The 288,358-nt window shown below is 39.5% G+C and overlaps 1 protein-coding gene across 2 annotated transcripts; it reads left to right on the forward strand.

The window, feature by feature from the left end:
• Nucleotides 1–35,717: 35,717 nt before the first annotated feature.
• On the forward strand, nt 35,718–145,689 carry Tox3 (TOX high mobility group box family member 3). Of its 2 annotated transcripts, none has more exons than XM_070011888.1 (7): nt 35,718–36,131; nt 117,163–117,228; nt 121,281–121,535; nt 134,263–134,532; nt 138,232–138,459; nt 139,988–140,068; nt 144,459–145,689. In XM_070011888.1, the coding sequence occupies exons 1-7, from the start codon at nt 36,045–36,047 to the stop codon at nt 145,134–145,136; spliced, it is 1,665 nt and encodes a 554-aa protein (XP_069867989.1). In that variant the 5' UTR covers nt 35,718–36,044; the 3' UTR covers nt 145,137–145,689. The 2 variants fall into 2 exon arrangements, with proteins under 2 accessions (XP_069867989.1, XP_069867990.1); XM_070011889.1 differs by having other exon boundaries at nt 121,284–121,535.
• The last annotated feature ends 142,669 nt before the right edge of the window (nt 145,690–288,358 follow it).

The following is a 288,358-nucleotide window of genomic DNA, read 5'->3' on the forward strand; positions in this document are numbered from 1 at the left end:
ATAAGGAAATTAGTACAATTCTTGTCAGTGTTACCCCCCCCCTTTGTTTTCTCCCACTTTCCCTTCCCTCAACTCCTCTCCTCCCCAAGTTGTAAAGTTCATTCCCAACACAGTGTCTTGTGAGTATCACTATTGCATTGGTTCAACCTTTGTACTTTGTCTCACCATTTCTGTGATTCCCCTTCTCTTCCCCAAATCAGATAAACTTATATATAAGAGAAAGGGTACAGAAATAATTGAACAGTGACAACAGGGCATAAACCAAAGGGAAAAAATAAAGAAAGAAGAAATAACTGCAAACAGTACTCTACAGGAAAAAAAAAACTCTTGTTTCCATATCTTGGAGTCCATTTTGATTAGCAACATTTTATTATATGGTCATAAAGACTAAACAGAGAGCTCCCTTATGACCCAGTAATCCCATTCCTGGGCAGTTACCCAAATGATCACAAACAAGCCCACACTAAAGCTACCAGCACAATTATGTTCATTGCAGCATTATTTACCATAGCTAAGATATGGAACCAACCCAAATGTCTGTCAGTAGATGAATAGATCAAGAAAATGTGGTATATATACAGAAGGGAATTCTTCTATCAAGAAGAATGAAATTACCCCATTCATAATGGAAAGACTTGGAAAAATTCATATTAGAAGTAAGCCAGACCCAAAGCAACATGGGATCCATTAGTTCCCTCATTTGTAATAATTATTATATGTCTATCATACTGGCAGAGGATCACAATAGCTCAACAGCTATGTACATATGAGTAGATTTTTACATGGGAAACAAATGAAGATCAGTGGCATTCCTTCATGAAGCACATCTGGACACCTTCCTTCGTGGAAGCTGTCTGTTGATGTTGGGTTCTGGTTACCTATGCTTAGGTTGACATGCATTTCCTATCCCATGCCCATATTCCATTTGTCCTACACTCTCCCTTCTTTGGACTTTGTAAGGGATTGAGAATAGGTATACCTCTAAGGAAATCTTCAAAGATTCTAAAAGTGCAGAGACTAAAGAATTTACATAGCTGTGACTTTACCATAGGCAAAAAGTGGACAACTTAACAACAGGTCAGCAATAACCTAGGACTGACCTTCGATGAGAGCAGAAATGGCATATGTGTGCATGTCATCTGCAAGATGCCTTCACACTGGGGATCTCCCTAGATTCCTCAACCCAAAGAGGCATAGCCATCAGATTTCATGTTCCTCATTGTAAGAGGAGGAGCCTGCAGGTGACATGAATTGCCCAATGTCACAATGCTACTGGTTATGGAAGCCCAGCTTCAAGAAGGTTTCAGGCTTCTTATCCTCCACCAGGAAGTCTCTCCTCACACGTTGAGTGTAGCTAATGTTTCCCCATTGTCCATCTACCTGGCTCCTCTAACAGCTTGAGAGGTATGCAGAGAATAGTTACTAAAGCCAGTTCAACAGATGAGAAAATTGAGGCCGTGGGGTCACAGATGTAAAAGTAGAGTAAGAAGTTCGTGACATAGTTTGAATGTACATGGGAGGGTTGTAACTCCCCCCCCCTCTCTTTTACATGCACACACACACAGAGTGGTTGGAAAGGCTCTTACATACTCTTCTTTTTGTAAGACAGAAAGAGGGTCAAGGACAGGGGACCTTAAAGAATACCCATAATGCCCCTTACACCTGCAATGTCCCAATACATCCCCTGATCCAGTAATCCTATGCATCAGGGCATTTCTTCTGTCTACTTATCCCCAGGCCTAGGTACTTAGAGGCCTCCTACAGATCCCCAGAGATTGTTTGACAGTAGGAACATTATTTGGGTCACTTTATCATGGAAGAAATTCCAATAGTACAAAAAGAGGGATAAATCTGAATATGAGTCAACTGAGCAGTAATGTGTGGCTCTCTTCTTCATAAGCATAGAGCTGTCACTTTTAAGGTTCTTTTGAAAGGCAGAAAAGCTGGTTTACACTGAGCAACAAACAGTCAGGAAGCAGAATGCTCATGCCACACCCTTGACATGGTGTTCCAGGTAGGAGGGAGTAAACATTAACCAGAAAGCAAACATCAGAGAGGTGGTTTGGGGAACAGAAAGAAATTGGCACTAGCTATCAGGGCTAAGCTCATGAACTTGGAAGCCAGCCAAGGCTTGGGTTCAAATCCCCCTAATATTTACTAACTGGGTGGTATTAGCACATCACTTAACCTTTCTTAGCCTCAATTTTCTCTGTAAATCGGAATGTCTGTATTTCTCTGTCATTACACAGATTAAATGAACAATGTATAGAACATGTTCAGGAGAGTGATTGGTGTTATTATGGACTTAATCAATGACAGCTCTTACATATCCACAATAAGTGACAATTAACCTATTTTCAGGCTCTTCTTTCAAACTGCTCATGCTATGCTTGTATTTGAAGCAGGATTTTTATGATAGTCTTTTTATGTCTAGAGCATGTTCTGGGGCCATTGCAGATTTAAACTTAACCACACTCTATTTAACTCCTCCAACCCTAACCATAAGAATGACTGGGCCAGGGGCCTGGGAAGGGAGGGGAGCTTGAACTCAGGGCCTGGGTGCTGTTGTGGAGCTTTTTGTGCTCCAGAGTAGCACTCTGCCACTTAAGGTAAAACTCTACTTCTGGCTTTTTGATGGTTAATTGGAGATAAGAGTCTCACAGACTTTCCTGCTTGGACTGGCTTTGAACTGCAATCCTCAGATCTCAGTCTTCTGAGTAGCTAGGATTATAGGCGTGAGCCACCAGCATCTGGCAAAAAAAAAATGACTTCTTGGGGCTGGGAAGGTGGCTCAGTGGTAGAGCACTTGCCTTGCATGCTTGAGGCCCTGGGTTCTATTCCTCAGCACCACATAAGCAAAAAGAAAAAAGCCGGAAGTGGTGCTGTGGCTCAAATGGTAGAGCGCTAGCCTTGAGCTGAAGAGCTGAGGGACAGCGCCCAGGCCCAGAGTTCAGGCCCCACAACTGGACCCCCCCAAAAAATGACTTCTTTATGACAAAGCTGAGACTATGTGGTTCCCCAAAGAAAGATAGTAATATCCGTACCCACTGGACTGGGCTAATGGAGGAGTGAGAGGGAGGACAGGAATCCCACAGGTTTTCAGAAATATTTGCAGAGCAGGTTTTGAGGAGAAGGCATCCTCTTTTTTAATCAAAATCCATGTCCTGGTAGGTATCCCCTGGTCAATGGATGTCCCACAGAAACTGGCAGAAGTTGGAACACAGCAGTAGTGCAACCGAGTGAAAATAAGACCCTGGCTCATGAAAGACAGAATGCAAGCTGACACCAGCTCTTCCTGAAAAGAGTAAATGAGGGTATCCAGTAGCCAGTGCATGGTATCTGTGATGAATGCGGTGATTCTGGTTGGGTACAAAAAGTCCACTGTGCCATTTTGGATAGTTCATTATGAAAAGGATATTGTACCATTTGTGAGGCCCAGTGCCCCGCAGCCAGAGTGGCCAGAGGTACAAAGCTCCATGGATATTTGAAAAGGGAAGAGAAAGGAAGCTGGTATTCTCCAGGGAAGGGCAGGTGACAAGGAGGGGACTCACCCGTGACACAGCATTTTGAAGTGAAAAACGGAGAACAGAAGCTGAAAAGGCCATTTAAGTTTATCAGACTTTCCTCCTCCCTGCCTGCTCTTCTGCTTCTTCTCTCCTCACAACCAAGCAGGGCTGTGCCAAAGAATCATGTGTCCACAGGGATATTTGTAATCCATGCACATCTGAAGAAAGATTTAGGCACTTACCTGGTGATCACATAGGAGCAAGTGAGAAAGAGAGGCTACGTGGCGTAATTAAGACAAGGTGTGCCTTCAGGAAACAAGTTGGAGGGTTTTGGAATAGTATCAAATCGTTGGAGAAAAGGAAAAAGGAAATGGAAAAATGTTGAGCAATTGGCATGTTCCGGAACTGGTTTTGAAGTCAAAGATCTAGGTTCAAAAGTCCACCTACTATTGTGTGATTTCAGGCAAGGGATTCACCTCCCTTGGGCCCCAGGACCTCCAGGACCTCAACACCATGGACCTCTGTTTTGTTTCCTCCTTGATGAAACACTTAAAAATAGCATACATAAACTGTCTAGAATTGGGTTTGCCATGGAATCAGCTCTTAGTGAGTCCACATTGGTTTACATAGCACCCTTGGTAGAGGGCTCATGGTTTACACTTGAGGAAACCAGGGCACTGGGGTTCAGAAAGGTTAAATAATGTACCTAAAATCACACAGGGACTAAATGTTAGGATTGGGATTTGATCCCTGCTTTGTGAGTGATAGAGAAAGGACAAAATCCTATAGAATCACTTGCTTAATCCTCACCCTCTTCATAGATGAGCACTTTTCTAGGAACCGAAATCATTAGCATGTATTTAGATGACTTTTTCAACATCAGTGTTTGGAGATTGCAGGAAAACAGACATCCTTATAAGGGAAAATAGAAGCTGGGAGCTGGTGGATCATGCCTGTAATCTTAGCTACTTGGGAGGCTGAGATTTGAGAATCATGATTCAAAACCAGCCCAAATAAGAAAGTCCATGAAACTCTATCTCCAAATAACCACTAGAAAACAAAACTGGAAGAGGTTCTGTGGCTCAAAGTGATAGAGCACTAGCCTTGAGCAAAACAGCTCAGGGACAGCACCCAGCCCCTGAGTTCAAGCACCATGACTGACCAAAAATAAAAAGTGAACATAGGTTGAGCATGGGAACTACATACATGACAGTCAGATAAACCAACATTCTGGCGACAGCTTGGTGAGGAGCTTTAGTCATTCTTCACATGACAAGTACTGTCTCTGAAGATTCTTAAGCTTTGTGTGCATAGATATGTCCACCCTGACCCTCCCACCTCTACCCCCTTCCCCTGCCACCAACAGCTCACTGGTCTGTTGGAGATCTAGGGACCTACACTGTTCTTTTTATTGACTATGTTAGGAAAGCTGTGGCCATTCCTTCTTGCTTACAGTTCAGAGCCTTGATTTTGCTCAGTACAGTGTCTAGTTCCAATGATGGCTCAGGATTGGTCCAGAGCAATCTTGATACTCCATTCTCCTTTGCCAGTGATAGGTCATGGGTTGCCTTGTGGCCTAGTTCTAACAGATCGGATATAAAGAAGCATCTGGAGGAAACTTTTGGATCCTCCTTTCTGGTGAAAACAAACAAAATAACAACAACAAACATATAAGAAGAACATATTGCCCATGCTTGTTTTGTTCCTGTTTGGTATACACTGGTATAAGGATGTGATGTTTGGAACCATAGCAGCCATCTTCAACCATGCGGAGAAATAAGACTGATCCACTCAGAAAAGCAGATCAGGTAGACAGAAAGAGCTTAGATTTTTCTGTGCTAAACCTGGACCCACATACCTTGCTGTGTGTCTATAATGCTTGAAGTACTGCTACTTGAAGATTCTGCTATCAGACCAATATACCATGACACTATATTGGGATAGGTCCTAGCACACATATTTACAATATTTCCTTTCTACACCATGAAAACCCAAAGCACCATGAAAAGTGGTAGGACTGTTCAGAAGAGGAAGTGAGACTTTGTTGTGGATGGAATGAGTGGAAACATCTCACTGGATGGGATGAGTGTGTCTCATAAGTGTGTCTTCTGAGTGGAAGATGAGACTGAGTTATGAACAAAACCCTGCTCCATTTAACTAGATGACAGGATTAGAAAGGTGGAAAGAGGGTGGGAGGAGGAGGAATGCTAGGTGGTGGTTTAATGATGTTGAGCTGGTGGGCACAGGCAATGCAGGGGAGGTTTAAGGTCCACTAAGACCCTTCCAATGCAGTTAGGAAGAAGAGAAATACCCACAGAGACTCTCATGGGCACAAACAAGTCATATCTATTTATGTCCCTGGAGACGTCACAGAATAAAACCACAAACAGCCTCTGTTGTCAGAAATCACAGGAGAAGAGTATGGAGTAGAAGCATGGTATTACAGAATGTTAGAAGTGGAAAGACACTGCCCAGCTTAATGTCTAACTTCCCAAGTGATGGTGGAATTTCATCCTTGGTACCCTGGGAAGTTGAGCTGTTGGACTCTGTCTAGACTCTTCTGGGACAAGGACTTCGCTCTCTTCTGTCTATCTTTGAATGGTTCTAGTCAGTTTTTCGTTATATTATGCCAAAATATATCTTCCTGCAACTTGAGAACAATGACCCTTTAGTCTCTGGTAGAAGAAACCAAATTACTGGCTTTACTACTTTGTAATAGGAATCCAAAGTATTGCTATTGTGTTAGTCTCATGGCCTCTGAGTGGACAGAGCCGTCTTCCCTCCCTTGACTTTGGGATGGCTTGATTTGGGAAACAGGGTTTGGCAGTGGAGGTAAGAGTCACAACCTTTTCTATCCAGGTAGACTGATTACCATATGGTTCCTGAGTAGCTAGAATTCTAGGTGTGAGCCTCCAGCACTCGGCTTCTTAAATTGTTAAATACAAATGATTACTCTTAAATATTATACTGAATTTTTATCTAACATTCTGGTCTGTCAGCACGTCAATCTTAGTTTTACCATTGGATGCATCTGCCATCCCTTCTTTATTTACACCATCCATAAATTTGGAGAATGTGGTTAGGTACTTTTAAATCATCAAGAAAATTCGGTGAGCATCATAAGAACCTATGGCCTCTCTCTAGACTGACTGTAGTTGGTTGAAAACAAATCAAAGCCTTTTTGTGAGATTTATAGACATCCTGCCTAGATTTGGGGCTATTACATTATCATTTGCATATCCAGAAATCTTGTTTAGACTGAACTTCCCTAGTAGCATAACTTTATCAAAAATGGAAACTTGGTACAATATGATATTCTGGGTGTTAGTAATTATTGCACTCTTTTCAATGTGTTTGTTGATCTTGTATTTTTCTCAACCTGTATTATCAGGAACTAATATTAAAATGATGTCTGATCCATCCCTGGGAATCTGCATCTGGGATATTCCATGAAATTGCACATTGATGACATACCATCATCTGTTAGAATGTAGTCCTGGCACTGAGATACCACCTTACCCCAGTCAGAATGGCCCACATCCTAAAGTCAGCCAACGAAAAATGCTGCAGGGGATGTGGAGAAGAGGAACCCTAGTGCATTGCTGGTAGGAATGTATACTAATACAACCACTTTGGAAAACAGTCTGGAGATACCTCAGAAAGCTAAATATTGTCTTCCCCTATGACCCAGCCATACCACTCCTAGGCATCTATCATGAGCAACAGGAACCAGTATAGAAAGGCCTCCGTGTTTATTCAGCACTGTTCACAATAGTCAAGATTTGGAAACAACCCAGATGGCCCACTACTGATGAGTGGATCCAAAAATTGTGGTACCTGTATACAATGGAATATTATGTAGCCATTAGAAAGGACAAAATAATGGCATTTGCAAGGAAATGGATGGAACTAGAGCAGATTATTTTGAGTGAAGTAAACCAAGAACAAAGAGACAAATGGCACAAGGTCTCCCTGATATGTGGATGCTAAAGCCAAAATACAAGAAGATATGGCAAAGTAACAGGATTCAAGAAACAAAGGACAGGACCCATTTTGTCATATCATTGCTAAATGACTCCATGTTCTTGACCATATATATGGTAGATATATGCACGCAACAGAGGGAAGCTAGGAGGAGGGACAGAATAAGTGGGAACAGCCCACACTAAGCAAAAAGAAAGAAATGTAAACATCACCTGATGTGGAAAAAATAACTTGTATTGTCAGAGCTCATAAAATTCACAAACTATAGACCATGATAATGACAATTTGCCTTGTGAAAGTTAAAATGTGTTTGTGACTCTAAGTACCACTTATCCCAAAATACTGTGAAATATGTGAAATTTATGTAATGACCTAATATCAATTAAAGAAAAAAAGTGAGAGAAGGGATGGGTTCAGAGAGATGGGTGACAATGTTGTAGATACTTTGTACTCATATACTGTTTTGTAGAATGGGAACTTCTTTGTACAGCTACTTAAAGATAATAAAAAATTTGTAGTGAAAAAAATTCTCTTGTATATGTTATATAGAAGTAAAATATTGCAAAATGGAAAAAAAGAATGCAGTCCTGGGTGATGTGGATGATGAGGAAACCTCCATCTGGTCTTCACCCAATCTGCTTCATTGACTTCAGGACCAACTTCAGTTTAGGGACCACCTAAGATCCATTCTTGAGCTACCCAATACATCAACATCATCTGCCTTCTTCTTAAAACTGTTTTTTTTTCTGCTGCTATGATAGATGGAAGGCTCCTGGGGCAGCAGCTCCTAGACCCCCAGGTTAGGGACCACCGCCTCTCTTCACCTTCTGCCCATGGATTCTCCTGACCATTGCGATACATTGGGAGCATACAATAAGTGCTCACACAGGTTCCTTCTTTGGGTGAGACTGTCCTACAGAGCAGAGGTCCCAAGGGCAATTGAGTCCTTGTGTTGTTGTTATTGTTGTTGTTGTTGGTGGTGGTGGTAGTGGTGGTGGTGGTGGTGGTGGTGTGTGTGTGTGTGTGTGTGTGGTTTGAACTCAGGGTCCTACAGTTACTAGTCAAGCACTTTACCACTTACCATTGAGCCTTTTTGCTTTAGTTTTTCAGATGGGGTCTTGATTTTTTTTTGCTGTGTCAGCCCTTGGACAATGATTTTCCTACTAATGCCTTCTGCTGCGTTTTGATTAGTCATGGACAACACACTTGACTAATTTTTTTTTTAATTGTAAAGATACTATACAGAGGGTTACAGTTACATGAGTGAGGTAATGAGTACACTTCCACTTCCTCTTGAACATTGTTACCCCCTCCATTGTTTTCCCCCTACCATCCCCTCCCTCCCTCCCTTCCCCAAGGTTCTTTTTTTTTTTTTTTTTTTTGATCGTGATTAAGTGATTACTTAATTTCCGGAAATTCACAGTATTGTGGAATAATGATGCTCATTTAAAGTCACAAGTTCATTCTAACTTTCCTGGAGCAAATTGTCTATCACAGTCTGTAATATATAACGGTGCTCATATGTTATATACCATATATGTGATCAGCAGCATGGGGATATTTAGTAGTGGTTCAACCAGATGAGTGGGAGTTCTTTGTTTCTTAAGTCCTGTTAGTTTTGTCATATCACCTAACATTTTGGATTCATCATCCACTTATCAGGGAGACCATGTACTGTTTGTCTCTTCGTTCTTGGCTTACCTCGCTCAACATGATTCCTTCTAGCTCCATCCATTTCCCTGCAAATGCCATTATTTTGTCATTTCTAATGGCTGCATAATATTCCATTGTGTATAGATACCACAATTTTTGGATCCATTCATCTGTGGTGGGGCATCTAGGTTGTTTCCATATCTTAGCTATTGCGAACAGTGCTGCAATAAACATGGAGGTGCACGTGTCCTTGTATATTGGTTCCTGTTGTTCAGGGTAGATGCCTAGAAGTGGTATGACTGGGTCGTAAGGGAGGTCAATCTTTAGCTTTCTAAGGACCCTCCAGACTGCTTTCCAAAGTGGTTGTATGAGTGTACATTCCCACCAGCAGTGTAATAGCGTTCCTCGTTCTCCACATCCCCTCCAGCATTTGACTTGACTAATTTTTTTGTTTGTTTGTTTGTTCATTCCAAGTAAGAGCTCAGTCTGTTCTATGCGTTTGTTTGTTTGTTTGCCTGAGCTGGCCTTGAGCGGAAATCCTCCATCTCCTACTCCCATGTACTCTTCATTCAAATTTGACTCTAGTGCTTGGAGACCCCCACCTTGAGGCAAACCTCAGACTTTTCCCATCATAAACTTCCTCAGGCAAGTGTAAATGGCTCATGCTAGAAGCACGAGGTTTTTTTCCAGTCTGGCTGGGGCAAAAAAGACGGCAAGACTCCATCTCAAAAACAAGCTGCATGTGGTAGCATGTAACTCTGATTACAGCTATGGGAAGGATAAATAGGATAAAGGTCTGATCCCTATCCCATTTGAGATGCTATCTGCAAAATTAAAGAAAAAGTATTGGGGAGAGGGGCTTAAGAGGCAAAGTATGGATGTCTTGACTTCCAGTAGAATGGTTGACTAGGCAATACGTTGCCAGGTGGAGTTTTAATTCTGACCTCTGTGCTTATATTCTATTTCTGAGTAAAATTTAGTCAAAGCCTCAAATCATTAAGCTTGATATTAATATGTTACTAAGATGTTGTGACTTGACTGTCTGCAATGTTATGTGAGCAGGCTTCATTTTCTGTTAAAATGAAATAGCATTTTTGGTTAAAATGCTATTTCTGTGATTTGAAGAAGTAATACTTATAAACAAGATAAACAATATGCTCTAAATGAAAAAAAATCTGTCAGTGTATTACTTGTTTCCTAAGTATCTTTCCAGAAATATTCTACTCATTTATGAGCACGCAAGCATGCACACGCACATACACACACACATACACACACACACACATTTATCTTCCTGGTTTGTTAAATAGCAGAATCATATCCTATATTTAATAGACTCTTTCAAACATCACATTCTCACTTAGTGAACATCCTGGTCATGTTTCTTGTGGATAACAGGGACTTTACCGTATTCTTTGGCTAGTGGTATAGTTATTCATCGTATGGATATTTAGGCAATCTTGCCTTTGTGACGTAATTCAAGCCCTGACATAATCGATCCATTTAAAACAACAATTATTTATTTGTTCACCCTTCTTCAGTTTGAACTGGTTCCACGGGGAGATGCCTCTGGTCTTGATGGCCTTTGTTCTTGTGGCTGTGCTGAGCTGGCAGGTCTATTTGAGGTTGGGCTAAGTCTATTTGAGATTGGGCCCTTCTCTCTAGTTTGACATAGCCTCAAGATCTTGTACTTTTCCCATGTGACCTCTATATTTAGCCTTTCTAGAGGACTGCTGGACTTCTTATGATGGCTCTGGAATCCATCATAAGCGATCTTTGAGCTTAGGCCACCATTATGAAACTGGCCACTAGGCCCTGCCCAGATTCAAGGGGCAGGAACTTCCTTCAGTGTGAACACAGCGGGGAACATACTTCTTTGGGGGTTAACAATATAATAGACTCATAAGAGTGGCTCTGGGAAGACAGAAGCAGAACTCTCAACAGAAGGATATTTCTTTGTACCAGTTTTGTTAGTGATATTTTGTTTGAAAATATTGTTACACTTTTTTTTCTTTGCCTCCAGGCCTGGGCTCTGTCCCTGAGCTTCTTTTGCTCAAGACTAGCATTCTACCACTTGAGCCACTTTAGTTTTTTCTGCGTAGTTCATTGGAGATAAGATTATCGAGGATTTTCCTGCCCAGGTTGGCTTCAAACTGTGAGCCTCAGATCTCAGCTTCCTGATAGCTAGGATAATAGGCATGAGCCACCTGTGCCTGACTTACACTTTTTAATAATGGTTGAAAATCACTGTTTTATATTGTGGAGTTGTAATGGGATTTATCGAGATCATTTGTCCCCAGAGGGATCTAAACATCAGAAGGATATTGGCTCAAAGAATCAAAACACTTCTGATTCATAGTCCCAAGATCAATACCCCCCCATTTCTTATCCTTTTTTTTTCCCCTCCTCATCACTGAATTCCCATCTGTAAGCTTCAATTCACACAGATCATGGTTTAAAAAAATCATTTATGAAGTACCTGCCCTGATTTAGGCCCTGTTACAGAAGGTTATAATCTCAGTGATTTAGCCATTCTAGCAGTGGTGTGCTAGAACTAGCCTGGACCATCTCTTGAGACTTGATTTTGTATATCTCTTTCTAATTTCATATTCAGTGGCACCTTGTTGGTGGGTAGAAAATCATCCATGGTGGGAGCATTTCTATTTTGAAAACTGGCAAGCACTATAAATCAGGATCTCCCTTTTTGCTCCCCAAAGATTTTGTTGTTAAATATTCACCAGTATACCCTAGATTTGATCTGAAATCACATTCTTTTTCAGGCCAAGATGGGTCCATTCACTTCCTTATCCAGGCTGACTTCCTTCGTTCCTTCCTTCCTTCGTTCCTTCGTTCCTTCCTTCCTTCCTTCGTTCCTTCCTTCCTTCCTTCCTCTCATAAACTATCTTGTTATTTATAACCGACCTGAATGTCAAATTGTTCTCTACTCCTTTCCTATGGTATTCAGACAGAAATATGGGCCAACTATTACTAGATCTGATTTAAGAGAATTTAGTAATTTAGATTTTTATGTAGAATTACTCAATTTTTGGAAAGTGAACAAAAATTTCTTTTGAAAACAATTTAAAATACAGCTGAAGCCAAAGCAAACAGATCTTAAAGTTACATTTGGTATGGCGCCACCAATGTATCATCTTGGGCCTCTCCCTAACAAAAGTGAAGAACATTTAGCCATACTTTCTTGATTTTACCTCCTTCTTCCCCATGATTTTTGCTACAGTAAATTATCTGGAAATCCAGACACACATTCCACCCTCTACCTTTTGTCTATAGCAGTTTTGCTTTAGATGTGCCTGGCACAGACTCATTGCGAACATCTGATGCGTTGGTTAGGCAACTATGGCCTCACTGCAATGCTGTGTGAGGTGAATACCAGGGTCTAGAATTGGTTTGGCTTCAAGGTTCATGTTGAAGGTTTGGCCCTTAAGTACAGAAGCAGTTCTGGAGTGATGATTAGGAAGTAATTAATGCACCACCCTCAGAATGGATTAATACCGCCTGTGTGAATAAATCAGGTCCTAAGAAAGTGGATGGCCAGCCAGGCACAGGTGGCTCACACCTGTAATTCTAAGCTATTCAAGAGGCTGAGATCTGAGGATTGTAGTTTGAAGCCAGCCCAGATAGGAAAGTCTATGAGACAGTTATCTCCAGTTAACCTGAAAAAAAAAAAAAACTATAAATAAAGCTGTGGATCAAGTGGTAGAAAGCTAACCTTGAGCAAAAAAGCTCAGGGTCATTGCCCAGGCTCTGAGTTCAAGCCCCAGAACTGGCATTAAATCACTAAAATAAATAAGAAAGTGATGGCCACAAAAAGAGCAAGCTAGCTCCTCTCTAGTTTGTTTCTTGCTTCCTGGCCCACACACATTTGCTTCTGCATGTGAATACTCCCCTTTCTACTTTTTTTGCTGTGTTTTTATCACAGCAGGAAGCCCTCACTAAGAAACAAGCCCCCTGTTTGGACCATCCAGCCACTAGAATTCGGGGTCAAATCTCTCTTTTGTAGGATCCCAACCTCGACTATTTTCTTATAGCTACACAAAGTGAGCCAAGACAAATATCCATTCTTTTCTTTCTCCTTCCCAGAACTGCCTTGCCATATTCAGGTTCCCCCAAATCTTCTCCCAACCTCTTCTCATTTTTGTTCACAGTCACTTCACCCAATAAATTGCTTTCACGTTTAGTCCTATGTTAGCAGGATTCTTGGAAGACCTACACCAAGCCAAGCATTTGTTATGTTGAAAAATGTATATTTACTTGTGCAGTTCGTTTGTTCATACTTACCATCCAGACTAGACTATGAGGACAGAAAGCAACCAGAAGTGTGTTTGCTTATCATTCAATTTAGGAACTCCCACAGGGCTTGACCCACAGTGGATGGTAGGTATTCATGTACATTTGCTGATGTAGTATGTAAAAGGAAGGGTTGAAATACAAAATGTGTTATGAAAATGGAAAGCATAGAAATGGAAAGTCTGGTGGTGTATTATCTACAGGTTGTAGTAATCTCAGCATGAGAGGTGAAATCCCCTGGAGAAGAAGGAAAACAAATAAAAGACACATTGAGACCATCCACGTAGTCAGTGTGGTAATTTGGGTCCTTAGATTGGATTATATTTCAACATACTTGTAAAACCGTGGGTTCCAGTTTCTTCTTCCCTGTGCCATGACAGTTTTGGTAATGAAGGGCAAAACTAAGATAAACAATACAAATCTTGTCAATATTGACAATCTCAGAAACAGAAAGCATTGAACATGGTTGACAAGAGGTATTTTAAGTATGATTGGTGTATATTAATTGTACAAAGTGAAAGGGCTCATTGTAATGTTTTTAATTCATGCATAAAATGTACTTCAATCATATTCACCTCCTCCATTCCTTTCTTATCCTTCCTTTCTATGCCCCCAACCTCCAACAAAGGAAGTTTGAGGCCTGACTTGCTTGAAATCCAAAACGACCTTGCTCAGAATTTGGGGCAAGGTGCTTGATATCTTCAGCTTTTGATATTCCCACTGGTACCAGGAGAGGGGTGCCTGGAAACTAGTTTGGATAACCGATGATTCTATGTGGAATGGAGAGGTGACCTTCTTCTTGGTCCTTCCAGTATTCCTAGTGCCCATCTTCATGCCTGGCCCCTGGGAAGAATGAGAAATTATTGTTTGAATAAATGAATAAAAATATGAATGAGGGACACTTCCTTTCTCACCTGAGCACACACTCTGTTAGGGCCTGATCTCTGTTCTCTGGGAAGGCAGGAAGCAGCTATTTACCTTTGAGGGAGTGCCTTGGTGATCTGCCTGTGTAAACAGCCATTTACCCAGGTGTCAAGAGGAACAACTGAGAGAGAACACACGTTGATTCCATTCCTCACAGTAATGACCCAGCAATCCCTGCTTATTGATCTGCGTTTTTCCAGGCATTGCTGGAGTGGGTGGCTAGTCTTTCTAACCCCAGCGAGGGGCCAAGTGAGACTCCTTACTTTCCCCCTTTGATGCTAAGCCCAAGTCTTTCATTTCTTCTCTTAATTGCCTTCCATGGGAATCATAAGCATCTGAAGTTATCTTGTTATTGTGTGTGTGTTTTTACTACACACTGTTTGCATCTTTCTGCTAGAATGTAGATGTTAGAGTAGACATTGTTTGTCATGTTCAGTGCCCTGTCCCCACGATGGGAACTGCTCAAGAAATGGGTTCTGATTGAGAGGGCTCAAAGTTCCTGCCATACAAGTCATCTCTTCAGGGTAAGTCAACTTCCGACCTTTATCACAGCCCCACGCTTGCCTAGTTTTTGTCATGTCTCCTACTCTTACAAAAGTTCTTTATCGCCCCTCATTCACTTAAATAAATCTCAAAATTCAAACTGTATGTCCTGGCTGTAAATGGAAATCAGTACCACATTCCATAAAAAGCTAGTTACCATAAAAATAAATATGTTCATCACAAACCTTGGTGCCAAGTAAAGAGGGGATGGAACTTTACTTTGGTTTAATTTCTCCTTTGTAGTATTAGGCATTTTCTTGTATGTATTGTACAAAGCAATTATGTGGAATATACAAGATCCATAGGTTATACCAGTTGTCCAAAGGCATCCATACATAGTATCTACTTTAAGACCTCTAAGGTAGAGATATCAAGGTACCATCAAGCTTGAGGACTATTTCTTTGTTAACAAGGAATCTCAAAGGATGAATTGGTAGTACATGCATGTAATCTTAGCTGTTCAAGAAGCAGAGATAGGACTGTTCAAGAGGTTGGGGAAGAGGGAATCAGCAAAATCCCATTTGAACTAATAGACTGGGTATGGTGATGTAAATCTACAATTCCAGCTGTGTGAAAAATATAAGTAGATAGAAGGTAAGAGGATCACGGTTCAAGTCTGGCCCCAGACAGGCAAAAACACAAGACCCTATCCAAAACATAGCCAAAGCATAAAGGGTTGAAGGAATGGTAGTAGAACACTTGCCTGGCAAGCACAAGGTCCTAAGTTCAAACCCCAGTATCACAAAGATGAAGAAGAAGGAGAAGGAGAAGAGGAAGAAGAAACGTTAGTAGTGTTAGAGCATTATGAAGGACATATTAGCAGCAAACTAATGTTCTACTGACGTAATTAACAGGACTAAAAAATAATAAAAAATAGCCTCACTTTTTCCTATGTAATTTACTGCATGGGGACCACATTAAATCGTTTAATGCACCTTAGGTTATGATAAGATCTTTAGAAATCTCAGCTAAACTGCACATACATTTTAGTGTTAAATTGTCAACATGGTAGTACCACTGTTTTGGTTTAACTTGTCAGTTCATATCACTAAATATTTATTGAGGGGCTGTTAGGTAGAAAACCTATGCAAAGCCCATGTGCTAAGTACCAACAATCCCCAATTTGCGATGGTCTAACTTATCACTGCTGATTTCCAATCACATTTCCTGATGGTACATAAGCAATGTGCACTTAGTAGAAACTATACTTTGAGTTTTGAATCTTTTCCCAATCCAGTTATAATCAGCAATTTTCTCTCATTTTTAAGGTGACAGCAAAACCCTCAGCTCCCAGTAAGCCACAAGGTCTGAGGGGAAGCAAGACAGTAATTTGCAGTGGATGTCTTACAGGCACTTAATAGATGGTATGAGATAGTCAACACTATCATAAAATGGGCTTTGTGTCAGATGATTTTTCTCAGCTGTACGCTAATGTGTGTGTCCTGAGCCTGGTTAGCTATGATGTTTAGTGGTTAGGTATATTAAAGCTGAAATTATTATATTTTCTATTTTAAATGGGCTAATCACTACATAGCCCCATTGTAGGATGAAGAGCCTCTGAATCTGAGTAATTGCAGAACAGAACGGTGATGGAATATTAGAAGCACATGTCTGAGAACTTCAAAATCCCCTTTAGGTATTCCCCTGTCATCCACATCTTCAGTCATGTAGTTTTGTTACTGAAGCTACCTACTGGTAGTAGTTGACTAGATTCCAGATATAAATAGAAATAAAATTTTGGGAGAGTCTGAGGAATTTTATCTTCTTTCAAAGTAAATGGACAGATAATGAATCCAATTGAGGACTACAGTTATTTAAATCTGGACATCATTCTTTTAAAGGAATGGTCTGTTCTGGCTCTAGTCCCAGTTCTTAGTCACAAATCTTTGTAGCAACTAGCTGGAAATCTGAGTATCATAGCCCTTTTTCCTTACTGATTTCCATCATTATAATTTATAAATAACAGAGACTTATTTCTCCACAGTCTTGAGGCTTGATACTTAAAAGATCCATTATCAAGGTGCTGGCATCTGGTGAGGGTCTTCATGTTTTGTCAGTCTCTGGTGGAAGATAGAGGGAGGAGACATCAAGAGAAAAGTTCCGCCGGGCACTAGTGGCTCACACCTACAATCCTAGCTACACAGGAAACTAAAATCTGAGGATCATGGTTCAAAGCTAGCCTACGCATGAAAATTTGTGAGACCCTTGTCTCCAATTAACCACTTGAAAACCTGAAGTAGTACTATGGCTCAAAGTGCTGGAGCACTAGCCTTGAACAAAAAAGTGCAGGGATAATGTCCAGGCCCTGAGTTCAAGCCCCATGACCGACAAAAATAAAATAAAATAAAAAAGAGAGGACAACTCAGCTGGGCACTGGTAATTCATACCTATAATCCTAGCAAGTTAGACTGAGATCTGAGGATCACAGTTTAAAGTCAGCTTGGCCAGGAAAGTCTGTCAGAATCTTATGTCCAATAAACCAGTAAAAAACTGAAAGTTGAAGTGTGACTCAAGTGGTGGAGTCCCAGCTTTGAGCAAAGTTCTAAACAAAAGTGCAAAGCCCTGAGTTCAATTTTCTATCTACACACACACACACACACACACACACACACACACACACACACACACACACACATCCCAAAAAGGATGGTCCAACAGGCTATTAAAAAACAACCCCTGTTTTGTCATAACTTGTCATACTGTGATAACAGCATTACTCTATTCATGGTAAAGAGCCTTCATATCCAAATCAGTTTTTAGTAGGTCCACATATTATCACTATTACACTGGTGATTAAATTAGAAGTCATATTCAAATCGTAGCAAATTCTACATTGCCATTTTGCTCTTTAGCACGGTAAGATAGCTAGTTTCAGTGCTCTTAGCCATAAGAAGCTATAAATTTGATCAATGCTTTAAGGGGAAAAGTAGACTGAATGAGAAACCTATCTCTCTGCACTTGCTCACAGATCTCAGCCCTCAGTTCTTTTCTACCTTGGTAGTTCTCTGATGCCTGGAAGCCTAGTCAATCAAATATGCTATCCTGGTTTTCCAGTTGTCTGTAACTGATGGACTGATATACAATAAACAGGTTGAAAGATATGCTGTTAGATGTGAAAAGCAAGTTAGAAAAGAATATATAAAGTTGGGGTGCTGGTGGCTCATGCCTATAATCCTAGGTACTCAGGAGGCTGAGATCTGAGGATCACAGTTCAAAGCCAGCCAGAACAGGGAAGTCCAAGAGATTCTTGTCTCCAAGTAACCATCTCAAAGCTGTATATGGACCTTTGAATAAAGTGGTAGATTGCTAGCCTTGAGCATAAAAGCTCAGAGACAGTGCCCAGGCCCTAAGGTCAATCATTATGAATGGCACAAGAAGGGGAGGAGGAGGAGGAGGAGGAGGAGGAGGAGGAGGAGGAGGAGGAGGAGGAGGAGGAGGAGGAGGAGGAGGAGGAGGAGGAGGAGGAGGAGGAGGAGGAGGAGGAGGAGGAGGAGGAGAAAGTAAATAACATATAGTGTTATCTTCATTTAAATGAAAATATTGACAGTCTGTTAGAATGTGCACAGGAATCCAACCTGAATGAGGGGTCATCTAACCATCCATGGTGATTGCCCACTATGCAGTACTTTGTTTTCTACATGATGTATTTTTATAACATTTGGGTTTCAACTTTCAATAAGGGTCTATTCCATATCTATTTCACAAGAGAAAGAAATAATAAGGTCACTTTGAAAAAAAATAAAGAAACAAGAAGAGCATAAGAAAATAGCCTGAGAGTGATTTTATTATGTGTTTCCTATTTGGAGAAAGTGAAGTTCAGACCCAGCAACATAGGGAAAGATATATGTAACATAACAGCAGCTTTCTCCTCACCGAGCTCCAACATAAGGGGGCTTCTAACTTTGGGGATTTTCCAGGTTGCTGAGTTACTCAAAAGGACTTAAATTATTTACTGGGTCCTATTATCTACTTGATTTGCGAATAAAAGAGAACTCTAAAATGGTCATCATCTGCCAACTCTAAGAAATTTATAAAGTCAAACTAGCTTTAGTATATAATTAATTTAAAAACTTCCGTCTTAGAAGGACTCGATATATAAGGAATCGATTAAAATTTTATTATTTTGAAAATGAACACTGAAATCCAAATTTGGAAGCAGAAACTCATTTAAGGTAATTTTCAGGTTTTTGTTCTACTTGATACACTAGTTCTTTAACATGATTTTCTTTTTTTTTTTTTTTTTTTGGTCGGCCGTGGGGCTTGAACTCTGGGCCTGGGCGCTGTCCCTCAGCTCTTCAGCTCAAGGCGAGCGCTCTACCACTTGAGCTACAGCGCCACTTCCTAACATGATTTTCATGTTCACTTGATTTCTAACTCTATTACCTAATGCTACCATCTCAACTAAGAGTTCAGTAAGTTATATATTCCATTGCTTAATGTACGTATTAAAACATTTGAAAAAAGAAAACGTTCAGACTCAAAAGCAGCAAAATCAAGACTTTATTACATACTCCTTTTTGAGGTGTCAATAGTAAATCAACACCTTTGTACTGGATTGTTCTATCACCTGATCACAGTAGAATCTTATTCACTTTTCCCTGTTCCCTGGAAGTTTCCAAATACTTTTTTCTCCTCAAAATCTTCACTAAGCCATGGACTACAGGACTCAGAACTCTTATCTCTCAACTTTCCTTCCCATTGACTGTAGTATATTAGACCTAGGGCAAATATTTGATGCAAACTGGGCCTGATTCTCTACCTCCAACATTTGATAAAGACACACAAAACCTGAGTCTCTATAGTGACACAAACATGATTTAGGGAGCAAGGCCACCAATTTGGGGATTTTGATCTGTGGAGAGAAAGAACCAAAGCAAACATGTGGAAAGAACCAGAACTATGAGACCAGGAAGAGGGAAAAAGAGAAAAAGGGTGGCTGACTGTTGGCTTTCCAGTTCTCATGAAGTCTGACTTTATAACTTGGGTTTTGATTCTGTGAGATTTTTTTCTGCAATTTTCAAAATTAAACCCCCCTTTGTCATAAACAAATGTTATGAGCTAAACTGTGTCTCCTCTAAATTCATATGTTGAAGCCTCTGATCCTCATTTCCTCATATGAGTGATGTGGTTGATAGACCTTACAAAATGGTGAATTATCTAGTCAGAAGAAAGCCATTAAGATAAGTCTGATTCCACCTGACCAGTTTTCTTATATCAAAAAAAAAAAATAAAGAAGAAGGAAAGAAAAGAAAAGATACAGGAACCAGGCACTGGGTGGCTCATGGCTGTAATTCAGGAGGCTGAAATCTGAGGGTCATGGTTCAAAGCCAGCCTGGGCTTTGAATTAACCACCAAAAAGCTGGAAGTAGAGATGTGACTCAAGAGGTAGAGTATCAAGCCTTGAGTGAAAAAGCTGAGGGACAATACCTAGGCCCCAAATTCAAGGCCCTGGTATTGGAACCAACACCCCAAAAAAGGGACATTAAAACATGCAGAGGAACACAGAGCATGTGTGGATGTGTGCACAGAGGAAAGATGGTATGAGGAAACACAATAGGACAGCTATCAAGAGGACAGGAAGAGAGGCAAAAGGAAGGAGCTCCTCTTCCTCGGAGAACACTGCTTCTGGGCTTTCTAGCCTGCAGAGCCCTAAGGAAAGGAATATCCTTAGCCAACCACTGTGGTATTTGGTTGCTCTGCAATTATAGGTTAATATAGCAAGAGTCCCTGAGCTCCACTTCTGTTGCATACAAGAGGAAACAGACTCATTAGTATCCAAAGCTAAAGATGTATGTAGGATAGAAATGACTCTGGATTGGTGTTGTCAAGATCCTTGTTCTTTCTGCCTTTCTGTTCCTCTGTCTTCCTCCCAGCATGTCAGCTCTGACCTCAGGGCCATCCCTTCATGTCAGTGTGATAGCTGCAACATCTTGAGACATGACAGTGACCAGAAAAACATGACTGTTTTCTCTTACATATTTCTTTCTTGTCAGTAAAAAAAGATCCTTCTTAAAAGCCTTCCTGCACTCCTGGTCTTCGATTATTTGTTTTTTTTTTTTTTTGTTTGGCTATCTTGAGCTTTGAACTCAGGGACTTCTTGTTATGGCAGCATTCTACCACTTACGTCATTCTCTTAACCCTCTCTGCTTCAGTTAGGTTTCAGATAAGATCGTGTGCTTTTTCCTCAGACCATGATCCTTCAATCTTGTCTTTCCCTATAACTAGGAGTACAGATGTGTACAACCACACCCAGCTTGTTTGTTGAAATGGGTTCTGATAGCTTCTTTGTTTTTGCCCAAGATGACCTAGAAGCTCCTGATCTAGGCTTCCAAGATCTGGAGTCACAGGCATGTGGCATTGAGTTTGGCTCAACCTTCCTGAGCTCTTTTGTATAGTTCTACCAATCAGAAATGCATCATGAGCCATGCCTAAATATATTAGTCAGACTTCTCATTCTTGTGACAACATAGTTGGGAAAAACAAGCTAAGGGGGAAATGTTTCAGAGATTTGGGTCCATCATAATGAGAGGCGTGTGGTGTAGCAGAACAGCACACATCTTGGCAGCCCGAAAGCAGAGAGAGAAAATGTCTAGTTTTCTCCTTTAATTCCAATGAAGCTTCCAGACTATGGGATAGTAGGCCTTCTTCCCTTAGTTAATCCTCTCAGGAAATCTCTCAGATACACCTAGAGTGTACATTAGCATCCTAGCTGTTTCTCAATCCAATCAAATCTACAATCAAGACTACCCATATCAAAGCATATCAGCCAATCACTGACAATGAAGACAGAGCGATCATGAAAGATCTACTCTGGATGAATATAGACCTAAATAAAATAGAGATAGGATTACATAAAATAGGAAGGAAGGAATTTGGAGAAGTTAACCATCAATATCTCCCTAATTCCTTCTTCAAGTGTGTCTAGATAGCAAGGTCCTGAACAATATCATCAAGGGAGATTTTGGCTGATATGTTGCTAAACTAGACACCTTTAACACTTTTCCAACCTATCAATCTAATTAATATTTCCAAATGAGCCCAAATACAAAATTGTCACATCTTTGCCATCCTGAATAATTAAAAATTTTTGAATGCATGCTCTCATTCACTCTAGATAATAATTTCACAGAATATGAAACTCACTTTGGAAAGGCTCAGAGACTTGAAATAATTTGCTCAAGAATAGGCACTGTTACCTAGGGTAATGTAAATCTCATGGGGGGGCATGTGGCAAGGAGTTGTGATTTGAGTATAGTATGTGGAGTAAGGTAATAAAGAAGTTAAGTTTTGGGAGTCTATAAATCTGTAAGGTTATGAGGACTTTGAGAGTTATAGAAGGTAGTTGAAAGTTGATTAAATACATAGCAAAATCTTAATCTGAGACATGATATGATACAATATTTCAGGAAGACAGGTCAACTACTGTTTCTAAAAACAGTTAATAGATGGTTTACCATATGGCCTGCATAAGCTAGACTCAATTTATGAACTATTCTGAAGTGTGTTGAGCAAATACCATATATAAAGGCTTCTATACAGCAGTAGGAGTAAGAAATTGAGCAAGATGAATATGGTCACTTACATCCAGCAGTAGCAGTAAGAAATTGAGCAAGATGAATATGGTCACTTATATCAATTAAGTCAAGATCTACATTAGTGAGTATAGGCTAAATTATGCTGCTATAACAAATGTACTTGTAACTTAATACCATCAAGACATGTTTGCTCATATACATGGTAAGGGATGAATGGCTCTTCTGTCATTGTACCTGAGTTACCTGATAAATTTAATGACAGCACAGTGGGGGGGAGGTGGCTAAGGAGGATGCTTGCTGACTTTAATTGTGTCAGCATGAACATTACTTCTGATCATAGCTCATTGGTCAGTTCTGGTCACACGGCCCCTCACTAACAGCAGAAAGGTTGGAAAATACATGATGGGGAGCCAGTGTGAATTTGTTGAGCAGCAACCATCTCTGCCACAAGGTTTCCTAATACCTGTCATAAAGATTTGTTTCTTCTTTATTCACTCACAAGCTTGTACTGTGCAAGGCATGGTTATATAAACATCATTGTAATGACAACTTCTGCTAGAGGAGAAAAGGCATTGTATTACCTTGCTCTCAGACAGTGAGTGTAAGGTGATAAAGAATAGCAAGTCACTACTAAAGGAAGGTGACATTTCTATTTCTTTGCCCTACAATGATGTGATAGAAGGAAAAGATCTTAATTTGCATCACAGTTCTACTCTATACTATTTCTGTGTCCTTAAATAAGTTATTTAACCTCTATCTGACCCCTTCTGCAACATAAGAAAAAATTTATAGTGGAAGAGACCCCCCATTAAGAAGACATGGTAGACAGAGAAATATCAAGGGCCAGACAGAATGGGCAAGATGATGTGGATGTAAAAGCTGAACTCTCTAAGATGTTCCCATGTACACAAAATTCAAACCACGACCCCGAAGAGCCAGCCAATCTATAGGGTCTACAAAAAGGAAGATAACTAAGCAGCAAAATCCACTAACCCCATGAAAGCTGGTGCCCAACCCCAGATCCACACAGCAGCAGTAGAAACAGCAGTACCAGACTCCTTTGGCCACCCACCATTTTTAAAAATGTCATTCTAATAAACAGTTGTTTTTCCAATTCTCCTGCCTTGGTAAATCCATGCTCTGTGTGTGTGTGTGTGTGTGTGTGTGTGTGTGTGTGTGTGTGTGTGTGTGTGTGTGTGTGTGTGTGTGTGTGTGTGTGTGTTTATCTATCAAACTGGCACAAAGTGCATAAATTGTTAAATGAATTTACTACATATGGGTCCAAGGTCAGCCAGGGTTCTCATGTCATTTTCACATGGTTTTCACACCTGTACTGTTTCCCTTCTCATCGCATCCTCTCTTAGGTCTCCTAGCATCATATCTCACCAAGTTCTTCCTTTCTTCCACACTTGGAAATTTCATAGGTCTCTTAAATATTCTTCCCACATTATTGATTATATCATTGCAAAGAATTGGTCCTCATCTTCCTTCCAGGCTAGTTCTTCTAAGGAGAATCCACTTTGTAATTCACTGACATCGTGATTGACAATCTGACTTGCTTTGGCAACAGACTCATGGCTTTGGCCATGAGTGGAAATGAGTGTGCAGGAATTTTAAGAGCCACAGTATCCCTTCATGGTTTTCATCTTCTCCAAGACCATCACATGCCAAAGAGAAGCTTCTTCCAATTTGGCCCTGAAATGAAAATGTGGAAAAGAAGTTGGGCACCTGTGGCTCATGTCTCTAATCCTAGCAGGAAAGTCTATGAGATTCTTATCTCCAAGTAGCCAGTAAGAAGTGGAGCTGTGGCTTAAGATGCAGAGTGCCAGCCTGTTTAAAATAGGTAAGGAATAGGGACCTAGCTCTGAGTTCAAACCTCCCTTACCTCAGTCCTGGCAAAAAAAAAAAAATAAACCAAACCAAAATCAAGACCAAATTAAACTAAAACAAAACAAAGCACAACAAAAACAAAACAAAACCCAGAAAGAAACATGGAAAGCAGAAATAGCTGAGGGATAAAAAATTCAGGAACGTGAATGGAACAGTGAATATTCACAAGACAATCTGTAAAATTTGATGGGGAAGGAGCAGGGAAAGTAGGAAAAAAATGAGGGAAGGGGTAAAAAGTTTGACAAGAAATGTACTTATTACCTTACTTATGTAACTGTAATCCTTCTGTACATCACTTTGACAAGAAAAAAGAAAATAGGAATGTGATCGAGAATTTGTTGTGGTAGCCCACAATTATATTAGGGCCTTATCCAAGCATCATTTAACCACACTATAACTTTACAACTGTTTGAAAACTTTCTCCTTTAGACTATTTTTTTTAATCCTTCCTATGTCTCCCAAATGCAGCCTTTCAAATGCCTTCTCCACATAGCTTCCTGTGGTCACCCTGATTTAAAATTGGCTCTCCTTTCTCTGAGACCCACCCCCACCAATAGTCTGTCACCAATATTTCTTCCATGGCAATGATTATAGCATTCCATTATTATAATACTTTCTGTTGAGCCTGGACAAGAACCATGTTTTCCCCATTTTTGGAGTCTTAGTACCACCTTCTTAGGCAAGTCTAGTAAAATTTTATTGACGCAGGTCTGGTTCTGGGTCATCTGGAATGCTCACACTTTCCTATCTCTTGCACTGACCACAGCTATCAAGCCTGGTCTTGCAGCACATGGTTGGAACTCTGAGATGTTTCCAGATTTCATTACAACAATCAATGGCACGTGGCTTTGTGTGTCAGATAAGTGGCTTTTCTTGGGGCGGAGAATTGGCTGATTACAAAGAGAAAGTTGGATCTTCCATGACCATAATTTTGTTGTTGTAGGTATGGAAGGGACTAACAAGGGTGCAGATTTATTTACTTATTTATATCCAGTGGTACAGGATATTGATATGTATTACACAAGTACTCTACTACTTGAACTATACTCTTATCTTTTTCTTTTCTCTTTCAAAATTTAAAAAAAGGTTTAATTAGCATATATTATTTGTACAAAGGGATTTCATTGTGGTATTTCCATATGTGCTATGTGTTGTACTTTGATCAAATTCACCCCTCTGTTACTCTTGTTTATGCCTTGCTCTGCTCTCACCAGATTTCTGATTGCAGCATCTCCAGTGAGGGGTGGAGATTGGGAAGAAGCCCCCAATGAAGTACCCATCCTATAGGATCAGCAAGAACAGTGAGGAGGAAGAATGGTCTAAAATCCTTGCTATGTGCCTAACAGTAGGAATGCCTTTGGAAACTGAAGAAGATATTTTTGAAGAACAGTAGAGATTCTCTTTTAAAATAGTTATTTCCTCCTGAGGGGAAAAATAAAACAAAGCTATGGAAGCCTTGAGTAGATGGATCAATATACAAGCAGTTGGGATGGGGAAAAAAAAATCAAACATGGCCAGGTACTGGTAACTCACACCTGTAATCCTGTCTACTTAGAAGGCTGAGATCTGAGGATTGTGGTTTGAAACCAGCCCAGTTAGGAAAGTCCATGAGACACTGATCACCACATTAAACACCAAAATTATCACCATAATTAAACACAACAATTTCACCATATTAAACACACACATATGCATACACGAAAACAAATATGTCTCCATGAGACACTTATCACCCACATTAAACACCAAAAAGCTGGAAGTGGAGCTGTGGCTCAAGTAGTAGAATGCTAGCCTTGAGCAAAAAGGCTCAGGGCAGTCCCTAGGTCCTGAGTTCATGCCCCAGGAATGGCACCAAAAAGAAAAAAAAAAAGAAAATACAATTATTATTATTATTGGCAGGTTGAATTTGAGACCTTTGCAAATGTTCTACCACTTGAGCCACTCACCTGTTCTTTCACATATGGATTTTACTTTCATGTCTAGAAGAATGCAGGACCCTCCTAGAGTTTGCTGTGGGTAAATCTGGAAAAGGAACCAAAAGAGGCGAGGCAAGAGGTAGTAGTGGACCCTACTCTGAACCTCAACCACACAAAGTATGAGATACAAGGTTGACACATTCTAGCCAACCATTCCACCTGAAATGTTTTAAACAAATACCAACTCTGAAAAGCCTTCTGATCTTCATTGTGACGGTCAATTCCTGCCTGCCTTTGGGGGTTCATGGTTTGAGTGAACGGGAGGAAGGGAAAATGATGATGCTATATCACTGAACACCTGTAGGGGGCAGCGTTTACATTGCATTCTTATAACAGATGGAAGCTGTCTTTTTCCTTGTATACTAGTAGCCTCAACAGGGAGAAAACACCCTGCTTTTTCTGGAGTACTTTCAAAGACCACTCTTCTATTTGATTTCTATTATATATTTAACTATTCCTCAATTCCCAGGGCTCTAGATTGAAATTTTTCAATATTTTCCTTTTCTTTAACATGTTGTTGACCCAGGACAGAGTAGATAGAGCTAAATGATTTTACTTGATCTATTTAAAAAGAAAAGCTCTTCTGCTAACTAGCCTCACTTCTTTAAACATACTTTTTTTTAACGAATGTAAATCTTTTAATCTAAGTTGTAAAACATTTAATATTTTGGATATACGGTTGGTTTTAATGACCATCTAAAAGTCACATTGGCTGGACAATGGGAGCGGCCAGACTATTGTGTCTTGGCCACAAAGCCATGAGGTGGCTCTTTCTTTCGGGTCAGGAGGTCAAACTCCACAGCATTAATTTTGCTGAGTTTCTTTGTTATAAATAACAAACAAGGTCATTTATTTTCATTTTCTCGTTTCTAATTGCATGCATCAACTCCTGAGGATGAACTCCATAAACAGGTGGCTAGAAGGCTGGTGAGGAGAAAACTTGAAACTGTTCCAGGAAAAGAGGGCATGTCCCACTCTGGCGAAAGTTTGATGAGGTAGAGATTTAGTCACGGCAGGAGATGCACCTGCACCATTACTCGAAAAGCAAACACTCATCTGTTTGGCATGCACAGATCTCTGTAAATCAGCGCAGATCATTTTGTGGTAGTCCTGGGCTACTGTGTGATCAAAGCAATTGTTTCCCATTTCTTAATAAAAAACAATTGTGATGAGACTCGGTTCTTCCTTATTATTATTTGAAACAATTTCACTGTTCCATGGTAGTAAAAATAACATGCCATCTAAATTAAGCTGATAAACGTGGATACTTAACAGGGAAAGGATGTCTTGGAGAGGTATTTATGTGCAATTCTATATTGATCTGTCATGGAAGATTTCCATGTCTATCTGCCTAATGGTTTTCTCTTCTCCTTCACGTCCCTATAGTTATCCCTTAGTGGAAAAAATAAAATATGCGCTGACTCCCACCCATTTGCCAAGAAAGTCCTGAGTCTTCTCTCATTGTTCAGACATGGTCTTTGTGGGTAGCACTGCAGGAGGCCTGCCTGCTGTAAACACACTGGGCTTCCTGATTTTCATTCTCTTGTAAACCTCCACCCCCACCACTAGCTCTGTCCCTTGAGGGGGGGGGGGAAGAATCTTTTTCACCAGAGCAAAATAAAAACTATACCCAGTATTTGTTTCTGGAGTGTAATTATAAACTTCATTGTAATTCTTCCTGGCTTTGATGCTTATCTCGAAGAGTTCAGTGAAAATAAATTGTTTTTTTATGAAAGCAGAGAAACCATTTGATAAACACACTGTCCTCTGAAAATTGTTCCTGCAAAAGAGGTCATTCTTTCATTTTTAGAAGAAATGGAATATATTTTCAGAAAACAGGCAGGACAACAGTTTAAGGTTCCTGTGAATACAGTATTTTTTTTTAAGTTAGAGTATAAACACACTGAAAATTACACACCTCTTGATTGTTTTGAATGTATTGGTTTTGCAAATGCCTTTATGGAAGAGCTACTTAGGTTACAGACAAATGCCTGACACATTTCATATTTCTGGGGATGAATTTTCAGCTTACTAATTTTTTTGCTACTAGGGTTTTGAGGTTACTGTTCCATAATTACTGCATATCTGTCAGAACCTACAGGCATATCTATTCTTACTAGGAGTAATAGCCTATGGAGTGGACCATTGGTTTATTTTATTTTACTCAATTCGTCTTGAAGGTACAAGAGGCCAGTATGACCAAAATTGGTTTTAGTAATATGAAAAGGAGCCTCAGGTAAACAACTGAACATGTATTTATTATTATGGAGGAAAAGTTTATTTTTTCCCTATTTTCCAAGTTTCTAGTTTTTTTTTTCCTCCACCAACATAAAAAAAATCAAAATAGCTTGCATTTTCATATAAAAAACTTTAGATTTGCTGGGTGCTGGTAGTTCATGCTTATAATCCTAGCTACTCAGAAGGCTGAGATCTGAGGATGGAGGTTAGAAGCCAGCTCAGCAGAAGGCCATGAGACTTATCTCCAATTAACCACCTGAAAACCAGAAGTGGTGCTATGGCTCAAAGTGGTGGAGTGCTAGCCTCGAGCAAAAAAAGCTCAGGGACAGCTCCCAGGCCCTGAGTTCAAGTCCCATGACAAAGAAAAGAAAAAGAAAGAAAGAAGAAAAGAAGCTACAAATGACTAAATTTGGGATTTTTTTTCACATTGGGATTTCTAGCTGCAAGTCCCTCTTATGGTTTGTTTCCAATCTTGCACTGGTGACCTGTGAATGGGCCCCAAATGTCAAATTCTTTCTCTATCATGTATATGCACTATTGTGAGACCTTGGTAAGTCTTGATTTTCATTGCATGTGATTTAAACCATGAATAAAACGTGCTGATTCTCTGATGTCAAACTCTTACATTTCATGGAGATGAGTTATAAACACATCTTAAGAACCCAGGCTGGATAGCAATGCTACACTTTATGATTCAAGGCCAGATTTGGATCTAAAACCAACTCCCAGACGTTTTACCAAGCTAATATATTAGTTGTTACTATGGGAATAGATGGGAAGAAACTTGAGTAGCTCTAGCCTTGTTCATTTCCACTTGGAGCTGCCGTTAATTTGGCTCCATTACATATTTCGAACAAGGATCATAATATTTGGGTAGGGCTTTTCATCACGAAAACTCAAGAGAATTAAACTATCTCTAATATTTTAAAGTACCATCTTCTCATTGGGCTAGAGGAATACAGAGGGGTTAAGCTGTTTTCACAGATTCCTAAAAGGGAAGTCTCAGTAAGACTTCTGGTTATAAAACTGTTTAAGCTCTAATGTTGTGTTCAAGGGATCATCTTGCTTAACAACAACAAAATAATAATAAATAGATAATAATAAAATAGGGAAAAATTTTCAGAGTACTGTCAGGATTTCAAGTTGCTTTCACATTTTGTAAAGTATGTGTATTGTTTTCTCATTTTTATTTTATTTATTTATTTTTTTGTGTCCGGTCGTGGAGCCTGAACTCTGGGCCTGGGCGCTCTCCCTCAGCTCTTCAGCTCAAGGCTAGTGCTCTACCACTTGAACCAGAGTGCCACTTCCGGCTTTTTTCTTTTTGCTTATGTGGTGCTGAGGAATCAAACCCAGGGCTTCATGCATGCAAGGCAAGCGCTCTACCACTGAGCCACCTTCCCAGCCCCCTGTTTTCTCATTTTTTTTTTAAATGATTCTTGGATGATACCAACCCTTCACTTAAAATATCAAGCCAAGCTGGGCACTGGTGGCTTATGCCTGTAATCCTAGCTAATCAGGAGGCTGAGATCTGAGGATCGAGGTTCAAACCAGCCCGAGCAGGAAACTGAGACTCTTCTCTCTCTCAAAAAAAAAACACCCCAATGGGCTGGGAAGACGGCTCAGTGGTAGAGCACTTGCCTTGCATGCCTGAGGCCCTGGGTTCGATTCCTCAGCACCACATAAGCAAAAAGAAAAAAGCCAGAAGTGGCGCTGTGGCTCAAGTGATAAGAGTGCTAGCCTTGAGCTGAAGGGCTCAGGGACAGCGCCCAGGCCCAGAGTTCAGGCCCCACGACCGGACCCAAAAAAAAAAAAAACACCCCAAAACCAGAAATGGCACAGTGGTTCAAGTGGTAGAATGCTCACCTTGAGCTGAGAAGCTCAGGGGCAGCGCCCAGACCCAGAGGTCAAGCCCCATGATCAACCAAACCAAACCAAACCAAACCAAAACAACAACAACAAAATCAAGAAATATCAAGCCAATAAAACTGATAGTTTTGAGCCAAATCACATAAACACCCTCAAGGAGTTTTCTTATGCTCAGAAGTGTTTTGGCTGCTGAATGGATTCTGCTATCCTTTTTAATCAATAATTGTTAGCACCATTCAGCATCAGTTCAAATCATGTTTAAGAGATATTTTTGAAGAAGTTTCTTCAATTTCAAACCTAACCTAATATGATGGATGTCTTTCAGTGTGGCATTACATAAACAAGACAGACTGGAAAAAGACCTCAGGAGGACAAATAGCATGACAGTCAACTGCCTGAATATTTTTAGAGCATCATTCTAAATTTTAAAAATTATCTTTAAGTAGTTGTGCAAAGGGCTTTCAACACGTCAGTGTGAGTACAATGCATCCTGACCCATCTCACTCCTTCTACTCTTCCCACTCTTTCAACCCCACGCATCCCCACAAGTTACCTAATGCCATTTTCACATATATATGGTGAATATAATGATTGTATTCTCCTACCCTTCCTCTCTCCATTTGTCTTCTCTCTTCCCCTTTATATCCTCACAACACATGTTTCAGCTTTCCAGTATTTATTCTGTTAAACTGTAAGTTGTTCAAAGGAATCACACCATTAGAATCCTCCTCTGTGTATACCATACTTTAGTTAACCTGTTTGTGCATATATGCATATGTCCTTATATATCTTTTCGTATGTGCTAAAATTTTTAATGAATGGGCTTCAGATCCACTGGAACTGGTGAAATTAGGCTGTATTTCAAATGTAATGGAAAGATTGATCAATTTAAAATGAAACAAATATTATCTTAGTTTTAACTTATACAAAGAATCTAACATAGCAGGAGTTTGTAAAAGGTCCTAGTCCTCTTTCTCTAAGGTAGACTGTTCTTACCCAGTCCAGAAGTCTTGGATACGCTGTTCTCAAATCCTACCTTGGCCAGATTTTTGAACATCATATTCCACTATAAAATATCCCATGTTCTTTCCCCTTCCCCTCTTTTTTCACGTTCTCCTTGCCTTCTTTCCTGTTTTCCTTTCCTTTTTTCTTTTCTTTTGGTAGTACTGTGGTTTGAACGGAGGGTCTTGCATTTGTCAGGCAGGCGCACTAATGCTGAGTCATAGCTACAGTTGTATTTATTTATTTATTTTGCTGGAAAGTTTTTGAGATGGGACCTCACTTCCTGCCCAGGGATGCATTTGGACCTCAATCTGCCTATTTTAGGCTTCCAGTCCTTGAACAGGCATGTACCACTATATCCAGCTTCCTTCCATTGAGTTGGAGTTCTGCCTGGCTGTCCTGGAGTGACAAAACTCCTAATCTCAGAGTGCCAAGTATCCAGGATTACAGGTGCAAGCCACTGGCTTAATCTTTCTCTCTTAAATGAATATTTATTTATTGCAAACAAACTGTGTACCAGGCATGATCCAGGGTTCTTGGAATCTTACAATGATCTTGTGTGAATTGCCTCTTCCATGAAATCTTATTTTACAAATACCTTAGAAATTAACCACCACACATCCTACATACTACATATGAATTTATCAAGTTGCTGCCATGAATGGCAGTGACCTCTATGACATGATCTCTAGGTGACTGGATGGAGTGCATACTTGTGTGTATGTGTGTTTGTGTGTATATCACAATTAATAGTACTCATTGAAAGCTTTGTGATGAGTCAAGTTGGGACTTTTCTTACTCATTTGCCAGTGCCTAAAATAATGTCTGGCACATCATAGGTGGTCAAAATAGCTGCCAATATTCAAGGCCAACCTGGGCAGAAAAGTTCAAGAACAACCCTTCACAAACAGAGAACTGGGCATGTGGTGGTGTGGGCTTGTTAACCTAAGGTAAGACTGACATAGATGGATCATGCCAGATACTTGCTCATGCAGGAAATGAGACTCTGTCTCAAAAAAAATGACCAGCAAACAACTATAGCAAAAACAAAAACAAAAGCACAAAAACAGAGCTGGAGAGGTGTGGCTCAGTGTTAAAGAGTGTCTACCAAACAAGCATGAGCCTAGAATTTAAACCCCACTGTCACCAAAACCAAACCAAAACAACAGCAAAAATACCCACCATATGTATGGTGACTGCCTAGACAAAACCATCAAGTAAATGATCAGACTACCAAAATGCCTAGTGTTTTTCTCATTCTAAATGCCTCCAATGTACCCAGCTTGTCTCATGGGTTTTTTTCCTTTCCCCTCTCCCTAATCAAAGTCTCTATTCATACCTGTTACTTATCTTACCTAGATCATCATAATAAAATGTCGTCTGAAGAATATTTCCCGTCTTTCTTTTTTAGAAATTCTTTTTATTATCTTTAAGTAGATGTACAAAGGGGTTTCACTTCAATGTCAGTTTATGAGTACAATGCCTCTTGATCAACATCAGTTCTTTTATAACTCTCCCCTATCTCTCCCAACCCCAACCATTTCTGAAATTTTCCTAGCTCCTTTTTCACATATATACACTGCATATTATGATGTATTCATCCACACTTTATCTCTTCATTCATCTACTCCTATCCCCTTCATCTAACTCCCCACCCTTTGACTTCACCCCCTCCACAACTTCAAATTTCAGCTTCTTGATACTCATTTTATTAAACTGTCAACTGGAGTCTGCCCCTGTGTATACCATACTTCAGATAATGTGTTTGTGTTATACACATATGACCCTGTGTATGCTTAATATATATTTACAATTAAGATCTAACGTCCACGTATGAGAGAAAATGTGTTTTTTGTCTCTCTGAGTCTCACTTAGTTAACATGATTATTGTCACTTTTTCAAAGGTATCTACAGCCTAACAAGGAGGAACTCCAAAGGACTTGCAAACCACTGGCTAAGAAGCAGTATGGGATACAACAGTGGCTCCTAGCTTTTGTGAGCTCTTTGGGACAAGGTTTTTACTTCAGTTTGCAATGCTCAATGCATCACATTGCCTACATGCAGTTCCCACTACTGCAGCTAGCGGGATTTCCACTGCCAAGAGTTTTTGTGTGCCTGATCCTGGAGGTTTGATTACGACGTCAGGTTTACTCTCTGTAACTTTGATTATACTTTTCTTCATCCTCTGTAATCAAGCTCAGAGTGCTCCAGATGCACCATTGAATGAGTACAAGGTGAAGAATCCAGAGTGAAAAGAAAAACTCAACAACTTAATCTTTTCAGCTCTCCTAAAGAGCTCACTGAGATTGGGGGGAGGGGGGATAGGGGGAAGGGAGGGCATCACAACTCTTTTCTGGTAGCCCAGGTCAGCAGGCTGCTCCTCTCCCAGGGCCAAACCCCTGCACTATATACCATTGTTAAATACTCACAGTGAAACTTAAAAGATGTTCCCTTTCTCCACAACAGGTGGCCAGTGCAACCTCCAGCTCTGATTGGTGGAAAGGCCACAGGCGCCCAGTGGCCCAGAGAAAGGGCCTCCACTTGTGTAGTTTCAAGAACTTACTCAATAGGGTGTTGTCCTGATAATATCTCAGGGCACTGCCAATTTGTGCAACCCGCTGGGCCATTAGGGAACTATGCTGGGTTGTCAACGTTAAATGGAGACTCAGAGGGGACCAAAGCTCTTTCAGGAGTGTGTGTGTGTGTGTGTGTGTGTGTGTGTGTGTGTGTGTGTGTGTGTGTGTGTGTGTGTGTGTGTGATCAGAGTCAACTCAGGGACAATGTGAGCATTTGTTCCTCTCTTGAATACACACAGCTCTCTCATGCAACCTCTGGACACAGGTTTTTGGGAAAAGAGCAAATACACATTTTCACCTAATTGAAGTTTATTTTCCCTGCTTGGTTCTAGAAAGATAATACTGAATGAAGACAGAAGCACAGGTGTCACTTGAGCCCGGTGTCTACTTTGGAAGACAGAAGAAATGTATACAAACTCATAGAATTCTTGTCTGAAAAAGTTCAGGCCCGTGGCCAGCAAAGTGTGATCGAGTGATGGCACAGTGAGAGACTGTCAGGGGGCAATATTTCCTAATCTCTCCCCTCCTGTTAAATAAAAGTAGCTCAAAGATAACTGAACTGGGTAGAGGAAGCAGATCCCACAGCCTCTTGAATATGTTCTCCAGCCCAGGCTCAAGGCCAAACTTTCAAATTAAGTCAAAGCAATAAAGCTGATTGGGGGGGGGGTGGGCAAAGGGAGGAGGGAGAACACAATCTGAAGAAAGAAAGGGTAGTGGGTGAGTGCAGTATGGGGAAGTTAATCACCCAGAACCTTTTTGGGAAAATAGGGACATGCTTTCGGAGAGCAGTGGACGATCTGCCTAGATCCAGTTACCCAAATGCCTTTCGAATACAAACAAGAGCACGGGGGGGGGGGGGGAAGGAGTGTGTGTGTGGGGGTGAGATACACGATGCTTAACCCGGGAAGCTTCAAGTCGTCCTACCTGTGAAAGGTCAGGCCCAACACCCCGCTGGAAGACAGGGCAGGTAGGACATGGGGGATCCGGGCCGGTTACCCTGAGATACTCATTGGGGTCAGGTGGCTGGGCTAGGTATGCCCACCCGGGGGGAACATTCGGGGTGTAGGGTGAAGGGCAGAGGGGACAGGTCAGGAAGCAAGGCGGACCTGAGGACAGGGCAGGAATAAGGGGTGCGCAGGGAGTGGACGGCGTGGGATGCTGGGGTCCAGGGGGTCGGGAGTCGGACTCCAGGATGGTGGGGAGCCCGGGGCACGGCGCTGGCGCTGGCGGGGCGGCCGAGCAGAGGAGGAGCGCAGCGAAGCGTCGGGGACAAAGAGGACCGAAGAGGGAAGGGGGGCGAGGTGGGAAGGAGAGGGGCCCGGCAAAGGGGCGGCCGCGGCGCGGTGGCTGGGCGGGCGAGGGCTTCAGGGCGCGCGCGGGGCGCCCGAGGGTGCTCGAGGGCCCGCGTGGGGCAGGGGTCGGCGGGGCGGGGCGGGGCCCGGCGGGGCGGGGCCCGGAGCCGGGAGGCGGCCGGGCCGGGGAGCGCACCGGCGGGGCGGGCGGCGCGCCAGCTGCCCGCGGTGGGAGGGGCGGAGCGGCGGCGGCGGCGGCGCGGGGAGGGGACCGGCGGCGGAGGCAGGAGGGGGAGCGGGAGGGGAGGGGAGGGGCCGGGCCCCTTGTCTCCGCGGCTCCTCTCCTCAGTCCGCCCGGGGAGGAGGAGGAGGAGCGGGGCCAGCCGCCGCCGCCGTCCCAGCCTCGCCCCGGCGCACCTGAGCTGGTCGCGCCGCCCCGGGGTCCCCGCGTTGCGCCCCGCGCTCCGGGCGCCCGGCCCGCGCGCAGGCAGCCTTGGTGCCCCCGGCGGGGCGCGCGTCCCCCGGGCTGCCTCCGGCCCTCCCGCGGCTCGCGTGGCCGCGCCTTTGTGTGCGGCGGCCGCGGCTCCCGGGCTCCTCGTTGAGCGCCGGGCGCGACGCCCTTCCAGCCCCGCGTCCCGCGCGCTGTTCCTGGGCGCCCCCGGCCGGGCGCCCCCGACGGTGGATCTAGCGGCTGCGAGAACCGCCCCGGAGAGTCCCAGCCCCGGCCCCCGGCCCCGGGCCCGGCTCCGGCATGGATGTGAGGTTCTACCCAGCGGCGGCCGGAGACCCCGCCGGCCTGGACTTCGCGCAGTGCCTGGGGTACTACGGCTACAGCAAGGTGAACGGGCCGGGCCGGGGCTGGGGGACTGGGGCCGGGGGCACCTCTCCATCCCGGGCGCGCCCCGCGCCCCAGCCCGCCGCCGCCGGCACTTTCTTTCCCTCTTTGCTCCCACCCACTCCTTTTCCCGGTGCGCCCTCGGCTCCGTCCAACTCTCGGGTCTTCGCCCTCAGCGCCCTCCCAGCCCCCCCGGTTTGTGTCTCTGCCCTCCCTCGCCTCCCATCGGCCCCCAGCTCTCCTTCGCCCCGAGGGGCCCCGCGCGTGCTTCTTTGTTGCTGTTGTTATTAGTAAACACATCGCAGGCCCCCTCCCCGCCCCCCGCGTGTGAGGGGTGTGTGTGTGTGGGGGGGACAAAGCCGGGGTCCCCCATCTCGTAGTCGGATGATCTCGTCCCCCTCCACGAGCTCCATCCCGGTCCCCACCCACTCGTGAGCCGTCCGGGGCCCGCTGGGGAGGGGAAGGAACAAACTTTCTGAGCGTGGCCAGCCCGGGGCGGGGCGGGGCAGGGGTGTGCCGCCGCGGCGGGACCTCCGCAGGTGCCCCTGGGCTGCCTTTTCTCTAGGGCTGTTGGGACTCATGAAGGAAGGTGCCCGCGCCCTCCAGGGTCAGCGCGAAGCATTTCTTACCTCTAGTTTTGTTCGGGTGTGTGTGTAGGGGGGGTAAGTTTTGCATAATGGTGCGTGTGTGTTTGTGTGTGTGTGGGGGGTGGATCCAGCGTTCTCCCCGAGGCCAGCCCCCCTCCCGCAGCTCCCCCTGTACCAACTTCGAAGGCCCAACGTTTCTGGTGGTCCAAAGTGGATCTCGGGAGGGCAGCGGCTCTGCGAGGTGCCAGGGGCGCGCACCTCGCTCCTCCGTCCTTGCTGAAGTTCCCCACCCACCCCTCACCAGGGCCGGGCTTTGGCGCCCACATCATCCTGAGGACGATGTGCAGAGAAAGAGCCCCGTTCTGCACGGCCTGTCCCTTTTCAGTGTGGTCTTCCTCCCCTTCCCGCTCCCCCCCACCTCTCTTTCAAAGCTCAGTTTGTTTATGATTGCTTGGATAACAGAGGAGGAAATAAGGAGCCTCTGGAAAGAAAAGGTACTATCCCCAACGAAGGAATAAAAATAACAGGAAGAGGAGGAATCCTAGGTGGGGTCAGAACAGTTTGCCGAGCCCCGTGGCTGCTGGAGTCTCCAGTTCTTTCCTATTTGTGTTCGCCGCTCCTTTCTCAACTCCAGTGCTGAAGTTTGTGAACGACCATTAGGGTCTCTTGCTTGCCCTTGTGTCGACGCGCGGGCCGGCCACGCACCTTGCACTGAGCTACTTCCTAATAAGTGTGGAGCAGAAGGACTTAAATTTGCTGTTTTTAACTCTTTCGTGATGGTGACAGGGACTGATGTTCTCCGAATTTCACAGTAAAGCATTAAAAGCAAAGCACGAAAAGACCCAGGGCTTTAGCCTGGAGTTAAGGACTGACTGCTGTCTGTCTTCTGATTTTGGATTTACTACTGGGGTTATTAAATGCTTAAAAAAAAAAAGTCCCCCATGTATACTCAGTCAGGGACTTAGGCAGCCTAATTAAGTACATAGTGTTTCTGAGAATCCAACTAATTGTTCCAGTGGGGTATTATTTATCTCCTTACAACTTAGCCTGTGTATGCAAGCCTGTATAAACTAGGCGTGCTCTTATTTTTGGAAGCCATTACCTTGTCTAATGTAACTGCTTCTTTCCCTCATTTAAGATCAGCAACACTCGAAGACACCAAAATAGAAATCTATTGTACTAATCCAGACCCTGCAATGCGTGGCAAATCTCTGTTCACTAGGATCCCAAGGGTACTTCAAGGGACCGCAAGAAATTGTGGGTGTTTTGTGTGTGTCTGTCTTTCTTTTCTGAGAAAGGCTATTTTGAGTCAATTTAAAACTCTGAGCACTTATTTCAGAGGGTATATAAAGCTTGAAAACACACCTTATTTATTGAAGGCTTGTTCAACTTCAGGAGGGTGGATGCAAGCTGGTTGGTGTCATTTTCTGAATCCAGCAATGTATCTGAAATAACATGTTTCCTCAGTAATTCAGCAGTCTGATCATCATAAGTGCAGTAGATACCCAATTTGGGAAAGTTGGATACAGCACTAAACATTGAATGGGATCATTTATTCTTATTCATAAGGGCTGTTGTGTTTACTTGCTTATAGGTAAAAAACAAACTGTATTTCCCTAGTTCTAATCTCAGGAGTGGAAAGCGCAACTTTATTCTCTACAATTTGACTTTGTAGCGAGAATGAGGTAGAAGAGGAAGTATTAACTTCATGAGTATAAACCAGCAAGTAGTAATTAAAGGTTTATAGCATTTTGCTTCACAGCTAACTTGGGTTTCTGAAGAGCTTTGCTGTTCAGTGTAGGTTTGTATTGAAGATGTGAAATGTAGCATCTGAAGGCAGGCGTATATTTTATTTGAAAGTACCGTAATTATTAATCTCTTAAGACTTCACTTTTAAAAACTTTGTGTTATCTATTTGGATGGGGAAATGAAGGATTAAAAAAAAAAGTATGTGTTTACCTCTCTTGCTTAACCACCATCTGGGAAACTAGGAGAACTCTCTACTCCGTGCTAAAACAAGTGAAAAGTTAGCACTTATCTTTAAGTTTATTTACAAACCGTGAATAATAGGGCTTCATTCATTTCTCTCTTTGACAAATGACCAGAGTCTTTTGTATAAATTATATGTGAGTGTATTATCTTTTCTGTTCTGGGAGTATGTGGGTCCTTTTTAAATGTCAGCGCTCATGAAAGTGTACTCTATCTACAGAGAATGGATGAAAGAGTTTTGAGGGTTCAAAAGTCATTGCAAGTAGGAGAATAACTTCAAATAAAATATAGCCAGGATCATTAAAATCAGTTAATAATTCATGAACCAGCCACTGATGTATAAACTTACAGGCATCTCTATTTTCTCAGGGCTAATTTCCATTTTAATTTCAAATCCACAGTTAGAGCATTTCTTTTCTTTTTTCCTGATGTGGCTAGCAAATTAAACCACAGTCTATATATTTAAAATAAATAAATAAATAAAGTCCTTATTATGTTATTCAAGTGAATTAGTGGTCCATTGATTATTCATCTGGAGTTTTTCTTTCCCTGGATTCAAAGTAACTTTTTTTTTTTTAACAAGTAAGAAAATAATATTTGGGTATGACAGCATCCAGTTGTTAGGAGTTTACTTCCCCCAAATAAGATACTATATTGAATGTGGGTATAAGAGATTAAATTATACTATGGTTTAATAATGAACTTGGACTACTTCATCTTTTTCTGCATATTATTGGGGTTTTCTTTTCCTCTCAGAATATAGCTATTAACTTCTTACACTTATGTAAATTAGTGCTGTGTTGTTTTTACTTCCTTAGTCCCAAACTTTCCTTTCTAATTACCATGTGTGTCATTTATTGATCTTTCTGCTTAATGAAGATATTATATGTTAGTGATTTGACTCTGCCTTATTGGACTTTATCTTGGCTAGCTTGAAGGATAAACGAAACTAGGGTAATTTGTTTATCTTTTTGGGTACTGCACCATGGTTCAAATTGAAAAATATATTTGAGAGAGGAATTTGATAGAAACATCTTAGATTTGTATCTTACACCATCATGAGAATTAACTAAGATATTTCTGAGGTCTGGAATGTGGGTGTTGAATTTTGAGAATAAATTGAGATATTTTCATTTCTTTTCATGGAAAAGTCTTCAAATAAGAGGTTGAATCCACATTATAAAGAAGAAACAGGTTTTCCTAAAGGTTTTAGACCAGGGTTTTATACATCCATACACACATACACATATGCCCATACATACATATACATATATATATGTATATATAAATGTAGATACTCATATTATCTGGAGGGGCAGCCAGTTTACCTCTGTGACGAGAGTGTTTGTGCCAAGAAGAGAGCATGCCCCTCCCAAGGGGTCCCTTGTTCACCTTAGTAAACTATTGCCATGACATTGAAATTTATAATAAACATCTCCAGTTTCAAATGTTGCCAGTAAATTATATAATTAAAATCATTCTGTGGGACCCTCCCCTCACAACTTGCTTTTGTATGGCTTTGTAACTTTTTATCTTGGAGAAATCATAAGCAAGTGAGGATTCAAAAATTAGTGATAAGCAATACATAGTTTATGTTCAGTTAGGTGGGCAGTGCTTTTCCCATGCCCAACTGTGTTCTTCAGTAGAATGAGTAGAAGGAACTTGCTAATGTCATTTGTGAGAGGTATGAAGTAGAATGAGACTTGTAGTAGAGTGCTTGGTTTTAGGTTACTATTCTGAGTCTTTTTAGAACTTTGGCCGGCCCTGAGCATTTACAATTTGGGCTGCCTTCTGCACCATATCAAACATTAAGATGAACCCATATCCATGTTTAGTATGATTTTATATGTTATCTGAATTGTGATTGATTGGTAGGCCATATGTTTACATTTGGTAAGCATTTAGTTATACATTTATTAGTTTTAATTTTGAAGGATTTTTTTTTGTAGGTGTTGCTCACCTATTTTTCTCTTATACATTTTGAGCATTTTTGTAGGCCTTTAGGTGCTTGCTATTCTAGGTTTCTGGTCCATAGTGGATAATGGATAAAACAGTTCTTTCCTCTTCTGAGGAGAGGTCTACAAAGTCCCCATTTGGTCATTCCACAGAGTGGAATGTTGAATGCCCCGTGCTCAGTAGATATGAGCAAATGATTAACTAAAGAAAATTATTTTGAGTCATTTTCAAAGAAGCAAATATCTGTATGTAATTGCAATGTTAAAGTATGTGCTGATGTTTCAGGAACTCTCTCCTTTAGTCTGTAGACTCTATTGGAAGCTGAATGCACATGGAGATTCACTTTGTTTCATCTGCATCATATTTAAAAAGAAAAAAAGTGAATCAGGAATCTAAAAATCTTTGTATATAATTCTGGAGTGCAATCTCTCTTTGTTTAGAAATAATCATAAGTTTGACAACACTGGACCTGCATCCATGCATGGTGACATCTACAGAGAGCACTTCCTGTGGGCACCTGCACCACCGTTCATCACAGTATTACAGTCTTTATTTCTTTTTCTCCTGCTTAGCCCTCTGTATTCCTCTAAGGTCTTGGGAGACTTTGAGTTAGAAAACTTTTGATTAAGAAAGCTTTGAATGAATCAAGCATCAAATGATGCCTAAAACTTGTGAAATGAGGTTCTGATCACTGGAGAAATCACAGACCCAAGTGTGTTTTGTGGTATTTGGGGTAGCAGAGGAAGTGGTAAGAATAGTATATGACTGGTTTTGAAATAGCATTCTTCTTCAGACTTCTCGACAGCTTGTATGAATGGGGGCTTTTGCACTCTATCTGAGTCATAGGTTTGAGGTGGGACTACCAGGTGATGTTGAGGATGTGAAGAATTTCAGACTGTGTTTTTGGTAGAGAACCTTCCATGTGAAAGAAGCTTGGTGTTTGTTTGTTTGTTTTTTTGTAGACTTATGAGCTGGAATGCTTTGGGCTGCAGGTAACAGAGCCCAACACCTGATAGTGTAAACCATAAAGTATCTGTCTATTTATAAAGATGTCTTTAGTTCACAGCCATAGGCTTTTTGGGTGGTTCAGTTATGTCTTCAGTTATGTCCCTCTAATTTTCTTTCTTTTCTGCCAGCCTTGGAGTCCAGAAGGTTCCTTGTTGGTCACAAGTTGGCTACTGTATGTAGTAATGCGTAAAACAGGTAGCAAGGGAGCAGTGCTGTGGGGCTGGTAGCCAAGAGCACTTTGCCCTCCTGCATGTCTCTCCTCAGAAGGTAGAACTTTTCAAGTAGGCTATTTTATCTTATTGATTAGAAGGGGGTCACGTGTTCCCCCCATAGGACACTCATTGGCAAAGAGGAAGGAGACTACTGTGATGGGTTTGGACAGGACTCATGTCATCTCCTGGGGTTGACTATTGCCAAGTGAGCATCATTACCGTCGTTGCTATGTCAGCAAGGGGGAAGGCTGTTGGAAAGATCCCAACAGTGCCTGCTACTGTGTAGTTGGAAGATTTTTGAGTGGAGAGGTTTGGGTGGACTTGTACTTTGTCAAGATGGATTTGACCTCTGGCTGGATTGGGACACTGAAAGCCAGAGCGAAGGGGCTATCTGGGTTGCCAATTGAGGTAAAGGTGTGAGAAGGGTTTCAACCAGGAAGATGTGAAAGAAGAGGCAGACACACAACAAAATTCCTCTGTCCCTTGGGAAGAGAGAAAGAAGAGGCAGAGATGACCCAAGATATTTGAACTTAGGGCTTGGACCATTGGCAAGACTTTGAGCAAAAGCAATGGAGTCAAATGAAAAATGTTTTAAAAGAAAATATAAAGTTGATTTTTATACATTTGGGTAGAAAATGCTCACAGAAGCATGCATTAGGATGAGAGGGAGACAGAGATAGAGAGAGACAGACAGACACACAAAGAGACAGAGACAGTGTGCATGCTGAGATGAAGACTGAGGAACCTTATTGGAATCTTGCTGTAGGTGATTAAGTGATGGAAATGGATGTGGGTGGTTCCAGAGTGAGAGACACAAGGATAGAGAAGATACAAGGACATAATCTGGGTATCTTTAAGTTTGGTAAGAATTGCTGACTCCTCAGTTAGTGAGTTAGTCATTTAGGAAGTAACACGTGGGACTCAGATTATTTGGAAATCCTATGGCACTACTAAAACAATGGTAAATGCAGGCATTGGTGGCTCACACTTGTAATCCTAGCAACTCAGGAGGCTGAGATCTGAAAATAGAGGTTTGAAGCCAGCTTTGGCAGAAAAATCTGAGACTGTCATCTGCAGTTAACAACCAAAAAGCCAGAAATGGAGATGTGGTTCAAATAGGAAAGTGTGAGATGAGTAAAAAAAAAAAAAAGAAAGAAAATGGGAAGGTGGCTCAGTGGTAGAGCACTTACTTTGCATGCCTGAGGCCCTGGGTTTGATTCCTCAACACCACATAAGCAAAAAGAAAAAAGCCGGAAGTGGCGCTGTGGCTCAAGTGGTAGAGCGCTAACCTAGAGCTGAGGGACAGTGCCCAGGCCCAGAGTTCAGGCCCCACGACTGGACCTCCCCCCCCAAAAAAAAAATAAAAAGAAAAATCAAGCAGGAGCTCAAGGTCCTGAGTTCAAATCTCAGTACTGGCATAAAACAAAACTAACGGCATAAAAAGAAATGTGTGCCTGTATGTGCATGATAATATACTCTTGCCCTCTACATAGTTTTTTGGGAAACGAACATTCTTCATTAGTTATTATTAAATGGAAATGATGGAAAATGTGCAACAACACAATTTAAAACCCTATCAGCCATTTATGAATGGAAACATTTCATCTTCTAAGGTAAGAGGTAATAATTTTAAATTGGATCTTGTGAGATGTTAATGATGGCTAAGTATCTTTGAGACTCAATTTCAAAGGTAGTGCATAAGGAGGGTTAGGATCTTTGATAAGTATGCTTATAAATTCAAGTATGTTTTGAAGGTAAGGTTTTTGTTAAAAACAACAAAAATTTCTGTTTAAAATGTAAGAGGGTGTGCTCAAGGTGTGCGTGAGCTTCTGATGGGTTTTTATATTTTCCTGTTGAGATAGAACATCTTAGATTCTGTATTTCTTAGGTTTGTGTCCTTAATCTCTTCCTCAGGGAGGCTAGGTTCTTTTAAATATGGTCCCTGCTTGTGTAAAACATATCAGCTACTGAAAAAAGTGCTTCTTGTATGACTAACATTTGAACTTTAATCTTAATTTAATTTTGCTTTGTTTTTTTTTTTCAAAAAGATTAATTTGAATGTCGGGATAATCCATAAAGCAAATTGGCTAATATCAAGACACTGGATTTTAACTGTGAATGCATATTTGAATAACATAAGCTCACTCTTTTGGATGTACTAGATTTTAAACTGGTCCCAATAGTGGCAAGTTTATGTGTTCTTATCTACATTTGAAAAATTTGTTTATGTAGAAGAATTACATTAAAAGTAATGTTAGAAGTGAATTAAAAAAAATCACTGTGAAGTGATCTAGTCTAAGTACCTTCACTATAACACACGGTGGGATTTTCTGCACATTTCTACAGCTAATGGACAAGGGATTTACTGTAGAATAAGAAAAGTTCTAGAGTTTCTTTAAGAAATCTCTTAGGTATAGAAATAAAAGTCCAAAATGCTGACCTGACTTGAAAACTTTTATGAAACAAGTATGCTTAGTTGGAAGTTGGTTTTCTTGAGAAAAGGATGAGTTAAATCTAGAAATACCAAACAGTTAAGTAACAGGCACACCAGATCTCTTTGATGTCTATCTCTTTTATGAGAAATAGGACAGTTATCATTTGGTTTATTACATTCAAGTAAAAAAAATCAGTGTATGGAGTTAATGCAATTGTTTTAGTTAAAAATGCTTTGAGCTGGCAAGTGAGAAGTTATCCAGGTATGTTAAATACAGCAGGGGTTTTAAGTTTTGTTTCAGGCATAGCTGGATCCAGAATCTTAATGACTGTTACAGGACTTTAAATCTGCTTGGTGGTGGCGGCAGCAGCTGCTGCTGCTGCTGCTGCTACTGTTACTTCTACTTCTCCTTCACCTCCTCCTCCTTCTCTTTCTCCTTCTCTGTCTCCTTCTCCTTCTTCCTCCTCCTCTTCTTCTTCCTCCTCCCTTTCCTCTTCTTCTTCCCTTCCCCCCTCCCTTCCTCCTCCTTCATCTCCTTCTGTTTTTGTACTTGGATTATGTTTTGAATTCGGGATCTTGTGCTCTTGCTTGGCTTTCTTGTAGCACTTCATGACCTGAGCTGTCTCTAGTCTAACAAATTGCTCGTTAAGTAGAGATGAACTTTCACAGGCTTTTCTGCCTAGGCTGGCTTTGAACCATGGTTCTCTGATTTCATCCTGCTGAGTGGTAGAGAGGTGTCTGCAGCAGCTCCAAGTCACATTTTCACAACTTTGCCTCCCTCTTGGGTGGTTCAGCAAATTCTCTTGATCAAGTCATTAGGGTGCTTAGACTGGGGTCCCATGGCCAGGCCCACAGTTTTGTGACTATGGGAATTGGAGACATCCACCAGGAACCACACAAGCTAAGCATAGGAAGCTCCCTTAGTTTTTCAGAGGAAAAGCAAAGTGTTGATGTCATAAATAATGAAAGGGGTTACAGGGAAGGAGAAAAAGCCCTTGTAATCTGGTAACTCAAGTTTTGTGAGTGTGGAGATTTCTGAGAATTTGTGTAACCCATCTTGATATTATCCTTTCTGGAAACAGAATTAGCCTGTTCTTATTAATGTGGCTGTTCTAATTATTCTTTATGTTAGTAATGAAATTCTCATTAGGGGCTGAGATTAGATGTGATCTGACTTCAAGACGCCTTGAGTTTGGTTGGGGGCAGGTATATGTGAATGTTCATGGAGAGAGAGAGTGGGAGGCAGAGAGAGATTGAGACAGAAAATGTATCTAAGAGACTTAGAATTAATGATGCTGTAGGTAAAATGAGTAGATTGGATGAAGAAGGCCATCGAGGAGTGGTGTGGTTAGTAAAAAGTAACCAAGGGGCTTGGAATGGACAAGAAGAATGGGATTTTAGTGGAGAAGACAGGTTTGCTGTGTGAATGTAACACTTTAACAACTTTAACTTGTTTGTCTCACCATGGTAGAGATGTGATTGGTTGAGAGCAAACTGTGGAGACACTAGAATGTTTGGTGAAAGATCCACCAAACTGACTGAAAATTGATTAGTACTCAAAATTTAGTAGACATACTTAGTAGGTATGTTGTGTGTATGTATGTATGTTAGTACGTTTTATTTGTGTGTGCATATATATTTACCTTTGCACATGTGTATGTGTGGTAGAGGATGGCTTTTTGAAGGGGGAGCTAATGAAAGATTCAAAAATGTATCTAAGCATGTTTGAGGGAGTGATGGGCGAGAAAGCATATGCAAAAGAGTGCTACTTAAGGATAGATAGGATGGGAGTTGGTATTGGAGTTCGGAAGTTGTAGATAGAGTGAGTTGGCCCTTGAATGAAGGCTTGCTAACCATTTCTTTGAGATGGTAGGGTAGATAGAGACATAGCTGAAAATTCATATTTTACATGTAACACACATCTGCATGCTTAAGTAGAAATAATGGTAGAATAAGTGGGAGGGTGGCATGGGGTAGGTGTGGATATGGATGGATATGGATTGGTTTACAAACTCAGCATCCCTGACTACTTTTCCTGTCTTTTTCTTTCTTTCTTTCTTTCTTTCTTTCTTTCTTTCTTTCTTTCTTTCTTTCTTTCTTTCTTTCTTCTTTCTTTCTTTCTTTTTTCTTTCTTTCTCTTTCTTTCTTTCTTTCTTTCTTTCTTTCTTTCTTTCTTTCTTTCTTTCTTTCTTTCTTTCTTTCTTTTCTTTTCTTTTCTTTTCTTTTCTTTTCTTTCTTCAATGTCAGTTGTGGGGCTTGAACTCAGGGCCTGAGCTTTTCTTGCTCAAGGATAGCATTCTACTACTTTGAGCCCCAGCTCTACTTCCGACATTTTGGTGGTTAATTGGAGATAAGAATGTTATGGACTTTCCTGCTTGGGCTGGGATCTCAGCCTCCTAAGCAGCAAGGATTACAGATGTGAACCACCAGCACCTGGCTGCCTTCTCCTCCTGCTCCTCCTCTTGCTCCTGCTCCTGCTCCTCCTCCTCCTCCTCCTCCTCCTCCTCCTCCTCCTCCTCCTCCTCCTCCTCCTCCTCCTCCTCCTCCTCCTCCTCCTCCTCCTCCTTCTCTTCCTCTTCTTCTTCCTCTTCCTCTTCTTCTTCCTCTTCTCTTCTTTCCTCCTCCTCCTCCTCTTCCTCTTCTTCCTCTTCCTCTTCCCCTTCTTCTTCCTCTTCCTCTTCTTTCCTCCTCCTCCTCCTCCTGCTCCTGCTCCTCCTCCTCCTCCTCCTCTTTTTTTGTTGGTCGTGGGACTTGAACTCTGGGCCTGGGCACTGTCCCTGAGCTCTTCCACAGCACCGCTTCCAGCTTTTTCTGCTTATGTGGTGCTGAAGAATCGAACCCAGGGCCTTATGCATGCATGCAAGGCAAGCACTCTACCACTGAACCACCGTCCCAGCCCTGGCTGTCTTACTTCTTAACCTTACTCCCCTCCACTCCTGTGTTATATGTCTTAACCACACCAATCTTCATTCCATCTTTTTGGGCTTGCTGTTATATCTAGAACCTTCTTCCTGGAACCTTTTCTTGGTTGGTCTGTTCTCAGCATTCAGATCTCACATTGTCACCTTCCAGTATGGGCTGGCCACTTAAAAATGCCCTAGGATCGAAAATACCCTGTCTTTAAGGCTTTCTTTCTTTTCCAAATACATCTTGAGTTTATATCACACTTGCTACATCTCAAGTCATAGCTATTGGCAACAAAATTTTGAGTACTAATCAGTTTTCAGTCAACATTTTTATTCATAGTCCATATCCCTACTTGAATTTTTTTATTTCTTATTTATATCTGCACTGAAATGTGAACTCTGTGAGGGTGGGGGCTGTGTCTCCTTGGTGACCATTGTATAAACAGTGCTTAGCACATGGAAGAAATGTGATAAGGAGTGAAAGAGTTGTGAAAAATGCTTTGCTGGATATCTGGTTCTAGCTCAGTCACTCAGTCATTGAAAATAACTTATGTTGGACTCACTGTGTGCCAGAGACTGTGAGGCAGTAGAAATGTACTGTGGAGAATCACTTGTCTGCAGTTGAAAGAGTCCCTTTATGATTTTTTTTTGTCCTGGTATTAGGGTTTGAACACAAGGCCTCATGCCCCTACTTGGCATTTTTTGCTCATAACTGGTGCTCTACCAGTTGAGTCATACCTCTACTTCTGGCCTTTTGGTATTTAATGGACTTTACTTGCTGGGCTGGACTTGAACTGTTCTCAGATTTCAGCCTCCTGAGATGATCAATAGGATAATAGGTATCAGCTCCTTTCAGAGTTTTAAGTTAAACTTTCATTTTTAATTTTCTATATCAATATTCGATGTGGTAGTGACAGAAATAGCCAAGTGGCCTGAAAACACTTGGGGCAGATTTTGCCTAGTCAGGAATAAGAGAAGAACAGCAATGGAGGGAAGCAAGTGGAGAGGATTTTGGAGTGACTGGTCTTCAGGACACTGAAGAAGTAATCAAGGAAAGGATAGTAACTGAAGTATAGGCAAATTGTAGTTAGTAGTGTTGAACTTCTGTCTAAGAGAGAAACAATAACGAGTAGAAATGGCTGAAAGGAGGTAGATGTTCTCTTCTACTTTCCCTAGCTGAATCTAGAAGGAAGTAGTCTAAGGCTGATATGAGGGCTTCCTGGATATCTCCAAGCTGCTTGAAGCTATCATGTTGACCCTTCTCCTGATAGTTCAAGTTGAGCTTCCAGCCAACCAGCAGAAGGAAAGTGGTGGCCCAAGGAAAAGAAGGTTCCAGAAACTGCCACATCTTTGCTTAATTCATTGGCCAGACTGAGTCACATGGCCTCAGGTATGAATACTCGTTCTGTGGAAAGGCAGTCTGTCCTGTGGCTGACCATTCATGTGCCCAGCTCAGCCCTGGGGCAGCAGGTTGTTCAGCAGGTGTGGACATGAGAGACCGGAGAGCGCTAAGAAATCAAAGTTTAAGTTCTGTGCATGGCAACTAGTTTTTTTTTTAAGCTTCAGTGTTCACTATTCTTGGAGAATTTTCTTTTGGTGAGAGAGATACACTGTGCCAAGATGGATGACTTTTTAGTCCTTTCTTTGGTTTTGGGGTTTTATTTTGGGCAAGCTTAAAATACCCAGTGATTTATGTTCTTCTTTACAGGAGCCACAAATCATTATGTCCTAATTTTAATTGATTACCTATACTTTAGGCCCACATTTCCCTTCTTTGCAAAAGACATCTGGAATTTTTATTAATAATATTTCGTAGGTCCCAAACATTGGTGGTCAAGTTGTGAGCACTAGTCAATTTTCAGTAATCATTGTAAAAACAAAATTTCTTTAAAAAAAATTGATCAAACCCAGTTTACTGCTGACTCTGCATATATATTCGTTCTGTCAATAATCTTCTTAACTAGAAATTCACGTTTTGCCTTCCTTAACGTGCCAGCCCTTTTAAATAACATGGTATTTAAAAAATTTCTTGGGGCTGGGAGTGGCTCAGTGGTAGAGCGCTTGCCTTGCATGCATGAGGTCTGGGTTCGATCCCTCAGTACCACGTAAGCAGAAAAAGCTGGGAGTGGTGCTGTGGCTCAGGTGGTAGAGCTAACTTTGAGCTTAAGAGCTCAGGGACAGTGCCCAGGCCCAGAATTCAGGCCCCCATGACCAAAAAAAAAAAAAAAATCTTATCTGTAAGTAGTTGTACAAAGTATTTTCAATTCAACATACCTGTTTATGAGTTCATGTTCTTCCCTTTTTTCTTTCTTTTTTTTTGTGGGGGGTGGTGCAAGGGTTTGAATTCAGGGCTTCCTTAGACTTTTCACTCAAGGTTGGCACTCTACCACTTAAGCTACAAACTCTACTTCAGGATTTTTTTGTTGATTACTTGGAAATAATAACTTTACAGACTTTCCTCGGGAAGGGGGGCGGCTGGCTTTAGACCACATTCCTCATATCTCAGCATCCTGAATAGCTAAGGATTATAGGTTTGTGCTACAGTGCCTGGCAACTCATGATTCTTTATGCAGACTTGACTACAAGGATGTTGGCTCTCCCGGCTTCCAACTAACCTCCAACTCCTTGACTTTTGTTTTGTATTTAGTAAGTCTCATTTCTCCACTTTGGGATCACTGAAAACAGGGTCCACTTTCCTAACAACAGATTGGTGCTGTGTGAGTATCCCTAGGCCTTTATGCAATCCTTTTCTTCATGTTTTTTTGTTTTTCCTAGAGCATTCTTCACAATGGAAGGGCAAACTTACTACATTCTTTTGAGTCACATGCAAACCAGCCTCATTTTTGTGTGGGACTAGGATCACTCACCTTAGGACGAGTTTGACATCCTGTGTTATGTCTCTCTCATGTGTCATCTGGTTTGTCTAGCCTCTTCCTCCCTAAGGCAGAACAGCTTTACTGCTGGGCTAAGTTCTTCCAGGAGTGTTGTGTAACTCTTCCTAATTGCTGCTTGTCCTGGGTTCTGCAGGGCATCCCCCTTTTCCTATCTTGTTTTTGCTTTCATGAAAGCAGGAATGTCGTCTGCCGTCTGCAAGAGTTTCTAGTCTCCAGTTTGTTGAGTGCTACCTCACTTGTGTCAATTTTTGTTATCTCTTTATTCCACACATTATAATATCCCTCATAGTTTTACTTTCCTTAATTTTTCCCTCTTAAATAAATTCCCACGAAATGATGGCCACCACAATTGGAAAAGACCCTTTATGACCTCAAGATAAACAGGAGGGGACTACAGAATGTGAATGAAATCTTAACTGGAGACCTTGCTTCCTTGGGCCTCTCTCTGCTCTCTGTTTGCTGAAAGAGGGGTATTTGCTAGTGGTAAGAAGGTGTTGAACACAGAGTTGCACCAAATGGTTTTATCTGAGTTAAAAAAAGAATTCATAGGAGGGTGGCAGAGTGCTTCTCAAATTGGTATGTGCTTACCAGTCATCTGGGTAGGGGTAAAATACATCTAGTAGGTCCCAGGTGAGCCTGAGTGTGGTGCTTCCCCACCACTGTCCAGGTGAAACAGATGTGAGGTCGATGCAGTTGCTTCCTGGACATCCCTGTGATTTTAAATTCTAGGGAAAGAAAGACTGATCCACATGGGTATATAATACCCGACTTTGCCAACTGCCTCTTCAACATCTCTGAGTATAGCTAATCTTTGCCTGGGGTCCTTTGTTTTCTCTACCTGGTCCTCCCTCAGCACCCTGTAATCTACTTCTATTCTCCTTTATATTTCAGACAGTGTCTTCTTCCCTGGGATCTCCCTGGTTCAGGCAACAATGGAATGTCTCTTTTAGGCTGGATCCTGGGTCTGAGCTCTAGGAATCTACTTTTCTGAAAACGTCTTGGAATCTACCTTTACTCCATCCCTCTGTCTCTCCTGTCTCCATATTCTGGTTCCCAGATACAATGTGTATCTGGATGCTTCTGGTTACTTCTACCCTGTCATCTTGCTACTGCTTTTCTTCCTTTGCCTCTTTGCAAGAGATCTGGAATCCCAACCCAGAATTGTTCTACTGTTTCTCCTACCACCTTCTATTGGCCAAAGTCACCGGGCCAAACCAGTGTCTAGAGGGGAGAGGAAATAGATTGCATTTCATGATAGGAAAAGCAAACTTACCTTACAAATGGCATGCTACAGGGAGGGGTGAATCTTTGGGCAGTTTCTGTAGTCTGCACCAAAGTCTTTCAAGTCTCCATCTCTTGCTTGATTGACATTTTTAGTCCCTGTGTGCTAATTCTCCACAGGTTTTCAGCATTTCACTCTGGGCCATCAGTTCAAATCCAACACAAGCCATATGTTAACCTAGATCTCCCTCAAAGTCTTCCTCAAATTCTGCCTAATTCTCTCAGTGCTTCCTTAATTTCGGATGCAAAAGCTCAGCATTAATTTGGATAACTTGGCCTCTCCACTTTGTTAGAGCTGTAAGTCTTCATGGCTTCCTTTTTCCTTTTAATGATCTCCTTTGTCTTTGGTGTTTCTACTTCAGCTTAGGCCTTTGCTGTAGCCCAAGGTTGTTCTCTGCCTCTCTGTACTCTTAAATTTTCCTCACCTCCAGTTCAATCTATGCTTCCCTTTTGGTATGACCTCAACAAGATAGTTTAAGCTATAATTCTTCCAAAAAATACTGCCACTGGTCTGATTGTTTATAACAATGCTTTCTCCCACTTGTAGCCTTCAATTTTGCTATAACTACCTACCATTAAGATTGAAATTCTTTCACATTGTTTCACCTTGTAATTTGCATCCTTTTTCATATGGCTGCCTTGCATAGCTTGCAATGAATTGAAATTGAAAAAATACAATAAATTAATTAATTTTAACTATTAATTTTCTTAAAAAGTTTACAGGCTACCTCTGGCTATCTAGTGAGTGATAGCTATCAGGAACACTGGCAAACATTTGCTATATCTTTGACCTGACATATTACGCCAAAATTAAATTCCTTAGAAGATAGCTAGCTGGTGAGTTTTCTTAAATATTAGAGTTTTACTTAGGATGCTCCTGAGTAGATGAGTATCACAAACTAGGATTGCCTGCTCTCTCTCTCTCTCTCTCTCTCTCTCTGTGTGTGTGTGTGTGTGTGTGTGTGTGTGTGTGTGTGTGTGTGTGTGTGTGTTTCTGGCATTTAAACTCAACTCCTTGTGTTTGCTATACAGGTGTTCTACTGCTGAGCAATGCTTCTAATCCTATGTTTTCTTTTTTTGGTGCCGATACTAGGGTTTGAACTCAGGACATCATGTTCTCCCTTAGCCTTTTTGCTCAAGGCTGGCATTCTGCCACTTGAATCACACTTTTTGCCCACTAATTGGAGGTAAAAATCTCATGGACTTTCCTGACCAGTCTAATTTTGAGCAGATCTCAGCCACCTGAGTAGCCAGGATTACAGAATTACAAGTGAGCCCCAGTGCCAGTTTGTTGGTTATTTTTGAGATAAGAATTCTCTTCCTCTTCAGGTGTTTGGATTGGAATCCACCAATTTTAAGCTGAGATGACAGACATGAGCTACTGTAGCTAGCTACCCTTAGTTGATATGGAAGTCTTCAAGCCTTTGACCAGGTATGCAGTGAATGGTGATCCTTCTAGTCTCAACCTCCTACCTAGCTTGTTTATGCCACTCTGCCCAACTGTGGGTTGAGAAGGGATCTTGTGAACTTTTCTGTCCTGGGTTGTCTCAAATGGTGATTGTCCTGTTCTCCACCTTGAGATAGGTAGGATTACAGGCATGAGCCTCCTGTACCTGGCACTTATTTACCTTCATATTTTTGTAATTTACCTAGAGTTATTGTTTTTGAAACTATTAATTTGAGATAGCTGTTTTCCTCCTACCTCCAAACTTTTCTTCTGCATTAATAAATTTTCAACTATCTTCCCTAATCCTTTGGTTTAATAGGCTTCTAGTTGCCAAGTGGGTCAGAATTGTGGTATGGCTCCTGTACATCCTTGATTCCTAGAAACTACTGTGGTTATAATAATACAACCTTAATTGTCTGAGCTTGTGTTCCTAGTTGAGTTAGTTTGAAAGTGGTGGAACTTCAAGCAGGACCAAGATGGCGGGTGCCAGCATTTCCCTTTCTGTCTATTTCTAAAGTGTGTGTGCTTATTAGGAGATGGATCTTGTGGAAATTTGAGGCAGAAACCTAGTTAAAGGAACCTACTTGAGCTGACAAGGAAAGAAAACAGAAAGTGTAGTAGATGAGAGGGATCTAGAACATTCCTACAAAGGAGCGACAGAAAGCAGGAAAACAGAGGCTATATTTGTTTAAAAGGAGGCCAAGTCAACCATAATCAATACATTGAATGACAGATAACACCCCATTCCTTAAGTATAGTAGCTGATGAAAACTGTATTGTTATATACATTAGAATCCAGCTTTCTGGGAGTTTCTATTTTCTATTGATGTATTTTGTCATACACAATTGTTGACATAATTTTTGTCTATTTCTTGTCAAAATTATGACCTAGAAGTTAGTAATGCCCAGCCCACATTAAGAAATAATATGTAAGAAATAATATGCTTCTACTGGGTGCTGGTGGCTCAAGCCTGTAATCCTAGCTACTCAGGAGGCTGAGATCTGAGGATCGTGGTTCAAAGCTAGCCCACACAGGAAAGTCCATGAGACTCTCTACCTCTAATAAACCACCAGAAAACCGGAAGTGGCGCTGTGGCTGTAGTGATAGCATGCTTGCCTTGAGCTGAATCGCTGAAGGAGAGCACTCAGGTCCAGGGTTCAAGAAAAAAAAAAGAAGAAAAGAAAAAAAAAAAGAAATAATATGCTTCTGAGTGCTGGGGGTGCTCAGCTGTCATCCTAGCTGCTCAGGTGGCTGATATCTGAGGATTGTAGTTCGAAGCCACTCCTGGCTGTGGGACCATTATCTCAAGTGCTACAGCATCAATCTTGAAGGAAAAAAAGCTAACAGACATGGCCTGAAGAAGTTGCAATGAATCGTTCATCCAGATCACCTGATTTAATGAGCAGCTTCTGCCATACTGAGAGGGCTAGACGTTCACAGTAGTTTGTTGTGCACCCCATTCTGTACTTGCCTTCTTTGGGGCTCTTTCTGGTTCTGAATCGCACACTGATTGAGGCTCTCTTTGCATTGAGAAGAAGCAAGGGTAATAGGTTCATGAACATCCTTCTTTATTCTGTTGATGATGTATCCCACTATATCTCAAAGTACTATACCCCTTTTTATGATGATTTGCTTGAGAATCCTCTTAAGGAGAAGAAGATTTGAACAGGAAGATCTGAAAAAGATCCACTTAGTTTTATCTTGTGGGTATTATTAATCTTGTCATTTTCATTTCTTCCTTTGCATTGGCTGCCAAGAAGTCAGAGTTAAACACAAAACTCATTTTGTAGCTGTCTAAGAGTGCAGGTCGTCTAGATTTTTTTAAAAAAAAATTTACTTATCTTTGCCTTGATTCTCTTAGGAATTACCCCTCTTTGAAAAATCAAATATGCCTTTAAAACTAACCCTGGTTCTTTTTTTTTGGGGGGGGGGGTTGAGCTAAGGGCTTGGGCACTGAGTAGTTTATTGGAGATAAGAATCTCACAGACTTTCTTGCTCATGTTGGCTTTGAACCGCCTGAGTAGATCTCAGCCTCCTGAGTAGCTAGGATTACAGGCATGAGCCCTCAGCACCTGGCTGACCCTGATTGTTTATGGAGAAGAAAAAAACAGGTTATGAATAAATACTTAAAGCTCTTAGAAGTGCTGTGGATATGTTTATATTATGTTAAGGATACTTCTGTCTTGCTAAAAGAGAAATTCCTATGGTAAAAAACAGAAGTCTACTATGTCAATATTGTAAAACTAAAAAGCAAACTCTTGTCCTTTGGTCTTTTGGCCTTTTATATAAGATTGCGGAAGTTCTCAAAGCATGTGCTAGAATTTAAAAAAATATATTTTTCTCAGAATTATAGAATTTACAGAGATGATCAAAATAGGGAAATTGAGTCTTTTTTATGTTTTTTTTGTTTTTATCAGTACTAGGGTTTGAAATCAGGCCCTGGGTGCTGTCCCTTAGCTTTTTTTGCTTAATGCTAGTGTTCTACCACGTGAGCTACAGTTCCATGTCCAAAATTTTCTTTCTTTCCTCGTGTGTGTGTGTGTGTGTGTGTGTGTGTGTGTGTGTGTGTGTGTGTGTGTGTGTGTGTGTGTGTGTGTGTGTGTGTGTGTGTGTGTGTGTGTATACGTGCGTGCGTGCATGCGTGCTCATCCTGGGACTTGAATTCAGAGGTTGAGTGGTGTCCCTGAACTTTTTAGTGCTCTACCACTGAGCCACAGCTCCACTTTCAGCTTTTATTGGTGGTTGATTGGAGATAAAAGTCTCGTGGACTTTCCTTTCCAGGCTGGCTTGGAACCATGATCTTCATATCCCAACTTTCTAAGTAGTACAGTCATGAGCCACTGATGCTCAGCCACTTCTCTTTGTTTGTTTTTTGGGTTTTGGGTTTTGGGTTTTTTTTGCTGGTTAATTGAAAATAAGTGTCTTATGGGCTTTCCTATCTGGGCTGGCTTCGAACTTAGATGCTCAAATCTTAGTCTCCTGAGTACCGAGGATTATAGGTGTAAACCATGGAGTCTTGCCCCAGAATCTCTAATGTTTTAATTCCCTTGTCAGGAAATGTTAATTCCTGAAAGTAGACCTCATGATGTAATCAGCATCTATCTGCACATGTACTAAGAAGAACCTGGCATTGGTGGTGTGTTATTGTTAGATGTTACCCAATCTGTACAGGCATCTCATGGTCCAGGAGTTGGCTCTCTCGAAGCCGGACTGAGTTCCTAACGCACTCAGGGCATTAGTCTTTTGAGAAAGGCTTGCCTTCTTGTCTTTTTACCTGCCTGGTGCCTCTTGATCCTTGCTCAAATGAAAGGAAACAGTTAACCTCATGTATAGCCAGCCACCCTCTCAAATTGCTTCCAAGTGACTCATGACAATGCAAATGTACTTTACCATTGTCTTTAGGTGGCTGTTTTGTTTAATCAGTTTTCTGAACACTGGAAAACTTGACTTTAGTAACTTTGGAAAGCAGCCTAACTCCTTCCTCTGGAGGTTGTTGTTGGTTTTGCTTATCTAAGGTTAGACCTAGTTCCCAATATGGAGCCCTTGGCAGGGAGACAGGGAGGGAGGAGGAACAAGGCAGTTCCTGCCATGCTGGAAGCAGCGCTCTGCCACTTCCGCACTCTGTGGTCTGTGATTTCCAGCACATTCCTGAGCCTGTCAACATCATCATTCCCAAGATGGAGATTTTACGCTGTGATGCTGGAGCAGCATGGAGAGACAATAGATCAAGCTTTGCCCCATAGTTCTTGTTTCCTGGAGGGCTGTAGAAACATCTGCTCCACAACTGGAGGTTATGACTCAAATGGTAGAGTGCCAGCCTGGAGTGAAAGGCTAAGCGAGAGTGTGAGGTCTTGAGTTCAAGCCCAGTACACATGCACAGGTGCACTTGTGCATGTGTGTGCTCATATACGCACAAACACACACCCATGCACACACCAAAGAAGATTTAAAAACCAAAGAAGAGTTAAAAACAATCTGCTTCATGGAATTATTGTGCATAAGAAGTGAGCTACTTCTAGACAGTAATAATAGTAGTTACAACATGAGCTGGTAAACAGTGACCCTAACTCTCCATCTACTAAGTCCTTCATTGATACTAGCTATTATCAGTGTTATTATTCTAAGACATTATCATCCTAAGCACAGGTCAGTCTTTTAACATATGGGTAAACTGCTGAACACAGGTCATTGGAGAACTGTCTTGTCTCAAAATAGCTCAATGCTGTACCAGAACTGCTGGGAGAACACTTAGAGATGGACTGTGTGTTCTCTGCCCAATGTTTTAACTTTAGCAGGGTTTTTCCACCTTGCCACTATTGATATCGTGGACCCCATAGTTCTTTCTTGTAGGAAGTTATTCTGCACATTGCAGGGTGTTCACACCCCTAGTTTCTCCCCACTTAACACCTACCATTCAGACAACCACAAATATCTCCAGACTTTGTCAAACGTCCCCTGGTTGAGCAGTGCTGAGTAAGAGGGATACTTTGGAAAACTTTCAGATTTTTGTCATTTGGAAAGTGCTAACTGGGATGAGTTATTCTTTTGTTGCAAAGGACATTTATCTAAATATAGGGCAGTTATTTCTCTAGGGCCTAAAGAGGTAAAAGGAGGCTCCTTTACAGTGTGTTCCTCAGAATAGCTAAGAAGGCCAGTGCTCATTTTGAGGAGTACATGGTTGTCTGATAAAGGAGGTTCTTGAACCAGATAAAAGAATCCACAATACCTACCATTTTTTTTCCTTCCTCCTGTTTAAAAATCTTTCCATTAATAAGCATATCTTTTGGCTTTTCAAAGAGTGTCATTTTAGTAGTACAAGAAGAGAAAGTCTGTTCATTAGAGGAAGTAATTGTCTATTGATTAGGAGTTGGCTCAATTAAGGCCCATCTCTGTCTCTGAGTGCTTGAACTAAGTCACAAAGCTATTTAGGATGAGTTATTAAAGCACTGCTAATGATAGGTTCTATGTAATGATTGTATTAGAATAATAAATAGGTTCTAGATATCCTGGGTTTTGATTTCTTGTCTCATTTTTATCTAACAGAGTGGGTGTATACTCAAGTTGAATTTCCTTAGTTTGATGAGTTTACAAGTGGTTTTTTTTTTTTTGTCTTGAGTCCCATGAACTACTCGCCCCCCCCCCCCCCCCCCGCAGAGGTTTTTGATTGATTGACTGATTCATGCATTCATTCACTCAGTCATTTTCAAATATTCACAGAGAAGGTAGGTGTTTAGTTTGGAGTGTACTGAAATGTAAGAAACTCATGTTTGTAAGTTACTGACAGTGTACTGAAACTTCCGTTTAGCTTCTTTCAAGTGTGACCTCAAAGGACCAGTGACCGTATCTACTTTGTTTTTTTTTCTGTGTCCTGTGTCCTGGCCTGGCATGCAGGAGAATTTCAATACATAACCAGTTGCAAGATTTTACACTGACATTTAAGATTCTTAAAGATTCTGTAAGCTGATTACACACACACACACACACACACACACACACACACACACACACACACACACACACACACACACACACACACACATTTTTGAACAATGGAGTAGACGCCTTCAGCAAGCCTGCAGTAATGCATTTCAAAGAAAAAATTCCAAGAACATGTGTTGTGGTGGTCCAGTTTCCCAAGAAGTTAATGGGCCAGCTTACCTGGTAGATGGTTCCCAAGCAGTTGTCACCGTGACCCTCCCCTTTCTACTATGCCTGGAATTCCCAGGGGAAGGGGGAGTGCTGAAGACAACAATGTCCCCTCTCTCTGGCTCTGATCAGGGTTTTATTGTCAGGAAATCCCTCTTTTCAGGGACTTCATTGTCTGCATCCTCTAACCAGCCCTAGGCCCCACACCCCCATCCCCTGCTAGCCTGTGATTTCAAGGCTTTATGGAAATGAAAAGTTGCTCTTCTTCACAAAAAGAAAAAAAAAAGACTGGGAGAGATAAAGTGATTAACACTTATTTTGTTCAGGAATCCATCTGAGCTACCATCCTTGAACACCCATTTGGCTTGTTGGAAGGGTAATCTCTTTCAGAAACATTGGACAGAATTGACCAATTCATTATGTATGTAAGTCTGCTTAAGAATGTTTAATTCAGTGCTCCCTCATCTCCTGGCTTCCTAATCTCCTGCCTTGGCTATTTCATTCTCTTTGAGTTTCTGCAGCTCATTTCTCCCCCTGATTATTGAAGCTTTCCCTGGACATTCCAGGGTTGGAGGAATCTTGATGAATAGATTTATGGGAGAGAGAAATACCCTCCTCTTTTAGTTGCTTGTTGATGACCAGGTTGTTTTGAGGCAATTAAACGTGGGGAACTTGGAGGGAAATACTCATTTAGGAGAAAAGTAAGAGTTGTTAAGCCAGTTGGAGAATGTCTTAGAAGTGATGGGAAATTCTTTACAAAAATGAAAAGAGAATGAGGGAAGGGGTGACATTATCCAAAAAGAAATGTCCTCATTACCTGACTTATGTAACTGTAACCCCTCTGTACATCACTTTTAAATAAGAATAAGAAAACTAAAAAAAATAGAAAAAATAGCTCCTTTGGACAACATGGGCAGTTTCTAAACAGCCACTTACAAAAGATTTAGATTAAAACTGTTGTAAGTTAAATCATCCCAGAAGCCACATTTTAAAAGATAGAATATTGGAGTCTTTATTATATGGTTAACAGGCTGCAGGCCTCCAGTTTTTACAAAGGCCTGCAGCATGCAAATACGCATTACACAGCTAGGAAACATGTTAAAGAGGAGAGAAATAACAAGAATGATAGCAACAAGCCAGTTCAGCTTCAGTGGAGAGCTGAATTGGGATGCCATGATTGGAGATGAACAGACAGGACACAGGACAGGATCACAGAGACACAGCTGGCATGGTTTCCTGGAGGCTGGTCTGGTCTGGGCAGTCCCAGGCACTAGACTGACAGATTCAGTAACCTATCAGCCAAGTGCCTGCCCCTGCCTCCAGGGATCCGGGCACGCCCATTACCTGAGAGGCAGGTGATGGGCAGGGGGTTTCCTTCCCCCAGCATGAAGACAAGATGCCAGACCTTACCATCCAACCATGTGGCCAATATGTGGCCAGCCAGACCTGGCCTCCTTACTTCAAAACAAGCATGCATTTAGTTCATTATGGGAATAGCAATATATATGCCAACATGGACATCGGAAAGTGGGTTTACTTCCATTGCCTGTAGCAGGGAAGGATGGATTTGGCAAAATAGGAAAATATTGAAAAGCTCTTTCTATGTACACATAGCCCATAGGGTGCTATGGACTTGTAGTTGGTACAGATGTAGAAAGGTCTTGCTTGTCAGGCTGCAGGTTTTCTTTGCTTGTTTATTTGTTTTTTATAGATAGTGTCTTGCTATATAGCCTAGAATGGTTTGGAACTCTTCCTCCTCCTTCCTCAGCCTCCTGAATGCTAGGATTACTAGTATGTGGCCTCTTTTAAGAAGAGATAAGGTAGCCAGGTGCTGGTGGTTTACTGCTGTAATCTTAGTTACTCAGGAGGCTGAGATATAAGGATCACGATTCAAAACCAGCCTGTGCACGAAAGTCCATGAGGCTCTTCTCACCAATTAAAGACCAAAGAGTAGAAGTGGAGATGTGGCTCTGATGAAAGCATACACGCCTTGAACAGAAATTTTCAGGCATAGTGTCTAAGCCTTGAGGTATAGCCCTAGGTCCAGTATGAGAGACAGAAAGGTGGGGGGAGGCACAGAGGGAGGGAAGGAGAGAGGGAGAAGAAGAGGGAGGGGGGAGATAAAAAGGGTCCTACTCAGATTTCTCTTTGGAAAGGAACTGGTGGGAGAGATGGTGTGTGTGGAAGTGGGGGATAGTATAAAGGGTGGGCTGAAGAGGAGCAGTGGCCAAGTCCTGGTGCCCTTAGGGGGAAGGGCCTGGAAGTGTTCATTTCCTTTATGTCTTGTTCAGTGAATGCCAACATCTCGTCAATTCTCATTAGGAGACTTTGTCATCTAGCACACGTACCCACAGTGATTGGAAATCATTTGCATTTACTGCTTCATACATGTAAATCATAGTAATTTTCGGAAGAAAGGATCGCAAACATCTAAAAAATTCATTTGAATGCATTTCTCAAATTCCATTTTAATATATCCATTTCTTTCAGGCAGTTTAATGTCTTCTCAGAATTATTTTTTAAAACTGAAAGAGACCACTTTTAGCTTCTATTGGATTCAGCGAGTTATTAAATTCCTCATCTTCTGAGGTTTATTTTTCTGATGCTATAGTTCAAGATAATGTTTTTTTTAATACTCCATGCAGAATTCCAGAGATTCATAATAGCTTATGACATCTTAATGTCCACAGTGACATTCCACCTGTCATATCCCACTGTGATAAACAGCTCTGTATTCTATAAAAGGCGACAGCCACTAAGTAAATGTAGGAAAATGCAAACAGTCCTTCAGTCTTGTGAATAATGTTACAGATCCTGAATGTTAATTTTGAAGAAAACACATGCTTAAATTTAAAGTTTATGTCTTCACTTCATAGTCCGTTTATTTCTTCCAGGAAAAAAATTATCAGGCAGCTATACTTTAAATGAATTTAATGAACTGCAAAGACTGACATTTTCACTATAAAAGTCACACTTCATTTAATGAGTAGTTAAATATTGATGCTATATTAAAATACAGGCAAAATAAAAATGGCACAATGGATTTCAAAATAGGAATTCAGGGTTCTTTAATGTTGAAAATTTCATGAACTGAAAGAAAAAGTATCGTTCATCAGAATGTCTCATAAACACAAATATCCCAGTGAAACAGAATCTGAGCCTGGTATGTATAAATCCCTATAGATAAACTGAGGTCAGCTTTTCTTTCTAATGTTTGATTTGGAGATGCAGTGGTGTTAAATATAGGTTCAGTCTTCACTGAAGATATAGAAAGAGAGGCTCTAGTTCTCTACAACTGACTGACTCAAGAATTTAATGTCCATTTTAGGTAAGTAAGTGGCCTTGGTCCTGATACTCTTCTCCTCAGAGTTCTCCAGTGGCTCAGTGGTTTATCTAGAGTGAAAGCTGAATCCTCCAGTACAAGCCATGCAGAGTGAACCCAATGCCCATCATCATCTCCTAGGCCCATGCCAGGCCTCTCACTCCATATGCATCTTCTTAGCACTTGGAAGCACCATACACACTCTTATTGTGATTATTTGTTGATTGTCAATAGACTATTTCAATGAAGTATTCAGGGCTTTTGGTTTATTTCTCTCTGTTCTAACCCCAATTTATTTATTTATGTGTAATGATATTGGGACTTGAATTCAGGGCCTTTCACTCTTGCTTAGTTTTTTTTCCCTTAAGGCTGCCATTTTGCCGCTTGGGTCATGCCTCCACTTCTTGCTTTTTGCTGGCTAATTGGAGATAGAGTATCTCAGATTTGTCTGCCCAGGTTGGCTTTGGATCGAGATACTTAGATCTCAGCCTTCTAAGTAGCTAGGATTACAGGTGTCAGCCAACAGCATTGGCTCTGCCTCCTCAAGGTTTTCATAACTTTTTTATTCATCTTCTGTTCATTTCTCATATCTGAGAAATGTGAAAAATGGAATCTTCTTTCTTCTCCCTGACTCTCTCTAAGCATTTTCCCTGCTTTATTTTTCTCCAAGCACTTAGCATAGCATCAGTAAACTTTTACAATACATGCTTTTTGTTGTTGTTGTTGTCTGTATCCCCTGTGCTAGATCTCTCAAGAGATTCTGGTCTTTCTTGGTTCTTGCTTTATTCTCAGAGCTTCAGACAGGAGACCTTCCAGAATTTATGTCGTGTATGAATGAATGAAGGAATATATATTTAAAGGCAAAAGTGGGATTTGCAAGGGGAAATATTCCTTGTGACAGTTGGAAAGAGAGACCAGGCTATCAGGAGAGACACCTGGATAGAACATTTGGAGCCCTTCACACAGTCTTGGTAACTGTTCCAGGCTGGAACTTTCCCTAGTTTTACCACAAAATACTGGTGTTCTGGTAAGCCAGAATGGCTGGTCACCCTGGTCCCAGGGAACCTACTTGAAGAACATTAAGCATGTTCAGGAGGATGGGATCACAAACCCATATGGCACAGGTGTTAGGAAGGTGATGTGTGATTGTGGCTATGACATCTGCCTGCATGTCGGATGGCTCACATGCTTTTTAGCCCAGCAAGAGAATGTGCTCCCCTGATGCCGGTTGTTGGAGCTCTACTCTAACCAATAGTAGCCCTAGGGAAATGGAGACCAATGTTATTTGAACTCTGGAATCTTCAAGGGGAATTGGTAAATGTGATTTTTTTTTTGTTATATTTTAAAAACGTTAGCATCAGTCGGAAACTGTAAGAATTGCTATTGCCTCTGGGCTGCTATGGGTGGCTATTTGGCTACTTCTCATCCAGTGTGGGGCAAGGCCTATGAAATTCAGTTTTAAGTACTAAATGAAGAATGTAGTTATTACATCCCTTTATTATTTGGAGAAAAAAGTACCATTAGTCATCATAAGTAAAGCTTTGGGATAATTGTGGACTATTTCAGTGTAGCATTCTAAGTACTTTATATGTATTATAAGCTTAATCTTCAAAAGCTATAGGGTAAATACCACAAATGTTCAAGAGAATGAGAAAAAGTGCCAGGTTCACATTTAATGGACCTGCTCTTGCAAGAATGAATCTATTTCTGTGAGAATGGATCCAGTCTCCAGAGAACTAACTAGCTAATATCTCATAAGAAAGACATTAATTCATTCACGAGACTGGGGCTGCCATAACCCAATCACTTCTTAAGGCCCTACCTTTACATTGAAAGCTTCATTCAATGTGAATTCTGGTGGAAATAAAGCATCTCCAGACCATTTTATATAAAATTAAGCTTTCCTTGTTTGTTTTCACTTGCATATTGAAGACCAGACATGTGGCAGAGAGAATGGGCCTGGGATTAGCTGATTTAGGACTAAAGGCAGCTAGGTGGTGCTGGACCTTTGCTGTGGTTTGCTATTTAGCTATAAGGGTAGGGTTTTAAACCATATTGAATTACACAGAAAGCCTTTCCTTTTCATTACTCTTTCAGCCTCTGCCATCAGTGAGAAGATCTCAGTTTGGTGCCAATATGTCTTTAACACCTAACACTTGCTAATCTCTCTTTTTAACAGAGAGATTGGGAAGCCCGGGGAGAGAGGATGGGGGTGGGTGGGCATTCAGACTCAGTTACAGACCCTTCTACCCACTAGAATTAGATTATTTTGCCTTTATTGTATTTCTTTGGATAACTCTGTTCTATTTAGGGCAAGGGATACTGGTTTTCATGTAGGAAAGAAACTTGCCTTTTGTGAATAGAAATGCATGTTTGTTTTCATTCACATGGGTGAATTAAAAAGAAATAATGGTTTGTGATACTTTATAATTCTAACATTCTAAATGCTTTGAAAAATGAAGTTTAAAAAATAAGTTTATGGTCATATATTTGCAGCCAAGCATTTTTAAAAAAAATTTCTCTTGTGTGAATATTCTGATATTTTGCTGCAGAAATATCCACTAGAGGTATTATAATATGGTTAGAATATGCTATGTATCACTGTTTCTAAACCTTAATAAAACTCAAATACACAGTACTCCAGGCTCCAAGGTTTTTGATAAGAAAGAGTGTGGGATATGTTTTAAATGACTAAATACATGCAGGTAGTGTATAAATAACTGAAATTGCAGCTATTTGGGTGGAGGGACTATTATTTGAGAAGAGTATATTAATATGATCAGAACAAACATAACATCTAATAGGGCTTCTCAGCTTTTGGTCCCTGTAAATTGCTGGTAATGGCTACATCTGTATTTAAGAGCTAATGTGCTATAGTTTACATAAGATAAAGTACTAATTTTGCTGCTAATTCTGGTCTCCTAAAAATTCTTCAGAAAAATGATTCTATAATAAATGGTAATGTTTCACTGGTGAACTAGAGACATTCAATTAAGGGCTAGTTTTTAGAAATGTGGTTAGAGATACTATTTCAGTTTTTTTTAACCTTTGCTAATTGCTCTCATCATTTTACTTACATTTGAATTTTATTTACTAGTAGCTTATAAAAGTGGCATGTCTAGCATGCAGTGCCTTCATTCATAAGTCTAGTTTCTTGGTCTTCGGTACATTTTATTTTTAAATTATTTGTTATTTTTATTTTTATGCTGAGACTTGAACTCAGGGCCTTGTGCGCTTGCTTGGGTTTTCACTCAAGGCTGATGTTCTACTTTTAAACACAGCTTCATTCCCCCTCTCTTTTTTTTTTTTTTTTTTTTTTTTTTTTTGCTCTTTAGTTGAAAGTCTTGGACTTTTATCCCTGGGCTGGCTTTATGCCTTGATTCCCAGATCTTAGCCTCCTGAATAGCCAGGATTACAGGTGCATATTTTATTTTGAGACCATTTTACTGCTTCTTCTTAGGAAGAAATGGTGGCTGTCTGCTCCCTGTGAAAAATGGCTAATGGCCCAACTACCATGTTCCTTTCATCTTCTGCGTGGCTAGAATTAACTTCTTTCTCCCAGCTCCACTCAGCAGAGGGAAGGAAGAGACAGAAATGGTAGGGAAGACTAGATACACTCAGATTCAGTGATGGGGTGATTGGGATCCAACCTCGCTCAGGCACATTGGTGAAGGCCTTTCACTACCAGGTAACCAACTATCCAATAAGTCAAACTCAGCTCTGGTGTGGCTTGCATTATGCATCTTGGTGGGCTACATGGCAGTGTCTTCTATCAGTTTTTTTGAAGAATGAACTAGCCCTTATATTTCTAGTTTAGAAAAGATGAAAGTAGCTGGAAATACATAGGGATAGATTTGAGTATAACAGTCATGAGCTAATGCAGGCTTTAAACAATTTGTGGCTTCCAAAATATGTGTAGATAACAGAAGATAGTTCAGCCAATCCATCTGCTTAGGATGTTTAGTTTTAGAGAAGGTTGGTTTTTCATGTCTTGAATGATACTATACGCTTTGATCTCGTTGGTAATGTTGTCCCATAATTCATCCTCACTATGAGGTTAGTTTTCCCCATTCCTGACACAATGCCCTTCTGTGCCTTCTCCCAGCTTTTACATCTGGGCTCATTAGTCACTGTCCTTTCTGTTATTCTCAAGTGTAAATTGTAGGAAAAAATAGAAATGATTTGCTCAACACAGAGCTCTCATGATCATTGAAGTCAGATTTAAATCAGAAATGTATCTTACCGCAGAAGAGAATGTTTGGAAAAGAAGCTCATTGATTACTGTACTTGTGATCCATGAGAAATCTGTCAGGCAAAGTAGTTGTTCTTTATATTTATATTGTTCAAATCAGTATTCAGCCCCCCAATTCAAAAATACTGTGAGGTATTTTTCATCTCTATTCCTTTCGTTTTATCAAAGAAAAATGTAGATGGTGAAGAAATATGTTGCTGGCAGTCCTAGTAAACATTAGAATTATGTATGAGAATGCTGATATTGAAACTGTATTAGGACTGATACCATAAGCAGCAATATAGAGATGTTTTATTAAATACTAATTTCATATGTTATTTAACAAGTAGCTGGCTTTGAACACATTAATCTCTCTTTTTAATTCAAGGTTGATGGTCTGGGTTTTACATATTGTATCCCTGAATAGGCCATTCAATAACTATGCAAAATATCTATTTCTCCCGTGGGTATTTGTGCTTTGATATATTCTGATCCTTATTAAATTTAAACAGGATCAAATTTATACAGCTCTGGCAGAGATTTATTAAAATACACTGAATGGACAGCTTGTGGGCTGCAGTGTACTGTAATAACATATGCCTTTTACTAGAGACCAGTAATTATTGAGAATCAAATAAATCTGTAGGAGGTTAAGTATATATGGAAAAGATATCAATTGCAGTTCTTCAAAACTAGTCTGAAATATTGGAAGATCTGTTACTATGCAGAATAATGAGTCTCATCTTTTTTGCCTCCAAATATTTAGCAATCTGTGAAAATACAAGGCATTAGGATGTTTTAAATTCCCCAAAAGGTGATGACCCAGCATTTTCCTAAGTGTTCCACATGGTTAGCACACTCCATCTGTAAAGGCACCTGTTTCTCGACTTTGCCCTACTTTTTCATTAAACAAAATGAAACACACATTTTATTTATTTATTACTTCTGTTTGTGAAAAAAATAACTGTTTTTTTTTTTTGAGGAGCAGAAACTCAGGTTTGTTTGTTTGGAGGTTTTGGAAAAGGACTATGGATTCACTTAATGGAAATGTTTTTGATATTATTAAGCTAGTTTAAAATGTTAGGCATAGAGTTTTCTTAATTTGGTGTTCTCATTTTTTTTTTTTAGTTTTTACTGTGGTCTTGGTGTGTCACAAGTCTGTTTATTCGATTAGTTGGTGGGGTGATAGCACAAAGATCGGTTAGGAGTTTCAGTACTGAGCTTTGGGTAAGAGACCTAATCTATTCTTATGGAGCTCTCTCGTCTCTAATAGTTTATCCTTCATAAATTATGTAATTCTGTTACAGTAGTCATTATCTGTACTTTTCTTTTCCTCTATTTATAGACACCCTTGGGGTAGGCTGGTACTATCAAGGAGAAGAAAGGAGAAGACAGCTGTGGGGGTGACAGAGAGAATATTTGGCCACCACAAACTACCCTACCCCTATAAGATCTTTTCCTTTTAAAAATTATATCTTTGCTTAATTCTTTCTAGGGTAGAGACGGAGGCACAGGAGAAGGGTGGGCCAGGCTTTTTTTTCCTAGTTAAAAATATGAATATGAATGTGAAGTGAATCTGGGCAGCGATCGGGTTTTAAGAGGTGGTGTCTGAAGGAAGAGAGCTCAGACACCCTCAGGAGTTCCCCAGCCCGTCCCTAAATGAGACATGATAAGTGACAGTTATGACAGGGACTAGGAGGCTGTTTTCTGCTCTATATTATGATATCTAACTGAAGTTTTGTTCTTATTTTTTAGCGTGTGTGTGTGTGTGTGTGTGTGTGTGTGTGTGTGTGTGTGTGTGTGTGTGTGTGTGTGTGTGGTCTTGCATGAGAATTACTGTTGAAGCACAGTTCATAGTTTTATATGGGGTCATGGACAATATCTGGTATCAAGATGTTTCTAGTAGGTACTCTGCACAAGTCATTCTTAGATAAATCAGAGTTCCATTTCTTTCTTTTTTTTCTTTTTGAGGGGGGTGAGATACATTGAGATTGAATTTTTCTAATTTTGCAGTTTGATAAGTTGTGATAAATACGTAGAGTTGGGAACAACTTCTTGGTAAATATTGAACATTTCCATCAGCAATTTCCTTGTTTCTCTTTGCAGCCAGCCCCACCCTGACCTGCTTTCTATCTATATGATGTATACAATGTGTACTTGTCATAAATCAAGTTAAGCAAATTGCTGTATAGACATGCAGCTATGTCTGTACTGGTACATCTTTATGGTTAGCATTGGTGTGTTGTTTTTGAATATTTGATTACATTTGGGTAATGCTGACTATTATCGGTAGAGGAATTCTCAGAAATTTGAGAATTTTATTTGTTGCAGTGAAAATGTTGTTTCCATGTCTCAAACTATTTGTTACTTAGGAAGGATGTATACTTGGCTCTCTCCTTCTTTGTTACTATTGGGTGACAGATTTTTCAAAATACATGCCAGTGATGAATTCAGTTCTCTTCCTTTACAATTAAATTTTCTCATTTATATGTCCATGTATGTGTGAAGAAAACATCTTTTAATAGATGAATCTTTAGGAACATGTGGACCCAGTTCCTAGAATTTGAAAAATAATAAACATTAAATGAGATGATTTTTCAATTTAAATGTCTTCATCTTAATCTCTTGATATATCCATTATGGTGTTGGGTATCTGTGAAACTTGAAAATTAATTTTACATTTATACCCATCTACAACACCAAGACTTTTACCAGATGCCCCCAAATGTCCCTTCAGTTCTGAAATATATGGCAGATTCTTTGTGGTTCTTTTCTTTTTAATTGAATTTGCATGTGCACTTGCATGACATACGTGCATGTAGGTGTGTATATGTGCTGTATTATACATGGTCCTTTTCACATGAATTTTTAAATACAGAAGAAAAAGGAGAAACCCACAATTTTACCCTAAGTGATTCTGTCATTGGTAGCTAGTCATTGGTTCCAAAAGACTACCTATTTTTAAAATAATAATAATTTATAAAGATTTTAAATGTTGCTCAATACCAGTAAAAACAATAGAGAAAATAGAAAGCTATTTCTGTATTTTACTATAGGTATTCTCTCTAGTCCTTCCACCACAAACCAACAAACAAATAAAGGACATCAAAAATACATAAAGCAAAAAAACCTCATTAGCTTATGCTGTTCTTCTGCTTTGTGTTTTCCCTCTTCTTCTCTCTACCTTCCATCACTTGAGCCACACCGCCACTTCATATCTTGAGAGTAACACACTTATTTGGCTTCACAAATGCAAAGCTGCAGCATCCGCAGCTACAAGGCAGTTTCTATGTTGTGAGAACTCTTTGCACCTGGTGTTACACTTGATCACTGAATAATTGGGTGAGAATGACTGTTATTTTTGCACTGAAGTACAACATTAGGCAAAGCTTAAGAAACAACTTCCCCAAGTGGATAGGGCGGACATTTGTGTCCAGCATGGTAGAATTAGCAAATATACAGCTAATGAAAATAGAATTATTGCCATCAGCTGTCCAAACTCAGAAAACAAATCATGGAATGATTTATCATGCAGCTAAAAATTAGACTTAAAAAAATTTCAAAAGGCAAAAATTTCAAACAAAGAAAAACTCATAGAATTTGTGTATCATGAAGCAGAGTGAGCAAACTGTCATCTTTAGCCAAACAATAATTCAGAACCAAGGACAAGGGCACAGACGTGCCTCTCCCCACTTAGAAAAATTTAACAAACATTCACAATGATGCTTTTAAGTTATTTTTTTGGCCTCATTTGCTCATTCAGAAATTTCCTATTAAGTATCTAATAAATAATGTAATAAAACGACAGACTGAAATACTCCTCCCATGAAATGTGTCTTCTTTTGGGTTCATTAATAAAGCAAGCTATTATGGTATATGTGGTCTTTTTCTTCTTGTGTGACTTAATTCCTGTGCCAACTCAATTTCTGCCTTCTATATATATGCTGTATCTTAGATGCTTAAAGCTACCAGTGTCCCTTCAATATGTGTACTTGCCCTCCATAGCCTTCTATTTCTGCCCCTATTGAACGTGCTAGAACTCTTCTTATCTCTGCTTTCACACTATAATAAGAAAATAAAACAGGTACCCATTCCTCCCATTTATCAATAAATTCTCCAGTGCTTATGTGTGCTATATAACCAAATTGGGTTAGTGGTTAAGGGCCAATTGAGGTCTTGCTAAAACTAGCTATGTAGAGTTCAGTGTGTAGCCTTGGCTTCTGCCCATGGTTGAACTATACAGGGGAGGAGGAGCCATATTGAACTATGATGGTGTCTGTGTGGCCCTGGTAATTTGGAATTGGTTAAACTTGTATATTGCCTTATGGCCCTAATCTTGATTCCATAATTGCCATTTATTTTTAGCTCTGTGCCTTTGCTTAACATTATATATTTCCTCAGAATTGAGGAGATAGTTGTATGATGCTCTGTTCCATTGGGAGGTGTAATGTATGAAGAGCACCTAGAAAAAAGATGTAATAAATTCCCTGCCTTTTCCCCTAGTGATGGTGGATAGTTTTTTTTTTTTTTTAACAAAACTTAGAGAAGCTGGACACTAGTGACTCATGTCTGTAATCCTAGCTACTCAGGAGTCTGAGCTTAACCAGCAAAAACCTGGAGGTAGAGCTGTGGCTAAAGTGGTAGAATGTCAGCCTTGAGTGAAAAAGCTAAAGGGCAGTTCTCAAATCCCAAGTTCAAGTCCCAGTACTGGCATACACACAAAGTAAAACTAAGAATAAATTTTCTGTGCAGATATTTAGAGTTTAACTTTTTCAGGTCAAGGTTCTTGGGGGGGAAACACATACTTTCAGTATGTCCCCAACCTCTTGGTCAGTGAGAAATGTTGGAAAACTTGCAGGTGAATGGTGACTGCAGGCTTAGTCTCATGGACTAAGGACAGCCATAGAGCACACACAAAAAACAAATGTACAGCTTTGACAATTTTTACTATCATTTAGGTGTGATGATGAATCAAATAAGTTCATGGCTAGTGGCATTCCATTTATATTTTTTTTTAATTTAAAATTTTATAATTTAGGGGGAGCCAGTACTGGGGCTTGAACTCAGGGCCTGAGCATTCTTCCTCAGGATTTTTTGCTCAAGTCTGGTGCTCTACCACTTGAGCCATAGCTGTACTTCCAGCTTTTTTTTTTTATGGTTAATTGAAGTGTCTCCTGGACTTTCTTGCCTGGGCTGGCTTTGAACCAAGATCCTCAGACTTCAACCTTCTGCCTAGCTAGGATTACAGGCCTTAGCCACTAGTACCTGGCTGCATTCCTTCTTTTAAAAGGTCTACGTTTTGCATTGGCCATTCCATCCTAATTCTGAGCCCCCTCTCTTTTTACCCAGTCATGTTTTTAGATTTAGAGCTCCATCACAACAATCCAGAAAACTTAAGGCCGTTTGTAGTTGCAAAAGCAAGTTAACATCGAGCCTGTGTAAGACTATAGATTCTTTTAGGAACTATTGTCATATTTATCTCACTTTGACTAAAAGAAACTAAAGGGTTCGATATAATTGCAAACTCCCCTCTCATCTTAGTCTGTAAATTTTAACTTTGTGCCACTCACACTCCTGCAACCAGTCCAAAGTGCCTGGATATTTGGAAATAAAGGCATAGATCTAGGGATTTCTCCACATTGCACATCCAAAGAAGACATGGATTCATGCTTCTTCAATTGTCATAACCTGAAGTGTGTCTCACACACTTGTTGCTTGGAAGATGGTACTGTGGGTACCCATGGCTTGAGTAAAGACAGCCAACCCATTGTCTTTCCTGTAACATGTGTCCTTGATGTTGTTCTCTGAGCAACATTGTGGTTTACTCCGCCTTTTGTGTTGGAGCCCCAACCTCTTCTTCCTTAATCCCTGAGGAAGAAGTTCCTGTCCTGTCTGTTTGCATCATGGTCTTCTTCCCTTATGATCCATTTTTGTGTACACAATGTGATGTGAGTTCATATGAATATTTTAGTACTGAGAGAACAAAATCAGTGAAAAATGTGGCTGATTATTTATTTTGCTTACCCTGCTCATACTATGTTCTCCAGCTTTCTTCTCCACAATCACATCTTAACATTTTCTGGCATCTACCTTACTTACGGCATCTTAGCTTGCTTGCTTCTGTTCTCTTAAACATGCCAGGTACAGTCCTAACTCCAGCCTTTCCCTTTTTCTTGTTTTTCCTTGTGCTTGGAATGTTTTTTTTCTTCCATTTCTTTTGAAGGCCAGCTCCTTACTGAGCTCAGTCACCTCCTCTGGGAAGTTTTTCCTGTGTGCCCCCTCAAAAGTGTCCTACTGCCCTGAGCTGGTGGCTAATGGCTTTAATCCTAGGTACTCATGCAGCTGAGATCTGGATGACTGTGGTTCAGAGTCAACCCAGGTAGAAACATCTGTGAGACTCCATTTCCCATTAACAAACAAAAAGCTGTGCTGAAGGTCTGGCTTAAATGGTAGAACACCGGCCAACCGAGAACAAGGCTCCGAGTTCAAACTTCACTACTGCCAAAAAGAAAATAAAATCATTGTACCTACCCAGTCACCTTAAGTTACTTCATCTAATTTGTTTTAATCTTACACTTTTATTCACTGTTTCTCTTTTTGTCAATGTCCATGTGTCAGTGCATGAGCCACACTTGTTTGGTGCTAACTACATGTAGAGTAGTGCCAGGCAGTTATTATACACCTGGCATTCACAGCATGAATACACAGTTTGGGAAGTAATGGTGCTCATGGTAAGTAGGAAACCAAGCTCATACCTAGAGTAAGTTCGGGATAAGAGAGCATTTGGGTTGGACTCATTTTGGGCTAGTTGACCACTCAATCTGTCAGCTTCTTAGTTTTTTCTTTGAAACTTCATGGCACATGGGCCACTATTTCTGGGGCAAATTTTTATTTCTACCATTCAGCTGAAACAAAACCAATTTGAGCCAAGTATTTAGATGTCTTTTTTAGAATGTGTCCTGCTTTTAGGGGTATGGTTATAAAAATCTTGCTCTTTTCTTGGTCAAACTTTCTTCAAGATGAAACACCAAATACAGACACAAAGCCCATTCCTCACCCCTCCCCTGGGAGGGATAGGCCAGGGATGTCAACTTCTGAATGGGAAAATAAGTAAAGTGTTGCTTGAATTGAGTATCCATCCTCCAAGATCACTTCCATTTTATGGGGCTGCATTACCCAATCCCAACTCCATCAATCAGGTTAGTTTTACGAATTCACCACACTTATAAAGGCAGACACACTCTAACATTGAAGGTTTTTTTCTTTTAACATATATTAAACTTCAATGTGATTAGAGTTCTCAGACTTCTTGAGACCTCAAGTCTTGTTCTAGATTGGCTTAGGCTTTTCTGGGCCTATTTTTGAGAACGTTTTCAACAACAACATGTGAACATTTCTTGAGTGTAGAAGGAAAAGAACACCCAAATCTGCAAATTCTTCATGATCTATTAACATAATCTTTCTTTTTTCTTTTTGGCCGTACTTGGATTTAGACTTCGGCTTGAACCTGATAGGCAGTTATTCTACTTCTCCAGACCTTTTTGCTTTAGGTTAGTTTTTGGATACCTGGGCCTGTTTCAGACCATAATCCTCCTGCTGTGCCTCCTGGTGGGAGTATACATATGTACCACCATACCCATCTTGTTGGTTGTTGTGCCCAGCCTAGCCTTGAACTACATTCCTCCCAATTTCTGCCTCTGATTTAGCTAGGATACAAGGGTAAAATATGCCACGCATCCTAAAATGTGCTCCCCCCTACTTTACTGCTTTTGTTTTAGCATCTGAGTGCACAGCTTTTTATAGGATGCACTTGTTCTCATTCATTATACTCTGAGTTCTCAGCGTGTGGCTCAGATAGTCCCAGCATGATCCACAGGCAGAGTCCTTTCAAGCTTTCTCCTTGATCTTCTCAGTGTCTCCTTCCTCCTCTCTGCCTGCTTCCAGGCACTAAAACAACAATTTTGTTTGCTGGGAGCAATAAAAGTTCCAGAGGATCTTAATTGTTCTATGGTCCCTACACAGCTCTTCTGGGGATTCCAATTCTTTTTCTTAGAGACAAGAATGAAAATTGTGAGCTCGGAGGTTGATAAACTGATCCATTAAAAAACTTAGCTATTTCAAATTTAAGTCCAAATTTAAGGCTTGATTTGTTCTGATAAATGTTTCTTTGTATACTCTAGGAGTTTTTTTGTTTGTTTGTTTGTTTGTTTTTTGGTGCCATTCTGGGCCTTGAACTCAGGGCCTGGGCACCGTCTCTGAGATTTTTTTGTTCAAAGCTGGCCTCTACCACTTGAGCAACACTTCCCCTCCTAGCTTTTTGATCGTTCATTGGAGATAAGTCTAGGACATTCCCTGGCTGGGTTGGCTTCCAACTGTGATCCTCAGATTTCAGCCTCCTGAGTAGCTAGGATTATAGGCCTAAGCCCCTGGTACCCAGCCATATTCTAGATTTTTAAGCCCATAACTCAAGTTTCCCTTTTACTTCTATTTCTTAATCTACTTGTCTTATTCATTACTTCATTCTAATCACTTACATAAATATTTTGAGGTTTTTTAGGCTTGTCATAAGAGAAAGAAAAAAAACCCACAAGAAAACACCTTGTTTTTTTTTAAAAAAATCTTATAAGCACTATCATTTATGGCAAGATTTATTACATCTTTGGTCTTTTCCTTGGAAATGAAACAGGTATTTGTTGAGGTACGGGATATGGATGATCTTGGTATTCTTATCATTACAAGTAGAAGGTATCTGGTATGTGGCATGGGTAGGACTGGGAGTCTTTTTAGATTCATTTCTCTAATACCATACCTCTAATACTGTCATTGTACTGGCTTGGGAACCATTACCTAGAAGTTAGCAGGACTGCTAGCCTTAGCCACCACAAGCCTGGTACCAGTGGCTCATTACTGTAATTTTAGCTACTCAGGAGACTGAGGTCCAGAGGATCCAGTTGCGAAGTTGTCATGGATAGAAAAGTCCGAGAGACTCCCATCTCCACGATAATCTGCAAAAAGCCAAGTTGGAATCACGAGGAAGTATGTAGAACTGGCAAGTGTGATATTGAATGTGATCTTAAATTCCCTGTCTAGGTTAAAAAAATTTTTTTTCAGAACAGTGTTAGCAAAAAGCTGTCTAGCTATGGAAAAAAATGGCTTATATGTTTTGGGAGCAAGAGGTCTGAATGTTAAAATTCCATTTTAATAGCAAAACACTTTTAGAATTTAGTTTTAGTGGGGAAACTTTTAATTTGCCCATAACATGAGGCACAAGTTATTAATTGCAACAAAGATAACATGCTAATTAAGAGGTTCATGTGTACTTGTCAGAGGTTAACAGTGCACACTGACAGGCTTGGAATAGAAACTAATTATATTATGTTCTCTTAAAAGGTGTATTTTTTACCCACGAATGTAAAATACCTTATTATAGTCCTGGTTTTTTCTTAGCTTGGGAAAAAAAGTCTTTTAGATGTTCTTTGTGATGAGGCTGTGGTGGTAAGTGTGCAAACCAGGGATGAAGGAATATAAATAGCTTCTCTTACAGCCTCAGCTTCCAGAATACTTACAGAGATAATGCCAAATAAACATTTACTCATATTTGCAGCTTAGAAGAAATAGATGTAAAGTAGAAGTTAGGTATTGACTTTAGTATTTGGAGTTGAAAGAATATCACAACAAGAAAGATTTCTGGAAACAACTTGAATATTCTTTTTTGAAATTCTTAGAGATCAGTAATACTCATTCTTTTGATTATCAGCATTCTGGAGAATTGGGTTTATGGATTGTTTCACTGTTGTGTAGACCTTTGAACTGTTCCGCGTGTGTGTGTGTGTGTGTGTGTGTGTGTGTGTGTGTGTGTGTGTGTGTGTGTGTGTGTGTGTGTGTGTGTGTGTGTGTGTGTATGCTATACATGTATGCTAGCTTTCCATTACTGTGACAAAATACTTGAGACAATGATCTTAGTAAAGGAGAAGGTTTATTTTGCTTCACAGTTTCGGGAGTTTCAGCCCCCTGTCACTTGGCTCTGTTACTTTGGGCCTGTGGTAGCACTATACCACATTGCAATGTCAGAGGATATTGTTCCCTCATGGTAACTTGGGTGCAAAGAGGGAAACATTAGAGCAGACCTGTATCCCAAGACCTCAGTAATTTGAAAGTCAGTAACTTGACTTTCTCCTACTACATCTCACGGTTTAAGGTCCCATCCCCTCCCAAGAACATCACAGCCTAGAGGCCAAGCATTGAACACAAGGGCTCCAAGGTGTGGAAGTTTAAGTTATAACATTTATTTTACATGTAAGGGTATAATTAATGAGTATGTTTACAAAAGAACAATAAGCTGGCCATCTATTTGTCCAACACTCAGCTTAATCAAAAGTAATCAGCCATTATGAATTGGCCTTTATTACCTTTGCATATCCCACCTTCCCCTCTCCACAGAGAGTCACTTTTCTCAGTTTTTATATTGGTCATTCTCTTGTGTTTTTCTGTGTAGTTTACCATACATCTGTTTGCTCTTCAACAATATTATTTAAGTTTGCATATTTCTGATCTGGTTTGTTTATTTATTTTCTTTTTTGTGTTGGTCATGGGGCTTGAACTTAGAGTCTGAGTGCTGTCCCTGAGTTGTTTGGCTCAAGATTGGTATTTCCAGGTTGCTAGTGGTTAATTGGAGATCAGAGTCTCTGAGACTTTCCTACTTGGGCTGGCTTTGAATGGTGATTCTCAGATCTCAGCTTTTTGATTAGCTAGGACTACAGGCATGAGCCACCTGCACCCTGCCTGATCTGTTTTTAAGTGGAAATATAAGGTGTATTTTCTTTTATAATTTGCTTTTTTCTCCCTCAACATTCTTTTTGACTTACTCATGCAGGTGAAAGACTGTCTATACCTCTTGTTTTCATTGCAGTGTGTGTTCTGTAGTGTGACACTTGACAGTGGATGTTTGATTTGTTACCAGCGCATGGGGAGGATGGACATTTGATTTGTTATTGCTGTTTTGAATGTTCTCACAAGCATTTCTGTACATAAACTGATGCACAGTGCAGGAGCTCCTCTTGTCCTTGTGATGTGCATGGCTTTTGGGTTTTAGGATAGGGTTTGTGGTTTTTAGAATAGAGGAATATTGAGTTGCTTTCCAGAGTAGTTATACTAATTTATATTCCCATCCACAATGTAGATCCAGGTTATGATATATTTCCTCCAAATCAGCTTTCACTGTAATGTCTCCAGATATTTGTAAGATTAATTAACTAATTAACTCAAAGGGAACATTCTCCAACATAATGGAAACTTACAGGAGTTCTGCTATGATAACATGACTTTTTTTTTCTTAACAGCATTCAGTCAAAAGTGCTCACTAGTTTTGACCCAACATTAACCATGTTTAGTAGCAGAATTCATGACAAGTGTTCTAGTTAGCAAACTTCACAGCTTTGTTGTGAGATAGTTCAGCTATCTTCCTTTTTCTTCTTCTCTGGGCTTTTCTTCTGCCACCTGACATGGTTCTTTACTCTCAAAATATGATTTTGTAACTACCAAGGAAGGAAAACATATGAGTAAAATACAAGTAAAAGCATGGATACATTGTAAAAATCAGCGAATGAGCTTTTCAGTATGGCTTTGGAGCTCCCTTTCTTCTTTAATGTAGAAATTGTGCCATTTTCCTTAAAAAGTTCTTTTTGAAGTAATGTTATTTGTTTGTGACTTATTTTGTTTCCGAAAGCACGAATAATTAAGCATCCATGTTAAAATGAAGTCTTTCCTGACTCACTCCTCAGCTCACTGTCCAAACTTTGACAAAAATATCACTCTGATGGTAAGGGAGGTAGAGAATAGTCCCTAGTCATGTCACCTGTAGCTTAGTTCTTGAAAAATTTAGTTTTCTTTTCTTTTTTCTTTTTGTACCAGCACCTAGGCTTGAACTTGAGGCCTTGTCCTCTCACTTGGCTCTTTTGTTCACAGCTGATGCTCTACCACTTGAGCCATGCCTCCAGTCTAGCGTTTTGCTGAATATAGTCTCTGTGACATTCCTGCCGGTCTAGCTTTGAACTGTGGTCCTCAGATCTCAGTCTTCCTGAGTAGGATATCATGCAGGAGCCACTAGTTTTTGGCTTTTAGTGTTTTTGTATTGCAGATTTTTGAATTTCTCTTACATGGCATCTCCATGTTTGTTGTGACTAAAGAGTCACAGCTTCCTCTCATTCTATGAATAAAATGGATGATCTGGAGGATGACTAAACTCATTATATAACTTTGGAAACTTTTTCTCCTATGTTACCAATTTGAAAAGTGGGGGGGGGGGCACACATTTTAACAATGAATGTGAACTAAACGGTTCTCATCACTTTGAGAGTTGATGGCTGCTTTGTTAGACGCTTTCAACTTTAGAGCAGAATTCACATCTCAGGGTAACAAGTCAGGGTTCCTAGCTACTTAAATCCATTAGCCCATGTGGTAATCTCTCTGAGAATTCAACACAAACAATGCCAAAGTTTTATAAGTGCTAGCACTTAGATGAAGTGGATTTAGGGCATTCTAAGGAAGAAACCATTGACGGACATTTTAATATTTTTCATCTTTAAAATTGTTACAGGTGATATATCATCTGTAGAGGCCTCCCTAGTCATCTCCCTCACCAGCCCAGCCTGAGCATCCTCTTAACCTACACTTTGCCTGCCTACAACCCATGAGGAATCCAGATTGTTTTGTGAACCTGATCATTATGCTTGTGGTGACGAGTAACTTTGTAACAAAGAGCTGGCTTCGATAACCCTGTGGTTATTATATCACTGTTCAGAAACTCCCTTTCTTTACAAGAATGGCCAGAAGTCCTTGGAGCCCTTGCCAGCTCTTTTGCAATGTCCTCAATCATTTGGTAGTTCAGTGTTCTCTATTTCTGAGAGATGGACAGTGGTTGATGATGTGTTTTCACTTATGTTTTGACTTCTCATTTCTGAGAAGTTTTTTCACCTTTAGTTCCTTATTTTTCTGTCACCCTGGTCTTGCTTGGGGAAAAGGTACTTGTTATCTGTTCTGTTTCTTCATCTTTTGGAGCTAGATCTTTGTCTCAAGAGCTTGAACGTTTTTTGCTGTATTTCAGGTGTTAACTTAGTGAGACTTGAAGCCAATGCACTGTTTTGAGTGATTTTTTAATTATTCTACTCCCCAAATTGTTGCCTGTATATAAAAGAGCTTTGTAGAGTTTAATACTCAGGGTCTTTTCTTGCAATGATTGTAATTTTGTAGGAGTGTCAATTCAAGGCTAAGTTAATTGATGTTTCAGATAGGTTTAGAAAAAAAATGAGACTCTTCTAGAGATTCTTATTGTGCATAAAAATTATCAGCTAGTTTAATGTGTTTTTCTTTGTAGTCTCCAGAAGGAACTTGGGCCTAATCCATGAGTCCATCCTCTGGAAACCAAAGAAGCTAAGTGATTTTTGTGGCAAAGCTAGTTAAAAATCAGCCTCATGAAAACCCAAGGTAGTTATGTTGTTAGCATCATCTGTAATTATTCCTGGGCTTCCAGCTTGTCCATCAATTTGTTTAATGCTTTGTTTGGAGACTAGCATTCAGAGTTTATTATAGCCAAGGAAACAGGCAAATAAGTAGTCCCTGCAAAGAGATGGATTATCCAGATATTTGTCTTTTTTTAAAATAAGAGGGTCAATAAATCTGTGAGGAGCAAAAAGTAATCATCCATCAATTTTTAATTAATTGATTGTTTTGATTCCTGTCTTCTGACTAAAAGGAGCAAGGAATGAGAAATTCCTTGGGGATCCTTGGAGTTTTCTAGGCAAGCCTTTTCTTTCCCACATAGTCCTCTTCTTGGTGGGTCTTCCCATCTAGTTTAAAAGCTGTGCTCCTCCCTCCTTTGAACACATCTGCAGAGACTGCTGTTCTGCTGGATATCTGCATTCACTTCCGTGGAACAGCTCACTTGTCTGGCTCTTCTGTATCATCGATCCTTTACTGGTCCTTCCCTTTGGTATCTCATCTTTGAAACAAGCCGATGGTTCTTCCGTCTTTCAGATTTCAGCTCTGCTTGGAGATGTTGTCTAGTGAGCAGGAGTGTAGACATGACTTTGCACTTGAGCTTGGGCAGATAAGGAACTACGTGTACATGTATACATTGCTCAGTTACTTACATATGAGAGCACAGGGGAAGGGACTGGACCTCTTGTTATTTCTCAGCCACAAAATACTGTTGTACACCAGGAGTGGTCGGCTTCTGTTCGCCTCATGTTCAGAACTCCAAAGGAACGATGTAAGCTCTGGATGGTCATGACGTATTATTGATTAAATACCTCTTCTCATGCTGTTGTGAATATGAAAGTGATGGTTTGGTTAGAGAATAAATACCAGATTACGATTACTTGATTTTATAAAGAACAAAAATAAAACAGACCTTAGGGTGTGATGTCTGTATTATTATATATTTATTGAATGCATTTTTTTTTTTTTACATTTTCTACATAGTGGATTAGGAATGTGGCTAAAGTGCTCGAATACTTACCTAGCAAGCATAAGGCCCTGAGTTCAGTCCTCAGTACTGCAAGGAAAGAAAATGTGCTGGTGTGTGTGTGTGTGTGTGTGTGTGTGTGTGTGTGTGTGTGTGTGTGTGTGTGTATGTATGTGTGTGTACTTGTGGCTCACACCTGTAATCCTAGCTACTCAGGAGGCTAAGATCTGAGGATCAAGATTTGAAACCAGAGCAGACAGAAAAGTCGCATATATATCTCTATCTATCTATCTATCTATCTATCTATCTATCTATCTATCTAGATATCTATATCTATCTATATATTAAAGTCACATATATAGATATATATGGACATATATCTATATATGAAAATGATTCAATGAAACCCAGCTAAACTTAAAAATAAAGTGGGAGAAGGGGAAGACAGTAGCATAGACTGGGTGAATTTGATCACATTACATGATAGGTATGTTGTAAATATCATAGTGAAACTCTGTAGAATGAATTTGTGCTGATAAAAATCATTATGAAATGATTCACCCATTTAAATCTTATGACAGTTTGTTCTTGGAGTATTATTTCATAGTTCTTAAACAGATTCATTTACAATATATGTGTTGTTACCATGACCACATACTTTTATATAAATGTTTAAAAATAGCAGCTCTTTTTATTTACTTTTAATTCTTACTCTTTGAGGGTTGGGGAAAAAGTTTATATAGAAATATGAAAAGAACTTACTAATACAGTTAATATAAGAATTACTTTCTATTGGTATTCTCTTAAGTTAGAAGTTTCAGATTATATTTTAGTTTTTAAACTAAAGTAACGTTTTGCCATTCTCTCCACTCCTTCTATTCTTCCAAGGAAAGCAATGCTGAGGCTGCTTGTGAGCTCTATGTTTCATGATACCATTGGCCATTTGATATTGGTAGTTGAAGTGGGATGAATAGTAGGATGAGTTACATGTGAATATGCTAAGTGCTTTATGCATATTTATTTGTCTAGTCCTCACAGTGAGTAGCTCTGGAGCTCTGTATTCTGTATACTTTCATTCTGTGTGCTTTTTTTTGGTCTTGGTCTTGATGTTTGAACTCAGGGCCTGAGTGTTGTTCCCGAGCTTATTTTGTTCAAGGCTAGCACTCTACCACTTGAGCCATAGCTCTGCTTCTGGCTTTTTGTGAGTAGTTTATTGGCGATAAGAGTCTCACAGACTTTTCTGCCCAGGCTGGCTTAAAATTGTGACCTTTATATCTCAACCTCCTGAGTAGCTGGGATTATAGGCATGAGCTACCAGTATACTTTGGTATATTTTTAGATTGCTTTAATGACCTTTCCTGGTGAAAAGACCCTAATAAACCTATATCTTAAAAAAATAGATGCAAAAAAATAATTTAAACCAGTACCAGCAAACTGGTCCATGGATGGTTCTCTGTTTTTGTAAATGAAGTTTTATTGGAGCAAATACACACTCACTTACGCATTGTCTGTCTTCTGTGGCTGCTTTCATAACAGAGATCCAGTCTTAGCAAGAGGTCTGGATCTTCACTCTTTGGTTCTTTTAGGAAAAGTTGGCTGAACTCCCCTTTAAAGTAATGTGTAAAAATGCAGGATCATAACAAGTCAAAAATATACTTAATGCAAGAAGTAATGTTATTTGACCCTCTCGTAAAGTCCTCAGATACTGAGTTCTGAGGTGTAATTTTTATTAGGATATTATTCTTATGTTGGTCTTTAAAAAATAAGATACTATGAAATACTGAAAAATATTTCCTATGCTCTTTTGTTTAAAAGTTTTGTTAAAAGTTTTATTTGAGGTAACTTTCTGGAAGTCTTCCTTCTGATTGCAGTATAATTAATTTTGTTAAGCTTCAATACTAAAGATTTTCTTAAATACTCTCCTGCTTTTTATTAGATGTGGCAGCCTGGATCAATGGTAATTTTCTCTTTTGCTTTTTGTTGAAAATAGACTTACATTTTGATGAGAAATTGTTTCCTTTTCTAGGAGACCCATTCTTATAAGTTTGACCCGCATAATATTTATTGCTGCCTATTATCTTGCTAGAAACTGGATTTCTGGCAGACATAAAAGGAAAGGCATTTTAGAGATGGAAATCAAACTTGAAGCATGGAAGGGTGTAGAATGGTTTTTATTTTCCTACCCATGTTAGATCTTTCTACTATGTTTTCCTTCAGAATCTTCTTTCTGAATGGAAGTAACTTTTAGTGTTGTATTTCTGGCACTGCACAGCCTGGCAAAGAGTGGAGCCAGTGCTAAGGAAATGCTTGCTTGTCTTATTGTGGGCTAGGAGGAAACTTCTAGGATGTAATGGTGTAGTGTACCAGAAACTTCCGTGTTGCTAAGCCATTTGTGGTCCATGTGGCTACTTTCTGCCTGATTCACATGACTTTACATTATTTGATAGGTATTTAGAAAGACCCATCTTTCCCCTTTCTGCTGTTTCCTCCCTCAGGTAATTTCAGGGAAGGAAGAAGGATGAATGGAATCTCCTCTCTAGAGAGGAGAGCATTGTTAAAGGACTGTGTTTAAACCTGTGGCTAAGGCTAGAGATTTCTAAAATATGGTCCACATAAGTCAGAGCAGAAAATATTAATTAGCAATTTGTGCTATATTTTCTGTCAACTTATTTTTATTACCATTTTGGTCTGTATTGAAAGATGCCTAATATATCAGGATAGTGGTAAATGTGCATATAATAAACCTATGTATGTTGGAGGCAGACATTTGCAATAGGAAGACAGTATAGTAGTTGAAAGTCCACCAAGATAATCAGTTTATTCCTCTAAAAAAATGGGTGTGGTGATTGTATAAGTCTCCTGGACTACTAGGAGGAGTTAATGAATGTGAAAAGTGTTTTGAACTGTGCCAGGCATAAGACATAGGCAAGCATTAAGTATTACTACATGAATGAAAATCTTTAATGAAGACATTAAGTAAAAAAACCTGGAGACTAGTATAAGTAAGTTCAATACTTTAGAATCAAAGAATTCTTAGTTTGAGTTCAGCCTATCTCAGTTATGACTCAGTTATTTAACCTCTCTGAGCAATGATTTGTTACCATACTTTATCGACTCAGGCACATATATTTTTTTTCATATTTTCACATGTCTGTGGTTAGATCATATCTTATGACCAATGATGTCATAGATTTTATGATGTGTGATAGTTTGTACTTCATAATGTTGATGTGAAGGATATATGAGATGATTAGTGGGAAGTGATTGATAAAATGCCTAGCACACAGAAGGTGCTCAATAAATGTTAACAATAATTACTACTAAGATCTGTTGGCATAGGCAATATTCTGAAAGTGAAAGGAGAATGACAGCAGTTGGATTTTGGTGATCAGTCTTTCATATCTAATATGGATATTGATTTTCATGTTCACAACTGTTGGAAATACTCCAGCCTGAGAAACATGGCAGTATTTTGACATTCTCTAAACATGGCTATGAAGCATTGCTATGGGGTACTATTGTTCTGTTGATGGAATGCTAGTGAGCAGTACCAGGACTCATCAATCAGTGGAGTACTGATTGATTATGCCAGGAGTTAACACCTGTACTGAGGAGCTGATGAGTGTAGAATACATCTGCTTCATTTGCCCACTTCTTGATTTTTGCTGGGCTTATAGTACTGTCTCCTCCTCTAGTGGAAATGTAGAATCACGAGAAGGAAATGTGCATACAGAGAGAGTTTGAAACATAATGCCATCAGGTTTCCTTTGCTAAGTAAATGTTAGTAAGTTTTGTTTGCCTCTGTTCAGTCTGGTATACTCTTTTATTTGTAGTAGTGGAACACTGTCTCTGAAGAGATGGAAAACTTTCTGGCTAACCACATGTATGGTTTGTTGCATTGGGCCAGAAGTAGAAATGCATAGTTATCACTTTGAGACCAGCACAGTTCATGGACAGACTAGACATTGATGCTTCTCATGGTTTTTTTCTTAGCTCAGGTTGGGGATTCAGAACCTAATGAATGGAGCACTGCCTTGGGAAGAGCTTGTGGGCTCTTGCATCATTTCCTTGAACCCGGAGTGGAAGTAGAGCTATTCAGTGGCTTCTCTATCCATTGTCTACCTGTCCAGGCAGGTGTGTGTTCAAAGCCATAAGGAAAGCATGTTTTCAGTCCAGGTGTACACTCTTATGCCAGCTGAGTATCTTGTGGTAGGTCATGGATCCTTCTAGGCTACTAGAGAGGAGATTGACTTAGAGATAATGACAACCAAGTTTATTATCCTTGTTATTTGGGATGAGGTATACAATGGTCCTTTGTTTGAAAGTCTTAGACATTTTACTTCTTACTTTTTACTGTGGATTTGTGCAATCTATCTGATCCTAAAATCAGATTCTAGAAGTGCTAGATTTATTGTACTTGGCCTTGCATCAGCTTATTGATGATTTTGTTGTAGAATCAGACAATCTGGCATTACTATTATACTTGAACACTGCTTTAGTTAACATTATGGGTATCTGGAATGCCTATCATGAAGAAAAACAAAAGGAGTCTCTTTCCAGTAATTCGCGAGGACTGGATTTTGCAGGTCGTTTTGAAGTAAATGCTGCCTGGCTTCGTTTCAGCAGCTGCTGAATTGCTAAGACTCTGGGGTGGGGCACCTAATTCCCTTCTGTTGCTTACTGGCTTTCTAATTTTCCCTCTGTGATCATAGTTATAAAAACCTAATTTCCAGGGGGTCTTGTGAATCATATTAGTAGCTTTGTGTTATAATAGCAATTTTATATTGCTTTGGTATTCATTTTCACTATTATGGAATAATCAAATCAGCACCTCTCTTATTATGCCGTTGAAATAGAAAATAATGGGACTGTAATGTAAAACTGCTAATGTGATGAAACTTGCTCATTGTATTCGGGTAAGAATGTCCTCCTTTCTTGTTCCAGCTCACTTGAATCTGTGATTGAGGAAGGAAATGGAAGGCATTTCTACATCTGTGATAAGGCCCTGCTGCACATCTTTCATTTGAATACGTAATTGTCTTTGGATGGCTCACTGGGTGCATAGTCATGTTCGTGGAGACCTTTCCCACCATGCTTCTGGTGAGAAGGATGCTGCATGGGCCAATTTTGTACCACAGCTTCCCTTTCATCATGAGTAACATTTCAGATTTCTTTGCTTCCAGAAGAATTGTCTTGTCACACCCTCTCTCATCAAGGCCTTTATTTACATTTTTTTAAACATGGAGAGCACATGGGCATTACATGTTTAGAAGGAACTACAAACTCCTCGAAAGGTTCTGATTTGATAGGGACATTGGGAAGCAGGTCAAGTGACTGCCTAATGAAGATGAATGGAGAAAATTGCTGGTACCAGGATCATGCGGGGACTCCCAGCCCAGGTTGTTGGAAGTGTGATGGAATCTCATCGCTTCATTTATCAGTGTCATATTTGGGCTAAAAGTAAGCAGTATTGTTCTCATTTCTCCCAGATGGATAGGTCAACTTTAATATTTATTGCTCTTGTAGAACATTTGTTTGATGTATTTCCATTAGCTAGGCAATAATAGAAAAGCAGTGGAGAGAAACATAAAACAGTTCCTTTCCTATTCAGTTGAAATACAGCACACACTAATGTGTAACAACGGCTCCAAGTGCCATTGATTTTTCTCCCTTTTGGCTGATGACATGATGATTGTATATATTAAAGATTCCCATGAAAAGAATGGAGAAGCAGAGTGACTCCAGTATATATCAAGAGCAACTAGCCAGATATAAATTGCGTTGTCTTTTGATATTCATGATTTGGTCATATCATTTCTCTTGGGCATGTATGTTACATTTTTAGCCTTATACCTTATTTTTTTTGAATGGGAAATAATTGTATGGGGAGGGAGATTGCATCATCCTTGGACTCTATAGCAACTCTTAATAATGCTAGATTTTATTCACATTCGGGAGCAAATTGTTTTCAGTTGCTGAATAATGGTGATTTTCCCCCCTCTATCTTTGTGGGAACAATACCTTGTTACAAAATGTCTTTTTCCTGCATGCTGCAAATATATTAAAGATAAGACCCTGAACATTCAAAAAGACTAGCTGTACAGTGTCAGCAAGCTCTTGATTTATTAGCTGATTCTCACGTTTTGTAGTCATATGAATACTAGAATATTCTTTTATACTATGGGACAAATCTAGCTCTTCGTGAGGTAGGTGTTGTCTTAAGTGCAGAGCAAACAACCTAGCCATATGTTTCTATAATTTAAATTAATTTGGTACAGTCATACTGTTAATCTTTAGTGACTTGTTGATTGGCATTTTGCAGACATATTTCTGGAAGGCTCCCAATACCATTTTCTGCAGCCTTTCTGGCAGTAGCAAAGAGCAACATTTCCACAAATTGGAATCTTGTACAGCACTGGGAAGTGAGCCAAGATTTAAATTAGACAATAACCTCTGCTCTGTATATAGCTTCTATTCTTCAGCTGTAGGCAGAGTGATTTGTTTAATACAGTCAGCCCTGTAGCATGTAATAGACTGATATATGAGTCATTCCTTGGCAATGTGTGTTTCTTAAATTTATATAGATTGAACAACTGGTTGGTAATGCACTTAGTTACAGTTGTACAAACAATAACTATTAGCAGGACTGAAACAGGCCTGCAAGGACTCCACTGGACTGGTATTGGTAAGGATCCTGAAGTATTGCTGATTTCCAGAATAATTCCCCTTTTGAGGTTTAGAGAGACTCTATTTCATAAACATGAGTGTGCTTTTTTAGCAAAGTAGCCATAAAAGTTTTATGTCATAGTTTTCTGTTTCTCACTTTCTATTTGCTGGAAATTGAATTGGGGAAACTTAATTTGCTTCAAAATTAAACTTAACATTAGTCTACATTTAGGGCACATTTGTGTGTGTGTGTGTGTGTGTGTGTGTGTGTGTGTATGTGCGTGTGTGTGTGTGTGTGCCTGTGTGTGTGTGCCTGTGTGTTAAACATTTGCTGTGTCTTTTGAAAGAACATCAGTATAGATTCGTATTTTCTAGGTTAGACTGTGTTGGTCTGTGTTCATTGGTTGAACAAGATCATTCTGAACAAAGATCTTTTCTTAAGGGGAAAGCTGTGCTCCAAGTTCAGTTCATGTTTATTTAAAAGATTAAAATCATTAGACCAGATCTTACATTTTTTTTGTCCTTAAGAAAATTGATTTTGCTTCCCATAAAAGTGGGATCTGAAAGAGGATATTCAGGAACACGCAAACAGAGCCGGTGTAGAAATCTGTTTGTGCAGCTGAACAAAGCAATTCTGTTTTTACCGCAGAACGTTTGCTTAGCCTTGGTGTGAAAATTTCAGAACAGAATTGTCACCTGTCTTTGGAAATACTTCTTTTGTAAGGCAAAGGGGATCATTTTGATCTGAAATGTTTTAATGCCTTTTTTCCTTTTACCTCTGCCAACTGGAGCATTTATAAAATAATGTATCCTGTAAATATTGAACAATACAAAGACATCTTTCATAACAGTTTATAATATGTTGCGTGCGCGCAGAGGAAGCCAGGCGGTAGTTAGTGGCAAATGATATGCCAATCAAAAATTATTATTGCCAGTGTAACCTGGTATAATGTGGAATCTTATCTGCAAGTGTCAACTTGATAGAGGCCAACTCTTTGTCTTTTAAAGTTAAGCTCTTGTTTGCCCTCAGTTAGTTCTGTCTCCCAAATGCTCATTTGAATTGCATAAAGGATGATATGCTTGACAGTTTTATACATTTAAACAATCTTGATTATATGGTATTTTACATGTTTTTAAGCTCCCAGTTACTATTTTAGGTAGGCTTTTGAGTTTGCAGTCAGAAAAGAATGTGGGAAACGGATAGGTGGAATTCGATAGCCCTTTGTGAACAATGTTTAGTAAAACTGCTTACAGCATCTCTTTTCTCTACCCTATGGCTCATGATGGTTGCATTTGATCATGGATAGTGGGTATAGATGCTTTGGAAAATTGCTCATTCTGTAATGTTAGTGAAAATAAATCACTGGGGGATATAAACATACTCTTCTGCCCACCCCCTAACTTAATTAGGATAATTTCCAGATACATTTTGATTCAGGATCAGGTAACCAGATGCGAGAATTTGGAAAGTGGTTACTCTGGAAGGGTATGGGTGTGTATTTCTATTATGAGTAATGAAGAGTTTGCCATGTGGTATCTTAGAGAATGTCTTGAAATCATGTATTCCCAGTAGGTAGATGTGCTGTGTGGTTTATGAACAAGATACTAAGCCTCTCTGAGAATATCTATAAACAGAATGGAAAGTAATCCTTTCTCCATAGGACATTAATCAAGGTAAAATGTTCTGAAATGCCAATAAATATACTTGTTGTCTGGATCTATCCAGTGAACACTTAAGGACTCGTGAGATTTAGAAATAGGTGGAGGGGATAGAGAATGATAAGTTTAGTAATTACTTCCCTATTGCTGGCAAATTACTTGATAATCTTGAGTAGAAAGTGACAGAGCTGTGCTTCATATCCCCCCCAAAAAGGAACTTTGGAGCAAAAAATGAGGCATCAGAGAATTACACTGTGATGTGAGAGGAGGTGCCTCCTGTTCTCAAGGTCACATGATGATGTGATACAGCAGAAGGCACTTCCTGCATCTTTCTTTTTTTTTTTTTTTTTTTTTTTTTTTTTTTTTTTTTTTTTTTTTGTCGGTCGTGGGGCTTGAACTCTGGGCCTGAGCTCTGTCCCTCAGCTCTTCAGCTCAAGGCGAGCGCTCTACCACTTGAGCTACAGCGCCACTTCCGGTTTTCTGGTGGTTTATTGGAGATAGGAGTCTCACGGTCTCTCCTGCCCGGGCTGGCTTTGAACCGCGATCCTCAGATCTCAGCCTCCTGAGTAGCTAGGATTACAGGCGTGAGCCACCAGCGCCCGGCTACTTCCTGCATCTTTCATCGGCCGGTGAGAAACAACCTTGCAAGCTCAGCAGTGGAATATCCCAGTTCATAGCTGAGGCAATAGGGTGTCAGAATAGTTAAGGCAGTTGTAAAGAGCTCATTTCTAGTCTGTGTGTAGGATTTGAACCCTTGTCCTTGGACTACATACCATGCCTCTGTCGGCCACTATAGATAGTATCTTCATTTTTAGGAGCATAGCTACTCCATAAAAGATTTGCTAACCTCCACTGCCTGTTGGGGTATTGAGGGTGCTATTGTGAATTCTTTTACGTTGTAATGGCCATTTCACTCAATGGTTATGAAAGAGGTGGAATGGTTTGTTGCAGAAAAGCAAGCAAACTGAAACAACAACAAGAAACATCCCTGTACTCTTATATCCTCTAATCAGGTGGTGAAATAACCATCTCTCACCTAAAGCTACTGAAAAATACTGATGATGGGAAGACTGACTGATTTAGATTAGATGGCAGTACAGCCATCTAAAGAATAGGTAAATATTGGGAGGAGGAGTTTTGAGTAGAAGTTTGTTTTAGAGAGATGGACTTGATCAGAGGTGTGAAAGACAAGAAGGACACAATGATCTAAGAATGTAAAATTGGTGGAATAGCCTCAAAACTTGGGGAAGTAGATTGGAGGAAATAAATGGTGACGTAGAGTAGCCAGGCAGCTGTAACTAATAGGCTCTCAATGTATAATGTAGTAAAGAGAATACAAGTGTATTTCTTGTTTACTTACACAGTTCAGAGTTGTTCTGGCTGGCAGAGACTGAGGCTGATGGAATTTCTGCCATCTTTTTCTTTCTTTCTTTCTTTCTTTTTCTTCTAAAGTAGCAATACCCAGCTGGGGTAGAAGGGAGAACTCTAAGTCAGAGAAGACCAACTTGTTGCTTCTCAGCCATTTTGACCCCAGAGTGAGACTCGGGTTGTGTGGGTAAAAACTGATTGACTGACCCAACAAAAAGCATGGGGGTTTGGAAACAGCCCTAAGTTGTATACCATGGAAAAAGGAAGTGGGCTTTTAGGAAATAATTGTCTGTACCTGCCACAAATGATAAGCAGATTTGTTTGTCAGAAGAGGGTTATTTGGGGAATTGGAAGAAGGGATGATTAAATTATTCTTAGAGTTGTGGCTGAAAGGGTTAGAAGGGAATTTGGGGTTATTATCCAGAGGATATCTGTTCTCCTAAGATATAAAATTCAAGTTTTTCAGTATTGGTGAACATAAATGTTTAAAGAGCATGTGCCCACAGGGAGAATGAGCAACAGTGAGGAAATGTCTTAGGTATTGACATTGACTATAAGGAGTACGGCAGTGTGAAGAGCTGTCTACTTAATTATGTGCTTAAATAGGTTGGAGTTTGGGAGATAATTACCACCTTGCTTGCAGTTAAAGCAGGAGATTTTGTAGGAGAGAAGAATGTAAAGGCTGTTCTCTAAGCAAGATAGACTTTAGTAAGATTCTTAGATGGACTAGAATGAAGATAGAGGAGATAGGAGGACATTTTCTTATGAGAAAAAGGGTTAGAGAGGACAAATGAGAGTATTTAGGCTTGTCAAATATTTATAACCAGTTGCCTCTCTTTATTCTTTGCTAGTAGGTAATTCTTTTCAGATGGTATTTGGTATAAAATGTGCTTTATTGCTTTTCATCACCCTGTAGTTTATTTATCCTTTTATTTTTAACCTCTCTGGGGAACTCACTATTACATCTTTTCCTTTTATGGTCTAATTTATGGATCTGCTGAACACGAATAAAAACTGTAACCCTCAGTTTTCCTAAGAGCTGGTTTTTGGGAGGAAGAGGGCTGATGTGTCAGGTAGACATATGATTGATATGATTGTGTATGAGTGTGGGGGTGTAGATATGTGTATATGAATATGGGAATCTTGGTTCAGGTGTTTCTGAATGTTGCCTTACATTGTTTCTCATTTGTACAAGATGCTTTTAAGTCCTCTATAAACCTTTCCCCAGTCTTTTTTTTTTTGTGAAAATCTCATACAGAGGGGTTACAATTACATGGGCAAGATAGTGAGTAACCTTTCCCCAGTCCTAACTCACTGGTTCTAGATCCCTAGTTCTTTTTCCAGGAGTATTGATGAGCAGAAGGAAACTCGGTTTCAGTGAAAATTCAAAGTACACATTTGTTCCACTAGTGAGCATAGAGGGGGAAAGACTTACCTGTTTTGCCTTCAGAAAAAGTCTATTGATCTGACTCTTCTCAAAAGGAAAGCTGGGGGATTTTGGATTCAGTTGGTTTGTGTGGTCCATCTAGTGCCTCTCATGCAAACAAAATTGGGAGTTGAAAGCGTCATCTTGTTGAGAGGAAAAAATGAAGGTGCATCTTATCAGCCTGCAAATCAGAAGGAAAGCTACAGCCTTTTATTTTTCTTGTCATATCTGATAAATTCTGGTAACATTTGGTGCCCTAACAATAAAGGAAGAGAATAGTTTAATTTTGGCTGTCCTAGGAACAGATACAATAGGAAAAGAGAGGTTCTTTTGAATATACTACATAAAAGGAGAAGTTTATTGTTCTAGAAGTAGCTAGGAAATATATACCATTATAAAGCAGCCCAATATTATTAAGTAACTTGATATTGAACTTCATTGTGTACATTCACTTTGAGAAATTTACTTTATTAGGCCAGGGACAATTGAAGGAGTCATGTTACAAAGTCAGTCTTTCAGATTGGAGTTTTTCAAAAGCCAATTGCTTCCTATTTCTCTTGCAAGTGTGGTATGCAGTTCTAGACATGGCTTGGCATGTGGCCATGGGGACCTTCTTTCATGAGAAATTAGAAAACTTCTTAAAAAACCCCAACTTACAGGAGATACTAAAATGTGCTTATGTGCCATCTTTTTTTGTCTGTGATGTAAAATTCTAACCAAAAATGTCTTCTCCATCCCCTCCCAACTCTGTTTATGACTTTCTGAGGTCAGTCATTCATTATGAAAAAAAAAATAACACTCATCTATCCCATACAACATGCCCAATACAACAGGAGTGAAAAGGGGCACAATTCCTGTGTCAGTAGTCAATGGGTAGGATAAATAGATCAAATAATTACCCAAGTATATGTAGAATGGAAACTCTCAAGAGTAACAAGATACAGAATGATTTGTGTCACATGCATACCATTCAGGGACTGTGAAGTCTTGTTCAAAGTATTACATCAAGACTTTTTCTGATGACCTAGCCAAACTGGAAAACAAACAAACAAACATTGTTTTCGTTTATTGAACACAAGTTTGAGAGGATGCCAGGAGCCATTAGCTGTGGGATAAGACAATGACTGTGCTCATTGTGGGTGTAGTGTGGGATTATTCTCAGCCTAATTAAGTCAAAAGATAAAGAAGCAAATCATAATTCAGACTAGAAAAGCCTGGTTATTATGATAGCAAGGCTTATGGGAGAAAGGAGATCTCATGACTGGACAGTCAGACAAAAAGCAGTGATCACAGGAATCACGGTGATGAGGTTGACAATGAAAGAGGGTCAAGAGGCTGGATAGGTAGGTGGTGTCATTCTAGAAATGTCATTATGTATAATGTAATTACTCTTACCCCTCACACACACAATGAGGAAAGGAGTTTGTAATTATTAGGCCAAGAGTTACATTTAAAGTCTGACAGGGACAGGCACAATCAGATTTCCATTTGGGAAGGTTAACTACTACGAATCTACTAAATAAAGGATGAGGCAGCCCTACCATGGTATACTGTGTATAAAAACACACCTTAGAAGGTCATGGTGAGGAAATGGGCACAGGATACTTTTAAGTTTTGAAAGTATTCTAAATATGTATTGATCACAGTTTTGCTTTAAAGACTATATACATTGGAAGGAGAAAGATGAAGGGAGAGAGAAAAGGAGGGACAGAAAGAGAGGAATAGAATAAGTGGGAAGATACTATATTAAAATATTGATGATCATCTGAGGATGGAAATGGTTTTATGTTAATCTTTGAGCTTTTCAGTAAGTTTTTTTTACAATGTAATAACTTGTTATTTACAAGATAAATTGAAAAAAAAATAACTCCAGTTGCAATGCAGAGGATAGATTACAAGAGAAAGAACTGGACCTGACAGTAAGTTAGGATTGGCCGTGACAGTAGAAAGAAGTGAAGTAGTTGGGGATGGTAGTTCAGTCCTCTAATCCAAACACCTAAGAGGCCAAGGCAAGATTATCTAGAGTTCAAGGCCAGCCTGGTTTACATTGTGAGGCCTTTTCTTGAAAGAAGAATGAAAGGAATGAAAGATGTTCATAGTTGGCAAAACTGAATGGCTTTACATAAAAGATGAGAGAGAAGATCCATGTGGTTAGGATGGGATAGTTAAAAATAGTAATTGTCTACTTGAGGGGAACAAATCTGAGATTGATAAAAAATAAGTTCTGCACTGAATTTAATGAATATAAATTGCTGATGAGACTTCTACTGGTGAAATGGAGAGGGGGTTGGAAATTCGCCCCTTGAAGAATGGAAGTTATTTAGACTGGTAAGTGTTATTGTTGATGTATTGGAATGTGATGGATGATCAGAGACTGCATTAAGAAGCTGAGAAATTTTCTGCATATAAGAAGTTTGGCCCAGAGCAGTCATTTCCAAATGAAAGTACGTTTTTCCTAAAGGAAACAGTTGAAAGTGTTTGAAGAGGAGTAGTGATCATCTAACACAGAGACATAGGATTGGGTAATTAAGCATACGTGGTAGAGTTAATAATAGCAGCTCCATAAGTAGAGGAAAATAAATGGTAGGAGGCTTAAAGAGTGAAGGAAACATGAAGTTGTGGCAGTCTAAAGGAAGAGGGGTCAGTGGGGCTTGGGGAGGAAGTTGAGAGATGAATTTGAAAGACTCAGTGTTTTTGTGCCAGTCCTGGGGATTGAACTCAAGGCCTGGGCACTGTCCTTGATCTTTTGTACTTAAGGCTAGCGGCCTACTTCTTGAGCCTCAGATCCACTTTTGGTCTTTTTCTAGTTAATTAGAGGTCAGAGTCTCATGGACTTTCCTTCTTGGTTGGCTTTGGGCCGGGAGCTTTGCATTTCAGCCTCCTGAGTATCTAAGATTACAGGCAGGATTTGACTATTTTGATATGTCAAAGGAGGGAACAGTGGAATGGAAAAAGTTGGAGAAATCAATGAGAGATGAATTGTTAGAGTCAGATCTAGAGGCAGGTGGACTTATAGCCCACGAGAAGAGGTGTTTTCCTTCTCGAAGGCTTAGCAAACATGCATGTATAGATGTATCTGTGTATATGTTCCATGAGAGCTCATGACACACTTGTTGAACAAATGAGTCAGTCTTTGTAGATCTGCAAATATCTTCTATTTATTTTTACAACTTTTATTTTTGTCTACTTCCTGGAACACTAGTGAGTAATGTCAAGATTTGAATCCCTTTTCCTTGTTGCATTTTTTTTTCCCCTTTGGATAGCCTTTGTTTTCTTTTTCTACCATTTCGATTTTTTCTTTAGTATGAGAGAGAGAGAGAAACAGAGAGAGAGAGAGAGACAGACAGAGACAGAGAGAAAGTTCTTGCAAGAATGAATAATTAAATATCATTCTGTGTAGTTAACCTGGCAAAAAAGACATAGGGCTCAAAGATGGTCCTTGCCCTTAAGAAGCTTCTAGCCTAGAAAGCAATGAGATTGTAGGTTAGCGTACAGGAAGTTATGCATTATCATCAGCACAGGTTGAGTGTCATAAAGGAGATGGACAGGAAGAACTGCGAAGATTCTGAAGAAGGGATTGGCCAGTCTGACAGCCTGAGCTGAGAAGGGGTTTCCCCCAGCAGGAAGTGGCTATACTGTTTCTGTGATGGGATTTTTATGCAGGCAGAGATGTGCTCAGGTGTGGGCAGGAGGAAGCAGCATTCCAGATGGAGGAGATAGCCTGAAGTTGGGGAACTGTGGGATGTATGCAAGAACTAAGCTAAGTATCAGGACAGGTGTGGAGAATCCACGTGCAGAAAGACCTGCTCCATGAGCAGCTCTGTATCAGGTTTGAGCACTGGAAAGTTACTTTTTGCTTTTTTACAGGACTTTCGGTGAAAAGGGAAGGATTTTTTATGGTTGCATTTTATTCTTTGTGCATATCAGAGTCCAAGTTAGAGAACACTCTTTTCACTATTAGTCATTCAATTTTTGATTCTGCAGCCTTGTAGGAACTCATATTGCTCCAGACAAAAGTTCAAAAGGACCCCAATATCACTTTTTATCAAGACCAAGTTGCTTTGTGAGAAGTGGTTTTCAATTTTTATCAGAAATACCCTCAAATTTATGATTTATATTTTATTCATTAACTTTAACTGCAAAATCCAGTCTGATTTTTTTCCCCTGGGGCTTGAATTCAGGACCTGGATACTGTATACTGTCACTGAGCTTTTTTGCTCAGACTAGAGCTCCATCACTTGAGCCACAGCTCCATTTCTAGCTTTTTGATGGTTAATTAGAGAAACAGCCTGGGCTGGCTTCAAACCACAACCCTAAAATCTCAACTTCCTGAGTAGCTAGATTTACAGGCGTGAGCCTGATGCTCAACTTCTTGTGTTTTTAAAGCAATATTAAAAAGATAGGATGATGATAGTTCCTGGCTTATAAATTTGTTGTTCCAGAGACAAAAGGAATCTTTCACTCTGTTTCACTTAGTAGATGTCATTTTCTTTCTTTTTCCTTTTTCTTTTTGTTGGTTGTGGGGCCTGAACTCAGGGCCTGGGAACTGTCTCTGAGCCTCTTTGTGCTCAAGGCTAGCACTCTACCATTGAGGTACAGTGCCACTTCTGGGTTTTGAGTGATTAATTTGAAATAAGAGTCTCATGGGGATTTTTCTGCTTGGGCTGGCTTTGAACCTCAAATCTAAGCCTCTTCAGTAGCTAGGATTACAGGCATGAGCACCAGAACCCAGCTAGATGTCATTTTCTTATGAACACATCTCAACAATTTCTGATACTTAGTGTGTGTATAAAGGTGGAGATGTGAAGTGTTTCTTGCTCTATACATTTTTCTTTAATCTTGAGCTATGTCTATTTTAGGATTATTAAGTCTTTAGGCAAAGTTCAATCTATGTTACCTTATGATATACAACATTTCCAAGTAATGGAATGATATGGGGGAATTTTTATTTAGTTTTTTTTTTTTTCTACTTTGTCTCCACTCATGATGAGGGGAACCTCTCACTATCTGTCTCTGTATCTCTCCCTTTCTCACTTTGGGCTGGTACTAGGATTTGAAGTTAGGGCGTAGGCCCTGTCCCTTAGCTTTTTTTGCTCAAAGCTGTTGCTCTACCCCTTGGGCCACAGCTCTACATCTTGGTTTTAGGCTGGTTCTAACTTCAGATCTCAGGCTCCTTAGTAGCTAGGACTAGAGGCGTGAGCTATTGGCAGCCTGGCTGTCTTTGTTTTTTGTCATGTGACTCAGCTTTTGTGGTGGCCTGGTCTGTTTGTGATGGAGAAAGATGCGGTGTAGTGATATTCTATGTGCCTGGCTCCTATACATTGGCAGTTCTTAGTAAGGACATCTGTTGTTATCTCGTGGTAGACAGCACCCTGGTAATACTTCCAGAAGATGCACTTTCTGCATTGTTATAAGAAAATAACATTTCCTGTTTGTTTTAAGGAATTTTTCTTTACATACATCTTGAACGCTTATCTACTGAAGAATAGTTTGTGCTAGGGGAATACTATTCCACATGATGGGTCTACCATACTTTATATACGAAATTCTTCCTTACCCACCGAAGCCCTTCCTGCTCATCCTGTTGAATATTTGTATTCCTTTTGGGTATGGTTCTGCATAATAAGCCTGGTCTCTATAATCTTTTGAAGCAAGTGGTTATTGTCCTTCTTTTGTATTTATTTCCCTCTACTTTTGATACACTGCAGTCTTCAGTGTTGTTAAATCAACAGGTACATCCCATTGTATTCAGCATTGCAGATTGCTTTCTCTTGATGGCAAGAATGCCTCACTCCCTTGACTGTCTTGTCTATGTGTCTATATGTCTTGTCACTCTTCCTCAAGCTCCTTTGTTGATCAATGTCTTGGTCATTATACTGGAGTTCTTCAGGGTTCTTCCAGAGGCTTCTTGAACTTCTCAGATCTCCATCTCATTCACATTCATGACTTCATTAATCATCTGCCCCATGGGTCTTAAAAAGAATGTTCATGAAAAAACTCTTTCTATTCTAGACCTTTACCTTCAACTACAGACATCGCTTAGTATCTCAGTCCAAAGGTATTTAAATGTATCTGTCCATACCCCAAAGGGTGATTCTATTTGATATTTTTCATTCCATGAGTAGTATCCTCATTCAAACTCGACAGTACCTTGTTTCCCCCCTTACATGCCCTTATCAGGTCTGTGGAAACACTCCCCAAAGTATCCCTAGTTCCCAATCACTTCACCTTCCTCATCTTCACTCCCTTCCAGGTGAAGTTTCTTATTCATTCGTTCATTTGCATAATCATTTTCTTACTCTCTTTTCTCCCCTCTGAGCTGGGCCAGATGCTCCATGAAACCAGGCACCCTTTTTTGGGGGGGGGTTACATTGTTTTGTGACTGTTTTAGTAAAATTAGTAGCAAATAGATTTTTCAGAATATATTTATTCATCAGAGTGAGAAAATGAAAAGACAGTAAAAAAAATCTCATCATTGTTTTTGCTATTTTCAGGATTTGTGTTTGCTTACATGATAGAGATTAAGAAGTTCTTGAGCAGAGCTGCTGAAAATATGTTTTTTTCCCCCGATGATAGAACCAGTAGCTACTAATTTTGGAGAGCATAGAAAAGAAAAAAAAAGAAATTACATCACTGTTATTGTACATTTTTTTGTTTTATTTTGTCGGTTGTGGGGTTTGAACTCTGGGCTTGAGTTCTGTCCCTGAGCTCTTCAGCTCAAGGCTAGCATTCTATCACTACAGCCACAGAGCCACTTCTAGTTTTCTGGTGGTTAATTGGAGATAAGAGTCTCACGGACTTTCCTGTCTGGGCTGGCTTTGAACCAGGATCCTCAGATCTCAGCCTTCTGAGTAGATAGGATTACAGGTGTAAGCCACCGGTGCTCTGCAGTACATGGTTTTGAATCATTGTTTCCTATTAATACCATGATCATTTTCCTCTGTGATTCAAATCATTTCAGAATCATCTAAAAAGAAAATGGACACATGAAAGACATACAACCTCTCTAGAATATTTAGCTTTGGAAGGAGTTTGATGCAAGACCTTGTTTAGCTAAAGAAATTTCTCCACAGTACTAGAGTTATAAACTTTAGATCCCATTTAAAATATATTATGTTTGGCTTAGTGTCATAATATATTTTCTGCTTCAGTAACTGCTGCTATTTTATAAGCTTCTATATTATCCATACCTTCTTTCTCATTTCTCAAGGCCAATGTGAGGATTCCTGGGTCAATATTTGTCATACAGCATGTAGTTGACATAATCACATAGAGCATTAACTTCAGGTTCTCACACTAGGGATTGAATTCCTTTCCTTTGTAATTAAGTCTCATTCCTTTTCTTCTGTTAAAGACTGCTCTGTCTTTCTAAACTTTCTGCCCAGTGGTGACAGGTAGGCACATGAAATTTCATTTTTTTGCTTCTGTTTTCCAAAGACACAAGAGAGAGGATTCTGGTATGGTGCTAGGATGAGGCAGCTTCAAATCTCTCTTAGTCAACACAAGAATCAAGAACTCTGACCTAAAATAACATTTGTCTTGCTAGCTCAGACGGTCCATTTTCCATGGAGAATTCTAATCTCTCAGGTTGAGAGCTCATCTTTGCTTTTTTGAACATCTGTTTGATTTCTTTTTAACCAGTTGTATATTAGGGTATTGAGTTTTACTTCTTTATCATCTCATTAAGGTCATTAAAACATGACAGTGAAACAATGTGGGTGACATGCATGGTTTCTAGGGACTTGGTTTGTCAGCAAGGCCTCCATTTTGGTTTGAAGTGTTCAGTCAGTACAGTGGAGAAAGGAGCTAGCTGATTATGGCCAGTGCCAGATGGACACTCTATGGTGGAATCTCTCTGTCACTAATCTCAGGGATCCTACAATATGGGGTTTCTTTTCAATATTAGTCATGATCTGAAGGCAGCTGCAGTTCTTAAAAACACTTTATATGTCTAACTTATTTTTTATTGTGGCTAAAGAAATTTATAGCTAGGCTGTATTAGGTAGGTTAGATGTTTTCCTCTCCATTATTAGCCGGCACTGGGGAATTTTTCCTGTGTCATAGCTATTCGTTCATTTGTACCAATGAGAAACAAAAATTCTTTTTGTTAGGAATAGATGGAGTCAGATAGATTGGTAATGTGTACACTTTTTGTAAAAGTCATTATAGAATGCTATCATTTCACTTAAGAGCCAGGTAGTTGTCCCCTCTCTCTTTTTCTAAGCAAGAATTTCCTCCCCAGATACATTCCATTGTAACTATAGCATATAAAGAGGGTCAATAAAGTTTTAGATGGTGTTCCTGCTGTCTTGATCTGAAATGCAGTCTTACTGCTACCCTTGTGTGACTGTTTAAAGACTTTTGCCTCTGTTTTTCCTCCCTTTAGTCACTTGTGCATTGATGCTTTGCTCCCATTTGCTCAAATACAGTTGAGTCACTCTTCTAGAATACAATTTGGTTTTTGCTGAAGTGAGTAAAATCTGAGATATGATTTAAGAAGATATGATTTAAGAAAAGCTGCTTATGAATCGCTGTATAATTACCTTTTTAAAAAATTCCTGTAAGGAAATGTTAAAGTCATCTTGAATAGGTTAGCATACAGCAACTGGGATCCCAAAATTAAAATGCCTCTCTTATTTAGGAATGCTTAGATGCATGCTTATTTATGACATGTTAAAATAAATTTGAGCTATACACCAGATTAGCATTGACATCCTGGCTGAATTTCACTGTTTGTCTTCAAGATGAAAGCCAGTGGACCCTGCTTTGAAGGGATTTTATTTTATGGTTATGTTTAAGAAATCATTAGTCTCATGCTCAAACTAATTAAAATATAAGCTTAGAAAAAAGCTCTCCCTTTAAAGGAAATGTAAGATATCAAATCTTAAGTTACTGACTTGGGGATGGTTGGGGGAGAGCCTGTGTTTCCCCAACTCCTGCCTCAGGCCTCATCATAAGTGGATTTAAAGCCTCATGTGAGCCCTGGCTGAGAAAAGATTTCAGATAAACAAACATCACTGGTAAAACACAGAGAACTAATGAAAGCTATATGATCATCCATCTGGTAAAAAGTTCTCCCCAACTGAATTCAAGCAATCATAAAATCACAAGAAAAACTTAAGTATGTAATCAAGATTTTTTTTTTGCAATGTGAGCAAAAGCGCTCTGCTAGTCTATTATAAAACACTAGCCCTGAGCTTTGGATAGCCAGACCTGTAGTTTCCTATCATTAAAAAGAAAATCAATTATCTGAGATTTGCTTCTAAAAATGATAAATGTGAATCAATAAGACATTACTGTTACACATGTAATCCTATTTAAATGTTTATCATTCTACATTGTATATGCTTGTGAACCTGTGATTATTTTTTTTCTGTTAAGTGGACTCACTGGCTTATCAGCTATGATTAAAACTGTAAAAGAAACATATTGAATCACTTATAATACGTGAGAAAGAATTTTTTGTGTGTCTAGCATTTTTTTATTGTGAAAATACCGTAAGAGGGGTTACGATTACATGAGCAAGGTAATGAGTACATTTCTTATCAAGCATTGTTGCCTCCTCCTTTGTTTCCCTTCCCATCACCTTCCCCCCCCCCCCAAAACACCAAAGTTGTAAAGTTTGTTTTTCAACCTAATGTTTCCTACATCTCATTGTTGCAATGGGTCCACCTGTATCCCTATTTAAACAATTTGTTTTTTCCCTTCCCCTCTCCAAATTATACCAACATCAAATACAATGAAAACAGGGGTTATACCGTGGGGGAGGGACATACAAAACAACAAAGAAATCATCTTATAAATATGTTAGAAACAATAGCATGAAAGAAAAACTATTTGAGTCCTTATCTTGGGGTTCATTTTGCCTAACATCAACTTATCTGACCATTTCTGCTTGTCTCAGACATATGCTAGTTATTGCAAATAAGGGAAACCATGGGACTTATGTTTCTTTGCGCCTGGCCTACTTCACTTAATATAATTTTTTCCAAGTCTTTCCATTTTGAGAAAGAATTTAGAGTCTCATTGATCTGTTTTAAAATGATAGTTTTAGAATGTGCTATGTCATGTCTATTTCTTGGCTTACTGTTAGGGCAAAAGAAAAAAGAAAAGCAATGATATTTACATATTTAAAGTGATTCATAGCTGGCAGTCTACTTTGTTCATATTTGACCCACACTTAAGGCAAATTCATTGCAATCAATAATTTTCAAAATTTGATGTACCCAAAGTTAGCATAATGCCCACTTAATCAATACTGAGTGTAGTTGGAAGTAATAATTCCATAGTGTTTATTTTAAAATATGTGAATCTTTTCTTTAAGCTTAATGTGCAGATGGATCTAACGCAGGCTATTCTAGTCTCTGTGTACAGTTTAGACAGGATAATTCTTTCTTGTGATACTGTCTTGTGCATTGTAGGATATTTAGCAACATCCCTGGGCCTTACCCACTGGAGAGTAGAAGCAGCTCCTGATTATGAGGATAAAAACTCTCTCCAGTCCTGATGAGATTTACCCTGGGGAACATAACTGCCTCTGATGGAGAATCATTGATATACATCTATGTATGAATATCTGTGCATCTATAGTTTTACCTGCATCCATATATTTTATGTATTTGCTTTAGGCACCTGCACATAATTATGGTTTAAGAGCATTAAATCTTCTACTTTAGAGATCAAAGAACGGAAGACAATATAGAAAGCCATTGATGTTTTGATAGAATTCATACTGAATCATAATTAGAGGGATTAGTTGCAATGAGAGAACATATGTTTTTGCCATTGGTGATTACAGTTTGATTACTGGACTAAAGACATTTTTGCAATTAGCTAAAAGGTTTTCATTTAAAACGATGGAAGAACATTTTACTTAATGTGTTGTCTCATTTTATATTTGAAATTTCATATTACTCAAGAAATAATGCCCAGGAGACTTACCAGGGGTGTTCAGTATAGCTATGCCATGTCATTAGAGACCTTTGTTTTCCACAGAGTCCCTAAGGTTCTTAAATCATTTATAGTAAGAACTACAAAGTCTGTCAGTACAAGGGAAATAACTCAGATTTTATCTTACATGACTTGCCATTTCTATTTTGTTTTAAGGCTTTGGCAGTCCTTTGGCAAATCATAATAGCAATGGCTCACCTGACTTTGATGTGGGCTGACTCTCACTCATCATTTGATGAGAAATGAAAATAGCAAATGGCTTCATAACTAGGAAGATAAATGGCCTAGTAACAGATCTGTACCTACAATGCATGGCTACCAATTGGTAAATGCCCCTGAGGTCCATCCAGAGTGCATGATTGGTTGAGGACTTACTGTGTGCCAGGCTCTGATGCTTCAAAGAAAGTGAGGCATAGCCTCTGCTCTCATGGGTCCAGCAGGGATATAGACATGAAGTAGACAGACCATTTTAACTCAATGTAGAGTAGTGCACAAGGCTACCTTGGATCTAGGAGGAGGGGAGGGTTCAGTCTTGTCAGGAAGGCAAGGGGGGTTGGGTATAATAGTGAACAGCCTTGAAGATGGTATGAGTGTATCAGTGGAGCCATTTACTATAACTTAATTCATACTAAGGTTGACACTCCTCCCAGTGATACTAGATTGCAGGTCGCAGTCCTTTGTAAATTCAAGGGATGTACTACTAGTAATGGAAATTAGCATGCAAATATCAGGTCTTTGGGGGCCATGGAGAATGGGTCTTTCTGATTCTTCTTAGACAAAGAAACATTAGACAAAGTAGTTCTCTTTTCCATCTGGACTACTGATCAGTTTTAGCTGTTACTTCAGTGAGTCTCAGAAACCAAACAGCCTATAAACATTTCTTTTGTAATCTATAATCATTGTATAAGGATACTTGCTAGTTTGTATGCCTAAGTTAGAGAAGATGCTCCTCTTTCTGTACCTTCTTGTTCTATCCTTTCTCCACTTCTTCCTGATCTCTCCATTTCCTTATCTCGTCTTTCATTTTCCCCTCTTTATTCCTATTTTCCCCTGCTCACCTCTGCTTTGCGCTTCCCCTCTTTTTTTCTCTCCTCCCCTCCTCTCCTTCCTTCACTCTTATCTCTCTTCTACTATTCTCTCTACTTTTTAAAAAATAATATTTTATTTTAAGGGTGGTATACAGAGGGATTACAGTTATGTGAGTAAGGTAATGAGTAGGTTTCTTGTCGAAGTGTTACCTCCTCCCTCGTTTTCTCCCATCTTCCCTCTCCCCTGATTCACCTCCCCCCATCAAGTTGTAAAGTTCATTTCCAACATGGTGCCTTGTGAGTATCGCTGTTGCATTGGTTCACCCTTTGTCCCTTGTCTCACCATTTTGTTATTCTCTCCATGTTTACAGGCTGACCTGGAATTCATTATGGCTGGCTTCAAACTTGTGATCCTCCTTCCTCTGTCTCCTAAATGTTGAGATTATAGGCTCATAATAGCCACCATGCCAGCACAATATTACTCATGTCTTCTAGAAATGATTCTGAATCTTACCTTGTGCTGTTATGGGCTGAAAGTTCTTATGTTCAGTTTCCCCCTACCCACCAAACAAGCAGGTTCAACTAAGCCTCTCAAAGTATAGTCTATATGAGATGGCTCCTGTATCAACACTTCTGTACTCTAACACTTCCTGTTTTAATGACATTCAGCCACTTTCCTGTTTCCCAGGCAAGCTTCCATATATCCTTTAAAATTCCAACTCAATGATTCTTGTTGCCTTCCCAGGGAGAGTACTTTGTAGATACTCCTGTGCAGAACCTGATATGTGGAGTTGTATTTGTTTTTTTCCATTAAAATTCTTCTTGGATAAAACTGGGTCTTATTTTTTTAACCCAATATCTATTGTTATATCTTTCATATAAATGTTTTGATGAGCTGTTCATTTTCCCTATGGTATTGAATTCCTTCCTTCCCAGGCTTCTCACTCTCCACTTTATGACATTTCTCAGTTGCCTGTTTTGCTAGAGGTTTTGGACTGGCTTTCTTCCCCTCCCACAACCCCTTCCAACAGACAACTATCTTTTCTTCTTTAGAAATGAGGAAACAGAAATCCAGAGAGGTAACATGAGCAACTTACCTGATGATACTCAGCTTGAAGTGACAGTCCTGGGATTTGAACTTGTATTTTGATGGATTACCTATTTATTCATACATTCAACTTGCAAAAGAGATAAATGTAGAAATTTTAGTCTGTGTGAAGTGATTTTATATCCCCCAAAAGATAGAAGGCAGAGAAATAGAAGAGGCTAAAGATGAGGTATGCAGTATCATTTTAGTTAAGCTTCACTGAGGATGGGCATTGAGTGACAGGTGGGAGAGTGGTCCAGGCATGGAAAGCAGCCAGGACAATGTCTCAGAGAAGGGTCAGCAAGGCCCTATTCCTGAAACCTAGTGGTATGAGCAGCCTACTTAGGAGAGAGTGGGAGGAGAACCTAGCAGCTGATCATGTAGGGACTTGTCATCCATCAAAAGGAGTTTGCATTTTACTCTAAATATCATTGGGAAGCCATTGAAATCCTTTAAGCAGTGACATCTGCTCTGACACATAAGCTGTAGCTGTAAAATAGCTACAGGGTTGTTTTGTTTTGATTTCTCCAGGCCTATTGAAATATTGTTGTAGACATTTTTTTAAGTTGGCAAGATTTTTTTTTTTTTTTTTGGATCCAGTCGTGCAGCCTGAACTCTGGGCCTGGGCGCTGTCCCTCAGCTCTTCAGCTCAAGGCTAGTGCTCTACCACTTGAGCCACAGTGTCACTTCCTGCTTTTTTCTTATGTGGTGCTGAGGAATCAAACCCAGGGCCTGATGCATGCAAGGCAAGCGCTCTACCACTGAGCCACCTTCCCAGCCCCAAGTTGGTAAGATTTTATTGAGCCGTTTAGATTACAACATGAGGTAAAAGGAAAGAGTACTCCGTAACCGAATTTTATACTGCTATACCAAAATATTTTAGATTCACAGGACTTATACGGGATTGCATTTCTCAAAAATTGGTATCAAGTATAAACACAGCTTAACTCCTTGGATTTTACAGTTGACTATTCCAACATAAGTTTCAAGGCCAAGTTTTATCATTGCAGATCTCTTGAGATGTGAAGAACTATTTTAATCCAAGTTCACTAATTCCACTTTAAAAAGGAGTTTTGCATTTGGTAGAATTCTGGGGTCAGGCTGTCCTTTCTTCCCATAAGCCCATTCTGGTTCAATCTCCAGTCGAGCCTTTTCTCCTTTACTCATAGTCAAAAGTGCTTCATCCCATCCTTGGATAACTTTACCTACTCCAGCCTTAAAACTTAAGGGCTTGAGCCGGGCGCTGGTGGCTCACGCCTGTAATCCTAGCTACTCAGGAGGCTGAGATCTGAGGATCGCTGTTCAAAGCCAGCCCGGGCAAGAAAGACCGTGAGACTCCTATCTCCAATAAACCACCAGAAAACCGGAAGTGGCGTTGTAGCTCAAGTGGTAGAGCGCTCGCCTTGAGCTGAAGAGCTGAGGGACAGCGCCCAGGCCCAGAGTTCAAGCCCCATGACCGACAAAAACAAAAACAAAAACAAAAACAAAAAAACAAAAAAAACTTAAGGGCTTGGCATCAAACACAGTTCCATCCTGTCATTTTCCTGTTTACCAGCAGTGAACAACATCTCCTCTTTTGGGAAAGTTCATTTTATCCCCCCCCCTTTTTTGGGGAGGGGGTCCGGTCGTGGGGCCTGAACTCTGGGCCTGGGCGCTGTCCCTCAGCTCTTCAGCTCAAGGCTAGCACTCTACCACTTGAGCCACAGCGCCACTTCCGGCTTTTTTCTTTTTGCTTATGTGGTGCTGAGGAATCGAACCCAGGGCCTTGAGCATGCAAGGCAAGCGCTCTACTACTGAGCCACCTTCCCAGCCCTTATCCCCCCTTTTTAAAAATAGATTTTGTATATTTTGGTGGACCCTCATCCAGAGTCTCTTCAGACTTAGTTTCTTTGGGTTTATCATTAAGCTTCACATTTTTTACTTGATCAGATACTTTACTTATACATTCAGTACTTTTGAAATGCTTACTTTCAAAAAGATGGTTATAGGCTATACCCAAATGGTCCTTATTAGCCACCTTGGCTACGTTTTTTGTGTTTCCTAATAATTTATGCTCTGCCAGAAATGAATCTGAACTGTTATCCTGCAGAAACTTGATAATGTCCTTCTTGGGCAGCTGCTCACTGCGTAGCTGCTCTACAGTCCACGCCATCTTCCCCACTGGCACTCTGTCTTAGACATTATTACAGAGAGAAAGGTGTTTTATTCACTAGCCCATTGAACCCTCAAAGCCTCAGGATGAGGCAAATGTTATTCTTAACCTGTCTTACAGGTAGGAAACCTGAAGCCATGGCACTAAATGACATGTGCATACATGTGCCCAAGTACTGAGTAGCTCAGTTGGGAATTTGAACTTGTCTTTATGGCACAGTAAGCACCTGGCTTCCCATTTCACAATTAGTTAGGTGGGATTAGAATTCAAAGACAGTTCGTGTTCCTGTTACTACGGTGTTCTCCATGGTTTATTCTTCCTCTTGCTGTTGTCTCTGCCTGGTCTAGACCCTTGCACCATTATTCCAGTTTGGAATATTCTTAACTGATCTGTTCCTGATGTGTCTCAGATCATTATAATGTGGGTTTTATTTATTTCTCTGCCATCTTCCTGCAATAAAGTTCTTTGGTATTTTCTGTTGAACACATCTCAAAACAGTTGACCTTCAAGGCCCACTTGAGCCTCTTTCTTTCTATGTCCTCTGCAGCTGAGAGCCAGTTAGCTCTTTTGTGTTGATCTTTGAGTACATTCTGTGCATAATTAGAACTGCAGCTTTGCACCTATTTTCTTTGCCTGGGACTCTCTATCTTCCTGCCTTCTTCTTAGGTTCAAGACTTGGATTTCTAATTAGTCATTCCTTTTATGATTTCTTCTTCCTTCTAAATTTAGAGGCCATTTGTCCCTGAGTTGGTCCTTACATTGATACTTTTTTTGTTGTCCTATCACATTGTTATCCTTAAAATTGTCAGTTACATCTTCTCCACATATATAGAGAAGTAGATGGATTCCTCATATATATCCAGTTAATTAGTAGCTAATGAATGTTGACAATGCTATCAGGAGGAAATGAGGGAGGTAAACCATCATCCTATGTAAGAGACAGCCATAGCATTGGTTACCATTGCCTGTTTTAAAGGTGTGTTTGAGGAAAGCTGACCATTCTCTTTCTATTCTGTGGGTATTGATGAGGGTTGGCTGGTCAGTCCCATAGAGTGCTCCATTTTGGCTAAAACTCTCCAACAAACAACAAACTAGCAAATTCTGGATTCAGAAACTTTAGCATCTGTGTTCTGATAGTAAACAAGTGTGATTGAGTTTGAGAGGACGTCTAATTTTATTTTTTCTTGCCACTTTGAACTCATCCAGATGGTTTTATGATCCGCAGACTCAAATGTATCCATATCATGAGAATCCAGTGGCCTGTGAGTCAAGTCCATTTGTGTAGCCATTATTGTTTTTCATAGGGGTTTATACAACTTATTATTAACAATCCAGCAGTGGGCTTACTTGATCCAACTTCAGATGAGGGTAAATGAGGTGGTGGATAGTCCATCTCCAAAAGAGGACATTTTTCTATAAGCAAGGAAGGTGAGAAGAGAGATTTGTAAGTACTTGAGCCAAGCCATTATTGTTATAAACAAAGGAGTTTGTATTACATTAACATTTCTCTGAGATCATCCTTAATTGTTTAGAGAAGTTAATTTATTTTTTTAAAGCAATTCCCAGTACATTAGTCTAAAATACACTGGGCTAGAGCTCTAAAGAGTCACTTGAGAAGCTCAAAGCACAGATACTAAGACTCCACTGCTTTGGAATGCTCACACAGAAAATCCAGATGGGGATCAGGAAATTTGCATTTTGAAAAGGCATTTGGTTGTTCTCTGATCCTCCACACAATACTTAGAAACATTGATTTAGACTAGAGAGTATTAACAATATTTTTTTGGTGGTTGTACTCAGGTACTACTGGTTTGAATTTGGAACTTTGTGCTTGCTAGGTAGGTGCTGTACCACTTGAGGCATAGTCCTATTCCTTTTTGCTTTTAGTTATCTTTTGGGTTAGAGTCTCTTGATTTTTTTGCCTAGGCTAGCCTGCCCTGTGATTCTCCTATTTGTATAGGTACATACCACCGTACCAAGTTGTTGGTTGAGATGTGGAGGGAGTAGGTGGGGGTAATTGCAGTTTGCATTCATTTACCTAGCGCACCATCCCTAACAGTTTGCCTGTCCTCTGAAGGTCCTCTGTCTTTCCTATCAAAGGATTAATGCATATTCTTTATTTTTATATATAAGTAAAATTTTTAATGGACATCGTATGTCATCATATGCATTTAACAGCCTCAGTTGTGTATGCACATAATGTAATGATAAGGTCAGGGTAATTGGCATATTCATCACCTCAGTCACTTATCATTTCTCTATGTTGGGAAACATTCAGAATATTATCTGTTAATTATTTTGCAAAACCATTGTTATTAATCAGTTACTCTACTGTGTGATGGTATATTAGAAGTCATTTCCCTTTTCCAAACACATAGTGAAATTTCTACAATAAAGCATTTTGCTAGCTACATATCTCTGGAGTTCCAAATACTACTTCAGTTATGTAATATATGTCTTCCTCTTTCCACTTCTTGCCCATGAACCTGGCTTGGGGAGTGACAATGGTGTGGTTACTTGGCTTCTTGTTTTCACTTGAATTTCTAGAGCTTAGACTGTGCCCTAATGGATTTAGAGATCAGTTCTGATTACTGTCACTTCACACTCAGGAATTCATTTATTCATTCATTTAGTAAAGATTTATTGAGCTCCTGGTATTTAGTAAATCAATTTGATCTACTTTGGTAGGTCTACTATTTACTCTTCTTGACACTGGGGCATCTCTGCTAAAAATGAGGCAAAACCTTCTCAGTTTACATGCAAGTGTAGGAAGAAAAACAGCAAATATATTATGTGATATTGAAAGTGTTCATAGAAAAAAAACAGAGCAAGACAAGAAGGATAGAGTGTGCTGGAGGTAAGGGAGGAGAGGCACAGAAATTTAATAGTGTGGTCAGTGAGCATAGAGGATAGACTCGGAAGAAGGGGGAGAGACTTTAGAGAGACAATAATCCAGACAGAAGAAACAGCTGAGGCAAAGGCTCTGAAGTGAGCACATAACTGGGTTGTTGTAAGAACAGCAAGGAGACTAGCTGGATAAGGTAACATGAGCAGGGGGAATGCTGACCAAGAGTTCAGGGAAAACAGCAGGGCCAATTGTAAGGACTATGTGTAAAGTCCCAGAGGTATTGGGTAACCAATGGAAAGTTTAGAGCACGTTAAGAACCTATTTTGGCTTCCAAGGGTTTGTTTGGCTTTGTGTTGAGCATACACTATTGACAAGCTTAGTAGAGCCAAGGGGTATGGTAGGAGGAGGCAACTGAAGTAGTCCAGAAGTGGATGGATGGATGTGGAGCTAGGTGGTTTTCTTTGCAAATAATCAAAGTGACGAGCCAGCAGATTCTTCTGAGGAGTTTAATGGAGGAAAGGAGAGAAAGGATAGACTTAAGAATGACTGGACCTGAGGAACATCAGAAGCTTCAGGAATACAGGGTGAAGAGCGTGGGTTCCATTTTGGGCATGTGTTTTAGATGCCTGATGACATCCAAGCAGAAGTGCTATAGACAGTTGCATGGGTAAGCCCAGGGTTCAGGACAATCATCCAGGAGTTTTTATCCCATGAATAAGCATGTGTATATGTGTTTGTGTGCATAAATATGTACAAGTATATAATTCTCTGCATGCATAGATAGGGTTGTAATTGTATATACATAGTTAACGGCATTGTATATAGAATTTCCATCCTTGATTTACAATGGAAAACTTTATATCAAATGAACCCTACCATGTTAAACTGGAAATACCTTAGGTGAATAATAATCAAATTTGAAATATGTTAAAAATGCATTTAATACTCTTAACCTGCCACATATCACGGCTTAGCCTAGCCTACCTGACTTATAACACTTATAATACTTATATCAGCCAGAAGTTGGGCAAACTCATCAACATGAAGCCCAGTTCATAAAAACATATCTTCTTATATATGGGCATTTTGTAGACACTATGAGATGAAAAAAATAGAAAACACAGGATTCCAAACCTGCTGGCAGGACAATGTACTGCAGGCTCTTTCCCCTCCTGATTCCATGGTCCCCTAGGAGCTGGGATTACAGCCATTGCCAGCTTTGCAAGAGGAGTCCACTGCCCATTGTTATCCCAGGAAAAGACCAAAGCACCTTGGAAGTGGCACAGTGCCTCAAAGTGGTAGAGCACCATCCTTGAGCAAAAGAGTTTAAGGATAGCATCCAGATCCTGAGTTCAAGTCCCATGACCACCACTACCACCAACCCAAAACCCTAAAATTCCAAGTGCAAACAGCTTCTCCTAAAAGCATATTGCTTTGCCACCATGGAAAAGTCAGTTTATCCTAAGTCAAACCATTATAAGTTTGAAACAGCTTTGTCTATATATGTATGTATATACACACATACATACCATATATACACATATGGGTATGGTATGTATATATATGCATGTAGATGTGTATACATGTGTGTATGTATATACACATCTATATACACACACACACTCATGTTTATACACATATACTCATGTATAAATCTTGCCTTATTATTGTACATCATAGTCTGTTTGTAGCATTTCATTTCCAGACTAACACCCAGCTTTGGTGTTGGTGGTTTTCTTTCTTGCCTGATATGGTGCAGTATACCAATTCTACCCACAATAATCATTGGTATTGCTGTTATTTGCCATGTGAAGCTCATTCCATCCCTTCAGGCTTTCTAGCTTGAAAAAAATACCACTGCTGAAAGCAACTACAACTTGATGACTCTTCATCCATCTTTTCCAGGAGAGAGTTAACTGAGCTGCTTGGGACTGGGTGGACTTAGCATGATATCTTTTCTGTCATGTGACTGGGTCTGGCACACTTGATCCAACGTGGCATGGTTCTCTTCTGTGAGCAACCTGGCAGATGTCCGAAGTGAAGCATCAGATCAGAGGGTGTCTGCTAACAGATCTAATGGGAAAGCAGAAAAAAGAATTGTAAGGATCGTCTTTTCTTTTAGAATTACGTGTGTGCCATTTAGCTGTTTGAGACCTGTTGTTCATGTGGCTGTATTAGAAGTCTATACAGGTTTTTACATGGGTGTCAAAATGATTTCTTTGAAAATGAGGTTGTATGGATTCACTGAGCTGAAGTATTCACCGAGCTGAACTATTCAACTTGTAATTGTAGAGAGGATTTGGTCTCTGCTGTTCTATCTTCTTCCAACCCTTCTGCTAGATGAACTGGCTTTAGCAGTCTGCATTAATTTACGTTGGCACTTCACCTGGTCAGATGGGCTGGGCCATGAGCACACAGGTCTTCCACAGAATCCTGCAACTGCTTCTTTTAAATTAATGTCCCTCATAAATAATGTTTGCTGAAACTGTAGTTGCTCCTCAGGCAGCCAAAGCAAATCTACTGCTAAGAACAATGAAAATGTTCTTTTTTTAAAAAATTATTAAGATACAGAAGTTGGACACACAGGAAAATTTAGTTCTGCTTTATAATGATATCTCTGGGAACTGTGCCTTTGGGGATGGCATCTATTAGAGCCTATCAAAGTAGAAAAGGGCCTGTCACCACCAAAGAACCTCATAAATGTCAGCTCGCCATACCTTGTAGTAACCATGGCCTTCTATGGGCTCCTTAAGACAGTTGGAGTGGGTGGTGTGTTGGTATCCTTGCTATGTGCCCTTCAGAGCAACTCACTGCTCTACCTGATGTTAATTTAGTTTATTTGGAATTTTTGACTTGGCACTTGAAGTTAAATAGAAGGACTCTGTATAAGTTGGGGATCTTATCTTTGTAAGCAACATCAGTGAAGGGTTTTCATCTCAAACATTTGGAAATAGGCCAAATAACTTGACCCGAGATGATAATTCACAAATTTTTAGTTAGTTGATTTATAAAATGTTTAAATTTTACCATGGTGTAAAATTAGGATACTAACTTTTTTTTTCTTTTTGGCGGTTGTGGGGCTTAAACTCTGGGCCTGGGCGCTGTCCCTCAGCTCTTTAGCTCAAGGCTAGCGCTCTACCACTTGAGCCACAGCACCACTTCCAGTTTTCTGGTGGTTAATTGGAGATAAGAGTCTCACGGACTTTCCTTGCCCATGCTGGCTTTGAACTGTGATCCTCAGATCTCAGCCTCCTGAGTAGCTAGGATTACAGGCATGAGCCACTAGTGCCTGGTCTGGATACTAATTTTTATGAGAGATTTGAGAGAAATAAAAAATAAATACTGACAATCAAGGTTTCCCAGTGTATTTCCCAGTGTACTGAAAGAGAAGTGAAATAATGGACAGCCTTCATTGTTGTGCTGTTTATGGTCCCATTTGAAGAAAAATAGAATCTCCATCCAATGTTGAGCATAGTGGAAACCTACATGGACTGTCATTTGCTGGATGAATGGTCTGTGGGGCTTCTCAGAGCCTTTAACTTCATGGAACACATGGTGCCTCATCTGATCCTTCCCCAAATGGACAGGATGGTGAGACCCTTTACTTGGGGAAGGTTATGTTAGACTCAGGGCTCTTGGAATTGCCTCTGGGGAATTCTAGCTTTGAGTGAAATAAGTAACAATAAAGTTTTAAACTTGATCACCAGGTTTCACTTACGGGACAAGGTCCCTTGGGGCAAGGTACCAGGGAGGCAGCAGTGTGAACTCACAGACACCTTCCCCGTGGACCTTCGGAGATTTGTGTAGTGTAATGTGTTTATGGCTCCTAGAACAGAGAGCAAATTTAATTGTACACAATTTTCTCCAAGTTAATTGTTCTGAGGTCATTATATTAGCCGTCTGCCCCCAAGGAGTACTTCTTCCTCTCAGAATCTGATCTGTTCTGAACGTCGAACAAGTAAGGCACGACTTACAGGTCACATTGTAAAATACAATACAATAAATAAAATGAAGCTAGCCTAGGAGATGTATGAAATGAGGTAAACAATGGAAGATGCCATCCCTTTTTATCCCAGATTTAGCAAATAAAAATGCACATGTGTGCGTGTGTGTGCACGCGCACACGCACGCGCATGCACACACACACACACACACACACACACACACACACACACACACACACACACACACACACACTGGTTACTGGGGTTTGAACTCAAGGCCTGGGTTTTGTCCTTTGGCTCAAGGTTGGTACTCTACCACTTGAGCCACAGTTTTACTTTCAGCTTTCTGCTGGCTAATTAGAAATAAGAGACTCACAGTCTTTGCTGCCAGATCTTAGCAGCCAGCTTAAAGAATAAATTTTTCTTTTGGACTGGTCCTGCGGCTTGAATACTTTTTTTTTTTTTTTGGACTGATCCTGCGGCTTGAACTGTAGGCCTGGGTGCTGTCCCTGAGCTCCTTTTGCTCAAGGTTAACACTACAACTTGAGCCACAGCTACCACTTCTGGCATTTTCTATGATTAGCTGGAGATAAGAGTCTCATGGATTTTTCCTGTCTAGGCTGGCTTTGAACTGTGATCCACAGATCTCAGCCTTCTTAGTAGCTGGGAGTACAGGCATGAGCCACACCAGGCCCCAGCTTAAAGAATACTTTTATTAGTATAGGTATGTCCCAAAAGGTACATCAAATATGCATACATATTTTTTTCAAAGTTGTTGGGTTTGTTTTTTGAAAGTCAGGTGTACCAGGTGCCCTCTGATTGATCTGGCTACTCACTCTGAGCCAAAGTCCTAGCCATCTCTGCAGGAAAATGGCCCCTGCCTATGACAGACAAGCCCATGTTAGAAGCGAGGTATTCTGCTCCATATGATGTAGAAAGCTGTGCTGCTATTTGAAATGATTTACAGCTGTTCCCGCCTGATCACCAAGTGTTTCCAAATTAAAAGCCATTAATTAAGGCCTTCTAGAGATGCAAGAGATAGGCAAGCAATGCCTGTGCAGTCCTTCAGGTGAGAGCTTTTCAAATTACGTGGACCGCTGGAGCCACCTGCTTGACTGCACGCTGCACGGCCTGGAGGCTGTCAGCGCACCACGCTGCCAACACTGTTACTGATTTTTCTCATTTCTCCAGGGCAAATACTAATTAATGGATACAATTCACAGCTGATTAGCTGTAGTTTCTTCAGTAATTACATTCGCATACTAACTGTTCAGAAGAGGATTTCTAACCCAGTTCTTATTTCACTCTAAGCTTAATTTGTTTTTTGAATTGTTTAGGCCCTTAGTTTAATAGCCATTTTATTTTTCTTTGTTGTTTTAGGTGCTATTAGATAATAAGTGAGTTTAATCTTAAAAAAATACTCTCTGATAATGAGCTCTTTGCCTTAAATGGATTTCTAATTCCCTTCCCAAAACCTACATTTAAATAATGCTAAAGTTATGATACTGCTGTTAGATGAGGAGGGGGACAGGACAGGAACACATTACACACACACAACACACGTCACATATGTAACACACTGCATAGTTATACATATACGTGATAGATGGGTTATATATGTAATTTCTCAAACACACAAATTCTTATTTATATACATCTATACATATCTCTCTCTATTAAACACATTTGATTATTAGGCCCAAGATTTTAATTCTAGCATCATTAATTCATCAAAAACTACACGCTAAAAACACGCTTTTTTGCATATATTTAACATTATAGACAAAGTGGAGAAGTGTGTGTGTGTGTGTGTGTGTGTGTGTGTGTGTGTGATGTGATGTGTATGTGTACCCATGCATATGTGTTTGATAGCTTTAAAAAATGCTAACAAATATATCTTTCAGAAATCCTTAGATATATTTAACCACATGAATGAGTTCTTGGGTAGAGGTTCTCTGATGGCTTGCTGTGTGTGTTTCTGTATTGTTACTTGGGGATTTTGCTTCTTAGACCACAGCAGCACTCTGGAACCATTAGCATCTTTCCTATAAATCCTGCTTAGATCTTGGATCACTGACGTGATAAAGTGCAGCCCGTCAATCCCAGTTCTTTACAGGTTCAGAGGGAGCTTGAAAGCACCCAGAAATCAGTGTTGTCAGTTTGTGGAGAGGAGGAGGATTATGTGGGTCTTCATATCTCTGTGTCTATCTACCTATCTATCTGTATGTCTCCTAGATCTCAGTATCTGAACATCTGACTATACGCTTATCCAGTGATCTGTCTGTCTGTGTCTGTCTGTCTGTCTGTCTATCTGCTTATCTGTGTATCTGAGTATCTGACTTTTTGTTACTAGTTTTCTACCCACCTACCTATTTATTCATCCATCCATCCACCCATCTGCTAGGAAAATTATACCTTTTACTTGAAATAATTGCTAGCTTTTTTGTATTAATGAGTATCTATATACATTTCACCCATTGAAGACCAAACCTATGTTTTATTTGATGTATTAAAGGAAGGAAATAAGATACTTTATTAAAATGGACATTCTTTTATCATTTTAAAGTATAAAAATAATACAGCTTTAGATAATTATACCCACAGAGCCTTTCCATATTGCCAGACTAATAATACAATGTTTAAAGCAACAACATGTACCTACTTAAACTATGAGAACCTAAAAATACATTTCTGCCTCAATCCAAGTTTTACATTTGGCTAACAGGTCCTTAGAAGTAAGAGAGCTTAAGTCTGAAATGCTGATACAGTCTTTATTTGTGATGGTGTGAATGGCCCATTGTGTTAGGGAATGAAATAAAAATTGCTGTGTTCATAGGATCCTGCTTATTATTTTTTTAAACCTCTCTGCACTAAATGTTACATTGAGAGATTAAATATCTCTGCTTTCAGCAGCTCTGATGGATCTAGATAGAGCTTTAAGCTTTGTGTGCAGATTTAAAAAATTCTGTAGTTTTATTTATTTACATTCATGCTGTCTCCCCCAGCCCCCTACCCCCACTCACCAGAAAATAGAATTTGCCTCTTGGGAATTGAATTTTATTCTCTTTAATTCACCCTTTTACCTGCCCACACCTGTGACATCTGTTCTGGAAAAGTCAGGTAGAAAAATTCCCAGCATGCTTTAAAATCTATCATGGTGACTTTCTTGGAAACTCTCTTTCTTCTAACCTCTGACAAATGCCAGCTCAATAAATGCCACACACTACTGACCAGGCAGCCAAATGTTTGTGATTGCCTTCCTTCACTGTTAGTCTTGGTGAGAAACAAAACTATTTTTGAGAATTATTGAGTTAGTGTAACTCTGTGCTTTATTTTCTGGAACTAGCTGACAGCAGAGCATCATTCTTTGAAACCATTCGTGTTTCCAATTTGATCTCAGTTAAAAAAAAAAACACCAAAACAAAACACCACCCTTTACATCAACCTTCTTCTCAAATTATATTTGTGCATTAAGAACCAGAATTCTTTATTATGCCTCTCATTAACACGGGACAATCTGTTTTCTTTCAGTTTGGAAATAATAATAACTACATGAACATGGCTGAGGCAAACAACGCCTTCTTTGCTGCCAGCGAGGTAGGTGTCTGTCTTAACGCTGTCCATATTCTGTGTGTTATTTAGATAATTTAATAGGCTCGAAGGGAAAAGCAAAGTATCGAATTTATCTTTCTCCTGTGGCACAAGGTAACGACGTTGGAGAAACGAGCAAAGCCTATTGGAAAAGAAAATAACCTGACAAGACTTTATCACTTGTCCATATGCTGTTGCTAACATTCCTAACGTTTGGCAAATCTTGCAATGAAAAAAAATATATATGCAAATAAAAATAAATATGGAAGGAAGTGTGCTGAAAACACACTGTGTACTGATATCTAAGCGATGTGGACACTAGGCTAGAAGCGGCTCATAATAGAAAATATTTTAATTCTATGTGTCTGTCTCTCATGATAATTTCATTGAGTGCAAAGGTTTGGAAAACTGTGGCAGACAGTATTGCAGTTTCTTGGGGGCTTGGCAGGGCGATGTGAAATGAGTCTTTTTGTTGATATTAGATCTTGTAGGCTAGCAAAGAACCTGGCAGTAATATGTGCTCAATAAACATCACTGAGTGAATGAATGTCTGGGCATGCCTCAACACCTGATTGTAGCTGGGACACTGGGTGCAGGAATTTGAACGCTGTACCACCTTGGCTGTCGGTTTGTCTTCAGTTTGCAAGCACACAACATTGTTTTCTTGGTCATTGTATTATATTTCTTATTGTTGACTCAGGACTGTTGTCTGGTCTCACTGAAAAACCTGCCCTCTAGAAAAAACCTGAGAGAACATGATTAGATCTAGAAAATGGTTGACAGTGTGGGTGAGAGTTTAAGATTTTTTTTTCCAGACAAGAACAAACAGAAGTTCGAAATTGGTCCAAATGGAACATTTCCTCTGTTGGTTCATGTAATCATGATTTTTAAAAAGTCTTCATTTTCCAAATACATTCAAATATAGGAGACTGAACTAGCTTGACCCCAGAGGATGAAAATAATAATGGCTTTGCAAATGATCTTGGTACAGGGAAGGAAGTGATAGGAAAGAAATTAATGCTGAGAAACCATTAGAATAAATGGGGAATCCAGAATTAAGGGCTTTCCAAGATTAATCATTTTTACAGTGACCATCTTCTCTCGGAGCAAGAAGACAGCTGAGATAAGGGAATATTGTTTGGCTCTGGCTGCTGTGTTGTTTGTGATAATGAGCACAAACCCCATCTGTAAGGACAACATGATGTTTCATTCTGTAGGATTTTTTTTCTCCCCCTACATTTGAATCAAACATTGATGAAAGCTCTGCTGCCAGCAGCTGTTCAGAGACAATTTAATTCCAGCTGTGATAATTCACCGTGTCAGACATTGGCTGTTATATGTTGATACAACAGTTCTCCAAATTTGCATTTTTATCAAAAGGAACAAATGTCTTGAACATTTTGGTACAGATGGTATTTAACCATGTACATACTACTGTTAACATGTTCAAGGTAAACACTGAAGAGTCAATATCTGTACAAAAAATAATAATCACAGAAACTTAAAGTGATTCATCTGACACTGCTTATATTGCATAGTTAACAAAGTCCCTGTCTCTTATTGTGATGTCACACATGATTATTCGATCCACTCAGATAACTAAGCATTTTAGAGTGGGAATGCCTAACTTTATATTTAATATCTTACCTCTTGTTTTTTTTTCTTTTCTCTAAGGAATACTTTATATTTAATATTTTACTTGTTTCTAAATGTCATTTAGAATTTTAACGTTTACATGGCTAGCATATTAGATAGCATTGTTTGATTTTTATTTGGTGGGGGTAAAGCAAGACAATAAATTCCAACTTCAGATTAATTTGTTCTTTAAAATAGTACCACAGGGACCTTTATCTATAGGACATCTCTATTCCTTAACCAAAATAGAAATGGAAATCCCTTTAATTTTGACCATGAGGCATGAAGCTTGCTTTAGGTTAGTGTTGAAGAGGTCATTTTATGTGATGATGATCCCAATTGTAACAACTCTGCCTGTTTTAAAAATAAATCCTGAGTCAGTGCTAATGGACTGCCCTATATTATGTGCCTAATTTCCCAATCACTGCGTTAAAAGCAAATGCTTTTGGTATCTTAACATTTTAATGAGTACAAACTAATTCAGGAAGACTTTAGATTTGTGTGCCATCAAGTCTAAATTGTACCTGAAACCACTTCCCTCCATGCAGACAAGTATTGTACTATAGATAATGCTACCGAATTCAGATTGTCTAAGTTAGAAAATCACACATTAGCTTTATGTTGTCTGTCTGTGTCATGATTGCCCTGACCATTTTTAAAGTACTTTAAATATTTATTGAAATAATATTTCAAGTGTTAATTACAGTGGTAATGAAAACAGCCAAATGCCACATATCAAGAATGAGTGTTTATCCGTATTGTTAATGTGATATGTTAGATTTCATTAAGCAGTAATGGGGTAGCAAATGAGTCACAAATTACAGTTGCATCTGTTACTAAACCACATTAGTGCCAAAATAACAGCAAATGCAGCCACAGGGTTACGTTCATTAGCCAACCACGTTTGTGGCCAATTCTTCCCTTTGTTACTAAGAACTCGGGTACTGCCAGGAGAAATTGACATCTTTAAGGGTGTTTGTAAGAATGCATATGTCAAAAAATGTAATACTTTATCCTAGCTATTGAGTATTATCTTAGTGAAGTAGTTTATACTTATTGAATCTGCTAATAACTTATGGTGGTGAATTGTCCTGGTATAGATTCTCCTGCTTGTGATCTCTTTCTTTCTGGTAAGATACAAATAATATTTGACAGTTTCTGTGTGCAAGAACTGTTTTTGTTACTTCCTTTTGTCCACTGAGTTTGTTTCACTTTTCTCCCAAGTGGTTATGATGGTATGGTAATTGATAGTTTGAAGAATGATGATTTTTAGCTCTTAATTAGGTCTCTTTACTGTTAATAACAGACTCCAATTATCTTATACCAGTTCATTCTTTCAAATACTATTAATAATAAATGAACTATCACAGTGACTCTTTGAGCTAGGAATAAAAAAAAATTGAAGCCTCCCCCCAACACTTCACATCACCAAAAATTTATATGTTGGATCTAGGTACCTCCTCTGCTTCTCTGTAACCTGAGTTCTCTAAGAAAGATGGTTCATGTGCCCTGATTTACACTAAAGACCCTATTTAAAAATACAGCCTATAAGAATCTCTGGTAGTGTAGAAAAACAAAGCATTGAGATTTACATAGCTGTTGAGGTAGAACACGTCTAAAGCAAGTGAGCAAGATCAATGTAGTTAGTGTATCTCTATCAATAGAGCTCAATGCTCTCTAGGTAGTCTTTAAAAGCTGAAGACTAGTAGAAAATAACTCAATAAATATATATGAAAATGTTCATATAAAAGAAAATAACCCTCCTACTTTAAATAAAAAGGATTGGTACCCTTTAATATGAGCTGCAGTAATCCTTCTACTATAAAACATTACCACCCCCACACACACACAGAGTAACGGTTTCCATAGATGCCGTCTGTGGAGACTATACCAATAAGGAAATTTTTTTTAAACCCACAAATTTAATATTAGTTGTTTTATAAGTTGTGACAGAATGTAAACATGTGAAATGTGTAATGTTCACTTCCTGATTAATGTTGTATGTGTGTGTACATGCGCACCACAAAATTGTCAGCATTTTATGCAGCATGTGGATTGTGAGAGCGGTTTGAGCAGTTCTACGAACATATCAATAAAGTGGCAATTTGTTATATAGCCAAATCTAATGTCACTGATGCTCCAACTAACAACAAAGACAGATGTTGCTAATTAAGTACGCATTAAAAAACTGTTAATACTGATACTCCATTAAAACCATATGATAATGAGGCTTAAATCTTTAATCAGAATGATCAGCAAAACTTTATATATGGAAATCTGTGTTTAAGATGTTTTCATTTGAGGAATAAATATTTGGCTTAGATCTGTAGTGTTTTCATGCAAAAATCTTTCTTCCCTCCAAGGAGGAATAAAGAAAGGCTAGGGTTAGAATATGAGGCTATCTGTGCTTTGTTTTCTTTTAGCAGACTTTCCATACACCAAGCCTTGGGGATGAAGAATTTGAAATCCCACCAATCACGCCTCCTCCAGAGTCAGATCCTGCCCTGGGCATGCCTGATGTACTGCTACCTTTCCAAGCCCTTAGTGATCCGTTGCCTTCCCAGGGAAGTGAATTCACACCCCAGTTTCCTCCTCAAAGCCTGGATCTTCCATCCATTACCATCTCTAGAAATCTTGTGGAACAAGATGGCGGGCTTCAGAACAGTGGATTGCATATGGTAGGCATCACATTTATTGCTTGAAACTGGTTTTTATCATTTGCTGTAATCATGGTGAAAATTTGAGAATGCATGTTCTGAAGTATGCTCCTGGCTTTGTTGGTTGAGTAGATTAAATATAGTTGTAGTACTAGATCAATACCTTGACAATTACACACACACACACACACACACACACACACACACACACAGATAGCTGACAAGATCTTTTTGCTATAAAAAAGTATGATTCCTTGGTTTAAAAGTAGCCAATCTCGTCTTTGGTGTAACATAGAGGTGTGCTTGAGTTGAAAGCTTATCCTCACATGAGTTTAGCATTGGAATCCATTCTGGGATGTCTAGATTTTTTGAACTTGGCTTTTAATTAGAAGTTTATGATACATGATTTGGTTCACCCTCAAGTGAAATACCAAACAGTGATACAGAAAAAAGGAAGAAAAGGTAATTGCTTATAATTAGCAGAGGGAGAGAGGGCAAATGGGTTGTGTGGAGGGAAAAAAAAAATGTGTGTGTGTTATTTATTGTCATAAACATCAAATAAGGCACCCCAGAAAGCAAAGGTTTACTAATGCAATTATTTTGGATATACACAGACATAAATGTATGTATATGTTGGGGGTTTCTTTAGTGTGCAATTATAGTCAGCATTCGCCAGAGTAAATCTGCTTAAGTATTTTAAACTCTTCTGTTGGATTGTCTTTTTTCCCGATGATAATATGTATATCTATCTAGGTGAGATACTAAGCAGACATTTTAAAGTGAGATTAATAGTTTATATGGCTTTTTTTTTAATAAACCCCGATAAAATGAAACAGATGTGTTGGTTTAACAAAAACAAATCCTATTGCTTGTTTACATAGTTCTCTGCACATGAGGACCATGGCAGTGATGTTTATTGGTTTCATTGTTAATTCCCCAGATAACTGTGTATGATTGCAAAATATGTAGTGGATTAGTGGTACAGAGATTCGGCATGCTCTATGAAATATAAGATTACTTTCCCAAATAGGATTGCTGCAACATAATTTTCTTTGCCTGTGATCTTTTGTGTTTGAGCTGAACATTAGGGTTTTTGTCTTTACTTTATTTTTCATCAGAAAAGAATGCAAGGAACAGTAGGAAATGGTCATTAAGAATTCATAACCAACCCTCGACATCACAAATAATTGTGTCCTGTGGACTTTCCTACATGTTTGTCTCCTTGACACTTGAATAGTGGGTGCTATCCTATTTGTCTGCAGTCAGGCTTGTAATGTTGTGTCTGGAAAATAATAAAAATTAAAACAAGGATATTTAGTCACCAAGGGGAGTTTTCCAGGGTTTACCATTATTCATAGATGCTCAGCTGGGCTTATTCAAGTTGCAGAAATAGTTAAAAGACCATATAATGTATGCTAAAATGTGTACTTTATTATAAATTGGTAAATATTTATTAATAATATAAGCATGTGCCTTTAAATTAAACATCTGATGAATTACCTTGCCTTAAAGCTATAAAACTGTTATTGCTGCTATAAAAAAGTGTAAAGGAGGCATTTTGACTATGAAATTTCATTTCATGGTCAATTGAATTTACTATATTGGAAAGAACTAAAGATGGAATCATAAAATAATTATGATATTCACATACACTTAAAGAACAACGCTTTCACGAACTGGTGTTGAGGGAGAAGATTCATTTTTTTTAATGCTGCTTTTGTAATGTATGGCTAATCACTAAAAGGGTTGAATTATTTCATTGATTTTAGAAGTATAGGCACTTTAGCTAAGTGCAGGCTGGTGTCATGGTATTTACGTGGAGCTCATTACATTTATGGTTGCCTTTTTTTGTTGTTGTTGAAGTTTTGCTGAACCTGAATGCTATTTATTTGGGCTTGAAAACAAAACTAATCTCGTTGGAAATTCTAGTACAATTTCACCTTGAAGAAATGTCATGGGATTTTAAATCACAAATGTTGGGGGTTGGGGGGGGGAAATGTACTGAGACAGAATTATGATGAATGCAATATGTCGTTGGCTTTGTTCTATGGACTACCTGACATGTTCACCTATAAACTTGAATTCAGAATCGCCAGAGGCATGGTTAAAAATAGGTTATGTCAAGCTTCTTCTGTGTCTCCCTCTGGGTCCTGAGTTGGCTGGCTACATCATGATATTCCATAGACACTTCTTTTGGAGATTTCCCTGAGGAAGCTCAGCAGCAAAATAATAAATAATGCTTTATACATCATGTATTCAGCTTCCTGGTGCGCGTGGGATCTTTCATACTCTATGCAAGCACGAAGTTTTATTATACAAATGAAGATGGCTGTCTTTAGGATTGCTATGGTGAATTAAGACTCTCATATAAGAAGAAAAGCTGGCTTGTTTATGTTGTATGGAACCTGCTTTTCTTCAGGGCTTCATTGGTTTTCCTTTAGAATGAGTGACAGTTTGTCACATTACTGATTAGCTGCATTATTGTTGGCTACAAGAACAACATGTTTATCTTCCTTAAATTTATGCTATTATATTTAAAAACAAGAATAAAGAAGGAGGGAGGATTAAAAGACTCCCAATGATTAGCATTCACATCTCAAAATATGTAAATCATGCCCTAGTATTCAAAAGCGAGTTGCTGAAAAATTGAATGAGGATATATTTGAGGCTTCAAAGAACAACCTTGATTTGCTTGTCGTGGGTATGTGTGTTTTAAAACAGGATGCGGTTGGCAAGTCAAAGTCAACAGTAGACTTTGCTTAGAAATTTGGTACATCCAGGCATCATTGTCAGTTCACATGATCATTTGGAAATTATTTTAATCTACAAAAGATTGCAATTCTGAAAAATCTACAATATGTGCTCCGAAGGGTTTTTTTTTTTTAACACTTCTCTATAATCTGCCCAGCCCGCTGAGTAGCACTGACATCAGTAGTCCATCAATTTCAGAAAGTGGATTATTTTTACTAGACAGCTATTGTGACATATTGGGTCAGTCATAAATGAAAGATATTCATGCAAGCATGCAATACTTGTAATGAAGTCTCACTCTGACCTTCTGTATGATTGATTCTGTAATTTAGTTTTCTCAGGCAGTGCCTGAAATGAAATGAAATCATGTTGAACAAGTTTTGAATACCCACAGTGCACCAGGAGAAGAAAAATCTGCAGCCCCAGAGGCTTGAGAGAGAGCAGATGAACGATTTATCTCTATGCTATTATAGCCTTTGCCAGCATTCAACATTTCTTTTTTTTTTTCTTATTTGGCTTAAGTACTTAATTCTGCAGGTAGCTGTAAATGGGAAAATAAAATGCTGTTCAGATTTAAAATGACAGGACAGGAGTATGTGCAAGGGACTGATAAAATATCTTGAATAGAACTGACCTTTCATGTAGCTGAAAGTTACTGGGGGATTCATGCTCATAATTACCATATAGATTATTTTTATTTCTTTCCTGCAATGAAACATTTCAGAGAGCAGTAGTGCTGATTGAATGAAAATTGAACTTGTTAACATTCTTTTCAGCTTAGCCTGTTGTACATAACAGAAGGTTAGCTTTGATGAATTTCAAAACTCTCTTTGATATCTAAGAAACAGACAGTAAAATAATTGTCTCTAGTCTGATAGCTTGTATACCCCCCCAAAAGAAAATTTCTAGAACACACTGATAATTCACACATGTTTTCCTCATGCTTTATATTTCATGTGTAGAGGACCAACAGTGCCTGTTTGATACTGCTTCGGATTTAATTGTGATGGCACGTATTTATAGAAAATACTACGTGGTTGCTGTGGTAATAGCAAATGGAGTATTAGAAAATTGAAAAGGGTGGAAGTAAAGGAGGTATGTCTGAGTGGGAGTATCTGGACCTGTTAAAGGGAATAAGGGGGGAGAAAGAGAGAAGGAGGGAGGGAAAGGAGAGAGAGAGAGAATAGTTACACAGAAAAGACCATTATAAGCTCTTAAAATATCATAAGACTCTTAAATCATAAAACATACACGTTTGATCAGAAATCTGGAAATTTATCAAAATAATGTATCTAAAATTATGACACTTATTTAACAAGTTTTCATCCCCCTCCCAAATTGACATGGCTCCTCATTTTGAAGTGAAATTATATATTTTTTTGTCTTTACAAAGTGACTTCCTTGCCATCTTAGACTTAAAAAAAAAAGGAAAGAAACCTTACATTAAAAGGAATAGCAGACTTTCAATTAATACATTGTTTTTAGCAATGTTGCTTAATGTGTTACAGATAAAACAGTTATTTCATGGACCATTAATGTGTTTAATGCGTGGAATGTTCTATTAAAACAAGCCTTCTTATTATTATGAACATGTTCATTGCCGTTGTCCGTGGAGGCTGTGTAGCTAAATTCCACAGGATGATTGCCGTTTAGCCATTGCGGGGAGGCTGTGTGGGTTGAGGGTGGGGAGACCAACAGGAGAAGTACCACAGATTGAATGATTACTTTAGTCATGTTTAGTTTGGGTCAAGTAATGTTTTTTTCTTCCAAGGTAACAGTACAGAGACACAACTTCAAAGAGCAAAATCCTCACTTTGAGTTGAAAAGGCCCTAACTATACCAGGTCTAAACAATGAAATTGTAACTACATTAACCTCTACTAAATATGCACTGAGTACCTACTAAGTGCTAGGTAGTATTATATATAATAAGAAGCTATTTATGAAATTGTTTTCTTGATCACTAATACCTCCTCCATGTAATAGGAAAACTCAAAAGAGTCTGAATACTGTTTCAAAGATACTTATCAAAAGTTAGCTTTAATTTAGCTGTTACTATTCCCTAGCAATTTTCTGCCCCAAATGCCAGTCCAAAGGTTACCTCTGCCTTCCTTTGTACAGCAATTGACCTTGATCATCCAGGGCTTTGAAATATGTGTTCTTTACTCTTGGCCTGCAAAACTACTGCCCTGGATCACATGAGTGCTGTCTTCAAGGTCAATTTCAGGGTCATCTATTAAAGTAGGAACATGTTCCAAATTTCTACTAAGCCCAGCTAGCTAGCCTGTAGTGCAGTATGATTCATGATACTTGTTTGATTTATGACTTTTAAAAGGAAGTACTGTTCCAAAGTTATGCTATGGATTTATTTCCCTGTATCTGCTTTTTAGTATGTATCTGTAGTTGAATATTGCTAGCATTTCATGGTGATTCAGAAACATTAAAGACACCATGCTATGTTACTTAGATTCCCAAATAAAACTTGACATGATAGTGCAGGTACTTAGAAGGGATGAAATTTATCACCAGGATCCCAGTTCTTTTATGCACAACACTTGTCTTCCTCTAAAATGTCACTTCTGCTTGCATATCACTTGTTCCCTTCCTACCAGACTATGAACTTTAGGGAGGCAGGTGCCTGGTCTCTCTGTTCTGCTACTCTCACCCTCTCTGGGCCTTGGACAGCATGGCTGCCATTATGTTTTCCTTTGTTCAGTGTATGAATGAATGAATATGTGAACAAACTATGTTTATTTCTTATAAAAGCATACCTTGACTGCTAAATTATAAACTAGGGGGAAAGAGAACTCAGTGTAAACAGCTGTAAAGGTGAAAGAAAATAAGCACAAAGAAGGTCCAAGATGCACAATTAAAATACCACTAAGTGTGTGATTATAAATGCTTTAAAACTTTTATTTTGTGCTGGTCCTGGGGCTTGAACCCATGGCAGGAGCACTGTCCCTCAGATGTTTTTTTTTTTTTTTCTTTCTCAAGGTTAGTGCTCTACCACTCGAGCCACAGCTCTACTTCTGGCTTTTTGGTGTTTAAATAGAGAAAAGAGTCCCATAGACTTTCCTTCCCAGGCTGGTTTTGAACTTTGATCATCAGATCTCAGCCCCCTGAGTAGCTAGGATTAAAGGTGTGAACCACCAGTACGTGGCTACTCTTGAAAATTGTATTTTGGGAAGAAACTATTAATTAACTTAGGGACACCTGTTTGCTACAAAACTTTCATGGATAGGTATGTCTGTTTGATGATAACCCTGAGAGTAGCTATTAAGTACAAAGTATTACAGTACAGGAATTTTGATGAATATAAATTTAGTTGTAGGTAGGTCTGTAATTATCATTGGCATGCATTTGGCTTAACGGCATTTGTTTCAGGATCTAATGGGGGTAGAAATATAATAGCTGAGTGTAAGTTTGATTGATTATTGTTAATTTGGATGTGAAATTTTACCATTGGTATAGGACATAGCTAAATAATTGAGCATAAAATTACTGGCTTAAATTTCCTATTTGTAGCTACTCAGATTTATTAATGCAAAGTAATTTTTTATTACAGATAATTATTTAATTACTCCATTTCTCAAGAAATATTGATTAAAACCTAGCACAGTATAAATATATTTAGTCACACTCAATAGCATATTTGGGTTATTTGCTTCTTAATTGGATATTATCCTCTATTATGAAAACCTGATATTGGATTATTACAAAGAATGATTATGTGTAAGCATAGATACAAGGCGCATTAAACACATTTGCACATGAGATGTAAAAGATCTTTTATGGTGAAACCAACCCTGGTAAAAGGAAAGGCCAGTGTGATGAGTACAAATAGGTAAAATAGAATAGTAATGATAAGAGTTAAGGTTAAAAAATGAATTTACAAGTGTGTATCTTACATTTGCAAAAGAAGCAAACAAGCACTTGGTAGAAAGCACCATGATGATGTTACGATGCCATGTGCTTCCCATCTGAATGAGTAAGAGAGATTTAACTATGTAGAGGGGGTAGAGTTTTCTCAGCTTTTCTACTTCCAGAGATTTATCTTTATATATGACCTGCAGGTATGATAATATAATATAGTGATTTACACAGTGAGGAGTGTTTTCACCTTTCAGTTCTCTTTCAGTACTGATTCCATGAAGATGAGAGTCTTAGTTTGGGATTAATACATTTTTTCATACCCCTTATTTGTCCTGAATTAAGAGAGGGTGGAATTTTGGCCCCAAGCCTTGAGCAGGACCCAGTGTGTCAAAGAGTCTAACTGTATATTACCTCTGTTTCTAGGTATTGATTTGACATTCCATTTGTCATGAGTGATACTAGTTTTTCCTTTAGGTTTGTGATCTAAAGTTTCTCTCTTAAAATAAAATTATTCAGGGCTAGGAAGGTGGCTCAGTGGTAGAGCGCTTGCCTTGCATGCATGAGGCCCTGGGTTCGATTCCTCAGCACCACATAAGCAAAAAGAAAAAAGCCGGAAGTGGCGCTGTGGCTCAAGTGGTAGAGCACTAGCCTTGAGCTGAAGAGCTGAGGGACAGCGCCCAGGCCCAGAGTTCAGGCCCCACAACCGGACCCAAAAAAAATAAAATAAAATAAAATAAAATTATTCAGACTTTAACAGTTCACTCAAATGATTAATATGCAATAATAGACTAGGTTCCTGGCAATTTATGAAAATGATGGACTCCTACCAGTTTTTTGTTTTAGAAAAAAAAGTCGAGGACAAAGAGGCCCTTGGATCAGGTAGAGAAAGGATAGCTCATAGGCAGCCTTGTTTTTCCCTAGCATGATATCACTAGCCTCCCATACCCTTTTCTATAGTGTATGCCTTCATGTTCTAGACTTTGGCACACTTTTGTCTCTGATTGAGATTCTCTGTCCTCTTCTCTGGCTTAGTTAGTTTACTCCTTCCTTTGTGCTTTACCTCATTGGGTCCTTCTCAGGGAAACATCCCACCATTTCCCTGCCTCTTCCTCTCACCTGATCTGACCCATGTCCAGCTCTGTTGGCTTCCTTCCCATTCCTCAAGCACATCACACACTCTCACACCTTAGACTTCTCATACACCTGGAACATGCTTTTCCCTGGTTGGTCTCCTGGTTGGCCCTTACATACCCTTCACCATCAGGGCACAGGTTACCTTATCTGAGAGGATTTTCTTACTGGCCAAACCAAATGAATCCAACCTACCCCTAGTACTTTTACTTTTCTATTTTTTTTGTGTAGAATATTTAGCATTTCTTCATAATATTTACCGCAATTTCAATATTATTAATGCTCATATTTTCTTTTTAGGGATAGAACGTAGGCTTCAGATATTTACCAGTACAACCCCAGTATCTCAAGAAGGTGATTTCCACAGTATTCATCTGACATAGTAGCTCTCCACAAGAGAGATTTTTGACATTTGCCAGTGTCAAGAGACATTTTGATGATCACAGCCTGGTGGTGAAGGGCAGAAAATAGAGATGCTACTAAACATTCTACACTGTACAGTCATTACTGCTGAAGTTTAGAAATTCCTGTGTAATATCATCAATTAAGGATTAGACATAAAAGAAAGAATGAAGGATTGGATGTGTGGGTCAGTTGGAGAGTGCTAGCCAGTGACTGAAAGCTTCAGGTACTAACTTTGAGTCCTGGTCTTGGAACTAAAAGAGAGTGGGGGAGGACAGAGAGAGAGAGAGAGAGAGAGAGAGAGAGAGAGAGAGAGAGAGAGAGAGAGAGAGAGAGAGAGAGAGAGAGAGAGAGAGAGAGAGAGAGAGAGAGAGCGAGAGAGCGAGAGAGAGAGAGAGAGATTGCAGTTCAAAGTCAGCACTGGCAGGAAAGTCTGTGAGAATCATCTCCAGAAAACTGGAAGTAGAGCTATAGTTCAAAGTAGTACAGCTCTAGCTTTGAGCATAAAAGCTCAGGAACAGTGCCCAGGCCTTGAGTTCAGGCTCCAAAAACTGTACAAGGAAAAAAAAAAGAAAAGATATTGGATATGATAATGGCAATCTCTTGTAATCCACTTGTTGCTTTACCTTTACGTAATCAGTGGTAACTGTTTAGGGCTATACTTATGGTTATGTAATTCCTTATTATGTAATTGCTAGGAAGGAAATTGTTAACTGTTTTGGAAGAGTAGATATAAATTATTCTGTCCTACATTTTGTTATAGTAAATTTTGTCACCTATTCTAACTTCTGTTTAGAGTGATGCTGAAGAGAGTCACATGTAATTTTCACATTTTCAAAGATATAATCATTGGTACATGATAGATAATTAATAAATTCTTTCAAACTGAGTTGATGTTTTTTCTCTTTTAAGTTGGAGTTCTACAATCAAAGAAAACATCCCCTAGAGGTTATTTTCTGGGTGGAAAATGATCAGGGGTCCATGATTAAGGATAAGTCTCTCAAAGCAGTTGTTGTTAATTATTGGTAGCCCTAAAGGAGCTTGAATTTCCAAAGACACACTTTGACCATCAATCTTAATATACTGTAATCTTTATATGTAGGATGTTATTATCGGATAATGCTGGGCCATGCAAATATTAGCACATTTTGATGCATTGATTATGAGTCAGAGGTTCCTGGAAGATATTCTGGAGATCCTCCGTGTCTTGTTGACTATAAGAATGAGACAGAATCTTATTTTTGATCTGAAGATAAAGTGGATGTCTCTTGTTTTATCAAGACTTTGGCCTGTACAGAAAAGGTTTTTATACTTCTCCCTGACTGCAGAAGAACCCTATCTTTCACAATGGAATGTAAAAGGAATGTCTACCATTGAGTGGCATCCTGAGAGTGTAATTTTTCCATTAGCATGAGTCAGTAGCTAACTCAGTAATTTAAGGAATCCATCTTCTCTGTTCAAGAATTGGTACAATAATAATCTCTAATCCAGAGGACTTTTCAGGAGATTAAATTTAGTTGATACTTGTTAAGTTTAGCACAAATCCTGGAACATGCACAGAAAAAGTTCCTGTTTAGTACAGTAAACCTTGGCTGTGCATCAGATGGAGCACTCAGGAAGCCCAGCTTTGTAATCTAGGCCTAAATTGCAGGTGGGACTCAGGAAGTGCTGGTGAAGCCATGAGGGCCTGGCCCTTGGTCTTCTGTTTGTTGGTAAGATTCATCTAAAATGCCATAGCTATGAGTGAGTCAATCAAGCATCCATCCATACTGATTTTCACAGGCACTGGAACAAAGCAAGCCAAGTAACTTCTCCATTAGTGAGAAGGCTGCATAATGGCATTATCATAGTCCAAGGCTATGCTAGTTAACTCATTTGTTATTATACAGTTGGAACAAATATAATCAAATGTACTAAACACCCCAGTTTATAAATAGTTAAGCATGATATATATGGAGGCTTAAACTAAGAGGAAGATAACCTAATTGTCTGTCATTGAGACTAGAAGTGAAATAAGGAACATGGTCAAACTTTAGAAGAACATGGAAAACTGGACCTACAGCTCAGTTGCTGGGTGTACTTTTTTTGATAGCAAGCCAATGAAAAGAAAATTAGGACAAACAACATACAATTCACCTTTGTGACTCAAGTCTGCAGAAAGATGCCTACCAAGGCAACACTACCAGTGAGATGCAGGAGAGAGGGATTGTCCTAATATGGGTAACATTATTCTTCAGGATTCTATAGTAATTGAACAATTCTGAAGTTATGAAGACATAGAAAAATTTCTATGTTGAATATTAAGCCCTGTTTAGTTTTTTTTTTTTCTGAGTCAAATTCTTTGGGATTTGTTTATTATCCTGCCTGGGGCTGGGGAGGAGGTTGCTATCAGTTCTAGGGGATGGAGGCTGAGGAGGGATTTACAGAAGGACCTATCTACTCCCAACAGGGCAAGGGCCCCAACTAAAATGGTCAGGTTCAAGATGCTATCTATCCAGAAGGACTTATCTACTCCCAACAGGGCAAGGGCCCCAACTAAAATGGTCAGGTTCAAGATGCTATCTATCAACTGAGATTGATAAATAGTGCTCTAGGTAATGCACATAAAGCTAATCTAGTGTGTTTTTTGTTTCGTTTTTGTCAGTCATGGGGCTTGAACTCTGGGCCTAGGTGCTGTCTTTTAGATTTTCAGCTCAAGGCAAGTGTTCTACCACTTGAGCCACAGTGCCACTTTCATTTTTTTGAGTGGTTTCTTGGAGATAAAAGTCTCACAGAGTTTCTTGCCCGGACTGGCTTTGAACCACGACCCTCAGATCTCAGCCTCCTGAGTAGCTAAGATTACAGGAGTGAACCACAGATGCCCAGCGCTAATCTAGTGTTGTTTTTTTTTTTTTTTTAACTTTCTAAGTGGTGCTGTAGCTCAAGTGGTAGAGCACTCGCCTTGAGCTGAAGAGCGCAGGAACAGCGCCTAAGCCCAGAGTTCAAGCCCCACGACCGACCAAAAATAAAAAATAAAAAGTTAAAAACTTTCTAATACTTTGTAATATGGATTAAAACAGAATGCATCTAACTAGTTTCCTTTAATATAACTTCTTACTTACTGGCATTTGTATATTTAATACTAAGAAAGTAAGTGCCTCTATTTAGTTATTTACAATTCATTCTGTTTTTTTTTTTTTAAGAAAAAAAAGAAGAGTTAAGGATTCATAGGCTTGCATATCAAATTAGATTCTGGGTCAATGGGAATCAAGGAAATTTTGTTTTAGTCAAATCACACTCATTCTAAATGACAAGTCTGAAGGAAATCATTTGAAAAGCATCTCTTCAGGGAAAGAGAGTTAGCACTAGCCCTAAAGTCTTTTGTAGGATCCCTCCCCCCTAAAAGAAAACAGAGGAGGCTAATTTTGAAGTCAGTGATAAAATTTCCAGAGAAAATGAATTCTGATGATCTCCGTGTTCTCTTTAGACATGTTTTTAAAGTCCATTAGGACATTAAATCATGATGAGTTCAACCAAAGAGAACAAAGTAGGTTTAAATGAAAGAAATGGTATCCCATCCACAGGACACGGAATGACTTCCAGATCCCCTTGACAGTGTAATTGAGAATCTGAGCGACCCTCTGGTTAACTGTGAGAGTTGTACAGAAAGGATGCCCTGCAGCAAACAGATGTTGCTCTGGAAACCAAATCTCTTCGCATTTCTCAGCCCATCTTCTCTGCATTTCATGTGGGTTCCTGGAAGGATAAAGCTGGGGACTAGCTTTCCTTCCCTCACAGAGCTGGATGGCAGGGAAAGAATCAGTGCTAGGTATGAGAAAGTTGCAAATCAAATGATCAACCCTGAAGAGTTGGTCTCTGCTTCAGCCTTTCCTCTGCCACTGTCTTTCTCAATGAGTAACAAGAATTATTAGTCTTTCTTTTTTCAAATATTCCCTCTTCCCTTCCCTCCCTTCCTGCCTCCCTCCCACTTTCCCTCTTTTGCTAATCCAGAGACAACACAATAGTGAAACAGCCTGGCCTACCTGTTTGGATTTTGTTCTTTGAACTTTTAATTTTTTCTTTCTTTCTTTCTTTCTTTCTTTCTTTCTTTCTTTCTTTCTTTCTTTCTTTCTTTCTTTCTTTCTTTCTTTCTTCCTTTCTTTCTTTCTTCCTTTCTTCCTTTCTTCCTTTCTTCCTTTCTTCTTTTGGCAGGCATGGGGCTTGAACTCTGAGCCTGAGTGCTGTCCTTCAGCTCTTCAGCTCAAGGCTAGCACTCCACCACTTGAGCCACAGTGCCACTTCTGGTTTTCTGAGTGGTTTATTGGAGATAAGTTTCACGGACTTTTCCTGCCTGGGCTGGCTTTGAACCTTGATCCTCAGATCTCAGCCCCCTGAGTTGCTAGGATTCCAGGCATGAGCCACTGCACCGGGCTCTGACCTTTTAACTTTCTGGCCTGAGTCTTTATATTTAATACATTTGCTGGGACCATCATCCTGCCATAGATCTATCTTGCCAAAATTTCAACGGGTCAATCTAAGGGACTGCTCACCATGTAAGTTCATTGACATTTGAGAAAACTAAACTTCTTTTCCCCTTGCCATTGCCTTTGTAGGATCAGAGCCACACACAAGTGTCACAGTACCGTCAGGATCCCTCCTTGATCATGAGGTCCATTGTCCACATGACTGAGGCAGCTCGTTCTGGAATCATGCCTCCTGCCCAGCTCACCACCATCAACCAGTCTCAGCTCAGTACCCAACTCGGCTTGAATTTGGGAGGTGCCAGTATGCCCCACACATCTCCCTCGCCCCCAGCAAGCAAGTCGGCCACTCCCTCTCCTTCCAGCTCCATCAATGAAGAGGATGGTGATGAAGCCAACAGAGTAAGTCAGAGATGACTTAGTGTGGAGACTACCAGAAATCAGCCTCTCCAACCTACTCCCCCAACTCATAGCTGTGATTTTCTTCTGTGTTGACTTCTTTTTCCTGTGAAAATGATTTCAAAGAGTATTCATTTGAAATATTATTTGAGTTTATGATGGCTTACTTTTTCCTTAACTTTTATTTTTTCAATGATGGGTCTCACCCAGCAAATTCTATAACCATTTTATGTTTGCATTTGTAGTGATAACCATGGAATTCAGATGTGTGTGGATTCCAGGTACCTAGGTATACCTCGACTAGATAACCTTGTTGTAAAAGAATACTGTGGCCGTACACAATTACTCATTACTATCACCAGCTCAGTGCTGTGCATCTACTCTGTTCTTTACATTTTCCTTGGTTCTAGTGATAGAAAGATTAATGAGAAGATTGGAATGTAGCTCAGTGGTAGAGTACTTGCCTTTCATATTTAAGACTGGATTCAATGCCCAGTATTGAAAGAGGAAAATAAAAAGATTTATGAGAGAATTACTGCCCAAGGGACTCCCCACTCAGGATGAATAGCAAGGTTTAAAACTAGCTCCAGATGTGATTAGTGGTATAATTGATGGATCTAGTGTGCTGAGATTATAATCGATTCTGCTTGGGAGAGTGATTTGAGGAAGACTTTATTGAGAAGGTTGTATTTGAATTAGGTCTAAGAGGATACATAAAAGTTTGTGATGCAGAAGAGAGGCCACCATTGTAGAAAAGGGAACAATGGGGAGTGATGGAAAGTACATGTCAATTTATGACTGTCATCAAGTTTGATGGGGGGGGAAGAAATAGAAAAAAAGTTGACCTAAATTTGTGACTTTTTTCTTTTGTTGGTAGTTGAGAGCTGATTAATTATTTGCACAGATGGAAGGCATAAGCAAATTGATGCTTTAGAAAGATAAACTTGACTTTATATAGAATGCATTATAAAGGGAGGGACCAGAGAAAAGGAAGTCCATTAGAGGACCCTTTGTTATGTTTTCTTTTATCAGGGAGGAGTAAGTTGGAGGAACCAGATTAATGAGACTTTTGAAAGAGAGAGAGAGAGAGAGGAGAGAGAGAATGGTGTTATGCTAGAATTTGAAAAGGAGATAGGTTGGATTATCAATAATGTAATGAGTTGGATATCAGTAATGTGAGGATCTTGCTGGAAAAACAGAACTGTTTTCCCCCAATAAGGAAGATGAGTTAGGCACAAACAAATATATTTGTGTTCAGAGCTTTGTTTTAGTAAGGTGAGAAATAATGAACAGCCAGGTAGCAACTGGCCAATGGGCATTCATTCAAATGGATCCCATTTGCCCCACTTACACATCCATGAATCCTGCTTACCTCTGAATCAAACTGAAATGTCACATCTTACTAAGGAGAGCCCTTCTCCGTGTCTCCATTTTAACTGAAGGTTGAAATCTTAAGTGGTGATAAGGAATCTAGTTGATTATCTTTAACAACTTAGAAGGAAATTAAAACAAACATTAATTATGTCTCCCTTTGGGTAAAATTATTTCTCCAACTTTCCTACCCCTTTTAAATCAACTACACAAAGTTTTTTTGTGTGTGTGTTTTTGGAGAATTAATCCTGAGCTTTTGTTTAAACCATAGGATTATTCGTTTCTGGTATATTCTTACAGTCATGATGGTTAGAGCTAAGTCATAGTTTCCCAAGATAGGCATCAAAAGCTGTTGACATTTGAGTACTGATTTACAGGGAATGAAACTTTCAGCTTCTCTCAGTGGAAAAAAGTTGCATGGGAAACTGACACTGATCAGGGTACTATTGACAATAACAGTGCCAAGTTTTCTTCCAGGAAAAGAATATATTTGTTTAATTCAATTAGAAAAAATGTGTGTGTGTGTGTGTGTGTGTGTGTGTGTGTGTGTGTGTGTGTGTGTGTGTGTGTTTCATTGAAAGAAAATTTGGTTCCAACTCCCTTGCAAGCTCAGATCCTTTAAGTAGAGTTAAGCAAGTTCCATTTATGCTGAGAACTTAATAAAAAAGACTCTGGGGTCTATAGAATTACTTAGTGTAAGTTATGAAAACTGCCTTTTTGATGAAGAGGTGAGGTACATCTCAACACATTTAATCCACTTGTACCAAGTGTGGGTGGTCTAAGCCCTCAAGCAGTGCAAATCTATTAGGCACTTAGGTTTCTTAATGATTTGATGGTTTATAACTTTCCAAAAGGCGTTAGTTCTCAGTTTTCTCTAAGAATCTTAGAAGTTGGATTAAGTTTCAAATGAGTTTCATTCAGAATATAATACTATCTAGGAATATTTGATTTAGGATTCAAGTCCATCAAAAGTCAGTCTGTTCTGTTAATATCTTGAATATGTCTCCATTGATCTTGCCCAAGCTTGACTGTGTGTGTGTACGTGTGCATATATGTATGTGTGTGTGTGTATGTATGTGTGTGTGTATGCGTGTGTGTGTGTGTGTGTGTGTGTGTGTGTGTGTGTGTGTCTGGATCCCAGGGCTTAAACTGGGGGTCTTGAACTCTTGCTTGGATTTCTTGCATACTACTGGCTGTCAACCACCTGGACTACACTTTTAGTCCAGCATTTTACTAGTTAATGAGAGACTCCATTGTATCCCAGATTTTTCTGCCCAGGCTTTCTTTGAACCTCAATCCTTTAGGTTTCAGTCTCCCATGTAGCTCGGATTTTATAGGCATGAGCCATCAGTGCCTTGGTTCAAGTTTGGCTTTTAAAACAGATTTTACTACATACTTCAGGATTCTTGATGAAATTAACTTCAGTTATATTCAGCATGGTCATTTTGTAATCTGGAGGAGAAAAAAGAAGGTCAATAAAGCATATCCTTGCTTCTCTGATAAATATGATCAGTAAAAGTAGATGTTGGTGGAAAGTGAGAAGGATGTGAGTGTGGCATTTTATGCCTCACTATATTTCTCCTTGTGATTTCAGGATACATGTTGTGGATATGTGCTGGCTTCCGTGGAAGCCTTCTTATGGGCATATCCACCAAAACAGCTTCTGACTTGTCTTCTTGTTAGTGTTAGTGACTTTCCATGATTGACTATTGTGCTTTCATAGATTTCTAATCTCATGAAAAGAACCAATTTCTATATTTCAGGTAGAAACATTTTATGTCTCTCATTTTGTTAGAAACTTCTTGTTATTATAGAAAATAACAATGACCTTTCTTTTACTGTGCAAGTGTGGTGATTGTAGCTAATTTTGAATTGAGTTTTCAGAGCTTCATTATCAAGGTAACATTCTGATAAAAGAAAGAAAATCACTCTTAGAAATTATTCAGAACATACAGACATAACTCACTAAAATCCACACTCATTTAAAATATCTGGATGTGATCAGTATCTCAATATTCTTTGATTTTTGTTTCTAACCTTCTGTAAATGTAAAATATTTTCCTTGTGTGTGCACGTTTTTCATTACCCATAATTGCTATTTAGAGCTAAAGTTGTGAATGTATTGAAGATACTTCTGGGTCTCATTAATCAATGTTCTAAATGCTAATCTCTGCTGTCCAGTTAACTCTAAGCAAATTTGCTCCTCCCCGGCTTTTGGTGGTGATTCATAGTTAACAAAACGTTCAGAGAGCAGTCATGGTTTGGAATAAGTCTTGCTGCATTCCCTTGCAAGTACATTTCAGGCAGTGAATTTTTCTTCCTGCTTTACAGGCCATCGGAGAGAAAAGAACAGCTCCAGATTCTGGCAAGAAGCCCAAGACTCCAAAGAAAAAGAAAAAGAAAGATCCCAATGAGCCACAGAAGCCAGTATCAGCATATGCCCTGTTTTTCAGAGACACACAGGCTGCAATTAAAGGCCAGAATCCCAATGCAACCTTTGGTGAGGTCTCAAAAATTGTAGCATCTATGTGGGACAGCCTTGGAGAAGAACAGAAGCAGGTGAGACAAAGACTATCAGGGCTATATATTTAAAAAGAACTGGAGTAGCCCTTACACTTTTTGGGGATACCCTTCTCTAGTACAGCTGCTTCTTAGAAAAGCTCTGTCTAAGCTATGGAATTAAAACACACATGCAAATAAATCCAAACGAGTCTCTATATCGATTTCTTAGTCCGTTTAAGGATGTATGTTCAGAATCCATTCACAGGAGGGTTGGAAGAAATCCAGGCAGTAGCCTGCAAGCATAAACTTTTGATGATAATCTTTTTCATTTTAAATAACGTGGAATTTTTCCCCCTTTGTTCAAAAAGGGTCCTACAAAGGGATTAGGTCCATCCTGCTTGCTTTTCCATTGATCATCTTTCTGAACCCTTGCGCTTTCCTGGTGGGTTTCCAAACTTTGAAGCTGCCTCTGCATGCCTCATTATTGTCACTGGGCATTTGAAATTTTATTCCAGGTTCATTTTAAAGCTTGGCAGTGTGAGAGATATTCAGAGATTAGCCATGCTGGTGGGAGATAACTTCCTGAGGGGCCTAGTCTCTTCTTCTTCCCCTCAAAACTCCTCCACACAATGAAGAGAGAGAGAGAGAAAAAAAAAAAACCCACAACAAAATAGGTTCCTTGGGGACTGGCCCTCTTGTGCTCCTTGCATGAAACTTCAATCACCATTCATAAGACTTAACTTTTAATAGATCCATAAAAGAATAGCCCCCTATTAGTGGTACTGTAGGATAATTGTTGAAAGACAGAAGAGTGGAAAACCTTGAATTTTTTCTTGATCCACTGGAAACTTACTCTGGAAGCATGTTTCAGTGGGGTGATGAAACTATGGAATTTTCCTGTTGACTTGTCATGAACTTATTAAATGTCCAGCAGACTGGTTTTCTATTGTCAGTGTGGAATGCTAGAAAACTGACAAGCTGGGGCCTCGAACTTCCATACTCTGGAGAAAAAGAGAGTTCCAGTTTACTCCAACTCCTTGCCATTTAAGGAGCCCAAATCATGTTTAGTGTACTGGGAATGCATTGTGTAATTCGTGCATCTCACAAGTGAAAATCTTCCCCTCTCGTATTATTTTGGATTTCTCTTTGTCTCCAAAGGAAACTCCAGGTTGAATGGCCTTCATGCTTTCTCACTGAGCTTCACTATACCAGTTGTAGTGATTTGTCTTCGGTGCTCTGATCTGATAGTTCAGGAATACATGTGAGAGGAAGATGACATTGGTGGAGACAGCCATTCTTTCCCAGAATTGGAGCTGTGGGCAACAAAGCTTATTCCTGCTCCCTTATTTACTGCATTAGCATGAGGCCATCAACTCTTGTTCTCAAGTAAACACTCAAATTCTGCTCCTGTGCTAGTGGCTGGGTTTTGTTTTAGTATCTATGTGTGTATGTGTAACATTTAGAAATCAAAGCCAGGGGACCAACTTTTTCAGTGAGTTGTGTTTTTATGGCCTAATCTGTGCAGCAGTTTTTGTAGCTGAGAGTTTATAGGCTAAAGGTAGTCCTAATTGTGGTCTTTTAACAGGTCTATAAAAGGAAAACGGAAGCTGCCAAGAAAGAATACCTGAAGGCCCTGGCTGCATACAGGGCCAGCCTCGTTTCTAAGGTAAACCAGTGTGCCATGTGGAAAGTAGCCTGCGAGTGCTGGAAACTAAATACAATTCCCCTAAGAGCTGATGAAAGAGCTTCCCAAACAACTCAAACTTGTTTCCATTAGAGATTCCCCAGATGATGCTGACAGAAACCATAGGAGTTCATTTAAGCCTCAGAATCTAAGTTGTCTCTAAAATTTTAGAGTTACTGATCTGTATAGATGCACATGTAGCTATGTAGGTAAACATCTCCTACTGTTTTGTTTTGTTGGGTTTTTTGGTCAAGGATTGGGATCTGTGTCAGTGTCCTCTATTTAAAACCTTCACATTGATCAAGATGCGTTGTACTTATAAACTGACATATTGAGTTGAAATGCCTTTGTACAATGACTTACCAGTAATTAGTAATTAGGTAGACAGACAGACGGATGGACAGATAAAATCTGGAGGTTGCCGACTGCAGTGGCTCACACCTGTAGTCTCAGACTTTTGGAGGCTGAGGCAGAAGGATCACCAGATTGGATCCAGCCTGACCTACATAATGAGATCTTGTCTTCAGAATTTTTTTAAAAACCGGGAGATAGGTTTGTAAGGGGTTTTCCCACATCTATCTCTCCAGTGGTTACATTATCATAATAGGTAATGGTACATTTTTGATCAAGCTGTTCCACTTCATATGAATAAATCTCATCATTATTTAAGGTAAAATGATGCTCTAAGTACTCAGACAAAACGTATATGCATTATGCATGGAATATACAGTGGTCTCTGCTGTATCAAAAACACTCTAATACCCCAAAGCAAATGCCACTCTAGATAATTATTACCTTTATTCAAAAGGACTGTGAGCTATTATACTACTTATTTATTAAAATTTTCAGTGTTTGGTATCAAAGTTAAACCTGATGATGCTAGCCAACTGCTCTACCACTATGCTATACCCAGCCTCAAGCTCTTCTGTTATTTTAACAATTAATTAACCTTGTCTTGCCTTCCTAGTATTTAAACAGGCTTTAGGGAGGATAGTTAGAAGTAGTGGATTTCTACTATTAATAAATTTCTTCAGGGAAGTTTAGATGCAATTTTATGGTTGTTTTCTTGAATATACATAGGGCTTTGGGCCACATTCAAATGTTCTGCTCCTTTTTTTCTCCATTCTCTGTCTCTCTCTCTCTCCTTCCAGTACCAGGCTTGAACTCAGGACCTCTCTTGGCTTTTTTACTCATGGCGGGTGCTCCACTTTAGTCATGCTTCCACTTCCAGCTTTTTGCTGGGAAATTTGACTGCCTGATCTGGCTTGGAACCTTGATTCTCAGATCTCGCCATCCTCAGTAATTTAGGATTATAGGCATGAGCCACGGGTGCCTGGCCTGACCCATTTCTTATACAAAGCTATTCAGACTCACAGGACTAGAGGTCCTCCTGCCTTTGTGATAGCTCTCAGGACACTTACGGCTTCATTGGAAATAGATAAATGCATCAGGTCAATAGCAAACTTTGTCCTGAGATTGTGGAAGGTACCTTTTAGAAAGCTACACTGATCCTGAACTCATTTTCACTGGGCAAATTGTGTGGGCTACTAATTAGAGAGCAAAGGGATCGTTGGTGATTAATTAGATGGAGTGCAGTGAATGGGGTACCTGTGCATGAACTTCTTAAGTGGATTGTGTGTTCATTCATTTACTCAAAAGCAGGTGTAGGTCATCGCTCATCAAGTCTGTGACTGTGTTAGAAGGGATTACTTAAAACTTACACATTATGACTAAAATCAGGATTTAGAAATGTTTCTCAGTGGGTATCAGTGATCCTAAAACTCCCAACAGAAGAAACTTTAAAAAGAATAAATTTAAAATACTGTTCTAAAAAAAATCAGTAAGTGCTGTTTGCAAGGATGTCGAATTTATATATTCCAAGACCTGGGAGGCAACTGGAATGACCCTTGGGGAATCCAAAGTTTGCAGTAGCTGCTACGACTGTGGCCTCACCGGAAACAGCATCTCATCGTACATTAGACCACATTTGAAGAAATGGCTGAGGAGGTAGCTTGATGGTAAAGTACATGCTTAACATCTGAGCATGCACAAGGTCCAGGCCATCCCCAGAACTCTTAGCTCCAAAATAGGCTCTATTTCAGACCTCAAAACTTAAGAGTTGGGGACCAGTTGGTTGCTCTCCAGAACACTGCTTCCATAATGACAAAGACTGACTGTCAAAGCTATTAGAATCATTAAAAGAATCTGGGAGAAGAACATTTGGGGATGTTTGATTTTAGAATTTGAATATAAGAACCATGATTTATGGGATCATACTGCTCATACAAAGCATCATAACATTGATGTAATTGTATAATTTATGCAATTCTAATCTCTTTACCTACCCAAAAGGTGAAATTACAGGAAGCAAGCTTTTAGCTCCACATGAAGAAAAAATTCTAGGATTGCCTCATATGTTTGTGTACTTAGGCAGAGATGTGCAGAGGCTAGGGCTCCCGCCCTTAAGATGTGTCTCTTGCTGTCACTTTCAGTCTTCAAAGAAATGAGTAGATACTTACTATTAAATGAAAAGAAGTAAACATGGTAGGAGAGAGGAAATCTCCAATCCTTGCCCATGTCCATTTCTCATTCAAGTGGTTCCTTAAAGCACAATGACAAGTGTCAAAATCTAGGCATCCTTTGTGGGTTTGTCCTTAAAATGAGCTTGGTGCCTTTTAAATAGCAAAGTATGTAAGAGTTATGTACATATTTATATGTACAAGACTTGGTATTCTGTTTTATGGTCAGGTGATGATCTTAGAGATCATTTTGAGTATGTGTGGGCACTTCATTGTCCTAAGATAGTAAAACAGGACTTTTAGAAATAAGCAGTCCACATTGGGTATTGAAAGAAACCTACAGAAATGGAAACTTTGTATACATTGGTTAACTTCATCCATATAAAGTTATGTTCAGGTTTCTTCCCATAGCAAGACTTTCAAATCTGTTAAAGAAAACCAGAAGTAAGTATCAAAGTCATTTAAGGTAGGGGATGGCCAGTCTATGCCTTTAAGTTACTCCCACTGTGTTTAATTATCCCTGATTTTGTGAAAAGTGAAAGAGTAGTCTTTAAGGTAGTCTTCTAATCACTGTTGCATCTTTAAAGAAATTTATTTTTGCAGAAGTAGTAATGTTATTTTAGCACAACATGGAACTGGTAGTTTCTTTCCATGATGAGCCTAGATTTGCTAGGCATAGTGTAGCAGGTTCTTAGTGTGGAGTGCTGGAATCCATCTCCTTATTCCCTACCCCTGACCCAAATCTCCTTTGGTAAGTTCTGGAGATCTTTGAAAGCAGTTGGCAAGCCTAGAGCAATTCGAAATGGTGAAGTACTTCAGTTTAGTATCTCTGAGGAATCCAATTATGTTTTTCTTATACCTGAGTGAGCACAGTTATAAATAATTAATGTGAACATGGGGTTTTGTGATGTTTTCTATTACTAGTAGTTTTGTGGTGGTGGTAGTTGTTAATTAATGGAAATAGCTAACGTAAACTAAGTGTTTTCTAAGGGCTAGTCACTGTTCTAAATGTTTAACACGAGTTAATTTAGTTCTAAGAACCTCTGCTCAAGGTCAGTAACATATCATGCCATGTTACAGATAAGAAAACCGGGTACTAAAGGGTGAGTTAATGTCCCCCAAAGCACAGAAGTACCCCATTATCCCACTGGGTTTAGACTCAAGCAGTCTATACCTCATTCCTTTCCATAAATACTACCTTAATGGTATGGTTAGTAGGGGCCTACATGCTGAGGAATTATTGCTCTTTAATACGTGTATTGTTTATCTTTTGCCCGATAGTGGTGTGTCACACTCAGCCACAAAGTCCAGTGACTTACACAGATAAGCATTTCTCTCCTGAGTGTGTCAGTAGCTGGATGGGTCTTTGAATCTAGTCCTGCTCTTCTCTCTTGGGGTCAGCTTGTGGGTTGCAGGAGAGGTGGCCTCACTCATTTGGACGCAGGGAGTTGGCATGCTGGCAGCAGAGCTGGCTCTCAAGTGCAACAGTTGGGCCACATGTCTGTCCTTAGCACATGGTGGCAGCCTTGGCAAGAGGGAGTGGGAAGTGCACAGAGCCTTGAGGACTCAGCTTGGGATTGGACACTGCTGCTTCTGTATTGTTCCAGTGACTGAAGCAGAGGCATTAGATCAACCCAGGTTCAAGGAGGGAGGAAAGCTGACTCTGCTTCTGTTAAAAGCTGAACAGTCACATGATACTGACACCATCCTTGGAGACAGGGAGACGTGACTAATAGTGGTGATCATTCAAGTCAATCTCTACTTCTTAAAATATTTAGATATGTTAAATACAGATAGATTATAATGTTCTGGAACTTTCTTCACACCTCCCTCCCCTCCCCCACCACCTGCAGGCTGCCGCTGAATCAGCAGAAGCCCAGACCATTCGTTCTGTGCAGCAGACCCTGGCGTCAACCAATCTGACATCCTCTCTCCTCCTGAACACTCCGCTGTCTCAACATGGAACAGTTCCAGCCTCACCTCAGACTCTCCCGCAGTCCATCCCTAGGTCGATAGCTCCCAAACCTTTAACCATGAGACTCCCCATGAGCCAGATTGTCACATCGGTCACCATTGCCGCCAACATGCCCTTGAACGTTGGGGCTCCGCTGATCAGCTCCATGGGGACACCCATGGTGGGCTCATCAGCCTCTGCCCAGGTGAGCCCTTCGGTACAAACCCAGCAGATGCAACAGATGCAACAGCAGCAGCTGCAGCAGCACCAGATGCAGCAGCAAATCCAGCAGCAGCTGCAGCAGCAGCATTTCCAGCACCACATGCAACAGCACCTGCAGCAGCAGCAGCACCTCCAGCAGCAGATCAACCAGCAGCAGCTGCATCTCCAGCTGCAGCAGCTGCAGCACATGCAGCACCAGCCTCAGCCTTCTCCCCGGCAGCACTCGCCGGTCACCTCACAGCTCACATCCCCCATCCCTGCCCTCGGGAGCCCCCAGCCAGCCTCACAGCAACACCAGTCGCAAATCCAGTCTCAGACACAGACTCAAGTATTACCACAGGTCAGTATTTTCTGAAGAGGACGCATGTGGCCAGGTGGATTTGCGTGCATGGAGGAGGAGAGTGGCAAGGGAAATGAAGGAAGGCAGACAGGCTGAAAGTTGTGCAGTTGGTCTTGGTTATGCAGAAATGTGTAACAGGTTGACCGGTCCTCTCCAGTGTCTATTAGATAGGCAATAAGACTGAAGTGTAGCTGGGTGACACCTTGTAGATGACTATTAAAATCATTGTTGAAACAAGGAAAGCTGTGCTCTTTTTATGTGATGCCTTTTTTATTTATTCAGGCTTTACCTACAATATGTGAATCAAACTGTTTAATGAATCCTCCGCTATACTGATGACTAGAAACTGGCCTGAGTCATAGAAAATGGCCTTATTCTTCCAGAAGTGTGTCAACTACACTTGTAGGCTATTGGAACTTCCGAAGCCCTCACAGTTAAATTAAGTAAATTAATTAATTAAAGCACAGTTGTAACTACCTGAAATAGGAAGATCCAGTTTCATACAAACATTTGTATGATGTGAATAGTTGATGGCATTTTTTGTCATGAAAAAAAAAGTTAATGTAAATCACAGACTTTTGCCAAAGCTCTTATTTTTTTTCCTAAATCTCTCCAGAAAGAAAAAATAATAATAAATGCAAGTGATTAGATTCAATTATTGACTGATTTTCACTTTTTATCCATGACTTTCTCCAAATCAAGCTGCAGTATATAATGAAACAGTATCGAAGGACCACTGATAGCACAGTTGTCCATTGCAATTAGAGGAAAAGAAATGTGAATCCTATATTCCGTGTTAGGAGTGACAAGGTTCGGGAAAAAAATTTAAAAAATTAAAAAACACTGTATTTTTAAAAGGGAAATGCACTTAAATGAAGACACTTATTTCAAAAGTTAAGATTTAAAAAGAAAAAATGCAAGAGTTTTTATTATGATGTAATACCGGTAGAATATTTAAAAGGCACACTTACATCTGAATAATCAATGTAAATATTTTCTTTCCAAGTTGTAAGTTTTCATATAATGTGTTGTAAAGTTTTCCTAAACGAGGCTTTAACGTAAACACTGGTGACATAAACCATTCATTGCTATGTTGCTTATTGTGTTTTTATGCTGTTTTATACTTTTTTATGAGTTACGGACGATAGCGGCGATTAAGTTGTTTGTATTTTGCTTAACTAAAACAAAATGCTTTTATCTTGCTATAGAATAAACACATTTCAGTAAAAACTGTGGACTGTATTTTGATGCAACAACAAGAAAAAAATGTTCCCTTTTCAAATAAAATGGTATGTCAAATTTCACTTTGGTTCCTTGAATATGCGTTAACATGGGGGAAATATGGCATTGGATACCTTTTGTTTGAGCCCAAGTATCATCTTTCATTTCCATGTGGAAATGGCTAAAATGATTTTGGATTTTAAAACCAGGGCCCTGTCAGGCACTAGTGGCTCACACCTGTAATTCTAGTTACTCAGGAGGCTGAGATTTGGGGATCAAAGTTCAAAGCCAGCTTGGGCACCAAACTCCTTGAGACTCTTACCTCCAGTTAACAACCAAAAAGCTGGAAGTGGATATGTGGCTTGAGTGGAAAAGCCATATAAGAGGCATAAGGCCCTGAGTTCAAGCCTTAGTGCGGGCACAAAACTAACAAAAAAACCCAGGGCCTTTAAAACAAAAAGGCGAAATCTTTTTATAACTGTCGTTTTTGTTACGATATAAGTTAAAGGTAAATGCAGGGGGGAAAAGCAGTTGTCTTCCACGTGGATCTAGAACTTTCATCATGTTGCCCTTAAAGTTAATGATAAATCCTAATTTTAAGGCCAAAATAATTACTTCAGAGACCATTTACCCCCCCCCTTTTTTTCTCTATAGTGGTTTCTTTTTGAGAGCTGTGTGACCAGGATCCCAGTTGTCTTGAATGATTAATTACAGCATCTGTCCTGTCAGAAGCTATAATGAAGAGGTCTTGATAAAAATTGCAAATTACCACTGGCAACAGTCTTAAACTGCTTATGATAAAATGAAAATTAAAAACAGCAAGTGTCAACCCTGACCAGAATGGTAATCTAGAAAGAATGAGGGGTGTGCAGGGCGCTGTCTGTAGCTACTGTGTACAAGACATTCAGAAATAATAGAATATGGATTCCTCAAAGTTGTTGTATTTCAAAGAATTATTTACTGTCTGTTGTGGGTTATGAATAATGAATTCAGCTTTCAATATTTCATAATCCTCTCATACTCTGTATTATGTACAAATATTGAACAGCAAGAAATTCTAATTATAAATTTATAGATTTCTTGCTGTAGAAAAATTTATGTCTAAATTGAAGCTTTTCATAAGATGTATTAGTTGACAGGTATCAGTGTTCAAGCAGTCCTAGAAAGAGGCCTAATCACATCTACAAGGAATACTTGTATTCCACAAAGAAATGATCTGCTCATATCAGATCCATCAGAAGCTAAGTTTTTGATGGTAAAAGATTTCCTGTGAATTGAAACTTAACATTACGTAAAAATAAGAGCCATTTTATATTCTGTTGTGAAACCTTTAGACAAATGTCTTCAAAATTAATTGCTAAACTACATGTGACAGTAATTGTGTATTAGTTCTGTAACTGTCATTTTGAAAAACCCATGAAGTATTGCTTGGGAAAAAAATGTCACTAGTGATAAGACTTAATTGCAAATGAAGTCTGTTTTCAACTGTTTGCAGTTAGAGGCAGGTGTTGTAACGTCTATTAAATGATTTTTATAAATCTTAGGTTTTCATCACATTTGATTAAATGCTGCTATGCCACTGACGGGCAATTCTAGCAAAAACAAAAAAAAGATAGTTTAATGACTGTGGTTGAACGAAACTGATCACCAGGCAAACAACAAGAAAAGAAAAACTGTATATTTAAAATGTGAAAAGGGCTGAATCATGAAAAAGAACCCCCTCAGCCTTGTCACTAAATTGTTTTTCTCAGGATTCACAAAAGAGCATATTATGAATCACTTAGTAGCTTAATTTATACATGTGACTGGTTTCTATTCTTGAGACTGAAGTAGTTCTTGGTATACTTGCTTTTGTTCAGGGTAATGAAAGGTGGAGTCTGATTGGTGTAGATCTCTTAAGTAGATATTAACAGTGCTCTCCCCCACACCCCACCTCCACCTCCATTTCGCAACACACACACACACACACACACACACACACACACACACACACACACACACACACACACACACACACACACACACACTTTGTCTCTCCCCCTGATGTGGGGACATTATTTCATTAGTTTAGCTACACATGTCCTTTTTCTGTGTTAACCTATATTGCCATATGATACAAGAACATAAGTTTGTATTTTTAGCTGACATGGGGTCATTAGTTTCCGACTTAAAGAACAAAAGCTTAAATGCCTTTGTGCAGCATAATTTCTGCCATATATTACCACCTGATGGAGGTTGAAGTCTTTCTAGACAGATGGATTAATATCTCAAGTTGAAGTAGGAGTCCCCTGCACATCCATTCAGCGGGCTTTCAACATCTGAATGGTTTCTTTCCCATTTCTCACTTCATGGAGCATTTTTCAGCACTGGACTTCAATCTAACCTTTCCTCCCCCACCCCGCCCCCCACCCTCTTTGTTTGGCTTTTGTTTTGCAACAGCTGTTATTATCGTTTTTGGTCAGCTGTGATTGCTGGAGGCAAAATAGGACCAGATGGTGTTTTGCTATGCATGAATGGAGCGTTAGAGGAGTTGGGACTGAATAGGCCAAGTTTGAATGGTGTCTGTGTACCACCTGCCTGCCTTAGCCCTGGCGTACACATCACAGAAGCATGATCCGTCTCAGACCTACTAGAATCGGATGGGAAAGTGGAGAGCTGGGGTGGATTTTCCCCATATTTATTGATCTTTCATGCACTAACAGAATAATGCAGTGTACAGTCAATTTGAGTTAATTGCATATGACACAGCATGGACATGTAATCTATCACTCTAGATTGCTGGTTCACTTTAAGAATTTCTCTGCACACACACAGCAAGATGAATGAGCAAAATAGGCACAAGTTAGAAAAGTATCTTTCTAAAATAGATTTTAGGAGTCTGAGGCTGAAGTTCGGATAAGGGGAAGATGATTTATTATTTGTATAATTAAGAAAATCTAGGGCTGGGAAGGTGGCTCAGTGCCTTGCATGCATGAGGCTCTGGGTTCGATTCTTCAGCACCACATAAGCAAAAAGAAAAAAGCTGGAAGTGGCACTGTGGCTCAAGTGGTAGAGCACTAGCCTTGAGCTGAAGAGCTGAGGGACAGCGCCCAGGCCCAGAGTTCAGGCCCCACAACCGGACCCCCCCCCCAAAAAAAAAAGAAAGAAAGAAAAACTACATGTGTGTGCGTGCGCGTGCACACGCACACACATGCACCAGTAAAAGAGCTTGAACTCAGAGCCTTACACTCTTGCTTGGCTTCTTTGGTCAAGACTACTGCTTTATTATTTGAGGCTTTTTTTTTTTTTTTTTTTTTGCTAATTAATTAGAGATAAGACGCATAGACTTTTCTGCACAGTCTGGCTTCAAACCAAAATCCTCAAAATTCAGCCTCCTGAATAGCTAGGATTACAGGTATGAGCCACCAGCACCTGGATGAAAAACCTATAATTTTGAGACAAATCACAAGCTCAAATATGTAGGTTTATCCATCAAATATTGCACGTTTATAAGGAATGTGTCACACAGACAGGCCACCAGATTCGAATTCTCTTAGCAAATATTAGTTACCTAAGCTTTCTCCTCCCTGTCCTCTCAGACGTAGTTAACTTTACTGATCTCAAGTAGAAACACTTCCCCTGAGGTTTAAGGCTGGTGTCGTTTTACAGGTGTCTAGGTTGTGTGTGTTACTGTGGAGAAGCTTAACAATCCAGGAAAAGAAGATTTAGAAAAGTGGATTTAGATATGCAGACAGACAGCTCCATTTGCCTAAGGCCATCATTACTTAAATTTTCTTCTGCCATATGCAAAATACTGTGATAGGTCCCAAAGGGGAAGCAAAAGTAAATAGCGCCTTCTGTTTACTTTGTATAGATTAGAAATTTTCCCGTAGTCAAGGTTTGACAAATAATAACAAGGTCATCCTTCAGTCTTTGTTTTTGATTGCAAAAGGGGAAAGTACCCACTGCACAAATGGTCAGTGTGCCAATGAAAAGACAAAAATGTGTGTGTGTGTGTGTGTGTGTGTGTGTGTGTGTTTTCATAAGAGGAGAGATTGCAATTGGTTTAGGGGTATTAGAGAAAGCTGCATGAAATTATTGGCATTTAAAGAGATACCTTGAAGGGTGGGGAAAGATTCAATAGACCAGGATGGAAGTCCTATCCTTGTAGTAGCTGGAGATAACTTCAATATAGAAGGACAGGAGAGAAACCATCCAGCCATGGGAAAGGCTGTAAATAAACCTTCCAGGTTGAAAACACAGGCATCTCCAAAACAGCAGAAGGTAATCCAGCAAAATCAGACACAGTGATTTTTTTTTTTAATTTTCTTTGCTGGAGAGTATTGAGAAACTACTGGAACAGAAATTTAAGATCAGGTTTGCAGACAATCTGCTGAGACTTTGTGCTTAACTTATGTACTGGAGGTTTCCAACTAAAGAAGCTACAATCAGAATTGATGGAATTCATAAAAGTTTGATCTTACTTTTTTTTTTTTAAAGGGAGTGTCCTAAAAGCTGAAAGAAAAAATGGAGCCAAATCCTTATTTGAAGATATGAACTCAGGAGTTGATTATTGATACATGTGTAGGGAAATTTACAGGCTTACAGTCCACTCCCATCTTGCTGGTGGAAGAATATCATCAAGAAGGAACAAATCAAGGCATTTTTGGTAGCAGCAGGAGAACAAGCCTTATCTTTGCGTTAGCAATGAGAGAGGGAGCGTTTTGTGTTTCTGCTCTGAAAGGGAAGCTATTTTCACCACTGGTTTTTTTAAAAAAAAAAATAGTTCTTAGTGCTTGAACTCAAATGTGATGAAGGATGAAAAGAAGTCCTTGCTTTGTTGCTGAGTAAAACCTCAGGCAGCACTGGGAGGGATGTTGGTTATGGTCTCAATTTAATTTCAAAGAAGAACCTTCACAGATAGAAAACGTGAATGTGGATGCACACTTCTTAGCAGAGGAATAATGCTCTTTTGTAAAACATCTCATTATCCCTAACGTTTGTGTAGCACTCTTTGCTTTTCAAAGCAATTTTCTGTGAACTACTTCATTCATTTCCCTCTGCTGATGGGGCAGGAATGAGCCTCATGCAACAAATGAGGAAACTGAGGAATGGAGTAGGGCGACTTGTTCTGCTATCTGTCTATAAGAGGCACAGACAGAACTAGAATGGAATTTTTTTCACCTTTTCATGTTATTTGTTTTCAAATATTTGCAAACAGATGATTTTTGGTGTATTTTTATCTACACACCAGGGCATAGGATACATAGATGTCCTGTGTGTGAATAAGGTATTTGTACATGTAGACAGATGAGAGAAATCTATCAGCACCTTAAACACAGTAATTAATCCATGTTTTCCTCATGGCTAGGCAAGCAGTAAACCAGAGCAAGTACGACCTAATCCATGTTCTCAATGGGGCCTAGTGCCACATGGCACTTAACTCTGGTGTGAACACTTTCCAGTGGATTGTTTTCCCTCCCACGATGTCTCTGTCATTATTTTGTATTCAGGAAGACAGCTTTGACTTGTGTTAAGACTCTAGGTACCACGCAAATGCCAAGGCATAGTATTGTTCAGCATGTTTGAAGTAGAAAAGTCAGTTTCACAGAAGATGGAGAGGGATGCACGTTGGGTAGGTAAGGAGTCAGTGAACTGCCCCAGTGTTGAACATGGGACAGAGCAGTCAGCGTGTGTCCCCAGGCATTAGTCAGGAACAACAGCTGTACAATGCTTCACAGTTTACTACTCGCATTCCTAAAACAACATGCTTCTTGCAGAGGAGGTATGTCCCTAGCCAACCATGTATTGCCTTTGTTTTATGTTTATTTGTGTGTGTGTGTGTGTGTGTGTGTGTGTGTGTGTGTGTTTGTGTGTGTGTGTGTGTGTGTGTGTGTGTGTGTGTGTGTGTGTGTGCCAGTACTGGGGCTTGAGGTCAGGGTCTCATATTTTAGCTTAGCTTTCTTAACTTAAGGACAGTGCCTTACCACTTGAGCCACATCTTGAATTCTGTTTTTGTTTTTTTGTTGGTTGTGGGGCTTGAAGTCAGGGGCCTAGGCACCATCTCTGAGCTTTTTTGGTTAAGGCTAGTGCTCTAACACAGCTCCACTTCTGCTTCACTAGTGGTTAACTAGAGATAAGAGTCTCATGGACTTTCCTGCCTGTGATGGCTTCAAATCACAATCCTCATTTCTCAACCTCCTGAGTAGCTAGGATTATAGATGAGAGCCAACTGCGCCTGGCATGTACTTCCAGGTTTTCTGTTTTTGTTTTTTCCTGGGTAACTGGAAATAGGAAACTCTTGGGTTTGTCTCTCTAGGCTAGCCTTGAAGCATAATCCTCAGATCTCAGCCTCCTGAGTAGCTGGGATTACAGGAGTGAGCATATTTATTCTAAATATTCAAAACACTTGAGCTACTTCGCAAATAGCCTCTTTGCTGAGAGTGAGAAGGCAGGGAATGTGATTCTAAACATATCCCTAATACCAACTCCAAATATCCACCCAGAACACATATTTGTGGGCTTTCATTTGGATGGTATTTGAGTGACTTACCGAGAGTCAACTGAACAGTGAGTTTGAGACCCTGGTTTTAGATTTGTTTTTGGATTTGAGCCTTATTTTTTCTTTCCAGTTTTCTTTGTAGCCAAAGATATATTGTTACCAAGAAAGATGCTTTTGATAATGTTGCTTGTTATATGTCATTGCTGTCATCCCTCTGACACAGAGAGAAGCTTAATTTTCAGTTTGTCACAATGATCAAACATGATGCCACATTCAAAACCTGCCATAATTGGGTATTTGCAGATTTGATACAAGATCTTGTTCCAAATTGCTCAGGCCTGCTGTTCTACCTTCACCCTTTCTGCTCATTCTTAATCCTCTCCTCTGTAATTGGTATTGAGCATGTGAGATCCTAGGGGATAAATACTAGCATGTGTGGAAATCACCTACCTAGAGTCTGACCCCCTCATGTGCTTTTTGGATGCCAAATGAAAACATTGATCTTTGAATGTTTGGACAGTTACCTGGAAGAATTGGCATCAGTTTATCAATAACAACATTGGATCCAAATGCTGGCATACCTAGCTTGGAACTTTTGTGATGTTCAGATTATTTTGGCCAGTGAACATGGGGAATGACCACAGACCTTTCCAAAGAAGTTCCTGATTGCAAAAGGGGTGTGGCATCAGAAAAAGCAGCATGATTTATGCTATTTAGAGGTGAAGTTTTCTGTGCATCCAGCCCTCCACACACCTCCCACTAGTAACAAGAAGGATTTTTGTTTTTAATTTGTCAAAGCCTATCTCCTGAAATCTTGATTGGCAAGGAGATTGGGACTTCTGTCAAGGGAAAAAAAATGACAAGATTTAAATATGCTAAAATATGACATTGGTATTTTGTTCTATGTTGTCAGAAGTCCAGAAATGTGTTGCTTGGACCCAATTATCAGCTAGACACAAACAACCAATCAAAACAGAATGACTTTTGAAAAAGGGCACCAATTATCTTTCTTGGAGTCAGCTTACTTTCTGTGAAGAAATTTCTGTTTTTATTTGTAGGGTTGTATCTGCAGTTTGTTTGTTGCTGGAAGACAATTTATTTATCTGTTGCTGACAAAACATGCACTTTGTTTAACTCTTCTCTCCAGGTCAGTCTCTGTTGAGTATGTCAAGTCCTGATTGGCAATAGAAGTTTACAGTATTGAACCAAAACACTATAAACAGCTTAGTCAGGCACAGCTGACTGACTCATGCCTGCAATCCCAGCTTCTCAGGAGGCTGAGATCTGAGGATCATGGTTCAAAGTCAGCTTGGACCAAAAAATTCATGAGATTCTTATTTCCAAAGAACCATCAAAAATCCAGAAGGAAAGTGTGTGGCTCAAGTGGCAGAGTGTCATCCTTGAATGAAAAAGCCAAGTGAGAAACTGAGGTCGTGAATTCAAGCTCTAACGCTAGCATTAAACAAATAAATGAAAAAACTCAATCATCCTCATCCTTTATATATTGTTTTGCTCTTTAATTGTTAAAACCTCTTACATAGAATGGAGCCTTTTTAGAGGGGGAAGCTTTATTGAGGGATTTGTAGCGAGGCAGCCTTATACTCAAAAACCTCACCATCATTCCACGAAAGGAAATTCAGAAGCACCACTGTTGGCCAAGTCCAAGCACATAACTCTCCTCTCCTTCCCCACCCTCCACACACACACACACATACACACACACACACACACACACACACACACACACACACACACACACACACACACACACACACACACACACACACACAAGAAATTAGTAGAATGCCATAGCACAAAATGTACTGAATGCCAAGCAAAACCTCTGTAGAGGTGGGCCAACATTTGTGCACCTGGGCCATGATGTCTGCAATGAACCCTAGCTACACAATAACCAAAATTTACATCAAAGACACAGAGACCAATCAGGAGGTTTTTGGGGACTCATGGCAACAGCCATGAAACTGCTTGGCCCCAGAATTAATAAACTAGCTACATTTTGTAAGCGTGTGTTCTTACAACAACTTTCAAGAGTTTTATGTTTGATACAGATGGTGTTTATGTAGAATATGTGAGCTCAGCGTGAGAAATAGTCATAAAACAGACTGGGGTTTGGTATAATTATTCACGAAGACTATTGTATAATTGAATGCCATAACTATTATGTAAAAAAATGATTATTTCAAGAAGTAAGCTCTGCATATCTTCTACAGTAGTTCCTAATAATAAGAGACATGGGATGTAAACATCAGAGCAGATTTTGTGATGTTTACAAACTTAGCCAAGGTTTGGCAATGTTGCAAATGTAGAAGTCAGGGCTCTCTCTCTCTCTCTTTCTCTCTCTCCATCTTTAGGTAAGCTACTTGCCAGTAGCAAATTACCATTTTCATCATCTATGAGACCTTAGGAGCTAACCTTGTTAGGCCTTCCTAATGAATGAGTGAATAAATGAATGAATGTGGGTAAGAACATTACAGTAGTCACGAAAGAGGAGAGGAAAACAAGTGTGTTCTGTGGTGAGATCCCATTGTTTCACGTTTCTCTGAGCCAGCAAATGAAATTTCACAGGGCCAAATTGGGCCATTTGACACCTTAGTATAATATGCTTCTTTTCATAGAGTAGATGGAGTTGTTGAAGGTAGAGTAGCCTATCATTGGATGTATTCAATACATTCCTTCTCACAGGAAGAAGACAAGCATCGGCGTCAACCATCTTCTGCAAAAGGAAGTTCATTTCACAGTGTTTAAGTAGAATTTCCCTTCCTTCTAATTGTGTTTCTAAAACAGGTCTGATGAGGACCATGGCTGCTCTTCACCAAGGGAAATGTGACCCATAGGAAGTGGTTTTCAGATCAGGTGACATCAGAATGGTCTTGTTCTCTGACACTGTTGTGGGTCTGGGGATTTCTGTAGCTGTTGTGGGTCTGGGGATTCCTGTAGCCCTTGGCTGCTCCTTCAGTGGCATCCCTGCTGAATGAACTGTTGCCTGACACTCTTGAGGGCTAGGCTTTTAGGACTAGCTTTTAGCACAGTACAATGGAGGGTCTGACAATGTCTGAGGCATGTTTTAGCGTGTGGATATCACTCATTCCCATGGTTTCTGCGGCAGAGGATGGGGTACCAACCCTGACATCCTTCCTTCTGGGAGTCCATCTCCTGCTGTCATCATGCCGATGCCCTTGAATGCTTATCTGGCAGGTAACAACAGACAGGACATCTTGTGCCTTCACAGCTGGGGAGAGGAGGAGGAAACTCCCTGGTTATGTTGGAGGCCGGTACTTAATGTTCCAAGTACGGATGCAAACAAGCTGTTTCAGATGGGCTTCCCAAAGGGAACCTGTCCGCATGTGATTCTTGACCCCGGAGGACCAAGGTAGTGAAGTGTGCCTTCAGTGCCTTTATGCCTGAGTGTGTAGCTTCAGCTTTTTCCAGAGCCTTTGTTGTCTTGCCACTGTCTGTACCTGGAAGATGGCCAGCAATACCCCTGATTCAATGAGAGCAGTGAAACATACAATGGACTCCAAGATCAGCTTCCCCTGAGAAAGAAAATGTGAATGCTTCTATGAGTGAGGATGCTTGGGTTTTTGCCCACCTGGATCTGGACTTGCTCACTCTAATTTTGTTTGTTTGTTTAGGTAGAACACACAAATACATTCATATGTAGTGGGGTGCTGAGTTTGACCTATATAGTACAGCCCTTTCTTTATGACGGCAGGCCCTCTTTCTACTGCCTTGGTTTAATTCTAGGGTACAAGCAACCCAAGAGACTGTTAATAAAAGAGAGCAGTTGTACCTTCCGATGTTAGCCTTGGTGTTTAGGATTTTATTTCAAGTCCAGTAGCTTCCATTAATTGCTCACTGTGAATGCATTACCTATTAATGATTCTCATCTTTCCTGTTTACAAATGTTATAGTATTCTCTAAGTTTTATTAAAAAAAAGGTATCTGTTTACCTGACTTCTTACCCTCCTCCCATCATTACATTGGCCCACATGGTGGTTTTCAACTTTATAGCAGATCACAATAGCTGTTCAGTTTTTTTCTTTCTCCTTAAGTGTGATAATATTGTGGTTTTGTTATGAGAAAAAGAATAAGCCTAATTTTTTGAACTGCATACTGAAATATTTATAGATGGAATGAGACGGTATATGTGGGGGAGGTGTGTTGGGGGGCGGGGAGTAGATGGGGATGCATATAAAGCAGGATCAGCCATGACCTGGGTGATGTGGAGCTGGGATGTGTGTACACAGTAGTAACTATACTATTTCATATACTTTCATGTATATTAAAAAATCTCTGCAATATATTTTTTAAAAGAATCACCTATGGAACTTTTAAGAACCTTTAAGAAATAACACCTCTAGGAAATGATTGTAATTGGTTTGGGATGCAGTAGAGACTTTATTTAGTTGTTGTAAGCCCCTCTAGATTTAGTTAATGCCCTGCTAGTGTGAGAAACATTGTTATAGACTATTCCAGGCCATTATTAGATCTTGGAGTAAAACTACAAGGAGAAATGAAGAAATGGGGGGAGAAATAGGATCACTAGAGAATTCTGAACAGTAGAATGACACAATCTAACCTAGGTTTGAAATAGATCATTCTGGCTGCTAGATTGATAATGAACTAGAAGAACAAAGGTACAAAGAGATCCACCCAATTATAAACAAAATTAGTTACAATGACAAACACACTCATAAACTAAATTATTTACAAAAGTTTGATGAAGGCTGTAATAGAGAAAAGGCTGGGCACATTTGAAGGTAGGATGAGCACATGTATTGCCACTTAACACCTGCTGGGCAAAAAGGGACATTACAAAACATATTAGGATGATGTGCTGTGAGAAAAGCATTTGTGAGAATTTGGTGGAGAGTAAGGTGACCCAGGGCCTCCTTCAGCACCAGAAGGTCACTGATTTCTGTAACTTAAAGCCATTAACATTGCAATCAATACTTGCTCTAATTTCATGTATATATATATATGTATATATACATATATATATATATACACATGTACGTATGTATGTATGTATGTATGTATGTATGTATTTGTGCCAGTACTGAGGCTTGAACCTGGGGCTTAGGACTACCACTTGAACCACAGCTGCACTTCTGGCTTTTTGTGTTTATTGGAGATAAGAATCCCTTAGACTTTCCTTCTCAGGCTGGCTTCAAACTATGATCCTCAGACCTCAGCATCCTGAGTAGATAGGATTGTAGACATGAGCCACTAGCACCTGGCTCTAATTTCTGATTCTTAACTATCAGAGTAAGGCTAGGTGAAAAGAAAATGCTTTCGTTCCAATGTACAGGAACTTAGCTTCTCATCTTTCAATTCCTTGTGAATGGACAGAAGGCTTTGGAAATACAGTCAAACTAAGCAAACCACAGCCCTCAAAGACTGGTGTTTTGCCTGGTATGAGGGAATCTTACAAGTTTAGAAGCAGAGCATTCATCATCCTCTTGGCTGTATTTTCCAAATACTGCTCTCAAATATCTTCTTCTGTAAGTCTTGTTCAATCCACAACTATATATTGAATGTCCCTTCTGGAAGGTTTGTTTAGGACGCAAGGGGAAACAAGTTGCCTTAGGGCACTTTGCCTTAAGGGACTTATGTCCTTCTCACTCTTTAAACAACCATCGCACTTTGATGATTTCACAAATAAGCACTTGGCAGTGATCTCATTTGTTACATAGGTCCCTGCTGATACAGATGGAATACAGGGTCGTGTTTCCTACATGAATGTATTCTTCTTCCCACCAAGGTGGGTTCACCACAGATGCTTGGAGAAGTCAGTTGACTGATTTCTGGATTCTTTTTTATTGTGAAATCAATTATACAACATGTAGTTCAAGAGTCATTCATTTCCTGGCAGCTAGTCTGTGGGATGGAAAGGTGATTACAGCTGATCTGACTAACCCATCTGGATAGGTCCCCAAATCTGACTTACTGAAAAGCAAATGAGAAAAAGAAGCTGGATTGATTAGACTTCCTAGTAACACCTAAAAGGATTTTGGCATTGACCAAAACACTTCAGGCTTACACCCTTTGACCCAGGAACTTCTGGAAAGAGATAGAAATACTAAACTTGACATTGACCCAGTTTATCTCACCTCCAAGAAAATAGTGCCTCTGTCTCCCACGTTGATCTTTCTCTTTGCATTACTTTGGTCTTTTGAATATCATTTGACATGCAAACCCACACATATGGCTCTAAGCAGAAGTGATTTTATACCTTGTACACATATGAGAATCATTGCTTCTTTCAGTGACTTGGAAGGAACAATGCCTTCTAATTCTTTAAAAGCCCACAGCAGGTACTCAATAGTTTTTAAAGCAACAGAATTAAACAAATGCATTATTCTGTTCGTTCCTGGTTTAATTAGGACTCTCAATTGCAAGAGATAAAAACCCAAGTCAAATTGGCTTAGGGAAAATAAGGGAATTTATTTGCTTGTATAGCTGAAAATTCCAGGGACTGGACAAGCTTTAAGCACAACTGGTGGGAAGAGTACAAGCAAGTCAGCAAGACTCTTTCCCTATCTTTGCTGTGGCCTCTGTGTTATCTTCATCCAGGTCCATTCAATGAATCCAGAAACAGTGTTAACAATATCCTTTACTGCTAACATTTCTGGCAGCAAAAAAGGAATGATCTTTTTTTTTTTAACCAGTAAAATCTCACTGCATTAAGTTGGTTCTGATTGAGCCTTGGACTAAAGCATAAGATAATCTCTAGAGTGATGTAATGATCTCAAGTCACTGGTCATCCCTAGAATTGAGCATGGGTTTGATATGACTAGAAGTATGTAAATTGAAAACAGGCAGGGGCAGTTCTCTACAGAACCCCCCAATTCTGCTACCCAAAATTCTGAGTAGATACCATGTGGCATTAACAATGTGTGTGACTTTGTTGTGTGTCTGTGTGTGCCCATCCTGGGGCTTGAACTCAGGGCTAGAGTGCTGTCTCTGCGCTTCTTTTGCTCAAGGCGAGCTCACTTAAGCCACAGCTCCACTTCCCTTTTTTTTTGGGTGGGGGGCAGCATAGTTTATTGGAAATAAGAGTCTTGTGATTTTTCCTGCCTGGCTGTCTTTGAACTCTGGTCCTCAAATCTCAGCCTGCTGAATAGCTGGGATTACAGTTAGGAGCCACCTGCTATTGAATGTGTGATGTTTTCTTTGCAAATTCATTTCAGAACATTGGCTGCTACAAAGTATGTAGCAGGAGCCCGGGGAAAGAGGAAACTTGCTTTTGGTGTGTGCCAGAACAGTTTTATGGCTTTGGGAAAAAATTTTCTCCATTACTCTCTGTCTGCTTTTTAGGTGAAGATACTGCCTCGAGTCAACACCAGTAGTCTATTCCTCAAAGAGAGGCCATGTATATGGCCTACCTGTTGTTCAGTTTCTACCGTTGGTTTAAGCATAAAATAAAGAGAGAAATTATCCTCTGCAAAAGCCATCAAACACCCATAGTGCACTTGGCTCCTCTGGTTAGCTTCCCTGTGTGGCTGTTGAATAAATGATTGAACATGGGACAGTGCTTAATCTTCCTAACAATAGCCCTCCAAACATCCAACACTGTCAGATGCTTTCCTGGCATTTGAAAATATGCCTGCAGCAAAACCAGCTATTGAATTTTCCCTGCGACTAAGACCTTGTAGACAAAGAGAACTATCGGTTAAGCTGCCATCATTTGGCAAAACTAGTCACCCTGAGGCCTCCTGGGGGAGGGGCGAAGACATGGAAGGTAACCCCTACTCAGCCAAGAGTGGGCTATGGTGGCTTTCCTAAACTTGTACACTTGAGTTTGTGCTCTTTATAAAGCATAGGGGGAAGGTACTCTAACTAGGGGCTTGTTCAGGGCCTAGGCCTATGCTTTGGGAAGAACAGCCGTCTTTGACCACCTAAGTGATTACTTAGATGTTGCAGTTGAGGCTGCAAGGCTAGTTCCTTTCGATTTGTTCCAGGCAAACTCCTGACCCAACCTGGATTTGCCATCAGGACACTTCCTTCGCATATTCTAGAAAAGTCAGGTTTCATTTTTTTTTAATGCTTCAGAACTTTATGGAAGAGGTAAGGACTACATGACTTATTTTATTAGCACTAGATACTATATAGCAGTCGAGTGTCAGTTCTTGGTGATTTTTCCTTCTCTGGTTCTGGCCCCACCCATTGGGCAGCATCTTCCAATATAATTCCCAGGCTATGACTGATGGGCTCAGCACTGACACCTGTCTGTGGGTGAGCCAATCAGATTAGCCCTTCCTGGGATTTGCCAGTTGGAGTAGAGCCTGATGGTCAATGGAGTAGAGTTAATATCATTACTATCTGCAGTATTTCTGGTCTTCCCAGTTAAGCACACAGATTCTAGGAACTTCCCAATTCTGATCCAGCAGTTCTGGGTTGTACTCAGGAACTACTGTTTTGAAACATTGATTCCTACAATCAAGCTGCTTTTGAAAACTCTTGTTAGAGAAGGCTTATCAGTTTCTGCTGTGGGATCTCCATAGCAGCCTTAGTTTTCCTTCCCAAGTCGTTATGACTATTAGATTTTCCTTTATCTCTTTAAATTACTCCTTCCTTCCTTCCTTCTTTCCCCCCTCTCTTTTTCTTTCTTTCTTTTTCTTGTATGTCAGTGTATACTAACACACACACACACATACACACACACACATACATACAGTTATATGTACTTGAACTCAGGACCTAGCCCTCTCATTTGGCTTTTTTGCTCAGGCCTCGATCTCTACCACTTGAGCCACAGCTCCATTTCTCACTTGTTGCTGGTTAATTGGTGATGGGTAAAAGACTCTCATAGACTTTTCTGCTGAGGTTGGCTTTGAACCACAGTCCTTTGGATCTCAACCTCCTTGGTAGCTAGAATTAAAGGTATGAGTCACAGGGGCCTGGCTATCTCTTAATTTCTATTGCTTACAACATAAGATGACTAATTCTAAAACAAAACACTTTTGGAGATCCAGCAAGGTATTACATATTGAAATCAGAAAACAGAATAAGCTATAGATGAGTATGAGAGTAGCAGGTGAGCCAACTGAATGAAGCCACTAGCTGTTTGAGGATGATTCCATACTTGAGCATGCCTTACATTTATTTTCCTAAGAAAGCAGAAAAATATGACAAACTAGGAAATGAGACTCTGTAACAAAATGAACAAACTGTAACTACTGCTTCTGTAGACCTCTTTGACCTGTTATGAAATATCTAATGCTTTATTTTATTTTCTTATCACTTAATTTTCAAAAATTAGCTAATATGTTAGGCTTTCTTGATTATTATTCCCTTTGTGTTAATCTTTGGTTGCAATATTGATGTATGAGATAAACATGAGGCTAAATTGGAATCATACTATAGTTTTGTTTGACAACTGGATTAATAGTTTTTCCATGCATACATTGTTAGTGAATTGTTCTGCTTTCTTCAAAAATTCTTAATGCCTAGACACTGGTAGTTATGTTCTGTCTTAGGCAAGGAGAGTCTTCTAAGTACACATGGATGTTTGGACAAAGACAAACTCAGGCCATCATGTTAGTTGGATAGTCTTTTATTAACAGGGCATCTCTAGCTAAGTTTCAGTCTTGAGCATTAAAAATTTTTCAATGATTTTTAATGATAATGCAACAAGCATTTTTCTAAAATAGGCATTCCTTGTAAGGATGAGTCTATAAATAGAGCACCTGAGTACAGGACTCAGATAGCTCTATATGTCCCATAAATACAACTGGCATATCTGCAAAAAGATTTTCCTTCTTTCCCTCCCTCCCTCCTTCCCTCCCTCCCTTATTCCTTCCCTCCTTCTCTCCTTCATTCCTTCTTTCCTGTCTTTTTCTTTTTGTGTATGGGGATTGGACTCAAGGTCTTGAGCTTGCAAGGCAAACATTTGAAACATGCTCTCATTTTTTTTGCCTTTAGTTTATTTTTCAGATAGGGTCTTGCTCTAATTTTACCTTAGTTATCCTTGAACCATAATCTTCGTACCTCTCCTTCCAAAGTACTTGGAATTATAGGTGTGTGCCACCATACCTAGTAAAGGGTGTCTTTTTCTTTTCTTCTTTTTTTTATTGTGAAAATACTGTGCAGAGGGATTACAATCACATGATCAAGGTAATGAATACATTTCTCATCAAGCATTTTGCCTCCTCCTTTGTTTTTCCCCTACCATCCCTTCCCTTCCTTCTCCACAACTGCATTACCCACCTCCCTGCATAAATTGTAAAGTTTGTTTTTCAACATAGCGTCTTGTACATCTCATTGTTGCAATGGGTCAACCTGTATCCCTGTTTTTTATATTGATTTCTACACCACTTGTATGTTTTTCATTTTTTTCTGTTCTTTTCACCACCCCTTCCCAACACTTGGTATGTGGATTCCCTCTAGATTTTCTTTAAAACACCAGTTGCAATTTTCTGACAGAGTGGTTCCAGGCAGACCAGGATGATCTGATAGAGTAACAGTGTCTATTATCATCTATCAAACCTTTCTTCTTATCCTTCAACCTTGAAGTGACTTTTGTCTCTTCTCATATTGACAACCTGCTATCAGTCTAGTATGGAGAACACAGCCTGGGTATTTGTCAGGTAATTAGTTGGTTATAAATCAGGAAGAGTTGGTCATTGTACTAAGCATGACTACATCTCATTAGCCAGTTCCTCACCAGGGCCCATTAGCATCTGGAAGCTTTAGTTTGTTAATCTAATATTAAGTCTCCAAGGTAATGTGAAACATTCAAATGAGGCCATAGTAAGTGTCTTTATTTTGCAGTGTATTTCAGTATCAGATGTCATCTGCATGAACCCATCATGGGGGAAATGATAAGATTTTCTCCTATTTTTAGTTCTTCTTTTCTTCCCCCTCAGTGTCAGTGGGAATTAAAGTTGCCCACAAAATACCAGAGAGAACTTATTCCTATGAGTTCTGGAAATCCCAACCCTTCCTCATGTTTCTTCTGCTTTGGGGAAACTGCCCTTGTATCTGTGACTATGGAGTTTGCCAACCTGACAGGGCTGGTGCGTGCCTTACAGACAAGCAGCAATACTTCTTCAAGTTACATGTGTTAAGTACTAATTTCACTCACAAACTAGATCAGCCTCAGTATCAAGGTTACTAACATAAAATTCCATTTTCTATTATCACCCATAATCACAGTGAAGTAGAGTCTATAGTTTTCATTTAGCCTTACTTGTTGCTTTTGTATTAGTCTATTTTCCATCGTTCTAAGAAAATACCAGAGATTATCAAGATATAAAGTGAAATGACTACTTTGCCTCATGCTTCCAGAGCTGCTGGTCCAAGATTGGCTGGATTCATTATTAGATGGCCAAGGCAAGGGGTGCGTAGCTGAGCAAACTGCTTGCATCATGCACCAGGATGTAGAGTAAGAGATGGGAAAGGGCTCAGGTCCCATAATCATCTCCAATGACTTAAGAACCTCCTGCCTCTCAGAGGGCCCATCACCTTTCCATCTTGTAACCCTGGGAACCAAATCTTTAACATATGGACCTTCAGGGGACATTCATCTAATCATAGTGCTTAGCTTGTAGCCATTGTTCTTCTGGTACCTATATCCTGATGTTTTCTTATCCATTTGGTGTAGATGTTGGTAACTGCTTTTAGGTCAAGAATGGACGTGTGAACCAAGACTGGCTAATGACGACATAGTGTCCTACTGGCCATAGGAACAGGTTTAGAGTCTCATGTGTGATGCAATCAGTTTAGGAACCAAATTCTGATTTTCCCTCTTGATATCTTGAAGAAGGAAAAAATCCCTCTTTTTAGTTATGGTTGCTCGAGATCAAGCATAACGGTTAACTCTTTGACACACACTCTGTGAGTGGAGATAGTGTCCATGTGAGGAGAGTGAAGCTAGAAGATGGAAGAGTAACCCTGAGTGTGGTGACAATCCTCAGGACTCTGGGACTGATTGTGCCAGCAGCACAACATCTCTTATTCTTATCGATAAATTCTCTTTATTGCTTAAGCCAATGAGTCATATTTTTGTCCCTTATACTATAACAGTCTAACACCCATACCTCTTCCACCCTTCCCATATCTGTTTTACTTTCCCTGCCCCCCTCCATCATATGAATATCTGTCAAATCTGCTCATTGTCTCAGGTTAAATTTACATGCCTCTGATTCCAAACATTAAATGAACATTTAATGTTCACTCCTCTTCTTTTCCACGACATCCTAAATTTCCTTAGGCAAAATTTCAACTTCCTGTTTCTACATGTTAGAACCTTCCTGGTAGCTATTTATTTATTTAAAAATTTATTATTTATTTTAAACATGCATAGGATTGAAATTCGTGCCTTTGGAAGCTTTGAGCACTTCTCAGGAAACCATTTAGATAAATGATGAGTCCCCAAAGCAGTATTTTTCCAAATGGATCCATGGCTTACCAGAGTCCTTTCAGTGCCTCAGAAGTAGGTACTCAACTATAAACAGATCCATGGAATATTTTCAGTACTTGAGAAACAGGTACTCAGCTGTAAAAAGGTCTTGGGTCCAAGAAGCCTAGGGAACCCAGTTAAGCACAATTGAATTTGTGTATAGAACTCCTGCTGCACCAAAAAAAAAAACTATATAAGATTCCATGCAGAATCCAGGGTCTATGGATGTAAAATAGTATCAATCAGGGTCCATTCCAAAGGCCAAAGTCTTTCATCATTTGAACATAAAATTATTATTAACTAAGTGTCCTGGGACTAGTAACCAAGGCTGACCAAAAATAACAAGAACTTAGAAGGTAGAAGAAGGATGAAATTTGGAAGATATTCTCCCAAGACTGAGATCCACTTATTGGAGAGTGTGCATTTCACCAACTGGGTGAGCTTCCCAACGCCAAAGTTTCCAGGAGGAAAGAGATGGTTGAAATGGAAAAAAAAATCTTTCTGGAAACTTACTTGAACTTTCTTCTCACACTTCTTTTCCAAAGTAAAGAATGCTATGGTTTTACTTGGAAAACATGTTTTTAATCTCTTGTGCATCAGATGTACAGGCAATGATAAAACTACTAAAGATTTTAAGTTGCTTTGGGGGAAGGAAACATGTCTTATTTTTTATTTTATCTTTTCCAGTACTAGGTCTTGAACTCGAAGCCTTGTGCTCTCACTCGGCATTTTTTGCTTAAGTCTGGTATTCTATCACTTGAGCCATGCCTCTATACAGATTTTCGCTGGCTAATGAGAGTTGGAATCCCATGGACTTGTCTGCCTAACCTAGCTTCAAACCATAGTCCTCCTGATCTCAGCCTCCTGAGTGTCTAGGATTATAGGTAGAAGCTTCCAGTATCCAGCCATTACTTTATGTATGGAGAGAATCGAATATATACTTTTCTTTATAACTGTATACTGAATTCTTTGTACTCTTCTGGTGCTGGGGGTTGGAGCCAGGATTTTATATATATATATATATATATATATATATATATATATATATATATATATATATATATATATATATATATATATTACAGGTTCAACAAAATTCCAGATTAAATGCTATTTAGTTCAGTAACACTTCCAAGTCTGAGCCAGCTGGACATATATTCTTAGTTGTGATTCATTTTCAAATCTGTAGTTAAACTTTCTTGCGGTCTCTCTACATGTTCATGGAAGTGTCTTACTGAGTTATCTGCATGAGTTGAGCTGAAACTTCAAGAAAATCCGTGGATGCTGAAGATATTTACTGTTCTCACTTAATAAGCAATTCTGGGAGCCAAACTGTTCTCTGGTTAGTTTCATGATGTAGCTTTTGCATTCAAGACTAATGCCCTACCACTTTGAGCCACAGCTCCACTTCTGTATTTCTGGTAGCTAACTGGCTTTGAACCGCAATCCTCAGATCTTAGCCTCCTGAGGAGCTAGGATTACAGGCGTGAGCCACAAGTGCCTGGCTCCATCTTAGTTTCTGCTCAAGCTGTAGTGACTAGCATATACAAGACCAAGAAATAGTGTTTTTTTTTTTTGTTTTTTTTTGGGGTCTGGTCGTGGGGCCTGAACTCTGAGCCTGGGCACTGTTCCTCAGCTCTTCAGCTCAAAGCTAGCACTCTACCACTTGAGCCACAGCGCCACTTCCGGCTTTTTTCTTTTTGCTTATGTGGTGCTGAGGAATCGAACCCAGGGCCTCAGGCATGCAAGGCACGCGCTCTACCACTGAGCCATCTTCCCAGCCCCAAGAAATAGTGTTGAGTGAAGGAATTTTATCAATCACTATTATCTTCCCTTCCTGTCTATTTGAGCAAATGTAACTAAATGAATCTCGGGTTTCTACTGAGATGTGCTGCAATATGAAGGCTTTGGAAATGCCCACTTGATTAAACTGAGAATTATGGAGTGGGAGATGTTAAGAAATTATCTAATAGTTGTACTAAGGAATTGATATTTAACAAAGCAGTTTATGAACACAATGCATCTTGATCAATGTCACCCCAAGAAAGAGAAATTTTAAAGAAGAAAACCTTCAGTTTCTTACCCCAAATAGTGCAACTGATATTCAATGTTTACTTCAAGATCCCTTTCCAGCACTTGTTTTTTTCCCCCTATCATCAATCACTGTCAATTTGAAAAAGTACAATACTTAGGGTCATTTATCCAGACCTATTGGAGTCTAAAATTATGCAGCTCAGTCAAATATATGTGAATAAAGACTGTCATTTCTGATTAATGACATGTGACTTGAATGTCTTAAGAAATCATTTGTGCCATCCAAGCTTTACCAAAAGGTTATTATGTAAGGTTTTCCCCTGATGTTTCTGCTTTTCCCTTGAAGAGCCCTAGAGGATCATATTTCTCCATAGGGGGAAAACGTGGGTGTTTAATGATTTCAGTTGTGATTGTTACTCAGGTCCTTGGTTTGCTGAACCAAGAGTGTTTTTCAAGTTAAAAATTCTCTTCCGCTGGATGGTTAGGCAAGCTTGTGATGTTGCTGTTTTGCAAATTTTGTTGCCAACATAGACTTCCCTATTATTGAAAAAATAATCCATGTAAGACACTAATCTTATTCAGTTGATGCAGAAAAAGAGAAAAGTGGAAAACATGCCAATTCTTTGTCAATTACACATTCCATGATTCATCAACTCTCTTTTTGAAGCATAAAATTCTAGTTCAGCCTAGTCCCCAAAATATGGAAATGAAAGACTTAGAAAGAAAACTTTGAAGGAGAAAAAGACAGGACTGAAATAATGAGAGACATTTTTTTTCACAGGAAGTAATACCATGCCCATTACTTCTCAGGGGTATCACCCAAACCCTCAAACCATTTCCATAAGTTTTCTGGGAATTCTTTTCTATCACTAGGAATATAAAAGGAAACCACTGACAATCATCAGGACCATGCTTCTAAGACATGACTGCAGTGTGTGGCTAGGTACGTAATTGGAAGGATAGGGATGTTTCTTCCCTGGCCTTACTATTTCCTGGAAAGCATAGGGAACTCCTCTGGTTGCTCCACTTAAAATCATCCCCTCTCCATTCTTTGCTTAAGGAAGTAAAGTATCATTTGACTGAATATGAAGGAAATAGTTGGATGAAGCTGGCTCAGTTCTACCTTCGGTCCTCTTGACAATGGATTGTCTATGTAGACATAACTCCATTGCTTCCCCTTCTACCCCTTTACCATCTTCCCTGGTAGAGATGCAAAGACTAGATAGTCAGCTCTTCCTGATCTGAGGTTTGGTATTCATGAGCTCAACTGATTCCCATTCCTGACCGGTTATCTCATACCCTGGTCTCTATGGATTTGAAAAGAAATAATTGGCCATTCATTTTTTCTTTGTTTCTTCAATGTATGGAGAAGCTAGCTAGAGTTGCAGGTTTCTTTTTGTGGGGACATTCCTCAGACAGATGGGTCACAGCATGTAGGTGACAGAAACTCACACAATTGTATTTGGAAAGTCCAAAAACATCTTAGCCTTTCTTGAGTACCTGGTGCATAATAAACATTTGTAGATTGTTTTGTAAGAAATGTACAAGGAACTAGGTAGTCCAGGTCTTGAGATGAATATAAAACAACCATGAAACATGACTTTTGACTGGAAAAGAAACTATACTTACTGTTTTAAACTTATTTTAAAGCAAATGGAGCACAGACTAATGCAATTGTGTGGGCAAGGTAGGGGTCAGCTGGGCTGATGATGATTACTTAGAGATGTTCTTTGAATTGAGCCATTAAGGAACTAGAATTGGAATGGTGAAGGAAGCATCATTTCATCCATGATTCTTGCATTTGCAAGTGACAGGATCATATTAAAACTGGCTTCCATGAGAAGTGAGGTGCCCTGGTTCACTTGGAAAGCCTGGAGATAGCATGGGGTTTAAGCTTAGCTGGATCTAGCACACTCAATCTCATATTTAGAGCATGGTCACATGTTTTCCACCTCTTAGTTTATTCCTACTTCATCTCATGTTGGCCTTTGGGGCAGGCTATCCCTTTGGTGTCTGAGTGACTGCCAGGATTTCTCCAGATTTCAATCTCCTGATTAACTCTGAAAGAAAGGAAATTCTCCTTTCCTGGCAGTCCTAAATCCTGGAGTTTAGTCTAATGGACTCTAATTGGGTCCATTTCTGAAGTAGTCTCTGTGGCTGTTCCGTCTTCATTCTCTGTTGAACAGAGATTAAAGACAGGTGGATTGATTCTAGTAGGGAAAGAGTGTCTCTCTAAAACTTGGGGTTCACCAGCAAGAAACATAGGAACTAGATCTGGAAGAGAAAATGCAAGCCACGATTATTACTACGCAGGTAAACCAGCCAATGGGAGGGGTAAATGATGTTTAACTAAGAGGTATTCTATAAATACGAGAACATCTCGAGAGGTTGACTACGGGGTTGGAGTGGGAATAACACTGGATTAAAAGGACCTACTTGAGGGTGAAAATACTACGCTTACAGAGGAGGGAAGAACAAAAACAACTATTAGTATCTGAAATTATCTTTTATAAAATGGTTACGCAGATGAAAATAGGTAAATACGGTAGAGTGGATCACAGACAGAATTTAACTAGAAGCTAGTTAGTATCTGATGTGAAAGCAATTATCCATTGAGAGCTTTAAAATACCTCCTTTAAACTCTGCACTGTATTATTTGCCAAGTTAATATAGTTTTTTAAAAAATAAAAACCTCATTTTGAAGGAAAAAATGTTTGATTGACTACCACACATTCTTCCTCGGAGCCTGGTTTAGGTCTGTCGGGTTCTTCCCTGATTCCTGACCAAGGAATATAAATAACAAGTAGACATGTGACTCGAGCCATGTCATGAGAGGTAAGGGAGCTCTGTGGGGGAATCTGCAGGAACTTTCTCTTTTCTCCTCTCTTGAAAGGCTTGGGTGAAGAGACTCTCCTTTTTTCATGGAAAGCTGGCCTTGATACCTAGAACTATTGAAGCCTTCTACTGTCAATCTAAAGAACAGAGCTTGCACCAAGAAAATGTGAAAACCTGGTCCTTGATGTTTCTCCTCTTGCAATTTATTCTGCTTTGGATTTTGAACTATGTGAAATGATAAATGTCTTTATTTGAGATGAGTTTTCTGTTACTTGAGGCCAAAGCAACCTAAGAGATATACTTTTTATAGTGAAAATACAGACATCGAAGCCCTTATTATGAAGTGATTGATTTAGGCTTTTTATTTTCTACACAGTGAGATCTTAACTGAAATATAAGATAAAAAGTTACACTCGCTGGAAGTAGGGCACAGAATTTGTGTGTGTGTGTGTGTGTGTGTGTGTGTGTGTGTGTGTGTGTGTGTGTGTTTGTGTGTGTGTATTGATAACTACACCACAATTACATGGTGAAAAAGATTGGAAAGCAATGAGCCAAATTCCAAACACTCCAAAACAGTTGCTTTCAAAGACAACCGTGGACAATGTGCTATTTTTCTTCTTTCCATCTTCTTCTTTTGTTTTTTTTTCTCCCAAAGTGCTTTATTGGAAAATCTCATTGCGTTCCCAAAAGTTAGAAAGTACAAGTTCTCTTTTACCAAACCAACTGAAATTCAATTATCTTGAATTTTGAAGAATGGGCTATTTTTGACATTTTAATTATCTGGGTAATTCAGAGCCCTTTCTAATTCCAAACGTTGTGATGAGAAATTGTTCTGAAATGTATGAGTCACTTTTCTATGTTAGTACATTGTGTAGTAACCATAATGGGATTGTTCTTTACTCACGGAAAATGTCTCAGGCTTTGGGTCATCTTTCTGAAGGTCAGGGTCTGATGATAGAGAGTAAGCTGGTGCTCAGGCTTAATATGAACTGACTGAGCACTACCCTGGAAATTGCCTTTCCTCCCTGCCCTTTTAAGTGAATTCTGAGTCATCTGTATTCTATTGTTTGAATGATTTATTAAAGAATTCTTTTTTTAAAAAATTGGTTCACTGTTCTCTGAGAAAAAGTTAATTATAAGAAAAATTTATGTCACTATCATGGAATGAAAACTGGTATCATGGGCATAAATAAAAAAGCAACCTGTAAACATAACCCAACTAAAACTTGAGTGTACAAATTATATCTTGCCCTGATACTGTGCAGAAGATTGTGAGCGCAGGTCTTGTTCTATCTTTATTTTGGGCTAGTTTTGTTTGTTTTGGATTTTGAGACAGGTTTTATGATGTAGTTTCATCTAACCTTGAACTTTCAGTCCTTCCTTAGCCTCCCAGGTGCTGAAATTGTCAGTGTGTAACACCATATCCAATTTTCTGCCTTTATATTATCTATTTTCTCGCTGAATTTCAAAAGGTGATATACGGGAGTTACAATTTAACATATCAACCTAAGGATCCAGTGATTTTTTTTTTCTGGGCAATACTGGGGCTTGAACTCAGGACCTGAGTTCTATCCTTAGCTTTTTCACTAAAGGCTGTCAGTAGACCACTTAACCCACAGTTCCACTCTGGCTTTCTGCTGGTTAATTGGAGATAAGAGTCTCATAGCGTTCTTTGCCACTTTCTAAGTTCTGTTTTGATTTCCTTTTTCAAGTTTTTAAAGTTTTCATCATAGATTATTTGATATTGTTATAATTTGTGGAGGGGAAGGGAAAAAACAAATCATTTAAATAGAGATACAGGTGGACCCATTGCAACAATGAGACGTACAAGTCGTTATGTCGAAAACGAACTTTACAACTTTGGTGGTGGGGGGGAGGAGGGTTGGGTGGGGGTTTGGGGGAGGATGGGAAGGGGAAACAAAGGAGGAGGCTACAATGCTTGATAAGAAATGAACTCATTATCTTGCCCATGTAATTGTAACCCCTCTGTACAGTATTTTCACAATAATAATAATTTAAAAAAGAGTCTCATAGACTTTCCTGCCTGGGCTATCTTTGAATTCTAATCCTCAGATCTCAGCCTCCTGAGTAGCTAGGATTACAGATGTGAGCCCCTGTGTTGGCAAACTGTTCAGTGCTTCTTGATCAGAATTATCTATTCCATTATTCTTCCTCATCTTATCCGTTCCCTCCCCCAAGACTCAATTCATATTTCCTACTGCCTTTATCACATACATACATTGAGTATTCTTGCTGTATTTGTTCCCATTATTTTAAAGCAGTATTACCAGTGCCAGTCTTCTTGAATAATGTGAAGGATAGAAAAGGACTAAATTTCTTGATAAGAGATCCATTTTATTTAAGATTATATTCCAGTGCCCTTTAAAATCACATCCTCAAGATCATGCAAAGTGACCTGTCTGCCACTTAATATTTATCACTACTGGTACCCAGTACACTCACATCTTGGGAAGCAATGAGTTATATTAGTGGTTGTCAACTCTAGCTGCATCTAGAAGCACTTGAGGGGGTTAAAATCACACACACACACACACACACACACACACACACACACACACACAGAGAGCTCTAAAACATTAGTGTGTGCCAAAAGGGTTTGTTGAAGCAGTTTCTGACTCATGCAGTTTGGCACAGAACCTTAACATTTGCATTTCCAGCAGGATCCCAGGTGATGTTAAGACTGCTTTGCAAACTATACTTCAAGAACATATCACTAAGGGATGAAGAAGCCCAAACATTCCCAAACCATTTGCCATCCCTATTTTATCAGGGCCCATACATGATGGTTTATCCAGTGAACAGAACACTAGAACAGAGATGAAATCCAGATGAATTAAGATGCACATAATTCTTAACCTTTACTCCAGCTTGGAGTACATCAGTTCCTACAAGTTGAACTGCATTAGAAAGTAAATAGATCTGCTCTGGGAAAAGGTCAGTACACATGTTCCGCTACAATCTAATTTCAGTCTATTGCCCTCTGCCCTATTGCTCACTCTGGTGCAGGAGATACAATGGTGAAAAGCTGGAATTTAATTGTCTCTTCTACACAAAAAGCTTCTCAGCCTATGGAATATTCTTGAGAGCTAAAGAGAACTGCTAAAGCATGCAGGCTTGCCCCACCAAGGCTACTACTCCAGTTGCCCAGCAGTGTTTGGGCAAAGGCTCGTGTGACATGCTAAAGTAATCCTCCACTCTCTGTTTTTCTCCTGCTTCCCTCAGTGGCTGTCAACACCAGATACTAGGGATGATTTCAGAAAGCAGCTTTGAGAATTTCTCCAATGGTGGTGTGCTTGCTGCCTGTCATGAAACTGTGCTTCGTCTCTATGACTTAACAATTACTTTAATTTTGCTTCATACTGTTCTGAAGAACTCTTCCTGAATGAAGGGCACTTACCACATTCCTAGTGCTTGCCTGGAACAGACACCACTAATCAGACTGTGTAGAATTAAATAAAAGAGCAATTATGGGAGTCTGTGATGTGTTATAACAGATGAACCAAACAAGACTAGATCAACTCATTGCTGGGAAGCGAAATAACTTATTAAGGCAGTTTCACCAAGGATCTTACAAGTCTAAGTGAAAGCATTTAACAACACAGAGGAGGAGGGGGAAAACTAGTTTTTGAAGCATGGGATTAAAAAAAATCCAACTATTTTATTTATCCTGTATACTTTTTTTTTGCGGGCGGGGGGCGGTCCGGTTGTGGGGCCTGAACTCTGGGCCTAGTCGCTGTCCCTCAGCTCTTCAGCTCAAGGCTAGCACTCTACCACTTGAGCCACTTCTGGCTTTTTTCTTTTCTTTTGCTTATGTGGTGCTGAGGAATCAAACTCAGGGCCTCATGCATGCAAGGCAAGCGCTCTACCACTGAGCCACCTTCCCAGCCCCTGTATACTTCTTTTTAATTCAACATGTTAGCTTATGATTCCAATGTACCTTGACTGATGGTCCCTCTTTTATCATTCTCCCCCATCTCTCCCAGCCTCACACTCCCCTCAATTTTCCTAGCTCCATTTTCACATATGTACCTTGAATATTATTCTGCATTCTCCCACCTTCCTCTTTTCATTCATTGGCCACCTTTCATTTTGACTTTTCTGCCTCCCCCCGCCCCCCCCCCCCCCCCCCCCCGGCCAATCACCTCCAATCCCAGCTTCTTCGTATCCGTTTTGTTAAACTGATCATTGTTCAGAGGAGTTACACCACTGGAATTCTCCACTGCTATATCATACTTTAGTTAAATACCTGTGGGGGGAGGCTGGGAGGGAGAAGCAAGTGAGAGTCTATCTTGTCAGGAGCCTGAACCCATGGGATTCTGTTTCCCATTGGGCCCTGGGTCTCCATCCAGTTCTGAGTTATGCTTATGTTTCAGGAGGGCAGGATTCTCCCAAAACAATGCAGTCATGTTCTCAGCTACATTATATTTATTTCAATAGCAGTTTTAAGATGTGTAGCTTTTGCTGTGGATGCAAAGTTTTCTAGGCTTGAGGAGGAAGGGCAGGGAAGGTAGAGAACAAAGTTTTTGTCCTCCTGAAGCTTATGATTAGCTAATAAAGACAAGACAAGCCCATGCAGTTCTGAATCTGAGCTGTTCCAGCACATCATTCACAGACTGCTAAATAGTAATGTCTAATTATTCACAAATAGCTTACGGGGAAGCTCCACGATGCTTTTAGGAGGACTTGTATCTTGACCTAGCTACAGACATAACACAACTCATAGGGACAATTCAGAACACAAATGATTTGCTGTCATTTGACAGACTTGATTTAGTAAGAAAGGCCTTTAAAGAATGGTTCCTTTGACCACCTTTCTATTGAACCCCCTTTTCATTTTCCCTCTGAACAATTTATCCAGAAATGTAACATAAATTGTACAGGGATACCTTTTCATTTATTTTAACTAAAGCTCTTACATCTGTCTTTCTGAGTATGTATGTCTCTCTGCGAGTGTGTATGTATATATGTATGTGTGTATATATTCACTCATCCATCTGACATCTATCTATCCATTCATCTAAATTCTTAGAAAATTTACTAGAATTTGCTTTCTCTTCACTAAGCATCAAGATTTTGAGGAGAAAACATTCCTTATTGATCTGTGTATCTTCCTGGAGTTTTAGGACAATGGTTTGGGTTTATTTTCCCCATAGATGTCATTTAAGTAGAATTGATCTTGGCTGAGTAGATAGATTACAAGTGGCCCAAAGCCCAAGTGTAGAAAATGAGCAAAAAATTCATTTATTCCTTCTTTTTGATCTGAGAGTGGACAAGTGTGAGGGCAGAAGGGATACAAATGCTATTTCTGCTGTAAGCTCAATTCAAGGTACCAGATGGAACACTGTATCAACCACAAGAGCTACATTCAAAACCCCATATACCTGGCATCAGCTTAGTTCTGGAAAACCTTAGTCATTTAAGTTTCCAGTGATCCCCATCGATAAACCAGGAGCACCAACAGTAGAACTTACCTTTGCTCTGTCCACAGGTGGATTTGGTGGGATTGGATAAAATAATATATGGGAGCCATAAAATGAAGTTCTGGTCCTGTATACATAAATGGACATTATTGTTTATTGTAACAAAATGGAGAGAATAGAGCACACGTTGAAACCAGAACAATCCAGTTTGATCAAGTCCAGACAGTTTGGCAGTTTCAATAAATCTCATGGCTTTATGAAGTTTCTACTGTTTACTTGAAAAATCACAACATTTTCCAAAAAAACAAATACAAGCCTCTTTAATTTGGGCTGCCTTGAGGAATGAGGCCTCCAGATGGTTTCCAAATGGGCTCGGGGATTACCAAGAAGCAGTGAATTAATCGTCCTTTTCATCAGGCTAGGTGATCTTGGCTGCAGGAAAACAGGGCTGTCCTGTGCTCACCCAGTACCTGTATGTGCCTGCTGAATGCCACAGGCATGAAGAGATCTCAGTTCTACCTCAGATCTCCTCCTTGCTCCAAACCAAGATGTAATGAATGCTTGGAAAAGGTTAAGTATAGTTGTCAGTGCTTACAGTGCCATCTGCTGAGCTGGGCATCTGCCAGCCCTTTCCAATAAGGGCATCTTTATATTCCTCAAGCAACCATCCCTTTTCTCTTGTGTATTAACAAAAACTATTTCTACTCAGCAAGCCCCAGAGAAAGGTCATGTGACTTAATTCTGGCCAAGCATAATACATACATTCCTCTGCCCCTGTGCAGTGTTGGTTACAGGACTCTTGCATATCAAAACCCATGAATGCTCAAGTCCCTCATATAAAGTGCAATAGTATTTACATAGAACCTCCCCATCACCAGAACAGCTTCTCCCTACCCCCCTCTCTCTTCCCACTCTCTCCTCTCTCTCTGTCAGTCACGGGCTTGAACTCAGAGCCTGGGCACTGTCCCTGAGCTTTTTTGTTCAAGGCAAGAGCTATACTACTTTGACCCACAGCTCCATTTCTTGCTTTCTCTGGTTAATTGGAGATAAGAGTCTCACAAACCCTTTTCCTTCCCTGGCTGGCTTTGAACCTGATCCTCAAATCTCAGCCTCCTGAGTAGCTAGGCTTATAGCCTTGAGCCATTGGCTTTTGTGTCTCCTTTTGATAGCCAAAAGATAAGTGCTCTGTTCAAAATCAATGATTCTCCATAAGAGACAATCAAATTTTATGTCTACATCAGCCAAGATCACCTGTTGCCTTAATGACCATTGTCAAATGGCCTTAGCTATTACTTAATAAAGTGCTTTTACAGTGAGAGACTTGTTGCTACTTTATGACCCAGTGATGAGTCAGGACACTGGCTGAGAATGATCTCCATGGTGACATGGCTTTTAAGGGGCAGGGCCAGGAAAACCTGTCACCCAGCTTCTTGCTTATTTTGAAGTCATTTCTCTTTCCAAAAGATTGAGATCAAGCCCAAGCTTCCACAACTTTTGAATAGCTTTCTTCATTAGCTTCTCTGATAGTCCACAGCCCCTTCCCTGACCCATCTATGGAATGTTGATCCAGGTGGGCTGGTAATTGAATACACTTTCTTCTAGACACATAACCAGGCCCCTAGCTTGTCTCTTAGTACTGACCAGCTAGCTCAAGGAGAGGGAAACATAATCCTTCTCTTACTAGATGAGTTGTGATTATTATGAATGATAAATAGATTCGGTGCTTTATTATTCTTACTTTAAAAATTCTGTAGCAAATGTTTCTCCCCACACCATAACTGATCATTTTAATTTCCTTGCTTTTGCTATAATAAAAATTGACGTTAAAGGATGCCCGAGGCAGTGTAATGAGAAAATGAAATTAGTTTTTCAGTTGACTGATCAAAAGCATTTTATATGTGATAATAAACAGTTTATTTTACTCTTTTGCTTATGACATAATTAATGGCAAAACTATTTTCCTGAAATTCATATTGTCTACCGAACCTCTCCTTCCAAGTTCTAGGGAAAAGTAATAGTTTTGTGGTTCCCAGACTGGACTGAAAAAACAAAACAAAACAAAACAAAAAAAAAACACATTACTGTTGCCAGTAGAACAGAGCACACAGTCTTTGTTTAACCCGTTGTCATCTGTAGGCCAATGAAGCCTGGGAAATATTGTCTATGTATTGCCCACTCTGGGATTTCTCTCTTGAAACTGGAGCCACCTTCCACAGAGGTCTTCCTTATTAGAATTCTCTTCTTCAAGACTTGACACACTCAGTATTAAAGAACATGGATTCAGGGGGCTCGGGGAGCGGGGGGAGAATAATGTGAGCAGATTGTAACTCAGCAAACCAGATTTGAACCTCTTTGATTTTTGACTTTGAAAAATGTGTTGCTTTTTTCTCCACTAGCGAGATAAGAGGGTGATGGATGTGAATGGAGGTTGAATTTGCATTTACCTAGCTACTAATTCCAAATAGCTCTTCCCTGTGTAGGCATGTAGTATTTCACTTTAATTTAGCTGTGTCTCAGTTTCCTCATCTAGACAACTTTCTAATTTATCTCAATAGAAATTGTGCCAATTACAAAGGACTTGCTATCTGACATATGTAACTGATTGTACACACAAAGACATAGGGGAAAACTATAGTTAATATACATCAGTTAGGGTTTTTTTCCCTGCCTACTTAAAAATACTGGTTTAAAGCACTAACCATTTTAATAATTAGCCTCTGGACCTATGAATGGTCCAGGTAGTTCATCTAGTCTGAGCCAGTTTGGCTGGCATGTGTGACTCTTTCATCTTTGAGGTAGGCTGAAATTTGAGATTATAGCTATACAGTATGAGAGAACCTTCTTCATATATCCAGTGGTTGACGTAATCTCTGTTCCATATGGTCCCTCACCATCCCCCACCCTCCAGTAGGTAAACTTTATGTCTAGATTCAAAGTCAGAGCAGAGCACCACTGAGTGATATGGTAAGTCTCTCATAGAAGATGACTGGAGTTTTCACTGTCTATAGCTTTATGAGAAACCAAGGCTATATTAAGGAGGTTACAATCCTATATTAAGATGGAACTGAGACATGAGATAATAGCAATATGGATATGATTTCTAGGTAGACGCCTAAAGAAGACAAATGAAAGAGTCAAATGAATATCTAGGAGAAGGAGTCTCCAGCTAAAGAACTGTGAAAGGGAAGATTCGGAGGTATGTACTCATCTGACATCCTAAAGAAACAGAAGGAAAGTAGTGCAGCTAGAATGTAGAAAGAGGAGCAAGAGTGGCAAGGTATAAGGTCCTGGACACCATTGAGTAGATTGTATTGGGGACTTTAAAGACCTTTGATCTTTACACTGAGAGAAAGAAGATGCTCTTTGAAGGTTCTGAGTAGAAAACTGATCCTGTGTGATGCAGAACTATATACAGCTCTTGAGCTGACATGCCACAAATCCAGGCTTCTTATTGCCAAGGTCCCATTGACCTTTCTTATATTCTTATAACAGGCCAGCTTGATTAAAAAAAAATCTCTGGGTCATCTATTTTCTAAATTGTTCAAATTGGTGACTGCGTCTACTGACTATGCCACTGAGCTATGCTCCTGACAATGTCTTGTTTAATTCTTAGGCATTTTTTTAATGTCTCTTGCTTGAGAAAAGTAGGGACCTTGTCATTCCTTTCTTTAGTACTGAGGTTTGAATTGAAGGCTTGGTACTTTCTAGACAGGTACTCTACCACTTTGCACTTTTTGGCTTGAGCTGATCTTATCGCTTCTGCCTGAAACAATCCTCCTATTTAGGCCTCCTGTGTGGCTAAGATTTCAAATGTGCTCTCCCACAAATGTGCCCAGCCCTTGTTATTCTCAACTAGTACCAATGCCCAGTGTCTAGATATCAGGAGTTTCACAAAAAATACAATATTGTTTTCATCAGGTCCTTCTCTTGGGCATCTTTGACAGATAGCTGAGAGAAATAGTTTAAGGAAGGAAAGGTTTGTCTTTGCTTATGGCTTCAGAGGTTTCAGTTTATGATCAGTCAGCTCCATTGATTCTGGGTTTGTAGTAGAGGAAACTGTTCACTTCATGGCAGCCAGGAAGTGGGGGAGGGGTGTTAGGTTTTTAAAAAGAGGTAGCCAAGTAAGAACAGCACCACACACGTGGTATTCAGGTAAGGGGTAGGTTTATTCAGTAGACCTGCTGGGACCAGGCAAGGTTGGCACTCCATGCGGCTGGCAAAAGAGAGGCTGTCTGGCCCTGGTTTGGCCTTATGTAGGGTAGGGGGCGGGGAAGGGTGTGTCCAGGTAAAGGGAAGTGGGATCAGGTGGGAGAAAGGTGTGGCCACATCAGATTAAGATGTGACCTCTTCCAGGTGTCCCAGTTGCCTAGGTAACGCAGGTACTGGGCGAGGTCTGTTCGCCATCCAGGAATGGACCTTACAAGGGGTAGAAAGAGGGAGGGAAAAAGGAAGGGAGGGAGGGAGAGGGATAGGGACAGGATGTGCCCCAGTGCCCGACCTATTTCATCCAACTAGGCCTCACATTTTCTAGTTTCTGCTATTTCCAAAAATAGCACCACTACCTAGAGACTAGAGCTTCAGTACTGGAGCCTGTGGGGCACATTTCATATTCAGACTATATAATACATGTTTTTGCATGAAAAAAATAAGCACACACTAACATCCACACATCATGGAATGAATGAAGAGAACAACTCCCCACCTTCAGGCTTCTCTTTATTCTGTCTACACTCAGGTTCTAGGTAAGCAATGGTGGCTTATGCCTGTGATCCTAACTACTCAGGAGGCTGAGACCTGAGGATCACATTTCAAAGCCAGTCTGGTCAGGAAAGTCCGTGTGACTCTTATCTCCAATTATCCACCACAAAATCAAGAAATAGAAGTATGGCCCAACTGGTAGAGTGTTAGCCTTGAGCATAAAAGCTAAGCAAGAACTCAACAGTTCAAGCCCCTATACTGGTTTGCACACCCACACATCCACACACATACATACAACACATACCTACACACACGCTAAAATTCATAAACTATTCTAAACTCAGGTTATCTGGTAGAATCATACGGCCCTTCTCACTGTATCCCCGTAAGCTTACCCTTATGGTTTTCTTGGAGACCACGTGTGAAATTGATTAGGACTGTGTGCTTGGAGCAAAACAGCTGTTCAAAAAGGATGTGTTGGATTGGAGTCTATTGTAGAAAAAAAGTGGATAGTGAGTAATTAGATTCTATTAAAGAATAGACATTAAGGGTAAATGTATTGAATGGTAAGCTCTATTTCTCTCCATACATATTCATAGAATGGTTATTATGTATGTACAGTTTGACTAAAGGAAGAGAAAGAGCGAAGATGGTCTGAGAGCTCAGTATTGTACTAGGAATTATAACAGATGTCTTACATCTCACTTAATCTTGAAAACAATCATAGGAGGTACGTAATCGTCCTAATTTTCAATTGTGAACATAGTACTGTTCAGAGAATCTGGGTAATTTGCTCAAGGACACACTTTCTTTTTCTTCTTTGATAACATCAGCAGCTGGCTAATTCTGCATACTTTTAATTTCTGAATTAAATAAGGACAATTTTACTTTTCAGTGTTTATATCTGAAAAGTTTGCGAAGTAATACAGGCTATGTCCTTACTTTGACAAGTCAGGAAACTCCCAAACTCATGCCCTTTCCTGAAAACCAAGGGTCTTACAGGACTGCATCTCAATGTTTTCCCATTCAGTTGAATAATATGTACTCAGGTGTTTAGGAAGCTTTTAACCACACCATTTTAACTTGGTGAAGTGTATTTATTAGAAATACATAACAGATCAAATCTTTAGCAGTGGCTGGCTGTACTACCATGTGTTCACAGCACTTAGTCACAAGAGGAAGAAATAGAAATAACCTTCTGTAGTTGATGAGTGTAGGGGAAAGGTTGGTGTAAGACTAGGCATGGTGGTGCACGTTTGTAATGTCAGCACATAGGGAGGTGGAGGCATAAGGATTGTGAGTTTGAAGCCAGACTGGACTCCATAGTCAGTTTAGATGAGCCTGACTACCACAGTAAGTGGTGAGAAGATGGTGGTCTCAGAAGATGGAAGAGGAGGTGACTGGGGAGTCAAGGGGATAGAGGAAGAGGAGGAGAAGGAGGAAGAGAGGGAAGAAGGGGAGGGAAAAGAGAAGAAGAGGAGAAAGAAGGAATTGGTTTATAGACACAATGAGATGGTGTGCAGTCATAAAAAGGATGAAATACTATCACTGGCAACAGTATGGGTGGAATTGGAGATCCTTATGGTGAGTGAAATAAACCAGGCATGGAAAGTTAAGTACTGTGTAATCTCACATGTAATCAGGTTGATTTCACTGAAGAGTCACCAGGCTGGGGACAGTAGGTGGGAGATAAGATAAATAGAAGAATGAAGGGTTGGAAGTATGGCTCAGCTGATAGAGTATTAGCCAATGAATGAAACTGGCAGGTAATGAGTTTAAGCCCTGACCTCAGACTTAAAAAAAAAGAAGTTACATAGAAGAAAGAAGAAAGGTACGCTTAGAAGAAAGTTGTGCCCAGCAGGTTGACTACAGATAATGTTAATGCACAGAATATTTTTTTAAAACTAAAATAAATAATTTCTACTGAAATGAAATGATAAGCATTTGAGAAGATAGAAATTTTAACCTTTGAGGTGGGGAAGAGGGGACTATCTTTTTCTCAAGATAATGCTAAATGTTATCAGGAAGAATAAACCTATAAAAACAGCCATTAAAATGTTGGCATGGACAGCCAGTTAATAGAAGAAGTACTCTGTCAAAAATCAGAATTACCTCAAATAAAATAAAATACAATTTAAAAAAAAATAAAATAAAATAAAAAAAATCAGAATTACTTAAAGGTAGCAGTAGAAATACCAAGCAAGTACTGAATGACATTCTACTCTGTGATCAGTACTGAGCTAGGGTGATGGGACCGGGTACCTATTACTTTGCCTCTGTTCAGGGGCAGTGCTGTGGTGCTGTTCCTTCTAGTTATAATCTATTACTTGGGAATTAATGAGGTATCTTTTTTTTTTTTTTACATTTTTTATTGTAAGAATACTGAACAGAGGGGTTACAGTTACACGAGAAAGGTAATGAGTACATTTCCTATCTACCATTGTTGCCTCCTCCTTTGTTTTTCCCCTACCACCCTTCCCACCCACCTCCACCCCCCTACCCCACCCACCCCCCAACCCCCACCTCCGAAGTTGTAAAGTTCGTTTTCAACATAATATTTTGTACATCTCATTTAAGCATTTTGTTTTTTCCCTTCCCCTCCCCAAATTAGAGAAGTGTATATATATATATATACAAGATGAGGTAGCTTATCTCCAATAAACTATTCAGAAAAAGCCGGAAGTGGCGCGGTAACTCAAGAGGTAGAGCACTAGCCTTGAGCACCAAGAGGTTCAGGGACAGCACCTAAACCCTGAGTTAAAGCTCTAGGACCAGCAAAGAAAGGTTGAACAAATGAGATTGCATTAAACTGGGGAGCTTCTGCATGGCAAAGATCAATAGAAAGCCCACAGATTGGGAGGAGTTCTTCACTAGCTATACATTGGACAAGGACTTCATATGTAAAATATACTTAGAAGTCAAAAAACTAAATCCCCCAAAAACATATCTTCAAAGAAACAACCACCCCATTAATAAGCGGGCTAAAGAATTATAGAGACTTCTCTGAAGAGGAAATAAGAATAGCCAATAGACACATGAAGAAATGCTCAACTTCTCTAGCCATAAAAGAAATGCAAATCAAGACAACATTGAGATTCCACCTCACCCCAGTTAGAATGGCTATAATCAAGAAATGTAATAACATCAGATGCTGGAGGGGATGTGGCCAAAAGGGAATCCTACTGCATTGTTGTTGGGAGTATGAACTTGTTCAACCACTCTGGAAAGAAGTATGGAGGTCCCTCAAAAACTACAAATAGAGCCTCCCCTATGACCCAGCAATCCCACTTTTGGGCATTTACCCAAATGATCACAAACAAAGCCATACTAAAGCTACCAGCAGATCTATGTTTATTGCAGCATTATTCACCATAGCTAAGATATGGAACAACTCAAATGCCCCTCAATAGATGAATGGATCAAGAAGATGATATATATATATCATGAAATTCTATATATTCATTATATATTTCATATATAATGAAATTCTATGCCTCCATCAGAAAGAATGAGACCAACCCATTTGTAAGGCAATGGATAGACTTGGAAAAAAAATCATACTAAGTGAAGTAAGCCAGACCCAAAGAAATATAGGTCCCATGGTTTCCCTTATTTGCAATAATTAGCATATGTCTAGGCAGGTCAACAGAATAGCTCAATAGCTATGTAAATATGACCATACCAGATGATGCTAAGTGAAATGAACTTCAAGACATGGACACAAGAGGTTTTTCTTTTTTGTTGTTGTTTTTAATGTACTATGTGTTTTTTTGTTTCTTTTGTATGTTCTTCCCCCTATGGTATAGCCCCTGTTGGCACTGTATTTGATTCTTGTGCCCTGGTATTGTACATACATTTATTGAATTAGGGAAGGGAAGGGGAACAACAGAATGGTGGGACAAAAGAAAAGGGGGAACCTATACAACAGCAATATACACAAGACAATATGTTGGACATGATCTTTACAACTTGGGGGATATGGGGGATGGAGGGAGGGAAAGTAGGAGAAAAATCAGGGAAGGGGTAACAAATTTGACAAGAAATGTACTTATTACCTTACTTAAGTAATGGTAACCCCTCCATACATCACCTTGCTAATAAAAAAAAGAGAGAAAAAAATCCAATAAACCAAAAATGCCTTGCTATGCACTTTTATGTTGGTAACTTCTCTTTGTCTTGGAATGGGAGATGTAATTTTAGATAAATATAGACTTTTCTCTAGATACTTAGATTTTTCTAGAGATGACTCTGGAGCCATCTTACAGCATAAGAAGACTGAATAGAGTTCTCTGACTTTAACACAACTGTCCCCAGTCTTAACAGAGCAGTTTTACTTTGATCTGTTATGAAGTCTCCACAAGGACTTCAAGGTTCCTTTTCTTTGTGTGTTTGTTTGATGTCTTGTTTTATTCTACATGTTCTTTTTTTTTAATTGTGAAAATATTGTACAGAGGGGTTACCATTACATGGGCAAGATAATGAGTACATTTCTTATCAAGCATTGTAGCCTCCTCCTTTGTTTTCCCCTTCCCATCCCTTCCCAGCCTTTCCCAACCCCCCCAATCCTCCCCTCGCCCCCCAATCTCCTCCCCACCCTCCTGTACCAAAGTTGTAAAGTTCAGTTTTTTTAATTTTTTTATTATTTTTTATTTATTTATTTTTATTGTGAAAATACTGTACAGAGGGGTTACAATTACATGGGCAAGATAGTGAGTACATTTCTTATCAAGCATTGTAGCCTCCTCCTTTGTTTCCCCTTCCAATCACTCCCCATCCTCCCCCCCCTCCCCCCACCACCAAAGTTGTAAAGTTCATTTTCAACATAACGACTTGTACATCTCATTGTTGGAATGGGTCCACCTGAATCCGTATTTAAATGATTTGTTTTTCCCCTTCCCCTCCACAAATTATACCAACATTAAATGCAGTGAAAGCAGGGGTTATACTGTGGGGAAGGGACATACAAGGCAACAAAGAAATAATCTTATAAATGTGTTAGAAATAATCGCATGAAAGAAAAAAAACCATTTGAATACTTATCTTGGGGTTCATTTCCCTAACATCACATTATCTGACCTTTTCTGCTTGACTCAGACATATACTAGATATTGCAAATAAAGAAAATCATTGGACCTATGTTTCTTTGGGCCTGGCTTACTTCACTTAATATAATGTTTTCCAAGTCTTTCCATTTCCTAACAAATGGGGCAATGTCATTCTTTCTGATGGAGAGGCATAGAATTCCATTGTGTATATATACCACATTCTCTTGATCCATTCATCTACTGAGGGGCATCTGGGTTGGTTCCATATCTTAGCTATAGTAAATAATGCTGCAATAAACATAGTCATGCTGGTAGCTTTGGTGTGGTCTTGTTTGGGTAAATGCCCAAAAGTGGGATTGTTGGGTCATAGGGGAGCTCTATGTGGAGTCTTTTGAGGAGCCTCCATACTGCTTTCCAAAGTGGTTGAACAAGTTTACACTCCCACCAACAATGAAGTAAGGTTCCCTTCTGTCCACATCCCCTCCAGCATTTGTTGTTATTAGAGTTCTTGATTTTTGCCATTCTAACTGGAGTGAGGTGATATCTCAATGTTGTTTTGATTTGCATTTCTTTTATGGCTAGAGAGGTTGAGCATTTATTCACGTGTCTATTGGCCATCCTTCTTTCCTCTTCAGAGAAGTTTCTCTTTAAGTCTTTAGCCCACTTATTTATTGGGCAGTTGTTTCTTTGAAGATTTGTTGTTGGGGGATTTAATTTTCTGAGTTCCAGGTATATTTTAGATATGAGACCCTTGTCCTTTGTATGGCTAGTGAAGATCTTCTCCCAATCCATAGGCTTTCTCTTGATCTTGCCATGTCCTTTGCCATACAGAAGCTCTGCAATTTCATGCAATCCCTTTCTTTGATTTGTTGTGTTTCTGGGTCTCTATTAAGAAAATTTTGGCCTGTGCCAACAAGACCTAGGGTTTCTCCTATTCCATCCTGTAATGTTTTCAGAGTGTCTGGTTTGACTTTGAGGTCTTTGATCCATTTGGAGTTGATTCTGGTGCAGGGTGATATATAAGGATCTAGCTTTAGTTTTCTACACGTAGTTAAAGGTTCCTTTTTTTTTTTTTTTTTTTTTTGGTGGTCCGGTCGTGGGGCCTGAACTCTGGGCCTGGGCACTGTCCCTCAGCTCTTCAGCTCAAGGCTAGTGCTCTACCACTTGAGCCACAGTGCCACTTCTGGCTTTTTTCTTTTTGCTTATATGGTGCTGAGGAATCGAACCCAGGGCCTCAGGCATGCAAGGCAAGCGCTCTACCACTGAGCCACCTTCTCAGTCCTAAAGGTTCCTTTAAAAAAAAAAAAAACTAAACTAAACCCAGTGCCTTGAGAGTAATACCTAATAAAAAACTTCCTGGGGTTGACTCCTGAGTGCTTTCACATTATTTACGTCATCAATTATGACATGCCTGTAAAATAGCTGTCTTATGATCCTCATTTCAGATGAGGAACCGAGACTTAGAGCAGTAAGTCTACCCAGGGGCACAGTTTTTGCCTGTGGAGCATATTAACTGCTCTCAGGTGGCTGATTTTGACACTGTTGTTACCTTAGAAGACACCAACCAAGATAATTCCTAAACTCTTCAAACCTGGAAGTTGGTAGTTTCATATTTCCATGCAGATATTAAATATGTTGAATTATTGGCGTTTATGCTTTCTTTAATTCATAGTTAAGTGAATAGTTTTTGAGCACTTAAGTGAGCAGGGAAGAGCCTGTTCATCTGGAGGTGGGCCTTGGTGCTGTCTAGGAAGTTTGGGTGGACCTTGAGCCAGTGTATGTCCATTGGCCCCTGTTTTCTGTAACCTGGTCCTCATCCTCCAGTGACCCATATGCTCAGCTCCTGAAAGCACAATTAATTTTTACTCACTTCCTCACTGCAGTGAAGTGTCATCTGTCATTGAGACCACCATGCCATTGTGAAGGGCTGCAGAAGCTCCAGGGAGGTCAAATGGCCCTGTTAGGTCATAGCTTCTGCTTGGGGGCAAAGATAAAGTGATTTGAAATTTTCCAAGGAAAAGTAAAAATGGCGGAAACTAGTGGTCAAGGAGGGAGTATTGGAATTTTAAATCTTTCGGAAATGTCAACAGATCCATTAAAGTCTTCTCAGCACAGGGTTCTTAGAGACTCACCTAGAGGGAGATAAACAATTCCAGAAACTCAGTGATCACCAGGTACTCAACACACGTAACTATAGGTTAATGAGCTACACTTACATGATTTTTTTTTAAGTACTGCTATGCAGACTTGTCAGTAGGAAGAAAAAACAAGGCACAGTTAAGCTCAGGGATGGTGAGATGGACAGAATACTTGCTCAGCGTGTATGCCCACGCTTTATTCAGTAGTTTGGAAGGAGAAAAAAACTGATGAAATATAAAATGACTCTAATCTGAACTTCTCATGCAATGTGTATTAATATTTGTCTTCCTCTTTTTCTTACTTAAGTGCTTCAATCGTTTTTTCAATCACAAAACTACTGAATATGCAAGATATAAACCATAGGCAATTAAATGATAGCCAAGGTAGTAGGGTTGACTTGATTAAGCTAGTGTCTTATTAAGATGATAAACAGCCAAGACCAGCCACTGAGTGAAATGCTCTGTCTGGATGAGGGTCCCCCTTAGGAAGAACTAGCACTAGTGAATGCCCTGGCAGCAGGCAGTCAGAGACATTCCTGTGCAGAGATTTTAAAGGCAGCCCTCAACCTCTCCCTACTGCCCTGCTATGTGTTTCTTAGATTCTCAGACATTACATTTCTTTGAAATATTGTTTAAAGTTCAATTAAACTTGCTATGAGGGAAAGAGGAAGAGTCACAGGAACCTTTTGAGGAGTCTTCTGCTCATGGTCCTGCTTCATTGCTAACTCTGTTCATTTCTGCCCAAATGGTTTGATGGTGGACCAAGGCATTGGGAACTATTGATTATTCTGGTAGATTTGGTAAGGATGATGAAACCATTGGCCTTGCTCCATGGAATTTTACAGATCCAAAACACCACTTTAGAGATCCAAAGCTCCCTAGCTGGACAAGAGGAAATTGAAAGTGGAACCCATCAGGAATAGGGAAACTATTTTCTGCCAAGGGCCATTTGTATACTGATAAACATCATTTGAAGGCCGCATGAAATGACCACTGCAGGAAGATGTACTCAGGCAGTCAACAATAAGCCTAGGAGAAGCATATGTGACTGCCCTGTCTTGTACCAATCATGCTAGTGATGTGATGGTAAAGGGAGCAATGGAAAGTAAGGGTAGTTAGAAATGAAACTTGAAGTTTGGTATGTGTGCATCTCCATCCTTTGGTTGAAAATTTAAAAAGAAATAAGAAATGAGGATAGGTAATAAATGTGTGTGTGTGTGTGTGTGTGTGTGTGTGTGTGTGTGTGTGTGTGTTCTAAAGGAGTCTTCTTTTTGATATCCTTACAATCTTCTGATATGAATTTAAGTAGTTTTGCCTCTAGCTTCTTGCAATATCAGTACTAGATTATGAACCACTAAGGTTGTGAGGATTTGATGAGCTTTAGGATCAACATTTTTGTTTGCTTTAGGTGTAGATCTTATCATTTCAGGATTGGCTGATACCTGTTTTACACACACACACACACACACATACAAGTATACATACATATACATACATATATATATATGGTGCTTTGGTCTCATACACATAATAGAAAATATACCTTTCTAACCACTAAGAGGATAGTTTAGTGGTATTAAATATATGCATAAGGTAGAATCATACATTTCAGATTTCTTGTCATCTTGTAAAACTAAACTTCCTTACTCATTAAACAATAACTTCCCATTCTCCATCCCCATGTTTCTCCTTGCTCACTCTTCAAACTTGAAGACTTGTGACTACTTTAAATATTTGTCTTTTGTGTTTTTTTATTTAGTGTAATATCTTTAATGCTGAAGCATGTGTTACAATTTATTTCCTTTTGAGGGAAGAATAATACCCCATTATAACTCTATGCATCTTAATTTATTCATCTTTAAATGGCCACTTGAGTTGATTCCATGTTTTAGTCATTGTGAATAATGCTATGAACTTGGATATAAGATATTTGTTTGAAACCCTGCTTTCAAATTTTCTGGGTTTATGCCCAGATAAAGTCTAGTGTTTTAAAGTTTTTCAGGAACTGCCATACTGTTTTTCACAGTGGCTAGTTGTAGCATCTCACAAATTCTCATCAACGATACAGTGTTTTAGTTTCTCTACATCTACATTTGAGTTGCTATTTACTGGAGTTTTCGGTCATGGGGCTTGAACTCTGGGTCTGGGTACTGTCCCTCAGCTCTCAGCTCAAGGTGAGCACTCTACCACTTGAGCCACAGTGCCACTTCCTGGAAATTTTTTTAACATAGACATCCTAATGGATGTGGGGTTGTGATTTATAGTACTTTAATTTGCATTTCTCTAATACAAAGATATGGAATATCTTCTTATAGGTTTATTGGCCATTTGTATATCTTATTGGCAGAAATACCTATTTCTGTTTTGAATTGGATTACTCTTTGTCATTGCCTATTTGAAATATTCAACATATATACCTTATGCATGTTCCATGTATGTGGCTATCCAGTATACACAATTCTGGAGATGGACAGATCTTGAGAAAGATAGGTTCTTCTCTTTAGGGACCATTTAGATAGAAGGTTTGGAGAGCCAAAGCGCTGCAATAGGAAAGGCTACACAAATATGAAGGATGAAGGTTTAAAGGGATCTCTGTATTCAGGATTCTTATCCATTCGTTCAGTCATATGTTCTTTTTCCTCCAAATTCCTTGCAGTTGGGGAAGTATATTAAGTTCATGCAGCCTTCCACAACAGGGGAATATATTCTTGTCTTTTGAACATTTTAATCTTTGGGGTTAATAGCTTACCAAAATCTGTCACGGAAGGGACGAAAGAAACAGGTATTTTAGTACAGAGAGAGACAGTTTTGGGGATACATGCTGAAGGAAGTGAAGTTCCCTGCCTGCACAGAGGAGGCCAGTGAGGACATGGAGCACTGCTGAAGCCAGCTTCCTGCAGGATCTAACTCGTGAGGATGGAGTTCCCAGGCATGGCTCAGATTTCCTAACCTCTCACTCAATGAAAGTGGACAGTGATCGGGTGCTGAGAAGCCAATGGAAAAGCAGAGATTATAAGTAGTAGAAAAGGTGGTGGCCGGAGGTCGGCTAGCTCTCAGCCTCTCTTTTTGCACTGTGTTTTGAATGGTGGCACAACTCTAACAAAGATCAAGAAAGGTTTTTCTGCCAACTGTATACAACAGGGGCTTAAAGGACAAATTAAGCTGCTGAATGAAAAATATAGAGTGGTGACAGCAATTGCTTGTCTGAGTTTTATGACTGAGACTCATGCCTGGATAGAGAGGCTCCTTGATTTCTGATGGGTATAAGATGAAACCCAATGTAGGTGGAAAATATGACATAATTTTCAGAACATCATAGGGTAGTCTAGCCTATACCGTCCTTGACACTTCCATCAGCCTACATTTGGGCAAAGTCATCGAGCGTAGAGCCTGTGTTATAATAAAGTGTGGAATATCTCAGGTATTTTACTCAATATCCTTCTGAAACTGAAAACCAGTACACTTGTTGTGTTTGCTGTTGTACTGTCCCAACAGGAAGGAATTTTAAGTTGAACCATCGTAAGTCAGAGACAAATTACACTGAACAAGATCACTATTGAGAAGTGAACTTGATCACTGCTCACAGGCTCCAGCTCAGACTCAAACAATACTCTTTCTTCATGAAGAAGATACCTCTCCAGGAATTCAAGGTGTTTCCCACTAGTACATCTTGAGGAGAAAGGCAATTATGGAGCTGGGGGTTCCATAGCCAAAGTGCCCGAGCAGCAGACTTTGTCTCTGGCAGAAGTTGCAATGTTACCATCTCATTTAATGGGTAATATTCACAGGGAGAGGTTCTATTGACTCTATTATTCAAGGAGCTTCGTGTGCCTGGTAGCAACAATTACCAAGTCACATAAATACAACAAAGTTAATTAAAATGTTAGCTGATATAAATAACCTAAGGTTATTGAACATTGTTCCATTTTAAATTAATAAATACGCAAAGGTAATGTTTATAATTAAAGCTATAATTTATCTTCATGCTCTGTTTGTTTAATAGGAGTGGTAATATAACGCTACATGCAGAAATGTAGTAATAGATTTGTTTAGCACTGACATTATAAACAAATGTCTCAGTCTATTTATTCTAAGTTATGATACAGATTCTTTTCACATGCATCTAGTGGCCTTTAAACCATTTAAAATGAACTGCATTAACGTAATCTAATCTTGATACTGAACATAACATTTCAGTTTGAATTATCCTGAATCCATGATCCATTTTATTACTCACAAAGCACTTTATACATTTATGATAATGGCAAACCTTGCTCTGTTATTTAAATCCCATTTCAAAAGGGATGTTATTTTATTTTTTTAAAAAATAAATAAACCCCACACATTTGGGGTAGTAAAGTACAAATAAGGAAAAGTCAATGCCCAGCAAGCCCTTTAACAAAGCAAACAATTCAGATTTTTATGACATTAGCAAATAATAAAGGGAAGAACTGACATTTACAGTTGATGAAATTTTATGTTATAACAGATGATGAAAATGAAATGAAAAAAAAAATCACATGGAAAAATTTGTCCATGAGGTTCTGCCATTCTGAGGAAATTGCTACCTGTAGACTGTCTTCAGGGATGTTTTTCTCACTTCAACCTTTACTTAACCCTGGAGAAGTTTCCAGATCTAACCTGGGTGTGAGGTGTTGAGTCTGGGAGGAGGGCAGTCTCCACCCTCTTGGGTGGATTCCTCCTCCTGGTCTTTACTCTGCTCCAGTCACCTCACTTTCTCCAGGACCCAAGGGAACATTTATTCCCCGCCCTCTAATTTAAATAATAATAAGCAACAAACCCCTCAGTGAGGTTGAGGGAAAGATGAGAGTCCCTTGCTTTATTTCCTGTGCCTTTCCTCAGCCTAGCTTCTTGTTTCTCTCACTCCTTAATCTCTTTTAAAATAAATGTTTCTTTTAGGTTTATTTGCAGTCACTGAGAGAAGTTTCATTTTATTTCAGTTAAGACGATTTCACTGAATCTCTTAGAAACGGTTGCCCCTTAAGTCAAATAAATAACAAAAATAATTTTTTTTAAAAAAAGATATCTTTTTAAAAGGAAGTTAAAAATGTAGCAGCTCTATTTTTGGAGAAAGAATGGACTGGGATTTTAAAATTCTAAACAGATTACATACTTTGAAAAATCCTAAAAGGATTTTAATGGCTGGAACCTCTGAAATTCGGTAGGGATTTAAATTTAGGATTATATGCTATCCCACCACAAAATCCTCCTGTGATCAAATACCACGTTTTAGGAGACTCGAGTCTTTGTAGCAGCTACTCCAGCTGCTTCTGCTCCCAATGCGCAGAATTAATAAGGCAGGATGAGTGCCAGGCTGGGCTGGGGAGAATCTTCCAGGGCTAAGAAGTGCCTGGCTGGCCTGTGGTCAAAGGCTAGGCCTCCAGAAACAAGTCTGGGGGCTCCAGTCCCCTTTAGAAACTCAAGTGGGCCCAGAGTAGCATAAGTGGTTGTCTATGCCTTTACATGTAGGCCACAGCCTGAGCAAAGTGGTTAAGATGGCTGGAGGAAAGGAAACCATAGTGGAAAAGAGAGAATGAGAAAACTTGCCTTCACCTCCCCCACTTCTGGACTCTATAAATCCTTTAATTTCAAAATTTACGTCAGTTTGGGTCCCTTACTGTAAGGCCACCTGGTGATTATGCAGCAACAGGTAATTTGAGGAAGGAGTGGATTAAATTCCTACCCTCTCCGAGTCTTGTTACTAAAACCCATTAAAGTATTTTTTGTACATAAAATGATTTCTATGTTGGATGATTCTCTAGGATATTAAAAATAGGAAGGGAAGACTGAGGATATCTAGTCTATGGGTTTTAAATCTTTAATAGCAATAACAATATGTGCTTACATATTATGTATGCATAATATTTACATGTATATATTTATGCTTATACATGGGTATGCATGTACATATATGTATCCACACAATTGTGATACATCCTTATATATGTATATATGTGTATATATGTGTGCATATAAGCACATTGGTATATATGTCATACATATGTCACTGGGGAAAAAGAAGGGGCAAGGAAGAATCTCCATTAATGGAGGAGAAAAGTCTTCTACTCACTTTGCACAGGAATCATAGGACCCTAAAATCTATGATGAAAAGCATTTCGAGGGGTTTCACTAAGAAGGAAAACCTACAAGGTAAAAGTGTGACATGGATTTAGAGCAAAGCAGGAAAAAAGTAGAAAATGAGAAAGGAGCATGATTTGAAATGCAAGAGGTAGAAAGAAGAGATGAAAAATGGCAGTCCTTGTGGCTGGTGTTTTCAGACCTTCTAGATTAAGGCAGGAAGTCCAGTTTAAATTCTTCCTGGATGAGCATTCCAGGTGCATTCACATTGAATAACCATCTTTAATCTAGAGACAATGGATTTAGGCTGGCTCTATAATCCTGTTCTGATGTCATTACCGAAACCTGGAAACAAGGGGTTTAGGATGACTTTATAGTCACAGGTGTCTGTTTATTGTGACTTTTAGTAGTGCTTTCTGGTCAAAGAATAATCTTCTATTCGCAGTCTAAATGACTCATCTAAGGAGATTGCAGTTTACTGAGAGTCTAAAGAAAGGGGTGTGCTACAATGACTAATTTAACTTTTGCTTCTCTAAAAGAAATATTATTTAGCAGTCAACTCTTAATCATTTAGATGTAGTTTCTCTTTAGAATGCGTAATAACAGGCAAAGTGAAAGAAACAAAAGTCACTTTGCCAAGGACAACTCCCATGGATTGGCCACTGTTATAGTGTGATATTCTATTTATAGACAAAACATTTAAATCTGTTCATGATTTCTTTAGGTCTCAGTTCCTGACTCTGTGTTGCTAGATGTTTTTCAATTTCTCTATCATCTTGTCCTGTCTACCAACCTACCTTCCTACCTATCTCCCTACCTACACACAGACACACAGACACACACAGACACACACAGACACACAGACACACAGACACACACACACACACACACACACACACACACACACACACACACACACACACACATTTAATTTTAACATACTCAGAAACCTAGTATCCAGAACCAGTAAGACAAAACTTGCTGTGATTTACTTGTCCTCAAGGACAATCTGAATTCCCTTATCTGGTGTTTTCTCTGAGTTGTTCCTGGGACACCTTTATCAAACTTTAGAGAGTCACACAGCAGTTAGACCATTCCTGATCTGTCATGGCCCCTTCCTTTTTCATTCTTTCCCAAGGACTGAAAGTCAAAGAAACCTATGCCATTGATTGTAAAGTAGCTTTCCAGGAGTAGATCTGAGTCCTAAACCCACCCACCTTCCCCAACTCCAAGTTTCTTCAAGGTTGTTGTCAAAAACTTACATTTCTCTCTCTATTTACTTTAAGAAATGGGCAATCCTATACTGTCCTAAACATCAACAGATAAATTCAGGCAGCCAAATCTGGAGATGGGATTGGATGGATCAATAGGAATATCCAGCACCATGTTGACTCTCAGAAGGGTGGACAACAGGGAGGGAGAACATCACTGGGTGTGATTGCAATGGGTGTTGCAGGATGAGAAATAAAGAAGGTAGGATGTTCAATGACCCTTCTTTAAAATGCCACAGTGTGCTTTCTCCTAAAGCCACTTGCTGTGCGATTTGAGTATTAATCTAACAAACCTGTGCGACTTCAGAGCAGTTACTCTCAGTAGGGGTGGACTCTCCCACCTGCTGCCAGCTGATGTTTAGTAACATCAGAAGACATTTTTGAGTGTTAATAAACATCCTCTAATATATAGGGAATCATCCGCCAATGAAGAATTACTTGGCCCCAAATATCAGGTCATTTTGATGCCTACATGGAAAGAAATCTTGAAAATGTAGCCATGGGTTGCAAATACACAGTTTTATAATTACCCAGTTTGATCCTTACCAGTCAACCTGTTTCTGAAAACAGTTCAAACTCAGCATGCATTTGGCCTCAAGCCAAGGCAAGGGCAGCAATCATGCTGACCAGCTATGGCTTTTGGTGTTCCCATTCTGAGGGGGAGCTGTGGTTGAGGTGGGTGGTCCTGGTGACTACAGGAGAGAAGATGGTGGTGTTCATGAGGTGGTGTGTGAATGGACTGGGGCTAACTTCCTTTGTTGGCTTTTGCTGGATGAGGAGACAGATCATCTCTCAGCTGTGATGTGGTGAAAGAGGCAGAGAGATAAAACTGAAAGGAACCCATTTAGCTACTTTCGGCACAACAGGGGATATGGCAGGATCCTGTGGAGCATACCTACCAGTGGTAGATCACCTACCAGTGACCCAGTGAGATAAGGGAAGCTCCAGGTGCAGAGAGGCGTGGCTTCTCCCTTAGAACCAACATCATGAAAACATGACAGCTGGGCTGGGAAGGTGGTGCTTGCCACCCATGCATGAGGCCCTGGGTTCCATTCTTCAGCACCACATAAGCAGAAAAAGCCATGGCGCTGTGGCTCAAGTGGTAGAGCGCTCACCTTGAGCTGAAGAGCTGAGGGACAGCACCCAGGCCCAGAGTTCAAGCCCCATAACTTACAAAAAAAGAAAAAAAATAAGTGAGAGCTAGAGAGTCCTCAAGCAGCACATGCCTTGGATCCTATTTTCTACATGCACTAGCCATTGCCTTGAGAAACGAGCTTTCTCCTCTGCCTGCCCAGGAGACAAAGAGCAATGCTTTGTAAAATCCATAAAACAAAAGACTCCAACAGTGTCAAGCCTCTTTAAACAATCACTTGTGCTATGAGGCAAAACAACTGAGACATCCGGATAAGCGCTGTGGTGGTATTTTTCATGTTGATTGCAATAACACCATCAAAGCCATGCACATTTTGTGTAAAATCAATGTCTGCTTGTTGGAGGGGGAGGGGGAGGGGAGAGGCCTGGGGATTTTTATCTTGTAAGTCAGCTTTGCAGATAATCACATGCCTCCAGCTTGGGGAAAAAAAGAAAATTGATGGCAGATCAATGGTCAGGAACATGAACTGTGCACATTTTTGACTGTGCAGTGCCCAATGTTGGCAGAAAGTCTCAGAATGAGGAGAAGAGATGGAGTGACTAGAACACTACTTTTGAGTGGGCTAGTAAGCTCTTGGCAATATCTGCGAGGTAACTATTAAGAACCATTCTGGGTGGGTTCAAGAATGGACTGGGAAAAAAAATATTCCCAAGGGCTGAAGGATCCTCCTATCCATAAAGTAGACTCTGTGTGTGTGTGTGTGTGTGTGTGTGTGTTTGTACACACAGGGGTGGCCAGGTATACTAGCATAAATAGCTCAGACACATGGGGGCAGAACACTTGAGTTTATGTCAAGGAAATGTTCATACACTATCAATATCTTGATCAAGGAGTATTTGCTGCTTTGTTGGTGCATAGACTAGAGGTACAATAACTCACTCAGGTCATCCAGGGGTTCAATAGTGGGCCTCATTTGGTACCAAGTGCTTCGTATTTGACTCCCAGGAATTATCTGGCCCTGTTTTTTTACTGGCCTAGATGCTCAGGAGAGAGATGGAACGTTAGATGACAGGGCATTCACCTTTCTCTTTCTCTTTCCAGATGAGGTTTCTGTAGGTGTGGACCATTTTCCCTTAAATTGCCCACCGAAGTGGCCTCTATTCTGTGTTATTTATAAGGGAAGAAAGGGTGACTTGCCTGATCCTTTTGTGGATTCCCATGGGGATTAAAGTAGTTATTTCACAGACAGCACTTGCTCTAATCAATAAGCATTTCTTCTTTTCTTTCTTTCCTTCCTTCCTTCTTTCCTTCCTTCCTTCCTTCCTTCCTTCCTTCTTTCCTTCCTTCCTTTCTTTCTTCCTTTCTTCCTTTCTTTCTCTCTGCTCTTGCTTTTTCTGTGTAAGTGGTATTGAGAAATCAAACCCTAGGCTTTATGCATGCTAGGCAGGCACTCTACCACTAGGCCACATTCCCAGCCTCTTCCTTCCTTCCTTCCTTCCTTCCTTCCTTCCTTCCTTCCTTCCTTCCTTCCTTCCTTCCTTCCTTCCTTCTCCCTCCCTCCCTCCCTCCCTCCCTCCCTCCCTCCTCTCTCTCTCTCTCTCTCTCTCTCTCTCTCTCTCTCTCTCTCTCTCTCTCTCTCTCTCTCTCTCTCTCTCTCTTTGTGTTGATACTGGCGCTTGAACTCAGGTCCTGGACACTCTCCTGGAGCTTTTTCATTCAAGACTCCCACTCTAGAACCACAGCTCCACTTCCCAACATTTCAACTCTTAGGATTCCCCCCACACCCCACCCCGCGCCTCATAGACACCCAATCCTGCAGAGGTTCAGAGAATGAGTTGATATTCCTCCACATTGTATATCATGGTGGCATGATGGAGGGAGCAGGGAGGGGTGAAAAGCGATGTCCCTGGTTTGCACTCTGAGAGGCCCCCTTGGCCCCATTTAGATCTCAGGCTAATGCACCATCTTTGGGACTCTCTAGCTACAACTTCTGTCTTCCTAAGTTTCTCTGTCCTGTTAGCTCATTTTCTCCTCTTTTCTGGTTTCTGAGCTTTCCCCCAGAGATCATAAGCCTCAACCTTCCTCCAGTGTCTGTAACTCTCTTAGGCTCATCTTAACACATTTCGAATCCTAGGTGTAGGGGTGGGGGGGAGGGGAGAGAGAATGCAGGTATGTATGTATGTATGTATGTATGTATGTATGTATGTATGTATGAATCAATGTATGTATATATGTATAGTTGTTCTCAGGAAAGATGGGACAATTTTTCACCCCAGGTAAACATTTTTATCATCTCTAAGAATCTGAGAAAGAAATTCAACATACATCTATCTACCCAATGCTCTATTTGTATCTACATGTGATCCTATTATACAATCTTTTATTTCCTTTTCCTAACTTTAAAATAGAGAAAAAATCATCTTGAATTACCCTGATGTTCGCAGACACTTGAAGGTGAATATAACAAAGTGAAGAGATGCCTATGCCAGACGGGGGTGGCAAATTCCTTTCCACCATCTCAGTGTTATTACTCTCACTTAATTGGAGGCTTTAGCTTTCATTGAGCTCCCTCTCTCCCTCCCTCCCTCCCTCCCTCCCTCCTGCCCTCCCCCTCCCTCCCCCTTCCCTTCCTTCCTCCCTTCCTCCCTTCCTTCTTCCCTCCCTCCCTCCCTTCCTCCCTCCCTCCCTCCCTCCCTTCCTTCCCTCCTTCCTTGCTTCCTTCCTTGCTTCCTTCCTTGCTTCCTCCCTCCCTCCCTCCCTCCCTCCCTCCCTCCCTCCCTCCCTCCCTCCCTCCCTCCCTTCCTTCCTTCCTTCCTTCCTTCCTTCCTTCCTTCCTTCCTTCCTTCCTTCCTTCCTTCCTTCCTTCCTTCCTTCCTTCATTTTTTCCAGTGTGGAAGAGGTATCCCAGAGGCTCACACATGCTGGGCAACTGCTCTGCTCAACCACTGAGCTGTTCGCCCAGCTCTTCATTAATATTCCAACTCCTGGTGAGAGCTTTCCTTTCCAAGATGGCAGCATCTTCTTTGCTCACCGTCCACTTGCCCATTGGTTGACTGCTATGTTCTACTTGTAGCTCCCTAACTACACTGTGAACAACTTGAGGACAGGGTCTTTTTCTTCTCTCTCACTGTATCCTACAGATACCCAAATCTCTGCCTTAGTCACTGATATAATGTAGGGTATGAGATAGAGGAGGAGACAAAGGATTCCTCCCTTTTCTTTGCTTTGTACTTACTCTCAGCACGTTTTCACACAAGTAATTTAACCCACCTGAGTTCAGCTTTCTCATCCCTGAAGTGGGGATAAGAATTGTGCCTCGCCAGGGATGGTCCAGACCTTCAATCTCAGCACTAAGGAGGCTGAGCAAAGGAGAACTGCAAGTTCCAGACTACATAGCATGACCTTGTCTCACAAAATAAATTCAGAAGTAAGTGCATCTCCTTTATATAATTTTTAAAAAAAAGAGAGAGTGGGATGCAGAGAAATGGCTGAAGTGATCTCTTAGGATATAATACTTAAGAGAGTGCAGAAAAAACTCAGTAATTATGATACAACATTTTAATGCCTCATTTTAGAAAATTAAAATTATTGGAAAGCAAAGAGATTTCCATAATGAATAAAATGTAACAATTTTGGACAAGGACAAGGTTGGCACTGCTAGTTTTTCCTTTTGTTCCGCTTTCGTTATGGCTGACATGTCATGATTACTGACCTTGAAAATATGGTGGCTAAGATTTTCTTTTTTGAAAATGTCTTCTTTAATCAATCTTTTAATCTGAAGGCTTAATCCTATACAAAGCATGTGACTGTCTAGTCCTTTTGCTTATTCTTGGATATAGAGCTCCACCCCTTTGAGATACCTTAAGTGTGTGCAGTTCTCCAAGTGTGAGTAAGTGTCCTCAGCTTCTTTGGATGTCCTTTGTTTTCTGTTTTGTTTTCTTTCTCATTCTCAAGAATGAGGTAGTAACATTCAGATTTTCTTTCCCTGTGACAAAAATGCCTGAGAAGAACAACTCAAAGGAAAGAAGGCTTCCTTTTGATGCATTGTTTCAGAGATTTCAGTCTGTGGTCCCATGGGCCTGTGTTTTTGGGCCTGTAGCAAAGCAGAGCATTGTGATGGAGGAAAGCTGCTCACCCCATAGTAGCCAGAAAGCAGAGAGAGCCAGAAGAGGCCTTTCAAAGGGACTTTCCCAGTGACTCTTCTCCAATCAGGCTCCACCTTCCAACAGCCCATTCTGCAGATGAATCCATCGAGAAGGTTAGTGGCTTCATCATCTAATCACCTCTCAACAGCATCTTCAACTTTGGACCAAGACTTCAACACACTTTTCGGGGGGCGGGGGTGGAGGGCCCTATCAGTGGACAAATCTAAAGGCAGACTCTAGAGAACTGTTCATTTTTGGTGTGATTGAAAAGGCTGAGGTCAGCTATGAGGGAGTGGAAGTGACAGAATAGTAGCAAGTCCTGGCATTGCCACCTTTGCAAAGCTTAAATCTGTGTTTGGAGCTGAGTCTTCAAGATGAAATAACTCACAATTCTTTTCTTTGCTTTCCTTTGTGACATACTTAGATAGTCATATACAAGTAATTAGGATTTGAAGCGAGTATGAACTATATTCTCAGTGATAGTTCCTTGTGATTTGTTGCAATATAAATAATGGTGATTTATTGTGACTCCACTGACTGCTCTGTGGGTGATGGATCATAATAGTAGATCATGATAATTATGAAATCAGCACAGAGCTGTTTTCCCTCTTGTAATTCAATTGTAACACGGCCGCTGAGGCTGGTGAACATTACAGCCTGTCTTCTGGATGCTGGATTGTGTTCAAGACGAGGTACTTGGTCTGTGGGGGGATATTCACACCAGTTCATCTCTAATAATTGTCCAGGTGGTTGTACTATTACAGGTTGATGGCATTGTACTTGTAGATTTTTATTTCAGATGCAAATTAAATTCTAGAGTTTGTCATCCTAGGCCAGAGGAATTAACAGGGAAATGCAGATGGTGGAGCAAGGCCAGAGCAAATGATGCAAGCCAGACCTCTCTCACCCTCCCTCAGCTTGAGCCCCTCCTTGACTCAGGCCTGGGTTATGTCATGCAAGATGTCTCACTGTGTTTATTAATTTTTCTGACTTATGCAGGAGATCGTTTCCTCCCAGGGACACAGATACCTATTACTTGGACTCTATTTTCAGTAACTTTAAACTACAAAAATCTATTTTATTTTGAGCAAGTTTCTCTTTAACTGAATGTAAAAAAATGCTACTTCTAAACATTCTGGATTTGAAAAGAGTACGTGGGGTCAACTATCTTCAGAAAATACTGGGTCAATAAAAGTGAAAAGTATGTACAGACAGAAATGAGTGAAGCTTTTTTTTTTTAAGGTAAGGGAAATTGTGTTCTTTAGTGTAAGACTTCCTCGAGGCTCCATTTGATCATGAGCATGGCTAATGTAGAAGAGAAAGACATGGCAAGCAGCTGCCCCTTAACTGTGGTCATGGCTGCCAGTTCATTGCTCATAATTTCAAAATGTTGTAGACTTAAAGTTCCTTGCCTTTGAATCTGCGTTGATCTCTCTCTTTCCACCCCCCCTGTATATGCGTGAGTGTGTGTGTGCATGTGTGTGTGCGTGTGTGTGTGTTTGTGTGTGTGTTTGTGTGTGTGTGTGTGTGTGTGTGTGTGTGTGTGTGTGTGTGTGTGTGTGTTTGTATGCCAGTACTAAGGTTTGAACTCAGGGTCTCATGTTTTCCCTTAGCTTCTTTCACCCAAGGCTGGTTTTCTACCATTTGAACCATGTCTCTACTTAATGCTTTCTGCTGGTTAATTGGAGAGAAGAGTTTCAGATTTGACTACTGGGGCTGCCTGTGAACCAGGATCCTGAGATCTTAGCTTTTTGACTAGCTAAGATTATAGGTGTAATCCACTGGTGCTCAGCTTGGTGTTGATTTGTTTTGTGGCAAAAGTGACCCTGTTTGGAAGTGAAAACATGTTCTCAGGATGGCATACAAGTAGAGAGAGGAAGGGTGAACAAATGCAGTCATTGTAGTCAATGTGCATTAAATAAAAATTGAACTGTGTAATTTGAGGGTAGGGGCAGGTTGGGGGAGGATGGTGGTAAATGACGGAAGGGGTGACATTGATCAAGATGCATTGTACTCATAACATGACTTGTGGAACTGAAACCCCTTTGCACAACAACCAACAAAAAAGTGAGCCTGTATGTCAGGGCTAGGTCTTCAGTAATACCAAGTTTCTATCGTCCCTCCTTGAACAACCATTTCAACCCAGATACTATGGCTCAGGAAGGAACACTGAGATACCCAGCTGATGGCCAGGCTGGGTGAGCATCCTGCCAGCAGCCAGAACTACCTGTCAGGCCTAGGCAGGAAGTCACTTTGGACCTTCTTGCTATCTCAATTTTGCCACCCCACCCCCGCCAAATGGACACTATGAGAAGCAGAACCTTCTAGCCAACCTACAGAATTGTGAGAAATAAAAAAAAATTGGATTTTAAAAACTATTCTTAAACATGTGTAATTGACATAATAATTGTACCTGATAAGATACCATGTGATAGTTCAAAATATATACTCCTTGTGCATATTATGTCTGGATAATTGTCATCTCCATTACCTTAAACATGTGCTTTTTGCTGTGTTGGGAATATTGCAAAGTATTATTTTCAGATACAAAAATATTTGTGATTGTTTGTTATTGGCAATTGATAACATTCCCCCTCATCGTTCTTATTTTTATAGAATATAGCATGATTTTCTTATGCATTTACTTTTTTTTCCCATCATAAGTCCTCCTAGGGTGAAACCCATATTTAAGGCCATTTATAGAGCAAAGTGTTTCTGTTTATTCCCTTCCTAGAGTTTGACTTTATGAAAGAGGTTTGAATCAATGAACAGCCTTAGAAAAATATTTTCAAAATATTAACGTGTTACAGAGACAGAATTACAGCTGACTAATTATATGACAGAAGGATCTTTTGCCAAAGAAGAGATTATCCAAGTTCCTTTAAACATTGAGCACACATGGTCCATCCAAGGAAGGAGTTAGTGTGAAGAACACCAAATTACTGAAATTTTCCTTGAAACATGAACTGGACCTAGGGCAATCAGGCTGCGTTCAGCAGAAATACGGGCGTCTTCTACCTAGACCTCCTTTTATCTCTCTGCTTAGGAAGCAATATCCTGAGGTAACCAAATGTAACTCAGAAACGTAATTTTTATCTTTCTAGTAAATAGGCATATAAACATAAAATATGGAACATAGCTAGGCTATATTACAGGTTCATACCTGTAATCCTAGCTCCTCTGGAGGCTGAAATCTGAGGATCCCAGTTCAAAGCTAGCCTGAGCAGGAACATTTGTGAGTCTTATTTTCAATTAACCACCAAAAAGGCTGAGGTTGGGCTCTGCCTCAAGTAGTAGAATATCAGCCTTGAGAAAAAAAAAAAAAAAAGCTAAGGAACAGTGCCCAGGCCCCGAGTTCAAGCCTCAGTATGGGACACACACACAGAACTGTAGAACATATACCATGCATATATGACACTTGTATTCTGTGTTATTATTCATTTAGGCTTTGAGTACATCCACTTCATCATGTGTATGAATCTAGTTCATCCATTTTAACTATGAAAGAACATTCTGCTTCATGAATGATGATCATCTATTTGTTCTTTCCATACTGATAGATAAGTAAGTCATCTCCTGGACTTTACCATGGTAAACAAAGCTGTGGTGAACACCCCTGTCTTTGGTCACAGTATGAGTTTATTTCTGTAAATTAGATAAGGAAACTGAGGCCCAAGGCATTTATAGGAATTCTTCACAGATCAAGTAGCTATCAAGTAAGAGTCAGAATTTAAATATAATCCATGTTTTTGTTTTGTTTTGATTTGATTTGTTACCTTTAGCTTCCTAGATAGCCCAAAGGCCCTGGGGACAAAGGTACATTTTTCTGGAGAGAGAAGGAAGCTTCATGGATTTCCCCAACAGATTGGCTTGAAATTCACTTCACAGTTTCTACTGGGGACCACTGGACAATGGTGGCAGCGAAGCCCATGGTGTGCAGCCACTATGGGACCAACAATCCCAGGTCACAGGATCAGGACTCAGATCTGCCACTTCCCACTTGTGGAACTTGGGGGCCTTTGCTTGACCTCTCAGAATGTCGTGTCTGAAATGGAATGACAATATCACACCTGGGATGCTGATGGTGAATGGAGAAGAACTTCCAAGATGAACCTATGCCACCATTGTGGACACTGTCCTAGGTTAAAGCTATAGCTAGATATTCAGAAACTGTCCCTCATTTCCTTCACTCTGGACAGTTTGTCACCTTTCAGCCAAGTTAATAAGCTTACGTTGAAGGCACTCTTGAGAAAGATTACCCTGGGAAGGCAGAGCTGAAGTTGTAGAGCCTGAGTGGGTATGCACTCAAGGATCGGAAGCCTCTGAGCCTCTATCATGTAGTGATGGCAGGATAGCCAGGATGGAATGTGGAGACAAGGGGACTAGGTTCTGAACTTTTCTGATGAGGTGACTATGGATCCTTGTTGTTCCTCTCAGCCAGTGAATTCATTTAGTAGAAACAGATGAGATGATTCCAGGAAGTAAGAGAGATAGGCTGGTTATTTTAAGAGCAAGATGTGTTACTAGGGATGCAGGAATGAAGGCAGTTTAAAGGGGTGCCTGTCTCCAACATCCCAAGGTACAATTGGTCCCATTGAACTTACGGCTAAATGCTGCTGTACGCCAACCATCATATGCCAACGTGAAGGCCTCCGTGTTGCTTCTTTCCCAGTTAATCTCAATACGCTGTAATTAGGGCTCCATTCTTTGCCCCTACCTCAACTGCAGGAATCGCTTAGAGAGGGTTTCTGTGCCTTTGTTTTACTTGGAACAGACAAGGACTTGGATGGGTCCTGTGCATCTAGCATCTGCAGCAGAGTTGGGTCACTGGATGGTCACAAAAGCCAGGATCTCAGACTTGAGCCCACTTCATCTGTCAAGAGGAAGACTAAGGATCAGAGTGGGAAAGTGCCTTACTCAGGATCTCACAGCCCTGAATGGCATTCAGAGATTCAGAACAGCTAAACTATTGCTCTGTTCACATTTGTGGGGGTCAGAGCTCCTTGTAACACAAGAACTCTCCAACCCAGCCCTTCATCTCTTCATAGTGATTGACTTCTTGTTGTTGTGCTGGTCCAGGGCCTGTGGGCTGTCCCTGAGATTTTTTTGCTCAAAGCTATCACTCTACCACTTTGAGCCACAGTTACCACTTTTGGTTTTCTAGTGGCTGATTGGAGATAAGAGTCTCACATACTTTCTTGCCCGAGTTGGCTTTGAACCCTGATCCTCAGACCTCAGCCTCCAGAGTAGCCAGGATTACAGGCATGAGCCACTGGCCTCCTGAGTCCCTTCGGGCATTAACAAAGGAGAGAGATTTTTTTTTTAATCCATAGCTTTCCAATTTTCTTGGCCAGATTCATTCTTATAGGAATGCAGAAGAGTTTGTGTGAATTGGGAATATCAAACCACCTATTCTGGCCCACCCTTTCATTCTCCTAGAGACAGCTATTGTTATCAATGCTTTCCTGGAGGACTGTTTTGAGAGGACTAGAATCTGTAATTCACTACTGTTGCCTGCCAGGAGTATGGGCATGGAGAAGAATAGGAATGCGTGGTTTTTTATCCCTGCCTCCTTCTGTTTGATGTCTCTATCATCTCTGGGGCTCTCTTCACTGCCTTGGAGATGGACGTTTGAAGCCTGTAGTTCTTGTCACAAGAATCACTACTCTTTTAAGGAGTGGTGGTTCTTTAATAGCCCAAAGGCACACATTGGACAGGCATACAATCCGTTCACCTCTTTCTTCTCCTTAGTTCCATGGGTGACACACTTTCCAGCCTCTGAGATCCTGAGTAATCACTGGCCGCTCCAAGGAGAATTTCCCTGAACCTTAGAAGCAGAAGACTACAGCAACAAAAGCGAGAAATAAAAGAGCTGTCAGGAAGAATCTTCATAGAACCCCTAAGTTGTGCTTTCATAACTGAATAAATAACTCCTTGAGCAATAATTTGTTTGCAAGCTGTTAATTAGTGGCATAATTAATTTCTGCAGATTATAAATAACAGAGCTGAAAGTGGCATTCCCAGGAGAGCCAATGAAAAATTACCTCAACCCTTTTAAGAATCAAAAATAGTTCACATGTAGCAGATTTAAATGGGCTCTAGGATCTGGATAGGGCTGCTTTATTTTGTTCCTATGGGTTTAAAGAGAAAAAATTAAAAGCCCAGAAAATGCAACAACTCTAAGCTTGTATCTGAAGTCAAAAATTTATTGGCGAAAAGCAGAGATTCATTAATCACCCTGTTCTCTCTTATGCCTGGAATGTCGAGAAGAAGAAGAAAAAAAAATCTGTTTATCTCTGCCTCAAACAAACAGCCGCATAAGTAGATTATTCCCAACAGAAAGATTTCCCCTACACTCTAATCTCAGAGCAATCATTCACTGCTCTAAATGAGCAGTTACTTAAAATGTTAAGAAGGGATGCTAATTAGCTCAAGGAAAATCCTGCCAACTATTTAATTTTCAGAAAATGAAATGAAGATAGGAAAGGCCTGTCACCTTTCCCAACCCCAGGGCCTTTGCTTTATACCCAGGAATTAGTTGTCTTCCTAGTCTTAAGAACTGGATGATGGGTCACTGGCTGGTTGGAAACAACTAATCTCTTGATTTGTAAACTTAAAGTTTGGAGGAAGAGTCACAGCTGTATTTAGAATCTGGAGTCCTTGCTGAAATGGTCTAAGTCACTTATAAACACATGAAATTAACTTTTTTTTTTTTTTAAAAAGATAAATCTAAAGAAGTTCAGGGTGAATGGAGGTTGGAAAGAAACTGACCCAAGAGAAATGAAATAGATATTCCTGTAATAATAGTTCATAGATGCTGCAACTTAGCATCACTTACCTCTGAGCTTCCCAATAACCAAGGTAAGAGTAGCATAGAGCTAAAGAGCTGCTGTTATCCAGAAAAGCACAGTAGGAAGCTGGGGGTGGGGGGTGGGGTAACTGGATGCAGCTTAGTGGTGGTTAGGGCATGGGGTGAACCAGGCATACCTGGATTTAAGTTGCCCTTTTCATAGGAAAAGTTTGTAGTTTGAGAAAGCTACTCAACCTGTATTCCAGGATTCATCTTTGTCTTAAAAAAGGAAGAAAAACCCACCTTACTTTGAAATAATTTAAGAGGCATAGGAAGTAATCAGTCTGGTGGAACAGGCTTGTAACTCTAGGTCTTGAGAGGCTGAGACAAGTTTTGAGTCTGAGATCAGCCTGGGCTATATAGCAAGCACCTGTCTCAAACAAACCAACAAATAAATGATCGCAACAGTTGTCCTCAATGGTAACAGCTCAGATAAAAGAGCATATTATCAGTTCCAAAAATTGATATTGGTACAATAACATTAATCAAACTAAAAGCTATTTTTCAGATTTTACTGGTCTCAGGTTTAACTTTAAAACGTGTGTGTGTGTGTGTGTGTGTGTGTGTGTGTGTGTGTATGTGTACCTAGTTCATGTTTTGTGAGGACTACATGGCATAGTACATATGACCCACTTCATATATTATGGACATTAACCACATAACATACACTCAATAAATGATAGCCACTACCATCCTCCTGTTACTATATTAGCTAATGGGAAGAAAGTTATCAACCACAGAGTGCTAGGATACTTCCTAAACATAAAACCCAGCTTATCTTTAGTTCTCAGTCCAGCCTTCCACTGGGAGAGATATATTTGGTCATGTATGACAGGGGTTGGATGAGAAAGAGGTTTCCCTTGAAGAATAAAGACATTGCAGAGTGGTACATTGCATCAGGGTTCTCCTGATAAAATGGAAAGAACCAAAGCATCTTCATTTCTGTTTCAGAAAGTGGTTTATTTCTGCCTCCTCAGCCACCCAGAAAGCAAGAACTCCTTTTCCATCCTTCTGATATAAAAAGAACGCAATGGCTAATTATAGATAGTTCTCTTCTGCAATTCAAGCCAGTGCTGCGGAGAAGTGAGGTATGAGCTTGCAGTTTTATTGTGGTTGCTTGCGTAGGCTTGTGCTATTCTGTTCAATTCCATTTGACACAGCTAAGCTCTTACTATATATGTGAAGTTCGTGGTGTTTTGCTGGACACTCCAAAGACAGCAATGAAAGCAAGGTGACTCATATTTTCAAGGAGCTTTTAATCCAGTGAGGACACTTGAATATTATTTCCCATTAAACTTAGGCATTGCTAAATCTTTCATCCAACCCCTGAAGAACACAGTCTTAGGTACTATCAACTACAAAAGGAATATCTGCCTTCATAGGTATTGCTGGAAGATGCTAATATGACTGGTGGAAAGAGAAAAACTCTAATTAATGTTGTTGGTTTTGTTTTGTTTATTCCAAGATCAGGACTCAAACTTTGTATCTGATGTTTTTGCTCATAGGCTGGTATTCTACTACCTGGGCCATGCCTCTAACTCAGAGAAAAATTATTTATCCATCCAATGAATATTTATTGAGGGTACACTATTTTCTGGGTAATACTCTAGATTTGGGGGGCTCAGTAATGTATAAGACAAGTAATATTCTTGTTTGAATGGAGTTTTCCTCCCAATGGGAATATGGAAGAGTATTTAAGACATGAAGAAAAGCCATGCTGGAGGCATGGCTCAAGTGGTAGAACATCTGCCTCATAAGCATGAGTTCCTGAGTTCCAATCCAAGTATTTCCAAAAAAAGAAACAAACGAACAAAGCAGAGAAAAAGGAATGGGAGAGAGACTTCTGGGAAACAGGACGGACCAGAAGACCACAGTAAAGGAAGGTTTCTCTGAAGAGGCTAAATGGGAAATCTGGTTTTACAGAACTATACTTAGCCACTCATTTTTGTAGCTTGTTCCTTTATGATGAATGGTAGTGCTTAACTCCTGTGGGAAAGTGTAGTATAGATGGTCCCACTTTACTGAGGTTACATCCTGATAAATCCATCATACATTGAAAACATCTTAAGTGGAAGATGCATCAAAGACACACAACCTGTCCGACATCACAGCTTAGCACCACAGAACACTGTAGTCTATGAATGATGCCCTGGCTGATGGGGAGCTCTGTCTTCCCTGTCACTGCCCGGCATCATGGAAGGACATGGCTAGACTGGGGAAAGATCCAAACTCAAAGTTGGAAGTTGTCTACTAAATGTGGGTTTTGCACTATCAAAAGTTGAAAAGTCATAAGTCAGATACCAATGATTCTGTCCTACTGCTTCAGCATGTGGTGTGGAGCAAGTTTTCTATGCATACTAATCATATCGCTAAGGTGATCACCTGATAAAGCACAGGCCTTTAGACTGCTCTTCTTTCTGCGCATGGGCTGAAAAGCCATGATGCTTAAGTGAAAGCAACTATTTGAGCCTGGAGGCCAGACTAGCTCATCACAATTTACTCAGGAAACTACCCATCCCGCACCCAACCACAGTCTTGGCACTTTGTCTTGTATACCTGTGCTGTTGTCTATAAAGGGCCCTGATCAAGAGAGTAACTAATGGCACCCTCAAAGACCTGAATTATGTTCTGACACTGTATGTTTGCAACAGCAAGCGTGAAACTTCGGTTAACACAAGACAAATGCACTCAATGAACTCAGTTTCTTTCCTTTTCCAAATCTTTCTCTGTTACCTCACTCTGCTGCTAAATTTCCCTTGTATCAGATAACCAATTTCCCCCTCTGAACTTGACCTGCATCATCTCTACATGAAGTTGATGGCGATTTGTATTCATCTTCACATTTCAGCTTGGATTTATCTTTAAAGACCACTTAATGAAGAAGAATGTGGGAGTTATAAGCTCAAAAAGAGAGTTCTGTGATTGATTGGTGATGCCTTCCATAGATGTGGGGAGAAAGAGCTTGTGTAGGCACATTGTCCATTGACTAGATTGGTCTCTATGTTTCTACCATACCCCATGTTCTCTCAACAATAACCCAGCATCTATGCTGGAAACCAAATAAAACTGCCATCCTGTGGGGAATCAGTAAGATTACCTCTGTATTTAAGAGTAGCATGTTGTTACAGGAACTGAACAATGCAGGACAGATGGGTGATGACCACTGCAGTAGCAGTGATTGGGGTCAGGCTCACAGGTATTGTATACCTTCTTCCCCTGTTTTCTGGCCTGGCTGCCGGCTATATAGACCATAAAGGTTCTCTACCTTTTAGATCTGCCATGGGAAGAATGAGTGAAGGGTGATCAGGCTCTGTATGGTGTATGAAGGCACAGAGACGCCCCATTATGGTTAAAAGTGGTAAAGTATGGGAGAAAGGATAAAGAGGGTGGAGATGACCTTTATCAGGCTGATTCACTCCTGCCCTGTGAGGCTGCGAAGCCTGTCCTTGACTCATTATTATGTAAAGCTGCAGACTTGGCCTGTTCATTTTATTATTTTCAGTTCTTATTTTCTATTTATATTTTCCTGTGTGGAATGAACAAAAGTTTATATTCTGCACTGTTTTTTTCTTGTGTGTGTGTGTGAGAGAGCATTTTAATTATTCCCCGTGCTATATTCTATTGTCTAAGGATAATAGTTTGGAATGATAAATATATTTCTGTATTTTATACATAGGTATGTGCATTAACCCTGTGGTTGTCATACGGACTCTCAGATATTACAGATTTTCCTAAAATTGTGCTTGTGATTTTGATTGCATCTTGTGTTTTATCAAATTAATAATAAAAATACCATAATACGCTAGAAAAGAATATGAATAGCCCATTTAGAGAAGAGGGACTCTAAATGGCCAATAAGCATATGAAAAGATGCTTAACCTCAATATTAATCAGGACCATTTCCAATTAAATACATCATGTAAACATTTTAAGTGTGTAACCACCCAGCACTGGAGCTATGCCAAGGAAAAAGAAGGCTCTCACACACTGGTGGAGATGGCAATTGTTTCAACCCTTTGGAAAACGATCTGGCAATATCTATTTGAAATAAAAGGCCCTGCAATCCCTTCTTGGGAACCTGGCTAATAAACAATAGACACCCGCATATAATGATACTTTTTTTCTATTATGTTTTCTGGTGGGGGTGGGGAGAATAGCCAAGTGAAACAAAACAAATTAAATATAAATGATGGAGGAATGGCCCAATGAAATGTGGTACATTACATTGCATAATGCATTATAATTAGTGAATATGAGTTAAGTCTGTGTCTTGACACTTAAAAGAGATTCCATAAGGAGAAAACTACAACGAAGAGTTAGGTATAGAGCATGACACCATTTTTATTATTGCAAGAAACAACAATAACAAAAAATCTTCACAAATCTTCACAAATAACCACCAACACATGTATATAGAACGAAACTAACAGAAAGCATATTCCAGAACAGGAATTTAGAATTGTTAAGTACATATGTTGATTGGTATACATGCTTGTTTGGTCATAAAGACATGTTTGGAAACAAAAAACAATGTGCCCTTAACTTTTTATATTTGGCTAGGAAGTGGAGAGGAGGAAGAAAAGGTGGGAAGGGAGATGTAAATGAAAGGGGGAAAAAACCATTTGCAATCTAACAATGAGATCTCACTTATGAAAGCATAATAATATACCCACCTCTACCAGGTAGTATTTGGACACTTTAGGAAGCCAGTGCAAGAACATTATGTTTATAATAATTTTTATTTTCAAAAAAGTCCTGAACATATTTTCCTTGATCCATCTTTCTATGACAATCCAGTTCTTGGCCAAGTTCCGGTACCAAGAACATAGAATAGGCTGAGTGGCTAGGATGGACTCATGTCCCTAAACTACCTAGGCTGAGTAATGGAGAGAACCAGTTTCAAAGGACTGACAGTATAATCTTATCAGGATATGGGTAACATCCATTAGAATCTGCCCATTATATATGGGAGGGAATTGAAGATGGAACAATAGCATAAAATACTATGGGGAAGAAAATTACCAACTTTCTTCAGGAGCTGAATGAGAAGGAAAGCTAGTAAACATCCCAGAGAAAGAATACATTAAGGTAAAGGTTTCTATTCAAATGTTTGTCTTTCCTCCATTTAACAATTAGAGGTTTACTTGCAGACAACAGATCCATTCTGACATAGACATCTTTTTTAAGGTTGGGGAGAGTTGGAAAGCAAATTTTGGATTTGATACATAGGAGAAATATCCTATAAGTTTTTTTTCCAACTGCAATCCTGCTTCTGCTGTTGGTTTATGCTTAACATTCATGAAAGAGTAAGTATGAGAAAAGATGATACCAGTACCACAGAAGAATGGCATGCCTACATCATGTTTGCCTAGGAGCCACAGTGCCCAAGACTTGTAAGGTGTGCTAATTTCTGATTTTTAATTTTATACAGGCCAGTTTCCTTAACGAAGCATGGTTACTTCGATTATTATAGCTGCAAGAGAGTCTAAGGAATACTTTGTAGTTCTACCTTGAAGAAAATGTTAGAAGGAATCAATACAATTCTCTCCAGGCAAAATTTCTTTCCTGTAATGAGCCTATAAAACAAAATAAGTTATGTGCAATGGTTGCTCAGATATAACAAACAAGAAAAATAGTCTATTGGAAATTGTTTCTCTGGAGAACTCTAATTAATACAGATTACATCCGGAACAGTAGTTACAACTGAAGTTAACACCTGACTAAGCTTAGAATAACCCACTGAAATTCTCCATCTTTTGCATAGTTTAAATAACCAAAGTAAATGGGGAATTTAGTGTGTTACTAACCTCTTTGCATTTCTATAGGTATCATTACTGCTTGATATTTGCTAATTTTGTTTTAGAAGAGAGTTCTAGGAATTATTATCCTTTGGAATTTCCCCTTACTCCCATAAGCTTCTCACTTCACAGACATTTGGAGAATATTCTTTTGACCATGAACTAAGGATCTGGGAAAAATCAGAAAGTTGGATTCTTATATCCACTTAGTTCACTGCTACGTTACGCCTAAACTCTATTGTTTAGCCCCACTCCCAAACACACCAACACTTGGCCGCAATTGTGTTGTTAACTCCAAGGAATTAGTGAAAATTCAGAGCCGGCTAGTCTGATGACACCATAAAGGTCTACAGATCTTCTTTTTCCTTTGTAAAGTTATGATGGCAAGAGGTGACAGTTTGCTTTGGGGAAGAATAGAAAGATTGACCATATATAATTGTGTTATAAGCTTCTTATAGGCAACACAAATACTTGTGCCGCAAGCTCCTTTCTCCAGAACAATGAATCAATCTCTCTCTTTCTCTTTTAAGTTTTAATTCTAGTTTTATAAACAATCATATCTGATTTCTTTTAGAGCCATGATTTTTCATATTAACACAAGGTAAACTTCTGTTTCTAGATCTAGAACTTGTTGATCAAGTTGGATCTTAGTGAGCTATTTTAAGGACCATGACCAGTCAACTAGTAATTGCTAGAAATTCCCATGGATTGGGCCAACATGGTGCCTATGACTATAATTAGGCCCACTTTCCCTCTGACTGTGCTGCTACCCTATCTCCTCCACTGAACAGAAAACCCATTTCTATGGTAGCATCTTGTCTTATCTTGAGTAGCTTGCAGAGCACAGACTAAATGCCTCTCGAGGATTCTGCAGTTCCTTTCATGAATATGTTGTTTTGTACAGTGTGTTTTTCAACCTGCTCAAAGCTGATGGCCTCATAGGATTCCTGGGGGCATGTCTTCAAAGGGGAATATCTTACTCTGGATCCCTCTTGTCTCTTTCTCTACATTCTTGCCACCATGAGGTAAACAATATTGCTTCTCCAATCTTTCTGCTGCTATGTACTGCCTCACCATGGCCCAGCGGGCATTGATGGAAATCTCTGAAACCATGAGCCAGAATAAGTCTCTCCTCCTTTGCAGTTGTTTCTCCCAGGTATTTATCACAGTAAAAAAGCCTGGCTAACACAAACCCGGTATCTTTAGAGTCTTTATGCCAAGGGATGACATGGAAATAAATTTATGAGTGCTAGTTAATGTTCAGTTAACACTATCAGCTAAAGATTCCTTGGTTTTATCCCTGTAGCCTCTATACGTGGCTTCCTGGGTGACTAGATACAAAAAGGAAATGTTCCAAGAGGCAAAGTTAGACTCTATAGAGTCTGAGACTTCAGCCTTTGAACTTTGAACATGGATAAACTTTATCTCTGTTCACTGATTCAGGAAAAAGTTCCAGCCCAGATTCAGGTGAGAGGTAGAGGATTGAAGGATCGATAACAAATTTGTGGTTATGTATAGTCCATCAGACCAAACATATGACATCTTTTTATTCTTTTGGCCTGAAAAAAAAAGTATGGATGCAGTCACTTAGTCCTCTAAAACCTTACAAGACTTTTATCTCCTAATGCTAACAGGATGTGCAATGACTTCAAACTCAGACAGGTTCTGTAATCAATCCCATATTTCTATTTTCTAGAAGATTGATTGCTTATAATAACTTACTGTATTACTTTGGGTCCTTAATTGCAGACAATACACATTAATTTGAACAGAAAAGGATTTATTATAGGTCATTAAGACACTTGCAAGAGTTTCTAAGAGGGCTAGAGAAACAAGATTAAAGGCACACAACGGGAAGCAAAGAAACCAAGAGAAAATTCAAATCACATGTGGAGTGGGAACCTTTTTTAGAAACCTTGGGGCTGCAGTATATAATACTTGACACTGAGAAGCTAGGGATCAAATGCTAGAACCAAAATCACAGCTTTGGACCAAACACCTCTGCCAATGTGTTTGCAAGACGTCATCACAACTGTGGCCTTAAGAATCTCATTCATTTATGATTCCCAATGGATCGTGTGAAGAATCTAGCTACTGAGGTGTCTTGTTTTCCAATCTCTAAGGCAGGGTTTGCAACTTCAACACTGTTGAAGTACTTCAGTATTGGAAGATGGGGATCATCTTGTACATTGTATTTTGTTTAGCTGTATCTTTTGTCTCTACTACTAAATGCCAATAATACCAGCCCCTCTTAGGATGTGACAAACAGATTTTCTTTTTTTGTGGTGGGGTAAAAGTGCTTCTACTTGAGAAATACTAGTCTAGGCATGGCAAGATGGGATAGAAATGAGAGTAAATAAGCTGTTTCACTCCACAAAAACAGAGTAATAGGAATTTAGTGTAAGGGAAAAAGAAATTCCTTGATATGTGAAATACCTTGATACAAGTAAAAATGTTGTTAGAAGTTGTATGCACATGGCTCACAACTGTTATCCTAGCTACTCAAGAGGCTGAGATCTGGAGGATTATAGTTTGAAGCCAGGCTGGGCAGAGAAGTATGTGAGACTCTACCTCCAAAATAACCAGAAAACACCAGGCTGGAAGCATGACTCAAGTGGTAGAGAACAAGCTGAGCAGGTGTGAGACCTTGGCTTCAAATCCTAGTTTAAAAAACAGATAAAAATTATCGTTAGGAATCAGATGTACCAGTTTCTATAACTAGCTGACATACAATGAAGTGGTCTAAGTAGATAGTAGTAAATGAGAAAGAGATAAATGCTAGGCTACTTTCTTGGTGGTGTTGACAATTAGAGTTTAGAATAAGTGAAGATTTTCAACATGTGTGTTGTACTCAGATAAACTCACCACAGAGCCCCCTCTTTGTGTGTGAAGCTCTATCAACTTGGCAAGAGAGTTTACTTCTGTTTATGTGAGCATGGGGTACCTTTAATCTGTCCATTGAAAACCCTAATCTGAGTACATAAATGTAATGCTATTATTGTTATCAACAATTATCCATTCTCTATCCTTCAGAACTTTTATTACTTAGATCCAGGCTCTACTGGGACTATCTTTTCAAAAGTGGCAATAGGAAGCCAGCAAAGTATGGGAGGTGCGGGGGGCTCTCTGAACATCACTGTGAGTAGAGTTTTTATTCTACTGAGCCATAGGATGTCAGTTCCATGGGAAATTGCGTTTGCTACAGGAATCCCCAGTGAGACAGCTGTGGGATAGTGATGTTATGCTGTGTGACAGCACATGATGTAAATGCAATCGGTCATCCACCTCTAAGCTTTAGAGTAAAACAAGTGTGGTGGTAAGACAGGAAATTGAGTTAGTGGAGTTTAATCTGGTCCTTCCCAACACACAGGATGGCACTGGTATATATATGAAGTATTTACTACAAGCTTCATCCGATGAGAGATAAAAGAAAATACAAGGCATACACCTGCCCCAACAACCATGGCTAATTAATTACTATTCTCCTTTAGTGAGAACTGATTCACACACATTACTAGTTGCTTGAAATAAATTTATAAGACTCATACTCTCACCATGTCTATTTGATTTAGCCAGATATACCTGTGAAGTATTGGCACTGTGCTTAGTACTTAAAGCAGTTAATTAATCCTCTGTCTGCCTCTGTAGTTTCCAAGTAGTTTCTCCATAGGTTTCAGACCTATATTCTTCAACTGCAAGTCCAGCAAAAACACACGGGCTCTCTTACTAATTTTCTCTTTCCTAACTGTTGCTACAAAAATTCTAGAAATGAGTTATCTTGGATTTCTTTTTTTAAAAAAATTTATTTTATTTTAAAGATGCTGTACAGAGGGTTTACAATTACATGAGTAAGGCAATGACTACATTTCTTGTTGAACATTGTAACCCCTTCCTTTGTTTTTCTCCCACTATCCCTTCGTTCCCGCACCTTCTTTGACTTTTTAAAAAACAGCATCTTTCTATGTAGTCCAGGCTGGCCTGGAACTTGCTATGTGTCCCAGACTGACCAAGAATTCATAAACCTTGTGCCTTTGCCTCCTGAGTGCAGGATTACAGGCATTTACCACCATAACTTAAAAATAAAATTAGGTCTTGAAGTCTTCTCACTTGTAGGGAGCCGAGGCGAGACTCCGCCCACTCCCTTGCAGTTTTTTGTTTGTTTGTTTGTTTGTTTTTGTTTTTGTCGGTCGTGGGGCTTGAACTCTGGGCCTGGGCGTTGTCCCTTAGCTCTTCAGCTCACGGCGAGCGCTCTACCACTTGAGCTACAGCGTCACTTCCGGCTTTTTTTCTTTTTGTTTATGTGGTGCTGGGGAATCCTCGGCTCCCTACACTCACTGTGTTCTTAACTTTTGTCCTTTTGTCAGCACAGAGAGGGTAAGTTGTCTGGCTTGACTTAAGCACGTTGGAAGGACAAGAAAACAATTGCCCTATAGTGTCCAGTGAGTAAATCAACCCTACAGAGTCTCTGACTTTTATTCTTGGTCTCCATAACTACATATCTTGGATTTCTTTAGGCCCCCTTTCTTGAATAAGCCTCTGGGAAGTCAAAATATATTGTTTAACCAGGTCCTGAAGTCAGGGGGAGTCCCTGTCTACACCATCAACAAAGAACGTGAGGTGGAGCTAATCAACCTTTCATTGGCCCTTCTGCAAGTCCTAATATCCGTAGGTTCACTGGAGCTGAGCCGCTACATCTAACTACAGTAGTGAGTCTGAACGAGGCCAAGTGAAACGAGGGCAGCCTCGACTATGGTTTCTGCTCCTTCTGCTGAGTCTCTGCCTCCAAACGGATCAATAAGGAAAATAAAGTGGCAGAAAAGTTAATGCTTTACCTTTGATCTCTCTTGAGTGAGGATTAGCGGGAGCTGAGCTTTGATGGTGACTCTGCATCTACCTTCTCCTTTGCTTCAGTGGGGCCTCAGAGGGATCTGGGATCATACTTCAGTAAGTTGATCTGAGTTGGAGCCCCACTTTTGGCAGGAAGATGTCAGTGAGCTGAAAATAGAACTTCACTTCTATCTCATCCATCTGCAATAGAGTTGTGTGATGAGCATGGCTCTACCAGACAGACCCAGGGTAACCTGGGCAACACACCCACCCGGCCTTGCGCTCTACTATAGCAAGAGAAGTCCTTGCTTAATAAAGATATTAAGTAGGACGTAGAGCCTCAAAATATAATTCCAAAAATACCATAAAAAAATCACCCATCACAAGAATTAGAAAACTTACAAACGGGAATGAGAAGGGGTCCTCAACAGATGTCAACACCAACATAAATCAGATGTTGCAGTGATCTAATAAGAACTGTAGAGAAGCCACTTAAAATGCTTCTTAGTACAATTATGAAATTTCTTTTCTTTTTTTTATTGTAAAGATACTATACAGAGGGTTACAGTTACATGAGTGAGGTAATGAGTACACTTCCTATATGAAATTTCTTGAAACAAATGAAAAGGTAGAAAGTCTCATAAATATAGAAAAGCATATCACAGAAGTCATAAAATTAAAAAGCTAATAGCATATTAAAAGTTTACTGGATAGAATTGTGAGTAGAGCAAAGATGACAGACTATTCTGTAAACTCGAGTATTATTTATCCTATCGTTAAAAATCCCAAGATAAAAAGAATGGAAAGAAAAATGAGCATAGTCCTAGGGACTTGTTTGAAAATAATAGAAGGGGGGACATTGGTGTCTTGCAGGGAATCAGAAGGAAAGGAATGAAAGATGTACTAAGGAAGTATCTGAGAAAACAATGGCTGAAAACTTTCTAAATCTGTAAGAAATCATAAAACTGTATTTTCAAGAAGCTGAACAAATCTCTCCCAAATTTTAAGAAATCCATATCAAGACATACTATACATAACCTTCTAAGCTTAAAGGCAACGAGAAATCCCAAAGAGCAACCACACATTACTTAGTGGGACAACCCAAATCAGTGGATTTCCCATAGAAACGAGAGACCAGAATGAATCTTCTCAAATATGGAACAAAATGACTGCCAACTGTGAATTGAGTCTAGAGGGAGCAGACTACATGGAGTGGATAGAAATGGTTACACAGAGACTTGTTCACTGAAAGTATGGTTATGAGAGGTAAAGTCATTTATCAATATCCTGTAAGATATTCTTTTAATTTTGTGATCATAACTCTTTTGGTATTGTTAAGAAAGGATTTTGGATGTCTTCTATTGCCCATACATCTTTAACATTTAGGTTTCTCTTATCAAGGTTACCACCTCATTGCTTGGCTACTACTGAGGAAGAGTTCTGACAAAGGAAAAAGTAGAAATGAGTGTCTCTTTTAGGGGCACTACAGGAGGTATTTGGGAGAGGAAATCTTTGAACTCATTTTGTTTGGCCACCCTAGTGAACCTAAATTCTTTGAACTGTGTGGGGTTATCAACTCCCAATGGTTACAACAAATTCGTATTGATTGGACCTTTGCTATTTGATGGGTGTGGTTATTTGGTTATTGAAGATGCACCCTACAAAGCTGGTCCTTCTGATTCCCACAGCTCAAGAAAATGAATGGTTGGGGGTTGTAAAGGGAGGAAAGCAGAGCTTCTGCAAAAGGAATGCAGCAGGGAGGCATTGCTAAGTGGAGACAACAGCTTTGCCACTGAGCATAGGTCAACAGGCTCCTGTGAAGTCTGCTTTTGTTTCTAGAAGTTTCTAAGGACCTGTAACTATTCAAAATCTTTTTGTTAACTTTTTGCATCTTTAAAATTTCTCATATTCCTTAAATAGATAAGATGATCCACAGATAAGAAAATAATTGCAAAGTTTGGGTCGGTATAGCTTACTGGCATACAGAACATGGAATGATTGCATATCCATCCCTGTGAACCTCAGATCCTCACTGCAGACTTAAATATCCATGTGACTTAGGATCATCCCCTTACCCCTCCCCCATCCTGGTCCCTGTCCAGAAGGACTCCAAATAGACTTTGCTGCTCAGTGAGAAGGAGGTAGTTCTGTCATGACTAAATGGATCTTGCAAAGAATCATTGAAAAGAGATCCTTTTCACTCGGGAAACCACAGCTTGAAGGCTCAAAGCTGTGAAAGATAAATTAACCTTCCCTCGGACTTCATCCAAACTGCCAAGCAAACTGGAAGTAATTATTTTATGTGGGATGCTTATTGCCATTACGGTGGCAGGGACTTGATTTCACCACTTAGCTGGTCCATCTGTTCCTTCTTGGCAGGCGTTAGGAGCACACCTCACCTGGGGCCCTGGCATTCTCAGGCCTTGATTTCAGGGCATGTCCAAGGCTAAGACAGGGAAGACCTGGCTTCCATTCCCAGCATAGCCGGGGAGATAAGAATAAATATGAAATGATAAATAGCCCTAGGCGGTCTGTTACTACTAAAATAGTTGATCGATTAGTACTCATTCTAAAAATTAACGACAAGGAACCATGGCATAGCACAGGCCCTGATTCTATTATTTCTTATCTCTGGAATGTTGAAAGTCATAATCTCAGTGTATCTCAATTTTCACAATTAAAAATGGGCATTGTATAGCAAGATGACAATGGCTCACGCCTGTAATCCTAATTACTCTGGAGGCTGAGATCTGAGGTTTGTGGTTCAAAGCCACTCCAAGCCAGAAGACCCATGAGACTTTTGTCTCCAACTAAGTTCCAAAAAGAGCAGAAGTAGAGCTGTTGTTCAAGTGGTACAGTGCTAGCTTTGAGCACAGAAATCTTGAGCACAAAAGCATCCAGGCCCCGAGTTCAAGCCCCACAAAAATAAATAAAAAATTAAAAAAATGACATTGTAGCATATATCTCACTAATTAATGAAAAAAAAAAGCCCCGATTTGCTATATAAACATTCAATAAACATTACCTATTATGAGAACTAGTTCAGAAGACAGAGAGAGCTTCAGGGCTTGTGAAGAAAGATTCTCCTTGGGTTAGAAGCACTGCTGTTGGCAATCTAATCACAGGTGAGCCAGTCAGGAAATAGGGAATGGTGGGAAACTACCATCCCCTGATGGCCCAGTGTAAGATGCATCACTTGGGAGAGATATTAGCTGAGTTTCCCTGTAGTCCATGGAGGGCAAGATAGAGAAGGCTTATACGCCCAGATAAAGTAGTAGGTTCTTCACTTGGTAAACAAGTGAAGTTTGGTGGAAGTTTTGGAGCAGGGATATAAAACCTGAAAGCCTGGAATTCAGAAGAGGACTAGATTTCCTCCTTTAGTTTTAGAGAGAGCCTATTTCCTAGAAAATACCTGTTTTAATGCTGTTGAAAGTTAGCACTGACTGTAAATGCTGCATTGTTTGTATGTACTTCGGTATTAGTTACACTAATAGTCACTAGTTTCTAGCAAGTTGACAATATTTTTTCTTCATAGGAAAGTTTCTATCATCCTGGCTCTGCCTTAACTACTTTTATTAGCTTACATTTTATTTTATTATTTTATTTTTTTGTGCCAGTCCTGGGCCTGAACTTAGGGCCTAGGCACTGTCTCTAAGCTTCTATGTTCAAGGCTAGCACTTTAACACTTGAGCCACAGTTCTACTTGCAGCTTTTTGGTGTTTAATTTGAGGTAAGAGTCTCTCACACTTTCCCTCCCAGGCTGGCTTTGTACCACGATCCTCAGATCTCAGCCTCCTGAGTAGCTAGGATTACAAGTGTAAGCGACCAGTTCCCAGAAAAGAGCTTCCATTTAGACTAGACAATTACCTCTCATTTCTTCATGGGGAGAAGTTACCAGTGACTGATTTCTATTTAAATCAGGCTGGAACCAACCCAGATGCCCCTCAGTAGATGAATGGATCAAGAAAATGTGGTATATATACACAATGGAATTCTATGCCTCCATCAGAAAGAATGACATTGCCCCATTTGTTAGGAAATGGAAAGACTTGGAAAAAATTATATTAAGTGAAGTAAGCCAGGCCCAAAGAAACATAGGTCCCATGGTTTTTCTTATTTGTAATAACTAGTATATGTCTGAGACAAAGCAGTAAGATGATGTTAAGCAAAATGAACCCCAAGGTAAGGACACAAGTGGTTTTATCTTTCTTGCTATTGCTTCTAACATATTTATAAGGTACCACATAATTTTTTGTTGCTTTGTATGCCCCCCCCCCACCACAGTATAACCCCTGTTTTCACTGTATTTGATGTTGGTATAATTTGAGGAGGGGAAGGGAAAACACAAATTGTTTAAACAGGGATACAGGGTGACCCATTGCAACAAGAGATGTACAAGATGCTATGTCGAAAAATGAACTTTACAATTTAGGCAGGTTGGGGGGGGTGTAGTTGTAGGGATGGGAGGGAAGGGATGGTAGGGGAAAAACAAAGGAGGAGACAACAATGCTTGATAAGAAATGTACTCATACCTTGTTCCTGTAGCTGTAACCCCTCCTCTGTACAGTATTCTCACAATAAAAAACTTATTTAAACAATCAGGCACCATTTGGTGTTGGGTACCACAGGGTAGCATGTATGAACCATCACTTATGACCTTGCTGAAGCTGTGTCTTGTCATGCTGAGAATGCACATAAATAAAGCACCCTTACATTGTCATAAGCAACAAACCAGTTGTGATGAATGGCATGCCATTGCATTCCTAAAACTCCAATTTATGATGGAGACCATAAAGAAAAGGAACCAGTTACACTGTTCTGGTTTTTATGTGCTTGGGAGCCTGGATGTTGGTATTTGTCTTAGATTTGACACAATTTCTTGATCTACATCATAGTAATGTGGGTAGGAGAAGGTATTTATTATCTTAAAGATTTTTTTATTTACAACTATTGCTTTTTTCATAGATAAACATAATATCATGGAAAATGGGTACAGTTTAGTCTCTTCCATTCTGGTTTTTATGTCTTTTATTCATTTTGCTTGATTTGTTGCACTGGCAAGGCCTCTAATGTTGAAAGCATCAGTAAAAGCGGATGTCTCCCACTTGTTCCTGATCTTAGAGTAAAGCCTTTTTTTTAATGATCTTGACAGCTGTGGGGGTGTGAGCACCTTTTGAAGAATCAGGGAAGTATGTTTCTAATACTAGTTGATGAACTCTTTTTATTTAATGACTATAAGTCTTTCTAAATAAATATGTGTTTACTAGGTTTTTTTTCTTCTTCTCTAGTCTGCTTATGTGATGGATTTTTTAAAAATTATTTTCCTCTGTGAAACCAGCCTTATATTTCTGGGATCCGTCTCAGTTGCTCATGATGAATTATTCCTTTTATGCTTTTCTGGATTTGATCTGCTAATATTTTGTTAAGGATTTCTTTTTCTGTGTTCCTGAGGTATGCTGCTTGAAGGCTGAGTTTCTTCCACTTTTGCTGGCACTGGTGTGAGGGCTATATTAGCCTCATAAATGAATCCGCAGGTAACTTCTTTTCTGTTTGCTGCCAAAGATGCAGAATTGGAAGCATTTCTTTTTAAAATGCTTTTTGAACTTACCATGAATCTGGGCTTGTAGTTTCCTTTCTACAAAGTTTCTGAGCTGAGATTTAAATTAAAAAACTAGATTCAGTACTTACAGGTGAACTTTGTGGCTTTGAAGGAATTTATTCATTTCATTTAAGTTATCAAACATATATGCATAGTGATTTGTATTATTTATCTGATACTTTAAAAATATATGATAATCTATTTTTTAGTCTTGCCATTGGGAATTTATGTCTTTCTTTCTTTGGAAATCTTATTAGAGATTTTTTTTTATTGTGAAAATACCGTACAGAGGGGTTACAATTACATGGACAAGATAATGAGTACATTTCTTATCAAGCATTGTTGCCTCCTCCTTTGTTTCCCCTTCCCATCCCTTTCCATCCCCCTATCCCTCCTACCCGATCCTCTCTCTCCCCACCAAAGTTGTAAAGTTTGTTTTCGACATAACGACTTGTACATCTCATTGCTGCAATGGGTCCAGCTGTAACCTTATTTAAACGATTTGTTCTTTCCCTTCCCCTTCACAAATTATACCAACATCAAATACAGTGAAAGCAGGGGTTATACCATGGGAGAGTGACATACAAAGTAACAAAGAAATCATCTTATAAATATGTTAGAAACAATTGCCTGAAAGAAAAAAAAAACATTTGAATACTTATCTTGGGGTTCATTTCCCTAACATCAACTTATCTGACCTTTTCTGCTTGACTCGGACATATACTAGTTATTGCAAATAAGGGAAACCATGGGACCTATGTTTCCTTGCGCCTGGCTTACTTCACTTAATATAAATTTTTCCAAGTCTTTCCATTTCCTAACAAATGGGCAATGTCATTCTTTCTGATGGAGGCATAGAATTCCATTGTGTATATATACCACATTTTCTTGATCCATTCATCTACTGACTGAGGGGCATCTGGGTTGGTTCCATATATTAGCTATGGTAAGTAAGCTGCAATAAATATAGTTGTGCTGGTAGCTTTAGTGTGGTCTTGTTTGTGATCATTTGGGTAAATGCCCAAAAGTGGGATTGCTGGGTCATAGGGAAGCTCTATGTGGAGTCTTTTGAGGAGCCTCCATACTACTTAGGAAATGATTGAACAAGTTTACACTCCCACCAACAATGCAGTAAGGTTCCCTTCTGTCCACATCCCCTCCAGCATCTGTTGTTATTAGAGTTCTTGATTTTTGCCATTCTAACTGGGGTGAGGTGGTATCTCAATGTTGTTTTGATTTGCATTTCTTTTATGGCTAGAGAGGTTGAGCATTTCTTCATGTGTCTATTGGCCATCCTTCTTTCCTCTTCACAGAAGTTTCTCTTTAAGTCTTTAGCCCACTTATTTATTGGGCAGCTGTTTCTTTGAAGATTTGTTGTTGGGGGATTTAATATTTTGAGTTCCAAGTATATTTTAGATATGAGACCCTTGTCCTTTGTATGGCTAGTAAAGATCTTCTCCCAATCCGTGGGCTTTCTATTGATCTTGCTAGCTATGTCCTTTGCTATGCAGAAGCTCTGCAATTTTATGCAATCCCATTTGTCCAACCTTTCTTTGATTTGTTGTGTTTCTGGGTCTCTATTAGGAAAAATTTAGGCCTGTGCCAAAGAGACCTAGGGCTTCTCCTATTCCATCCTGTAATGTTTTCAGAGTGTCTGGTTTGACTCCGAGGTCTTTGATCCATTTGGAGTTGATTCTGGTGCAGGGTGATATATAAGGATCTAGCTTTAGTTTTCTACATGTAGTTAACCAATTTTGCCAGCACCATTTACTGAAGAGGCTGTCTTTGTTCCATTCTATTGTTTTAGCTCCCTTATCGAAGATTAGATGACTATAGGACCTTTTCCTAGCAAATATTGACATGCTGAAACTAAACCAAGATGAGTTAAACCATCTTAAGGCCCATATCAAGCATTGAAATAGAAATAGCAATAAGAGACATCCCATCTAAGAAAAGCCCAGGACCAGATGGTTTTACAGCAGAATTCTACAAGGCCTTCAAAGCAGAGCTCACACCAATACTCTTCCAACTCTTCAATGAAATTGAAAGAGAAAGTTCACTACCGAACTCATTCTATGAAGCCATAATAACCCTCATCAAAGAAAGAGACTCATCAAAGAAAGAGAACTATAGACCCATTTCTTTGATGAACATTGTTACAAAACTTCTCAACAAAATTTTGGCCAATTGACTTCAACAATTCATCCAAAAAATCATACACCACGATCAATCAGGATTCATTTCAGGGATGCAAAGCTGGTTCAATATACACAAATCAATTAATATAATTCATCACATCAACAAGAGCAAGGATAAGAACCACATGGTTATCTCAATAGATGCAGAAAAAGCATTTGACAAGATCCAACACTCCTTTATGATGAAGGTTCTGGAAAAATTTTTTCCTAATTTTTTGTCATATACAATAAAGACTGTATATGACAAGCCTACAGCCAACATTATACTTAATGGTGAAAAACTAAAGCCATTTCCTCTTAACTCAGGACTGAGACAAGGATGTCCACTTTCTCCACTGCTCTTCAATCTAGTATTAGAATGCCTAGCTACAGCAATAAGACAAGATACAAACATAAAGGGGATCCAAATAAGGAAAGAAGAAGTAAAACTCTCCCTCTCTGAAGATGACATGATCTTGTATTTAAAGAATCCCAGGGTCTCCACTCCTAAATTACTTAAGCTGATTCAAAACTTTTCTAAAATTATCTTTAAGTGGTTGTATAACGGGGTTGCTGTTTAACATGTCAGCTTGTAGTGCAATGCATTTCGGTCAATATCTCCCCGCTCATCATTCATTTATTCAATGGCCATTTTTCTATTGGTGTTTTGTTTGTCATTTCATTGGTATACACTCTTAATTTATCTTCTCCTTCCTTATACTTGCAAAGGTTTATTCTGCTCTTTGCTTTTGCAGTTTTGTTTGGTATAAGTCTAGGCCTGACACTTTTCTTATTTCCTACTAAAAGCACTTCAAGTTTTGTTTTCTCATAAATTTTGGTGTACCATATTTTGATATTATCACTAAACATCCCAATTTCTCTTGTTACTTAACCATGTATATTTAGGAGTCTGTCAACTTTCATGGGTGTGTGGATTTCTAATTACTATCCATTATTTTTTTCTGATTTACTTCTATTATGATCGGAGGACAGCTCTTATAATTTCAATTCTTTTAAATTTATGGAGGTTTGTTTTGTTATAAGATATAGTCTTGTGTTAGTGTTTATCATGTAAATACATGAGTGTGTATTTTGTTGGCATCATGTTCTATAAATATCAACTAGTTTTAATTTGTTGACAATGCTGTTGGATTTTGATTACTTTTTATTTATTAACTAATTCTTTTTTATTTTTTGATTGCCAGTAGAGAAATGATAGAATTTCCAACTTAATTTTAGCTTTGTCTGCTTTTCCTTTCAGTTCTGCTAGTTTTTTGCCCTTTTTATTTTAAGCCACTGTTATCAGATCATCCAAATTTAGGACTGTTATGTCTACTCAGCGAAGTGATATTTTTATCCTATGTAACATCTCTCTTTATCCTTAGAAATATGTGTTGCTATGTTCTTTGGCCAATATTAATTAGCCCCTCTAGATTTATTTTAACTAGTTTGCATGAAGTTTCTCTTTCATCATTTTACTTTTAATTCATTTTAAAGTGAGTTTCTTGTGCACAACATATGGTTGGATCTAAATTCTCTTTTATTAATTCTGACAATCTATGTCTTAATATTTTAGTCTTTAGACTATTTAAAGCAATGTAATTATTAATATACTTCAATTTAGCTATACTATCTTATTTATGTTTATTTTTTGTCTCTGGTTTCTTGATTTTTGCTTTCTGCCTTTTTCAGTTATAGAAATCTACTTAGTATTCCATTTAAATTTATCTATTGAAAGCCGGGCAACGGTGGCTCATGCCTGTAATCCTAGCTACTCAGGAGACTGAGATCTGAGGATCGTGGTTCAAAGCCAGCCTGTGCAGGAAAGTCTGTGAAACTTTTATCTCCAATAAACCACCTGAAAACCAGAAGTGGTGCTGTAGCTCAAGTGGTAGAATGCTAGCCTTGAGCTGAAGAGCTTAGGGACAGTGCTCACGCCCAGAGTTCAAGCCCCATGACTGACAAAAAAAATTATCTATTGAACTTTTAACTATATTTATAATTTTTTTTCTTTTGTTGGTCATGGAGCTTGAACTCTGGGCTTGGGTGCTGTCCCTCAGCTCTTCAGCTCAAGATGAACACTCTACCACTTGAGCTACAGCACCACTTCCAGTTTTCTGAGTGGTTTATTGGAGATCAGAGTCTTGTGGACTTTTGTGCCAGGGCTGGCTTTGAACCATGATCCTCAGATCTCAGCCTTCTGAGTAGCTGGAATTATAGGCATGAGCCACTAGTGCCCAGTCATATTTTTAAAATTTTAGTGGTTTCTTGAGATGTCAAAATACATGTTTTTTTCACTCTGTATAAACTACTGATAAGTTCTTTTGGTATACTGGGGACCAGCCAATAATCTTAGCTATTTAGAAGGCTGAGATCTGAGGATTGTGGTTTGAAACCAGGCTGGGTAGGAAAGTCCATGAGACTCTTATTCCAGTTACCAAAAAATTGGAAATGAAACTGTGGTTCAAGCAGTACATTACCAGTCTTGAGTGAAAAATCTAAGGGACAATGCCCAGGCCCTGATTTCAAGCCCTAATACTGTCACACTAAAAACAATCTTTTGATAAACATTAAATCATAATATTTTTCATGCTTCAAGTACTGTCCAATATTAGCCCAGTTTCCAAAGCCCTTGCATGCAAATTGTACCATGTGAGCACCATTCAATTACCCATCTGATAATGACTGTCATCTGCTACCTAGTTTCAGTTCTTAAGTTCCTCAGATGTTTGGAATCAGACCTCAAATCTGTATCTGTTTAGCAGTGTAGAAATAGGAGCTCATTAAGAATGCTTCAGCATAATTTTCTTGTCTACTCTGCAGTCTCCCAGATACTGTGTGAAAGGAATTCTCAGGAATCCCCTTTCCTGGTCTTCTATTTAACAAATGATGATTTAATTTCTTCTTTCTGATATTCCTTTCTTGGGACAGATGCTTCTTCACTCATGATGACATTACATCCTGATAGTCCCATAATAAGTTGAAACTGTTATAAATGTGAAAGTTCTATGAAGGCACCCACCTACCAAACACAACAGCTTAGCAACACAATAAACTATAGAGTATTGGACTTTTCCCCTCATGGTTGCATGGTGACTGCAAGTGGTAGTTCAACTGCCATTGCAAGAGTGCCATGCTGCATTTTGCTAGCCCAGAAAGATAAAAATTCCTAATTCCATATTCAGCTTTTATTGAACATGTATTGCTTTCCATGATTAGAAAGCCAAAAAAATATCTATAACTCAGGTATCATCTGAATATATAGAAAAGAGGCACTGGGTATTATTTACCTCCATTTTCTTGTATCCAGGCTCTGTGGTCCAGAGGGTGTTTCCTTTGATCAGAACCTTAAGCCTCTGTCCTACCATAATAAAAGAAAATGAAAAGAGATCAAGTGGCAAAGGGACAGGTTGCTTATCACTAATAATTTATGCAGATAGTAGCTCATAGAGTTCTGGGTTCCTTCCCTTAATCTGTCTGCCACCATTCACCTTTCAGAACCTTCATGTAGCAGCTCCATGCATTTTTATCCCATGGAGTAGGAGACACAGACTGGAATGCCCCTAATTCATTTTGAACACAATCTGAATTGTCTACCTTATTTTTGACAGAGAAACAATCTTCTTGACTTTTTACTTGAGCTCTTTCTTCTACTTTTTAAAATTGTGATTAAGCAGAATTGTTTTAAATTCTGGATTTTGCATTGTAAAAATTGCATTCTGCAGTAGTAAAGCAAATAAAGGCCATTTACATGGACTTAAATCTTTATTTTTACAACTTTCTAGGTGTGTAGCCTTCAGCATGTTATATGATCTCTGTAACTCAAAGAGAAATCCTTGGTAACAAGAGAAGATACTTCATAGGGCTAAGAGTGCTTTAGTTAATGTGTGTAAGACATTAGAAACAAGACAGGCATACTACAAGTCATATGTGTTTTCTATATAGAGTGGTAGCTATAGGCCCCTAGATCATAAATACCTTCGAAGAAAGGAGTCACTCTTCTTAACTTCCCAATTTTCTTGGTGCCTACCAAGAAAATTGCTTATTATTTCATTCCTTAATTTACTTGATTATTTACTTGATAAAAAGTTAGTACCTACTTTATGCAAGGCAGGTGCTAGATGCTCAGGACATGACCGCTGCCCTCATGGAACCAACAATAACCAAAGAATAATCCATCAGTTTAGGAATATGGTAAGCTCATTGAGTAAAAGATCACTTGGTATGTTTTAGTCTACTTTTTGCAGTTACATCATACTATTACAGATAAGATGACTCGTAACAGACAGAAATTTATTTCCCACAGTTCCAGATGGAAGGGCCAGCATCTCTCAATGGACTTTTTGCTGCATCATTCCATGACCGAAGGCAGAAGGGCAGGAGGAGGATGAAAGAAAGACTAAAGTTTTCGTTTTATAACAATGGTCACAGCGTGATTCACTCATGAAGTTTGAGGTGGTAGGATGGGTATGAGATCAAAAAGGTGAGGCAGTTACTGCAGGGAGTTCAATGAGCATAGTATCTGAAGACTATGAAACCATGAGCAGGCTGAGTGTTACCAGGCTCTTGAACTTTGTGAAAAACTGTATTGGAAGAACAGGAGGGAACTGAAGTTTTCAATGAGGGTTGTGATAAAGAAGGACAGAGACGTGATAGATTTATGTAGAAAAAAGGCACCAGTGACTGCTCCTATGTGGAGATCAGTTTGTTGTCTATGCTAGCATTGACTAGCCAAGGCTTCTTAGACCAAACCTCGATGCTTGCCTTCTCAAGGCTAAGAGGAAATACTCCAACCTGTCTCAAACGAAAGTCAAAGAGCGTGGTGTCAGTTCCTAACATTGAATTTTGTGGAGTATCTACTGATTAATAATACCAATAATACCCACTTTGTATATTTTATGAGGTATATAAAAGCTGGTTTTGCTGGGCCCAAAAGTTAATTGAAAGCAGGATAAAGGCTAGGCCTTGCAGACTCTGTCATTTTATATCTATATCCTGTGGCCTGCACACTATCTTACTAAGTCACTTTGCAGCTACCTTGTAAAGCCAAAGAGGAGCTGACCTCCTGCCATTTGCCAATGGCTCTTACTGTAAGTAACAAGGCCCTGTCCAACCAATCTACCTCTGACCACCTCTCAACAGCCCTGTACTATAATAAGACTGTTTTAACTAAGCATATCTTCCTAAGACAAATGTCTGTACCTCTGAAGATGGCAGAAGATGTACTGAAGTGTTGTCTTCCTATAGCCTCCATGTAATAAATGTCTTTCTCTGCCTTTCACCATGTCTTTTTATTTGGGGTATAGGTGTGAGTAGCTGGACCTGACATATGGAGCTCCTGGAGTTAGGATATGGGGTCTAAAAACTCCAGTTTTATTTTGTTGGTTTGGACACATCATTTTCCCACTAGAAGCTAACATCAAAACTAAGGATATATCTTTTTGGTGGTGTGAGAGAGTAAAATAGATCTACAAAGAGAACAAGTAGAAAAGAGGACTTCCAGGATCTTATCAATCTTGGCATTGTCTCACTCACACCTTTTTCTGTTTGGGTTTTGAGGCTGGCAAATTTCTTTTTTTTTTAAATTTAATTTAATTTTATTTGTGAACATACTGTACAGAGGGGTTACAATTACATGGGCAGGATAATGCGTACATTTCTTACCAAGCATTGCAGCCTCCTCCTTTGTTTACCCTTCACATCCCTTCCCAGCCTCCCCCCTCCCCCCCCAATCCCAATTCTCCTCCCTCCCCCCCCCACCCGCACCGACGTTGTAAAGCTCGTTTTGGACATGACAACTTGTATTTCTCATTGTTGCAACAGGTCCACCTGTATCCTTAAATGACTTGTTTTTCCCCATCTCCTCCACAAGTTATACTGACATCAAATATAGTGAAAGCAGGGGTTATACTGTGGGGGAGGGACATACAAAGCAACATAGAAATAATCTTAGAAATGCGTTAGAAACACATGCATGAAAGAAAAAAACATTAAAATACATATCTAAGGGTTCATTTTCCTAACATCACATTATCTGACCTTTTCCGCTTGACTCATACCTATACTAGATATTGCAAATAAGGGAAACCATGGGGCCTATGTTTCTTTGGGTCTGGCTTACTTCACTTAATATAATTTTTTCCAAGTTTTTCCATTTCCTAACAAATGTGACAATGTCATTCTTTCTGATGGAGGCATAGAATTCCATTGTGTATATATACCACATTTTCTTGATCCATTCATCTACTGACTGAGGGGCATCTGGGTTGGTTCCATATCTTAGCTGCAATAAACATAGTTGTGCTGGTAGCTTTAGTGTGGTCTTGTTTGTAAACATTTGGGTAAATGCCCAAAAGTGGGATTGCTGGGTCATAGGGGAGCTCTATGTGAAGTCTTTTGAGGAACCTCCATACTGCTTTCCAAAGTGGTTGAACAAGTTTACATCCCACCAACAATGCAGTAAGGTTCCCTTCTGTCCACATCCCCTCCAACATCTGTTGTTGTTAGAGTTCTTGATTTTTGCCATTCTAACTGGAGTGAGGTGGTATCTCAATGTTGTTTTGATTTGCATTTCTTTTATGGCTAGGGATGTTGAACATTTCTTCATGTGTCTATTGGCCATCCTTCTTTCTTCTTCAGAGAAGTTTCTCTTTAAGTCTTTCGCCCACTTATTTATTGGGCAGTTGTTTCTTTGAGGATTTGTTGTTGGGGGGTTTAATTTTTTGAGTTCCAAGTATATTTTAGATATGAGACCCTTGTCCTTTGTATGGCTAGTAAAGATCTTTTCCCAATCCGTGGGCTTTCTATTGATCTTGCTAGCTATGTCCTTTGCCATGCAGAAGCTCTGCAACTTCATGCAATCCCATTTGTCCAACCTTTCTTTGATTTGTTGTGTTTCCGGGTCTCTATTCAGAAAATTTCGGCCTGAGCCAAGGAGACCTAGGGTTTCTCCTATTCCATCCTGTAATGTTTTCAGAGCGTCAAGGCTGACAAATTTCTTTTAAAAATTATTGTAAAGGTGATGTACAGAGGGGTTACAGTTACATGAATCATATATTGAGTACATTTCTTTTTGAACAGCATCACCTCTTCCCTCATTTTCTCCCATTTTTTCCCTCTTGACGCCCCTCTCCTCCAAGTTGTATAGTACATTTTCAACATAGTGTCTAGTGAGTATCACTGGCTGCATTAGTTCACCCTTTGTCTCACCAAATTTCTGTGCTTCTTCTTCCCTTCCCCAAATCAGATAAACTTACATACAAGACAAAAGGTACAGAAACAAAAAGCAGGAAAAAACCCACAAAAAGTAAAGTAAAAAGAGTGTTGTTTCTATTTCTTGGAGTTCATTTTGATAAGCATCATTATGTTTATATATATATATATATGTATATATAATCATATTACAAAGCTGTTGAGCCCTTGTGATCCTCTCCTAAGAATATCCTCCTTTGGTCTCACTGTGTGAATGTTCAAAGTCCTGTTTAATTTTTCATGTCCAAATGTAATTTTTTTGACAAATTTCTTTCTATATGTAAGCCACCTTGCACTAAGTCCTGTCTAGAAAGTTCTTCAGGAAAGTTCTCAGTCACTAGGTTTTTTCTTTGTGACTCGATTAATTTAATGGAAAGTTTAGCCGGAATTATTCTGTGCTTTGGGTTTTAATTTTATGTTCAGCACAAATACTCAGTCTTCATGCAGAAGAAAAAGGTAAGGTTTTCTCCTTGAGGATCCATGTTTGTGTAAAAGGGGATAGATGTAGAGGAAGGGGAGGGAAGGAAGGGTGTGAAACTTCTCTAGCACATGATTCCGTGTTCACCCCTCAAATCTGGTCACTCTTCTCCTTCTCTGCCTCACAGATCTGTGACCTTGGCCACCCTAAACTCTTCTCACCAAGTATTGGTGTGTGAGGGAGTTCTTGATCCATGTCTGGGTAGCAAAAGACCCTGGCATTTAAAGGGACACATTAGACATCCAAATATGTCAGTTTTCCCACAGCTATCCTTTGCCATATGTTGGCTTCCCATTATGCTAATCTCACCTTGCCCTTGCTGTTCTGACCTGTTGTTCATGCTTATTAACTTCCTGTGCAGACATGTTTGGCTGTCTTCTGATCCTATTGTTTCCCTGCAGGACTTTTCACCCAGAGCAACCTAGAGACCATACACTACTTGCAGTTACAGTAAAGTCTATCATGAAAAGTTCTTGCCAGGTGTTAAATGAGATTCCCCCCCCCAGCCCATTATTCTATCTGTTCTTAATTCTTTATGCATCTCCTTCACTTTATAGTATTTACTTTATTTTTTTTACCCCTCTCCAAATGCAACAAACAAATGAAACCTTGGCCTTGACTCCTTCTGGGATGCTTTGCTTTGAGGAAACGGTTTTGCAAGGAGACTTTCCCTCATCTCCTGGGATCTGAGAAAAAAGCTCCAATTCCCTGCCCCCTCCCCCAGTAATTCTAAGGTACCAAATTGGCATCACCTCTGAGCAATCTTTTTTGTGTCAGGCAACTTTTCTCCTTTCTTTCCTCCTCCCCCACCCCTATGCCCAATAAGAGCTTTGGGAAAAGAAAAAAAGAGAAAAAAATCTGTCTGGGTTCCAGCTCTTTTTTTTTTTTCCTCCTGGTCTCAGATTCCCTGAATGGAGGGTCTCTGTGCCGATTGAACCTTCTGTGTTTAGCTATTTAAGCTGACAGCTTTCCATTCTTCTCCTGCCATGAGAAAGCTTTCGGGGGTTGGGACATGCTACTTTTTTTCCTGGCACAGAAGAAGGATGATACCCTAGCTCAGGTTAGCCAAAGAGATAGGATTGCTCAGCCTTTTGTCCCCAGCACCTGCCCTGGCACCATACTGTTTCTGTGGGCAAGTCAGGCACCAAGGTCTAGAAAAGGTCCAGTTTTCTTTACCATGGACAAGAGAAAAGTCAGTGAAAGGAGATCACAGTCAGTGAGATACTCTTCAGTATAACAAGTATATGGCCTTACTAATGTTAGTAGTGAAGATGACTTCTCTAACCTCTGTAGCCAGAAAGAACACTTGTAGAAGACAGAATAAGGTGGTAGATATTCTCATCTTATTTCTTCCCCTTTAAACTGAAAACTATAAAACTGAGGCACTATGAATTATTTTGTGTGTCATGTAATTCCTAGTCATGAAAGATAGTGGATTTCCCAAAAATTCATATGGAATAATAAAAAACGCCAAATAGCAAAAACAATCCTTAGTAGGAAAATGAGTGCTGGGGGCTCAGAGTGAAGGTGGCTCAGTGGTAGAGTGCTTGCCTTGCATGCATGAGGTGCTGGGTTCGATTCCCTAGCACCACATAAGCAGAAAGAAAAAGCTGGAAGTGATGCTGTGGCTCAAGTGGTAGAGCGCTAGCCTTGAGCTGAAGAGCGGAGGGACAGCGCCCAGGCCCAGAGTTCAGGCCCCACGACCGGACCCAAAAAAAAAACAAAAACAAAAAAAATTAGTGCTGGAAGAATATCAATCCTAAACTCCAAACTCTATTATTGAACTGTAGTTATTAAAAATCAGCTTGGTACTGGCATAAAACAGACCTGAAGACCAATGGAATAGAAATGATCCCAAAGACCTATGGCCATCTAATCTTTGATAAGGGAGTCAAAACCATCAGATGGAAGAAAGACAGCCTCTCTAACAAATGGTGCTGGCAAAATTGGTATTATACATGTGTAGAAAACTGAAGTTAGATCCTTATATATCACTCTGTACCAGAATCAACTCCAAATGGACCAAAGACCTCGAGGTAAGAGCAGATAACCTGAAAATTAGAAGAAAGGATAGAGGAAACATAGGGCTCCTTGGTACAGGTAGAAACTTTCTAGAAACATAACAAATCCAAAAAAAGGCTATATAAATGATTGCATTAAACTGCTGAGCTTCTTCAAGGCAAAGGACATAGCTAGCAAGATCAATAGAAAGCCCACAGATTGGGAGAAGATCTTTACTAGCTATACAATGTACAAGGGTCTCATATCAAAAATATTCTTAGAGCTCAAAAAATTAGCCCCCAAAACAAATCCTTAAAGAAACAACCACCCCATTAATAAGTGGACTAAAGAATTAAAGAGAGACTTTTCTGGAGAGGAAATAAGAATGGTCAGTAGACACATGAAGAAGTGCTCAACTTCTCTGGCCATAAAAGAAATGCAAATCAAAACAACATTGAGATTCCACCTCACCCCAGTTAGAATAGCTATAATCAAGAAATCTAATAACAACAGATGATGGAAGGGATGTGGTCTATTGCATTGTTGGTAGGAGTGTAAACTTGTTCAACCACTTTGGAAAGCAGTATGGAGGTTTCTCAAAAGACTAAACATAGAACTCCTCTAGGACCCAGCAATCCCACTTTTGGGCATTTACCCAAATCATCACAAACAAGGCCGTACTAAAGCTACCAGGACAAGTATGTTCCTTGTAGCATTATTTACCATAGCTTATACATGGACTCAACTCAGATGTCTCTCAGCAAATGAATGGATCAAGAAAATGTGATATAACAGGATCACAGTTTGAAGCCAGTCCACACAGAATAGTCTAAGAACCTTTGTCTTAAAATAAAAACAGCAAAAAGATGGGTTGGAAGTGTGGCTCAAGTGGTAGAGGGCCAGTAATGAGAAAGCAAGCAAGCAGAAGGCCCAGGGCTCAACAATAATAAAATAAATAAGTTAGGTCTCTGAGAGCACCCACAGTGTTACTGTGCTTCCTCCTTTCTGCTTGTCTGTCTGCTTGCCTGCTTGCTTACTTACTCAATAAAGCTCTGCCAAGTTTTCTTACCATTAAAAAAAGAAGAAAAAGGAAAATGTGATACACACACACACACACACACACACACACACACACACACACACACACACAATGGAATTCTATGCCTCCATCAGAAAGAATGATATTGCCCCATTTGTTAGGAAATGGAAAGACTTGGAAAAAACCATATTAAGTGAAGTAAGCCAGCCCCAAAGAAAGATAGGCTCCATAGTTCCCCTCATTTGTAATAATTAGTATATGTCTAGGATAGTCCTAGCACAGATTCACAATAGCCCAATAGCTATGTACATATGACCACATAAAATGATGCTAATGGAAATGATCTCCACGATGTAGAAAATAGAGGGCTTTTTGTGGTTGTTTTGTTTTTCTTATTTTTAGTGTACTGTTTGCAATTATTTCTTTGTTCTTTCATTTTTTTCCCTCCTCTGGTTTATTCCCCATAGCCACTGTTTCTGATTTTGGTACCCTTTGTTTTATATATAAGTTTATCTGATTTGGGGAAGAGAAGGGGAATCACAGAAATGGTGGGACAAAGGGGGAACCAATGCAACTGCAATACTCACTAGACACCATGTTGGAAATGAATTTTACAATTTAGGGTAGGGAAAGGGAGAGGGGGAGGGTAGGGAAAGTGGGAGAAAATGAGGGAGGGACAACACTTCAAGAAGAAATGTACTCATTACCTTACATGTGTAACTGTAACGCCTCTGTACATCACCCTTACAATAAAATAATAAAAAAATATGGATTTAGTATGAAAGGGGAAAAGATATCAGATGACACCAAAAATGTTCATCTTAATAATTAACACTTCATTATTCACTTAACGTGCTCTGGATACTGCGGTAAGTGTTTCACTGGAATTGCTCACCGAATCCTCTGAAGATCTCCATGAATTCCAATTGATCATCTTCCCACTTACAGAGTTTCAACCTGACTCCAATTTCAACTCAACTCCAATCTCTGTACAAACCTGTGTACTAGATTCATGCATGCTATGGACATATTGAGAAAGTAGACTCTGACTGTCTGTGGTACAGGAAGAGGCAACTAGCAATGCTTTTACTGGGCTGGTTCATGAACTGAAGGCAGGATAAAAGGTGGGTACCTAGTCCTCACTTTGCATCTGTGCCCATTGATCTGTGCCATTTCTTAATCACCTTCAGGATTTCCCACCAATGAACATCTAGTGACAAAGGCAAACTGCCCCTCAGACGGGCAGTGCCATCTTCTTACCACCTTGTGGCAAAGGTGAAACTGCTTCGAGGGAAGAATGCAGCCAGGAGCTCAGCACAGACCACCTGCCAGCCAGGTGACTGACTGGTTCCTGTTCTCCTCAAGGGATGGAGTGTGGTCAACTTCGCTGGAACTCCTCCAGAGTCAGAGACTGGGCTCATGGTCAGTCAAGCCACACCGGTGAGTTGGAGATTGTTTTTAACCATGCCTACCTTTTTCACCCACTGTCGAAGGCAAATGTCTGTGCTCAAGATGTAGTAAAGTATTGTCTTCCTGTGGCTGCCTCTGTATTAAATCTTTTTCTGTTCTTCACCATGTCTCTATTTGGCACATGAGGGCTCTAAGGTCTCAGAGTCCCCGCACTGTGTCCCCACCTGTTTACAAAAGTCTGTTAAGTTTCTGTTTCCGGATGTTGTACTGATTTCTTGGTGTGACTACAAATTCCCACCCCAGTTGCAATGGTCTCATTACACTCCTTCTTGGAACTGACTCTCCCCGCGAATTCCCACAGTCCACGTAATGTGACCCATCTGACTGCCCATGTGACCTACGTGACTTCCCCCTACAATTTGTTTTAAATTCCACCCACACCTGTCCACTGTGGCTGCCTCCATTCTGCCTGGAGCATCCCAGCATGGATGGGTTGCTGGCCTCTCGTGTCTTACAAGGGTGAGAGTCTGGATCTGACACATGGGACTCCTGGAGTGTGTGCCTAGGATCTAACCATCAAGATGCAGGTTCCAGAAATTCAGAAATTGGTGAGCTCTGTGGCTTCCAAGGTGGAGACTGTAGCAGTATCCATCCTTGCCTGGCAGAAAGTACAAAACGCTCTCTTTAACCCTATGTAAGGTCATTAGCCTCATTCATGACAAGGGAGCTCACGGGACAGATGCATCAGCTCCCAAGCCATCACGTTATCAAGCCATTGCACCAGGACTGAGTTTCAATCTAAGGATTTTGAGGGGCACTAATATTCTAAATCACAGCAGGAGGTAGGTAGGGTTGACCCTGAGATCTCAGAATAGGAGACTAGCAGAGGAGATTCAGAGAAGATTGGTACATGAACTTGTGCTTTTTTTTTTCCTATGTAAAAAATATGACTGTTTTGAGAATTTTGTACTTTCTTGGACTGCTTATTTTCTTCCAGTTTGCGAATTTCCTTTCATTCTCTTCTTCATGTCCTTTGAAGAACAGAGGTTTCCAGTGCTTTAGAAGACCAACTCATCACATTTTCCTTTTGTAAATCGTGCTTTTAGGGCCATATCTAAGAAAGCCTTGTTTAACTCAGAGTTGCAGAATTTTTCTTCTAAGTTTTCTTTTCTTTCCCTGTTTTGGGGATTAAACTGAGGACTATATGCATGCTAGGCAAGTGCTCTGTCAATGAGCTAACAACCCCAAGATTTTTTGAGACATAGCCTAAGCTGGCCCTGATCTTATGATCCTTTTATTTCAAGTGCTAGGATAAGGTGAACAACTCTGTTCTTGGCTTTCTCTTATGTTTTATTCTGGAAGTCCTATATTTTGGGGTCTTACATTTCAGTCTATGATCTACTTTCAGTTAATTTTAATATGTGATATAGGTTTAGATTGATATAGGATTGGAAGTTGATTGTTTAGCACATCTTTATTCTAATACTATTCATTGAAGAGTACTCTTTATTTAATGGATTTCCTTTGTGTCTTTCTTGAAAATCAGCTGCCCATACATATATGGGTTTTTGTTTTTATGGTTTTTATGTTTTTGTTTTTGTTTTTATGGTTTTTATGTTTTTGTTTTATGGTTAATTTATCTACTTTTATGCTCATACCACACTTTCCTGATAACTATAGTTGTATAAAAATGTTGAAAGGAAATAGCAGAGTTAATCTTTTGGTCTGGTTCTTCATTTTCAAAAATAATTTAGAGTTGGTTTATTAATTTCTATGAGGAAGCTTGCTAGATTTCCAGTGACATTGAGTCATTTTACAAACATCTATTTGGGGGGAGATTTAAATCTTAACATATTGAATTTTCCAATTCATGAGCATAGAATGTAATGAATGTAACTGTTCTTTTATCTAGGTCTTGATTTTCCTCAGCAATATTTTGCACTTTTAAATGTCTTTCACATCTTTTGCCATGTCTATCCTCAAGTATTCAATCTTTATGGTGCTATTGTAAATGGTATTGATTCCTGATTTTAATGTCAAGTTGGTAGAAAACAGAAGTAAAATTGTGTACAATCTTATATCGTGTAACCTTGCTAAATCTACTTATTGTTCTGGTAGGTGTTTTTTATTTCATCTTCTTTTTGTCATAGGACTTGAACTCTGGGCTTGGTTGCTGTCCTTCAGTTCTTCAGCTCAAAGTGAGCGCTCTAGCACTTGAGCCACAGTGCTACTTTCGGTTTTCTGGTGGTTAATTGGAGATAAGAGTCTCAGGGACTTTCCTGCTCAGGCTGGCTTTGAACTGCAATCTCCAGATCTTAGCTTCCTGAATAGTTAGGATTACAAGTGTTAGCCATAGGTGCCCAGCTGGTAGCTTTTTAATAGATTTCATCATATTTTTCTCTGTAGAATGTCATATCATTTGTAGATTAAAGTTTTATTCCTTCCTTTCCAATATGGATGACTTTGGTTAATCTTTTCTTGATGTATTGACAGCTTGATCATCCAATATGTATGTATATAAATGAATAGTTATATTTATTAAATATATAAAATGTATTTAAATATTTTATGTGTATAGTAAATATATTTTGTATCTATCATTTTATTTAGGATGTCTAATTTTTTTGAGTAAGCATTGTTAGTTTATACTTTCAAAGACTTTGTTCATATCATCTAAATTGGTGAGATAATCGTCACAAAATTATTTACATATGATCTTTTAAGCCTATTGCTAGCATGAGACTCAACAGTGAAATCATTTCTCATACCTGTTACTGGTAATTTGTGCTTTTCTCTTTTTCTTGGCTAGTCTGGCAAGAGATTTATCAGTTTTATTGATCCTTCCAAAGAACCAGCTTTTGGTTTTATTGATTTTTCTGTTTTTATTTATTTTTTTTCTATTTCATTGATTTCCAGTCTGATGTTCACTTGGGGTTTTATTTGTAATTCTTTGGCTGGCTTCCTAAGTTGAAAGGTAAAATCATTGTATTGAGACTTTTTTATTTTAACAGAACATTTAGGGTTATTTCTTTCTTTCTAAGTAATGCTTTAGTGATGTTTCATTAAAAATTTTAAAGTTCTACTTTTATTTTTATTAATTTAAAAGAATTTTAAATATACACTTACTTTTCCTTGGCCCACAGATTTTTAAAAAAGTGCCTTAGTTGCCCAATAATTCGAGCTTTCCTTTTGTCTTTGTGCTATTAATTTCTTAACTTTATTGGAATTTGGGTGCATACTTTTGATTTGAATCCCTTAAGAATTATTTGTTTTGTGATATATCTTGGTAAATGCACTGAGTAAAGTCAAAAGGATGGTGAGTTCTGTCATTATTTGTTGTAATATTATATAAATATAACTTGATTTTAATTAATTGATGGTTGATTAAGTGCAATTTATTTTTGCTGACCTGTTTATTTCTTCTTTTCACAAATGTAAGAAAACTATTGAGATATATGACTATGATTGTGGATTTGTATATCTCTTATGGTAGTTTTATGACTTTTTGTTTTATATATTTTGAAGTTGTTATTACATCTATAAATGTTTAAGATGATTGTATTTCCTTAATTAATTGATACTTTTTCATTATGGGGTGAGCTACTTTATTTTTTTCATATTCTTTAGTTGGGCATCCATTTGCTGGCCATTAATATAGCCACTAAAAATTTCTTTGATTTGTATTAATAACATACAATCCCATCTTTTATTTTTTTTAACTTCTATGCTTTCATATATTTATACATGATATCTTATAGACAACATGAAGTTATATTTTATTTTTTAAATAAAACAAAAAATCTCTGCCTTTTATGGGAATTATTTAAATCTTTATATTTAGTGTGATCATTTTATGGTTGGCCTCACATTTTTTACCTTGCTACTTATTTTCAATTGATCTCATCTGTTATTTTTTTCCTTTTACACTTTTTTCCTTCTTTTGTATCTTATGTGTGTTTTTTTAAATGATACCATTTTATCTCTTTTGCTAGCTTATTAGCAGTAACTTTGTTATTTTAGTTGGTGCTTTAACTTTATCTATACTTTTGTGTGTGTGTGTGTGTGTGTGTGTGTGTGTGTGTGTGTGTGCACGCATGCACGCTGCATGTACACGTGCCAATTCTGAGGACTTGAACTCAGAGTTTGGGTGCTGTCCCTTAGCTTTGTACTCAAGCTAGCATTCTACCACTTAAGCCAAATCTCCACTTATGTCTTTTTGGTGTTTAAATGGAGCTAAGAGTCTCACAGACTTTCTTTTCAGGTCTGGCTTTGAATTGCAATAATCATATCTTGTTTCCTGTGTTGCTAGAATGACAAGTGTGAGTCACTAATGCCTGACCTTTTTTCTTTTAATGTCGGTCATGGGGCTTGAACTCTGGGCCTGAATGATGTCCCTCAGCTCTTCAGCTCAAGGCTAGCACTGTACCACGTGAGCTACTGTGCCACTTCCGGGTTTATGAGTGGTTTATTGGAGATAAGAGTCTCATGGACTTTTCTGCCTGAGCTGGCTTTGAACTGTGATCCTTAGATCTCAGTCTCCTGAATAGCTAGGATTAAAGGTGTGAGCCAATAGCACCCGGCTTAATACCTGGCTTTTATCTATACATTTTTAATGTATCTGAATTTCTCTTCAAGTGATATCACTTCCTGTTTACTATACATATATTGTAACATACTTTCACTTCCTATTTTTTTTTTGTTATTTTTACCATGTCTCTAGACTTCTAAAGAGATGTGTCAATTTTTTCATTTCCTTTTTAAAAATTTTGATTAAAATTTGAGGGCTGGGATGGTGGCTCAGCGGTAGAGTGCTTGCCTTGCATGCATGAGGCCCTGGGTTCAATTCCTCAGCATCACATAAGCAGAAAAAGCTGGAAGTGGTGCTGTGGCTCAAGTGGTAGAGTGCTAGCCTTGAGCTGAAGAGCTAACGGCAGTGTCTAGTCCCAGAGTTCAGGCTCCATGACCGACAGAAAAAGAAAAGTTTATTTTTTAAGAAAAAAAATAGATTTATGTAATAAGAAAACCTACATTCTTCAATATAGTTACTATTTCTGAATTTGTTATTCCTTTGTGTAGATCCATCTGGTGTGGTTTTTCTTTCTGCCTAAATGACTTTCTAAAGCAGGTTTGGTAGTATGAAAGCTGGTAGTAAAATGCTAAACATTTCCATTCTTTTTTTAATGCATGGAAAGCTTCTTATTTTGTCTTTGTTTTTTAGATTACTAGGATGATAGCTTTTCTTTCAGTACTGTATGCTGTTCTTCTGTCTTTTTACCTGTTTTGAGTGAGAAATATGCTCCAACCCTTGTTTTCCTTCCTGTGTTCATTTAGCATCTTCTTAATTTAACTTATGTTCAGGCTTTCTCTTACTATGTTTTTAAATGTTTTGGTTATATTGTGCGTTGGTGTCGTTTCTCTTTGTGTCTTGTGCTTAGATTTCATAGGTTTTGGATTCTTGGTTTTCATTTTATCGGTAAATACCTTCATCTGTCTCTGCTCTCTTTCAGTCAATCTAGTCGTGCACTCATCTCCTCAGTCCTTGCTCATTTTTCTCTTACTACTTTTTTTCAGTTTTCATTTTGGATTTTTGTGTCTTTAAGAATCTCTTTTTCTGCAATATTTCATCTGTTGCCAATCTCATCCAGTGTATGTTTCTTCATAAACATTATAGCTCTCATTTTTCCAAGTTCAGTTTGGGTGGGTTTAAAAAAATATATATATATATTATTCAGTGTTCCATTAATATACATGATGATAAGTTTTTTTTTTAAAATATCACATTCTGTCGAGTTCTTTAATGTCGAGTTTGGTTCATGCTGATATTGGGTTGGGTCTGTTTCAGTTCTATGGATTGGTTTTCTCTTTATTATAGACTCTATGCTCTTCTTTGTAGGTCTGGTTGGAGGACTAGGAAGCCAACAATAGGTTGAATACTCTAGGGAAGGTCTCTGCATATCCATGGACTCTCTTGGTCTATAACTCCTCTGTAGATTTGTGCCCTATGAACCTTAGTTTTTCCTTGTACACTCACATTTATATTCTTAATCAGAGGATCTGCTTAGCTCTACACAGTTCTCCTTTCCTGTACTGTGGGATAATAACACGTCAGTGGAGAAGCTGGGCTAACTGTGAGGCTCCTCTCATTTGATTCCTGCTTCTCAGGCTTTGCTGTCCTTTGTTGACTAGTCAATGACTTAAAAATTTGTTAGCCGTCTTTTCGTGTTTTAAATGCAAGTCAGTGTGATCTGTTTTTGCCTTTCTTTCTTTCTTTCTTTCTTTCTTTCTTTCTTTCTTTCTTTCTCTTTCCTTCCTTCTTTTTCCTTCCTTCCTTCCTTCCTTTCTTCCTTCCTTCCTTCCTTCCTTTCTTTCTTTCTTTCTTTCTTTCTTTCTTTCTTTCTTTCTTTCTTTCTTTTTCTTTCTTTCTTTCTTTCTTTCCTTCTTTTTCCTTCCTTCCTTCCTTCTTTCTCTTTCTTTCTTTCTTCCTTTCTTTCTTTCTTTCTTTCTTTCTTTCTTTCTTTCTTTCTTTCTTTCTTTCTTTCTTTCTTTCTTTCTTTCTCTCTTTCTTCCTTCCTTCCTTTCTCTCTCTCTCTCTTTTCTTCTTTCTTTCTTTCTTTCTTTCTTTCTTTCTTTCTTTCTTTCTTTCTTTCTTTCTTTCTTTCTCTCTTTCTTTCTTTCTTTCCTTCTTTCCTTCTTTTTTGTTGTTGGTCATGGGGCTTGAACCCTGGGCCGCCTGGGTGCTGTCCTTCAGTTCTTCAGCTCAAGGTGAATGTTGTACCACTGGAGCCATAGCACTACTTCCTTTTTTCTGGTTGTTTATTGGAGATAAGAGTCTCACACACTCTCCTGCCTGGACTGGCTTTGAACTGCAATCCTCAGATCTTAGCATTCTGAGTAGCTAGGATTACAGGTGTGAAGCATCAGCTGCCAGTCAGGATGATCATTTTTAATGAAAATTATAATTACAAAAAAGTTACAAATTCAGTATAATATCTTTTGGGTTCAGATCTCTGGTGTGATTTAACACAGTAGGTAAAGGCATATTTGTTACAAAAGATAAATAATATTTTGTTTTCATGAAGTTATAATTTTAAAGTACAAGGTGTGTGTGTGTGTGTGTGTGTGTGTGTGTGTGTGTGTGTGTAGTAGCAGTACTGGTAGGTAAGTGTGAGTATACTTGACATTATATGTGTGAAAGTCTTCATAGAACACAGGATGACTATGGTGCTAATGGAACAAATAAATAATGATTTGGTTACATTTTGGAACAGATGGACAGTTATTTCTGTTCCTACCAAGTTGATGCTTAAGAAAAAGTTCATTTTCATCTAACCAGAGAATGTTGTTTATTTTATGGGAAAACTCACTTTTCAAAAGAGCAGAATTAGCTTGTCAGAATTAACTTTGAAGACCTAAAAAAGGTTACTTGATCAATAATTATCAAATGAATGAACATCTAACAGTTATTGAACTAGCAGATAGGTATGCAGTATGCTTTCTGTCTACAAAGTGTTTTTTTTAACAAAACAAAACTGTGAGTTCACATAAAAAGTGATTTCACATACAAATTGAGCTTTGCATATGCATGTGTGTATGTGTGTGTGTGTGTGTGTGTGCGCACACACACATGTGTACATGTTACTGGTATTTAAACTCAGGGTCTCATACTTGTTAGGCAGTGATCACACTGAGCCATGCCTCCAGTTAAGATTCCTTTCCAGTCAGAGAAATTTTCTGTAACCATACCCCATCCCTTTCATTCATTTACAATAGCTACATGGCCTGTGCAATCATTTGAATTTACTATCCTCTCTTCAATACTTCATTCTAATTTTTGCTCATTGAAAAATAAATCTTCCTAATAAAGACACCTATAATATTTTGAATACTGCATCGTTGAAACAGAATTACACTAAGAAGGACTTTAAACTTATTACTCACAGAACCAAGTTGTGATGATTTGGCTTAATGATTTTTCAAGTTCATGATGATGTGAAGGTGATGCACATTAGGTGGAAATGGTATGCCAAGCTTTGACTTTTGAACTTTCTCTGAGCTCATTGTAGATCATCTTTCATGGTACTGGGTAATGAAAATGAGCCACTGCTCTCAGTGAGCCAATGAAAAGGGTGAATATATAATTCTCTACATAGTGCTCTATTGCTGCTATGGTACTTGATAGATGACGTATAGTAAATCATTTTGACTTACAACATTTTCAGTTATGATCAGCTTATTGGGACTTTGGTGAGTCAAAGAGAATCTGTACTTGTAGACTGTGATGATTGCACTAACAGTCACAGTATCTTCGGTACTCTCCTTAGTGAAAGGCAGATCACATGTCCCTTCTTTTTTCTCCTCCCTCAGAATATAGGCAGGCTTGAGAGCCAACTACACGAATCAAATATGGCAAAGTTTGACTCCTTAGTTTAGGTAATAAAAGGTAATAGTGCTTCTGTATTGTTTGCTGAGAGATCTACTTTTGGAGTCTAGAACTGCTATGTTGGCAGTTCCGCCTTACCGAGGCTGCCATGCTGTGAGAAAGCCCGGGCAGCATGGAGTTAGGGCTGCTTCCAGGAGAGATTACACAACCTCTAGGTCAGACCTGTAAAGAAAAATCTGTAAGGATCCTGTATCTAAGGGATAGCTAATCACCATCAAGATCTCCACGTGTAGAACATCTTAATTCTCCTCTTGAGGGCAAGGGGGAAGTGAGGACAATATCGTGTGAGATTCAGTTTTTTTTTGTTTTTGGTAGGTCGTGGGGCTTGAACTGTGGTCCTGGGCACTGTCCCTCACTCCTTCAGCTCAAGGTGAGTGCTCTACCGCGTGAGCCACAGTGCCACTTCCCGTTTTCGAGTGGTTTAGTAGAGATAAGAGTCTCACAGACTTCCCTGCCCCAGCTGGCTTTGAACCCTGATCCTCAGATCTCAGCCTCCTGGGTAGCTAGGATTACAGGCGTGAGCCACCGGCACCTGGCTGATTTAGTTGTTTTTATCAGCCAGAGCTGAGATGACAGGGTAAGAGTCTCAGTCATTTCCAGTTACTCTATATATTTGTCCTTGGATGTCCTTCCATGAGACTTCACTTTAGTCTGTCCTTAGCAGATTTCAGTGGCTCTCTTCCATGTCTCTCTACATTTAAGAAAGAATGAAATAACTTAAGTTTCACAAAGGGATAGAAATGGCATTTACCAGGAACTCAGATGCAACTTGAAATATTCTGCTTTCCATTTTGCTGTTCTCAGCTTGTCAGGTTCCTATTTCATCATTTCCTAAAGTAGAAAACACTGACACTCATAACTCTTGAGTTTTATACCTGAGAGCTTCTGCCAAAAGGTAGTCTACTGTGTATGCTGAGTGTTAAGTCTAAAAATTAAAAAAAAGATCTTCAAGGAAGAGCCACTAGCTGTGTATGATAAGCTGCTTCCTATTGGGTAGATCCTCCAGTAGCATGTCAGATCATGGTTGCTTCTTCGGTATTGACAAATGGGTTAGATGATGATCCCTAAAAAAAAGGTTAGGTTGTAGAGGAATATTCTCTTAGATGTTTACTCCAGAGCTACAGCTGACCTTGAGACTTTTTTCTTAAGTTGATAGGAATTTAAGACCAAAGTCCTTAGAATGGGGGAAATGGCCTTACCAAATGGAGTGAATCTTTCCCTATCTACTTTGCTTATAATTGTACCTCTCCTACCCCAGTTCCCAACACTCTCTAATAATATTATCCACTCACTTACAACATGCAGCACACCATGCTTTATGTATTTGCTCTCTCTTGCATGCATTAGAATGTCAGTTCTATAAAAGCTGAGACAGGACTGTGGCATCTGTAACACTTCAGTGCCTGATGGAGAGTCAGCATTTAATAAAGAGATGGACCAGTAAAATCCATCTATTTGTTTCTGGGTATTCTTGGTTATTCTACAACTAGACTCCTTTATGCCTTTCCATCTTTAGAAAAGAAGTGAGGAGGCTGCTGTTGGCATAGCAGCTGCCGAGTCTGGGAGGGAGGGTAGCAGCATCTGCATTACTCAAACACAGCAGCATCCCTGGGGAGAGGGTAACCCTGAGGCTTTGCAGGTCTTTTCAATATGGTGGATTAAATGAACTGTGAAATATTTGTTTTATTAGAAAGGCTTGAGTTTGTTTCTGAGACCTTAAATTGTGTCTGCTCGGGACAGTGAATGCATAGGAGAATGGAGCTTGCACAGTGTCTAGTGAACTCACAGGAATCTCCTCCATCATTTGGGAGTCTGAGTTCAGAGACCCTTCTTAGGTCTCCTCCAAGCCTCGTAATCCCCATGTGGTAGAGGGCATGGAAAAAGACGGGTTTACAGATGGTCAAAAAGAAATGTGAATAGAAGTCTTACGTAGCACTGAGTACAGAGAAACTCAACCAATGTATTTCAGTAGGTTGGTTGTAGGTCGTAGGATTTTGGACTAGAACAAATGGATTCAATAAGGATCGGACTAGGGTTTGGGAAGTATCAACCGCCCAAAGCTAATTTCTTTAGCAGATTTCTGTGAGACTGGGAGGGAAAGCATACTTCAGATGTACAGATATGTGGAATGTAGTGTCAGAGCACATTCTTTCGTGTCTATCTCTGAAAGCTGAGAACCTTTAAGGTTCATGAGGGGACCCACCTTTCTCTGGGAAGCAATAAAGCCCAGATTCCATGGTGAGTTCTTATTTATAGTGAATGGAGAGGGAGTTTCCTAATCTTTTTTTTCCCAGTCAGTCATGGGACTTGAACTCAGGGCCTGGAGCTGTCCCTGAGCTCTTTGGCTCAAAGATAGCAATCTACTACTTTGAGCCACAATTAACTTCTGGATTTCTTGTGGTTAATTGGAGATAAGGGTCTAATGTACTTTCCTACTTGGGCTGGCTCTGAACTGTGATCCTTGAATCTCAGCCTCCTGAGTAGCTAGGAGTCTAGGCATGAGTCACTGCACAGATACTATCTTTGCCTGCTTGGAGATAATATTAGAAAGAGAAGAGACAGAATTTTATAATCAAGCTAACAAATGAATGCAAAATTAAAATGAGTATGGATATGAAGATTCATTTTGGAGAAAAGAGAAAGGATATTTCATAAACTAGAAAACATTTTCTCAATTGTAATATCCTGATTCTAGAATACAGTCATTTCTCTATGCCTCTCAATTTAATGAATTGCTTGTCAGTGCTGTTGATTTTTCTCTAAGGTTTGGCCATGAGGCATAACAATGCTTTTTTTTTTTTTCTAAATCAGTAACTAGGAAAGATCATTGCTTCATTCCTCAGGGATAATGTCTTTAAGATGGAAGTGTTAGAATGAATAACTCCAGTTTCAGAATCTTATGATAGACACAGACACACACACATACACACAGGAAGGAAAACATTCTGCAAATCTTGGAACATTATGGGATCTTAGAGTTAGAAGAAAGCTTAGAAATTATTCAGGTCATTTTCTATAAGTGCTACAATTTCTCTACCTCAGCCCTAAAAATGACCATATGTATCGCTCACACATGACTGTTTCTCTTGGTGAACTTATTGCCTTCCGAGAAAGACTCTTCTGACTTTTAGTTATCTCTGGTTATTAGACATTACTTCTTCATACCAATTTCCTCCCATAAACTTTAATGAGACATAACCTACATTTGTAACATCGTTTTAGTAATCCAAGGCATGCTCACAGAGAAGGTAAAGAACAGGTCTTATGTACAGCATAATTAAAATTAAATAGAGCTTTAAATCAGAAGATTTAAATTATGGCTCCACAAATTAATTGACCTTAGGCAGGTTTTTAGTTTCTAAGCCTCAATTCTCTCAACTCTAAAAAGTAGCTTACCAACTGGAGAACAACTAGGAAAATGTGGAGATCTTTAACATATGCTCAGTACATAGTAGGTGTTCAATAAACTGGCTTTCCTGTCTCATTTCCTCTGCTCAAGATAACTTAAAGAACACAAGGACATAGGCAAGGAATACATTTCACTACAAGGAACAGAAAACTCAAATAACATCAGATGGTTATTGTTTATTCAAAAAGTAAGTCAAAATAGGCAGTGTTAGGATTGTTCAGGCAACTCATTGATCTCATTAAGAACCAGGCTTTATCTAGTTGGGCACTGGTAGTTCATGCTTATAATCCTAGCTACTTAGGAGGCTGAGATCTGAGGATCGTGGTGGTTTGAAGACAATCTGGGCAGGAGAGTCTATCAGATTCTTATCTCTAATTAACCACCAAAAAGCCACAGTGGAGCTATAGCTCAAGTGGTGGAGAGCTAGCCTGGAGCAAAGAAGCTCAGAGACAGCTGCAAGTTCTAGCCTGAGTGTTGGCATGAGCATGCATACGTGTGTGTGTATGCACTCACACTCACACACACACTCACACACACACACACACACACACACACACACACACACACAGAGCCACTGGTGGCTCACGCCTGTAATCCTATCTACTCAGGAGACTGAGATCTGAGGATTGTTGTTTAAAGCTAACCTTGGCAGGAAAGTCTGTGAGATTCTTAATCTCTCATAAAGTACTCAGAAAAAGCCAAAAGTAACTGTGTCTCAAGTGGTAGAGCAACAACAACAACAAGAGAGAGAGAGAGAGAGAGAGAGAGAGAGAGAGAGAGAGAGAGAGAGAGAGAGACAGAGAGAGAGAGAGAGAGAGAGAGAGAGAGAGAGAGAGAGAGAGAGAGAGAAAGGAGAGAGAAAGAGAGAAGGAAAGAAAGGAGGGAAGGAAGGAAGAAGGAAGGAAGGAAGAAAGGAAGGAAGAAAGGAAGAAAGAAAGACAGAAAAAAGAAAGAAAGAAAGAAAGAAAGAAAGAAAGAAAGAAAGAAAGAAAGAAAAAGAAAGAAAGAAAGAGACAACAGGCCTTCTAGAGGTAATTATAGGATTTCCATGAGATATGAACATAGGTGTGTCTGCCAAGTATGGTGGTGTCCACCTGTAATCTCATTACTCAGGAAGCAGAGGCAGGAGGACTGCAAGCTCAAGGCAGGTTAGGACTTAGGCAGTGAGATAATTAAACAAAAAGAAATGAAAGAAAAAAAGGAAGGAAGGAAAGGTAGGAAGGAAGGAAGGAAGGAAGGAAGGAAGGAAGGAAGGAAGGAAGGAAGGAAGGAAGGAAGGAAGGAAAGGTAGGAAAGAAGGAAGGAAGGAAGGAAGGAAGGAAGGAAGGAAGGAAGGAAGGAAGGAAGGAAGGAAGGAAGGGTAGGCAAAGCAAGGCAAAGAAGAGAGAGAAAAAGAGAAAAACAGCATTGTATGTCCATAAGCACAAGAACTCATTTCCCAAAAAAGTCCTAAATAGAAGTTGTTTTTATGCACCCACCAGAAGAAGGAAACAAACTTCACTTGTGATGATAAAAGAGACAATAGTGGAAGAAGGCAGAGACTAGGTTTCCTCCATCACCTTCCTATACAATCTCCACAATTTGTTTTTATTTCTTCACTTTCTTTTCAAAACCCCATAAATGGCCCTTTTTTCCTTAAACGTATTTTCCCTTCACAGTTAAATTCTTTATCTCTGTCATAGCATGTGTATCAGTAATGCTCAACAGTGTGTTGAATACTCTCTTTGGTCTATGAAGCACAGAGTGGTTTAGAACAAGTAACACAGGGTCTTCTCTATCTATCTCTGTGTCCATGTTCTCTTCTTCTGGGGATAAAAGCCCAGGCCTACCTTAATCCATAACAAACTGTCTCATGATAAGTTGAAAAATTAGAAGAAAATGTTATTTAATCACAAAAATAGGTTAAATTTCTCCTGCCCTCTAAATAATTTTTTTTTCTATTTACAAAGTAGAAGATAATTTATGAGTTGGACCAATTTGCTAGTCCATTTTGAAGCACCTATGGTCTATTCTTTAGGGTTAATTTGTCAAAAGGACTTGTGACTTCTCTTTGAGCTAAATGCCAAACAAATGTTGTCTTCCTTCCAAAGACTGTTCTGTTTTCTTAGGGAGAAGATGGTGTGGGCTTGGCTTAGCAGCAGAAAATTGCTTGACCAAAGAACTTTCTATAGAAACTTATTTCACAGACCTTCGTGGACAAGGGTACTTTCAATATCAGTTCTAGTTAAAGAAATAGCTTCAATCTTATTTCTAGTCCTTGTCCAAATAGGAGCATTCGAGTGCTGGGATTTCCTTATAAAAATAGTAACCCTAGAAAAGTTACATTAAAAAAGTCACAGTTTTCTACAAGTGATTAAACAATTTTGCCAGCACCATTTACTGAAGAAGTTACCAGCACAGCTATATTTATTACAGCATTATTTACCATAGCTAAGATATGGAACCAACCCAGATGCCCTTCAGTAGATGAATGGATCAAGAGATATATACACAATGGAATTCTATGCCTCCATCAGAAAGAATGCCATGGCTCCATTTGTTAGGAAATGGAAAGACTTGGAAAAAATTATATTAAGTGAAGTGAGCCAGGCTCAAAGAAACATAGGTCCCATGGTTTCCCTTATTTGCAATAACTAGTATATATCTGAGCCAAGCAGAAATGGTCGGATAAGTTGATGTTAGGCAAAATGAACCCCAAGATAAGGACTCAAGTGTTTTTTCGTTCTTGTTATTGTTTCTAACATATTTATAAGATATTTCTCAGTTGCTTTGTATGTCCCTCCCAGACGGTATAACCCCTGCTTTCACTGTATTTGATGTTGGTATAATTTGGGGAGGGAAAGGGAAAAAAAAACAAATTGTTTAAATAGGGATACAGGTAGACCCATTGCAACAATGAGATGTACAAGACACTATGTCGAAAAACTTTACAACTTTGGCGGGGGTAGTGGAGGGGGGAGGCTTGGAAGAGATGGGAAGGGGAAACAAAGGAGGAGGCAACAATGCTGGATAAGAAATGTACTCATTATCTTGCCCATGTAATCATAACCCCTCTGTATGGTATTTTCACAATAAAAAAAAGTCACCGGACTTAAGGGTGTATGTATAAACCAGCATTGTAAATTCTGTATTGCTCTGGACATGGGGAAACAAGCAGATGGAATATATTGGAAGGGCTGAGGGCACAGATGTCCTCCTGGCATGGGTTCAAGGTGAAAGAAGAAATCTGTATTGTAACTGGGTCTGTGACAAGAACCATCCAGATACTCAGAAGCCTGAAAACTCAGTGTGGGAGGTTTCATGAACTGTTTTTCAAGATAATGATTACAACATTCAAGCAACAAGTTATTGTTTGGGAGCATGATCTTCTAACCAAAATCTGAATGTGTTTTGAGTGGGAAAAGCTTTGAATAATTGAGTTACAGACTGTCTATAGGTTTTCCACTTGTAGTAATGTTACTATTGCTGTGGCATGCATGCACACAAAAAAGAAAAAAAATAGAATTAAAATTTAAAAGAGTAAGCTTAACTATAACAAGTATATGCACTTAGTTCATTACAAATATTGTTTCCACAATGTTTAGTGAACTGGGAGCCAATATTTATTGTGAGTATTCTATTCCTTGAAAAATTGAAAATAAAATTAACTGGCATACTAAATTATAGGGCTCTATTCTTAAGAGAAAACCCATAAAAACAAGTTACATTTTGTGTCTAATTTATACTATAAATGTATGCATTCTTACTGAAGAAAATGTAAGAAAGCACAGACAAAAAGAAAAGGTTGCAGTTGTGAGAAATTATCAGGAAACAATCACAGTTACCATTTTCTAATACCACTTATCATCACTCATGAAATTGCTGTGTATTCATTTTCACATTCCTGTTTCTTTTCCTTTCTGCCATATCTTAATTCTGATTTTCTTGTCAATAGAGAAGCAGATTAATATTTTATCAATACATATATTCAATCTACTATTTATCTAATTATCCACTATTTGTAGGTGCTGTAATTGTTTTTCTGTATATCAGAGTATGCAACCTATCAATCTATTCATCTAATATCTATCAAACCATCTAATAACTATCTCTCTGTCTATCTTTCTACCTATCTATCTCTTTGGATTAAATTCTCAGAAGCAAAACTGCTGGAAAAGGATTGTTCGAAGTTTAACTTTTGTGCCAAATGTCCTGCCAAAATTTTATACCCTTTCAACTTCCTTCAACAGGGAATGAAAAAAAATCTTTCTCTGTATGTTCCTTTACACTGGGCAATATCTGTCCAACTCATCTTTGCTAAAGCCACAACTGCAAAATTAATCATTCTGTTTGGCCAATTGTAGGTTATTATTGAGGTGTATATCTTATTACATGCAAAGAACACTAATTTTCACATCATGAATTTCCATTTATTGTATTTACACTTTTATTTTTAAAGACATTGTATGTTACAGCCTGAAAGCTAGAAGGCCTGGCATTTGTCCCAACATGATACATTGTGAAGGTTTAGTTACCATTTTCCCCAAGATTTATCTATAAAATGGGAGCAATTGTAACATAATCATCCATTGAGTCCAAATCAGAATAAGACATACTTCATCCCTAACTTCCCAGCCAATGCACGAAATATGTTACCAGAGAGTTTAAGGCAGCTATAAAACTACAGTCTTTGCAAAGAATTCATGCAAGATGGGAATGCAGGTAAATTATAAAGTTTATTAGAAAAAGCAATATGGTAGAGAAAAAGAACACGTGGTATAGATATGTCAGAGGGAAGATGGAAGTTTAGCCCAGGTCTTCCATTTTGGCCATCTTCTTCATTAGTGACTTTGCTTTGGGTTAAACAGTGAGAATTAGTTGGCTTCTTGACTGGTGGGTCCTTTTTCTATTTCCTGTATGGGTAAAGATTTACTCTCCCTCCTTATTTCCTCATTTTTTGGTCTTTATTTCCTTGTTCTTTTGTAACCTGCTGCTCCCATTTGGTTGTCAGTCAGGTTTTGATTTATTTACCAGCTTATTCTGTCATGTACAAGTTGTATAGGCCCAACTACCTCCTAAGTGCACTCTGGAGCTTCTGAACACTGTCCTCCTGCCCAAATCACGAGGGCCATATCTGTGCCACAGCCATCTCAAATAATTCAAGGTAGTTCATCCTGACCCCGTATCACACACCAAGAAAATCACAATCAAGGTTTTTAGCCATTTTGTTTCCCTCTCTCTCTGCCTCTTCAATGAGCACACTGCTTTTCTATAGTCCCTCTTCTCTTTCCCCCTTTCCCTCAGAGCATACCTATTTTCTTAAAGTCTGTGAGTATTATAAGCTACTTTCCCAGTAGCCATCATTTTCTCTTCTGGTGGTCTCACCAACCCTGAATAATAATAATGGTAATAATAATAATAATAAACAACTTATACATATATACATAAATATATAACCATATATAAATACATTATATAACATATTATATATGTCATAAAATATAAAAATACATATTATATATAATAATATAAAAGTATATATAAGAACATATATATATGTGTGTGTATATATATATATATATATATATAAACAACTCCTTATTACTGCCTCTCAGTACTTTATTAGATAACTCAGTTCAAAATGAAAAGTACTTACAGAACACATATTAGCTAAAAATTCTGTAAGAAACAGAATCACTCTTCTAAGTGCACTTGATTTTGATGGATTCTCTTGCCTATTAACATGCAAACCAGCCACAGTTCCTCTTTGTTTATTACAACTTCTAGATTCTGTCTTTGGTTTCTCAGTATTTAAGTAATAGAGCAAAAATCTACCCATGTTAGATTCACAAAGATTAATTTAAAGCATTAGAAGTGTTACTGCAAAAAAAGGGATGTGATGTAGTGTGTGGTGGTGCATGCTTATATTCTTAGCCATTTGGGAGGTGAACACAAGAAGATTGCAGCTGGACAATATCCTATCAGATCACAGCTAGACAACTCATCTCTGTAATCCTAGATGCTCAAGAGGCTAATATCCTGTAGGATCAAAATTTGAAGCCTGGACAGAAAAGCCCCCCAAAATTCCATCTCAAGAATAACCCACCAAAAGCAAGGCTGGAGTCATGGCTCAAGTGGTAGAGTTCTTTCTTAGCAAATTTAAGGCCATAGATTCATGCCCTGGTAACAACAAACAAACACAGACATTCATCCATATATACATAAAGAAATGGGTAGAAATAAGACAGAAAAACAACCAACAAAAAGAAGGAAGAGGACAGTTAGTTTTCCAGTTCTTTTCTTCAGGGGGCAGATCAGATGATATTTCAAGTTCCCATTTCACTCTTAAGAGTTGCTGGCTTGTTTGTGTGGTTTGTGGGCTGGTAGTGCACATGATAGAATGAAGGAGGCCACACGTCCTATTGTTTCCTTGATTGTTGTTACTATTGCTTGGTTTGGCTTCTTTTCTTTCTGAAGGATATGCACTCAGGGTGTGAGACCCATACTCTGTTCCAATTCCTTAGCTACAAATGATGTCTAGTGTCCTTTGTGTAGACCATTCACCCCGATTACCCATATACTTATTTTCCCGAGCAGGGTTTTTTTAAATCATTTTTATGTAAAGGAAATGAACTATGGAACAGGGAGGAAAAATAAAGAGAGATTAGTTCTTAAGGCACAATAGAATTTTGTCACAATTTGCATTTAATGAGACTATTTGTCAACATTGCATTGTACCTAAGGAGGCTTTTATCCACTCTTATTTGACGAAGCAGAACTAAATAATATGCAGTATACACAATACCTAAAACATGGAGAAAAGAAAGACTTCTTTATACTGCATCTGAGCTGTGATATACAGTGAATTTTGAAATTCTGAACTGTAAGTCATTCTGATTCTAGAACTTCTTTGATAGATATTAAGATATAGATTTTATTTTCTTTTTGAATTCCTCTTTGTTGATGAACTGTCTCTGTAACAATGTTCTTCCTCCACAAAGAGCACTGAATTATCCTGTGTGTTGCCTAGCAAACAAGTAGATATAGGGTAGGTGAGGGATTTCTCTAACCCAGAAAAGTTTAGGACACATTAAGTTGTTCAGGCAGTTGCTGTGTTTCTGAGATTGACCTTGAAGTTTTGAAAGGGTAAATTGATAGACTGGAACAAGTACAAAGCCAGCTTTGGTGCTAAATGCAAATTGTTAAAAATGGTACGGAGTAACATCTGCCTCCAACTATGCCTTAATCAGCACTGTGAAAAATGAAAGTTTAACGATCTACTGGAGTGGCTTCGAAGGGAAGGGTAAAACAAAGGAAGAAAGAGCTTCTTGCATGGTTTGTAACTGATGCCATGAAAAATGTCAAGAACCATCTGCCTCAAACTTATCCAAACTGTCATCAAGTATTCTAATCCAGTCAAACGAGATACCAGTAGAACAACCTATGTAACTTGCTGAAGGCTTATCAAAAGAGTTGTAAATAAAGGAGAGGGAAAAGGGGGGAAAAAACCCCCACAAACCACCCAACCCATCAACTGTATAGCTGCAGATTGCAGCCAGCTTGCTGTGGCTTTGAAATTCAACCCCCTATCTCTAGTCTGACAAACTATACTAAACAGAAAAATGGATTTTCAGGCTCTCAGCTCTTTTCACTTTAGGAACTATCAGGAGATAAACACAATTTCCTAATAGAATTGAAATCATGATTTATATGTGTATGTGTTGTTTAATGTATCAATTGACTGAGACCTTACAACTTTATATATATATATATATATATATATATATATATATATATAGCATTTAGCATTAATTTTTGGCTGTTTCCCTGGCCTAAAATGCCCCATCATTTTTCAAAAATTGAAATTTCTTTTTATGCTATTTTCAAAATCAAATTTTTGGCAACCTACTTGTTAAGGTACAGAGTTCAGAAGGAGAATGATGGGCTGAAATCCCCTCTTTCTCACTTACTGGCTGAGTAACACTGTTAGGCAAGTTGCTCAACTTCCTGTAATTTATTTCCCTCCTTTGGAAAACTGAAATAATTATAACCACCTAGGTCACAGATTGACATGAATTTATGCTTGTGAAATTCCTGAAGCATAAATCCTAGGATGGCTGAGACAACTGATGCTTACTGAATGAATCTCTTTGCATTTCCCTTGCATTCCTAGTCTCTTTTGTGATGGTTTAGGGCCATTTGACTGAGGCTGGTCAATGAACGTTGAGTAGAAGGGCTACAGGCCATTTCTGAGCCATGGTATTTACCCATGTGCTGCCTTTCCTGTTTCTCCATCCTTGACAAGAGAGTCTTAGAACATTGCAGATAGAACAGTTAAAAGAAAAAGGCTACAATAAAGCCATTAGACAGCTTTGTTTATTGCTGCATTATTCACCATATTCAAAATATGGAATCAGCCCAGATGCTCCTCAATGGATGAATGGATCAAGAAAATTTGGTACACACACACACACACACACACACACACACACACACACACACACACACACACAATTTTACTCATCTATTAGAAAGAATAATATTGCACATTCACATGGAAATAGAAATGAAGTAAGCTAGACCCGGAGAAACAAGCGTTGCATTTCCCCCTATTTATAGTAGATAGAATGTACCTATATATCTGTAAGTAAACATGTTGGGTAATGCGCAAATGAATTAAACAAAGTATAATAGACTATATGGAGAGGATAAATAGTACAGTCTTTTAGGAAGTCTAGGTCTAAGCCTATCACCAGGAAATGGGTACATACAAGAAGAGGGCTAGGTGGGATCAAGGAGAGAGGGGTAGGGGAAAGTAGGGAAGAAAGTGGTCAAGAATACATTGCATATATCACAAAATTAAATAAGGGGAGTGGATTAAAGGGGGTGAACGTGTTGAAGAGGTTGCACTGACCAAGCTGCATTCTATTCATCAACTGCATTGTTAGGTGGCATCTCCTTTGTACAACAATTTAAAGATAATAGCAAAATATAAAAAGGAAAAAGAAAAAGAAACAAATGGTTCTGCCTTGAACTTCCCATAAGAAAAAAAAAGACATCTTTGTTGGGCATGGCTGCTGACATTCACTGTTAATTTGTTTCTGTATATAGCAGAGCTTCTGCTAATACATAAATCAATAAATATTGGTATTTATAATTATATATATGATTACATGATATATAGTCTATCTTGCTACCAGAAGATACATGATGCCTATGCATTTAAATGGCATGTAATCATCTGAATATTCTATTTTCCTCTTTGGTATTTCTAAATGACTAGAAACCTAGGAGTATATTTTTTTTGGTAGAGGGGAGGAAGAGAAACACCCTGATGATGATGCAAAGAACAGTTCAATAAGAAAGACAAGCTATTGTCAAAGCAATAGAGATACATTTAATAAAAAGGACCTCCAAGAAATTAGAAGAGGAGGATCTCCTATAAATAGGGAGCTCTGGTAGAACATCAAAGGTGTGTAATACCTTTAGCTAGCATTAAAGGTCAGGGAACACAGAATTGGATGTACCTAAGGATTCTGAGGGCATACCTTATCTCCACCCCCTGCACTTTCAGAGCTGGAGAATAATGCAAAAGTCTTAGCAAAACAAAAATGGGAGTGAGTGCCATGTCCATGAAAAGGTATTTATGAGCACTCACAGAATCAAGTAAAAACAAATCAGTCATTGAAACAAGAATCAGACTTTTTTTCACCCGTTTCTTATTTAGAAATAAGAATTCTAAGGCAGGTACTGGGGGCTCATGCCTGTAATCCTAGCTACTCAGGAGGCTGAGATCTGAGGATCGTGGTTCAAAGCCAGCCAAGGCAGGAAAAGTCCATGAGACTCTTATCTCCAATAAATCATCAGAAAACCAGAAGTGGTGCTGTGGCTCAAGTGGTAGAACACTAGCCTTGAGCTGAAGAGCTGAAGAACAGCACCCAGTTCCAGAGTTCAAGCCCCATGACCAACAGACAAAAAAAAATATAAAAAATTCTAGAAAGGGGTGATATTGACCAAGATATATTGTATCCATAAACTGCTCTGTTCAATGGCAACTGCTTTATACAACTAAAGATAATTTTAAAAGAATTCTAAATGCAATGTACATGATGGTGTAAGGTGATAGCACGCTGTGAACTCCAGGGGAAATGGTCCACTTGATATGTATGTCTTTGAGGATGTAGGTGACAAATCTTAAAAATCTTAAAAATATTCTTTCATACATGTTTTTATATCTCTCATGATTTCACAAGGAAAATTGTATGGCCCTATTCATCACCAAGAAAAGTTTCAAAAAGTAAGACACCATAACAACAAAAGAAACCCGTAACAACAGGAAACAATATAAATGCCCATCAGTAGGAGGTTGTTTTAAAATTTGTTTTGAGAAGTTCAATAATGATTATATAAGTTCAATAATGATTATATGTGTATAAATGTACAGACTCAGAAAGCTCTACAATATATTTAAAGAAAACTATGTTTTAAAATACTGGAGATTTATGATCCCATTTGTGTTTACATTTATGATGTTGTCTATTGTCAATTTCATCTTTTGACTTTATAAATATAGTTTATAGAATTATATAATATCAGGGCTGGGAAGGTGGCTCAGTGGTAGAGCGCTTGCCTTGCATGCTCAAGGCCCTGGGTTTGATTCCTCAGCACCACATAAGCAAAAAGAAAAACGCTGGAAGTGGCGCTGTGGCTCAAGTGGTAGAGTGTTAGCCTTGAGCTGAAGAGCTGAGGGACAGCGCCCAGGCCCAGAGTTCAGGCCCCACGACCGGACCCCCCAAAAAAGAATTATATAATATCTAATATTTGTATATATTTTAATACATTCAATAAATTTGGATTGGATTAATACATATATACATGCTTTTTTCTTAAAATTTTTAATATCAAAATTTTAATAGTGATCTTGTTTGTTGCTTTTAGGCAGACCATGAATGATATTTGTCTTTGCCCTTGTTAAAAAAATTCTTTTCCATGTATCTATACTACTTTTACAGTAATCAAAGCTATTTCAGGACAGAAGGTATTGCTCAAGTAGTAGTGCACCTGCCAATCAAGTGCAAAGATCTGAGTTCAAAACCATATCAGCAAAGGAAAAAACAAAACCTATTTCAAAGATAAATATGAAGGAATGGCCTCATGTTGTTCTGTGCATAATGAGTTTCTCAGTGGCCTCACTCCATGTTTCTGGTAACTTGGCTGCGTCTGCTCTTTGTGTGAGGAGTGGACCACACCATTAAGAGGCCATTTCTGTCCGTAGAACTCATATTCAACTGTACAATACTGCTGGCCACCATGATTTTAAAATATTTCTAGCATTATTTGTATGTGTTTTCTCTGAAAGTAGTTGTACCTTCATTTTTACAAATTTCAAAGTGGCTTGGCAGGCTACAAAAGAAAAAAAGTTGGATTAATAAAAAACTAGAAGACCAGGAGTGGCTTGCCTTGCATAGTTAAGGTAAAGATTTCTTTGTTTTGTGATTAAGTAAAATATTATTAGCCAGCCTTTGCTTCATTTATGACAAGTTTTTCCTGGGCGTCTTCTGTGTAATCCACACCAGAGCCCTGCATGATCAGTGCAAATTTGATTTCCATTTTATAGATGAGGAAACGATAGCTTGTTGAGTTCCATGCATCAGAGACATTGTATTGAGAGAGAATCACAACCCAAGTAGTGGAACAGCTTAATGGAAAGGAAGGAGCCAAGGATTAAGCATTTAGGTCACATACCAATTTGTAAGTTTCTTTCTTTGGGTTGGAGTAAATATAGTAAACAGAACACATGTGTGTATATATATTCTCTCACTCCTATGGGAGTGCAGGAGTGAAAACTATAAATAATTTTGTATCTCACCTATACCAACTGTAGTCAGACTGGGAGTGGAGGAGCTGCTGAGAAATGTCAAAGAGCTCATTCCTGTAATCCTAGTTACTCAGGTGGGATCTGAGACCTGAGGATTGCAGTTCCAAGCCAGCCTGGGCAGAAAAGTCTATGAGACTTTATCTCCAATTAACAAGTGAAAAGCTGGATGTGGAACCAGCCTTAAGCAATAAAGCTAAGTAAGAGTACTAGGCCCAGTGTTCATGTCCCAGTATCAGTCAAAAGGAAAGAAAGAAAGAAAGAACGAAAGAAAGAAAGAAAGAGAAGGAAAGAGAGAAGGAAAGAAAGAGAAAGAGGGAGGGAGGAAGAGAAGGCAGGCAGGCAGGCAGGCAGGCAGGAAGGAAGGAAGGAAGGAAGGTAAGAAGGAAGGAAGGAAGGACTGCAAAAGCAGTGGTACCTATAATCCCAGCTACTCAGCAGGCTGATTTCTGAGGTCTCAGTTCAAAGCCTGTCCAGGCAGAACAGTCCGTGAGACTCTTATCTCCAATTAGTCACTAGAAAACTGTAAGTGGTACTGTGGCTCAAAGTGGTAGAGTGCTACTCTTGAGCAGAAGAGCTCAAAGATAGTACCCATGCTCTGAGTTCAAGCCCCAAGACTGCCAAAAAAAAAAAAAAGGAAAGAAATGTCAAAGTGTTTTGAAAAGATTGAAAGAAAAATAAAAGGTAGTAATTAACTTAGACTTGCAGAACAGAGAGAGCCCAAGTCTTTTTTAGTGCTTGTGGCATAAGAAGATACAAGAATCTTTTCTTTCATGTAAAAGTTCAGATATTGAAGACATCCCCAAGGGTATTCAACCATTTTGTTTCTTTTCTCAGAATAGTTGAGTCCACTTTGTAGAATTTAAGTTCCAATGCATTTTTATAGTTATTTTCTTTTGTCTTCCTTTTTCATTTTTTTTCAATTTAGTAAGTTCTGGGCTTCTTATGGAATAAAAAGAGCATACTCATAATGTGAGAATTCCAAATAGAGCAGAAAAAGAAACTCAGACCTCTCTCCAGTAGTCTGGAGTTGCAGCAGCATCCCCTAGCTATGTGGCTTTTTGAGAGAGTATTCATGAAAATACACTAAAATTAAGATTGAAGCTCCTAGTTGTACTAGCTATACTTAACGTGCTCAAAATGTCCTGTGACTGGTGGATACTATGGTGAACAGTACAGAAGTAATACATACCTGTGACAAAGAAAATATGATGGGTAATTTCACCCTCTTAACAATTCTTTGTATAAAATTTCAGGGTTTTATTTTTTTCCAATTAATTATACAAGCAAAATAAGGTCAGATGCTGGTGGTGCATGGCTGTAATCCTCGCTACAGCATCAGGAGGATGAGATGCAGAGGATCTCAGAAAAGTCTGCCAGATTCCACTTCCAAATTAACCATCAAAAAGCCAAGCTGGAGGTGTGGTTCAATTGGTAGAACATCAGTCCAGCAAGGAAGCTGAGTGAGCTCAAGGCCCTCATTTGAAACCCCAGTACATCCAAATGAGAAACAAAAAGAAAAGAAAAAAACAATGGAAAAAAGAATAATGCCCAAGAATGTTTTTTTCATAAATTGTCTAGGTATTTGTAAGGGACAAAAAAAATCAACGTTCTTTGGTTCTGTTTCGAGCACCACTTCCATTAAAAAATCAAATTATAGTTTATTTTATAACAAATGAATTATATAGAACCACAAGGAAAGCACCCCTCTCCACCTCCAGACTTCTACTAGAGAGGCCAAATCGACTTAATGTTTGCTTTTAGTTCTTTTGGTAGCTACTTCCACAATTCCATTTCTGGATTTGTCACTTAGTCAATATCTATTAATTCCTCAATATGGAAGGTGGGGATTAAAGCAAAGCCCCATTGACCTCTCCCCTTTATGTCTCCTCCTGGTATTTGAAATTTATATTATTAGATTCTATTGGTTGCTTTCTAGCTCTAAATAACATTGTTTAACCTCTAATTCTTCTTTAATCAGCTTCCCCCCCCCAGTTGAAAAATTGTGATATCAGCTGCTTAACCCCTTTCCCCATCACCTCCTCTCATTCCAAATCCAGCCTTCTGCCACTGTGCCTCTATCCATGCATATGGCCTCTGCTTGTCCATCCAAGATGCCTTTCTGTTTTCTGTTTAGATAAACACTGAAACTCCAAAGCAATTAGCGGCATTGGTTTAAAAGGAGGTACATGCACTTGAATCTTCCTAAGTTTTGGCCATGCTATAATATATCTAGCTAAATTTAACATTAGACTATTTGGTGTAAACCTCTCTTATATTGATGGGGGAGTTATCTTCCTCCCTCCTTCTCATTCTTTCTCTCTTTTCCTCTCTATCTCCTCATCTCTCTTTCTCCTCTCTCTCCTCTTCTTTCTATCTCCTCACTTTTTCTTTTCTTCCCCCTCCCCCTTCCTTTGCCCCTCTCCCATCCCCCCCCTTTCTGGGTCTGTGTGTGTGTATATGTGTGAGCCTGTGTTTGCATGGACAAATGCTCTTTTTCCTCTAATCATGCGAGGTGGGAAATGTGTGTTTAGGGCTTTGGAGATCCCCAGGAGACAAGCCCTAGCAGTACAGTTCTAATCTCTTTGATTGTACACAGACTTCACACCTCAGATTTTTGTTCAGACTCTGTCTCTCTGCCTGGCCTGAGGGCTTTGGGTACTGCTTAGCTTTCTGATCTTCCAGAATATGGGAGATTTTTCTCAGCTGAGTTAGCACATGAACTGAGAATGTCCGAGAGCAAAATTTCAATTCTGGGGTTCTATGCAAAGCATGGAGACAGCTACATCCCATACTCCATGAAAGTCGGTGCCACTTATTCATTATTTTATTCATAATTTCAATGACCATATTGGATTGTCTTTAATAGACACTAGTTGAAGGGAGAAACTCACAGAAAGCTAATATTGGAACTTGTTCTCAAGCTGCTGGGAGGCTCCAAGAATCTCATTGGCAGTCACTTTTGAAGATCGGTTCCTCATGTCCATTAAAGCAAGATTAAATTAGTTTGTGGGAGCTGCTTTTAGCATTTGCACTATTACATTATGCATGATTCCTGACTGCACATCGCATGAACAAACTGCACCAAGCTCCATTAGTGATTTTTTTTTGTTAGGGCCGTGCTTAACTTGGAAATGGATTGATTTTGTGTAGGTTAATGTATAGCAGGGATTCTGCCATGGCTTTTGAAATACCCTCTTACATTTGATATCAATAGGGAAACACTCTGGGGATTAAGGCTCATTTTTAAAGGATAAATTATGTAGATTGCATGATTAGGGAGCAGCAAACCCTGTCACAGGATATTGTATATTAGGGAATTCATCCCTCTGCCCATCCCCCTGCCTGGGTGAGGTCAAAGTACATCATGGGTACATTTCCTGCGGGGCTGTTCCTCCTGAAGGAACAGTTATCCAACCCGTTATCCAATGGGTCAGGAAAAGAGCCAAAAACCAAGTATACATCTTTTAAATTGTGGTTGTGAGAACCAGAGCCTAAATTTTTAGGTACTTTCGATGCTTTTCTTCACTAAAGAATTTGTCCCCGTCCTTTGCAGAGCTAGGTAAGACACCTGGATGTATTTGCTGAATTAAACTAATCATTTACCTTCCTCATCTTGCAGAACAAGTATGGCTGGGACATTTTGTCAAAAGCCCCTTTGCTAAATCCCCCATCAATGCTGTCTTCTAAGGAGCTGGGGTAAGGAGGCAGGCGTAGGCAACGAGGCAACGTTCCCGGGAACCCAGGGGACAGCCCTCCAGCTTCTCTTGGATGTAGGCAAAACAACAACAACAACAACAACAACAAAACAAAAAAAACAACAACAGAAAAAAACTGGTGGAAGGTGTTATGGCCAGAGGATGCTCAAGGATAGAGCTGAAGTTACACAATAATCATGAGTTTGAGTCCAGCCTGGGATACATAGTGAAAAAAGGAAAATACAGTACTTATGAATTAGCAAAAGTAATCGAGCCCCCAGAAATCCCTCCCAACATCCCCATGTGAATCATTACACTTTCAATTCCAAGTGCCCTGTCTCAAATATATTTTAATTCCGCAATGATTGCTTACGTCTATTTTACATAAAAGTATCTTTTGAAGAGGTTCATTCGGCATTCCAACAACCAAAGGTCTTGCATATGGGAAAAGAAGGAGAAATACAGAAAGGAACTCACTCTTCCTTTACCATTATTGGGCATTTATCATCACTCAAGATTACAATGATTTTTTTTCCATTTAATCCTCACCATAGACGATAAACATGAGCTTCATTTCATTCCTCTATACTGTTTACAGTGTGAATTCATTTTTCCACTTATAAACAAACCATGTCTGAAGAGTCAGAATATGTGGAAACTTGGAACTCAGAGGCAGGTGTTCTGGATCAAAACAACCAGGTGCTAGCAGGCACCAGTGGCTCACGCCTATACTCCCAGCTACTCAGGAGGCTGAGGTCTGAGGATCATGTGTTTAAAGCCAGCCTGGACAAGAAAGTCCACAAGACTCTAAGCTCCAATTAACTACCAAAAGGCCAGAAGTAGAGCTGTGGCTCAAGTAGTAGCATGCAAGCTTTGAGCAAAAACTCAGGGACAATACCCAAGCCCTGAATTCAAGCCCCAGGACAAGAACAACACAAACAGATGGCTTTTCTTATTCCAAATTTAATACTAAACACTGTCATAACTGGCTCGTTTCTTTAGCCACTTAATCACATTGAAGGTGTGTAATCTTAAGAGTGAAGGATGGTCCTTAACCTCTCTATCCCCTAGGGTTCACGTTTCATGGATGAGAAATTTGTCACTTACAAATGGCTTATGTGCTGTGTAATGTGCCATGGCTCCCTGCTTCTTCAGTGGCTGATACTCAATGTATTCATCCATTGGGTAAACATTTGGGGCTCCAGTGGATACTAATACAAGTCCTTCCAAGGCTTACAGCTTCATGGTAGCTGAAGCATTTCTCCTATAGCTCAAACTAATATATCACTCTGGTACCAAGGATGGAAATGACTTTGGTCTAAAATTCAAACAAAAGCCAAGGAGAAAGAAACAACAGGAGCATGCCTGATGTGAACCAGTTCAATCAATCTCTCAGGCCACTCTTTGGCTCACAGCCCAGTGAATGATCTTGAAAAGGAAAAGAGGTGGGGGGAGAGTGCCAAAGACTAGAAAAATGGCCCCCCCCCTCAAGAAAATAGAGAGGACGATTCATGCAGGTAACCAATGACTTCTGATGGGTGTACTATTCCTTTACCACACCATAGAGGATGGGTGAAAAAGAATCTTGTTTCTAAATGCATAAGTACTGACCTGCTTTAATAATTCATACGGGAGTACAGGTTCTCAGATCTTTCAGAGTGCAGCATTAAATTCAAAGACACACGAGGCAGGAAAACGTGCAATCTCGTTAGTGGGCAGAGAAACAGCCAGCATGGGTGAGAGGGTACGGTGTAGTCACCCTGCAAGGCATCAAGGAGAAAGTGTTCCTGGATGCTCAAGAACTGGACACTGGTAAAAAGGAGGGAAATGCAGAGGCATCTCAGATTCGGCTGTGTTTAATTCCTGGAGACTCCTAGATGTGAAGATTGAAGGATTTTTTTTTCTCCTTTGTCTTCTGAAACTCCTGAAAATATTCCATGTAAGGCATTTGTCATCAAGCAGGTAAAGCACATCTTCAATGAGCCAAGAATAATGCAGTGATGGCCACATGGCCTCAGGACCTGCATTTTACCACCTCTGTGTGCTCCTCGAACCCAGACTAGGTCAGGACCAGTTCCTCTCATCAGGCTTTATCAAGCAGACGTGGGTCTGAAAGAAAGGTTGGGTGTTATGTTATTCATGGTCATTGCTCTGTTCTGCTTTATGGCAATGACTAGGAACAGTCCCAAAAGTCAAAAGGAAATGGATTCCTATATTATGTTACATTCAAATAAAGTAGCTCCATACAAGAATTCAGGCAAAATAACTAGATCCATATGGGTGCTACAACATGGCAAAGTCTCGGGCTTGTTCTTAAATACTTGGATTATTTGCCACTAGCTTAACTATTTTTATTTTTCAACAGTGCTGGGATTTGAACTCAAAGCCTAATGTATGTTAAGCCAGCACTCTCCTGCTGAGCCATGCATCCAACTCTTTTTGGTACTGGTTGTTTTTGAGACAGAATTCTGCTTCCTGCACAGGTGTACACTTGGACTGCAGCCTACATTTTGGGGTTTCTTTTTGTTGGGGTGACAGATGTGTGCCATCCAGCCCAGCTTCTTGTTGAGATGGAATCTTACAAAACTTTCTAGGCCTTTACAGGCCTAGTTCTCTTCATCTCCCCCACACAGGGTATCGGTTAGGCAGGTACCATCATGCCCAGCTCTGTGCTGAGAAAGAATTCCATGAACTTTTCTGCTTGGGATGGCCTCAAAACATATTTGTTCATCTCCCAAGTAGCCAGGATTATAGGCATGACCCACAGTGCCCAGTTGAAGCTTTTTTTGTTTAATGTAATTATTTACGTCTCTCTTTATAAATGATGTATATACATGTTAGACCACACTAATGTATTATGTATTCTCTAAAATAGCTGCTGAAATGAAAGGGAACAAAAATCAGATAAAAATCCAAGTCATGATAGAATTTTTCAGTCTTCATGGATGCTCTTAGAGATGTGATAGACCTGAAGACCAGATCTTTGATATAGTATGTACTGAGGGAAAAAGAGCATCTGGTGTTTTTCATAGTGTAAGCATTGGCATATTTACTCTGTGTAAAGCCATTAGTAAGTTTGGTTCTGTGGGCCAGACTTAGTTACAAATACTCAGCTTTATTCTTCTAAGGTGAGAGTTGCCACGATAATGTAAAGGAACAGGTGTAGTTGAGTTCTAATAAAACTTTAATTTACAAAATAGAATTTAACTGAAGGTTTTGTTGATGATCACCTAGAGTTTATATAAAAGCTTAACTTACCTGAAGTTTTCACAACACGATGCAGTGTAAATACTGGTGTCCTGTTGACCTGAAAAGACAACAGAGCTCCTTGGACCACACTCATGACTTTTACTTTAAGGGCTTTCACATCATTTTCTCCAAGTTATATCTCTTGATTCTGATGATGGCATTTCAAGATCAGGGAGGCCGGTAGCATTGTTTCCATTGGTCTGATGAGAAAGATAAAAAGTCATGCAATTAATAAGACCTGGAGCCAAGGCTTGGATCTGGTGCCATAATTTCATCTTCATCATCCAAACCACACTGCCTGAGTTCTAGAAACACTCCAGACCAACATTTCCAAGCTAAATGGGAATTATATATCATAGCCAACATGGAGATCATGGGTGGGAATGCTCTGAGCCCTCTAGAAAGCAGAGAGAGGTAAACTGAGGGCTTTGGGGCTGACACACAATCAACCGTGGTTTCAAGAAGTTTTCTTTTCTTTCATTTCTTCTCTTTCTCTCTGCACTGTGCCCACCCCCGCTTTGCCCCAGGCTGACACTTCACTACTTAAGCCATAGTTTCACTTCTAGCTTTTTGGTGGTTAGTTGGAGAAAAGAGGCTCATTTTCTGTCCAAGCTAGCTTTGAGCTGCAATCCTCAAATCTCAGACTCCTGAGTACTTAGGATTACAGGTGTGAGCCACAGACACCCAGCCCAGGAATTTTCTGGCAAGCCATTGACACCATTCTGTGCCTGCCGAAACCCATAGCCAGGCAATGACAGGATGTGACACTATGTAACCTGTAGTGATGTGGAAAGATGTTTTTAAAATATGTATTTTAGAATCTATGGGTCTCATTAAATGATATTTCCATTTAGAATAAAGCATTTTCCCCTCCTGTAACCTGAGAAGTTTCTGCTAGCTGTATAGGTTTATTTGTGGGGAAAAAAACCACCACAAAACAGGTAGAAAATAGTCCTGTTTGTTGGGTTTCAGTAATCCTAGCAATAGCATTAATGAATTGGATTATTTAGGAGGCATACCTAACATCCTCGATTCTTTGCAAGTGATGAGATTTAACTGTGTTTGAGAAAGTTTTCCACTAAAACTCATGGGCTTTTAACTTATGTGGAGTCTTAAATACAATTCATCATCTTATCTAATCTGATATCCAAGGAGAGCTTTGTCAAAGCAGAGTCAAGTATCGGCAATCCCTCAGAAATCTCCAAAGAATGAATAAAAGAAAAATGATTTAAAGCCGAAAGATTTAAGTAAGAACTTTGAAATCTTTTTAGAAACTGAACAACAAACCTTTTCCCAAATCTGCTAATGCTGGCTTTAGAATATGAAAAGAAAATCAGGCTGTGGGAGCAGAGATGGATTGTGGGTATCATCTTGGCTACTGCAAAAGGTGTTTCTTGCATCGGGGTAAATAAGAACATGATGATCTTGAGGAAAATTTCTACCAAAGAACAAACTTCCTAAACTTCCTTGGAGTCTCACTTTCTCTAGAAGAAAGACTTCAGATTTTTGTTGACACTCTTTACTATGCTCCTAGAAACACAATCCTAATTCTCCTGAAACAAAAGGCTTGTTTATTGTAAAGGATGAAAATACAGATTCAGCCTCAGATTGAATCCCAAATTTTGGTACTTAACTAGCTGCATAACCTTAGGTTGTTGATTTTTGCACACATCTCTGTCTTTATTTTCTTGTACATAAAATGGGAACTTGTCCTCAGGATGTTATAGTTTTTGGAGATTCAATTTGAGGGACTGGGAAGGTGGCTTAGTGGTAAAGTGCTTGCCTTACATACATGAGGCCCCGGGTTCGATTCCTCAGCACCACATAAGCAGAAAAAGCTGGAAGTGGCACTGTGGCTCAAGTGGTAGAGCGCTAGCCTTGAGCTGAAGAGCTGAGGGACAGCGCCCAGGCCCAGAGTTCAGGCCCCACGACCTACAGAAACAAAACAAACAAACAGATTCAATATGAATACTTACTGAGATCTGATGCATATTAGGTACCCAAAACCTAGCTGGTTTCTGGTAGTTGTAGTTTCCTTACTGTGATAAAATAACAGAGACAATCAATTTATAAAGATAAAAGTTTTATTCTGACTGAAGCTTTTGGAAGTTTGAGACCAGGATTGGCCCTGTTGCTATGGGCCTGTGGCAAAGCAGCATATTCTGGGTGTGTGTGTGTGTGTGTGTGTGTGTGTGTGTGTGTGTGTGTGTGTGTGTGTGTGTGTGTGTGTGTGTGTGTGTGTGTGTGTGTGTGTGTGTGTGTGTGTGTGTGTGTGTGTGTGTGTGTGATGGACAGAGACTCTTCACCTCACAGCTAGGTACAAAAGAGAAAGAGCCCAGAGTCCCACAGGCTCCTTCTAGGGCACACTATCAGTAACTTAAAACCTCTCACTGGCCCCTACTTCTGAAAGATTCCTGTCTGCAGACAGAATCAAGCTGGGGGTTAAGCCCTTAGCAAGGGCTTTGAGAGACATTTAGAATTCAAATATAGCCATATAATATATATAACAGAAAATATATAATAAATATAACTATACACATACACATATGTAATAATATAGGAAAATATATAACAATATATTAACACGTAATATCTATATATAGCTATAAAAATTGTTAAGTATAGAATTAGAATAAGAACAGTGACAATTTTTCTAATTCAAGTTCCAAGGGCTGTATGTGGCAGCGTGTGCTTGTGATCGCTTCTCAGGAGGAAGAGATGGGAAGATCATAGTTCAAGACTAACCTTTAACAAAAAGCGAGACTCTGACAAACTGGGAACATTATCTCATATCTCTACTCCCAGTTACACGAGAGGCGTAGGCTTTGATCCTTCCTTCAAAATCTGATGTTGGCCCCAGGCACAAAGTACAGGAAACTATCTGAGAGACAACTAACACAAAAAAGCCTTAGGCTATGGCTCAAGTGGTAGAGCACCTTCATTAATCGAAGAAACTCCCCTGACCGTCCAAAAAGCTCCTATAGCATAAATGAGATCAATGAGCCAGTGTAGTCACTTGAGCCACTTTAGATTTAGAATTTTAAATTCTGGTAAGAAGAGAGGAAAATTGTTTTGCACCAATGCATGGTGTGCACTCTGTGTGGACATATTCTGTACCTTCAAGCTTCTTCCTGGTGGAATTCACGTTTGTAATATTTGCATAAACAATAGGTGTAGTTAACCACACAAGTTGCTGTGTTAACGTTCAAGACCTGTTGTGCTTTTACCCTTTCCTTTTGATAGTTAGAGGTTTTATTAAGCACAAAGAAAAAGATGAGTAGACCTCCTAGCTGATCCAGGCTTTGTGTTCACTAAGCTTCAGAATTCAGCAGGAATGTATTACTATCTAATCCAGAGTGAGTTAGGAATTGTGAGCCAGGCATTGTTGACTTTCCCAAGATCCTCCTTACTTCCCTAGTTCCTTGATTAGCTCTTCCTTCTTATTTTGTTTGCTCTACTCTCTTGTCCTTATTTCCTTCACTGCCACTGAAGCTCCACCCACTGCAGAAGAAGGGTGAAGTTCTTTAAGGAAACCAGCAGCAGTAAGGTCTTTGGCTCTGTGCTTGCTTTCAATCGAAGTCTGAAGAGAAAGTAGGAAGCACATGAGCTTGGAAGAGCCACTTTGGTACCAAAGTGTTTTTTTGCTTTGTTTGTTTGTTTTTTTGTCCCTTGTGGGGCTTGAATTCTGGGCCTGGGTGCTGTCCATCAGCTCAAGGCTAGCCACAATGTCACTTCCGGTTTTCCTGTGGTTAATTGGAGATAAGAGTGTCTCTGACTTTCCCCCTGGGGCTGTCTTTGAACTCTGATCCTCAGGTCTCAGCCCCCTGAGTAGCTAGGATTACAGGTGCGAGCCACCAGTGCTCAGCAGGGTTTTCGGACTGAGGTGGGCAATCTTTTCCCATCTCATCCCATCCCTAGGCTTGAGTTGTTGCTCATTTTTGAGTCTTCAGCTAAATCAAGAAATTTGTACAAGATCCAGAATGTACCAGGGAAGATGTACCATCTGGGAACATCTATTACATTATCTTATCTGATGGTGCAGTTCCCCTTCTGCTCACCAAAATAGAAAACTCAGTGGATGTAGGTCACGGGCCCTTGGTGCCACAGTAGATGGCATCTTAGCTAAGTCAGTTTTATCTCTCAGCTTCCCAAATTTCTCTCCAATAAAAGTACCAGCTGCTATCTGAAATCTCAGTATCTTTCTAGATAATGTATCAACCTTAAAATTTATATTAGTTACAAAAGCTGGGTGTAAATTAAAATCTGTGCTAAGGATAAGGAAGAAAATGCTAGCAATTGAAATGTTTCTATTTAAAGCATATTATCATGGTGGCTTTTAATTATTATCTATTCTAATGTTTTCATTTTGGATAGAAGTTTATGAAATTGCCACATGTATGTAGCCTATGAGAATCTTTTGTTTTGTTTTGTTTTTGTTGTTGTTGTTGTTCATGGGGCTTGAACTCTGGGCCTAGGCGCTGTCCCTCAGCTCTTCACTTCAAGGTGAGCACTCTACCACTTGAGCCACAGCACCACTTCCGGTTTTCTGGTGGTTAATTGGAGTTAACAGTTTCATGGACTTTCCTACCAGGGCTGGCTTTGAACCATGATCCTCAGATCTCAGCCTCCTGAGTAGCCATGAACAACAACATCGATATGAGTCACCAATGCCCAGTGCCTATAAGATTCTTATAGGGAGTCATACAAGAAGCTGTGCATGTTTACATGTGCATCTTGATGAGCTTGGGGATAAGGATTACCCACAAAACCAGCCCACCTTCAAGGCTGTAAGAGTTTGTGATATTTTTTGTGCCTCTAAATGGACATATAGCTGTGTACTCTATCATAGCTTCAAGTTTGTTTCAGTTTGTCTAGCGTTCCTCCTTCATCCCCCAAATCTTTCTATCTGTGGTATAGAAAACCCATGATCATCAACTGAAACTCTAACTTCCTGATGCCTGAACACTGTCTGTAGCTTTGTGCTCTGACACCTGGTAACCCTTTGAGGTCATTGCTTCTCAGATGATGACTGTGAGCTTTCAATTAGCATTTTTTTTTTGGAACTTTGAGGCAGAGCTCAGATAGATCAGCTCTTCCTTTTATTCTTTGTGTTTTCTAATGCATTTCTGTCTCTTGTCCCAAAACACTTTTTGCTTTGAGATGAATACAGTCAGACTAATTTTTACTACTCCTTTGTAATGCAGTTTTCAGAATATTTGAGGCATTCCATATCACATTCACTGACAATGTAAACCATCCTTATCATTTGTGTGTGTGCATGCATGCTAGTACTAGATCTTGAACTCAGGAACTTTTGTTTGGCATTCTTTGTTGTTGTTCATAGCTAGAACTCTACTACCTGAGTAGTTAGGAATACAGGTGTAAGCCAGCCTGCATCTTTATCATTTTTGAGGAACCTCAAATCTACCAGGACAATCACTCAATCTGTCAGCATCTCACGTTCATGTTTCCTTCCCTTACCAACAAGGGTCTCGTCTCCATGGTGCCCATTTTAGCCATCCACTTCCATGAGCTTATCCTAAGTTTGTATCCTAGGTATCTAAGTTCCTTGGCCTTCTTCAGCAATGCCTGGGGCTTTCCTCCAGATCAGTCAGACATTCAAATCTCTGAGAGAATGAAACTTGCTTGGAAAAGTCTTTTTCAGCTCAAGGCTAGCACTCTATCATTTGAGCCACAGCACCATTTCTGGTTTTCTGGTGGTTAATTGGAGATAAGAGTTTCATGGACTTTCCTGCTTGGGCTGGCTTTGAACCATGATCCTCAGATCTCAGCCTCCTGAGTAGCTAGGATTACAGGTGTGAGCCACTGGCACCTGGCATTGGAAAAATCTTTTGCAGTTCCTTTTTGATAATAACCATCACATTCTAATAGTCAACACTCTCTTTCCTCCTGACCTGTGTGATGTGTCTTTAGACACACCACCCTGACAACAAATTCTAGATGAAGGTATTTCCTGTCTCTCTCTACATTTGCCCATGAAGATAGGATTCTTATCTGCTTGTTCACAATCATGTTCCTACTGCTGAACATGAACTCCATCAATTCATATTAGATCTGGAATAGGCATTTGAAAATGAAATAATGACTACATTATATGTGTTTATAGCTGTGTACCAATCTACCATGAGCCCTCTAAGCCATTAGTAAATTATCACACCTTCTCAGTGCTCAAATGCTAATTCAGATATATTAAGCACATTCTTGGGAATAATTTCCATCAGAATTTTTTATTTCCCCACTTGAAATTTTTTGATGGGTTCTAATTAATCGTATCACACTCACAGCCCATCTTGAATTGCTGGGTAGATTCCTCTTGGGAGCAGTTTTGAAACTGGTGCATCAGCTCTTCATAATATTATAAGCCTAAGTATTGATAGTTTTTTTTTAATGCTGCATGAGAGAAATCGCATAGATATCAAAGGTGAGGGAATGTGGGTCATTCGTGTGAATGAGAAGATTTATAGTTTGGTTAATTCTACAGGAAATACCTTCAGCTCCTTCTGAAACTCTGGGTCAATAGCTTTTCTGGTGTTTATGTTGTAGCTTAATTCATGGACCTGATATTTGGACCCTTCTGGGGAGTTCTAAGGTCCTGGACCAGAAAAATGTTCTGCTTTGTGTTTAAAGTTGATCTGTTGACTGTCTGCCATGGGGCTTCCTGCTGGGTTGTTTCCACAGAGATAGGACCAAAAAATTTTCTAAAACATTAATAATTCTTTTCTGATTTTTCTTCTGATCAGTGGCCTGAATTTGTAAGACAGCTGGCAGTATCCATAGTCACAGACTACTGTTGAAGGGGAGACTTTCCCTTGTACAAACCTAATTAAACTTTATATAGACTTTAGTCTCATTAGTTCCTTCTACTAAGCAATTTTCCAGCACACTCCCAAAGTTGAGAAGCACAGACAAAGGCCTTCCCTAAGGTAACCTCTTTGGAAAACTTAATTTTATATTTGATGAAAACCATAGGGTTCCTGAACTTGACTAAGGCGTATTCTCTTTGTATATAGTCCACATGCTAAAGAAATTGTTAAGAATTGACAGAAATTATCCCCTCCTTGAAGCAGGCATTTGGAGTTGAGGGAAGAGGTAAGGAGAAGGGAGGTATACAAGAGAGAAGCACAATTTTTGTGCCAGCTGAACCTTTAAAACAAAACTTTATTTCCTTGGGACTCAAGGATAATTATTTTCAACAAGAGCTTTTCTCAACTTTGCATGTATAAACTCAGTTTTCACTTTAATAGACACTGAAATTTTCAGGAATTAAATTCCATGATTATTTTTATTTCCATTTCTTTGTTTCTTCCTTCTTTCCTCCTTCTTTCCTTCCTTCTTTCATTTGTGACTTTGTCAAGAATTGTGCATCTTTTTCACAAAGCTCATCAACAAAAGCAATGTGACCTATGGTACCTTAGTTTCTCTTACAATGGCTGTCACATTCATAGTGATTCTAAATATGAGTGAAAATATTTGAGCATTTTACTACACCTTATTGTATTGTTAAATATCTGCGTTAAAATATATATTTTTATAAATTAAAAAATCATCAGAATAACGAACAGATATCAATAACTTTTGAAAATTAAGATTCTTACATTTATGTTGCCATTATTGATATTTTCTCTAAAGATTTACTTATTCTGGTATAGAAAATAAAGCCTTTTACTTTTTGGAAAAAAAACACAACAACTTTATTTTAGCAGAGCTTCATGCTTTTTTTGTCATGGGGCTTGAACTCAGGGTCTGGGTGCTGTCCCTGAGCTTTTCTGCTCAAGGTTAGGGCTCTACTACTTTGAGCTACAGCTCCATGTCCAGTGTTCTGGTGGTTAATTGGAGATAAGACTCTCATGCTGGTCCTGGGGAGCTCTATATTTAGTCTTTTGAGGAATCACCATCTGCTTTCCAGAGTGGTTGAACAAGTTGATATTCCCACCAATAGTGTAGTCATTCCCTTTTGGCCACATCCCTGCCAGCATTTATCCATCCCAAATAACCACAAACAGGGCCACACTAAAGTTATCAGCGAAAGCATGTCCATTGCAGAATTATATACCATGGCTAAGATACAAAATCAACCAAGATGCCTCTCAATAGATGAATGAATTAAAAAAATGTAGTATCTATACACAATGGAATTCTATGCTTCCATCAGAAAAAATGACATTGACCCATTTGCAAGGAAATGGAAAGACTTAGAAAAAAATTCTATTAAGTGAAGCAAGCCAGACTCAAAAAAAGATAGACTATATGATTTCCCTCATTTGTAATAACTAGAATATGTCTAGCATAGTCTTAGTAAAGGATCACAATAGCTCAATAGCTATAAGCATATGACCATATAAAATGCTTTTTGATATGAACTCCAAAATTTTTTTAATGTACAGTTTATAGTTATTTCTTTTTTTCCTCCTTTGGTTTATTCCATGTTGTCACTGTTTTTGATTTCTGGACCCTTTGCCTTATGTATAAATTTATCTGATTTGGGGAAGAGAAGGGGAATCACAGAAACAGTGAAATAAATGGTGAACCAATGCAACCATGATACTCACTAGACATTATGCTGGAGGTAAACTTTACAACGTGGGGGCAAGAGGAATCAGGGGTCCGGGGAATGGGAGAAAATGAAGGAGGGGGTAACACTTCAAAAAGAAATTTACTCATTACCTTACTTACGTAAGGTATATCACCTTTACAATATTTTTTTTGATGAAGAGTCTCATTAACTCTCTTGCTCAAGCTGGCTTTGAACAGTGATCCTTAGGTCTCAGCCTCCTAAGTAGATAGGATTACAAGCATGAGCTGGTGCCCAGCTCAGCATCCCTCAATCCTCCTACCTATGCTTCCCACATAGCAGAAATCACAGTTGTATGCCACTATGCCTAGCTTGTTGATAAGATGAGGGTTCACTGCATTTTTGTTTGGGCTGACCTTGAACCATGATCCACCTGATCTCCACCTCCTCATTTGCTGAGGTAATAGAATAGACAACTGCACCCAGTTTATAGCTGAACCTTTTACTGACTGTTTACTGTATACATAAAAATAGAGCAATATTTTCATTGAAGAGCCAGAAGTTTGCAATCTAAGACACAAACATAGTAGGAAAAATATGGCTAAAATGTCACACCTAGAAGCCTAGCTACTCTCACAGAATTAACGACCTTTATTTGCTTGGAAATGTTAAATGTAGAATCCAGTCCGCACCTCTAGCCCCTCTACCCCCAGCATATTGTCACAGGATGTCAATCACAGCTGCTCATCTCGTACCTGCTCACATTTACACTGAATGTATCTGAACAACTTAAAGGTACAAGGATGCAAAATAATAGGAAATTTGGAATAAAAAATTTCTCCCACGAAATATATTAACTTAGTGAAATATCAGCTTATAACAACAGACTGAGTAACGATGAACATATTAATATGTTGATAAATACAATAATCTTCTGTACAAAAATGTGTTCTTTTCCTTTACTTTTTGTATATTTTTATTGTAAAATACTGTACAGAGGGGTTACAGTTACATGAGTAAGGTAATGAGTACATTTCTTATCCAGCATTGTTACCTTCTCCTGTTTTTCCCCTATCATCCCTTCCCTCCCCACCTCCCCACCTTCTCCCTCCCCCCTCTTTTCCTTTTCTTCAGAGTTGAAAGAGCAAAGGCATGCTGTGACTTCACTGGAGCTTCCATATTTATTCATTTAAACGGCAGTTAACATGAAAGCAAAGGAGAGCTCTGGCTCTTCTGTCATCACTGTCTGATGGGGGGGATGGCTGGTGAGCACATGATCACAGATGCCACTATCTAATCTTATGTGTGCTGGGAAGGAAAATGGCAGATGTCCTGAGAACCCATACAAGGAGATAATCTCTATGGAAATTGTTCTTAGAGAAGAGATCTGCAAAGAAATGAAACCAACAAAATGCAGAAAAACAGATGAATAGATAGATAGATAGATGACAGAAATGATGGATGGATGGATGGATGGATGGATGACAGATGAGTGATAGATATAGATAGATAAATAGATAGATAGATAGGTAGATAGATAGATAGATAGATAGATAGATAGATAGATAGATAGATAGATAGATAGATAGATAGATAGATAGATAGATGACACTTTAAGGGACATAGTTATTGAAGGCTTGGTCCAAAATTCTACAAATCTGTAGATTAAAAAAAAACTAATATATATTAAGGCTTAACTTCCTTACTGAATTTCACATACTTCCAAAGGGATTTGGAGCATGGAAAGAGTTTCATAGCTGTTTAGAGAAATGAGAATGTACGTCTTTATAATTATGCACATTATATCTTATTTCTATCTAAGTTCAGGCTGGGTATTCTCTGTTGTATTGAACCTTCCAAGTTGTATTACATCAATATAATATATGATTTGTACCTGAACATCCAAACACTGGTAGGTCTCTGGGACATACTAAGGTTTATTTGTCTCAGCTGTTTCCATTTGAATTACTTTTCATCTATGAGAATAATATATTACTAAATAAAAATATAATTTAGAAAATAAAAAAACTAATTTATTTTCCATATCCTTAGAGGCTACATACAAGTCAAAGGTCAAAGTGGTGATAGATTTGGTTAGTGATAGAAGAGATAGGATTTGTTGATTAGACATAAAGAGATTATAATGGAACGAGCATGGTGGACATATTCCTGAAATCCCCAGCAATTGGAAGTCTGAGGAGAATTATGAATTTGACACCATCCTGGTTGCATGGTAAGTGGTGTGGATAACCAGAGTTGAAGACGCACAGCATAACACATCTGCCGTGAGAGGCCAAGGCAGCCAGCCCTCCACTGTCATATGCAACAAAGTTCTGAAAGATAGGAACAGAATGCGTGCAGCCAGTACACTGAGGATGAGGTCTCCAAAACTTGTATTTGTAGACTCTGATACATGTTCTTTAATTTCTTTTACCTTTGAACTCCAACTTGAATGCTGTCTAGGTATGGAGAAGCAATCTCAATGATCTCAGTCATCTCAAAGATCTCATCCTCCTGCGTATCTAGGATTACAGGCATGAGCTTTTGTTGTTGTTGTTGTTTAAGTGAACACGTGAATACCATTGTAGAGAGATGGAGGTAAGGTGATGTGTCAGCTACTCATTTCCTGGCAGTACCACATGGCTGGTCTAGAAGGAGCTTTGGAGAACAGGTATCCTGGTTTGCATATGAAATGTCCCTATACACTCAGGTATTAGGGACTTTGTAGACAGCTGACCTGGTTTTGGTGAATGATTAGATCCTGAAGCCTCTGACCTATCATTCATTAAAATAACCTATTTATTGGAGCATGGTGAAAGGTAGGCAGTGTGACCTGATTGGAAGAAGTAGGTCATTTATGGGAAGAGGGTCATGCTTCAGAAACACTGGATATCCTTTGATCCTGTCTTTTTAAAACATTTTAATTGTTTCTTTTTTTCTTTTTCTTTTTTTTTTGGGGGGGGGTCTGGTCGTGGGGCCTGAACTCTGGGCCTGGGCGCTGTCCCTTAGCTCTTCAGCTCAAGGCTAGTGCTCTACCACTTGGGCTACAACGCCACTTTCAGCTTCTTTCTTTTTGCTTATGTGGTGCTGAGGAATCAAACCCAGGGCCTCAGGCATGCAAGGCAAGTGCTCTACCACTGAGTCACCTTCCCAGCCCCCATTTTAGTTGTTTCTATCAGGCATTCTGTCACGGTGATGAAAGGTCTGATGAATAGAGATATGTATATATTAAGCCACAGATAGTTTAGAAGTCTGAATGTATAGGCCAACAAGTTTTATATGAAGAGAAATATGAACCTTTAGAAGTTAGTAATACTGACATATATGGGAAAACTCCCACTTCATCAAATGTCATTTTACCAGGTTGCTGGTGGCTCACACCTATAATCCTAGTTACTCAGGAGGCTGAAATATGAGGATCATGGTTCAAAGCCAGCCCTGGCAGGAAAGTCCAGGAGATTCTTATTTTCAGTTAGCCACCGTAAAACTGGAAGTGGTGCTGTGGATCAAAGCGGTAGAGCACTAGCCTTAAGCAAAAATCAGCTCAGGGATAGTGTCCAAGTCTTGAGTTCAACCCCATGTTTAACAAAAAATGTCATTTTTATATTATTTATGAATTGATATATGTTTTGTTTTGGTCCTCAGTAAAATGTTAAATTCCTGCAGTGTAGAGACCTTTCTTTTTCTTTGACCTCCAACCCTTCTTAGAAGAGGCAAACGGCAATACACACTTCTTACCTTCTGAGTGTCTATTTTGGGGGGAATACTTTAATTTCATTTGGGAAAATCAGGGCCCCATCCCTCACTCCATACTTCCAGAGCTGATTAAACATGCTGTAGAAAATTATACCAGCCAGACACCGGTGGCTCACACCTGTAATCCTAGCTACTCAGGAGACTAAGATCTCAGGATCATGGTTCAAAGCCAGCCTTGGCAGGAAAGTCCATGAGACTCATCTCCAATAAACTACCCCAAAATCCAGAAGAGGTGTTGTGGCTCAAGTGGTAGAGTGCCTAGAGTTCAAGCTTCAAGACTAGCAAAATAAAAAAGAAAGAAAAGAAAATTACAGTAGTGATAATCATTCGTGAATAGGAACATAATCCAGTCTCAACCACTGACAGAATTACTTTAGGTTTTGCTTGACTTGTTAGGCTAAAGAAATTTTCTTTCCATTGCAAACTAAGTAAGAATATAAGCCTGGGACTACTGCAACTCCTGACCAGAGAAACCGTGACCAAGAGTGAAACCAATGCAGAGAATAGCAGAGTCTTGATTGATGAGCACAGTTATACAATCCAGGTAACTTCCCATGCCCTAGATTCAGCCATTCCTGAAAGCAGTACTGTTAAACTTTCCATATATATGAACCAGCACCCCTACCACTCCAAAGGCTATATAAGGATAGCCAGTTCGGTTGAGATTTTTGCCTCTCACTTCTCAGAGTGGCCTCATTTTTAGGTGCCCTCTTTCCACTGAGAAACCCAGCCCAGTGGCAGGCATGTGATGTGTGCGTGGTACATATTTGCTAATGTGAGTTTTCCAAGGACCCCTAGGTTTAGAGTATGGTGGTTTTGTCTTAAGGGCATCAGAATTGGGCTGGAGATTTCCACAGTGCTGTCATTTTTGCAGAATGCCAGTTTGGGTCAGGTTTCATTCTTAGTACTGGATGTGTAACAGAGTACTTGCTCTGGCTAGGAGAATATCTAGCATGTCAGGTGGGGACCTATTGCATGTATGTATGTATGCATGTATGTATGTATGTATGTATGTATGCATGCATGCATGCATGCATGCATGCTTATTGCTCATCAGGGCAGCTACTGCTAATGAGCCACGTTATCTTTTAGGAATTCAGTTTCCTCTTAGGTAAAAATAAAAAGTTGCAGTTACTGTTTTTGTTCTTTTTCCCCCCTTTCTTTTGTTTTTCTTTCCAGGACCACCACCAGCTCCAAAACCAATTATTTCCACTTCTTGACATACTTTTCATGCATCTGAATTTGCTATTTTTCCTGTTATTTATTGGTAAATGTCTCTCCGCATCATTTCGAGGGCTGGGAATTCTTTTTCGAAATTTCTCATTCAGGTTTTCCTTGAAATGAGCCAGATTCTCATGGGACTCCCCGCGTGGCTACAACTTGAATTCCCTTGAGGCCGTCACCTGCCAGTGCTCTCTGGGTCTACCTCCTCCATCTCTGAGCACTCCTGAAATCAATGACAGCCCAGTCTGCTCAGCCAGCTTTCATTTGGTGAAAAGTTTCTGTTATCTCTGAACCTGAGATGTTTCCCCATCCTCCAGTGGCCCCTCAGTAAATCACCTCACTTATCACCATGTCTGGTCTTGGCTGGCTCTTTCTATGAGGTTTCTGAATCTTTCAAACTCCATTCCCTATGGAAAAGGGTCTCCACTAGCAGCATTGCTGCTGCTTTGTAAAGTGACACTGGGACTATACGATGGCTCTGAAGAGTAAATAGCACCCTGTTGGTTCCTAAGCGGGGAGTTTAGACCTTCCTTTCATTTCCCTCGTTGTGGATTCTTGTAATGATAATTTTATTGAGTGTTTACTATGTGCCGGTGGATACCTACTTCTCTCTGGTAGCAGTAAAGGAGAAGTAAATTTGATTTTGGGCAACCACCAAATAGTCCTTTGAAAGACAATTCCCGGGATGCCTTCTAAGGTACTGAGAAGATCAGACTCTTGGAAACACTTGTATGAGTCTTCTCCTAAAAGCCTTTTGAATGGAGAGTATGAGTCACTGGGGAAGGGTTCCTGAAGAGGGGCTCTTGAGACTAGGTGTGTGCTAACTCCTCCAGAAGCCTCTGCTGTTCCCCCTCCCACCAACACTAGCAGTATAGTTTGGTTTTAGTTACAACTTTCTAAGTCACTGAGCTTAGCCATGTTTCTTTCTATAATACATGTTGTAATCTTGCCTCAGGTTCCCCGACTGTGCTTGCTGCTGACATTTCTTCTAAGAAAGGAGACTGCATCTTATTTTTCTTAAACTTCCTAGCACTCGCTGGCTGATTTGCATGCAGAGAGTGGCCAGGGAAGGTTTTGACAATTGGATTTTGAATCAGTCACTTTCTTGGATAGCTGTTGACACCATCTCAGCTTCTTGATAAAAGCAAAACCTTATGTTCCTCATTGAATTTCTATCAAAGGCATTGCAAACTGGTTATTGATTTTTTTTAAAGAGAGAAATAAATCTACCCCTTGATATTTACTTTGCACTGAGATGTGAACTAGGACAGTCAGATATAACTCAGAAGTCAAGACAAAACCCATATGAAATTAGCAATAATAAGAGAACAAAATTAGATGGGAATTTAGTTAATGTCAAATGACTGCTGATAATACTCTCTTGGGAAAGCCTAGAGACCTGTCTAGAGCTGAGGGAAGGTCTTAGGGCTTACCCCTTCATGCTTTTTTCCTCTATCATTCTATTTTCTCACTCACTTAGCTACTGCACGTCTGTCACACTCTCTATCCATCTCAGCATGAAGCTCAGGCTCTCCACTGTTTCTGCAGAAATTCATTTACACACATTTGATGAATTTAGTAACATTATTAAAGAACTTGGGAAATCAAGAGAGAGGACACAGGGAGAGTATACAGTTCAGCATCTTGCTGAATGTAGCAATCTCTCTCTCCCTCCATGGAGACACCATTTAATTCTTCCCTTTGCTTACAACCTATTCTACCCATATTCATCATCTTCAATCCAAACCAAATTTTCTAGACAGTTTCTTTCTTACAAATGCTGGTAAAATAAACCTGTCACCAGAAAAAGTCCAGGCTGCTCACCACTCACGGGCTAATATTTGGGAGAAGAGCATCAATGGGAAAGCATCAGGTTATTCAAAGGCAGCATCCTGGGAAGATGGAGAGGCTAGTAACCTCAATGCTCCACCGTGTGGATAGAAAAAGGCTTTTCTAGGGAGGAAAAGGAGATGCAAAAAAGGAAGGCTTTATGCTGAATAGAGTATTCCTTAGTCAGTCAGGGTGTGTGTTTCCTTTCTCGTCTGGCCAGTACACATCTATGGATTTTGGCCTCTTAGCTTCTGTTGTTGATGTAAATAAATACAAACTAAGGAGAGTGTTACAAAATTCATTAGACTTTCTGAGTCCTATAAATCTAAAGGAAGTTCTAGAAATTAATATCTTAATCATTAAGGTGGGACTTCTTTTGAGTATATAGAAGGCTGGAAAAAGGGGAAGACACTTGAAAAGATTAGAACAGGAGCAATCACCTTGCAAAAGAACAATGGGAGAGGGAAGTAAGGACAGCTTCCTAGGAGTAACTTCATTGCACTATGACACACAAAATTGTTCTTCCTTATTTAGCTTGGGCTTCCAGTAGATTCACTGTCAATGGAAAAGTCTACTTCCTCAAAGAACAGGGCCTAAGGGAAACTTGCTAGCAGAGTAAAACATCAAACCACCAAAAAGATGAAGGAGCTGATCTCTAGAACCCTTGATCCAAAGAACAACTGCCAATGGCTGCTTCCCTTGAGTTCTGCTTCAGAGGGGCAGGGCTGAGATAGCTCCCAGAGTCCTGCAGACAAGACCTTAGTGGCCCTGTGTGGCTGGGGGGCGGGGGTGGGGAGCTTAAAGTTCTCAGCCTGAAGTAAGTGCCTTTGCTTTGATGGAGAGGCCCTATGTTCTATCTTCACTGGAGAAAGAAGGTTTGCATTGGAAGGATCTACGAGGGGTTCCCATCAATGGCTCTATAGACTAGGCTGTGTTACAACTAATACAGCATCCAGAAGTCTTACTTTCACCTTCAGAATGCTCTTTCTGTTCTGGAATGGCTCAGAGTCCCAGTTCAGAAGGCTACCTGCCAAAAGTTTATTGCGTGCAAGTGGAGCAATTTCTAGCTTCTGCACGATGAATTAGATGGATACTTGATTGATGCTTGGAAGTTCTCTGGCAGCAGAGGCACATACCCGTATACCCACCTGCAGCTCATCACGGTGTTGCCTCGCTCTCTTCAGGCCAGAGCCTCAGAGTTCTGCCAATACTGCGGGCTGTGCAGGATTTGCTCACAGAGGTGATGGAGACCTGGCTTGCTGGAGGTAGGTGCACAGTGAGGTGGGCAAATGAAGGCTGGGGAATCACCTCCCCAGCCAAAAGGAGCTGGGGCCAATCTGGTTATTGGGTTCTAGATGAAACCAAAGGATGTCTTGATCATGGAAACTCCTACAGGATGAAGATGAAAATTAGAGAACAAAGGTTTAGGTCCCAGGCCAAATAAAGAGACACGAGGAAGGGCAGAGAAAGGAGGTTTATTCCAGGGCCACAGAAAAATGATGCCACTTCAGTCCCTCTTTTACCATCTTTAACCATTTGGGGTGTAGACATGAGCTTTAGGTTTAAGAAGAGGAAGACCGAGGGACAGGGAGGCAAAAGACACGCAAAATTGAATAGTTCCAGTTAGAGTTATTGGACCTTCCTCAGCTGTGACCTGATTGGTCCTTCCCTCAGCTTTGGTTCTCTGAGGGTTCCAGAGAAGTTGTTTTCATTCCTTTGACTTAAGGGGAACAAGTGGGTCCCCAGGAGATGATCCAGAGTGCAGCCTTGTTGTTACAGGTAATTGTACTCCTGTGGGACACAGGGTTGAGGTGGGCTCTCTGTCCTTCAAGTCTCTGCTGTTCCTTAGGGGTAAATTCAGCCTCACCTCTTCAAGATGTTATCTATTAAGCAGTTTTCCCTTGCCTGGATTCCAAGGTGACTGCAAGGTGAATGGCTTAGACCAAGGAAAGGGATACAACATGGAGGTTGGGATGACAAGCTTTTTGCCTGCATTTAGTCAACCCAAGGACCCAAGTCAGATGTCAGTGCTTTTTCAGAAAAAAAAGAACTAAGTATCTGCCCTTCAGTGACTCCAAACCTTGAATATGTGCTCCATTTTGGGCTTTACTTTGTATATCCCCATCTCTCTTGGCTAGCTGCTGTCTACTAGAGCCTAACCCTCTCTCATCCCCCTCCAAGGCTGAAGAGTAACTGTTGGCTTTTACAACTTCTTATTCCAGATCCCCAAAGAACATTTGAAAGTCTCCAGTGGAGACCACTGTGATTCCAAGAACTGCACAGTTTTACAGAGAGGTCATCCCTGGATGTGTTCATCCCCAAGTAGGAGTAATGGTCTTGTGGGACCAACCAGAGTGTTGCTTTAAGCAGATAGGATTTTGCTTGCCATCTTGCAAGACCAGACCTGGGATAGTGATCAACCAGACCGCATTTTAGCCAAATTTACTTAATGATGCATATTTCTAATCCCAACACCAATTCTTCTTCTAGTTAAGCCTAAAGCTCATGTCTACACCCTGAAGATAGGCAGAAATACTTACCTTCCATCTTCCTAGAGAGTCTAGTTTTGATGAGACTCCCTTCCTGTCTTTTCATGATTACTTCTGTTTACATTCTTTGTGGGTGAGTGGCTGAATCTGAACCACTGGAACTTGGGGAGTAGGGCTTCTGGCTCAGACTCTGGTTATAATATTCTATCTTTCCCAGGGAAAAAATCTGTAGGGTTATAATAAGGTTAATATTTATAGAGCACTGTTGAATTTCCTAAACATGTTATGCACATTTTTGCATTGATTCTTGCCCGGCAGCTCTATAAAATAAGTTATCCTGCAGTAAATGAGGCTTAGAAATGTTAACTAATCCATCCACGATTACTTAGTTGTCCAGAGCCAAGAGCTTGGATTTGAACCCAGGGGTACTCTGCTGTCAGGTTGTCACTGAAAAGTACCAGTGATAACCAGAGATTTGTAGAACTATAGGATGCGTAGGAAAGCAGGTGTGGTCAGGACCCCCTCATGCTCTTATTTGCCTGAATAACCATAGGTGCTGATTATTCAGGGTCTTCTTAATGGATATTGTAGAGAAGAATGGAGGGGGAGGCACTCAGATTTAAGTCCTTCCTACAGCAAGGATAATACCCTGGGTTTTCAGGATTCTACATTTTCCTGGGTAAAAAGGCCACACTGCTGGGTATTGGTGCCTCACGCCTGTAATCCTAGCTACTCAGCAGGCTGAGATCTGAGGACTGTGGTTTGAAGCCAGTCCAGTCAGTAAAGTCTGTGAGACTCACCTTTACCAAACTACTCAAACACCTGGAAGTAGAGCTATGGCTCATGTGCTTGAGTGCTAGCCTTGAGCAAAAGAAGCTCTGGGACAATGTCCAGGCCCTGAGTTCAAGCCCCAGGTTTGGTACACGAGTGCGTGCGTGCACACACACACACACACATACACACACACACACACACACACACACACACACACACAGACCACTTCCTTTTAAGCCCAATATATCATAGAAAGCATGTGTTTTCTCACCATAATGACTATAGACAGGCATAAATGCAACTTTAATATTATTCTTTGGGGTCTTCTAATGCAGAGTTAGTGATTTTTCTTCAATATTTTTTTTTAAGGAAACTGAGCATCAGAGAGGTTAATTAATGAGTGTGCTCAACATTGCCCAGATGCTATGGAATGGTGTGTTTGTCAAAGGCCCACCCTCTTCCAGTGATATCACCACTTCCTTGCCTGTTGCCAAATTATAGACTAGCCTGATTCTACCTCCCCCTCACCATTTTTCTGGAAAGTGATCCCAATACAAGGACAGTGCAGCCATATCTGGGTCTCTCTTATGAAGGCTGGGTGTGAGCGATCCCTACTTGGACTTCTCTGTGGCTTGGTATCTGTTGAAGATTTTTTTTTTATTCCCCTTCAGGAGGCCCAACTGCTGCCACATTGTCAATTGCTAGTTGGTTACCATGGAAACAGGTCTCAAGAGGGCTCTGCTTTTCTCCCTTCCTGAATGAGGAGTAGAGGGCTTTGTGAGGGGCTACACTTCCCGCTTCGTGGCCAAGAGAAGGACTAGCTTGGGGTGATGGGCCTGATGCAATTTTACCTAAGGACTTTGTTAGCAATAGGGTGCCAAATTTTCATTCTGGAGAGCTGGCATTATTTGGGGGAATATATCATATGCACCCGCCCCTCCCCCCCCATGGCCCAAATGCTGTTTTTTTTTTTTTTTTTGAAATGATTCTAAGAGCAGAAAGAACACTTTGAAAGATGTTTATCCCTTGATAGAGTAAAAAGTTTGTTGATATACACACCAAGGTTGAGTCTCACAATCACTGTGTTCAGCGAAAAGAAACCTGGCAAAATAGACTGCACACTGTAAGATTCTATTTATACAAGATTCTAGAAAGTTCAAACTAATCGAGAGTGACAGAAATCAGATCCAATCTATGGTTGCTAGGAGATGGGGTGGAAGGAAGGATGGATAATAAAGGGGTAGGAAGACATTTTGGAAGGAGATGAAAATGTTGTTGCAATGGGTGATAGTTTCACAGGTAGATATTCTGGAACTGATCAAATGCAGTTTACCTTATTTCAGTTAGACCTCAACCAAATTGGAAAAAGCTAGTACTCTTTTCTTGACCTTCTTTTTTTTCTCTCTTGTTGTTCAGTTTAAGCTATCTGTAGAAAATCAAAGTCCAGGAAGCCTAGGACACTGGTAGCAACAGGTTGGGATACAATAATGAAGGAGGTAGGATTCAGAGCTATTGTCCTCCTTTGACTCAACCCCTCAAGGTTCCTGCAGTGATTTATGTTTAGTTGTTCCCTTTCAATTCACATAGGAGTAAACTCTCCACAGTTTTACATTAATAGTAGTA

Source organism: Dipodomys merriami, unplaced genomic scaffold (assembly GCF_024711535.1).
Source record: "Dipodomys merriami isolate MVZ:Mamm:240054 unplaced genomic scaffold, mDipMer1.0.p SCAF_85, whole genome shotgun sequence".
In the NCBI taxonomy this organism is placed as follows: domain Eukaryota; kingdom Metazoa; phylum Chordata; class Mammalia; order Rodentia; family Heteromyidae; genus Dipodomys; species Dipodomys merriami.

What these genes read in the sequence shown, in the direction of transcription:
- Tox3 (XM_070011888.1), top strand. Translation starts at nt 36,045, where the DNA reads ATGGATGTGAGGTTCTACCCAGCGGCGGCCGGAGACCCCGCCGGCCTG. An exon ending in GGTACTACGGCTACAGCAAG is followed by an intron (nt 36,132 to 117,162) that starts GTGAACGGGCCG and finishes GTTTTCTTTCAG; the next exon opens with TTTGGAAATAATAATAACTA. An exon ending in ATGGTGATGAAGCCAACAGA is followed by an intron (nt 134,533 to 138,231) that starts GTAAGTCAGAGA and finishes CCTGCTTTACAG; the next exon opens with GCCATCGGAGAGAAAAGAAC.